The sequence below is a fragment of the Marmota monax genome, unplaced genomic scaffold (assembly GCF_021218885.2).
Source record: "Marmota monax isolate L192 unplaced genomic scaffold, Marmota_monax_Labrador192_F-V1.1 WCK01_AAM20220418_F8-fsc00217, whole genome shotgun sequence".
In the NCBI taxonomy this organism is placed as follows: Eukaryota; Metazoa; Chordata; class Mammalia; order Rodentia; family Sciuridae; genus Marmota; species Marmota monax.
In genome coordinates, this window is record NW_026692031.1 from 588,867 (window position 1) to 854,652 (window position 265,786).

General features: G+C 39.9%; 2 protein-coding genes and 1 pseudogene across 6 annotated transcripts; 2 read left to right on the top strand and 1 right to left on the bottom strand.

Annotated features, from left to right (window-relative positions):
- The first annotated feature begins 1,936 nt into the window (after nucleotides 1-1,936).
- Nucleotides 1,937-16,703, top strand: Nfil3 (nuclear factor, interleukin 3 regulated). Of its 2 annotated transcripts, none has more exons than XM_046453928.2 (2): nucleotides 1,937-2,110; nucleotides 14,850-16,703. In XM_046453928.2, exon 2 carries the CDS (start codon nucleotides 15,014-15,016, stop codon nucleotides 16,400-16,402), a length of 1,389 nt encoding a protein of 462 aa, XP_046309884.1. In that variant the 5' UTR covers nucleotides 1,937-2,110; nucleotides 14,850-15,013; the 3' UTR covers nucleotides 16,403-16,703. The 2 variants fall into 2 exon arrangements, with proteins under 2 accessions (XP_046309884.1, XP_046309880.1); XM_046453924.2 differs by lacking the exon at nucleotides 1,937-2,110 and adding an exon at nucleotides 2,640-2,754.
- Nucleotides 16,704-37,571: 20,868 nt separating this feature from the next.
- On the bottom strand, nucleotides 37,572-64,069 carry LOC124099117 (large ribosomal subunit protein eL31-like; annotated as a pseudogene).
- Nucleotides 64,023-219,771, top strand: Auh (AU RNA binding methylglutaconyl-CoA hydratase). Of its 4 annotated transcripts, XM_046453933.2 has the most exons (10): nucleotides 64,033-64,299; nucleotides 81,835-81,902; nucleotides 82,014-82,101; nucleotides 105,333-105,419; nucleotides 130,912-131,004; nucleotides 132,615-132,671; nucleotides 211,386-211,573; nucleotides 214,296-214,346; nucleotides 215,624-215,671; nucleotides 219,154-219,771. In XM_046453933.2, the coding sequence occupies exons 1-10, from the start codon at nucleotides 64,068-64,070 to the stop codon at nucleotides 219,229-219,231; spliced, it is 990 nt and encodes a 329-aa protein (XP_046309889.1). In that variant the 5' UTR covers nucleotides 64,033-64,067; the 3' UTR covers nucleotides 219,232-219,771. The 4 variants fall into 4 exon arrangements, 3 of the variants coding, with proteins under 3 accessions (XP_058438687.1, XP_058438684.1, XP_046309889.1); XR_006853791.2 differs by lacking the exons at nucleotides 215,624-215,671; nucleotides 219,154-219,771 and adding an exon at nucleotides 154,112-154,176 and having other exon boundaries at nucleotides 64,027-64,299; nucleotides 214,296-214,348; XM_058582704.1 differs by lacking the exons at nucleotides 211,386-211,573; nucleotides 214,296-214,346; nucleotides 215,624-215,671; nucleotides 219,154-219,771 and adding exons at nucleotides 154,112-154,176; nucleotides 196,584-200,195 and having other exon boundaries at nucleotides 64,023-64,299.
- Nucleotides 219,772-265,786: the final 46,015 nt, after the last annotated feature.

Sequence of the window (265,786 nt, forward strand, 5' to 3'; positions counted from 1 at the left end):
ATCCCCAGCACTGGGAAAAAAGAAAGGAGGAAGGAAAGAAGGGAGGAAGGGAAAAAGAAAGAAAGAAAGAAACTAAGTAAGTTAGTTTTGACATGATACTTGAACCAGAACTTCTTCCTCTTCTTCCCGACAATGTAGTCACAGTACTGCTGCACAATGAGGCAAATATTATGTCCTCCTGAAAGCCTCCCCACCCTGGTTAATTTGTTTCAAACATCTTAGCTCCTATGCTCTATTTACTCTGGTTAAGCAGTGAATACTTGTCTGTTTGCTCTAGGACATAACAAGAGACGTACCAACACTTAGGTCCTGGGGACAGCTCCTTCCTCATATGTTTAGCAGTTTCCTAATCACCAGGAGGAGCTAAAGAGTTATTTTCTAAGCTGGTATCATAGACATCTTATGCTTCCTCTGATTTCCAAGTTAGATGGTCGTAAACAGTAAAACACATATATTATGTAGGCACAATCCAGGAGATTGGAGGGGCATCAGGTTTCAAAATTCAGAATAAAGAACAAGTATCTAGGGTCAAAGCATTCCTTGGCTCTCACTGATTGGAGTGAATCCAGGCTCCTTATTTACGGATCTTGAAAATCCACTTATCTTTCTATGTAGACATCTGCCCATTCTACACCAGCTTTGGAATCCTATGACATTATTCAAAATGTGTATGACATCTGGTAGGAGGAGGGAATGTCATGTAAAGAAACTCTCATTTACTAGGAAGTGGCTGATTTCTGACCTTGAAAAGGTAACTGATTTACCGATAAGGTTTTGATTTCATCTGAGGTTTCTTCAAAGCCATAAACAGGCATTTTGGGGTCTTGGGGAAAAGAAAACTATCAGTAAATGGGAGAAAAGTGGAAATTATAAACCAAAATCAGAATTTGTTTTCAAGATAATCAATTCTTCGGAATACATGTGAACTAGTAGGGATGTGGTCCTTGAATTGTTCTGCTTCTAGGAAGGGGGTAGAGGGCTGGAGCCTTATTGGCAAAACTGCACTTCTTTACCAGATCAATTATGAACAACAGTTCCACAGCATTCTGAACCACAGCATTATCCTGCAAGGCTTTCTAAAAATCTACCTGAGAGGTGACCAATATTTTTAAAACATTACCCTGGGTGCTTATGAGAGTATCTGTGTGAGAATGAGTAAGGTAGAAAAGACTCACTCTAACCGAGTGTATTTTCTTTGATAGTGGACACTCATGATGGTGTACCTGTGTTCACTCCATTCTTTACTTGGGTGTTTGTTTTTTTTAAAAATGGGAGAGGAAAAAAGAAATGGAAATTCAGCCCAACTCCCACGTAGACCAAGCAGAGAGGGAGGAGGTCCTCGCCACCTGCCACATTCCCTATTTGGGCTAGCCTGTGCGTCACTGTCAGGAATATGGCTCCCTTCGCCAAGACCCGCAAAGCCCCTCCATTTATTTATCTGTAAACGCAGGGAGTGTAGGCCACGTGCTTTTACAACCTCGGCCCGGTGCCCTTTCTCCCATTTCTTTACGTCTCCTGCTTAGCACGGGAATTTGAGGGAAGAAGACGAGCGCATTCTATTGGGGACAGAAATGACACTAAAGAGCTACTAATTCAAGATCCCCAGAGGAGTCCCGGCACGGTTCGGTCCTCTCAAGCCTCAGCACCCAATGCCGGTGGGCGACCCAGCCCGGCCCACCCGGACAGCGGGGCCCCCACATGCTCCGGGGAAGCGGCGGCGGCCACCGCTCCACGTGGCCCAGGGCCAGATGGACCTTGACGAGCCTGGTTTCCCGGTCGGGTTACGCAACAACTGTGCAGCCGTCATCTTCGCCCTAATTGTGCAGGGGGCGGTGTTGGTGCGTGGAGCTTTCCTCCCCGCTTCAGGCCGTCGCGGCTCTCGGGAGAAGCGCCCCCGGGGCATTTCCATCGTTGGCTCCGCCGCGCGGCCCTGCGCAGCGCCCACCGCCGTCCCGGCCGGTCCCCGCCGCAGCACGCCCGAGTGCTGGCAGCTCGCCCGCCGCCACCCTCACTTTCCCTCCCGCCGCCTCCCAAGGCGCTGGGGTCCCCTCGGGAGTGTGTGGAGGACGCGAGGCCGAGGTCCCCGCCACGCCCGGGAGCGCCGCAACAGGTAGCTCGGCTCGCTGCGGCTCTCGGGCAGACAAAAAGCGCCTCGGCTAGGGGTCGCGGGTCGCGGGTCGCACGGAGCCAGGGCGGCGACGGGGAGGGCCAAGAGGCAACGGGCACACGGCGGGCGAGGGTGGGGGTCCCGGCCTCGCCCCAGTCGGTTCCGCGGGGCCGGCCGTGGCGCAGCCCTCCCGCGGGCCCGGGTCCTGGCGGACGCTCGGGCGGCGGCTGTGGCCGCAGCCAGGGAGGGACAGGGACTGGTAGTGGCGCCGCCACCGAGGGGGAGTGGGGCGGGGGGCGGGGCGGGGCGGGGCCGCGGAGAGCCCGCCCCTGCGGGCGGCGGCCATTGGCGGCGGGCGGGGGGCGGGAGCGGGCGCGGCGATTGGGGCCGGGGCCGCCCGTCACGGCGGGGCTGGCGGGCGGCGACGTAGCGCCGCGCTCGGAACTGACCTACTAACACACATCTCTCGGCGCGGCCACGGCGCCCGCGGACCCGGCGCGCCCGCCTGCCGCCTCCCGCGCCGCGCCCTCGCGCTGCCCGCCGCGGCCCCGCAGGCCCGGCCCGGCCCGAGCCTCAGCGCCGCCAGCCCGACTCCGGGCCGCCCCTTTCTTTCTCTCCGCTTCTCCGGCTGCGGGCGCAGAAACACGGTAAGTGCTCCGCCCACCGCCGGCCGGGGGCCCGCAGCCCGCTCCCCGAGCGCGCGGCCGGCGGGCACTGGGCGAGGGGTGCGGGCCGGGGTGCGCGGGGCTCGCCGAGGGCGGCGAGTGTGCGCGGCGCATTCATTACATAAACTTTTGCTGCCTTGTCGGGATGGGACTCGCCACCTTAAGGTGGCTGCTTTGATTGCAGCGCCCTGGCGCCGGCACGTAGTCCGGGCTGGTTTGCGCTCTCCCCCCGCTGCTATTGCATAATGTCTCCTGATTTCAGGAAAATTGATGTTTTGGTAGAGAAGAGCGCCAGAGAGGCTGGGCAGAGGCTGGGCTCTCTCGGAGCGGGAAGATGCTCTTTCCTCTCACTTGTCTTTCCTTTCTCGTCCCTTCTCCGGGGGCTGGCGGCACGGGGAGTGGGGGGTGGTAGGAGAGGTTTGAGTAATGGGGGTATAATCTTGATTTGCTTGTTGAGAAAGAGGGTTGCTAGCGCGAAAGGTGACGGCATTCAGAGAATGCCTGCGCGGCGTCTGTTGGTGTCAGGCGCTGTATAGGCACAGACGTTTTCCACCCTGTTTGTCGTCAGCGTGTTTTACAAGCCCTCGGGAAGGTTGTGGGGTTTGTCCTTTCTTACATTGCATAATCTGCCCACGGTGAAACGTTGGCACAGATTACGGGCTGATGTGGGAATATGCGCGTATGTGTGCAATGATCTGGTAATTTTAGCGCAGCTTCGGGTATTAGATCGTTATTTACATCTCTATTATATCCCAAATAAACATGTTTTAAAACGACCCTACAAAACATAAAAAGAAAAATTCCTGGGGAGGAATGCTGATCTTGGGTACTACGGGAGGGGGAGGGGTTTGCTCCTTAAATGTTCAGAGCTGTTATTTTTAAATCTGGGACGAACCATTGTGACGTTTACCTCCCCACCTTCCTAATTGTAATGCATTCCATTCGATCAGCCCCCTTTTTTTCACCTTATTGTCATTGCTTTTTCAGACACTACAAGACAGATCACATAATAGTTTCCTGGAAATGTTGCATTATGTAACTGCCGAATTTGCTGGCAGTGAGCATAGAAAGAGGGAGCTAATTACGTGATTTTATAATCTTGCTACAAAGAAAGTAGGGCAATCTCAGCCTTTAAGAATGTCACCATAACAGGTTTTATTAAAGGATATTTTAAACAGGAAAGTAGACAACCGGCTAAGCGTTGGGTTAGCTCATGCTGCCAAATGTGTCTCTTTCGCCCTAAATGAAATGCTCGTTCTTCTAAATTTAGCCCTATCACATTTTAACAATTGTGGCCTCAGTGCTATTTCTGGTGTTTTCTCCGGGGCTGTGTGCAAATACAAGTTCAAGGCCATTTGCTGTAGTTTTAACTCCACGCCTTCGGAGACCTTTGATAAGATTGTATTTTTAGGAAGGCATTTCGCAGCGCCCAGTGATTTGCTGTACGCTGACTCTCATTTATCTTTTTAAAGGACACTTTAGGAAACTGCTGTTCTGAGAACAGCAGGGAATGGCCAAGTGTCGTCTTCTGTTCTTGGCTTTTGTAAATAACAACAGCTAATGAGGTCAGAAGTATGTATTTCACATCATATTCCTCCCGCACACCCCAGATGAGATTTATGGAAAACATATAGGTTAGTAGATTGTATTTTTTGTCTCAATAACCTAGTTTTATTCACGCGAAGATAAATGAATATGTAAAGTACCCAGATATAGAATTTCTTTCTAGATTCTTACCTAGTGTCATTACTTGTGAATATATGTACAAGTGTGTATACGAACAGGTCCCCCCCCCCTAACGTTCAAATAATTAAAGTGCAGTAATTACAGTCGTTTTCCAAGAAGCGAGTGTAGCTGGAGCCCCCCACCACCCCGCAACCTCCCACCCCCGGCGTCAGACCCCGACCTAGTTTGCAGGCTCGGGTGGGAGCCTCAGGGATGTAGGGGCAGCCTGGCGCCCCCTTCCGATCGCGACCTCCGGGGGCGCCCCTCCCTCCTGCGGCCCGCGGGGTCTGCGGGTAGCCATAGCTGTGAACCGAGGGGCTGCGGGCGCATCTGGTGATGGCGAGCAGAGACTTGGACTCGGACGCTCCTCCGGACGGCTGCTGTTGGACAGGGGCTGCTCGGTGGCCTGCGCTGCGCTCAGCCTTATCCCCCCCACCCCCAGCACACACCAACATTCCTTTGTTCTGGCGCTGGGGGTCCTCACGGCGCCGAGGCCCCGCTGCGCCGCCCACCCAGTGGGAGGCGGGTCTCGGGGAGAGGCGCAGCGTGGGGGCGCGGCCGAGCCTGGGCGGGAGGGACCCTCGCTGCCGGGGCGTGCCGGTGCGCTCTGGGTTCCCCCCGCCGCCGCCGCCGGAGAGCGGAGCTGGAGGGACTCCGGGCTCGGGCTCTGGAGGAGAGGGCAGCCAGGCGACCCGGAGCGCTCTCCTGTGGGTGCCCCGGGCTTCCCATGGGACAAATTCAGGGGCCAACTAACTCCCTGCCTTTGCCCCGCGAGGTTCTAAAACCCGCGGACACCTTTGTTCCAGGAATCTTCATTGTATTTCAGAGCCAAGCGCTTCTCCTTTTATGAGGTGAAAAAGAAAATCTCCAAATATCAATAAATCACAGAACTTGGGGGTGGGGGACACTCCGGTATTGACAGGAATGGAAAGGAAGGCCCCCAGCTTGAGTATGGCCATTTAAACTCATGCTTTATTATTTTATTTAAAATAATGCTCATTTTTTTAAAGTCTTGTTTATGTGATCAAAGCCCAAAGGGAACTCGGTTGTCCCAAGTTCAAAATAAAACAAAATCAAAATGCCGTCCGCTGCCATAAGAGAACTGCACAGTACCCCACTCGGGCTTGAAGACTTCCAAAATCGGGCTCAAGCAGTAATTTAGTGCACTCATGGAGACTTAGCAGATGTTCTTTGAGAACTTATCAACTCAATCTGCTCTTTGTTGAAAACAGACCGAAAGCTTGACTTCTATGGGTCCAGACCTGACACCTCTGTCCCTAGCCAGTTTCCCTCTTACTACAGGCTACCTGCAGTTAGTATGCACCTTGGTGAGGCGCAAAAGGCGCATGCGCTCCCCGGTTCCCGGGCCTAGCCAGTGATATTCTGACTCCACTATGATTCTGCCAGCTTTCAGGATAAATTGAGGGAATCACATCCGTGGAGCAAGGCAGTTGTGAGGAGTTCAGCAAGTGAATGACCGGTAATCAGGATTCATATATGTAAGGTCACCATTTTTCTCTGCCTAGATTTCTGTGCAATAAAAATTGATATTGGCATTAAATCTGTAAAGATATTTCTTGAGAAACATTTTTTTTTTGTTCCAGTAATGATTTATTTTGAACACTGCCATTATGTTTGTGTTAATTTCAGTTTGAAGGGAATTCTTGACAGGATCGAAGAACTGAAGACATCCCAGATCATTAGGTTGATGTCTGCGTGAAGGAGCAGAGAGAGGAGTTGATTTCTGCAGAAACAATTTGTCTTTTTCCAGTTTCCTGGAACTTTCTGTGACTTGTGGTCTTGGTACTGCATGATCTCTGCTTCTAATACTCTGGTCTGAGATAGTCAGTGGCTGCTTTGACCCTCCTTGGAGAATCTCCCCTATAAGGGAATGCATGTAGCGAGCTACATGGTTGAAAACTAAAATTAAGCCCTGTGAGACTATTCATATTTGGCCCTTTCGACTAACCTGAGAAAATTGCATATTTGTGACACAGGACAGTGCCTCGCCAAGACTGGTGAAGGGCAGAAAGGACTGGACCTAGTAGTCAGCATTGCCTTCATGCTGGTCATTCTTCAGAAATGAGATTACGAAGTAATATTTCATAAACACTCTACAGGTGTCAGGCAGAGTGTGGAGGGCCCTGTCATCATCCCCACTTTATAGATGAGGAAATGGAAGCTCAAAGACTTGGATCAGCATCCCAGAGCTCAAAAAGATGGGAAGCTGTGGTTGTCACAACCCCCTTTCTGTTCTGTTCCTTCAATGAGAGTGAGTGCAAGATCACTGTAATTTTTGTAACAATTTCCTTTTCTGTGCTAAGGGCTTATCTTGCTGAAGTGCAATTATAACATCACTATGATGCAACAATCTGAAAATTAAAACCCTTTGTGAGAGCCCTTTCACACACAGGTTGAGCAATGTGCCTGACTCACTCCTGAGTGGATTTTTCTAGTTGACCTTGCTGTGGTCATTAGAGTCAGTTCCGAGATGTAGATGTGATTGCAGCATGGGGTGGAAAAGGTGCAGTCATCATGCCTGGACTTTATTTTTAACCAAGTTGAAAATCACACGTACTTCATTATTTCCATTGTAATCCAGATGGCATCGATGCTGTTAAAAGTTGTTTATTTTTAATTTGTATTGGGGAGTGAGAGCACACTTGGGATTCAATTCAAATATAACAGAAACAATGTAATAGAAATTTCCTATAATATTCATTTCTTGTTTTTGTAAGGTATGCCTGTATTTCACAGGATTAGCCCATTGTTTGGTATCCTGTTATTTTTCTAAATTATATTTAAGTTGATTTTTATCCAGATCGCACTCCTAGAGAATGTCGAAAGACATTGACCTTTGATCACAGACATTACATAAGAGTTTTTCAGTTTCAAAATGAATTTTTATTACCATCGCCCCCAATTATCTCTCACATTTCATTGCAAACAACTTTCCTGTAGTTTAAAAGAAAAAAAATTTGTTCAAATAGTTTTAATTCAAGAGCAGAATCTCGTTGTTAAAGTTTAATAGGAACTTACTCGATGCCATTCCTTAATAATCTGTTTTTTGAAGACTCAGTTTCATTGAATGATACCTGTAAGTCTTATAGTTTTCAGGATATGGTGTCTTGTATTCCCTTTCTAGGGATCTTAAACTGTATTTAAGTGGCTTTCAAATACACTCTAAAAGTAAACATAAAAAAAAACTATTCATAAGGCATAGAGTAAAGTAAGTGACATTTGCAATCATCTGCTGATTAGGAAAGTGAACAAGGAATCTGAAAGCTTAGCTGGGTGGAATGGGGATGATCCTCCAGTATCGCTGAGCAATATTCAAGAACTTTCTCTGCCCTGCTTTCCCCTTCCCCTCCCACCCACACCCCACAGCATTTTTGTCCTTATACTTCGTTTAGTGCTTGTCTAATGCAGCATCTCCTTCAACTCGATTACTTTGTGATTGTTGGTGCCCCTTAAGATTTCAGATTAGTTGTTAGGCTGATTGACTGTCTTTTCAAAAGTTTTGAGACAATAGTCATCCCCAGTTTGAAGTTTCTATAGTTTCTTTTTTTTTTTTTTTTTTTAATCTGTTCCACCACCTCTCCCTGTCTCCCGGGCTCCTGCCACATTACTCTCCTTCTGATGACTGCTGTCTTTATTTCCCAAGCTGTGGGGTTGTTTGGATGTGTCAGCGTCCTCTGCTCTGCAATTTTCAGAATAATTTCATTGTGCATTAGGTTACAGTAGCCTCTTAAAAAGAATGTCAAGTTACACTATTTCATATTTCAATGACTAAATTGTATCAATGCTGTAATAAAATGCAATGTTGTCATCCTAGTTAATAAGTTTAAATCTAATTTTCAATTAGTCCTTTGTTGAACTTGAAATATTTTCCTTTATGGTAAACCCAGATCAGATTTTGACACATTTATTTACAGATGTACCCAAATAGAAAAAAGTAGGTCAATTTGTTGCTGTGCTAGAATAGATTCTGGCAGGGGGGGGGGGGGGGGAGAGAGAGAGATTGTGTGTGTGTGTGTGTGTGTGTGTGTGTGTTTTCCCTGTCTTGACTAAGTACACATTTCTTTTCTAAATTCTTACTAGAGATGGAACTATAGTGTTCATGTGAGCCTTTAGCTGGCCATTTGGAAACGTTTAGTTTTCTTAATTTAAAAAGTCTTTCTATTTTTAATGATCATGATTAGAAAATCCCCTTATAGCTTCAGCATTTCTGAATTTTTACGTCACTCACGATCCCTTAGTTGTACATGTGAATTCCTTTATTATTTTATCTAAAAATGCTAGATTTTTTTCCCCTTACACAGAATGTAAAGCATTTCATTTATGCAAACATCCTGGATTTTACCCTCTGAGAAAATGTAGGTTAACATTTTGCTAGTCTTACTAGTTGACAGGTATAAAGTCCTGTGAAATGATGGATTGATTTTTTTTTTTTTTTCATGAAAATGGCATTTATCTCAAAAACTAGCAACAGCCTTTTTAGTGGAAAGATGGTTTACAGGTTCATGTAACTTAAGTTTATCTCGAAAACAATGTTTTTCTTTACTGTTATATAAACATCCAAGAGAGTGAACAGTACATTCAGAGAGTAGAGGAGGAAAACGAGATATTTCTATGAAAATATTTCCAAACCACTAGGCACATCACATTGCATTTCACCTTGTATTGACAGAATTTTAAGATCCAAATAAAGAAGCAATTTGCAACAAAACTTAATGTTGAGAAAATAACTTTAAGTTATTTAACATTTCTTAATGTTAAGAAACACAGGCAGTGATTAATGTACTTTGAACAAGAAGACACATAGCAAGATGTTCTCTTAAGTGGGTATTGAGGCCAAACGATTAGTAAAATTTTAAATGCTCAAAACAAAGTGTTTATTCTTTTCTGGTCTTGTAAAGACTTATCTCAGAGAAAGATCAGGTAGAGACAAGCAAAGATACAGTTCTATCATAAATATAAATGAGTCCTCAAGGAAAACATTGGTCTAGAATTGTCATAAAGTTGTATTTGTTTAGAGAACTTTGTAGATCAAGATCAGGTCTTTTAATGAAAAAACAGTATTTAGGTCATCTGACTTAAATAAACTTAAAAAATCCAGGCTTACGAAATACAACTCCTGCTTGTAGCAACCGTGTGACGTTTCATAAAAAAAGGAGTGGGCAGTAATGCCATCCTCACATTAGGTATGGAAAAATGTCTCAGCTGGCATGTAATGACTCCTGCTCTTAAATTTCTCTTTTTATTTGTGTTTTTAAGAAACAGTCCTATCATCTAATGGGTGTAATGAAGTTAATGGTGCCGAATATGCTAACATCATAGAATTGGCATTTAGTGTCAATTATTCACCAAAAAAAGAAACATAAGCGGTGACTAATGTACCGCAGCATTAAATGTTGATTTGCAAAGATGACGCACCGATGAAGTAATTGTCAAATTAATCATAAAGGAAAATATTGGGATTTGAAATAAAGTTGTTGGGTGAGCGTAAATGCTGATGCTTTTAGAAGGCTTCGTCAACCACTTTTGCACTTGCCTTAAGTTCTTTGTTAGGAGATGTAAACAGAGTCCAGAGTTCATCTCTGCTTTGGACTGCTGCATAATCTCTGCCTCCTTGCTCAGTCCCTGGGATTTATCTGGTTCCTCTGCACGAGAGTTACACCAGGGTTAGAGAGACTCTGTTCTCTTCTGTTGAAATGGATACAGTTTGGGTTTTGTTAAAAAAAAAAAAAAAAAAAAAAAAACAAAAAAAAACAAATCACAGGTGACAATGTCCACAGCTGTATTTCTTTTCCTCTATCTGAACCTAGGTAGGATCCTGGAGATTAAATTTAACAGAGATGTGAAAATCGATCAAATGTTTTCTCCATTCCTTCAGTACCACCAGGATATGAAACAACACCAAGGAACATAGGAAATAGTTCCAGGGAGTAGGTACCTTTGTTGGTTTAGGACAACATCTGGAAGCTAAGACAGCAACTAAAAGTGCCTTAATTCCCGAGAAACTTAGTGACTGGGAATGCATGACTCAGAAGCGGGAGGAACACAGCCAGGACTGTGTAGGGATGAGACGGCATTGCAGGGATGTGGGGCAGCCCTGTGCCAGTGTGGGAGAGGCTACTGACAAAGAAACTGTAGCCAGGGCTGAGCTGGGCTGAGATCTCTGCCATTTAACAAGCTGTGTGATTCCTTGAACTTGAATTTTCTCCTGTGAAAGTGGTTGTTGGGAAGGTTAATGAAATAAAGCAGGTCAGTCCCCGCAGTGCCTGGGGCATAGTAGGTGTTCAATAAATAGCACCTATGATGATTGTTTTTGTTATTGTCCTTGTGACAAGAAAAAGGCAGCATACAAGAGTCCACAGGGCATTTGCCCCAGACTCTGTTGTGGGAACTCTGTCCATGCACCTTAATTCTGGCTAGGCTCTTGTGTTCGGCTCAGTACACAGTAGGTTCTCCATATGTGTTGAATAAACCAAATAATAAATAAGAGAAGCTCTGTTAAAAAACAATTTCCCTTATTCACACAGTAATATTAAATGATAAATGGCATTTATCTCAAAGAAAGGAAACATCCAGAAACTTTTGTGATTATAAAACTCTTCTGTAAGGTGAATGGATGACCATCAATCCAATGTCGAGTACCTCATATCTTCAGTTTGTTGCTAGAAGAATACAAATATATTTCAGTTTCCTCCCTGAAGCCCTCCACAGTCTAGTTGGACATAGAAGAAACACCTAGAAAGATACACAGTATATGCAATTGGTGCCTTTTTGTTATCTCACGGGACTGACACACTCTTCCCACCACTGCAAGATTATTTGATACATAATATTACATACAGAAAAGATCCTAAGATGGCAGGTCGTGTTTGCCAGTTGAGTTGTAGAGACAGGGAGGATGTCCAGATTCATAGTAACAGGTGGTAAGAATCAAATAAGAAGATGATTAAAATGAAATGAGCCTGTTTGTAGGTTTTCATGGACCAACAAAGTTGTGGAGATGATAAGTTGGACATACAGTTCTTAGACATCTAGAAGAAAGGGGTAAAGGAATTTTAAGACATGGGGCCTACCTTAGCTAAATGACAGCTATCTGTGCAGCATGTTGATGTCTGCCTGCCCCTGACACACCACGTGTTCCTGTAAGAAGCACACAGTTTGGGGCCAGGAGGTTGAAAAAGGTTCCCATCACTCAATGTGGGGAAAAGTCACAAACGTTTAGGAAGGCTAACTAAGAATTGTGGGACAATGTAAAGGAAATGTGATTTTTTTCTAAAAAAAAGAAAAGGAGCCAGGCACAGTGGTGCACGCCTGTAATCCTAGTGGCTCTGGAGGCTGAGGCAGGAGGACCACAAGTTCAAAGCCAGCCTCAGAAAAAGCGAGATGCTAAGCAACTCAGTGAGACCCTGTCTCTGAAGAAAATATAAAATAGGTCTGAGGATGGGGCTCTGTGGTCCAGTGCTCCTGAGTTCAATCCATGGTACATCCCCCCCCCCCAACCTCACCAAAAAAAGAAAAGACAGGTTTTAAAAATGCATGGAAGAGAAAAATTATCAAATTGAAAAAAAAAAATACCCAGAATAATAGTGTGCAAGATACAGTGTGATGTTAAAAAACTCGAAGTTAAAAGAAGCACAACCTGAGGATTCAGTGCAGCTTTGAAAGGCACCTGGGATAAGATAAGGTCTCTGGGCTTCATTAGCTAGAGTTTCTCACTCTTTGTTTTGCTACCCATTTCACTATTGGGGTGAGGACCTGACTGAATGGCAGTACACACTCGAGCAAGAAATCCATAGTGCAAAATGGGTTGTCACGTTCAAAGACAAAACCTGAATGGAAATGATGGGAAATCATGTTTCACCAAGTGATCAATAGAAAGATTCCATTACTGCCATATCCCTGATCCCTGCCTACTGTGACACATGCCTGGCCACTGTTGCTCTTTAAAGTGTCATTATCAAAAAAACAAACTTAGTGTTAACAGTCACACTTCTAAGTTGTGACTAGCAGTTTCCTGGACTGTGTTTCCTCAGTTTAGTGGACAGAAAAATGGCATGAAACCTTAGTCTTTATGATCCTAAAATCATGACATCATGCCTTCTGTTGCTACTGGAAAAGACAAAAGGATCTGGCAGGCTTTTACAATTGATAAAATTAAACTTCACTAGTCATTGTAAAACTATGCATAAGAAAAAAAATAGTGATGTAAAACAAAAACACTACATCTTTTTTTTTTTTTTTTAAGACAGAGTGAGAGACAGAGAGAGAGAATTTTTTAATGTTTATTCTTTAGTTTTCGGCGGACACAACATCTTTATTTGTATGTGGTGCTGAGGATCGAACCCGGGCCGCACGCATGCCAGGCGAGCGTGCTACTGCTTGAGCCACATCCCCAGCCCCAACACTACATCTTTTTTAAAAAATTTTTTTTTAGTTATACATGGGTGCAATGTCTTTATTTGTTTATTTAGTTTTATGTGGTGCTTAGAATTGAACCCAGTGCCTCACATATGCAAGGCAAGCGCTCTGCCACTAAGCCACAACCCCAGCCCTAAAAACACGACATCTTTACAATCCGGTGGGATGGAGCTAGACAACTGGAGCAAGAGAAGAGTTGTTGTCCACATCTGCCTTACAAAAAGTATTATCAACTGGAAAACTATAGAATCAGTGTCTGCAAACATAGGCCCCAAAACCACTGTGAAAAGAGTGCTTTTGGGCACATAATACAGATTTATTATCTCACATCAAAGAAAGTGTTGGGGCTGGAAGTAGAGTGGTAGAGTGCTTACCTACCATGTGTTGTAGAAAGGCCCTGTCTTCCATCCCTGGCACCTCAAAAAAAAAAAAAAAAAAAAAATGTCAGGCCAAATGAATATTATAAATATGTCACCCAAGAGAGAAGAAATTAGTTGATGATTCTATTTCTGAGTTGTTATATTTTATTTGAAACTAATTAGTAAAATTGAAAGAAGTTCTTTCCACAACTATATTATCTTGGTTTAATTTGAAGTTTCAAAATGGCCCTGGACTTTAAAAAAATAATAATAAATCCCTTTGAACAGTGACTATTCATTTTAGTCTCAAAGCTACTCTATAACGGAAATCTACAATAACAGAATTTTCAGGACACAAAAAAATGTTGGAGGCTTTGATCTTGATTGTTTGATAAATCAATTTGAAGGAAGTCAGGAAAAGGGACACATCTAATCTCATGAGCACAGGTGTTTCTAAGTGACGGCTTTATGGACAGGAATCCTTTTCATTCAGGTCTGGTGAGTCACTCGTTGGAATGTACTGGGCTCTAAGCCCACCAGGCAGTCAGGGATATGACAGGCAGGTTTATGTCTACATGAAAATGCAGATTAAAATCAATAATAACTGTTGTTAACGTGGCCTTTATTTTAGTTTCTTTGGAAGTAAAATGTTTAGCTCCGCTGGGTGCAAGGGCACCAGGCCTGTAATCCCAGTGGCTTGGGAGGCTGAGGCAGGAGGATCACAAGTTTAAAGCCAGCCTCAAGCAATGGCAAGGTACTAAGCAACTCAGTAGACCCAGTCACTAAATAAATACAAAATAGGACCGGGAATGTGGCACAGTGGTCAAGTGCCCCTGAGTTCAATCCCTGGTACAAAAAATGTAATTCCATTTATGTTTTCTTCCAAGTATGACTGCAGAACTTATTCATGGGTCCTTAAAAGAGTTTACCTAACAATGTTCCTTTGAAGAGGTGACCGTGTTTGTTCAGCAATGGTGGCAGGGTTATCAAAAATTATTCAGAAACAACACAATATGCGAGTATTATTTAGAAACTTACCAACTGGAGGCTATCTGTAATTTCCTTCCTATAATGGCTCACCGCCACCTGCCACACCCAACCATTTCTCCCTTATTAGACACAGCCTTCCACTATTTTTCCCAGGACAAAGGTGGTTTTATTTTATTTATTTTTGTTTGGTTTCTCATTCTCTTGGACCACTTAATCTCTTGTAGATGGTCCTTCATGGCTTGACAGTAGAGGTATTTGGGTATTTCGTCCTTTTCAAGATTTCATGCTGTTGGGGCCAGAGCTGTAGCTCAGTGGTAGAGCACTTGCCTAGCATGTATGAGGCATTGGGTTTGATCCTCAGCACCACATAAAAATAAACAAAGATGTTATGTCCATCTACAACAAAAAATGATTAAAAAAGAAAAAAAAAAAAAAAAGATTGCATGCTCTTCCAAGGAAAGAATCGCCATGCCATTATATTCCCTAAATGCTGAGCACAGTCCCCTCTACATAACTGGCAACGAAGATTTGTCCGAATAAATAACTATTTCTTTTCGTATATTGCAGATCACCAGGAAGACCCTACTCTGTTCAATAAGAGGAGCCTGGCAGGTGAATCTGCAACAGTAGGACAAGAGTATTGATGGATTTGAAGCCAGTTCCCAAAGCTGTTCAGAATCCTGGGGAAATCACTTGTTCTTCTCTGCATTTATAGGGCCAGGTTGTTTCTGATGCAGTTGAGAAAAATGCAGACCATCAAAAAGGAGCAGGCATCTCTGGATACCACCAGCCCCGGGGACAAAGGGATGGTACTGAGTTCTGCCTTAACTGAAGCCACGGAGGACCTGGCCACAGGCGAAGAGCTGCTTCTGAACGAAGGCAGCGTGGGGAAGAACAAATCTTCGGCCTGTCGGAGGAAGCGGGAATTCATTCCCGATGAGAAGAAAGATGCTATGTACTGGGAAAAAAGGCGGAAAAACAATGAAGCGGCCAAGAGATCTCGGGAGAAGCGCCGGCTGAATGACCTGGTTTTAGAGAACAAACTAATTGCGCTGGGAGAAGAAAACGCCACTTTAAAAGCAGAACTGCTTTCCCTGAAATTAAAGTTCGGTTTGATTAGCTCCACGGCGTATGCTCAAGAGATTCAGAAACTCAGTAATTCTCCAGCCGTCTACTTTCAAGACTACCAGACTTCCAAGGGCACCGTGGGCTCGTTTGTGGAGGAGCACGAACCCTCCGTCGTGTCCAGCAGTTGCATCTCTGTCATCAAGCACTCTCCGCAGAGCTCTCTGTCCGACGTGTCCGAGGTGTCCTCCGTGGAACACACGCAGGAGAGCCCTGGGCAGGGCAGCTGCAGAAGTCCTGAAAACAAGTTCCACGCCATCAAGCGAGAGCCCATGGACCTCGACAACTATGCAAGGGAGCCGAGAGACGACCGGGGCCCCTGTGCAGCCTCCGTCTATCACAACTATCTGGGGAGTTCTTTTTCTGGCTACTCGCACTCTCCACCTCTCCTGCAGGTCAACAGATCCTCCAGCAACTCTCCCAGAACTTCAGAAACCGACGACGGTGTCGTGGGCAAGTCCTCCGACGGGGAGGACGAGCAGCAGGTTCCCAAGGGCCCCATCCATTCTCCAGTCGAACTGAAACGTGGGCATGCGACCGTGGTGAAAGTCCCCGAAGTGAACTCCTCTGCCTTGCCGCACAAGCTTCGGATCAAAGCCAAAGCCATGCAGATCAAAGTCGAAGCCTTCGATAATGATTTCGAGGCCACACAAAAACTTTCCTCGCCCGTCGACATGACGTCGAAAAGACATTTTGAACTTGAAAAGCATAGTCCCCGGAGTATGGTACATTCTTCCCTCACGCCTTTCTCAGTGCAAGTGACAAACATTCAAGATTGGTCCCTCAGATCGGAACACTGGCATCCCAAAGAACTGAGTGGCAAAACTCAGAATGGTTTCAAAACTGGAGTGGTGGAAATTAAAGACAGTGGCTACAAAGTTTCCGATGCGGAGAATTTGTACTTGAAGCAGGGGATAGCAAACTTATCTGCAGAGGTGGTCTCACTTAAGAGACTCATAGCCACACAACCAATCTCTGCTTCAGACTCCGGGTAAATTACTACTGACTAAGAGCTGGACATTTAGGAAGCTGTCATTTGCAATAGATGAATATGTTTTTGTATGATACAGAGTTTTCACTGGACTCGTGTTGTCATTTCACTGTCCTGTGCACATGTTGTCTGTTGGGCGTCTTTGTGTGCACAAATTATGATGAAGATGAGGTTATGTTCTCACCCTTCCCTGTGTATAGTCACATAGTCCACACGAAGGCTGTATATATCGGACATTATTTTTGTTGTTCTATTATAAAGCGTGTAAGTTGCCAGTTTCAATAAAGGATTGGTGACAACACAGACATTCTGTTCCATGGCACTTGATTTGAATGGAAAATGGAAAAGCAATTTTAAGTGATCCAAGTACTTATTGAAGTTTATTTTTTACCGATACGAGGCACTTTCCCCCTCTGAATAAGGAAAAATGGAAGTGTACATGAGCAGATCGTTTGTTTTCTAGACTCTAACAACTTCAGAAACCTTCTAGAGAGAGAAAAAATAACGATGAATTTTCTTTTCTGAGACTAATTTGCTAATATTCACTGCTATATCATTTTCTTTAAAATATAGTTTTTCTATAATTTTTTTAAAGTAGATAAACCAGGCTGTCTGACATTGATCTGCCTCTAGTCATCTCCCTTTTAAGTGTGACACAGGGATGCAGATAGTTGAGTCACTGACCCAGTTTATTAGATGAAAGGCTGCTTTTAAAGAGTGGGTAATAAGGATGGAAGCATTTTTATGTTGTAAATCTTAACAGTTCTGGTGTATAAATCGTCTAGGGAATAAAAATAGTTATTTAGCTTATAACTATTTTTATTTGGTTTCCAGAATTTCAAAGAACACATCGATTACCAGAGGCCAGCATATGTATGTAGTCCGAGTATGTATGATGATTTTTTTTTTAAAGATGTGGTCATGAGCTAAGGCTATAACTCAGAAGGTAGAGCTTTTTTCTTGCACATACAAAGCTCTCCAACACCACAAAATAAAACATTTATTCGTGATAACTGTAAATAATAGCTCTACATCTTCAGGCATTGGTTTAAAAGTTATATAACTTCAGGGAAAAAAAAGCATCATCCCAACTAAATTGTTCCTGATTATTTGTCCAAGATGCTCCACTGTCCTGTGGCACACAGTGTGACTGACATCCACATGTCCTTCTGAGGCCGAGTGAGGTGGGTGTCAATCAGGCACAGCTTTCTCAGCAGGGAACTCCTGACCAAAGCCCTATTTCCACATTGACCTGTTTTCTATTCCAGAAGTGGGTAAAGTGACTCAGTCCTCACTCTGTACCTGCCCCATGTTGGTCAGCAAAATGGAGACAGGGAGAGCCCAACAGAGCATCCCATTTAAAGGGGCTGTGGTCTTTCTGACTGCCACTGCAAGCCAAGGCCTGATTTGGGACATGTTGCGTTTCTCGCACTTTCGTGCTTTGCATTAAAGGGAGTGATGATAGCACACACACACACGCCATGCACTTTTGTCCTTTTGGCCACAGCTGCCACTTTTCTCTCCTAATCCTCTGGGCTGCTAGAGCATGTGTGGCCTGGCTTGGCCCTGGGCCTCTCTCTTCTCTTTACCCGCAGCTAAAATACTGACTCCTCTGTGAATGTTGTAAAGAATCAGGACCCAAAAGCCTTTCACATCCCAGAATGGATGAGACGAATCAAAAAGCGTCAACTATGACACAGGTGCAATGTAAAGTCTGGTTCCTACATTTTAAAAAAGACCACCTGGGGCACTGAGGGTGCTCAGAGTTAGAGTACTTGCTTAGCATGCACCAGGCTCTGGGTTCAATCCTCGACATAACAAGAAAGAAAAAAAATACTATCTGAATTTATGATAAGGAGAAAAACAATAAGGGGGGAGCACTTTTTTTTAAGTTTGCTGTGAGTCAAGGCACTGTGGAGAGTCGGGTTGTGTTAATGCAGGCAGGGTCCAAACCAAGTCCTCTGTCCCTAAGGGACCTGTTTGATACAAGGTACAACAGAAAACATTCCAAAGGAGATGGGGGATTTCACATAAATAGGAGAAAGGGCTAATACAACATTTGGTAAGTTATCTAGAGAAGGGTGTGACCTTCTGAGGTCCTGAAAAGGATACTACAAACAAGGGTGACAGCAAGAAAGGAAAATACCGAGTTTTCAGGAAGAACTTTGTAACTCTTGGAGCAGTGCAAAAGCAAAGTGCTTACCTGGGCCATAGCACCTACCTAATTTGCAAGGGGCTTGGTTTTTTTATTTGTTTGTTTGCTTTTTCCTGGTCTTTGATTCAATACACAGGATGGTGCTATGTTGCCCAGGCTGCTCTCAAACTTCTATGCTCAAATGAACCTCCTGACTCAGCCTCCCTAGTGCTGGGACTACAGATGTGCCTCTCCTGTCCAGCTTGCACCTCCTATTGAGTATTTAGTGACCATCTTGCATATCACACCTGGATGTCATGATTTTAACTCTCTTCTTTAGTGTCAGCATGTCTTATCGTGTCAAGGGTCTACCTCATCCCTGGGATGATAACTAGAAAGTTACTCCTCAAAAATAAAAGGGATGCCATAAACCAGCCAGGAAGCAAAGAAATGCAAAATGACACAGTAACACTTTTTTTGTTGTTGTTGCCAACCGAGAAGTACTACTGCTTCTCCTCTCTGCCCATAGAGCCCCAGTCAGATGGCAGAAAATGTGCTTAAAACCAAATACATCCATGACTATTCAACCATGAGAAATGGAAACCTCAGAACTCCAAAATCTCAGGAATTTCCAGAAAGGAGGCTAGGGATGTGGCTTGGTGATAGCAGGCTGTTGAATCAGCCCTAAGTATGATCAGCACTGAAATGAAGAAAGAAAGAATGATTAATTTCAGAAATGTGGCTACTCGGGTTGATCAAGGTAGCCAGAGAAAGCCACAGCTGGGCACGATACTACGATGCTGCCTAAGGGCCCCAGGCTGGAGGAGCGACAGGGAGTCTGGGGGTTGATGCAGACACAGCTGCAGGAACCGCCTTGTGCCAGAGGAACAGGATCAACAGCCGCTCCTCCTGAGCAGTGTGGTTCCTCCTGGCCCCTGGTAGCCTGCCATGCAGTGTTCCTACCCTGAGTCCAACAGTATGTCAATGGGAAGTTTTGGTGGTCAGGTTTTTAAAAAATTATTATTACTATACTCTTTTTATAAAGTAGAATGCCGTAGTCCCTGTTTATCTGCAGGGGTTTTATGTTCCAAGACCCCTGTAGAATAGATGTCTGAAACCATGAATGGTACTGCCTCCTATACAGACTATGATTTTTCCTACATATACCTATGATGGATTTTAATTTATGAATTCAGGAAGAGTCTAGCAAACAATAATAAAGCAGAATGATTCATACGCTGTGATTTTTTTTAAAAAATTCAATATTTCTGGAACTTTCCATTAATATTTTCAGATGAAGGTTGACTGCAGGTATCTGTAATCATGGATAAAAGGAAGCTGTTGTTATCCAAGAGGACAGTGTGGTGTTGCTGGGAAAGGAAGGCCAGGAAAACTTCTCTTAGGTTCTTTGGTTTGATAGGAGGCTGAGGAGTTCCAAGCCTGTGGAGGAAAGGAGAAAATCTTAAGAAAGTACCCAAAGTGGCTTTTCTCAGGAGTTAGTAAAACTTCTGTTTAAGCATCTACTTTTCATGGTATGATATTTTATTCTTTTATCTCCAAGGAGCAAGTATTCCCAGCTAACATCATGGACATCTTCCACCTCGTGTGGATATCCACACTTTTTCCCCCTGAACTCTGATCCTTCATCGGTGGATCTTTACGTCACATTGCCATTGTGAACTATTTACTATTCTATAATAAAAACATTAAAAACTGGTAGCTATTCAGCTTGTTTTTTATAAAACTAGACATCATCCTTCAAAAATGAGAATCAGCAGCACCCCCCCCCCACCCCCCGGTTTTTAGTTTGTGTTAGGACAGGACAGGAGCTGCTTAAGCAGCATGAGATCACCGGGATGATTTGTGCCATGTCCCATTATCAGCCACTCCCGCCCCCAGAAAATGAGGAACATTTGCCACAGATGAGAAGTTGTCAGGATACTCACAATACCAGGAAGGGTGAAGAAATCAGAGAAAATTTAGAATTATGAACTACAGTCTTATTAGAAAAGTGAACTAGGATTGTCTTGTGGGAAAGACGTTTGAAATACAACCAATTTGAAGATGTTAGAAATACTGACCACAGAGGGAGTCCATATCCTGACATATATACTGATACTGGTATATGCTGATTCTAGTGGACACAAGGACAGAATTCAAGAACTAACAGAGATGGGACATTGTAGCAGCATGAGCAACCCAGAAAAGAGGGGAAAGGAGGTCTTTTAACGATAGCATAGCAATTTAACAAAAGGGACATTGATAACCCTTGAAGTAAACAGCTCTTGTCATGTAACGAGATTTTCATAAAAAACGTTATATTTTAACAGTTCTGTCATATTTCCAGTGAGAAAGGGAAGTTTCTGAGAATGGAACTTTGAATACCTTACTGGGGTCACACACAAAAAAACCCCTCTAAAACCAATGAGATCTGCAGGTGCCTGGGGAGTCACTTTGTAAAGAAAGGGAGGGAAGTAGGTGGTGGTGCCTGCTTGTGTGATTGTTAGGGGATAGGGAAGGGCAGAGCTCAGGGTTACTTTTGAAAGGAGAAAAGAGGAGTCAGGGGCTGAGGCAGGACCCCACCTGGCAAACGGGCCAGTGCAGCTACCCAGTGGGTAGGCACCTGCAGGACCTACTAAGACAACTGTGTGATTTGAAACTGTTTCCACTGTTAAATGGAGACAGAGGCAAAATACTTCTTCCATTTCCTTCTCAGATTTTTCAGTAAATTCTATTAGGCCCACACATGCTTTTGTAGGTGGATATATATATATACACACACATATATACACACACACACACACACATACATACATACATACCAGGAATTGGACACAGAGGTGCTTAACCAATGGGCAACATCCCCAGAGCTCTTTATTTATGTATGTATTTTTATTTTGAGACAGAGTGTCACTAAGTTGCTTAGGGCCTCACTAAGTTGCCGAGGCTGGCCTTGAACTTGCAGTCCTCTTCACAGGTTCATTTTTGTCTGTCTGCTAGACTGTATCTGGGTCAGCCGAGCCGGACAGCATATCTGAATGCAGAAGGAGCCAAAGACCATAACCACAAAGGCTGACCCCCCCGAGGAGTGGCTGAATCTGGAAGGAGACTTGGCCTTGGACAGTCCATGCTGCTAAGACTCAGAGAATATCTTATCTAGACTGCAAACCCATTATCAGGAAAATGCACCGCCCCATGGAGACCAAGCTCTGTGCCACATGCTGGGGGAGGGACATCACAAAAACAAGACATTCCCTCTTGTTGAAGTTTTAAATTTGCACGTGACAGACAAAAACACTAAAAGCAACAACAGTCAATAAAACACACTCCTGAGAGGTAGGATATGTAGAAAAGATTATGCCCACCAAAGGAACTCAGAGAACAGAGCTATAACCATGGGCAAGGAACCAAGGACATTTTATCAATTAACCTGAGTTAGAGGATAAATGGAACCCTTGCATTGGCAGGGAAGAAGAAGTGAGAAGCCATGACCTTAGTTATGCACCACGTAACAATGTTGTAGTCAACCGCAGACCTGTGGGTGATGGTGGTCCCATAAGGTTACATTGCCTGGTGACATTGTAGCCATCTTAGTTTGTATAAACACACACACACACACACACACACAAAGCCATTCAGTGCTTCGGTCTCCAGGCTTTTCAGAATTGTTTCATGATGAGACAGCATGGCCAGCTATGAGAGTGCCCTGTGAAAACTGGTGACAGTCACTGATCCTAGCTGCTATTGAGTCACCCACCTGTCCCAACAGGGGTGAGGAACATTCCGGCACACCTTCACGCATCATGTCACAAAACCGAAATGCCCCAAAATGTGCCATGGAGCCAATGCCTCCCGTTGAACTTGTTCTTTCCCTTAGTAGATAGTAGTTTATTCAAAGAACAAATGGAAAACTATAAGCATTTAGAGGAGAAAAGAGAAAGTGGTGGAGTTAGGAAGGAAAAGGTGAGAAGGATGAAACAGAAATGGAAAGGGAGGAGGCAATGGTTCTCCGGCCCCAGAAGTGGCTAGAACTCCTGATCTACCACACCAACACCACTTTCCACCAAGCAGTCTTATCTGGATAGCTTCAAAATAACTACGCTTCAGGGTCATACGTCAGGCCAAAGAGCTGAGCAGAAATGAGCCCTCTGTCTCCTCAGCACACCCTGCACAGGGCACTTTGAAGCCATTCCAAATTCGGGACCAACACTGGTGGACCATCCTAAATTCACTTATCTTTCCTCCCCTAAAAACTGAAAACCGTGTCACTACAAGGTGTGACATGTACAGTCAGCCCTTGACCTGAGGGTTCCACATCTGCAAACTCTACCAACTATAGATGGAAAATATTTGGGGGTAAATTTTGTCTGTCCTGAACATGTGACGACACTTTCTCATCATGATTCCCTAAATAATGCAGTATCAAATTATTTCTGTAGCATTTATGTTGCATTATTGTAAGTAATGCAGAGATGACAAAATATGTGAAGGAATACACAAATATGCCATTTTATATACAAGGCTTGAGTATCTCCATGGATTTGGGTCTCCTTGGGGGTCCTGGAGCCAACCCCCCAGGATACTGAGATATGACTGTGGAAATCTTTTGGATGTAGCTGAAATTTTCTTTTGTGTCCATATTATATATATTATATTAGCCTTCTGAACACTTCAACAACATGAATGGTCTGATCCAGAATTACTGAAGACTAGTTTGTATTTGTCTTCCACAAAACATAATAAATATTACAAATTACTTTTAACAGTAGCAGATTTTGTGTTCTATGCCCCAAGTGGCATCTAAAATCATTCACACATCACTTCACAACAAAATTGGGGTAATTATCTGGAAAAATCAGGTGAAAGAATTTAGAATCCTTTGATATTGTAAATGAGTGTCTTTTTAGAAAAACATGATAATAACTGTCCATATTCTCCACTTCACTTGCTGTGAACGTGCAAACTAGGACCAGGTTTACAAAACAAATAGAAATCTCATTTCTCCAGATAGGAGGAATCATCTGTATACCTCTTTAGAGTCATGTGATAAGGAAGAATCTAGAAAAGGCTCACTCTTCATATTGCTTAAGTCTGAAAGTAAATTAACCTCCGGCCAGAATGTTCTATGATGGATAAAAATGTGATATAATAGCTGATAAAAGCAATAAGCAATGGCCAAGCAGAAAATATCCGCAATTGCTGAAACTGCTATTTTTGTCACTTCCTGTCTTTTCTGCCAACTTCTCTTATATCTAAGTGCCCTGAATAGAGTACCGAAAATTTAAACATATGGAAATGTGTATTTATGTGTATTATGAAAGCATAATATAGGATAGACAAACAATAGGTCTTTTTTTGTGATAGGCATATGTGAATTGCCAGCATCACTACTCTTGTGCTTTGGGGCCATTATTAAATAAAATAAGGATTCATTAACCACAAGCACTATTTTGCCACAATAGTCTATCTGTATATCATTAAAATTTAAAAATCTGAGATGGCTACTAAGTGACTACCAGTATACAGGGCATGGACACACTGAACAAAGGGATGATTCACATCCCTAGTGAGTCAGCTCACAATTTCATCATGCTACTCAGAATGCTATACAATTTAAAACCTAGGAAATTTTTTTTATTTCTGGAATTTTCTATTTAATAATTTTAGACTGTAATTGAATGAGAATAACTAAAACCTTGGAAAGAGAAATGGCAGGAAAGGAGCCTCTTGTACTGTACTCTGGGCTTTTATAAAATGCTGCCAACATCTACTGTACTTGGGGGAGTACAGCCCTTTGCAGAGTTCAGCAGGGAATCGTGAAATCACTTGCCCAAGCTTACGGAGCTGGTAGGTGAGGAATCCATACTGAGTTTTCAAGAGCCACACTCCTAATCACTACACACACACAACCTTATTTCTGAACCAGCAGTGCTTTTAAAGGCAGAAATGGGAATGGACAAAGCACAATAAATATTTCCCTGCCTTTGTTTAGGCCATAATTGCCAATGCCTGTTGGCTGCTACCATAATCCCTTATTGCCAAGAGTCAGCACCATTTATGCCACCATGCCCCCTGCTGCAGAATGAGCTCCTAAAAGCCCATGCTGAGTGACATCACCTACCTGTTATTAATTTGTTGTTTTACCTGCCTTTAAAAAACTTCATAAGACTCTCTTACCCAGAACAAAGGTCTAACTACCTTGACCCTTAACATTTTGGCCAATACTATTTCAGACTCATCTATGACCTGTGAATCCTAAAGCTTTGGTTACAATCATCCTGGAGTGAAGCATTCACTCACTGGACATTGGTCAACTTTCCAAATGAGGAAATGGATGACATAGCAATGTATTGTAGGTGGCAAGTCTAATTGCAAATTTTTAAAATATTTATCTTCATATGTTTCCATTCACAATTGTAAAAAATCTCATATTCTAGGAATCAGCCAAAGAAGAGTAATGAAAGCCACCACTTCATACTACTGTCAGTTGTTCATGGAGCCCTGGAGGCCGGGAGCCACTCGGCCTCCGGGAGGCAAGGGAAGGGAATCAAGGCAGTGAGGAGACCTCAGAGCCCATTCCCCTTAATTCGTGCACATCTCCCCCTGCCACCATATTATTCCATTATTAGGCTTCTGCTTGGTGAAAGAGTTCAGCTCCTCCCTACTCTGCAAAGATGTTCTTCATTACCCCAAAACCTAGAAGCTCCAAATTCCCTGGCTTCTCTAACACTCGCCTGCCTGGGCGGCTAGGCATGTTTCCTCCTGCAGAAACAGGGGTTGCCATTCCCACAACGTTATTGAAAACAAACTCTGGTGCAAGAAACTTAAGACTGAGTTCATAAGATAATCATTTTACAAATAACATAGGTTAGTGATCTTTCCATCTAAAAATTAGATTGTACCCCTTGAAGACAAATTAAGTCATATGAGCAGACTCTGGAAATGCAAAACAAAAATGTCCTGATATTTATTTTAGACAAGAGAGTCTCAACTTTTGGTTGTTTATTCTATAGTCCTAGCTGTAAAAGAATAAATAAATAAAACAAAATTAGTACAGCTACCTACCTACCTACCTATCCATTGTCTAACATCTATCTATTTATCTACCTATCATCTATTCACTTATCAATTTAGCCATTATTTATCTATCTATCCAGCCATATATACATCTATTGATCTAATATCTATTATGTATGTATGTATGTATACATGTATGTATCTAGATTTTATATATATATATATATATATATATATATATATATATATATAGGCATGCATGTGTATGATGAGAGAGAATATACAAGTGCTAACATCAGTTACAACTGTAAACATCAGTGGAACTTAACGTATATTATTTTTTGGACAACTAAATGTAAACAGAAATTCCAATATTCTTTCTGCATCTCAGAGGTTAATTGTGTAAATATCCTGAACATTGTCCTGAACCCAAGTAGAGACCACAGGTCTGTGTGAGCCATAATAGCTCTTTGTATACTTGATCAGTTTAACTAGGAGAGTTAATTTATTTTTATCTTTAAAAGGTATAGTTTAGGCAGGCACAGTGACACAAACTTGTAATCCCAGTGGCTCAGGATGCTAAGGCAGGAGGATTGCGAGTTCAAAGCCAGCCTCAGCAAGGCGCTATGCAACTCAGTGAGACCCTGTCTCTAAACAAAGTACAAAATAGGGCTGAGGATGTGGCTCAGTGCCCCTGAGTTCAATCCCCAGTACCACCTCCCCAAATTTAAATAAATAAATAAATAAATGGTATAACTTAGTGTCTCCCTTCTAGACTCTTAAATGTTTCTAAATTTTAACGATATCCATGCATCTTGTATTCTTTCAATTTCTTCTCACCTACTTGGATCATGATTGATTATATAGCCTTAATAGGTGTTTTTTAGTTCTTGACTCTTTTTTGACATCTGTACTGTGTTTTGAAATTGAACTTGTTTTTGTTTCAGAAGGTGCCTAAGCCTTGTGTGCTACCTAAAGGACAGCAGGAAAACCACCAGCCCATCTGGTTTTTCTTCCACGACCAAGTGAAGTTAATGAGTCAGTGGGAAACCACATAAAGTTGGGCTTGGACTACATCAAGAATTGTGTTTATTCGAGGTACCATATGTTAGATGATGGATAGACTACATAGCCAAAGAATTTAAGATCCCCTTGAAAAGCTATACATCCTTTGAAGGCTGGTGTTCAAATCAGCTTTAAGAGAGAGAGAAAAAAATCACCTATTAAATCTATGTGAGAAATCTCTCTAGATTAAACTTTTAAGGAATTCTGTCTGGGCTCTGAGCTTACATCTTCTTTACATTTACACATGTCCCCCAAGTTATTCTACTTTTCAGTTTTCTACCTTGGATTCCAGGAGCCTTAACAACATTTGTAAGATACTAAATTTGCCATCTGCTCTTACTTTCTCAGGTGTCTGATATAACAAAAAGATTAATCATTTTAAATAGAGAATTTTAAACATCCTTTTCCCTTTTATGAATGTTCATGAGTGAATCCTTATTAAGACATGAAGGTAAGTATTCTCCTTATTATTACATTTATTTTCTGTGCAATGAGAACAGCTTGCCTGGATTTGGATCTATAGTAGTAACAGAAGCTTCAAGAATATCAGCTCTGCTATTGATTTCTAATAGGCCTGGCAAAGAACAAGCTGTTATCCATGCATGTGCCCCAGTTATTCCTCAAGACCCCAGGAAAATATGGCTCCAAATCAACCACTGGCTTTATTTCCAAAAATTTTAAGTCATTTTATTTTTTGCTGGAGATATTTCTGTTATTGAAACATCTTAGTTACTTAAAAGGATTTTACTAAATTTCTATTTCTACACTAAGACAAAAATATTAAATCAGGGAAGAGACATACATAATAAATTCAAAGAATGCATATTTAGTGAATTACTCCTGCCAGTTCAGGAATTCCTGATATGAGTCAGAGGATCAGCAAACTAAATCAATGCCGTCTCTCAAACCCCACAGAATATACATCCACAGAACTTTTGTTGTGGGGTTAAATGCAGTTGCAAATCATTTACAACCAGTTTTACATGTGTCAGTCTGGTTTAACCTCCTGTATGTGTGTGTGTGTGTGTGTGTGTGTGTGTCTTAAATAACACAGCTTTCTATTAATTATTTTTTTAAACCTGATAAAAGAAATGGAGAGATCTGGGTACCACTGACATATATGGCAAAAGCCAGACTTCTTCCTCCATGCTTGGAATGCCACCCTCCCACTATCCCCTTGCTGCAGTCCGGTGTGGCCACCGTGTTTTGTTCCCCACAGAGGCCACATTCTCCAGCATCATCTTCTCAACTCCTGACAAGGATCAGCACACATGGGTTGCTCAGTGTGGATTGGCTGACTTAAGGTGATATATTTGGAAATAAGCATCATCTGAGAGAGTTATTATGAAATACTCCATTTGATAGGTTGGACGAGATAAACTGATGATTCAGGAGACCCCTTGTTATGAGATTTTGATGGAGTCACTTAATCCCTCTATGTCTTGGTTCCCTTATTTGGAAAATCAGGATATCGGACTAATCTCACTATGCTGGATTATCCTGAGGATAAAAAGCAAAGAATATGGGACAACTTTTAAGGGTTAAAAGGTGAAACATTAAACAAATGGTTAAGCATAAATATGAGACAGTAGTCTTTGTTTTTGAACATCCTGCTAGAGAGAAGACATACCATATATGAGTATTAGGTGACCGTATTAGTGACTCCGGGTTGCCATAACACAGTAACACAGGACTAGAGGTGCACCTCAGTGCAGAGTGCTTTCCTAGTTCCAGCACCTCAAACAAAAAGTGCTATGGACTGAGTGACTTAAAAAAGATAAATTTGTTGTATCACCATTCTGGAGGCCAGAAGTCCAAAATCAAGTTGTATGCAGTGTGCTTTATCCCGAGGCCTCTCTCCTGGGCTTGCAGATCTCATCTTCGCCCTGTGTCATGACCCAGTCCTCCTTCTATACATACCTGTGTCCTAATTTCCTCTTTTTATTAAGGTATCAGTGAGAGTGGGCTTAAACGCACGCTAATGGCCTAATTGTAATGAAATTACCTCTTTAAAGACAGTAACTCCAGACACAGTCACATTCTGAAGTGCCAAGAGTTAGGACTTCTACTTAGGAAGCTCCTAACAGTGACTTGCTTAATTTTGCTTAATGAGGACTTGGCAGGTTTTTCATATTTCTGACATGCCTCCTACACAGTCAGTCCTCTCCACAAATCCAGCCAGTTGTGAGGGTCCCCAGTTTTTTCCAACAGTAGGACATTGCATGAATGCAAGCACCATTAATAATGATAAGCGGAAGCAGTTCATACTTGGCAAATGGTGTTTGGCTCAAACAAGATTCAAATAGATAAAGAGGTTTTCACAATGTTTTTAAAGTTATAAAAATATCAAATCAATATGATCTGGATGTATAGGAAGAAAATGTTAAGCTACCCCTTCTGATGCTCCCAAGGTGACCAATACTGAGGAGTTTAGTATATATTTTTCCTTATTAAAAATGCTTATGTATTCAAACCTGTACTTAAATATATGCACATATGGAGACTCCATATGGAGGAATTTTCACACCCATTTTACTGTTATCAGTAACACATCATGCTATCTCATTTTCATGATGTAAATTCAGTGGAATTACAATTAACAGTTCAAGATTATATATAACCAACATATTTCGTTGGGTAGAGGTATGTGTGGTAAATAACATGCTTTCCATTTGCCTGTGATAGCAATAAGATCAAATTACTTTCTTTCTTTGTTCCCCTGACATTGTTAATATGTAACTGAATAGTTAATTTTACATGTCAGCTGCACTGGGCTAAGGGATGTCCAAATAGCTGATTTCTGGGTATGTCTATGAGGATGTTCTGAATCTGCTGACTCAACCAACCCTGGACTGAAAATATTTGAAGAAAAATAGTATAACTGCTGTTCACATGACATTAATATTATATTAGATAGCATAAATAATCTAGGTAATTTAAATCATATGAGAAGGTGTGTGATGGTTATATGCAAATTCTACACTATTTTATGTAGGGGTCTTGAGCATCGGTGGATTTTGGTGTCCAAAGGATGTCCTGGAAACAATCCCACATGGATAATGAGTCAATGCACCCAGATAGATAAATATAGATATAGATATAGATATTTCCTACTGGTTCTGTTTTTCTGAAGAACGAGGATTAATACAGTCACCCAATAGCCCTTTCCAGTGCCTGTCTCTCTTGCCATCCCCACAACATACAGGCAGGAACACACAAAATACAGTGCTGGACTCCTTTGCAGCTAGGAGTAGAGGTGGGACCTGATTCTCCAGAGAGAAGTGATGGAAGTTGGCTGTGATGTCCAAGAGAGATATCTCTCCTGCTAGAAAAAGGAAAGATGTCTGTGAATCCCCTTCCCTGTCATTGGGTAAATTCATCTGAGGCTGCTATGCATGGAGGAAAGGCCAAGAAAGTTACTTTGGCATCTAAAGAGACATGAAAATCCTGGATGAAGAATTCCCAGGAAGTGGTCTGCACTGAGATTAGGAACTTGTAGTCATCAAAATGCCCCCATGAGTGAAGACAATTTCAGACTTGGAGAAGATCTCTATCAATACACACAACCCACAGAGGAGTCAGAATAGAATACACTAAACTCCTACAAATACATCATGATAGAACAGACTTCACACAAGATCATATCAATTTGGCTAATGAGCCTATGAAAAAGTGTTCAACACTCTTTATTATCAGAGAAATGCAGATTAAAACCACCATGAGCTCTATTATACACACACCAGAATGGTTAGGTTGAAAAAGCTGAAAATACCAAGTGTTGGCAGGTGGAACTTCATATGGTGTTGGTTGGAACGTAAATGGGTACAATCACTTTGAAAAACAATTTGTCAGCAACTACTAAAGATGAGCACATGTATCTTTCTGACTCAGTAACTGTGCTTTTAGATGCACACCTGGTAGATATAAAAATGTGTCCACACAAAACCTGAACATGAATGTTCATAGAAGCATTTTTCATAATAGCAAAGGCTAGAAATCCAAATATGCATCAATAATAAAAGAGAAAAACAAATCTCGATATATTCATACCATAAGTATTATATGACAAAACATGAAAAATCTAAAGAGACACGAAAGTTTTCCTGGATAAATCTTACAAATAAAATATTACACAAAAGAAGTCAGGTTTCAAATAATACCCATTCTAGAATTCCATTTATGTAAGAGTTTTGAAAGAGCACACTAATCTATGGTGTTAGAAGTCAAGGGAGGCTGGGGTGTGGCTCAGGGGTAAAGTATGTGCCTAGCATGACATGCTGGGTGCTACCCCCAGCACTGCAATAGAAAAAGGAGGAGGAATGAGATGAGTCACTTGGGAGGAGGAATGAGAAAGGCTTCCGGGATGCTGACTTGAGTGGGTTCACTTCGTGAAAAGTCACTGAGCTGTGTATCATCCTTTGCTTCACTGTACATATATAATAATTCAGCCCTAAATTTATTAATAAATAAACTATGCTTAAACATGAAGCAGGGGAAGTTTGGCATCCAAAGGAAGAATTCCCCATGCAAAATATTTGAACTTTCTCCCGTAAGACATGAGGAGCTGTTGAAGATTCTGTATCAGAAGAGTAGGGAGATCCAGCCTGTACTACACATGGAAGGCATTGGAGTGGTGACAAAGGACAGCTAGGAGCCTGCTGCAGCTACAAGGTAGGAAAGAGAAATACCCATGATCTAACACTGAGCTACACCCCCATTCCTGTGATGCACCTTAAAGACCCTTGGATGTGAAAATTAAATCATGCAAAGAGCTGAGAATAGAACTATGTTTTCTAGTGTGAGAACTGTCGGAATCAAAACAGTCGCTTATGCCAAGGCTTAAGATAAATAAATCGGAGAGTTGACGAAGGAGGTCTCTTGCATGCATGCCTGGTGCCAAGAACCATCACCCAAGACCCTAGCAGAACCACAACCTCACACAAAAGCCACCGCAGCCTGACACAGGAAACACCTACTTGTCCAACAACTGCCTATCCAGCCTTGGACTGACACCATCCTTGTTATTGCCTTTGTAGCCAAGGATAATCCACTCAAAACAACCTACTTGGAGATATGGGGTAGCTCTGTGGTTTTGGACACATACTTAGCATAGGCAAGGCCTTGGATTCAAACCCCACCACCAAAATAAGCAAGTGAATAAATTGATAGATAGATAACTATTTATGTGGGTTTGTCTGTGTGTCTTCTATTCTGTACCATTGGTCTACATGTCTATTTTGGTGCCAATACCATATACTGGAGAAAAGATAGCTATAAAAGGCTGAGAAATTTTGAAATTCAAATGGTACTATAAAATAGTTTTTAGGGTTTATATTGGACACATGCTTTAGAACTCAGTTGTCGTTATGTCTGCAACTTATTTAGAAAAACTAAAGTTAACAATGGGTAAATATAAGAGGCAAATAAATGTGTCTCATGTTCTTTCAACTGTAGTCTTAAGATTTTTTTAAGAGAAAGGAAGAAGAATTAAAAATACAACTTAGCTTTTTAAAATAAATTTAATTTAAAAGTCATAAAGGCCACATTGTCTTATTCTAGAAATATTTCACGTAGCAAAATCTGTGTCTTAGTTCTGTGTTCTAAGTCAATGAAGGGAGGTGAACAGAAATGGGATCTGCTAGAGATGCTATCTGGGTGTTTGTTCCATTCAAAACTCACTTTATGCCTTGGGCTGGGCATGGTGTCATACCATGGTGACTTGGGAGGCAGAGGCAGGAGGATTGTAAGTTTGAGGCCAGCCTGGACAATTCAAAATAAAAAAATATAAAGAACTGGGGGATATAGGTCAGTGGTAGAGCACCCCTGAGTTCAATCCCCAGTACTGGGGAAAAAAAAAAAAAACAACTCAGGTTGAGACTTAGCCCTCAAGGAGTTATATGTTAACTGTATTTGGAAGTGAGGCCTTTGAGAGGTAATTAAGATTAGATGAATTCCACCTATGTATGATATATCAAAGTATTATAAGTGCATTCTACTGTCATGTATAACTAATTAAAACAAATAAAATTTAAAATAACATAAAATTCTTAACCCCCCCCCCTAAAAAAAAAGATTAGATGTGGTTGGCAACCCACTATCAGGTGCCCTCCTGCCCTGCAAGAGTTCTGTTTTCTATTCTTCATGCTTGAATAAACCATACTTCTTTTACACTTTTAAAAGATTAGATTGAGATCAAGAAGGAGAAGTCTCTATTTTGACATTGGTGTATATCAGAATCAGAAAAGGAGGAGAGACCCACCCAGAATACTCGATCTACCTTACCATGTGATGCCTTGTGCTTGGGATTCTGCAGAGAGTTCCCACCAGCAAGAAGGCCCTCACCAGATGTGGCTGGCCCCTTGACCTTGGATCCACAGGAGAGGAAACAACCGAAAAGGAGCCTGGCAAAGTTAGAATCCAAAGGGCCTATGAGATTAAAGTGTAACCCTGGTGTCTAACAAACCTGGACAACATCTTGGCTGTCATTGAACTCAGGATATTTAACCACTGCACCACATCCCTAACTGTTTTTATTTTGAGACAGGGTCTTGCTAAGTTGCTTAGAGCCTCACTAAGTTGATGAGACTGGCTTTGAACTTGCAATCTTTCTGCCTCAGTCTCCCAAATGGCTGGGCTTGCAGGTGTGCACCACCATGCCAGGCTCAGTTCTGTCACTTTTTGTGTGTTCTTGTCTTTCTAAGTCTTGGTTTTCTTGTGTTTTAGTGACAAAGCAGTTTAGATGGTGCACTGAATAAATGGTAGCAATTTTTACTAATATTTTAATGGATATATTAGAAACATTCTTCATGAAGCTATATTATTTTAAAAGGATTTACTGAACTAAGTTAAATAAGAATCTTCACTTTTTAAATAAGTAGCAAAAATGTTTTACCTGGGAGGGGAGGGGACACAGATAAGTAGATAACCTGTCTCAAAATTTTCCTTAAAAATGAAAATTGTGGCCTATAATCCCAGCGATTTGGGAGGCTGAGGCAGGAGAATCACAAGTTTGAGGCCAGCCTCAAGCACTTAGTAAGGCCCAAGGCAACTTAGTGATATTCTGTCTCAAAATAAAAATTTTTAAAAAGGGCTGAGGATGTAGCTTAGTGGTAAAGCATCCCTGGATTCAACACTGATACCAAAACAAACAAACAAAAACCACAAACAAACAGTGGATCAGGGTTACAGTTCAGTGGTAGGGCACATGCTTAGCATCCCTCGGGCCCTGGGTTTCATTCCCAGCATTGCAAAAATGAAATAAAATTAAAATTATATAAAATAAAAAGTGCCCAGCTGTTCACTAGACTTCAGATAGATACTGAGAAGATGGTGAAAACACCCAGAATATTCTCACTTGCCTTTAACCTCCCCATCATCGTTTTCTTATTTTTTTTTCTCCTTAACCTTTTTACCTTCAGTTCTGTTATATTTTTTGCTGAAGTGGGGAAACCCAAAAACCACATATGGCCATCCAGGTGTGGCTGGTTCATGCCTTTTTAACTGTGAGAGCCAATTCCTTAAAATAAACACCTCTCTCTCTGTCTCTCTCTCTCTCCCTCCCTCCCTCCCTCCTTCTCTCTCTCCTTCCTCGGTGAACCCCAACAGATCCACTGTGTTCTGTGAGTCACCGGCTTATAGATGGCAGTCAACACCACAGATGTGGATAATGTCTTCCCAAGAGTGTGCGTCAAGAATGAAGAGGACAATGACTTGGATGGGGCCCAAAGAAATCCATATTTAGGATCAGGAAGAAGCCTATAAACAACATTTTAAAGGAGAGGCCAGAAAGGCCAGAGCAAAACCGAGAGACCTGTGCATCACACAGACTCAGGCAAGGCCCAACCCAGGGAGAAGAATGGAAGGAGACCCATCATAAAAAGGATCCTGACTTTTCTCCTGGCTAACTTCAGACACGCGTCAACTCGCCCCATCGGCCAGCTTAATTCGCATAGCTTCTCTCTATTTTTTTGAAAGTTCACTGCCTGGGAGAATCACAAGTCGAAATCAATCTTGCTTTTTAAAAATGCTTTCTGAAGCTTTTGCAGGGAGCTGATGCGGTGCTGAACTCTCACTGCACAGATGACTTAGAAACTGGGGAGATGCGGTCTTCACGGAAGGCCTGGCCGTGACCAGGGCTGGCAGCACTGAGGGTTGCAGGACAGACAGCAGCTCTTCCATATGTGGGGAAATATGGTCTTGATACTGAACCTCATGAAGTGTCCTTGCTGACGTGGCTAGCCTGATTCCAGGGGTTAGGGTTTAGCCGGGAGGCATCCCCCCAAAGCTCAGGTGAGACAATGCAAGAAAGTTCAGAGGTTATAACTGGGTGATGGGAGCCTTGACCTAATCAGCGCATTGACCACCGAGAGGAATTAACCGGGTGGTGACTGTAGGCAGGTAAGGCACGTCTGGAGGAGGTGGGCCCCTAGGAGCAAGGCTTTAGGGTATTTATTTTGTCCTTGTTGAGCAGAGCTAGCTCTCTCTCTCTCTCTCTCTCTCTCTCTCTCTCTCTCTCTCTCTCTCTCTCTCTCTCTCTCCTTTCTGGTACTGTGTCCTGAGCTGCTTTCCTCCTCCACACTCTTCTGCCATGATAGTCTGCCTCACGTCGGGCCCCAAAGAATGAAGTCAGCCGTCTATGGACCTAGACCTCTGAAACTGGGAGCCCCGAGATAAACGGTTCCTCTTCTAATTGTTCTTGTCAAGTTTTTTGGTCTCAGCAGGGAAAAAGCTGACTAGGGAAATTTTTCTATGTACCTTCTGAGTTATGGATAGATGAAGTAGAAGAAGAAATGAAATAGTTCCGTAAGGAGAAAAACAGATCAGTCCAGAAGGTAGAACATTCAATAAGATAATGGGCCCTACACTGCAAAAAGTTAGAGTCGTATAAAGAGGTATATGGGTGCAAAGAAGGCAAATTTTTTATTATGAGATTGTTCTAGACAATACAGTACAGAGTCTTTAACTGGATCCTGGTATTTACACACACAAAAAAACAAGTCTTGAGTTAATTGGAAAGGTATTTACACACACACACACACACAAAAAAAAAAAAACAAGTCTTGAGTTAATTGGAAAGCCTAAGTATGACTTGATATTGGAGATTCTGGGAAATTGTTACTTTTCTTGTAATATGAGAATGACCGTGTAATTGTGTCATTCTAAAGGAAAAGTTCTTTTAAAAGATGCACACAGGTTTGATGGCAAAAATGACATAATGTTTGCAATTCACATTGCAATTCTACAGGAGAAAAGGGAGACGTGTCTTATTTTATCAAGATACACAACAAAATACTTTGGGGCAAAATATGCCTACAGCTTATGTTCAAATATTTTGATGAAGCCGATGGGGCAGAAATAGACATTGCTAACATTCACCAATATCCGGGGCCCCTCTGTTTTCTGATACGCTTCTCCACATTCTGAAAGTTGCTACAGCAGCGGCCAGGCCTCAGCCTGGACATGGAGCATAAGCAGAGAAGTGAGGACCGTCCGGGACCGTCAGGAGCCAGCTTCCCCTCCAGACTGCTCTCAGCTGAGGTCCCACTGAACTCTGTGGCCTATTGTGCTGCTGGTGCTACTGTCACAAGATAAAGGTCCCTGAGGGACCCTCTGGCCTCTCTCCATTTCCATTTTCTTCAGTTTGTCCCAGGAAGAGAAGTGACCAGCGTGATGGGTCATTTGGAGCCAGCAGGACTAGCTTTGTGGCTTGCGGCTTTCCCTCACCCTCTTCGCTGGGATCTACCTATCTGCAGAAGCATGCAGGCATCCATGTTCCTCGGCACCTTGAGTCTTAGGCATCAGCTCCCCTCAAAGACGAGCGGGCAAATAGTTACAGCGGCTGTTGCTGCTGTCCTGTCCTCAGTCACTGAGAAAGTGGGTGATTTTCTGGAGCCTGGTATGAGCAAGGTAGCAAGCCCCCGGTAGTAATAAACGTAATACAGGCAAACGTGAGATAACTCAAAAACGGATGTTGGCTTCCTCCCCTTCTCCAGCCCCATTTTTCAACAGGTTGGGGTGAGGGTAGCAGAGGGCAGTGAGAAGAGAAAAGACATGGAAAGGAGGAGCCTTAAGGTGTGATCAGTAGCTAGAACGCAGGTGGCTTGGTAGACAGGCAAAGTTCCTAAGCTATGTTAGAAACAGAAAAGTGGTTAATAAGCGGAGCCTGTTGAACACCGATAGAAAGGAAAAGAAAAACTGAGAGACACCTAAAGTTCATGACTCTAAAGAGCGGAGGCACTTCAAGCTCTAAATATTCAGTGCCCATCTCTGACACCCTCTCTGGTTCTTTCTGATTTCCTTAGATCTGCTGTCTAAGAAATGCAAATAACCCCCTGGCTGCTCATCAGGCTGATTGACAAGCCTTAGAAGGTCCTGCCGTCCTTGCCCTATCAGGCCCAGGCATCTGCTGTGATTGGACCCCAGCTCAGATCTTGACTCTGAGTCCAAATGATGTCACCCACAGGGACAGCTGGTGTGACAAAAAAAGCAGACAGACATACCACAGGAATGACTGCTAGTACCCCATCCACCAGCTAACTAACCCGATTTCTTTGCCACCGTGTCTCCCTGTGTGTTTCCAATTTGCTTAATAAACTGAGTGCTTGGAATGATTTAATTTGGCTGTCTGTGACCTCTGGGACTGGTTGGTTGGTGCTACCAAGTTGGTGATGCCCATGGAGAGAATCTCATATTAACAGGAAAATGAGGCCACACTGCAGAAACACTCTCTAAAATTAAAGTCATATTTAAGAGGAAAACCTCCCACCTACAAGAGGACTGTGAAAAACCGAGCAGGAAAGGCGTGGAGCCGGAGATCAGAAAACAAATCTAGGTCAAAATTCAGTGGAGGTCTAACCCAATCCATAGGGGAAAGAAAGCAAATAAAAAACCCAAAGAATAAGCAGGAGTGTACCAGCAGAGATCAGGCTAAGTCAGCAACTGCTGGACTTCAGGGAGCTCACCCTGGGGAATCTTTGTCTCCTTGCATCTCTGCCTGGAGAATATAAAGAAGAATATATTAAGGTTGACCAGTAAAACTTCTCAAAGTGTGAGAATACTACTCTGATGTGTTAGTCAACTTTTTTGTCACTGTGACGAAATACCTGAGAAAATCAACTTAAAGGAGGAAAGATTTATTTAGGCTCGTAGTTTCAAATGTTTCATTCCAAGGTAAGCTGGCCCCATTATTTCTGGGCTTGTGGTAAGGCACCACATCATGATGGGGAAGGCGTGGCAGAGCAAACGCTCACCTCATAGTGGCCAGGAATCAGAATGGAAGGGGCCAGGGACAAGACAAAGTCCCCAAGGATATGACCCCAGGGATCCACTCCCTTGAAACAGGTCCCTCCTCCTAAATCTGTCAGTGGATTCAACCAGGGAGGAGCTCAGAGCCTTTGGGATCCAATAGCTTCCCCAAATCCCACCTCTGAATTTTGCTGCAGTGGGGACCAAACCTTCAACCCATGAGCCTTTGAGGGCTACTCTAGGTCCAAACTATAACACCCTGTCACTCAAGTCACAAAATTGAAGAACTTATATTGTTTCAGATCTAAAGCACATGAGAAAAGAATTTAATCAAGTCCTAAGAAACATAATGGATGGACAGAGTGAATAGAACACGAATCTGCTCAGAACCCCTCTATCACCCTAGTTTTGACTTTCCAAGTGTGTCTTAGAGGTGGAATCACATGATATTTTGAGCCAGGCTTCTTTCACCCAACATAATGGCTTTGAGAAGATCTGAGTGGTTGTGGGTTTCAATAGCTTGGTTCTTTCTATTGCAGAGTAGAATTTCATAGCAGAGCCAGATCACAGTCATTTTATCCATTCACTCACTGAAGGACATTTGGGTTGTTTCCAGTTTAGGGTTTGTACAAGTAAAGCCTATGCAAGGTTCTGTGTGAAAACAACTTTTCATTTCTCTAGGGGACTGTCGTGGTTTGGAAACGAGGTGTCCTCCTAAAGCTCCTGTGTTAATGCAGGAATTTTCAGAGGTGGAATGATCAACTTATGAGAGCTTTAACCTAATCAGTTCCTTAATCCAGTTGATGGGTGAATAATTTGAATGGGAGTAACTGTAGGCAGGTGGGGCGTGGCTGAAAGGGGGAGATGAGTGGGGTGTTTCCTGGAAGGGCTTCTTTTCTCTATGGCTCCCCCCCGTCACTGCTACCTGTCTATCATGAGGTGAGCTGCTGTCCTCCACCATGCCCATCTGTCAGGATATTCTACCTCATCTCAGGCCCAGAGCAATGGAGTTGGTCGACTGAGGACTGAACCTCCAAAATCATGATCCAAAACAAACTTTTCCTCCTCCAAGTTGCTCTTGTCAAGTATTTGAGTTACAGTGATACAAAGCTGACTGATGGAGGTCAAAACCCAGGAGTGGGACTGCTGGGTCGTATGGTAAGTGTGCTTAACTCTAGAAGAAACTCTCAGGCCCTTTTCCAAAGGGCCTGGCCCCCTTTGCACTGTGTGAGTTCCCGTTCCCAGCACCTCACCACCGTCTCCTAGGGCTGTCAGGGTTTGATTCTTCTCCCAGGTTGTCTCCTGACCCTGTGTGACTTTTTTCTCTCTTGGGATCTTTGGGGAATGAATGCATCATAAAAACAAAAGCAGGCCGGGAAGGTAGTTCAGCTATGGAGTTTGTGTGCTTAGCATACACAAGGCCTTGGGTTCCATCCCCAGCTTTACAAACAAGCAAAAAAAAATAAAAACAAGGATTAACACTTTGTCCCTTCTTTCATATGTGCAAGAGTAAGGATAGAATGGCAAGGAAAAAAATCCATACATCCAAAATAGCAATCAAATGCTTAGGCTTCATGATCACAAGGGGTTTAAGACCAGATGTTATAAAGGAAACAAACAAAAATAATGGCTCTTCTCTGACAAGAAGACCACACAAAGGTCACTGGCACATTAGAGGGTTGGGACTATTCACCTTTCTCTTATATCTACAGGGGATTGGTTTTGTGGATCCCCAAATCTGCAGATGTTCAAGTCTCTTATATAAAGTGGCACAGTATTGGTGTATAATCTACAGATTTTCCTCAAGAGAAAAATTTAGGATTTCCAGAACTCTTTCGTTCTAGAAAGAGACAATGCCTTTGAAGTAGACTGTGTAACCCAAATTCGGAGGCTAAATGTCTGAATTGTCTTGTCAACTAGACATTCATTATGGCAAAAAATACACTCTTCTGTACGCTTTAAACCTCTAAATTACTTGCAATGCCTAATACAATGTGGATGCTATGTAAATAGTCGTTATACTGCGCTATTTAGAAAACAAGGCCTAGGGGCAAAAAAGTCTTTGCGTGTTCCATAGAGATATATTTTTTCCAAACATCGCCAATCCATGGGCAGTTCAATCAGTGGATGAGGAACTCAGAGAAACAGAGATTCTGCTCTGTCTTTTAACCCCTGGGAACATCTCTACGGGGTGATCTCTCCACGGGGTCACCACAAAATCTATTATCTTGGGTGAGGACTGTCACCACAGCTTGCCTCTGAAGACCCCCGAGAGCTCTTCTCTCTGTGCTCCTGTCCCCGTCCCTTTAGCTGGAACCCTTGTGTTGGATCACCAGGCTTGCTCATGTTTATCTGGCATCCACAGGTAGGCCTTTGGACAGCCTGAATCTAATACTCCAGTTTGCACACACACACACACACACACACACACACGCACGGGCGCGCGCAGTAACACACACCTGTGCTCACAATGTATGTTGGTCATTACAACAAACTGAATCAACAGTAAACTAGAAACTAGGCAGAAATACTGACCACTACAAGTGCAATGGGCTAGATTACCCTTGACCAGTCTTAGGGGAACTCAACTTTTCTCCTCCTATAAAATGAAGAGTGATATCACAGTGTGGCCAAGCACACTTGCCTTCTCCTAAAAAAGCTTGGAGGGGAAAGGATCCTTCAGGGAAGGATGTTTCAGAGGAAGCAACTGGGGATTTAAGCCCTCTCTGTTTCAGGCTCAGAAACACAGCACCCAGGGCCTGTTTATGACCCACCTATATTCCCAGGCTAATGCATGGAAGGTCCCAACTCCTTCCCTATCAATCAACCAAGAGTGGGAGAGTGCATCAAGTTTGCTGAGTTGTAAGTTTTGCAGAGAGACAAAACTGGCAGTAATTTCATGCAGTGATTCCTAAGTAATACCAAGTGGCATAACACTTTGGTCTGAAATTTGACAAGACTACAAGCTGGAAAGCTGATGGAAATAGGGTGAAGAATTTTAACCGAAACATTACAAAATTTGAAAGAAAAATTTCTGACTGTAATCTCATCGAAAGGAAAACATCTGCAGCTGTATAACAGGAGGTAATAGATAAATAACTCAGAGAGTATACCTACCAATTGAACAAGAACAAATTGTCTCACAGAAAATAACAAGATGGGTTTGCAAAGCCTCAGGGCCCTCAAGAGTCAATGATCAGTGAATGAACGCTTAGCACTAGACAAAAACTCTTGTCATTTGGTGCAACTATTGTATACACTATATGGATAAAATCAAAGACTCTGGACATCTGTGGATATCTTTGTAGATCATAGTTCTTTCTCCTTGGATGATCACAGTTATTTAACACATCCAAGTGGAAGATTCCAGCCTCCACTATTTGGGTTAATATCATTGACCAATCAAAACTATTTAGTCTTGCTATTCACAAACTGGGTTTTTTCTTAAAATAATAAAATCAGAAATTGAGTGTTTTAGAAGTGATCAAATATGTTTTCAATGAAAAATGATACCAGATACCAACAGATTTTCCTCATGAGAAAAATTCAGGATTTCCAGAACTCTTTCTTTCTAGAAAGAGACAATGCCTTTGAAGTAGACTGTGTAACCCAAATTCATGAGGCTATGTCAACTAGAAATTCATTATGGCAAAAAATAAAATTAGATTATTATGTCACATCATCCTCAAATAATTCTTGATAGATTAGACATAAATGTGAAAATGAAAAAGCTTAATATATTAGAAAAATTTAGGAAAATATGTTTTAAGACCCTCAGATGAGGAAATATACAGAAAGGACACACCCAATCATAAAAAAACTGTACACCTGATATCATTAATATAAAAATCCTGCTGAACCAAGATAACAGAGAGAACATGAAAATACAGGTTAAAGAGTGAGAAAAGATATCCAAAATGCATACAATCAAAGTACATAAAGAAATCCTACAAACCAATTGTGTTAGTCAGCTTTCCATTGCTATGGCAAAATGACTGAGGAAAACAACTTAAGGGAGGAAAAAACTTCTTTTGGCTCACAGATTCAGAGATTTCAGTCTATGGTTGCTTGAATCCACTGATTGTTGGCCTTTGATGAGGCAGAGAATCATGGTAGGGAGCAAGTCCTGAAGTTTGGCTGCTCACCTCCTGGTAATTGGAAAGAAGAGAGAGGAAGGTGCCGGGGACACAATACAGTACCCAAGGACATGCCTCCAAAGACCTACTCCCTTCAACTAGGTTCCACGTCCTGCAGTTTCCATCACCTCCCAATAATCCACTCAGCTGTTAATCCACTGATGAGGTTAGAGTCCTCATGATCAAACCACTTTCCAAAGTCCCACCTCTGAACATTGTTGTACTGGGGACCAAGCCCTTAATACACGAGCCTTGGGGGATAATCCACATCCAAACTTTAACACCAACGAAAATAGGATGACATCTCACCTAGAAGTAATGGGACAAAGGATATAAATAGAAAACTTGCAGAAAAAAATTGAAATATTACATAACTACTTATAAAAACAGTCTCATGAGAAGTGTGTGCTCAATTCCTTGGCCCATTTATTGATTGGGCTATTTGTTTTCTTGGTGTTAAGATTTTTGAGTTTTTTATATATTCTAGAGATTAGACTCTCTCTGATGTGCTTAGGGTAAAGATTTGCTCCCATTCTCTAGGCTCTCCATTCACCTCACTGATTGTTTCTTTTGCTGAGAAGAAGTTTTTTAGTTTGAATCCACCCCATTTATTGATTCTTGATATTAACTCTTGTGCTATAGACGAGTCTCATTAAGGAAGTTGGGGCCTAATCCCACGTGTTGAAGATTAGGGCCTACTTTTTCTTCTAATAGACGCAGTGTCTATGGTTTAATTCCTAGGTCCTTGATTCACTTTGAGTTGAGTTTTGTGCATGGTGAGAGATAGAGGCTTAATTTCATTTTATGGCATATGGATTTCCAATTTTCCCAGTACCATTTGTTGAAGAGGCTGTCTTTTCTCCGATGCATGCTTTTGGTGCCTTCTTCAAATATAAAATAACTGTGATTATGTGGATTAGTCTCTGTGTCCTCTATTCTATACCATTGGTCTACAAGTCTATTTTGGTGCCAATACCATGCTGGCGAGGATGTGGGGGAAAAGGCACACTCATACATTGCTGGTGGGACTGAAAATTGGTGCAGCCAATCTGGAAAGCAGTATGGAGATTCCCTGGAAAAGTAGGAATGGAACCACCATTTGACCCGGCTATCTCATTCTCGGTCTATTACCCAAAGGACTTAAAAACAGCATACTGTTGGGGAGACAACCACAGCAATGTTTATAGCATCACAATTCACAATAGCTAAACTGTGGAACCAACTTAGATGCCCTTCAGTAGATGAATGGACAAAGAAAATGTGGTATATATACACAATGGAATATTACTCAGCATTAAAAGAGAATAAAATCATGGCATTTGCAGGTAAATGGATGAAGCTGGAGAATATAATGATAAGTGAAATTAGCCAACCCCCCCAAATCAGATTCTGAATGATTTTTCTGATTTAAGGACGATGAGCCATAATATGCTGTAGGGGGGGGTCGGGGGGCAGGGATGGGAGGCTTAAATGAACTCTAACTAGAGCAAAGGGGAAAAGGGGAGGGAGTGGAAGAGAGGGGGAACGGGGTAGGAAAGACGGTGGAATGCAATGGTCATCATTACCCTAAGTGCTTGTACAAAGACACAAAGGGTGTGACTCTACTTTGTGTATAACGAAAGATATGAAAAATTGTGCTCTATATGTGTGATATAAATTGTAATGCATTCTGTTGTCAAATATATCTGATTAAGATTTTTTAAAAATCTAAAAAGAAAAAAAATAATCTCGTGAACAGCCTGAGAAATGCAAATTAAAACCATAGTGAGCAACGGTTTTGTGTTCATCAGATTGGTAGAAAACCTTGTTTCCAATATCTTTGGAAACTCATTCATTGAGGTGTAAACTCATACAACTGCTCTGGAAGATAATCTTTCAACCTCTTGTGAAGCTGTATCTTTACATACCTTTTGGCCCATTTCATATTTTGGGCAATATTGGAAATTTTTTGCTAAGTGTGTGCAAGAAAATAGATAACAGAATGTTCTCTGTACTATTGCTTATAATAGTGAAAAAAATTAAAACAACCCAAATGCCTATCAATGGAGAATGTTCATTCAATTAAATACAAATAATTAAATACAAATAATTAACTTAATTGAATACAAATAATTAAAAGAGTAAGCCAGTGCTGTAGGTATCAAAAAAGATATGTTTCAAAATCAAAGTGAGCTATGGAAAACACACACACACACACACACACACACACAATTTGCAAAGACTTAGTGTAACCCACAAAACCCACAAAATTTTAAAAAGCAATTTTTTCTAGAAAGCGAGGAAGAGAAGGCAGAATGGTTTTCTAAGGAATTTTGATAGCCTTCATTATATTTTATACCCTAAAATATTGTTACCTGAAGCAAAATATTAGGTTTTGAAAAGACTGAGTTATGGATACTAGGATGCCATTATATTATTCTGTGTAATTTTCTTTTCTTTCTTTCTTTATTTTTTTATTTTTTTGGTACTGAGGATTAAATCCACCCAGAAACGCTTTACCAATAAGCTACATCCCCAGCCCTTTTTATTTTATTTTATTTTTTAAATTTTGAGACAGGGTCTCACTAAGTTACTGAGGGTCTCACTAAGTTGCTGAGGCTGGATTTGAACTTGGAATCCTCCTGCCTCAGCCTCCTGAGCTGCTGGGATTAAAAGCATGCACCATTGTGCCCAGCTTATGCTGTGTAATTTTCTGTATGTTTGAAACATTGCATCACAAAAATGTATTGTGGATTTTAGTCATCACAATAATTTCAGTCATTCGCTATAATTTAACAAACCTAGTCGGGAATAGTTTCGCAGCCTTTGAGTTTTTATAAGATGGATACTTTTAAAGACTACCATTTTTGGTATTTTTTAGGATATTCTTTTTGTGGGGTTTGTTTGATGCCTCCCATGATTAGAGTCAAGTCATATTGACACTGTGCAGATATGTCCTTTTCAGGTCCACATTTGGTGGCATGTGCTGTCACTCACTGGTGATGCTAATTTTGATCGTCCAGTCAATCTAGGGTCTGATTTATCCATTATACAATTATTTTCTGTCTTACAGTACAGTGAGAAATCTGTGGTGGAACCCTAGGATTTGCTCCTCACCATAACAGACCCCCAAATGATTTATCATCCATCGGTCTTCCTGGTGGACTCCAGAGTGTTTGGCTGCTGTAATGTGGTGATTTGCCCAATTCCCTTCAAATTTATCACTTGGCCCTCAGCATTCCATAAACAGGAGCTTTTCCCTTCCATCCATCCAAATATCCATCCATATGTATCTATCATCTACTTATCATCTATCACCAGTATAGATTCTTGGATTCCCATTTATTCCCAATGGTTTAATTCATTCCATCCTTAACCATTTTGGTGCTCAAATTATCTCAGATTTAGCTATGGTATCCCCTTAAACCTTACCAATAGGACATAAGTCTGTGACTTTAAAATCTTTGGCTTCTTTTTCTTTGCCAATATTCCAGAAGTTTCTCCTGCCATCTTTGCAAGAGCACAGGACATTCTATCTAAGGACTATATATATTCATAATTTATTGATAAGTTTTTTATTTCCACTTTTGGTCTTATTATAATATTCCTTTGGAATACAGTTAGTTTCAGTTTCAGATATTTTCCCCTTCTTTCTCATTCTCATATGTTAATACTATTTTTTGATGATGTGGAACACAGGCATATGCTTCTGAAAGTCAGAACAACGAAGGAGAAATAGTGTCACTGTCTTCAGTATCCCTTCCACCTCATCTGTCCCCACCCGCCTGCTACTTATAGGTAACGCCCTCAGTGTTTTCTGGTATATCATTCCCACATTTTGAGGGGGTCATCTTTGCAAACATGAGCATACATATATATGACTTCTTATTTCCCCTTCTTTCTTACATAACATATAACACACCATGTATTCCCATGTTTGCTTGGCTTTTATCACCCAACTATGTATCTTGTAGATCACCCCAAAGAGATCTTCACTCTTTTTTTTAAAAACAACTGCATAGCATTTCTATGAACATAGAGTTTTTGAACTTTAGACCTGACTTGATAGGAAAAGAATAGAAAAAGAAGAGAACACAGGTCTTCTATGGTGTAGAAAAAAGGCTGTTTTTTGTTGTTGTTTGTTTGTTTGTTTTGTTTTATTTAATTTTAATCCTGTCACCCAGGACTCGGGCAGTGGTCCAACACCAGTCAATGTACCAGGACGGGTTGTAAGCCCGAATCTTGTGGTTTCTCTTTCCATTCAATTTCAACCTTCTTTCAGGAGATACAGAGGAAGCAAGAGAAAAATACACATCTATCTGTTTAATCCAGGACAAACAGGATTTCTAAACTAGAATGAGACCCAAAACTTGACACGACTATACTTTGTACTCGATCCATCTGTAATAGTTCATAAAATTCAAAATGTACATTAAATGAAATGATGCTTAATGAATGCTCAGTTTATCGGCCTAATATGTGTATTTCTACTAGAAAGAAATTAAAATATTCCCTATAAGAACCACTGCAACACAGAATTTTTTTAAACTCTTAACCTGCTTTCCTGTTTCATTGTATAAGAACTATTAATCAGACCTTTTGGCACGAAGTTGAAAGATAAGGAGTCTTAGATGCTCTTTTTTGCTGTCACCTTTGTCCCCTGGTCCACGGGGAGGAAAACTTCATAAATAGACTTATCATTTAATGACATAATATGTAAACCAATAATGAATGCTCTGCTGTCTTTTCTGTTTCCTTATATTTCCTACAGTGAAATGGGCTCCAGTGAGGGAGATGGAACCGACTAGTGATTTTGTGTGTACATTTGGTTCTACACCTTTGACAGTTACCAGTTCATTCTCATCCAGGTTAGCTGTCTGCAGATTTTTTAAAGTGGTAACAGGTACATCTGTAACCAAAGCATTGAGCTTGTTCGGTGAATTTTCATCCTGATTTGCTTTTCTGGGCAACCACACATGGATGTGGTATGGAACGTCTCTCATTCCTTTGGTCTAGACAGCTTTGTTGAGCACAGTACCATTGTACATCTCCTTAGTGGCAAATATCCGGGTCTTGCTGAATGCCCAAAGGGGTGCACTTCTCAAGGTCCACTCCGTGCATGTGCTTGTGAATGTTGGTGGTGTATTCTTGGGTCACTGCCTGGGAGATCACAGAATGGCCCTTCTTCTTGCCATCCTTTTGTAAGATCCCTTCTGCAGGGCGCAAGTTGGAAGGAAAAGGATGGGGGATTGTGTCCTAATAGTGATTTAAAAGAAGCAGCTTGTCCATTTAATTAAGAAAATAAAGATAAAAAATGTTATTATTGGGATGCAGTTTGTGTTTTATTATCCTAGCTACTGATAATAAATGAGGTTTTGGACTGCTGTTCTTGCTCTGTAATTCAGAGAAGGATAATACAGAATAGCAGTTTTATGCATTTCTGGGCTGAAAGAGCCCTAGTTGTTCAAAACAGGTTCTCAATCAGCCTTCCATACTATTTTTCTGAGACAGTGATGCCTTTGGTTCTTGGAGCCATGGGAACTATTAGCTTAGCCACTTCTGCCAATCAAGTGACCTCAAGCATCTTGCACAATACCATCAATTTCTGTGGGTACTGTGACAGGAAAAAGGATCAGAAGTGGTGTCTTATAAGACAAAAGTCATTTCCTGTGTGATTGCATTAAGCAGCAAAAAGCCTCTTCCAACAGTAAAATTTCGAATGATCTTTTTAGGTACTTTCAAACAGAAAACACAGCTTAGATCAATGCAGGCAAACCAACAGTGACTTTTCGAATGCCTGAATGTACTGTACCTAAAAATAATCCACAAAGCCTGGAAAGTCTGCCCCTCCTAAGAACACTTTCAGGGAATAGTTCTCAACTTCGGATGTACATGAGAAAGACTGGGGCACTTTTAAAAAATGTCAGTGTCCCAGCTATAACCTACAGACATTCAGTTAGAATCCCTGAGGTCAGGCACCCGTATTTCTGAAAATTCTATCCAACCACAGGATTCCCATGTATACCCAAGGATGGAAACCTCTCGAAGAGCAGGAATTTATTTCATTACCTTCTCATTTCTTTTGCAAGGACCTTCATAATTGTCTCATGTAGTAACAATGCTGGTGCATCTGAGTTTCTGCCAGGCATCGTGAGACCTTGTTACGTACGTCTATTACTTTTTCTTTTGAAATGTCCCAGGTAATTTGAGTGTTCATCTAGGGCTGAGAATCACTGGCATAGTGTATGAATTATTCCATCAGTATTGTAAACTTGCCCAGTACAGTCATGACTGGCTCAACAAGAGCCACACATTCTGAAAAATTAATCATAAGCCAATATTGTCATGGTGTGAACATCATAGAGTGTATTCATACAAACTAGATGGCTACAATGTCACTAGGAAATATAATCTTATGAGGCCACCCTTGTGTATGAGGCCCATCATTTGCCAAAACATTTTGTGTCATATGATGGTTCCAAAACAGAATTATTATTACTATTATTAGTAGTAGTATTTGGTACCAGGGGCACTTAACCACTGAGTCACATCCACAGCCCTTTTTATTTTTTCTTTTGAAACAGGGTCTCACTACATTGCTTAGAGCCTCACTAAGTTGCTGAGGCTGGCATCAGCTTGTGATCCTCCTGACTCAGCCTCCCAACCCACTAGGATTACAGGCATGTGCCACCTCACCCAGCTAGAGAATTTTTCTTAATACTAATGATACAAATTGTAAAAATTGTCAGATTCATGATGCAATTGCTGGTGCCAAACCCCGACAAAACAGATTCAGAGAAAGGTTATGTAGAGAAAGGATGTCATTTGCAAGTTGCCCGATAACAGGAAATATTGCAAAAAAAATTACGCAAAAACTACAAGCTTGCACCAAGGTCACCCAAACTGACACATAAATACTTCTGCAAGGACCTCTGTTCAGCAACTACCTGTTCAACCTCAGACGGACCACCCTTGTTATTGATTCATGAACACCCTTGTAACTGATTCTGTGGCCAAAGATTATTGCATTAAAAGAACATCTGCAATCCTCCTGCTTTTGCCTTTAAAAACCTCCCTGGCCTCAACCACTTTGAATACACGCAAAGTTTACTTGACATGCATGTGTGCATTACCATTGCAATGCTATTCCAGAATAAACGTATTAATCTTTGGAAGATCTCTCTGTTTGTTATTTCGAGTGACAAAGCAGTGCTTTGATCTGCGTGGTGGTCCTGAATTGAGGCCCATTTGTACTGGGTACGCGTGCTCTATATACTGCATTGCTACACAATGCTTAGAGTATTAGTTCTAGCTTTACTATAGCCAAACTTTCTTATTATGAAAAAAGATTTATTAAACTACCACTGTTACTTTTGTGAGAATATACAAATCATAGAATTGTGATATTTAAACTATAAAAACTAAAATAATGTTTTAATTGAAAAAAAATCTTATTCATTTATTTATTGTGAGGTTCTAGGAATTAAACCATGTCTCATGCATGCTAGGCAGGTGCTATACCACTGAGCTACATCCCTACCCCTCGAAAAATATCTAAAAATGGAGTTTGCCTGTGCTTGCCTCCTTGAAATGGTGGTTCTTAGTTTACTCAGAGTAGTCTTTTAAACTTTAAATATTGTCATTTAACTCATGGAACCTTGAAAAATGAGGTATTTAAAAAACATAACTAAAGAAATAATGATGTACATATTTAATCTTCCAGAAGTAATACAACAGTCACAAATGAATATTACCTGCTCTACAATTCTAATAAAAGCCAAATGCCAAGTCTTGACAAACTTCTAACATTAAGTATAGTTTGGGGGGATTTTGGTGCTAATTTTAACTGACTTCACAGAAAGTCATAGACCTTGTTTTCCTTTGTTCAACCAGATGAACAGATGGGAAACCACGAAGGTTTCCAGCTTGTGGTTTTCTCTCCCTTGGCCTCTACATCCCAATCTTTCTAATACCTGAAGGAGGCATCTCTACTGGTTAAGAAAGAATTCACTTGATATGTATGATTGCTGTGTTTGGATAGAAATTAACAGGATGAGCACTTGATGTGATTATGTTGTTTAGAGGAGCGTTTTAGGGAACCCATAAGGTTTAAAGTCATTAGTGTGGAGTCTTATATTTGAATCTTGGTGGCCTTATTTTTGCCATTTTTTTTCTTCAGTGCTGGGGATTGAACCCAGGACCTCACACATGCTAGGCAAGGGCTCCACCACTGAGCTACCACCTAGCCTCTCCTGGTAGCTTTTCAAGAGAGACAGAGACCAGAAGAGAGCCACATATACACACCCTCCCAGTCTTTTGCTATATAATGCCAGCAAGAACACCCTCACCACATGAGGCTCTGAACTTGGATCAGAACTATGAATCAAAAAAAGCTTTATATATATATATATATATATATATATATATATATATATATATATATATATATATATATAAAACTTACCCATTCTGTGTGGTGTTGTGTAATTAGCAACAGAAATGGACTAATGAGATGATATCCTTGGGTTTTCTCTTTTTCTTTTTTAGTACCAGGGATTGAACCAGGGGTGCTTTACCACAGAGCCACATCCCAAGCCCTTTTTTTGATGGGGGGATGGTACTAGGGATTGAACTCAGGGGCACTCAACCGCTAAGCCACATACCCAGCCCTATTTTGTATTTTTATTTAGAGACAGGGTCTCACTGAATTGCTTAGCACCTCACTTTTGCTGAGGCTGGCTTTGAACTTGCAATCCTCCTGCCTCAGCCTCCTGAGCCACTGGGATTACACGCCTACGATTAAAGGCCCACATCAAGGTGATTCATTTGTTACTCGTTACTTCAACAACATTTTGAAACAGCTTCTCTTTTCTTTTGAACCTCAACTGTGTGCTATCTTTTTTCTCAGGGGAAAAAAAATAATTAAAGAGGCTCAACAGCATGGGTTCTCTGCATCAGCTTCTGAGCAGTATCTACTAAAAAATGTGACCCAGGACAAATGTTTAGGAACTCCACGGGTTCTCCAACTTGCTGCTGCTGAACAGGGACTGAAAAGTGAGAGCTGGTCTGCTGTGCTTCCCAAGCCCCAGTTGAACTTAACTAGGTTTTCCATCTGGAGATGGACAATTATCAAGTGACTTCAGATGCAATGACATATGTGGGGTGTTTCTACTGGACACATCTATGGTCGTGTTTCTGATGAAAATAAGGTTGGACTGACTCATTTCCTGAATCATTTAAAAATTCAGTTGCTTAAAATAAATCAAACATCCTAGGCAAAACCCTGCTCCTGATCGGGTGATCCCGCAAAGGGACTTTCAGGAAGCCCTAGGGTTGGGGAATAAATGCATCATGCTGACTTTTTAGGTCTTAGTTTAAAATGGAAATATTGATATGCTACACTGTAAGCTGGCAAACCTTAAATAATTAATTCATGACTTGAAAATATCTTGTGGTTTGCATACAAGGGACTTTATTTTGAGAATGAAATACTATAAAAATAGGTTCGTGGTTCTTTAATAAATCCCTGATAATCTCCAATTTCTTAAAATCACATATTATTCCATCAACAAAAAAGAGATGTTAAGCATGTATTTTCAAATGCACATATATACATAAGGACAAATAAAAGTTATGGGGAAAGGTAAAATATCCAAACAAAAGTTCTAATATTTTTTCCTACCCCAGTGGATATTGTATTGGAAATTATTGCTTCATGCTAGTTGTTGTATTTAAAATCTTTTAAAAAATTTTTATTATTTATGGTGCTGGGGATTGACCCTAGGGCCATATACATGCCAGAAAATTCTCTACCATTGAGCCATATCACCAGCCTTGTTATTGTATCTTAAAAATAATAACAGCTAATACTTACTGAATGCTTAAAATATGCTGTACTTTATCTAATAGTTCACATCATCTCATCTAAACCTCAAATACTTTGCTGTGGTCTGAATATTTGTCTCCCAATAATATACATGTCAGAATCCAGTGAACAGCATGATGCTATTTGGAAGTGGGGCCTTTGGTAGGGGATTAGACTGTGAAAGTGCACACCCCCTCCCTTTAATGTCCATATAAAAGAAGCCCCAGAGATCTCCCTTGCTCCTTCTGCCATGAGAGGTTGCAGCAAAGAATACCATCTAGAAATCAGGTTGTGGCCCTCACCAGACACCAAATCTTTTATTTAAATTTAAAATTTTATTTATCTATTTTTCTTTAGATTTTTTTTTTTTGTACCAGGGATTGAACCCTGGGTTACTTAACCACTGAACCATATCCCCAGCCCTTTTTGTATTTTATTTAGACAGGGTCTTGCTAATTGCTTAGGGTCTCACTAAATTGCTGAGGCTGGCTTTGAACTTGCCATCCTCCTACCTCAGCCTCCTGGGATTATAGGTGTGCACCATCGTGCCCAGCTGTTTTTACTGATCTGTAAAAATATAAAAATTGTACCTATGCATGGGGTATCACATAATATTTTAACATGTACACTGTGTAATGTTGAAACCAGGTTAAACCTATCTAGCTCCTCAAACATTTATCATCTCTTTGAAAACTTTCAAATGTTTTTTCTTAGCTTTTTGAAATGTACAGTATAATATTATTTCCTACAGTCACCCTACTCTTTCAACAGCACACCAGAACTTCTTGTTCTATCTAACGGTAACTTGGTACCCATTGATCAACCTTTTCCTGTCTTTCCATCCCTCTTCTACTTCCGTGGCCTATTATAACCACCATTTCATTCTCAAATCTATGAGATCAGCTTTTTTATATTCTATATGAATGAGATCACATAGTACTTCTCCTTCTGTGTCCCCTGTGCCCAGATGTCTGCGTTGCTGGCCTGTGGTCAGACACTGAGCGATTCTCCTGGCTCTAGACAGATTCACTGTGAATGGATTAGCTCCAGGATCCTATGTCACCCCTGTGGCCACCAATGTCGCCAAGCTGTGTCACACCCTGAGCCTACAACCCAACAAGACCAGCACAGCAGTTGGGTAGGACCAAGGCCCACACTTCTGTGGGTTGCCTATTGCTACCAGACACTAAATCTGATCTTAGACTTTCAACCTCCAAAACTATGAGAAATAAATTTCTTTTGTTTACAAACCTCTGAGCCTGGGGGATTTTGTTATAGCAACCTGAATGGATTGAGACACAACTATACAAACCTAATGATTCGTTTTCCCCGTTGTCCAGATGGACAACCTATGTGATAGGAGATTAAATGGACAAGGTATGTAATAGGAGTGTGTCATCGATTCTGACATTTGCATGGCCTGAACAGAGAGGCCACATTCTTGATCATTGTCGTGTAAAAATGACCTTAGTTTCTGAGTGTGTCTTTGAATTTCATTTCTTCTTGTTTTAAAAGTTATGAAATATGGTTTAAAAATATAAATGGCAAATAATGCACAAAAAGAATGAAAAAAGTCTTCTAGCCCACCTAACTTGACTTCCAAGTCGCTTGCCAAAATGTTCTAGATACCATGATATCGAACATAAGAAGAAAAGTTCTTCTTAGAAGTGCAACTGAGTTATATTTGCCTCTTATTTGGGTTCCATTTTTTGGAAATGGCAGGGTAGCTTATATTGAACCAGTCCTCCTGCAGATGACAGTTACAGGCGAAATATTAAAAAACATAATTTTTAAAAATATACATACAACTCTCCAATGTTACTGGAAAGATCAGAATAGGAACTGGCACTTGGAAGATTTGGATCCTGGGAGAGTCCAGCTTTCATGACCTTTAGCCTTTAGGCAAGCTGTGGTTTCTACTCTGTAGAGTGGCTACACCTCAGAAAACTGCAGACCCCTTGAGGATCCAAAGGAGAACAATTCTGGGGAGAGTATAACAATCAGAGAACAAGGGGGGGGGGTAAGGAATCTCAGAAAGGAGAAAGTCACAGAACAGGTGTCCCAAATGATTGTGAATGCTGTCCAAATCTCTAGCTGACCCCTGTTTTATGCACATTCATGGAAGATTCCAGGTAATGCAGCTAAGGTTAAAAGAACTCGCAAGAGACTTCAGTGACTCCCCTCTGCAAGAGAGGCAGCATTTGTGTTCAGGTATGTGTCTGCTAGAACAAAAATGTCACACTGCTCAGGAGAACACAATCGAGTCTAGGATAACGACTATCATAATGTCCAGAGTACAGTCCAAGATTATTACACCTATGAAGAAACAGGAAAATGTGACCAATCGCAAATGAAAGCAATTCTCAAACTTTTTGGTCTAAGGACCTTTTACATTCTTAAAAATTATTGAGAATCTCTGTTAATTTTTTGTTATGTAGATTATGTATATAAATACTTACCTTATTAAAATGAAATTGGTAAAATATTAAATGTTTATAAATTTATTTAATAAGAACAACAATAATAAAACCATCATACATTAACCTAAATAAAATATTTTCATGAAAATAATTATATTTTATGAAACAAAACAATTAGAAGCCCTGCAGAGTTTATAGGGTTTTTTTTTAATGCCTTACTCAATAGGACAACAAGGTTCTTATAGTTGCCTCTAGATTCAATTTGCTGCAACATTTTGGTTTGAGCTATAAAGATAATCTGGCCTCATACAGTTGGAAAGATAGGAATATTTAATTTAATGACCTTTACAGATAATTGTGGATATTGCTTTTTCATATTACACTAAAATTTGACAGGTGGTAACTTCTTAAAGGTTATCTGCTCTGTGTAATCTGAAACTAGATCACAGACTGTTGTATTTCCTGTTCTATTATATTAAAATCCATCATTCTATATTGCACTATATTTATGTGTTATTTATTCTTTATAACCCTGAAAGGTGAACTTTCTTATCCCTACATTATAGTTAATTGTTTTTAAATTTATACAGTAAGTCATACAGATACTTTCTTTTGAAAACATAATCCCATGAGGGCAACAGGTGAACAAAGTAAAACATAGGTGTCCTGGTATGTCTTTATCACTGCAAACCTCTGTTAGCTTCATCACTTCTAACAGTGCTCTTGCATTCAGTATTATTAGTTAAATGCAAAGAACAAACGTGATCGAGAAAATTATCTGATCACAAGCAATCTGTCTATAACAGACTGGATGGAGGTTTGACATCTGAGAGCTGGGTGGGTGGCCCCGTAAATATAGGAACCAAGCTGGAGGCACAGTGACCACCAAACACCACCGTCTGGCTGCCTCTCAGCAAAGTCTCACCATTAACACTCAAGTGATTTTTCTGTCTGTGATATAAATGGAAAACCATGCAAAGAGACAATCATGGCCCTGATACAACAGTATAAAAAGAACAACACTGCAAAGTCTTGAAGTAGAATTCATTTTGCTGTTTTCTTGTGGGGAGGGAGATTTTTGACTTCTAGACAGTCACAAATCAAAGGGACAAATCAATTGCTCTGTCCTCTGTTTGCCAGGCTACTAAGGATCAGTGACTTAGCCAATGGCTATAGTTTTTGAACAGAAAGAAGCATCATACCATCAGTGCCTCCACTGTTAGGGTATCACATTTAGTGATGACAAAGACTTTAATGAGAATAGCTAGATGTTATAACTAGATGGATTTGACATGGTTCTATGGTTCTGCGGCTTACTAGTGATGTGACCTTGCTTTCCTTGTCTGTGAGACAGGGTGCTTGTGGGCACGAGACAGGTATAGGCTGTTGGCACTATTGTTGCCCTGGACACAGCTTCAGATCCAGGGTAGTTCAGGATACAGGGTACAGGTCAGCAGAGCCGTTTACAAGAAACTGAGGAAGAATTCCTTTGTTAAAGAATGAGTTATATCTCTCCCAAATTCATGTGTTGAAATCCTAACCCCCTGTATTCGGATAAGAAGTAATTAAGAAGAAGGTTCGATGAGGTCTTAGGGGTGGAGCCTCACTGTGGTAGGACTGTGTCCTTATAAAGGGACCAAGGACATGCATGCACAGAGGAAAAGTCAGGCGAGGACACAGTGAGAAGGTGGCCTTCTGCAAACCAAGAAGATAAAACTCAGAAGAGACCAACTCTGAGAACTTTGATCTAGGACTTGCAGCCTCCATAACTACAAGGAAACAAAGTCTGTTCTATAAGCTGCCTAGTTTGGGATACTTGTTATGGCAGCTTGAATGAACAAATACACCCTCTCTAGTCCCCTTTACTGCACAAGAGTGGAGTTATAGAACAGAATTACCACCTACTGAACAAGTGCTTAAGGGGCTGGGAACAATGAACCTCAGGACCATAACAGGAGAGGGCTAAACTATAGACTTCTGGCTATCCCCTGACAGAGCAGGGACTCTAAGTGAGACACTATGTACCTTACAACCTAAGAGGGGTAAAGAATAACAAGTGGGTCCCTGAATCTTAGAATTTTATGGGCACATCTCATCCCAGAGGTGCTCCAACCAGGAGAGAATATTATATTATTGCAAAAGTAAGCAGACCTTTCACTTGTGATGAACCATGTCCCCATGAGCCCACTGTAAATTAAAAATGCATTTAATGCATCTAACATGCTGAATATCCTAGCCTAGCAACATTATATTGCAGAATCCCAGTTGTTCACCTTCACAATGGTGTGACTGACTGGGAACTGCACATCAACACTACTGCTGTTGTTGCCCAATATCGTAAGAGTGGGTATTGCTGCATATTGCTAGCATAGGAAAAGATCCAAATTCAAATTCCATGTATGATTTTGTTATCTAGTCAGGACTTGCTCCCTGATGCTCAAAGAACAGTAGAGTTTTGCCAAAAGAAAAAGAAAAAGCTTTTTCTTTTTTTTTAAGGGGCGGGGGGAGGATGGTACACATGCTTTATTTGGAGGTGGTAGCTGCCCTGTGGTCTTCAATCTTCAGCCTTCTGGGTCTTTTCATAGTTCTTTTTTTATGTGCAGGCCAGACAAAGAAGGGACAGTGCCAACAGGTTAAGGCATTATGAGTGCATACTCACAAGAAAATGTTTATGACCTTGAGCATACTCACAAGAAAATGTTTATGATAATGAGTGCATACTCACAAGAAAATGTTTATGACCTTGAGCACATACACTGAATCACAGTGTCTGTGACCTTAGCTAATATTAAAACATAGCCCACTGGAAGCCTCAGCAAGGGAAGCTAACTATTGCCATCTTGGGCCTGCCTTACAGGTAAGTAGGGGTATAGTGTCCCTGAGTATGTCTTAATCACATCAGGAAATCCATCAGCTGTTATTCATGAAGAACTCCTTCCTGGAAACACAGAAGATTCCCATCCCTCCTCTCTGAGAGAGCTCCACAAGCATCCTGGGGTCTCCTTCATATCATTTCTTTGCAGCTGCCCAATATTGCATCTTTCATTAAGAAGAGCTTTTTTTTTTTCGCACTGCTGACAGTCAAGGATCCCAGGACCTAGAAACTCAAATCTATTTCCTTATCAGTTGGTAACAGGGGAATTTTATAGAAAGGAAGATGAGAAATGGTGCTTTTTAGTTGGATGACAAGAAAGGTTGTGTATTTCTCTTTGTATGTCTGCGCATGTTCTTGAAAGGTCAGTTTCAAAATAAAAATCATTAATAAAAGACCTTCTATGATTTCAATTTCTCCTGAATGTGAATTGCTTTCACACCATTGTCATGTCAAAAAATTACAATGTGAATCATCCTAAATCAGAGACTGTATGAATTCAGATTAGGTGAAAAAAGAGGTTCTGGAGAAGAAGCCCATCATAAGGTTTGTAATATTATGGTACAGTAAGAAATTTATATTTGGTAACTGGAAACTGGAAATTCCCTTGGAATTTCTTGTTATACGGGGAGAGGAGTGTCTTTTATTCATGATTATCCTCTTCCCAATATACCTAAGTTTTTTGCTTTGCTTTCTGATTCTGAGTATCACATTAAACTTGGCTAAAAGCTTCCAGCAATATCCATGTCACCACTTAAAGGCTGTGCTTCCTTGAAAGTTCCTCCACCAGATTAATTAGTTAATTAATTAGTTAATTAATTAGTCCATTACCTTTAAATTTAGTCTCAAAGTCTCAAGACATGCAAAATATAGACAATTTTTATTTATTTATTTTGCCAGAATGTAACATGAATGGCCTCTAGTCCAATTTCCAATAGAGTCCTCCTCTTCTTCTGAAACCTCATGAGCCCTGTCTTTATTGTCCATAGTCCTATCAGTAATCTGTTTTTTTTTTGAATTCCCTATAGTATTCACTATCAAGCTCCTAAAATATTCTAAAACTTTTCCATCTTGCATCTCTAAACTTTTCAAAATTCCTCCCTCTACAATAGCTCCAAAGGCTTCTGAACATATGTTCAGGTAAATCACAGTAATTATTCCAGTTTTTGGTACCAATTTCTGTTTTAGTCAGTATTTTTGTCAGTGTGACCAAAAGACCTGACAAGAACAACATATAGGAGGAAAAGTTTATTTGGGGTTCACAGTTTGAGAGGTTTCAGTCCATAGATGGCCAACTTCATTGTTCTGGACCTGAGATGAGGCAGAACATCATGGTGGGAGAGAATGGTGGAAGAAAGTGGCCCAGGACACAGCAACCATAAAGCAGAGAGAGAGCTCTGCTTATCAGGGACAAAATATAAACCTCAAAGGCATGCCCCCCATGATGTATCTCTTCCAGACATACCCTATCTGCCTATTGTTATCACCTGGTTAATTCCTAGAGTATTAATCCACTGAATAGTTTACAACTCTCATAAACTAATCAATTATTTCATCCTTTAAAAGTCTTGCATTGTCTGATACACGAGCTTTTGGAGGACACCTTATAACCTAAACCATAACAGGATCAGAATTGTTTTGGGTAAATACAGTTCAGAGTTGTGTTATAAAAACATATCCTAGTAACAGGACCTTAGGGAAAATTTAGAAATAACAACAACATTAAAAAGATACCCAAAGAAATAAAGATGGTGCTGTTTTAATTTTCATTTTGGGACTGAAGTATGAGTACAATTTTGCATTCTTCTTGAAATGTTCTGTGTTTTCTTTGTGTCTTTAAATTATAGAACTTTAAAGTGTCTATTTAAAACTCAAAGAGATTTACAGAACATGAGATGGCAACTATGTCACCTTGAACACAACCTTATGTAGGTTTTTCTGTCATTTTTTGATGATTAGCTATGTGGATACAGACCTTTGAAACTGTTTCTCATAGTTCTATAATGTAGTACATGTAGATGACAAAATCCCATAGAACTATTCAGGTTTAATATGGTTGCAATAGTCAAATGTAAACAATCCATAGACTCATATTTCATATTATCCTCCCATTCTGAAGATTTGCTTAGCAATAACTTCCAGATAGCTCATGTGAAAAGAGAGCTTTCAGTTTGTATGTAGTTCCTGCTATTTCTTGTGAAACCTATCATACGTTGGAACTATAAAACTTTATCTTAGGACTCATGAAAGTTTTATTTAAAAGTAAAAATAAAAAAGACAAACTCCATGGTAGATTGTGTTCTCACATATCTGTAATCTTCTTTGTACATACTAATCAACTTGTAGCTGGGTGTGTGGCCCAGTGATAGGGCACATTTTTTTAGCCCCACCTTGCTGCTTGTGTGGTCAGTAGAATGTGAGAGGAAGGGACATATGCCATTTTCTAAGTCTTTCCCTTGATAGAACATATAATAGTCTTCCTTTATCCACAGAAGATATATTCTGAGATTCCAGCGGATGCCTGAAATTATGGACTCTACCAGACTCTCTCTATGTGTGTGGTTAGGCACAGTAAGAGATAAACAATAGTATAAAATAGGACAATTACAATATACTGTAAGAAAAGTTAAGTAAATGTGATCTTTCTTTCTTAAAATATCTTATTGTAAATTTCTCCTTCTTGTAATGACTTGTAATGGCAGTTAAAGCAAGCATTTTACAGTTTCTCCTTGGCATATCTGAATTGTCAACATCAATACTCTTGCAATTTGGGGCATTACTAAGAAAATAAGGGTTACTTGAATACAAGCACTGCTATATGGTGTCAGTTAATCTGATAACTGAGATGGCTACTAAGTAGCTAATGGAAGGGTAGCATATGCATCATGGATACACTGGGGAAAAGGATGATTCATGTCCTGGAAGGATGGGATAGGATGACACAAGATTTCATCAAGCTGCTTAGAACAGCTTGTAATCTAAAACTTATGAATTCTTTATTTCTGAATTTTTTCTTTTAATATTTTAAGCTTCAGTTCACCATGAGAAGTGAAGCTGTGGATAAGGGGAGTTATGGTACTTAGCTCATCTTTTTCCCATCTTGATGGTGACAGGGAGTGTCACCTTAGACGCAGAGATGTAAATCCTGTCAGATCAGGCTGAGCAGGCAGCAACCAAAGGAGGCAGATTTAAAAGGGCCCCTGAACAGGCTTTATTGAGATATCACTCCCGGGCGGAACTCGATCAGACCCACAGAGGGGACAGGGGAAGGGTCTGAGGAGAAACCGCGTGGAAGCCCGACCAGACTGGACCTTTATGGGGCTTACAGCAGGAAGGGAAGGGCTCGGGACAGGAAAAGGTGTCTCTAGGGTCCCTTGCCCCCTTGGAGTTGGTCAGGGGAGTTGGCTGAACTCCAGGATTGGCCAGGGGGTCCTGCTGATTGACAGGCGTTAATCAGGAGATCTGGCTGATTGACAGACGTTTCCGCCGGCATCTGATTGATGTTCTTTTCCAGCCGGGCTGCCACCGACCTAACAAATCCCATGTCTAAGACTATTCCTGGACTTTTAACAGTTCCTTGTTTGAACAATTGCATTCATGGGTATCTTTAATACAGCTGCCCATCTTTGTGCTAACTAATATATCACTTCTTTTATTGTTCGGACAAAATAGTTTCAGAGTATGCTCTCATTTTCAAAAAGTTCATAGTTCTGCTTTATTGCTCCCATTCTATTTAGTTCAGCTGTGTGTGTCTCTGCAGTTGTGGTTGGCAGTTCCCTGGTAATGGTTTCACTTACAGGTGACATCCATGCTCTCCTTGGCAGCAGAACTGCTTAGTGATGAGTGCTCTGTGGGCCAGGCTGTACTCCTGGAGCTCAGTGCCGACACACATCAGACATGTGACAGATCTGTTAACCAAGAGACGGATGGAGGCAGAGATCTCAATCTTATAAGGAGATGGTAAAAATCTGAATTTAGTTCAGTAGATTATCAGGTGTGATACTCCAAAGACCTCAGCCTTTCCATTCTTGCTGTTTCAAACACCCAGCCCTAGCTTTCTTTTCCAAATGGATACTCACATTTGTGCCTCCTACTCTACAGTCTTTTACTAAAGAGTGGAAAGGAACCAGAGGGAATTAGATTATATTGAATGCCTTAACATTTATCAAAAGCTGTGCAAAACAATGATTAAAATCAAGGGCTTTGGGGGTCACATATATTGGGATTTAAATTCCAGCTCCTTGGCTTCCAAGCTGTGGGCTTTGGTAAGGAACTTATCTTAAGTTTCCTTATCTATAAAAATCGGGATAATAATGCCAACTTCAAAGTTTTCTTTCTAAGACAGACTGAATAGACTGAAAAAGGAAGTTGGTAAATGGTAGCTAATATTACCTCTTCTGTTTTCATTTCCTGGTGTCGAGTGCACTACACACTTATTAAGCAAATAAAATAGGCATAGTCATTATTATATAATGAATAAATTGAAGTTAAAGAATTCATAAGTTGAAGTAGATATTAAACTAGCTGTTCTGTAGATGAAGAAATGGAAGCTTGAAATATTTAAATATACCTTATTAATGTCTCAAAAATTAAGTAATTATGGGTCTGGTTTGATCTGGAATATGTTAAATTTCTGCCTTTGATAGTTCTCCATTGTTATTCTTGACAGGCTGTGATGGTCATGGTTATGTTAGTTACTTGCATTAATTTGAAGAAGAATTTTTTGGGGGCTGGGGGTGGGCATAGCTCAGTGACAGAGCATGTGCCTAGCATGTGCAAGGCTCAGGGGTTGCTTGATTCCTAGTACCAATAAAATAAGATAAAATAGAATCAATTTTTGTTACAGACCTGGGATAATGATATGACTGTTCTAAATAAGGAAAAAAAATCACAAATGATAGGGAAGACAGCCCACTGAAACACTGGTAGTCTTTCCTATTTTTCTTATATAATCCAATCAATTTATGATTATTTTTCTGTATTTGTCCTAATCAGTCACATCTGAGGTTATATTATTTTAAATAGCATTGTGCCAAGTCCTCTGTTTAACTCCTTTTTAAAAATTCACAATCTATTGAAGAACCAACATAAAAATATCAAAACAATTAGAGACCAATACAAGTAATGAAATAATTGCAATAATTGCAATTGAGTTGTAAATAAAATTTGAGTTTCTCCTGGGTGTTGTGGTGAATGCCTATAAACTCAGTTACTTGGGAGACTGAGGCAGGAGGATTTCAAGTTCAAGGCCAGCCTGGGCAACAAAGAGACCTCATATAAAATGTGAATATATATATTTTAGTTTTCTAGCACAGTAAATTCTAAAAATTCTTAAAATTTGTTGTTTGTCAGCCATTTTTAATGTTTAACTCTCTCATACCAGAATCGGGGCTCAGTCTCCAGTTCTCCATCTTCCAGTTTCTCAGTGTGGTAGATCCAGATATTTGCCTTATACCTTCCTGGTGACCAGTTCCCTACGGTGTAGCTACACTTAGTCTCCTTACCTCTCCCCTAACTCCCATAACCCACATCGACTATGCAGACATGCCACAGTGACCACCATGCAGTCACAGGGTGGCCCTAGCATCTGTTTGCTATACTGGTCAATTGAAATTCTAATTGGAAACTGCTTGAATAATGATTTGGACCTGGTAAAGGCTTTAGTCCTACTGGTCCCCTCTCCTCTCCTCTCTGTCTCTCTATCTGCTGGCTAGCCTGAGTCCTCCAGATTTTCAGTCCAGCTCACGAGAAAGACCTCAAAACCAAATTAGAGAGAAACTATAACAATAAAAATCTCAACACCTAGCAAAGTGAATATTGAGAAGAGGAAAGATACAAAGGAAGCCAAGTTTTTCCTTATTTTAACTGGCAAGAGAAATTTCCCATGTGTCACTTTACAAAAGGCACAGTGAAAGGTGCTCTCAATGTCATTCCTACAGAAGAGGTAGCAAATTAATTCAACTGGCTTTTACCTTCTACTTTCGATAACACCTGAGCAGGTGTAACACTGAAGGAACTTGCGTTCAGGACTAAAAAACATAATGTATAAGAGCAGAATTTGTGTGGCAATAGGAATATACTCAACAGCAGCACATTTAAAAAATAGTTTTCCTAAATATAGACTTTCCAGGTTGAGCTCTGATAAAAGTTAGGCAGCAGAAAATTCTCAGAAAAGGTGCTTTGATGAGAACCTACACAAAATTGCTATCTGGAGTTTCTAGAAGAGTTGTTCTGAATTCCACCTCAGCTGATGGTTTGGCCAAACACCTTTCGTTGAGAGGTTGAACTCTTCTATGGACCCATGTCTCCAGAAGGGTCATTCTACTTGCAGGAGATGGTGGGCTTCTTGCTGTTCTCACCTCCTGGCCATGCACCATGTAATAAAACAACCCGTAGGTTTATCAAGCACGTTTAACCGACAGCTCCGAACCAGAGGAGTAAAGCAGTACCCCACACTGCAATGACCTGCCACACCTTCCAGCCAACTCTAAGGAGGCAGAACACTTGAATTCACTTGCGCAGCTTACTTAAGGCAAAGATTCCACGGCACAGGCCAAGGAGTGCAGGGAGGTAGGAAAATGATGGTTCAGAATATGCTTCCCTTAACTAGCCCATGATTTCAGAAAACTACTTTCTCCTGTGCTAATAACCCTTCTCATTCCCTGCAGTGAGGGAATGAAGGTGGTGCGTGCTAGTCGTACCTGGCGAGCTCAGTTACGGAGCGGGGTTGGGGGAGGGAACGAGGGGCGGGGCCTGGGCGGAGCGAGGCGGCGGAGGGGGCGGGGCCTAGCGAGAGGCTGCTGGGGTGGGCCGGCCGCGAGCGCGGGCGGCGTGGGCGGGGCCCGGCCTCAGGGCAGAACGCCGAGTGCGTGCGCAGACGCACTGGCGCTGTGTGGGGCGGAGCGGCAGCCGCAGACCCACGCCGTAAACAGACAACATGGCGGTTGCGGCCCCCGGGGCTTGGCGTGCCCTGCAGGCCGGCCGTGCCCGCCTGGTGGCTGCTTGCCGCGCATGGCTCGGCCCAGGGTGGAGGCTGTCCGGCTCGTGGGCGGGTCGGCGGGAGGGTCCGGCGGTCTGGGCCGGGGGTCCTGCCCAGAGGAGGGGATACAGCTCTGAGGCGAAGACGGAGGACGAGCTGCGGGTGCGGCACCTGGAGGAGGAGGACCGAGGTGAGCGGGACGCGGGGGCGGACCGCGACCCCTCCGTCTCCCGACGCACCGAAGGCCCGCGGGCTCTCGGCCCAGGGCACTCTCGGTCCAGCGTGGCCGTGTCATTGTGCACCCCCAGGGCTGAGTGCCACTCACCTGAACGGTGTCCTTTCTGCGCGGAGACCGAGATGCAGCTGGGGCCCCGGGCTCTGCACGAGCCGAGGTCGACACGCTGGGTATTTGATCTTTGATTCCAGGTTTTTGTTTTTGCTGTGTAATGGCATTCGGTCAACTCAGGTATCAGTGGTAAGAGTTGGAGAAGCTGCAGTTTGAATGCCTTTTATTCTGAATAGTCTTAAATTTGAAGCCGTTTTCCCTCGTGTCCATATTGTCTTAGAAAGTTAGTTTTTGGACTGCTCCAGTTAAGCAATTTTGAGCACATTTTGACTTGTTAAGCTCTGGGGGCACATTATCTGGATGATATTAATCTTCCTCTTGCAGCACCTATGTCAAGAGATGAAAGACACATTCGCCATATATTACAGAGGGAGGGAGGCTATGGAGGAGGGAAAACATGAAGAAACACTGATAAAATTCCTTCCTTTAATTTGCAGTGTTGGGAAGAACTAAAGGGATTGTGAATATTATATTGCCCAGGTTAGACAGGACCAGTCCTTTAATTTTGACATGTTTATGGAGCACCTATAATCTGTAAAGCAGAAGTGAAAACGAGTAAGTCATTGCTGACTTTAAGAAGCTTCTGGTATAGTCAAGGAGATCGGGTGATGCTAACTTAAAAGGCTTGGTGAGAGCACAGTGCTATAATACCTGGAGGGTTTTTGCCACTTGAAAGTGGTTCCAAGGCATTTTTTTTTTTTTTAAATAGGCAATGCATAGTGAGTGTTCTTGGGAAATTTTCTGTGCCTCAACTATCTCATGTGTGAAATAGGAAAAAACGATACCAACTCTATTAAGGCTGTTGTGAAGATTAGATGAGATTGTTAACATACATTGCCCACTAAATATTTGTCCCATAGTAGGTGCTCAGGAGTATGTAGAACTACTTTATTTCTTGTTTATTATTCCAGACAGAAACAAAGGAATGATCAAAGAATTGGAGATGTGAACATGTGAGGTATATTTGGGAAATATCCTGAGGCATATGTAGTTATAGTGTGGTGTAGCAGGAAGAAGAGTAACAATTTCAGCTGGAAGACTGCACTGGCCCTGGGGTCCTTAGAGCCATGAGTGCAAGTCTTTGTGTTGGGATTTCAGTTATACTTGATGTACTGACAGCTTGTTAGATACAAAGATGATTGCAAGTACAGTGTATTCTGTGTGTTTTGATAAATGCATATTGAAAATAAGTTTGCACAGAACATCTGGTATGCCTTAAGTTAGGATTGAGAGTGGACAAAAAAGAGAAAATATTAGCATAAAATACAATTGTTATGTTTTTAGTTTATCCAAATGTAAATGTCAACTACTAGGACATCTTGGTTTCTTGAGAAAACTGACCCAGCCTCCTTTGAGGATTGGCAAGAATGACGTAGTCTTAGCTTATGTTACTTATGTTGTGCTTTGATTTACCACTGAACCAGTAATAGGTAGTGCAAAGAAAACTGTGAAGTCAAGGATATTACACCCAAAGGAGTGTCCCCGCAGCCTTTCTTACAGAGAGAAGTTCAAAATTTTGTGCTGTTAGTGGCTTTTAATGACTGAGAATTCTCCTGGGTCAGAGAAGCCCTAAGCTATTCTTGTAGACCTTTAGGTGGGGTAGGTGCAGAATATGTGAAACTTCCTCTCTTGTCAGGGTTCCATATTTGTAATTTGTTGCAGGGTTCCAGCTATCTAAGCAAGTTTCTTTAGTGATTGGTTTTTTTTTTTTTTTTTCATTTCTTTTTCTTTTTTTTTTTGGTACCGTGGATTCAACTCAGGGCACTCGACCACTGAGCTACATCCCCAGCCCTATTTTATATTTTATTTAGAGACAGGGTCTCCCTGAGCTGCTTAGTGTCTTGTTTTGCTGAGGCTGCCTTTGAAATCGTGGTCCTTCTGACTCAGCCTCCTGAACTGCTGGGATTACAGGCATGCGCCTCTGCGCCTGGCTTTTCCAAATTTCTTTAGTGGTTATTTCTTTCATTCTTGTTCATCCTACACAGTTTTAGAGCAGTAGTCGTGGCTTGCAGAGATTCTTCCTGGTTCTTTTTCATAGGTCTTTTGGCTTTCAGTAATTTCCCTTCCCAGTTTATTCTTCATATTGTTGTTGGGGTTGCCTTTTTTTAAAGCTAAGAATCATCCTCTGCTCAGTTAAAAACCATTAGTTGCTCCCTATTGCCTGCAAGTCCTTCTCAGCCATCGGGCCTTTACAGTCCATCTCCCTTAACTTTTAGCTTCTCCTGCTGTATTCTGTGTCGTGGTTTCTGCAAACACCTCCTGGAATGATCCTTCCTTTTCCCCTATGAATCTTCTCCCAGTGTGGCAAGCTTCTATAATTGTGACCATTTCAAAGATCTTGGTAAACCTGTTGGAATAACTTCTAGCAAAAATAGGGCAAATAAGCAAATGTATAGTGCAGAGTCATTCATGATACCTACTTCTTCAGTCATGATATTTAGATTGTCATGTCTTACCAAGTGTCTGAAATATTTCATGTTCTTCTTTATCTATGTTATCTAAGCCAGCCTCTTGGACTGCTACGGAGATCTGTAGTTGGTCTCCTTATGCTATAGAGGTCTGTAATTGGTTTTCCTATTTCTACTTCCTTTTCTTTTTAAATTTGTTCTAATTAGTTATACATGACAGTAAAATGCATCTCGACACATTGTACACAAATGGAGCACCACTTCTTCTTCCTGTGGCTGAATATGATGCAGAGTCACACTAGTAGTGTAATCATCCACGTATATAGGGTAATGATGCCCATCTTTCCTTTTCTTTTTAACAGGTTGATTAATTTCGTGTTTTTTCTGTTTTAAAAAATATATTTTGATATTTTTTATGTAAAAATAAAAAGTAAAGATATATTGATATATGTATATATTTTTTACTTTTTATTGAAATAATGATTCAAATAGCATACCATTTAATATTCAAAATGGATAGTTGCTTTAGTGTATTCAGTTATGTTATAACTATCAATAAAATCCAATTTTAGAAATCATTTTAAATCAAAATAAAAATAAACCCTATTGTCTTTGGCAGTGACTCTTCATTCAGCCTCTGTCTCCTGGTCCTAAAATAATGTTTATCTATTTTCTCTCTCAGTAGGTTTGTCTACTTTTAAGTCTATTCCTAGTATTTTTTTCTTTTTGATGCTATTGTAAATGAAATTGTTTTCTTAATTTCATTTTTAGATTGCTCATTGCTAGTGTATAGAGACAGTTGATTTTTGTATAATTGTGCAATTTTGATGAACTCATTTATTCTAATAGTTTTTTAGTGAATTTCTTAATAATACCTGTTATAAGATCATGTTATTTGCAAATAAGGTAATTTTACTCCTTTCTTCTCAATGTGAGTGTTTTAAGTTTCTTTCTCTTGCCTGATTTATGTGCTTGGAGCCTCCATGACAGTGTGGAATAAAAATACTGAGAGCAAACATACTTGTCCCTGATCTTGCTGAGGAGAGGGGAGGGAGCATTGATGTTAGTAATTTTTTTTCCTTGGTATATTCCCTTTACCAGTTGGGAAACTTCCTCAGATTTGTAGTTTGTTGAGTGTTTTTATGAGTTGAATTTTGTCAAATGTTTTTTTCTGTCGTATTGGGATAATCATGGTTTTTGTAATTAGCCTATTGTTGTGATAACTTCCACTAAATGATTTTCAAATACTGACCCAGACTTACATACCTGGAGTAAATTCTATTTAATTGTGTTATAAAATTCTTTTTATAGATTGTTGTATTTGATTTGCTTATATTTTGTTTGAGAGTTTTTATGTCTATGTTTATGAGAGAGCGTAGTCTTTAGTTTTCATTCTTGTAATGTCTTTCTTTGTCTTTGGTATGTGGATAATGCTAACTTGACAGAATGAGCTTGGATGTTTTCCTTTTGCATCTGTTTTTGGAAACGATTGTAGAGTTATGGTATAATTTTCTTGATATTTTGATAGTGGGATTTACCTGCAAAACTTTCTGGCTCTGATACTTTTGTTCTGGAAGCTTGTTGCTTATCGATTCAGTTTCTTTAATAGATATAGGCTCTTTCAGTTCTGTTTGTCCTTGTCTGTATTTATATTTTATCTTCCAAGGAGTTGGCCCATTAAATCTAAATTATCAAATTTGTGGTCATAAAATTGTTTATAACTTTCTTTTATTATGCATTTAATGGGGGGGAGGTCAGTAATTTGTATTTTCTCTCTCTTCTTTATAATATGCCTGGCTAGAGGCTTATCAACTTAGTGATCTTAAACAAAACAAAACAAAACAAAACAAAAACCAAACAAACCAGCTTTTGGTTTTGTTCACTTTTCTGTATTGGTTTCCTATTTTCACTTTCATTGATTTCTGCTAATTGAATTTTTTTCCTGCTTATTTTATTTTCACTTTATTTTACTTCTATCTGATTTTTGTTTTTGGTACTAGAGATTGAACTCAGGGTGTTTTACCACCGAGCTCCATCCCCAGCCCTTTTTATTTTTTATTTTGAGATGGAGGTCTCATTAAGATGCTGAGTATCTCACTCAGTTGCTGAGGCTGGCCTTGAACTTGCAATCTTTCTGCCTCCATGTCCTGAGTAGCTGGGATTACAGGTGTGCGCCATTTGCCAGACTGCTTCTCTTCTAGTTTCTTAGGGTGGAAGCTTAAATTACTGATTTTAGTTTTATTTGTCTAATGCTATAAATGTTCCTGTAAGCTCTGCTGCATGTCATTTGTTTTGATAAGTAAATTTTTGTTTACTTCTACATATTTTAAATTTTGTCTTGACACTTTTTTTCAAGATGTATACATTATTTAGAAGTGCCTGTTTAATCTCTAAGTATTTTGGAGCTGAGATTTCTGTTATTGATTTCTAGTTTCTTTCCATGGTGGTCTGAGAGCACACTTCGTATTATTTCTGTTCTTTTAAATTTGTTAAGTTGTGTTTTTGGCACATAATGTGGTCTTTCTTGGTGAATGTTTCTGTGAGCTTGGGAAGAACATGTATTCATTCTGCTGTGTGGGTTATTCTATATTCAACTAGCTTTGTTATTCAGTTTCATTTAGTTGATCAGTGGTGGTATTCTGTTCAGCTGTACCCTGATTTTCTGCCTGCTCTGTTACTTAGCAGAGAGTTGATATCTGCAGCTGTAATTCTGGATTTGTCTATTTCTCTTTGCAATTCTTTCAGTTCTTTTTTTTTTAAATATTTTTTAAATTGTTGATAGACCTTTATTTTTAAAAATTTATTTATATGTGGTGGCTGAGAGTTGAACCTAGTGCCTCACACATGCCAGGCAAGTGCGCTATGCTGAGCCCCAGCCCCAGCCCCCTTTCAGTTCTCAATTGACATAATTTGGTACTCTGTTATGCACAAATGTCATAGGGTCATTATGTCTTTTTAGTGTAGGTTGTTACAACTTAGTGTAACATTTTCAGGAGGCTTGGATTATATATGTGGTTATCAAACCGTCTTCTTTTGGTCAGTCCTTTTCAGTGGCTTATTCTATATAATTTATTAGTAATGATGATCGAGGTTATTGAAGTTGGCAAAATTTTTAGAAGTAAAAATATACTTTCCCATGATGAAATATAAAAGGCAGCATTACAGAAAGGTGCCACTTCACTTTCAGTCTCTTTATCAAAATTGAAGACTTTAAAACATCTAGAGTCTCTGCTGTGAATAACAGTAATTTTATTTACTGTCTTTCTGATTTGTGTTAACATACATTATTAATTTTTATAGATAATATCTGGCCTCCTTTTGATGTAAGATAAGAGAAGATTTGCTGCTCTAGTTTGTCTTCTGCCTTCCAATTTCTGGCATTGATAACACTCATTTATATCATCAAAATTTATGACAGTTACATTTTGTTCTCTTATCATAATTGTTATGCCTTATCTACACGTTGAATATAAACAGTGCTTATAATATTACTGATAACATTTTTGTTGATAATACCTTCACTATGTCTCTGGAATCAGTCTACTTCCTATTGTGACTACTACAGATGAAATCTGTGTAATTGTCATACTTTATATAAATCTCAGCAGTAGTGTCTTGATTGGTCTCCCTAAGTATATTCACCCTCTTTTTTTTTCTTTTGTAAATTGAGATGAAATTCATATACAAAATTTATCATTTTAAACTTTTTAAGTGTATAATTCAGTAGTTTTTAGTTTGTCTACCATGTTGCACAATTGCAGCCATAATCTAATTCCAGAATACTTTCTTTAAACTTTTTTACACACTTCTACATCCCTGTCTTCTATTGCCTTCTCCCCTCTAACCTTTGGAAACCTCTAATCTTTTTTCTGCTGGTATCGATTCACCTATACTGCATGTTTTGTAGAAATGTAATGGTACATGTGGGATTTTTTTTGGGGGGGTGGTGGTAATCTGACTGCTTTTCAGATTAGTATTTTCAAGGTTTTCCATGCCATAGCTTCATTCCTTTTTATGACTGAGTAATATTTCATCATATGGATACATCACATTTTGTTTCCACTATTTGGATATTATGAATGTTTTTGAACATTTGTGTATGATTATTTGTTTGAACATATGTCATGTGATAATTTTGTTTTTTTTTTTTTTTTAGAGGAACCATTGAACTGCTTACTGTTAACATATCAGATGTGTAGTTTGCAAATATTTTTTGGTGTTTCTTAATTATGAAATTTACCTGGTAATTCAAGATTGTGAAGGTACACACATGCACACACTCATACACACACACACATAGACTTCTAATAATTTTATAGTTTTAGCATACATTTGTATCTTTGATCCATTTTGAGTTAATTGCTGTATATGATGTGAGGAAGGGGCTCAACTCCATGTTTTTTTTTTTTTTTTTTTTTCCATGTCAGAATTACTTTTCCTACTACAATTGTTGATAAACTTTTTTTATTTTTATTTTTTGCCATTGAATTGTTCTGGCATCCTTGTCAAAGACCAGTTGACTTGTAAGTAAAAGGGTTTATTTCTGGACTCTGAATTTGTTTCCACTGATTTAAGTGTATGTCTGTCCTTTTGCAGTACTTCACTTGTTTTTTATAGTTTTGAAAGAGCTTTTGAAATCAGTAAATATAAGTCCTTGAACTTAATTCTTTTTTTAAATTATTTTTGATTGTTCTGGGTCCCTTGCTTATTAACTTATTCATTTCTGCAAAAATGGTAGTTGGAATTTTGGTAGAGATATATATGAAGATCAGTTTGATTGCCATTTTACCAATATTAAATCTTCCACGAACATGGGACATATTTTTATTTATTTAAGTTGTCTTTAATTTCTTTCAGTGATGTTTTGTTGTTTTCAGGATACAGTATTGAACTTTCTTGAATTTATTCCTAAATATTCTGTTCTTTGAAAATGTGTTCTTTTTTCATTATGTGGCAGCGTCTGGGCAGCCCCAGATGGCCCTGGGGAGAGTCCCGGACTCAAACTGCCACCGGGCACAGGGAGCAAGAGCCTGCGAGACTGTGCCTCTGTGGCGTCCTGCTCCCCAGGCGGGGGGCGGGGAAGAGCCGGGTGCCACTGCTTGGAAATTCCTTGCTGCGCCATGATTTGCTCCTGCACATGGCAGCCGCTGCACCGATTCACGCACCCTCCGGTAACGAAAAGTATTTAGTAATAGCCTTTTGCTGCAACTTTTTTCCTGATAATCCTTCTTCTTCTGAACTTTCTTTTTCTTTCTGACTAGAGTTCCTGGGCTCTTATCAACACATGCCCTAACTATTCTTGGTTCCACTGGGGTGCCTTTTTCCCTTAGTAATTTACTTCTCACCCCTTCCATATTTTCATCATAAAGACAATACAACATTTCAAGACAAAACAAGACACAAACATACTGTATCAATCTTCTCCATTTTCTCAAAATGGCCATTTTTCCTCTTGCCCTATCTGTCTAGGGACGAGCAGATTTGCTCCCGTCCTATCTGTGGATGGGCAGCTTTTTCTCATCAACTTACCCCCAGTGTCCCAGGGCTCCCCGTACGGGCCACCATCTGCTGCAGTCTGGCTGCAGCAAAATAACGGGGGGGGGGGGTGACGAGCAACTTGTGTAGATTGATACAGCAGGAGTGGGAGCCGTTTATAGTAGGACAACAGAGGTATTTATACATTTTGCACAGCTTATCTTAATTAACATAAACTAGATACAGCAGTCAACCAATAAGGAATCTCCATACTTAATGGCTCGCTGGCGTTACTTCACAAACCACTCCCTCTGGCATTTTGCCAGGCGCCATCCAGACTTGTTTACAGACTCTAACATTTCTCTGGCAAAATGCCAGGCGCCATCCTGACTTGTTTACAGACTCTAACAATAAGGTATTCTAATTGGGATCCCAATCTTGTGGTTGTACATGGTGTGGAGTTTCACTGGTCGTGTATTCATGAACATAGGAAGGTTATGTCTGATTCATTCTACTATCTTTCCTATGCCCTTCCCCCCTTTGTCTTTATTTCCCTTTGTCTAATTCATTGAACTTCTATCCGTTCCACCATGGTGTTTTAGCATCTGCATATCAGAGAGAACATTTGGCCTATGGTTTTTTGGGACTGGCTTATTTCACTTAGCATGATAGTCTCCAGTTCCATCCATTTACTGGCAAATGCCATAATTTCATTCTTCTTTAAGGCTGAGTAATATCCCATTGTGTGTATATTACATTTTCTTTATCCATTCATCTGTTGAAGGGCACCTAGGTTGGTTCCGTAGCTTAGCTATTATGAATCGAGCTGCTGTTGATTGATGTGGCTGCATCACTCTAGTATGCTGATTTTAAGTCCTTTCTGTATAGACCGAGGAGTGGATAACTGGGTCAAATGGTGGTTTCATTCTCAGTTTTCTATGGAATCTCCATATTGCTTTCTAGAGTGTTTGCACCAATTTGTAGTTCCACTAGCAACATTTGAATGTACCTTTTCCCCCACATCCTTGCCGACATTTATTTTTACTTATATTCTTGATAATTGCCATTCTGACTGGAGTGACTTGGAATCTCAGTGTAGTTTTACTTTGCATTTCTCTAATTATTAGAGATGTTGAACATTTTTTTCACATATTTTTTGGCCATTTTTCTCTCTTCTGTGAAGTGCTTGTTCAGTTTCCTTGCCCATTTATTGCTTGGTTTGTTTTTGGTGTTAGGTTCCTGAGTTTTTGTGTATCCTGGAGGTCAGTGCTGTGTCTGAGGTGGAGGTGTCAGACTCTCTCCCATTCTGTAGGCTCTCTCATGTTCTTGATCGTTTCTTTGCTCTGAAGAAGCTTTTCAGTTTGATCCACCCCATTTGTTGGTTCTTGATTTTACTTCTTGTATAAATAATTTCTTCTAATAATTTTTGCAGGCAGATCTACTGGCAATATATTTCCTCAACATCTTTTTTTTTTTCTTTTAATCTGAGAAAGGCTTATTTCTGCTTTGCTTTCAAAGGATATTTTTACAGTTTTAAGAAGTTGGAGGTTTTTTTTTCCGTCTTTCAACACTTTAACTATAGTCATGTGTTGCTTAATGGGGCACGCATTTTGAGAACTATGTCATTAGGTAATTTTGTCATTGTGTGAACATCATACAGTGTGCATAAACGTTGATGTTATAGCCTACATAGCTTGCTGTTTATATAGGATGTATTGGGTGTGCGTGTATTTTGCTTGTGGCTCCTAGGGCCATGATGAACAAAATAATTTGAGATTAAATTAAGCATGAGAAAAAATGATGGAAATCATGAGATGTGTTAAACATGCGCTATATCTGGTTACTGCCATTGTAACATAGTGTGCTGTTTTACAGCAAAATTCTATTAGTAGAAGGAGTGCACTCTAAAATAATGATTAAAGAAGTAGCATAGTAAATACATAGACCAGTAGCAGTCATTTATTACTATTATCAAGAATTTATTTGCTATACATAATTATATGTGCTATACTTTCATATGACCGGTGGCACAGTAGATTTGTTTATGTCAAAATCATCAGAAATATGTGAGTTATGTATTGTGCTGCAATACTGGGATGGATTTGACATCACTAGCTGACAGGAAAGTTTAAATTAGTTATAGTCTGTGGGACCACTGTTGTATATGTGATCTGTCATTGACTAGAATGTTCTCACATGGTATAGGCATGACTGTATTTCACTCCAGTCTCCTCTTGCTTACCTCATTTCTGAGGATAAGTTGTCTATAATTTTTTTCTTTGCCCCTTTTAGTTGAAATTGTGATTCTCTGACCTCTTTCTGGATTTTTTCCTTTGTCTTTGATGTTCTAGAATCTGAAAATGATGTGTCGGGATGGAGTGTTTTGGGTATTCATCCTCCTGATCTTCTGTGCCTTTCCTGAATCAGTGGTTAGTGTCTGTCATCAATTTGATATTATTGATCATCATAGTTTCGAATGTATATGTGATTATGTGTCTGTTTATGCATGTGTGTATTCATGTTCTGCACTGGGGGTGGAACCCAGTAAAGCGTGGACCACACCTTCAGCCCTTTTTGTTCTTATTTTGAGACGGGGTCTTGCCAAGGCTGGCCTCAGGTGCATATGCCACGGCACCCAGCTTGGTGAGTTTTCCTTTCCCTCTCTTTCTTTCTGCACTTCTCATTGTGTGTGTCACTGCTTTTGCTCTGCACTTCTTGGATCTGGCATCGTTTTCTTTCTTTTTGTTCTCCAGTTTGGTGCTCTCTGCTGTGCGCTCCTGAAGCTCACGATCTCTCCTTGGCTGGCGACTGGATTTCTCTGGAGTCTCTCTCTCCTACTTGTCCATGTGGAACTTCAGCAGTCTGCTCCAGCTTCCTTACCTCAGCAGTAGCTCTTGTGCAGATCCATGCCTTTTTATTTTATGTTATTTGTGTATCTATTTTATTTTTTTTAGTGGTTGCTGGACCTTTGTTGTACTCATTTATTTACATGCGGTGCTGAGAATGGAACCCGGTGCTTCACACATGTGAGGCAAGTGCTCTGCCACTGAGCCACAGCCCCTGCACTGAGGTTTACACCTTTGAACTTCTGCTCAGACAAGCCACATTCTCTGTCTCATTAATTTTGGGGGGCAGCAGTTAGTCCAGCTAGGCCTCTCTTTTCTCATAGTTCTACGATAAATTATTGTTTTTTCAGTTTCTTCAAGCTTTTTTTTTTTTTTTTTTGGTTAGAATTGAGTGACAATTTCTGCCATCTTAGGCTGGACTGCAAAGTGGAATTCCAAGTTCATTCTTTTTGATTTGTTGCAAATTGTGTTTTCTAATTTCATTTTTGGGATGTTCATTGTCAGTCTGTAATTATGTGAACTTTGCTGAATTCCTTTATTAGCGCTGTAGTTTTTTTGTGGATCTGATTTTCTCCTTATAGGATTATGTCCTTTATGAGTGGGAATTACTTCTTCCTTTCCAATTTGTATGATACTTAGTTTCTGTTTCCTTTTCTTTCCTTTTCACCTAATTGACTTGGCTAGAACTTCTTGTACCATGTTAACATGGCTGTGGTGAAAATAGGCATTCTTCTCATTCCTTATCTTTGAGAAAGACTTTCACTTTCATTGCTGAATCTGGTGATGTCAGCTGTGGTTTCTCATAAATGCCCTTTATCAGGTTGAGTTAAAGTTTCTATCTCTTACTAGTTGTTGCTTTAATTATTTTATAATCATCCAAGAGAGTTAGGCTTTGTCATATGCTTTTTCTACATTAGTTAAGATGATCATATGATTTTAAGAATTTTTTCTTTATTCTATGGATGTAGTGTATTACTTTGATTTTAGTATGTTGAACTTCTCTTGCATTCTTGGAATAAATCTCACCTGATCATGATGTCTAAAGCTCTTATTATGCTTTTGGTCTACAGTTCTTGGATCTGGATTGGTTTGCTAGTACAGACTGAGCATCTGTACTCTGAAAATCTGAAATCTGAAATGCTTCAGAATTTGTAACCTTTAGAGTTTTGGGCATGTTGCTATGAATGGAAAATTCCATGCCCTACCTCATGTGACAGATGGCAGTCAAAATGCAGGCAAACTAAAAATAGTGTGTAAAATTGCCTTCAGAATACTTATAGAAGGTGTATGTGAAACATACATTAGACTTTGGTCCTGTCCTGAAGACATCTCATTATGTATATGCAAATATTTTAAAATCCTAAAAAAATTTGAAATGTTTTCTGGCCCCAAGCATTTTGTTTTTTGTTTTCTTTTTTTTTAATGGGGGGGTGGGTGGGAAGGTATGATATGTGTTTATTTTTTTTAAAATTAATTTTTCTTATATATGACAGCAGAATGCCTTACAATTTATATTACACATATAGAGCACAATTTTTCATATCTCTGGTTGTATATAAAGTATATTCACGCCAATTCGTGTCTTCATACATGTACTTTGGATAATGATGTCCATCACATTCCACCATGATTTCTATCCCCCTGCCCCTCCTTCCCCTCCCACCCCTCTTCCCTATCTAGAGTTCCTCTGTTCCTCCCATGTTCCCCCTCCCTACCCCACTATGAATCAGCCTCCTTATATCAGAGAAAACATTCGGCATTTGTTTTTTGGGGATTGGCTAACTTCACTTAGCATTATCTTCTCCAACTTCATCCATTTATCTTGCTGTTTTCTGATCCATTCTTTGTATTGTGGCCTGAATAACCTTTTTTTTTTTTAAAAAAAAATTTGTTATATATGACAGCAGAATGCATTACAATTTATATTACACATATAGAGCACGATTTTTCATATCTCTGGTTGTACACAAAGTAGAGTCAGTCACACCCTGAATGGCCTTTTTTAAAGCAAGTGTGAACTTAGAAATAAATTTTTACAACTTGTTAAAAGCCAGTAGAAGAAATCTGTAGCAAGCATAACAATTGATGAAATGGCAGAAGCATTCTCATTAAAGATGTTGATAACATAAGGAAACTTGTAATCTTTGCAAATCGTCTGTATTCGTTTTGTAGTTCTAGTTAAAGTAAAATGGTAAGAGAAGGAAATGAGATATTTAAGTCATTACTGGAGAGAAAAATGTTACTGCCAACATTTCTAGATGATGATTGATCATGTCCTTGGAAGATTGAAGATAATAACTCATTAAATCTGTTAACTGTTCATAAATTTGCTAGGAAAATACTAAAGAAGATACCACAAAACTTTTCATATACTTATAATATGTGATTAGAAATTATAACTGAAATAGAAATAAAAGCCTTCACAAGAACAAATAGCCTTCCAAAACATGTGCTAGAACTATGCCTGAAAGACTACAGGTCCCCCCAAAAGAATGAAGGACCTAAAAATGTGGAACACTACACCATGTCCTGGAAGAAGATGACTTAATAGGCAAATAATAAAAATAGGTAATTCATAAAAGAGCTGATGAACATTTAACTTAGTTAACTTTAGTTCAGAAAATTGGTGAAACTTATTATAAAAGGACATTATTTTCCCATATATTGTCAGAGATTTATGATATTCAGTATTGAGTGGTAGTCCGGGGATTCTCAGTTAACGTATTTTTAGGAGGCTCCCTTTATTGTCCTGCTATGAAGTATATAGATAATGCAAGCTCCTTAAAACATACTTTAAAAAAAAAATCTCTAAATATAGTATGGAACAAAGGGAACCTAAATTATGGTAAAAACGTCAATTTCATAATGTAAGTTCAAAAACTGCTGGAATTAACTATGGTAGAATCATTTTGATGGAATTTTTAATAATGATATCAGCAGTATCTAGCAAAGTTTATGATAAAACATTAGTACTTAATGCACCAAAAATGTTTGTGCTAGAAGGAGAGATAGTAATTAGGTACTTGTGCTGTAAGTTTTACGTGTGTCATATCATTTGGTCCTCACACCATGTCTCTCCATGGCATTTAGAATTATTTGTATCTCATACCTCAAAGACATTTCAGCTTCCCTTTAATTCAAAACTGAACTCGGGAGCTTTATCCCCCTCCAGATCTCACATTGGTCATTTTTAATAGATTTGTTTCATTAAATGTCATTTCATTCTGTCCAATTGCTGGAGCCAGAAATCCTAGCACTTCTCTTCAGTTCAGTTAATCCTTAGTCTAGTCATCAGTGACTCATTTAAATTGTACCTTGAATAGCTCATGAATCCTTTCAGTTCCCTTTATTTCTACAACTGTCAGCCTCAGCCAAACCTGACATCTCCTGACTGGACTACAGAGTGTGCCTTGAGCTTCTATCCTGTGCACTTCTGGCTGATCCCCTTTCTCGTTTTGTGTGTGTGTATATCTGCTCTAGAGGTTACTCCTTGTTCTTAGGATAAAGGCCAGATTTTTAGCAGGACTTGAAGGGACATTGAGTCCCTCATTGAAGACATTGAGTTTTGTGCTGTCCTCTCCATTCTCCTCTCTGTGGACTGTTACTGATTTGTGCTTTTTCCTGTGGGAAAAATGGGACCAGGACTGATTTATGCCTTCTCCTGTGTTTCCTCTGCCTGGAATTCAGCCGTCTTCTGGCCTTCCCACCTTAATGCATTCTTTTTTTTTTTTTTTTTAATTGTTGGTTGTTCAAAACATTACATAGTTCTTGATATATCATCTTTCACACTTTGCTTCAAGTGGGTTATGAACTCCCATTTTTAGCCCATATACAGATTGCAGTATCACATCAGTTACACATCCATTGATTTACATATTGCCATACTAGTGACTGTCGTGTTCTGCTGCCTTTCCTGTCCTCTACTATCCCCCCTCCCCTCCCCTCTTCTCTCTCTACCCCCTCTACTGACCTTCATTTCTCCCCCTTGTATTATTTTTCCCTTTCCCCTCATTTCCTCTTGTATGTTCTTTTGTATAACCCTGAGGGTCTCCTTCCATTTCCATGCAATTTCCCTTTTCTCTCCCTTTCCCTCCCACCTCTCATCTCTGTTTAATGTTAATCTTCTTCTCATGCTCTTCGTCCCTACTCTGTTCTTAGTTACTCTCCTTATATCAAAGAAGACATTTGGCATTTGTTTTTTAGGGATTGGCTAGCTTCACTTAGCATAATCTGCTCTAATGCCATCCATTTCCCTGTAAATTCTATGATTTTGTCATTTTTTAATGCAGAGTAATACTCCATTGTGTATAAATGCCACATTTTTTTATCCATTCGTCTATTGAAGGGCATCTGGGTTGGTTCCACAGTCTTGCAATTGTGAATTGAGCTGCTATGAACATCGATGTAGCAGTGTCCCTGTAGCATGCTCTTTTTAGGTCTTTAGGGAATAGACCAAGAAGGGGAATAACTGGGTCAAATGGTGGCTCCATTCCCAGCTTTCCAAGAAATCTCCATACTGCTTTCCAGATTGGCTGCACCAATTTGCAGTCCCACCAGCAACGTACAAGTGTACCCTTTTCCCCACATCCTCGCCAGCACTTGTTGTTGTTTGACTTCATAATGGCTGCCAATCTTACTGGGGTGAGATGGTATCTTAGGGTGGTTTTGATTTGCATTTCTCTGACTGCTAGAGATGGTGAGCATGTCATTCTTCTCAGCTCACCTCAAATAGTGGGTAAGCTTTTGTTAGCCATCTCCCTTTGTCCCCAGACCATATCAGTTCTGGCTCTAAGTTACTATATAGCATATCTGTAGTAACACTTGTATACAACTTGTAGTGTATACAACATTTTGAATTATATAGTCTGCTGATTATTAATGTTTATCTTTCCCTCCTAGACTCTAGTTCTTTGAGGGCTGAGCACCAAAATGCATACTCAATATAGTTTAGCGAACACATCTCATGTTCACAGTTAGCTACTAAACTGAAGCTTAATGGTGAGCCATACTCATTGAAGTGTGGAGTTTGATTGCTCCTTACTGGCTAAAGGTTCTTAACCTCTTCAAGTCTTTCCTTATCTGTCAACTGAGAATAAAAGTAGTGCCTGCCTCTTGGGTTGTGAGGATTATGTGAATTAGCAGGGATAAGGCACTGGAGCAGTACTGGTGCATACTAATGTGCTCAGTTAGTGGAGCAGTTGTCATTCCTGTTGAGACCTACTCAGGGTCACGCAGTGTTTAACACACAGCCTGTCGTAGATACCAGTTCTCATGTTTTTCTCCATCAACTGAAATCATTTGGAATTCTTAAAACAACGGCTTTGCAGTTTCTTGAACAGACATGTGTACATTTCATTGTCTTTTGTTTTACTCAGTTAAAACTGAGGACCGTATTCAGCCCAGTAGAAGGGCTGATATATAGTGCAAGTTTGTGCTTACCCAGGAGACAAGAAGGCCGAGTACAGGTTGCATAGGATTTTGAATATCCATTTATGGTCTTTGAATTCATGTAGATTGAAATAAATTATTAAAAAATTTTAAGGAGAGAGGAATTCTATGCATAAGAATTGCTTTTAGAAAATTGATCTGCAGTTGGAGTGGGGGACTGTATTTAGGTGATAGTCTTTGATAGAATTAGGAGAGTTAGGAGGGAGATCTCCATTTTTATAAGATGATGATCTTTGTTTTATATAGATTGAATTTGAATTGCTCATAGGTTTTTAAAATAGGAATACCCTCAGGTTTAGTGTGTGGGACAGAAGTCAGGAGAAAAGCCTGGGGTTGAAATAAAGAGAATTATGTATTATAACAAAAAGCATTAGTGAGCTGTTAACTGGTATATCAGCAGAAAAATAGATCAGGTAATTTTTATATGTGACAAGGTTTTGTTAGCTGTTATTTCTGTGTACTGTATGCTTGAAGTGATGAAGCCCCATTTTAAGTACTGTCTTATAATCCAATTGTTCACTAATAAGTAACCTTCTCTAGTGTGTCTGATTTAGTGATTTAAAATTTAGTAAAATGTTACATTTTATCTTGATGATACTTACAGAGATAAATTGAAGGGTCATGAAGTTCTTCCCTAAAAGTAATGAACATTAAGCTCTAGTTTGATTTTATAAGTTCTTTAACTGTCATAGTTTTTTAAAAAACTGTTTATCTTATATAATGATGAGATACAAGATGAACAGTTTTTTAAAACTATGATAGTTATACAAAATACATGTATGAAGATGTGAATTTGGTATCAACATATATAATCAGAGAGATGATAAATTATGGCATGATGGTGTATTAAGAATTGTAATGTAAAAATAAATTTAAAAAAGGCATAAGTTGATGACTATGCTAATTAGCTTAATAAGGGCAAGCATTTCACCATGTATACACATTTCAAAACATCAGGTTGTATATTTTAAATATATCACTTTATTTGTCAGTTATACTTCAATAAATCCAGAAAATTAAAAAAAACTATTTATCTTATAAAGGAAACTAAATATGAAAATAAAGATGAATAAAGTCTTGCAGGAACCTTAAGGAGGTGGTAGGTTTGTTAAGTCCCGAGGTAGCTAGGTGTACTAGAGTCTGTGTTCTCTGTATATCTTACTAACTCAAGTGTTATGCTTTCCCCCCCTTCCCTTAACCAGGAATTGTGGTGCTTGGAATAAACAGAGCTTATGGCAAAAATTCACTTAGTAAAAATCTTATAAAAATGGTGAGTGTAAAAATTAAACTGTTTGCTTCTAATTTTAAGATATAGTATTAATATCAATCTGAAAATGATCTTTTTTTCTTTTTCCTTCTTGTTCTTCCTATTTTGGTTTAGTTATCAAAAGCTGTGGATGCCTTAAAATCTGATAAGAAAGTTCGGACTATAATAATCAGGAGTGAAGTCCCAGGGATATTCTGTGCTGGTATGTAAATGAATTTTATTGTGAAATTATATTTAAGGTTTAGTGTTTCCTCAGTAGTGGCCCATTTTTCATTCAAATGTTCTGTGGTTTTGGTTTAAACTTCATTACTGGCAACAACTCAGTCTGTTTTTCATGAGAAAAATAACATGTTTACTCTGTCAGCATTAGAATCTTTTGCAACATGTGGATTTGGTAAATTCTGTATTTACCAAAAAAATATTTTGAGTCATTAAAATTTGCTTGTGATGCATACATAAATCATATTTATGAAACATCAGTTGGGAAGGAAAAATTAGGTGTCCTACCAAAACATTATGCCCTGTATGTTAGTTGTTCAGAAGATACGCGAATTGACTGGCAGTTGCTGTCTCATCTCAGAGTTCTAAGTATAGATAATTTGCTTTGAAGATGGGTGTTTATGGTAGTATCCAGGTGGGGGCTGGATGTGTCTGTGCTATCTGCGATAGCAAAAGACAACTAATTCACATATACATTTTTGGTTTGTGTTGCATTTCTCAAAGCTAAACATCAAGTTATTTTGCATTTTCCTTATTTCCTAGTATTTCTAAGCCAAGATATTAAATGAATCTGTTTCAACAAGTGAAAAATGTGTGTGATCAAAATAAAAAAGCTGATAACATGCAGCATCATTATTATTATTTATTTGTTTACTAATAATCAAATAGAGACAGAAGTTGATTGAAGCATAAAACTATTTCAACAAAAATATAAATAGGGTAATTTCCTTGAAGTAATCAGACATTCAAGTCTGTGCAGTGTTTTATTCATTGAACAAATTTTTATTGAGTGCTTAGAATTCTATGTTTGGAACAGTTCTTAGAACATGAGGGTATATTTGTAGACAGATGTTTTTAGAGGTGACTAATTATGGCCTGTGTTCTTTAGTTACTCAGTCTTTTTAGGTTTTAATCTATGGCTTCCACTGTAAAACATAGAATTTTAAAGTATTAAGAAATATTCATTGCAAAAGTCTTGGCTGTGGTAAGGTTTTATTGTTTTCTTATAATGTAATGTAGCATACCTAAAAAAGGATTGCTGTAACTCCATTTGGGTCATCGAAGAATATAGAATCACTGTCCTCAGATGCTTGGGTGAGAGTGTTAGGCATTCAGGCTTCTGTTTTCACATTTGTCAAAGTTAGTGCTATCTGCCTAGTAGGGTTGGTGGAGACTTTGATGTGACAGTGTAGAGGAAGCACAGTGCACTATATTTGTCCCTTCCTACCCTTAGGGGGTTGGTTTCAGGACTCGCTGAACCTTCGCCCTCAGTTCCCTTCGTGCTCCCAACTTCCATGAGTACACAGATCAGCAGGTGCTCAAGTCCCCTAGGTAAAATGGTGTGGTGTTTGCGTGACCTACCCACATCTTTCCATATACTTTAAATCATGTCTGTATTACCTACGTTACCCTGCTATGACCAGTGTGGCCAAACTAGCAGTTCCGGCAAGGGGCGATGGGAGATTAGAAAAATAAAGGCTCAAATACACAGATTTTTGAAGATAACAGCTGGGATTGGGTGGAGCACTGCTCTCAGAAGGAGAAGCAGGTCTAAAGAATCATGCTAGCAATCTTTATTATATATGGCTCATTCAGATGCAAGACATTCTTTGCAAGCATTATTCTTTGTATTCATGAAAGTTAGCAACATTATGCAGCTTATTCCTCAGTTACATTCTACATTTGCAGTGTGCAACCTTAGGAGGTTTGTGTGTCCCTCAAGAAAGTCCATTGTCTAAAGTTACTGTTATACAGGCAGATTCAGGAGCAGCAGAGCTGGTGAAACATTGTGGTTGTCCCAGGAACTGGGTGCCTGAGATCAAGGTCCAGACTGATAAGACTCTAGCACAGAGCTTCCTCATGGAATGCATTACCATAGCAACTAGGCATCCTGCACCTTTGCACATTAACTTTCCTAGGCACCAAGCATGCCACAGCCATGAAGACATCAGGGACCCCAATTTCAGACACTGCTCTCCCATCTACTTGTCACCGCTCTTCACAATGCTGAATACAATGTAAATGCTATGTAAATAGTTGTAATACTACATTGCTTAAGGAATAATAACAAGGATACAAGTCTGTACATGTTCAGTACTTATGAATTTTTCCCCCCCAAGTATTTTCTGTGATTGGTTGAATCTGAGGATGATATCCATGGATACAGAGAGCCAACTGTATCCAATAAGTGATAGCTGTATGTTTCTTATAAATGTTTTACATTTATTTTCAATTCTTTTTCTTGAGCAGTGTGAGGAATTTAGACCAAGAGAATTAGGATTCTTATATGTGTAACTTTTAGGACAGGGTTAACATGGTTTTGAGGTAAAAGGCTCTCATACCATGACTGGTGGCTGTGAGGTTCTTTTGGGGCTGCAGGGTAGCTTATTAGAAAATTATACTGAGAAATCTCCATTATTTCCCTAAGAATAATAATTCAATAATTTTTATCCTTTAGTATTTTGTGTTAATATATATGTCTACGGATGAATATATACATGCCCTGATTGGAATGTTAAGCAACTCTTTAAAGCAATACATATAAAGGCTATGTATGATGGTGTGGAAAACACCTAAGAGTAGACAGTTGTGTACAGAATGTTATGCCCATTGTTACTCTAATTGTGTGAAATGTCTATAAATAAAATCATGATTTAGGGTGGTATTTTATTTTCTTGAAACATTTCTGAAATGATAAATTATATTAGGCAAGTACATATGAAGTAATAACTTCAAAAAATTATAAAGTATGTTCATCTGTTTTTCTGTTTTGGTAATTTAAATTGTAACATCAGCTGAGTTCCAGAATTATTATTAAAAATTTGAGAGGCAGAATTTTAGACTGAAAAGAGATGTCAAAGAACAATTCTGATCCTTTCAAGCTTGTAGAATTTCAGTTTGTAGAGTCTCTGTGAGGTGAAGGACCTGATTAAAGACCCTTAGCTTAGTTACTTCTCTTGATTCCAAAGGCAGGGCAAGCAGTCTGCTGAAGAATCATCCCCATTGGCCCTGCCTGTCAGAGTTTCCTTTATGTGTTTTCAATCTAAAATAAAAGAAGTATGAAGACTTCTTTTTAAAGAAATTTTTGCAATTAAAATTTTACGCACTTACCCATCTTAGTGGCCCTGTGGCTTGGGAATCATTTTTGTATACCTACTTGTAGATTAGAACACTGCTTCTGGGTTCATGGCCTGCCTTTTCTTCTCTCAGATATTGAGAAATAGCATTTTGATAGTCAACCTTCTTGTGAAGCATTGGCCACATAATGATGAGAGATTGACTTGAATGTGTGCTGCTGCCCCTGTATGTTGTAGAAATTATTTATTTCTTCACTTTAAAAAATTTACTTTATTTTTTATGTACATAAAAGCTAAAATAATTGTCACTTTGAAATGTTTAGATGCTCAAAATTTTAATGTATTTTACCTATAATGAAATTAGGGGAGAATTCTTTTGCTTATGCTATTGCCTTAGATGGAAACTGTAATCACAGTCATCTGTTTATTTTTGTTCAACTCTTCTAATACTTCCTAGCAGAGTGCATGTGCATTGTTTTTACCATAACATTTAAAATGAAATTTTATGAGAAATTACCGAGATTGAGAGTTTTTTTGTTTGAAATTCCTCAAATAGCTGATAAATAATTCTTGGTAATTGATTACTGTATTTAGAACTCTAAATTGAGTGTTTCACTGAATTATATCAGTGTGGGCTTTTTTTTTTTTTCCTCTCAAATAAAGTAAAGGTCGTTTTGCTTCTGCTTTTGAATTCTAGTAAATTGTGTTATGACTAAAGACTTCTCACTAAAATTGTCAACATGCATTATTGAATACTTGTGTATTGTTTAAATGAATACAGATGTCATGACAGGAATGGTTATGTAGGAGCCTGTGATCTGTTAAATATTGTTTCAGATTCTTAATTGTTATATATTTGCCTAGTAGTCACTTTGAGAGTTTGATAAGTAATGTAAAAGGGACATACACCATGAATATCTATTAGTTCAGTATGTCAGCATAGAGTTTTTATTGTTGTATATGATTAAAAATTATTGAGATATAACTTACTTGCAATGAAATTTACCAATTTTTAAGGGTATTAATGAGTCTTGACCAATGTTTGAACCAAGATTGCACTCATTATAAAGATCATGTTCCTAACTTTAAAAGCTTTCAGTCCCTTTCCCTTACTCTGAATTCTTATTAAAATCTAGGTCTTTGTGCTACTGCTGTACTTTCGTCTTTTCTAGAATTTCTTATAAATGAACTCATATTCTAGGTGGTCTTTTGTGTTTGGCCTCTTTCACTTAGTGTAATAATGCTTTGAACTTCACCCATGTTTTATGTTTCAGCAGTTTCATTTATTTGCTGAGTGTACTTTTTATTTCCTTGCTGAATATTTATTTTATATGCTGAGTAGTCCATTGTATGAACTGCTTTTTTTTTTTTTTTTTTCTGCTCACGAGTTGATAGTTGTTGGGTTTTTCCATTTTTTGGTTTTTGTCTTCACTGCTTCTGTGTTAGCTTTTATTTACTATAACAAAATACTTGAGTTAACTTAAAAAGAGGAAAAAAGGTTATTTTGACCCATAGTTTTGCAGGTTCCAGTCCATGATCTATTAGCCCCATTGATTTGGGCAGCATATCATAGAGAGAGTGTGTGGAGGAGCAAAACCACGCACATCAGGAGCCAGAGAGCCAAGGAAAAGGAGAGAAAGGTCCAAGGTTCCTTTCTAGAGCAGGCCTCAATTGGATTAGGGACCTCCCAAAGCCTCTACCTCTCAAACTTTGTCCTGCCATCTACCAATACTGTTACCCTGGGGACCATTCCTTTAACACATGGACCTTGGGGGAACTTTCAGTATTTAAACTGTTCCAGCTTCCGTGACCATTCGTGTACAAATCTTTTTGTGATTGTGTGCTTTTATTTCTCTTGGGTAAATAGGAGTGGACTGACTCAGTTTTATCTTAACTGTGTGTTTAATTTTGTAGGAAAATGACAACTGTGAACAAGGCCCTGGGTTTGATCCCTAACACCAAAAACCCAAACAGACAAAACCCAAGAAACCTCTAGCTCTTTTCTGTATCGTTTTGCATTTTCATCAGCAATGTATTAGAGGTCTAGGAGTTCCACATGTATACCCACACTTTATATTATCAGTCTTTTAATTGTGAGCCTCCTAATAGATGTGTAGTCATATGTCACTGTGGATCCAATTTGCATTTCTCTAATGACATGTGATTTTGAGCATCTTTTCTTGTACCTGTTTGTCATCTGCATATATTTTTTGTGATTTGTGTGTTCAGGTCTTTATTGCATCTTCTAGAATTGTAAGGGTTATTTATATTATTCTTGGCACAGGTCTTTTATAGAATGTGTGCAGATTTTTCTTCCCGCTGAATGGCTTGCCCTTTTCTTTATAGTTTAAGAACAAATATTTTTCAGTTGGAGACTTTCTTATCAATTCTTTTTCTTTATGATTTATAACTTTCTTATGAATTAAGGAATGTTAGTCTATCTCAAACTCACAAAAATTTTCTCTGTGTTCTCTTCTAGTACTTCCGTAGGTTTTATATTTTACATTGAGGATGTGATGTATTATAAGTTGATTTTTGCATATACCGTGAGATAGAGATTGAGATATGATAGTATGATTAAAAAATGTATCAGGGACCTCCCAAAGCCTCTACCTCTCAAACTTTGTCCTAGCAAAGAGTCCTAAAAACCCTGAAAATTTCCTGAATGGTGAGAAGGCCTTCTCTTTGATAGAGATGATATAAGGTATGGCCGCCAGCTGGCTTCAGGATGGAGATTTCTAGTTAGGAAAACAATTGTGGGATCAGAGGATTATAAATTTTAGCATCCTTGCTCTCAACCACTGGGTTATAGTGAGGGGCCAGAGATTTGATTTCAGTCACCAGTGACCAGTGATCTAATTAGTCAGGCCTGTGTAAGAAACCTATGTTAAAAACAGTGGGATTCAGAGAGCTTCAAGTCGGGAAACACATGGATGTGCTGGGAGGGTGGCATGACCTGGAGAAGACGGGGGAGTGCCGCATCCCTTGCCCTGTGAATCTGTTTCTTTATAATACAGCTATAAAAGCAAGTAAAGGGTTTTCCTGAATTCTAAGAGTTATAGTGAATTGATGAATCTGAGGAGGGGCTTATGGAAACCCCCAATTTATAGCTGGTTAGTCAGAAGTATCAATTGCCCTTGGGATTTGTGGTTGTTATCTGAAGTGAGGACAGTTTTGTACAACTGAGCCCTTAGCTTCTGGGGTTTGTACTAACTTTGGGAGTTAGTATTAGAATTTAATTGGATTGTTGTATACCCAATTGGTATTGGAGAATTGGGATAGATGACCCCCCCCCCCCAATTTGGTATTAGAAATAGTATTAGAAAAAATAATATTGTTGGTGAAAGCTCAGTCCTTGTCCCTGATGCCAATCCAATAACGTGGACACGGTTTTGAAAAAAAGGAGAAAGAAGGTTTATTGCTTTGTTATCAGAGGAGAAACACAAGGTTCTCCTGTCCCAAAGGCTGCAGTTCTCCCCATAAGCAGGAACAGGGGGCTTTTAAAGAGGTGACTCAAAGGCTACATTCCACAGGTTGTGTCTAGATGTCTAGAGTCGTAATTCACTTGTTAATTTGGGAGATAGTCATTTCTGAGATCTTCTGGTGCCATCCCCAAAGTCTAGATGACTTTGTTCCTTTGGAGGGTGTCTACTGGGGACAGATAACTCTGCCCAGGATGGGATGAAAGGTAATTCTGTTTCCCTTGATATTAGGGATGGGGGAGAGAGATTAGGAAGGAGCAGGGAGAGAGAAGAGAAAGAAACATGTCCATTTAAAAAATAAATTGCAGTGGCAGAGCAGCAAGGCGTATATTCAAAGCATAAAGTGGACACTGTTGCAGTATCATGATTGGTGTCCAGCATGGAGTTTGCTAGATGGACTCACAGAAGTCATAAGAGTGCTCTACTTAGCTTGTTACCATTTCTAGTTTATCCACTGGCTAAAAGTAAGGAAGAACTAAATATTGTCTGTAAAAAATAAATAATAATGGATCACCTATTCAGATAGTCCCCAGGAATACAGTGTACAGGAGGCAGAATCCAAGGCTCTAGAGCTGTCTGTGTCTGAATCCAGGAGCTTGTGAACATGTGACCTTACATGCTAAAGGGGACTTGGCAGAGAGGCGTTTTCTTGATTTACCCAAAGGGCCCAATGTAAAAACAAGGGTCCACATGAGAGGAGACAGAAGGAATCTGAGAAGGAGAAATGACAGGAGAAGCAGAAATTGTAGGGATGCAAAGAAAGGGCCCTGGGCCAAGGAATACAGAAGCCTGGAGAAGCCCAAGAGGCAGAGACGCGCGTCCGGAGCTTCTGGGAGGAAGGTAGCCATGCCAGCCCATTTCAGACTTCTGCCTGGAGCTGCCGAGTCGCCCCTCTGGGTCTGTGGTTGTGGTCCAGCAGCGGGGGAAAATGATGCCAAGTGTGCGAGGTGTCTTCTACTGCGGCCGTCGCCATCTTCCCAGGCTCCCGCCGCTTGCTGTCTCCTCCTGTCACTTCCCTTCTTACTCTGTGCTAGCCAGAGCTCATTCTCCTCCTGGGCTCCTTGCTCTGTGTTCCCTCTGCTTGGAAAAGCCTCTGCTCAAATGTCATAGAAAGTGGTTCTCATCACTTTTGCTGAAGCAGACCTCCTGCTTCCCCCACCTCTGTCGTATTTTTCTGTATTTAGAACTTCATCTTTGAACTTTTCAGTTCCTCAATTTATTTTTCATGTTTTATTATCACTATTATTTTCACTACTTATTTATAACCCTCACCCACAGTTAGGCTTCTTCCCTGCATTCAGGGGAGGGCCTATTGCCAGAACAGTGCGTGGACCGTAGAAGGTAGTTTAGCAAGTAGTTCACAGGACGGCTGTGTCAACAGTTTCGAATGGTGAGGAAGTAACATTGGCAAAGCGTCATGATTAAATAAAATGAGCTTTGTTACACAGGTCATGTGTAGGTGGCTTGTGTGGTTAAGAAGAATGACTTGTTCGTGAGATAGTGTCAGAGTCTCACAGATAGGAGATTGTAACTGGGGTACCAGTAAAAGCTGACCACTCTCTTCCCCTCATGAATTTGAAGTGGGGGACTGGTGAGGATTAAAGCATCAGTTTAATTACTTACTGTTAAAACGATTTGGAAATGTGATTTAGACACAGGCCCAAATGGATTCTCAGTTCTTTCACTGCCTCCAACAACAGAGATGCTTTGGAAGAGAGAGTTGCCTGGGGGTGAGCAGAGACTAGGCTGCTCTAGAAGGTGGACAGATGATCAGAAGAGCTGAGCTGTTTTCCCTTAGTCCCCTCGCTCCAAGCTGACTGGCTAGGTTGTAAGGAGGGCATTGGGGCAGCGAGGAGCAACAGGGTCTTCCGAGAAGCAGGCTGAGCCAACTCTTGAGCTGGGTCAGGATTGGGAGAGCTCCAGCTAGAAAAGCAGAGTTAAACAACTTAGAAAAAGTGAGCTTTTCATCAGTCGACTCTTGGCACTTGATCCTGAGCAGCGACATCTGCTGTCTTAGGGGTTTCTCTGGGAAGTGCATTATTCTGGCTATCAGCAAACAGTTTTCAGTCATAGGCCAGATATTTTAGGCTTTTGGGCACCTTACAAACTTCGTCACATATTCCTTATTTTACTTTTATAACCCTTTAGAAAAGTGAAGACCATTCTTGAGGGCTGTATTAGTAGTCCATTTTGTGTTATTGTAACAAAACACTTGGGTCAGGATACTTTATAAAGAAAAGAGATTTATTTTGGCTAACAGTTCAGGAGGTGCAGGGTCTAGTAGCCTCTTTCGATGATTGTCTTCTTGCTAATAGAGTCCTGAGGTAGTGCAGAGCATCTCATGGCAAGAGGCAGGGAGTATGTGTGTGTATGTATCTTTTGGTCTTTCTCCATCTTCATGCAAAATTATCGGATTCATTAATTTGTTGCACCCTGGTGACCTTACCTAATCCTATTCACATCCCAAAAGTCCCGTCTCTGAACCTTAAGTTAGATTAAATTTTCACTCTTTTCATACCTCACACTTGGGTAAGACTGGCCTGTATAGGCTGCTGTTTACTGACCCATGGTCCTGACTCGGTTATTTTCTCTCCTCTTTGCTTATCTCAGTCCATTCCCTGGAACCTGGCCCCTCTGCTGCTGCAGGAGCCAGGGTGAGAGGCATTGGGCGGAGTGGGAAGAAGCCAGAGAGGCCTGGCTGTGGAGGTATTGTATCTTGGCCTGCAGTAAAAGTGTTCATGGTGCTTGTATGATTGGGTAATGATCTGCAAACAGCTGGACAACTCATAGTTCAAGAAATATTTTGTTGAGTGACAGCTCATGTGGATGAATGTTAGATTGGAAAGTGAGTACCAGTTAGAATGATCTTGAGGTTTATGGTTTCCAAAACCCCCCTGAGGAGAATTTCCATGTGAGTAACTTTGGACTTTTGGGGACAAAATAAGATTGAGATAGATGAAGGTAGTCAGTATTTTTATATTCTCTGTAAAAGTAAAGGCAACATGGTTAATAAATGCCAATCTAGAGCTGGGGTTGTGGCTCAGCGGTAGAGCGCTCGCCTCACACACATGAGATCCTGGGGACAGTCCTCAGCACCGCATAAAAATAAATAAACAAAATAAAGATATTCTGCCCATGTATAACTGAAAAAAATATTTTTTAAAAAACGCCAATCTAATTTACTCACGTTAAAAGCAATCCTTTCGTGTGTGTGGAGGAGATGGTCCAGTAGCGTTACTCCATCTCAGTCTAAGGTGCGGGTGTCTGGTTTTGTCTAGTGGGGAATGGGTTTTGAGGAACCAAGGTCTAGGTGCTCCATGTGCTCATTATTGTTTCATTGTCTTTGCTACTAGGCCCTTTCCTGAGACAGAGCTAAGAAATAGATAAATTCTATATTATATACGTACACATGTATTTAAATCAATTCATTATTTATACATTGAAAACCATGAGTTCATATGACACCTGTGTTTCTAGTTCAACACTGCGGAGTTCGCATCTTCTCTTCTCCAGTTCCATATTTGTGTTGCCAGCTCAGTCCTGTCATACTCAGAAGGAGTTTCAGAATTGCTGATCCAAACCACTCTGACAAACAAATTGCTGATCCAAAACCCTCTCACCGGAGCTTATTATTTATTTATTTAGACTGAGAGTATATGATCTGTAATCATAGGTGATACTAGCAATATTGTTTTGAAAGTTACTTATGTTATTTCTCTTTCATTAAAGTTAGGTGTATGTACTCTTGTTAATTTTATTTTAAATACATAAAATATTAACTTTGGTTTCAAAAGTCAAAACTAGTTAGAGATAAGAGAAGTATCTTGCTCTTTCCAATCCCTTTCCTCCAGTTCTCATCCTTAAGGGAGTTAATGGATGTCATTAGTTTCTAGATTATACTTCATATGCTTCCTTTTGCAAAATTAAGGATATATCCACTTATTAACCTACTTACATTCCTTCTTACATAAGCTGCAGTGAGTGTGTATGTGTTTTGTAGTCAGCAGTACCTCTTGGGCATCATTTCATATTCATAGAAATATGGTGATACCTACATGTGTATGAGTGGTTATCGAGGCATTTTCAAGATGGAGAGGTCACCACAGTTGCATGTGTGTGGAATTGATCCTGTCCTTATGGAGAGGGAGAACTGATGTCACTTTTAGTAGAGAAGCTCTGAAGTGCGCCAATGAGGCTGGGGTGCTGGACAGAAGTGGGAGGTTTTGACTTTGGTTGGTAAAAGGATACTTTATTTTGAGGAAAAAAAAATGAAGTCCTGTTTATTAGAGTCTTAAATTCTGATAGAATTCGATGACAGTGTTCTTTACACCAACTGTGGAGGTACTATAAAAAATTTACTTGATGATTTTTAAAGATTCAAGTTTTATATTGAATGGGAGTTAAATGTGACTTCAGATCCTAGAGGAGGAGGTGTGTGTTAATTTAGTGCTCGAGAAGCTGTGAAGGTAGTCATGTCTTACCAAGAAGGCAATGCTCTTTAACATCACTTGGTTCCTCCTAGTCCACATTTTATCTCGAAATTTCCTGTAATAATTGAGACTAATAACAGTCTGTACCAATCAAGATCCGTTTATTGAGAAGAGATAAGAACTGAAGCAGAACCAGTTTATCATTCATAAATCATCATCTAGTAGATGGTGAGTTCTCATTGTCATAACAGAAAAAATGATCAAAATTGACTTAAACCGTAAGGCTGTTAGGATTGCCTGAATCCAGAGATTCTGAATATTTCTGTAATTCCTTGTCTTTCCTCTGTATTTGAGCTTTATCCTCAGCTTGGTAGCCTGAAGCTTCTGCAGTTTTGGGCTTTACATCCACATATGACCTTGTTGATGGGAAGAGAATACTTCCAATCTAAAACCTGTAGCTCTCAGGCAGATCTTGATCTGACTGCTTAGGAGAATGGACTATCCTGATTAGCTCAAGTCAACTGGGGCCCACCCCTAGGGGTGGGGGGTAGATTAATTTTTCCAATATGTGGATGGGGAAATAATGAGGGCAGACGCCAGAACAAAAATAAGGCAACATTAGGAAACATAATGAGAGGCATAGATGCTAAGTTGAAGGTCATATTCGATAGATGGTTAGTATTTACGGATTTTAAAAATTTCTGCTCTCACCTGTTTTCATTGGGGCCCAATTAACAAGAAAAACATGTATTTCATTCATTCTTTATTTTTTTTTGAAGTGCCTTCTACATGTCAGGTACAGTTCTAGGATCTGGGGATGTAGCCATAAATAAGTCAGAAATAACCTCTGCTTTTGTGGAGCCTCCAAAGGCAGTGGGAAGGACCTCATGGTTTTGCTAAGAGGATGTGTACAATAGTGTTCCTAAATCTTCTGTGGTGTCTTCACGAACATTTACATTATGTAGCTTGTAACTTACATATAGGAAGGCAAATGTGTGTACAAAGGGGATGGGAAAGAAATAGATGGCACAGAAATAAAAAATAATCATTGGCTTGATTATTCTAACTTTATAAATCTAACAATGAAAATATTTTGAAGTCAGGGATCAAAGTCTTCCACTGTCTTCTCAACAAAATTGAGCCATCATCATTTCAAAAGCACTGCATTTCTACATTGCAAGTGCAAGATGAACCAAGAGTAACGATAATCTATTAGAGATATTTGAAATATATCTATTGAAATATTTATAAAGTCAGTCTTTATAAACCTGTGTATTCCAGGTTCATGCATGAGTTACACAGTTTAATTCAAATGACTCATCCCTTTATGTGTGTTTGGGTATATTTGTGAGCATATATGCGTTATATTTGCATATGTGTATGTATATGTAGGGTGTGTGAATATAGATTTACGTGCACATACCAGGAAGATGTATAATAAAATACAGTTTTGCTGTGTTTAATTTTTTGTTACGTTTACTAATAATTTTCACCTTCTTTTTACTTTTCCTTAAATTATTTGTAAAATGACTAAATATTAAACAAAATCAAGAGTCCATTGTCCCCTTCTGCTAGAGTGTTGGCTATTTTGCCTAGTCTGCTGAGGGTTAATGTTAGGCACATATATGGATCATTTTCCGTAGTGGTTGATGACAAGGAATTCTTTTCAAGTACACATGGAATATTTATGAAATTAACCGTTTGCTAGGCCATGAAACAAACATCCACAGATTTCAAAGAACTGCAATCATCGGAGCACATTCTGTCACCCTAGGCAGTTACAGTATAACTCATTTAAAAAAAGATAATTAAGTATAGTCTCTTACATTGGGAAATTTTAAGGTAACTTGGAGATAACTTGCAGCTCGGCAAAGGAATCTAAATGGAAATTAGAAAATATTTAGAGCCAGTTGCCTACAAAAACACTTTAAAAGTTGTGGAGTACAGTTACAGGTGTGATACACTGTGTTTTAGGAAAGAAGAAAGGCTTACATGAATAAACTAAGCATCCAATTTCAGTGACAGAAATAACTACAGAATAAACTCAAAATAGTGTAGAAGGAAGTGAAGTGAGTCTAAACTAATGACATGGAAAACACAAATTCAGTAATCAGGAGAATAAAGCCTATCTGATTCTTTGAAAAGTCAAATAGACATTTGGCAAGATTAATCATGGGTGAGGGAACAAATACAAAATAGGTAAGATAATAATGAGAACAAAATTATTCTAGTAAATATTCAGGATTTTAGGTGGAATGGATAAATTACTAGAAAATAAAACTTGCCCCAAACTGACTTACTAGAAAATTTTAGTAATCCCAGAACAGTGTGCTGTGGTTAAACATCTTTCCACACAAAAAGCACCTGGCTTTGAGAACTGTTTTAGTCAGCTTTTCATTGGTCTGACCAAAAGACCTGATAAGAACAACTTAGAGGAGGTGAAGTTTCTTTTGGCTCTCGGTTTCAGAGCTTATGTCCATGGTTCACCGACTCCATGTCTCTGAGCCTCAAGTGAAGCAGAATATGGTGGAAGCATGTGGCAGAGGAAAGCAGTTCCGAGCTGAGCTTGGCAGCCAGGAAGTGCGGAGAGAGAGCTCAACTCACTGGGGACAACTATAAATCCCAGTTTGTGCTCCCAGTAGCCTACTTCCTTCAGCTGCAACCTGTCTGTCTACCGTTGCCACAGTTAGTTCATATCAGTGTGTTAATCCAACTCATAGTCTAATTATTTCACTTCTGAACGTTCTCACACATGAACTTTTGGGGGACATCTCATTTCTAAACCATAACGGTGTCTTTGGAGGAATATTCTACCCAGATGTTCACAGAAGAGATTACACTTTTTTATACATACAGAAGAAGAGGACACTTTCCCAGCTCATTTTATGAGACCAGGAAAGCCCTGATACAGTCACCCCTTCGGAGCAGCACAGGAAAGGAAAACAACATAGTACTTTCGTGATCTTAGGTGGGCTCATCCCAGGATACACGGAGCATATGCTCTATCTAGTGCTCTATATAGATGGAAATTTAGCTGTGTGAAAGTCATTGGTCATCTTATCTTGATCTTTGGTTTGAATGAAGGGAATAAAAACCCATGTGGAGTGGGCTCAGGAAAGACCAGGGTGCTTGAATTAGTACCAGATGTATACAAACACTGGAATGATTGAGAAGTGATGACTTCACTCACAGCACAACAAGGCTTACAAACTTGGGAGCAGTTTCATCTTTTTAATAAGTCAGGGTTCAAGAGAAACAGGACCAATAGGATATAAAAGGAGATTTATTATGAAGAATTGGCTCATCCAATTATGCAGATGGAGAAGTTCCAAAATCTACACCTGCAAGATGGAGACCTTGGAAAGCCAGGGGTATAGTTAGTCCAAGTCTGAATGCCTGAGAACCAGGGGAGCCAACAATGTAAATTCCAGTCCAAAGGCAGAAAAAGATGAAATGAGTTCAAGCAATAAAGCAGGGGGAAAGAGGGCTGAATTCCTTCTTCCTCTGCCTTTTCAGGCCCTCAATAGATTAGATGATGTTCAACCACATTGGGAGCACGGTTCTTCAAACCCCAAAGTGAAATGCTCATCTCATCCTGAAATGCCCTCCTAGATGCACCCTTTGATCTGCTTAATCATGTTAACACATGAAGATAACCATCACAGTAAGTATGGCAGGGCCATGTACTGGAGATAAGGTGGAGCAGTGCACTGCTGGTGGCAGTGTGCGGAGAAGACCACTCTGGAAAACAATTTGGTATTAGTGGCATCATTATCCATGGGTATATGAAGTAATGGGAAGAGAGGAGATGGTTCTTAATTCCGATGCATTATTGGTAAATGTTTACACTCAGCACTTAATAGCAGTTTCACAATATATTTATGCTTTAGTCAACTCTGTGCTAATAATGCTTGTAATGAAAGTTCAGTCTGGAAAAAACTACCACTTTATAGTTACAGGAAATTGAATAAAAACTAATTCAGTTATATACATATGTGGATGCAGGAAACTAACAAGGTTAACAAACGATTTTAAGATATCGACACTGGTTATATAAGGAAAAAAGTTACAGGAAAGTTGCTGTGGTTTGAATATGATTTATTCTAAACATAACACTGAAATTTGATTGTCATTGTGGTGATTTTGGGATTCGGTCTTTAAGAAATGATTAAGTCAATAAGAGATTATAGTATTTTTGCTTTTTTCGGTATTGGGGCTTGAACCCAGGGTGCTGAGAGAGTCTCTCCAAGTTGTCCATGCAGCCTTGAACTTGGTACCCTTCTACTTAAGCCTCTCGAGTTGTTGAGAGTGCCAGTGTCCACCCTGTGCTTGGTTAAATTATGCCTTTCTTTTAGGACTGGATTAATTCTTGTGGTAGTAACCCAGGGCTCAGTTGACTGCCTCGAGAGTGGGTTTTTATACACTGACGCTTCTCCTCTTGTGTTGCTCTTCCCTGAATCTCCCCTTGCTTTTTCCCCTTCCCTGCATGAGCTGAAGTGGCATGATAGTGCCGTGGTCTTGGACTTCCTAGTTTTCTCTATTTCTTTCTTCCCTATTTTTTATTTCTTGATTTTTGATAAGGATATTTGCCTGCTTGTTTTGTCAGTTACTAAGAGAGGTCTGTTAGAAATCTACTGTGATAGTGATTTGTCACTTTTTATTTCAGGTTCTATAAGTCTTTGATTTATGTATATTGGGGGCTGTCTCTTGTCTATTGCTAATTTAGAATTTTTATGACTTTTAGTAGATAATCTTACTTATTACTATATAGTGACCCTCTAGCTTGAGTTATGTTTCTAACCTTAGATTTACTTTTTCAAAATTAGGATATCTTTACAGGTTTCCATTTGGTTAGTGTTTGCATATTTTTTTATCCCTTTACCTTAGCCATTATGCACCCTTGCATTTTAAGCTACAGCTCTTAAAAATAGTGGACCTATGGTGAAAAATTATGTGTGTGTGTAAATGTCTTTATTTCACTATCATTTTTTTCTTTTTAAAAATTCTAATTAGTTATACACGACAAAATACATTTTGACACATCATTCATAAATGAAGCATAACTTCTCCTCCTTCTGGTTGTATGTGATGTCGAGTTACACAGGTCGTGTAACCATCTCTGCACATAGGGTGACAACGTCCAATTCATTCATTCCCCTTGGCCTAATCCAAAGTACCTCTATTCTTCCCTACCCCAACCCCTTGTTGTGGATTAGCATCTGCATATCAGAGAAAACATTTAGCCTTTGGTTCTTTGGGATTGGCTTATTTTGCTTCACATGATATTCTCCAACTCCACCCATTTACATGAAAATGCCATAATTTCATTCTTATTTAAGGCTGAGTAATATATCACTGTATATATATATATCACATTTTTTAAATCCATTCATCTGTTGAAGGGTTGGTTCTTTAGTTTAGCTAATGTGAATTGAGCTGGTAGAAACGTTGATGTGGTTGTGTCACTGTCTTTCAATAAATTTTAGTTGTTTTTTCCCTAGTTCTGTAAAGAAAGTCACTGGTGTTTTGATGGGGATTGCATTGAATCTCTATATCGCTTTTGTAATATGGCCTTTTATCAATATTTATCTGCCTACCCACAAACATGGGAGTTCTTTTCATGGTTTACTGTCTTCTTCAATTTCTTTCTTCAGTATTCTAAAATTTTCAGTGTAGAGGTCTTTCTCCTTGTTGCTTAGATTATTCCTAGATATTTATTTAATTTTTTAGGTTATTGTGAATGGAATTGTTTTCCTGATTTCTTTTTCAGCTAATTGTTGTATAGGAAAGCTGTTACTTGTTTTTCTGTGTTGATTTTGTATCCTGCTACTTTGCTGCATTTGTTTATTAATCTGGAAGTCTTCTGGTGGAACCTTTCAGATCTCCTAAGCTTAGGATCATATTATGTGTAAACAGTGACAATCTGACTTATTTCTTTCTCATTTGTATTTCTTTTATTTCTTTCTCTTGTCTAATTGCTCTGGCTAGAACTTCTGGTACTATATTGAATAAGAATGGTAAGAGTGGAGATCCTTGTCTCATTCTAGATTTTAGAGGAAGAGCTTTCAGTTTTTACCTGTTCACTGTGGTGCTGGATTTGAGTTTATTGTATGTAGTCTTATGATGTTGAGGTAAGTTCCTTCTATCCCTAGTTTTTTTTTCAGTGTTTTCATCATGAATGGGTGCTGAATTTTGTCAAAGGCTTTCTTTACATCTTTTGAAAATGACTGTGATTTTTGTCCTTAATTTTATTCATGTGGTAAATTATACCTATTCATTTGCATATGTTAAGCCTTGCATCTCTGGAATGAAACCATCTTGGTTATGATGTGTAATCTTCTTAATGTGTTGTTAAATATGATTTGCTAATACATTTTTAATGATTTTTACATCTGTGCTCATAAGGGATATTAGTCTGTAGTTTTCCTTGCTTGATTTGTTCTTATCTGGTTTTGATATAAAAACTGGCTTCTTTGAATGAAATTGGAAATGTTTCACTCTGTTTCATGGAATAATTTGAGGAGCATCATCATTAGTTCTCCTAAGGTCTGGTAGAATATAGTGGAGATCCATTTGGCTCTGGGCTTTTTATCTATTGGAAGCCTTTTAATTTCTGCTTCTGTTTCATTGATTGTTTTTGGTCTGTTTAGGTTTTCTATATCTTCCTGGTTCCATTTAGGCAGGTCATTTGTGTCTAGAAATGTATCCATTTCTTTTAGGTTTTCCAATTTATTGGCATATAAGTTTTCAAAGTAGTCTTTTGTGATTCTTTAGATTTCTCTGATGCCCGTGGTGATTTCTTCTTTTTCATCTCTAATTTTATTAATTTGGATCTTCTCCCTTTTTCTTTGGATCAGTTTGGCTAAGAGTTTATCTATTTTGCTTGTCTCTTTAAGTAACTCTATTGATCCCATGCTTTTTAAGAAATTCAGCATATCATTGATTCTGGCTCGATTTTAATTATTTCCTTTCTTCCACTGATTTTTGGAATTCTTTTGTTCTTTTTTTCCCCCTGTGGTCTTGAGGAACATCATTAGGTTGTCTATTTAAGGATCTTTTGGATTCTCTCATGCAGGTACTCATGGGAATAAACTTTCCTCTTAGACTTGCCTTCGTAGTGTCCCAGAGGTTTTGGTATGTTTTATCACTGATCTCATTTCTTTCTAACAATTTTTAACGGTCTCCCCTGACTTTTATCACCTATTCTTCATTTAGAAGTGTATTGTTCAATCTCTGTGCATGTGTTTAAGTAGTTTCTGTGCCTTTTGTGTGTGTGTGTGTGTGTGTGTGTGTATTTCTAACTTTATTCCATTATGATCAGATGAGATGCAAGGAATTATATAATATATATATATTTTTTGTATTTATTTGCTTAGAGTTGCTTTGTAACCTAAAATGTGATCTGTTTTGGAGGTTTCATGAGTAGCTGAGAAGAAGTGAATACTGCCATTATTGGATGCATTATTCTGTATATGTCTATTCATTTGATTTATAATAATTTTTAGTCTGATGAGTCTTTACTGAGCTTGTCTGGATGACCTATCTGTTGGTGGGAGAAGTGTGTTGAAATTATCTGGTATTATCGTACTGGAGTCTCTGAATCCTTAAGTTGAGTTGTATCTGTTTTATGTAATTATGTGCATAAATATTTACTATCAATAGACTTTGTTGGATTGTTCCCTTTACCAGTATGAAGTGACCTTATTTGTCTCTTCTGATTAATTTTGGCTTGGAGTCTGCTTTGTCAGATATGAAAGTAGCCATTCCTGCTTGTTTTCAGGCTTCATTTGTAATATATGTATGTCTGCCTATAAGGTGAGTCTTGCAAAGAACATGTAATTGGATCTTGTTGTTTCAGCCATTCTGCCACCCTATGCCTCCTAATTGGAAAGTTGAGACCATTTATCTTCATTGTTATTATATAGAAAGGTTTATTAATTCCTGCCATTTTGATTTATTTCTGATGTTTAATTTGGTCATGTTTCTAATTTGCTTAGATGTTTTTCAAGTGAGATTTGACTTTTTGAGTGCTCTGAGGTCTGTTTTTTATTTCTTTTGTTTGTAGTATGTAAGAATTTTCTGTAGTGGTGGCTTTTAATTTTGCTTAACTACTTCATCTTCAACTCTGAAGGATAGCTCTGCAGGATATAGTAATCATGGTTGATAGTTATTTTATTTCACATTCATTCCATACTCTCCTTGATTTTAGAGTTTGCTGAAAAATTAGAATAATTATGATTGGCTTTCCTCTAAATGTGACATTTTCCTCTGAGGCTTTCAATATTTTTTTAATAGTTTTTTATTTGTAGATGAATACAATACCTTTATTTTATTTGTTTTTATTTTTTGATGTGGTGCCAGAGATTGGACCCAGTGCCTCACACATTCTAGGCAAGCGCTGTACCACTGAGCCCCAGCCCCGAGGCTTTCAATATTTTATTCTTGCTCTGTATGTTAGTCATTTTAATTATAATGTGTCTTGGAGAAATTATTTTTGTGTGGGGCTGTACTGGTGATTGAACTCAGGGCACTTGACCACTAAACCACATCCCTAGCTCTATTTTTTTTGTGTTTTATTTAGAGACAGGGTCTCTCTGAGTTGCTTAGCACCTCACCATTGCAGAGACTGGCTTTGAACTCACAATCTTGTTGCCTCAGCCTACTGTATCCTCCTTGGGCTACATAATAATTGTTTGGTTAGCAGGCATCAGCATCATTGTACATTTCCATCAGAGCTCTTGGGTGACCATGTACATTGTCAGTGAGTAGGAATCTTTTTTGTTTTTAATCCTGAGCAATAGTTCTTAACAGTAGACTGGGTTTAATGATGTTGTAGACAGATGTGTTGTCATTCAGACTTTGTTGTTCTATTTATAAAGCACAGGCAGAGATTTAATATAATTCTTTAAGGGCCCTAGGAGTTTTGAAGTGGTCAAAAGTGAGCATTGGATTCGACCACCAATTGCATTATTCCCTAACAAGAGAGTCAGCCTGTCCTTTGAATCTTTGAAGTCAGAAAATGAGGGGAATGGGGAAAAAAAACAAAAAAAAATAAACAAGGATAGAAATGAATTACAGTAGATGGGGTAGAGAGAGAAGATGGGAGGGGAGGGGGGATAGTAGAGGATAGGAAAGGTAGCAGAATACAACAGTCACTAATAGGGCATTATGTAAAAATGTGGATGTGTAACCGATGTGATTCTGCAATCTGTATTTGGGGTAAAAATGGGAGTTCATAACCCACTTGAATCAAAGTGTGAAATATGATATGTCAAGAGCTTTGTAATGTTTTGAACAACCAATAAAAAAAACATAAAAAAAAAAAGAAAATGACTTTTCTTTACTATGAAAATCCTAGATGACCTCTTCTTCCAGGAGAAGGGTGTTTTTGGAGACCTGCTGACAGTGTAGCCACCTTCCTGAGGGTCGGAGCTGGATCTTCTGGGTAACTTGCAGCAGCTTCTCCATCAGCGCTTGCTGTCTCACCTTCATGCTGTGGAGACGGCTTCTTTCCTTAAACCTCATGAACCATTCTGGGCTAGTTTCAGACTTTTCTTCCAGAGCTTCCTCACCCCTCAGCTTTCAGTGGATTGAAGAGAGATAGGGCCTTGCTCTGGATTAGGATTAAGGATTGTTGTAGCTGGCTTGATTTTTTTTTTTTTTTTCTCCCATCCAGACAACTAGAACTTTATCCATGTCAGTAATGAGGCTCTTTGACTTTCATATTGTTTGTTTATTTATTGGAGTAGTACTTTGAATTTCCTTTAAGAATTTTCTCTTTGCATCCACAACTTTTATCCAAGAGACCTAACTTCTGGTTTTTCTTAGTTTTCAACATGCCTTCCTCAGCTGTGCTTCAGTGTAAGCGATGTGTGTGTGATTCGTATTTTCATTTGAATGCTTAGAGGGCATTGTAGGATTATTAATTGGCCTAATTTCAATGTTGTGTCCCAGTTAAGTTTGCTTGTCTTATAAAAGGTTGTTTTGTGGTGACCCAAAATGATAACATCTGAAATCACTGATCACAGATCAGCTTAACAGATATAAGTGCTGAGAAGGTTCAAAATGTGATAATTACCAAAAGGTGGCACAGAGACACATAGTGAGCATATGCATTTGAGAAAATGGCACCGATAAGACTTTTTGGCACAAGTTGTTACAAACCTTCAATTTGGAAAAAATGTGTTATTTATTAAATAAAACAGTGAAACAATTAAATAAGACTGTATGTAAATATATATGAATATGTAAAAACAAATACATGTATATTTTTTCCTATTTTTTCATACTGTGGATCTTAGGAACCTCAGTATATGATTTTTTTTTTTTTTTTAAATTGAGAACTTTCACCTTTCACTTAAAGGGAGTACTTTATGGCTTTTCTGTGGCATATCTGAATTGTCAGCATCACTTCTCTTATAGTTTGTGGCCATTGTTAAGTAAAATAGGGGCTACTTGAACATTAACAGCTTCTCTGTAACAGTTCATCTCAAAACTGAGCCCCTAAGTGACTGATAGATGTGTTGTGTATACAGTGTGGTTACTCTGGGAAAAAGGGAATGTGTTAGAACCAGAGTTAGGTCTTCATGTCTGGGGTGAGATGGAACAGGACAAAGCAAGGTTTCATCAAACAACTCAAGTAGTGCATAATTTAAAACTTAAGAATTCTTGTTTATTTCTGGAATTTTCTACTTAATATTTTTGGACTGTCATGACTGTGGGTAACAAACAGTGGAAAATGAAAGTGTGGGTTAGGAGCTATGCACCTGCCCAGTAGTGGGATTGCTGGGCCTTGATAGTTGTTTTGAGGATCCTCCCTGTACTTCTCCATGATGTCTGTACTAATTTGCATTCTTATTAATAGAGCTCAAGAATTCCCTTTTCTTCATTTGCTATCATTTATTTCTGATAATAGCCATTTTAACTGGTGTGAGGTGATACAAAATTATAATTTTGTATTTTCCCTAATGATCAGTGATACTGAAAATTTTTTCATATATTTGTTGACATTTTGTATAAAATGTTTTTTATGTATAAAATGTTTTTTACTTCTCTTTTTATGAGAAGTTTTTGTTAACATCCTTTGCCATTTTTTTAGTCAGATTATTTATTCTTTCGCTATTGAGTTGTTTGCGTCTCTATATATTTTGCACATTAACCCCTTACCGGTTATATAGTTTACACATATTTTTGCCCATTTTGCAGGTTGTCTCTTTACTCTTTCGATTATTTTCTTTGTTATGTAGAAGCTGTTAGTTTGAAGTAATTCCATTTGTCTATTTTTCCTTTAGGTAATATTCTTGTTTTAAAAACTTAGTAAGTGGTTATTATTCTGTGTATCTTTCTGTAAATGCATGTTTCATTCAGTGGATTTATCTGTATTTATACTCTTAATTCTTTTCTTTCTTGTGAGAGTGTGTGTGTGTGTGTGTGTGTGTGTCACTTTGTTGAATAACTATTGCCTAATTTTATTTTTTCTTTTTGATGTATATTTAGATTACTTATAGTTCTTTGCTGTTCTGCATATGCTCTGTTGAATGCTATCTTGAGTATTTTTTTGTTACATGATAGAGATTTTCTGTGGGATGTATACCTGAGAACTGATGGACTGTATGATATGTGATTTGTTAGCTCCAGTTCTCACTCCCCTGGGAAGTGGGTGAGTTCACGTGCCCCAGCTCTAGCCATACTTGATATCATGTGTGGTCATAATTAATTTATAATGGATTAAAAAGAGAGTAGATGGCCACATGTATGCCTTGTATACCCTCTCATTTATGAGTCTAAGATGGTGGTGGGAAGGTAGAATGAATGTGAGAACAAAGGCGCTGGCACCACTATGTAGTCATTTATGCTTATATGACTGTGTTTATTTGTATTTTTAGTGAATAATTATGTTCAGATTTCTTAGTTTTCCTTTCTACTAGAATAACTGCTGGTATCATCCAAACACAGTCTCTTACTTTAAGAATGTAAAGGGGTCCTGAAGCTAGAAAGCTTGAAAAGTGTTGCTTTAAACATGTAATAGCTGTACAAAAAAAAACAATATTTTATTCTTGTTGAGAGTGGTCATCGGGAAGGAAAACAAAGGTAATTTAGTTCCTTTAATAGATGAAAAAATTAGTTGACTTTTAAAGTTTCGTATTAATTTTAAATAAATTTTCAATTCTTTGCCTTAAATTTTGTTTAAAACAAGATTATATTTGTAAATAAAATACTTTGCAGGTGCTGATCTTAAAGAAAGAGCCAAAATGCATTCCAGTGAAGTTGGTCCTTTTGTCTCCAAAATAAGAGCGGTGATTAATGACATAGGTAAGCATAATTAAATTCTCCTTTTAGCATGCCAAAGATGATCTTCAGTGTCAGACATAAACAGTTGCATATTGTCTTTATGTATAAACTTTGGTCATATACTTATATTATTATACTCATGGCTAATAACTGGCTAATTTATTTGTTATTTATTTACTTTTAATGTTGATAGCAGCTTTATTCATAATTGCCAAAAATTGGAAATAAATGATTGAACAGACACACAAACTATATATCCATACTAACACAGCATCCTTAGCAGTTGAAAAGAACAAACTGATATGTGCAACAACATGGATGACTGTCAGACATTATGTTGAGCAAAATGAGCTAGATATAAAAGACTGCATACAATATGACTATATGCATAAGAAATTCAAAGGCTTGTGAAACATTTTACTGTTAAATCAAAATGCTGGTTATATCTAAGGGAGTTGGTTACTGACTGAGAAAGAAATGAGCAAAATCAGTTCTAAAAAAATCTGATTAGTGCATTATAGTTATGCATAATGGTGAGGTTCATTTTGACATATTCATGTATGTCATGTTTAATTTAAAAAATCATGTGAAATATTTTATAATTACAGATACCTCGTATGTGTATCTTTTAAATAACTGCCTACACAAAAAATTTATGGATTTGTATTTTTTTGTTTTTTTATATAAATGTGGTCATACTATTTCCTTAGAATTATAGTACATATAGCAGTGTACTTTATTGTTATCAATTTTCAATTTTACTATTACATATTAATCTAGTCTTAGCTAAGATTTTAAATCATTTCTTCATTTAATGAACATTTTAGGTTTTAAAAATTTTTTCACAGTTTTTGTTATTTATACTCAATCAGTGAATGTCCTTTAATGTGGGGACAAGGGCATCGAGTACTGCATACATGGCATATGTTAAGGGCATTGGAGTGGCAGGCCACTCTTCTCATGCTGGGCATGTGAGTGGCAGACCGCTTACCCACTAGGCACATCCCTGGGCGTGAAACTGTGTTGCGGTCCCTGTGCTTGCTCCACAGCCTGCTCCTCGATTGGTTGCTGCAAGGACAGTTGGCAAAAATTACATTGGTGGCTGCCTGTAATCTGCTTAGCTACTATCTGAGTATATATACATGGTAACTGCGCAGTAAAATCAGACCTGCTTCCTGCTTGGTCTCTGGAGGTCTTGATCAGGGACTTTGTAGCCACTCTCTCCTCTACCCTGTTCCATGGACCTCCTCGCTAGACAAGAGAGAGCTTTTACATAAGAGACATTTTTGCACAGACACAGAGTCTTAAACATGAAGTTGCTATTCCAAGTGTCATTTGTTCATTTTTTATTTTGTAAGTCATATCAAATTGTATCCCACAAATATAATAATTTATTTATTACAAATTTATTGGTACATTATAATTATATATATTAGTAGGATTCATTATGCCATATTCTTACATATGCATAATTTGATCAATCTCATCCTCCCTAATCTTCCCTTCTGTTCCACTCCTCCTTCAAGAGAAAAGGACAGCTAAACATATTAATTTGAATTTTTTCAACTAAGACGTGCTTTCCCCCTCTGCAAGTTGTCTTTTCACATCCTTCATCCTTTTGTAGGATTATTTAATAAATATTTATTTTAAAGACTTTTCAGGACACGTTGCTGGGGATCAAACTGGGTCCTCTGGTGTGACAGGCAAGTGTGCTACCACTGAGTTATAACTCAAGCCCTAAAAGAATTTTGTCTGTTAATCTTTTGTTCAGTGTGTTACAGATAATGTCTTTTAATGTACCACCCCAATTTGAGTTTATTAGCTTTAAATTTAAAACTTTTAGTATGTGGACAATACAAGGTTCCTATCTTTATTCTTTGTCCTTGAAGATTTTCTTTGTTGATTCTCACATATTAGTTCTTCCAGATGAATTTAGTACTTAAAGTTTTTTTTTAAAGCAAAGCAAAGAGGGGAAAAAAATACTCCGTTGGGTCTTTGATTGGAATGCCACAAAACTTGGACATTTTTATGATACTGAAATCTTTCCAAACATGGTATGCATGGCTCCTGTTTTGGAGATTCATTCATTTGGGGTGGTGCTCTCATTCATTTTTAAGTGACTTCAAGGAAGTTTAATGGTTTTTTTCACATTGGTCTTGTTCTTCTCCCCCCCTCCCCCAGTATTTATTTCTAGTTATTTTTTTAAGCATTTATGCCTTTAAATGTGATCTTCCTCCTACTTTTATTGCAGTCTTATTATTACAGGTCCATAGGACAGTTACTGAATTTTTATGTAGTTATTTTATATCAGTCCAGCTTAGTAATAACTTGCATTATTGTTCTTCCTTAATTTGTATTTTCCACATGAAGTGTTCATTGCCTTATCAATCATTATCAATGAATAAAGCATTTTTATCTTTTATTTTCCCACATTTTTATTAGTGCCTTATAATTATACATAGTAGTTGGAGTTATTGTTACATATTTGTACATGCACATGATCCCAATAATTTAATCTTACATATTTTAATACATATATATTTTTACATTGGCTAAGACCCTTTATAATATTCATTTGTTGCAACCTTATCTGTTTTGATTTTGGTGAGATTGTTAATGTTTTTTAGTTGAGGAAAAAATGTCAAAGTTTGCCAAATGCTTTTAAAATGTCAGTTAGTATTTATTAGAATTTAGCTCAATTAGCCTGTAATACACAGAGTTATCTTAATAATTGACTTACCAGGGCTACGCTGTCCTGGTATGACTAGAATAAGCCCTACCTGATCATTGTGATTAGGGGTGGAAGTGGTTTTTAATATGGATTCAATTCTGAATATTTCTGGTGTAATCACAAAGGAGATTGTTTTAATTTTGGTTTTTTTTGGTTACTCTTTTCTGGTTTGTTAAAAAAGTTTATTTTGTTCATAGAGCATGGTAAAGCTTTCCATCTTTTCCTGTGTGGGGTAGAGAAGTACTTTCTTACTTAACTGGCTGGTGGAATTTGTTTCCTCTTGGGGCCCAGTGTGGTTTTATTAGTGTCGTTACTCTCTACCCCTCTTTTTTTGGCCAAAATTTAAAGTTTTTTTGTGTTGATTTGCATAGTGGTCATGGACTGAATTGCCTCTTCCTCCTGATCTGTGTCCTGTGCTGGTTTGGTCTTAGGCCCCTCCCTGCTTCTCTTTCCAGCTTAAACCTCAGGTTCAGATTCTCCTGAGACAGATAAGGAATTTAGTTTAATGTCGATCAGAGAGCTCAGTCTTGGAAGTAAAATTTCATGTTCCCTGTAACTTTTTAAATATTGGATTTTAAATTAAGATTGGTCTCATTGTTTAAGTCACCCTAATGTTTTTTCCAGAATCTCCACTTATGGTTTCTCCATTTATGGTTTCTTCTCATCTTTGCAGCAGCATTTTTCTTTTCTGTGATATAATATAGCTTTTCTCCTCTATGTCTTGATCTAGTCTCCTTTTATTCTCCAAGAGCTCCTCAGTATTTCTTAATAATAATTCATTATTGCCACATTTTGGTAGATTTAAAAATTTTAAGGTATCTGTTGTGACGTTCAGTGAGATTTTGAAAGGCATGTAGAAACTTAAGTATCTTGCTCTAACCTACTTTTTTGATACTGGGAATTGAATCTAGGGGCTCTTAACTACTGAGACATATCCCTAGGGCTGCCCCCCTACCTTTTTTCCCCCCTAGCCCCTTTTATATTTTATTTAGAGTCTCACTAAGTTTCTTAGGGCCTTACTAAGTTGCTGAGTCTGGCTTTGAACTTGTGATCCTTCTGCCCCAGCCTCTGGAGCCACTGGGATTACAGGCAAGTGGCCACTGTGCCCAGCCTAATATGTGAAAACTAGAGGCAGGCGAACTTTCTTAAAAGAAGTAATATGATAGGCTCTGCAGGCAATGTGATCTCTGTTGCAGCTACTCAACCTTGACATTACAGTGTAAAAGGAGACTCAGACCATGTTTGAACATTTGTATAAGTAAATGTACATGGCTCTTTTTGCAGTAAAGTTTTATGCATACTGAAATTTTAATTTCATAAAATTTTCGTGTGTCATGAAATAGTATTTAAATTTTTTGTTAGCTATTTAAAATATAAAAAGCATTTTTAGCTCATAGTGTGTACTAGAATGAAATTAAGCACTGACCACCCTCCCTTTTTAAATCTCAGTTTTCTTCTTCTTTTTTTTTTTTTTTTAAGGGAGAGAGAGAGAGAGAGAGAGAGAGAGAGAGAGAGAGAGAGAGAGAGAGAGAGAGAGAAAACTGTTTAATATTTATTTTTTAGTTTTCGGTGGATACAACATCTTTATTTTATTTTTATGTGGTGCTGAGGATCGAACCCAGCGCCCTGCACATGCCAGGCGAGCGCGCTACCGCTTGAGCCACATCCCCAGCCCAAATCTCAGTTTTCTTCTAATTTCTTTATTTTTCCTCATTTGAAATTAATTCTACCTTCCATTCTTTTCATTTGTTTGGTTTTAAAATTGACCGGTTTCCAGTTCTAACTCGGACAGCTTGCTTCATGGTTAGCTCAGGAAATTTTCATTGTTATTTGGAGACTTAAGGGTTTTAAGTCCTTTATATTCTGTGGTAGGGAGCTTAAGATATTACACTTAGGGATTTGCATTCTTGGTAAGATTTAGGAACCAGAATGGAGCATAAAACTTGCTAATGAGTAGAGGGATAGAAGGAGTAGGAAAAAAAACAAAAACCAGAAGTTCCTATAGTCTTAAAAAATGGAAGGACGGGGCTGGGGATATATTCAGTTGGTAGAATGTTTGCCTGCCATGACTAGGACCTGGGTTCAATCCCCAGTGCCACCAAAAAGCAAAACAAAAACAAAAACAAAAATAAGAGAAAAAAGAGAGAAAAAAGAAGCATACAAATTAAGAACAAACTAAGTAAGATGCTGTTGAAATATGGCTAATGGTTACCATTAATATCATTCAGTTAAACTTGCTATTGAAGTTAAAATCCCCAGTTATGTGTTGTTGATAATGGCAACATCTTGTGTAGCTATTTTTGTACCAGAAGATTGCTAATCAAAAGAAAGGGATAGGTTAAAAAAAAAGTCATTATTAATGAGTTACTATATATGATAAAAGGTTATTTTTCAGGAAGCATAACCCTAAGCCTGTGTATATACAGATAAAATGATACAGAAAAATTGGCTAGTTTATTATCATCAGCGAAATTATAATCATTGTGGATAATTTCAACTCATCTCCTTCAATTTATCATGAGGTTAAAACCACAAAGTTAATAAAGATAATGATTTAAACATGGTTGCCAAGTTTGGTTTAATGAACTCTTAACCCCAGATCAGAGAAAACTATTGTTCTCATGAATAAAAAAAAATGTGTTATCCGGCCCCCAAAGTTTGTTAAATTTCAGAAAATTGATACACAGAGACCACGTTTGCTGTTCACAATATAGGTAAGTTCGAAACAAAATACGCCAACATAGAAAACCAAATATTTGTCAATTTAAAAGAAACTATTAATTAACTCATGAGCCAGAGGAGGAACTGTAGAGGGGGAAAAAAATTCTAAGCATAAATCATTAGGCCAAGCATGGTGATGCATCCTGTAATCCCATTGACTCTGGAGGCAGAGGCAAGAGGGATGCAAGTTTGAGGATAGCTATAGCATCTTAGTGATACTGTGTCTCAAAATAAAAATAAAAAAGAACTGGGGTATAGTTCAGTGGCAAAGGACCCCTGGGTTAAATCCCCACTACTGAGAGGAAAAAAGAAGAAGGGGAAGAAGAGGATTGATTGTTGTATATTCAGTACATGAGACTTGGCCAAAGAGTTACTTGAGGGAAATTCATATGTTAGTAAGAGAAAAATCAGTGACAATAAATAACTAAGCTTTACCTTAAAAAGTTATTTTGAAAAGTTGTATGCCGCAGTCCGGCTGCAGCAAAATAACCGGGGGGTGACGAACAACTTGTGTAGATTGATACAGCAGGAGAGGGAGCCGTTTATTGCAGGACAGGAGCAGTATTTATACATTCCACACAGCTTATCTAATTAGCATAAACTAGATACATCAGTCAACCAATCAGGAATCTCCACACTTAATGGCTTGTTTTTGTTACTTCTCAAACCACTCCCTCTGGCATTTTGCCAGGCACCATCCAGACTTGTTTACGAACTCTTAACATTCCTCTGGCAAAATGCCAGGTGTTATTTTGACTTGTTTACAGACTCTAACAGTTGTAAACCCAAGAAAGTTCAGGGAACTTTCAGAGGCAAGAAGACAGATATAATAGAGAGGAACAAATTCTCAGCCAAGCCCTTTCAGGGGAGTACAGTGCATTTAATAATACATACACTGCAAATGAAAAAAGACAAGATTATAGACACTGTAGAGACTGTGACGATAAAAAGAAAATGTCTTGAGAAAATTGTGCCAGTAAACATGAAATTTTGGTTTCAGTGGGCTGGGTATATAGCTCAGTTGGTAGAGTGTTTACCTAGCATGCACAAGTCTCTGGGTTCAACCCCCAGCACCAGAAAACCAAACCAAAATAGAACAAAAGCAAACAACAACAACAACAACAAAAAAAAAAAAAAAAAAAAAAGGAAGAAATCTTGGGCTAGAATAGTTTTAAATGTTGAAGATGTACATTTCAGGCATTTTGCTGAACTTGCAAAGAACAGATCATTACAATCTTATATAAATGATTCTACAGTCAAGTCTAGTGAGAATTTACTTCTAAACTCATCTTTTCATATCCGTAGCATCATTTTATACCTGTGTACCCTTTATACCTAAGTATAAAAGAAACAGTGAGAGAAAGGAATATGAGGAACTCATCTGTATGAGTGAGTATAGATGAAATCTAGCTGGTTGTCAAAAAAGACCAAGGAATGTAAGGGTGGTTTCTATTTGAAAGAATTAATTTTTATTTATGATATTTAGCAAGATAAAGCATAGATTGAGAAAAAGCATTTGAGAAATATCAACAGGTATTCATGAAAAAAAGCTCACAGTTAATTAGAAATAGAAGGAAACTCATTAGCCCTGTGAAAAGCATCTGTGAAATGTTAGAGGCCATTTTCTAAAATCAGTAATGAGGTAGGAGACCACTCCCATCACCATCTCTGTCCAGTTCTGTTCTGAAGTCCTGTCTGTATAGAAAGGTAAGTAAAGACTGAAAAAGAAGAAGTGACACTGTCCTGAGTCCTCTACATCAAAAAGATAAAAGGATCAACTGGGTACAGTGGGACACACCTGCATTCTCGTTACTCAGGAAGCTTTGGCAGGAGGATTGTAAGTTTGAGACCAGCCTAGGAGACTTAGTGAGACCCTGTCTCAAAATTTAGTTTTAATAAAAGAACTAGGAATGTTAGGTTCTGGGTTCAATCTTTGATGTTGCAAAAACAAAAACAAAAACAAAAAAACCCTGCAAATTCTCAGCATTGATTTAGTGAGGAACATGAGCAAAAAGCAACCCCAAATAGCCAACTACTTCTACTAAAGTAGGAGGAAATGAGGAGGTCTTATCTTATTAGTACTCAAGACTTATTTTAATGACATAGAAATTAAGGTGACACATTATTTGCATTGTGATAGACAGGTGGCCCACTGGAGTGGAACACTGTCTGATTGAAGCTCAGGCCCTGGGGAACAAATTTGGGATCTGTGCAGGTAAAAGAAGATGAGAGGCACAGTTGGGATTGTAGACATGCTTTACTCAGAGACAGCAGCCACCCCAGCCTGAGTCTTTGCATAGGCCTTTATTATATGCAGGCCAAACAGAGAAGACACAGCGCCAACAGGTTACATAGGTTACATCTGCATGCTCATGAGCAGATGTTTGTGACCTTGGGTCCATATTGCTGAATGGAGGTGTTTATGACCTGGACTGTATACTAAAACATAGCTGGTCAGAAATCTCAGTAAAGAAGCCTAACTGTAGCCATCTTGGATCTGACCCACAAACATAGAACTCCAAAACAGATCCACCCAAGTAGGGAAACTTAGATACCACAGAGGTAGCGATGTGGATTGCTAGGGAATGGCAGACTTATTAAGTAATTAATGGCAAAGCTTTTAAATAAATAATTAATTATGAAAAAACCATATAAAAGGAAAGATTGATAAATTCTACCAAATTAAACTTAAGAAACCTGTTCTTCAAAAATTACTGTACATAAAATAGAGTCACAAACTGGGAGAAAATACTTGAAGCAGGTGCTAAAGGATTTGTGTGTATACATTTGCACAGAGGAATGGACACTCAATGAGACCACAGCCTTGTGGTCAGTAAGAGGGCACCACAGAAAAGGACTTCACACTAGAGCGGGAGAAGGGGGTGAACCTGGAACGATGGTTAGTTAGCCTCATTAGTAATTGTGGAAATGCAAAGTAAGACCACAGTGGAAGGCTGTTCTGTCCATAGCATTATCCAGAAATGTTTAAACTTGTTACTGCTAAGAGCTAGGGAGGAAGCAGATCACCAGGAAGAACATTTGATACACTTCCAAAGGGAGATAAATTGGTCAAGTTGCTTAGGGAACCAGGTTGATATTGCCTTACAGATTAGAATGTCCACATTTCATGAAACTTTGTAGTTTACTTTTTAGGGGGCATTTACTTAGAGGGGTGACTTTAAGCCTTTTTGCTAACCCCGCAGTAAGAAAGAAATCTACAGTTTGGCCCCTTGAACACATAGTGCTGCTCATGTTCCTTTTCTTGTGTACTAAAGTTGATGCTACCCTATGCTATTTTTTTTTTTTAAAGCCTAATTTTGATCTACTAATGATGGCTTGGTATTTGGATTTGAAAATACATTGTTCTATAGACATTTTTGTATATGTGTCCTAGGGACACTTACATTGTTAATAGCAGAAAGATGACAACATCCAAATCTCGATGACTGGAGAATGGGTGAATGTTTTTTGTATATTTGTACAATTAGATACTAGTCAGCATTGCATATAAATGAATAATATACCCATGTAAGAGTATGGATGAATATTTGAAGCAATATGATTTTTTTTATAAACAGCATGGAAAATTAAACAGTCTATAGTTTGCGAATGTGTAAATAAAATCACACTTGTACAAAGAAAAATTCGAAAAAGATGAACACGGGTTTGGCAAGTGTTGGTTTCCTTTGGGTTTGGGAAGGCAGGTGAAGAGAGCAAATGGACAAAAAAGTATTAGCTCTGACCTTGATGTACTTGGAGTATTAATTATATGGAAGTTGTTGTTATTATGCTTCATTATGTGTATGTGAATATATTCTTCATATGTGCCAAGTTAGATCAAACAATTTTTTAAGATTCGTATATATTGAGTCCTGAAGACATTTCTTATTTATTGAATAGTTTTATTTTTCTTTTTTCTTATATTTTTCTTATTTTCAAGGAAAGCCAAAATTCTACATTTTCAAAAATATTTTTTAGTTTTAAGGCTTTTCAAGGGAGAGGAAAAAAATCCATTTTCAAGCGTAATAAAGTGGACTAACAGACCAGACCTTGCAGGAAGAACATTTGATACACTTCTTATTTCTTGGTCCTTATTTCACTAATTCTTCTCATATTATTTGTTCATTTTCTGAGAGAAGAGCTTGCTAGATTAATTTTTTCCTTGGGAGAAAGTGGCTTGGCTGGTGGATGGTCATGGATTTGGTGGCAGAAGATCCTGCCTATTCTTATGGGGCTCCTTCATATTCAGACCCAGTGGTTAAGTACCCTGAGTATGTGTTGCTGGGGCCTGCCCACTCTGCCTCAAGGTGGGTGTTAAAATTTCAGGCTGTGAAGCTATAATTTTATTTTGCAATTGTAGTATCAGTTATGGGACAAGTCAGGGTTTATCCTGCCTTTTGGACATCACTTCCCCCCTCTTGTCCTGTGAGGTTTACATTTCCCACAACTGGAGACGCTCTCTGCTTGTTTTCTGAGGAACTTAAAGCTGCTGAACTTACGTGAAAACTAGTTTATTAAAATACAGATCAGAAAGAAGTTCCTTATTTTCACTTACATTTTTTTATGTTAGTGTTCCTAACTTCTTAGAAAGTCTGTTCTTTCTAAACAGTAACTCCAAAATCCTAGAAAAAAAATTCATTTATTTTGTTTTTAAAAAGAAAAGTGATGTGGCTTTTTTGACATGCTTCATTCAGAGGAAATGGAGAGTTATCAGATTCCTAAGACATTGATTATTGTTACAAGTCTCTTCCCCTCTTCAAGTATGAAGTATCTCTGTTGAAAGTAACAAATCCATTATTTTGAAGACATCAGCAAGGAAACACAGACATAGAATGATTAGAGTCTACAAACATTGTAGTTTCCAGGGCTTCCTGGTGTACACCTTCCTTGCAGGGTTTCCTGGTTGTGGCAGGATGTGCATCACAATGGGGACCAAAATTATGCAGATTAGCAGTATAGAGTATAGAGAGTCCACATGTTACTTGTGTGTCCACTGATGGCCATTCTTAAGTATTTACTTCTTTTTTGTGGCACTCTAATCTGTGTTAGGCATGTACCCTCTACCACTGAGCTACATCCTGGTCTCGTTCTTATGCAGAGCTAAGAAACATGTTTGAAATTCTGTCTTAGGTACAAACTCTGAGGAGTTGGGCCCAATTCTCTCTTTTTGAGGCCTTCAACAATTAGTACTTAGTAATGAAGATATATTTAAAATAGTTTTTCACTCAAATATTACATTGTAGATTCTAATGTGAGGTAAAATGTTGTTTTTTTGAGTGATCTTGCACAGTACTCCTTCAAAATGTCAGGAATTTCCAGCTTCCTATTCCTTTCTCTGATGAAATAAAATTGCAGAAACTTTCATTTAGCTTTGTAAATGTAGGCTGAATTTGCTTTGAAATGCAGATAATTACCTTAAAGGGGGCAGATTATGAATCCTCTGCCTAACTAAAGTCTTTTTTTCTAAAGATTTTGGTAAAGGGTTTTATAAAAAGAAATAATTTTTGAAAATTTTGTATTCTCTGGTTATATTTTCTTCATGTGATTGAAATTCTACAATTCATGTGTTTTTTTTTCCTATCAGAAAAAGTTGTATTTCTTTGTCAAATACAAAAAAGATATTTTTGTGCAATAGATTAAAAAATCTGTATGAAAAATCTGATGTAAATTTTATGGGATAAATCTCAAGGAGTGCTTTTCATTTTATTTTTGTTATTGTGTTTTTGAATTTTAGAATTGGGACATATTTGAAGTTTAGAGTTGAAAGGCTTAAAGTAGCATGAAGTAAGTCACTAACAACTTAAAACAAATTTACCTTAGTATAGTAGATGCACACACATATCAAACTTATCTGGGCTGCCCTTGGCAGAGATTTTTTTTTACTGGAATCAAACTCTGCTTATGCCTTAGCCTAGCTGTGTCTGTGCAAGAAAAATTTCTTTAAGGTTTTGTTATCTATATGATCTTTCCTCCTACTATATTCATATTAAGCTTGTAGTTACATTATATCTCACAATATAATGGTACTCTCAGGATGTCAAAAGATCCCCTGGGCTTAACATTTTTCACGAAGATATATAAGATGTTTATTTTCTTGTAGAAAAATTGCATTTTACACATTATTAAACTGAACTCCTCTGAATTGTTTTGTTATAAGTTTACAGAGGCATACTGGTTGAACAGAATCTCTTCATATGGATTCTAATCTTCTGCCATCTGGTACTTTCCATATCTCCTCCCTGTTGTAAGAAATAAGTGGACTTCATTTTTTGCAACCCTGCCTGGTAACTAGCATGGTAACCGGTACATGGTAGGCAGACCCAAAAACAAGGGCAAATGGGCTGGGATCCAGCTGGGGCAGACATGGGAGCCAAAGGGTAATTCTTTCTTCCTGTCTTCATATTGGACTTTCTCCTGGAGTTCCTTTCAGTTTGCCTCTAACTAATATTCTAAGAATCATGATGAAACTTGCCTGCATCTTAATTTCTCTTTCTACCCCCGCTCCCTTTTAATCCTGTTATGTGAACGAGGATGATAGAATGAACATGGATGAAGCAGTTCTTGGATGGGGTCTGCTGTTGGAAATTGGGACAGACTGCTCTTTATCTAGATGGGGGTAGCAGGTGTAACTCAAGAGTTAAAGTTTACATCCAAGTGGAGATTTTAGACAAGTAGTCAGATTTGAGAGGCACATTTGGGAGTCATCAGAATGTTGATGCTATGCAGAACTGTGGCACTGGTTAAGGTACTCGGGGGTTACTGTAGAAAGAGGAGAACCAGAAAGATAGTCCCACCAGAGTATGGAGGGAGGAAGAATCCATTTATTTGAAAGAAAATGTTTTAAGGGGAGTTAAATGCCCCTGAAAGGTCAAACTAGATGACTGAAAAGAATTGCTGCTAGATTTTGCATCAGTGTTTTCAGTGACATTAACAAGCATTTAATTTTATTTATTTATTTTTGTAGACAATTGTTAGGAGTTTGGGACAGCTGCTTTCTTACCTGGGGAATTATAAACAATCTGAATTTCTTGGGCAGTTTTGGGAGTGTACTCCCCTCTCCCTGACACTGTAGTCTGATTATTGTTTTTTTTTTTTTTTTTGTAGGTCCTATTAAGAAAAAACAAAAATCCTAGTTATTTTTAAAATATCTTGTTATAGATGAATATTTCCCATGAAGTATTTAAGTGTTATATAAATAAAATTATTTGATAAGTTTTCTCTAAAAGATATGTATGTACATTTCTATGAAGTATAATATCTGATTTATTGTGGCTTAGTAATAATAGTTTCTGACATAAAATCCAGTATTTCAGCATGAATAAGGCATGAATAATTTTTGACTGAAGTTTCAAGTGTTGTATTTGTCACTTAACACATTTAGTGGTTGTAATCACTTTAATTATATAAAAAGTTACTAGGAAATATACTTGTAAAGTATAAATCTACTTAAAAATTTTTGTACTTATTAGCATTTAGAGGTTTATGAGTAGTGAATACTGAAGAGTGTGCACAAGTTTGAGGTATACCCCTTTTAAACTATTCATTTGATTTAGTGTGTGTCTAATGCTTAACAGAAGATATAGAGATGACTGATTTTTTTTTTTTTTTTTTTTTTTTTTTAAGATTTTGGTGATTATCACCATTTTATATAAGTCATAAGTTTTTTTTAGGCATTTCATTTTTATTTTACTTTATCTGAAATAAAGTGTAGCTTATTCTGAAAATAATTAGTACCACAGTAACTGTTGTCATATCATTTGGGAGGTTGTATTTTATATTTATATATATTATATTTTCTTTCTCTAAGTGATTGACTTTTATTTTGCGTATATTTTATTAAGAATTACTTAATTTTAGAGATTGCAAAATTGACCCATCTGTGAGATAGATAGTATATATATTTATATTTACTGTGAATTTTGCATTTGTTTGAGGGTCAAGAAAAAGTTTTAAAATATTAAGTAATGTAGTTAAATTATGAGCAGTACAGAATATATTTTACTTCTTCATTTTCCTAATTTGAAGTAAAGACTGGAAATGCAAAGTGCTGAATTATGGTGTTTGAAAGATTGGTTAATAGAACACGCCAGCTAATTGCCTTGATTTGTTTTCCACATAGTGAGTTACAGATCTCGATTTTAGTTTTCTGTATCCTCTTGCCAAGAATGTTGGAAAATGAAAGCAAGTGTCTAGAAGTCAATTATTTTCTGAGTTGTTAACATCTCTGCCTTGTTGAATCATAGCTAAGTTTATATTTAAACTTGACAATTTATGATTTACGACAGTCCTTCCTTGTTTGCAATTTACTCACGTTGTGACTTTTGCCAGTTTGGGGGAAAATTGTACTTTTTAAGTAGGAGCAATGGCTTAAGCAAGCTGTGTTGTTCCAGAATATTACTCTAGAATTGGACAAGACCAAAAAAGGAATTCACTAATTATTTTTGGTTCTTTTTCCTTTTTTCCCCTCCCTTTCTCCCTCTCCCTGTCTTCCTTCCCTCTCTCCCTCTCTCCCTTCCCCTCTCTCCCTCCCTCCCTGCCCCCCCCCCCCCCCCCCCCCCGTGTCTCTTTTTCTTTTTTTAGATATTGGATATGGAACCCAGGGATGCCCTATCATTGAACTACTTCCCTAACCTTGTATTTTTTATTTTGAGACAGGGTCTTGTCAAGTTGCCCAGGCTGACCTTGAACTTGCATCCTTTTCCTGTCTCACCCTCCTTAGTAGCTGGAGTTTTAGGCACACATCATCATGCTCAGCCTTTTTTCTGTTGATAGTTTTTAATTCCTTAGGAATATTTGAATGTATGTTTATTATAAACATTTAAACTCTTTATTGCAGTTTCCTGCATCTTTCTCTTACACATAAGTAATCATTGCTAATGTGTGCATTTTTAGACCCTTCCTTGACTTTTGCATGAAATGTGTATATATCAGTAGATAGGAGGCTCTCTTTTCCCTCCTGTTACCCTTGTAAGGATTGGGAGTTGTTTTCTCTGTACTTGGCTGGGGTTCCATACCTGGCTGTTTCAGGGCTCTTACTTCCTTTTTGTGATGTTCTGCTTGTAGCTGGAGTTTGCTCTGTGATCTGGGTGGAGTCATTTTCTTGCTAGATGAATATAGGTCCTTTACTTGTCTAAATGGGGTGGTGTTAACCTTCCTGTCATTATGATTTTCTGTAGTTTATGATTTTGGTTACTTTACATTTTGAAAATTATTTTAATTATGTTCTATATTTTCTGTTTATGGGTTTTATTTCAATAACGTGAAAGAGTTGTATTTTTGTACTACCTTATCTTTATTTTATGAATTATACTTGATCCATTGTTTTGTTTAGAAAGTTCTCTTGACTTCCTACTCCATGTGATGACAAAATAAGTATATTTCTATTTTTAAATTTTTTCCTCCTTTCTTTCTCCTATTATTTTTTCTTAGCTTTTAAAATAATTTTTAACTTACACATACCTCTGTTACTTGGTTTATCTGTCTGAAATTACATCTTTCCATCAACCCTTATTTACAAAAGATTATGAAATCAGTATACTTTTCTTTTGTTGGCATTAGCATTTTCTTATCAAGTAGGTCAATTAATTTTTAAAAATATTTATTTAGATATAATTGACATGCCATGAATTATACATTGACTTATGAAAAAATATATCCATTCTCTGCAGAAATTTTATCACCCTTTGTAATCCCTTTCTCTTGCTCCTCTCTACCTTTATCCAGGTGTCCCCAGCTGTCTAATAGAATGTGCTTTGTCTCTATCAATTAATTTCCATATTTTAAGATTTTATAAAAATGGAAGATAGTGTTCATTTCTCTATGTCTTTTTCACTAGCAGAGAGGTGTTTTTTTTTTTTTTTGGTTAAATTCATTGATTTTGTAGCATGTCGATAGTTTCTTTAGCTGAGTAGTGTTTCATGGTACAGATAGACATTTGGGTCGTGACCGATTCTGGGCTGTTATATAGACATTTGTGCCTAAGTGGTTCATCATCTTTATATTTATGAGTCATAACCCAAGAATTAGGGCGCTTCTGGCTTCCTCCTGTTATTGGTGTTAATCTGAGTGAAGACAGTATGTTATCCTGTGGGATTATGAGACTGTTCAGGTTCTCTGCATAGTCACCCAGAGCTCCTTAAATTTTAATCCACTTATAAGTCACCTGGGGGTCTTGTTAAAATGCAGATCGTGGTTCAGCAGGTCTGAAGTGGGACTGAGTTCTACATTTCTAAGAAGTGTACAGGAGTTGCCAGTGCCACTCTTTGGGTAGCAAGGGAAAATAGAACTCAAGAGGTACTGAAGCAGAAGTTTGTGCGTATGTATTTTTTCTGGCTAGGTCAAAGGTTAACTGTGTGCAGTGTTTTTATTTATTTATGTGTGTGTGTGTGTGTGTGTGTGTGTGTATGTATGTATTTTATCAGAAATAGATGTAACTACATTTGCCATGATAAGAAACATTTTAAAAAATGCTAGGAGTTGGAACCACAGGTAAAGTTATTATATGACTCAGTTACATTACTGAATAATAACTGTCAAGATAAGTGGAAATGTGTGGGGACTTAACCCCACCCTGGCCCCTCATCTCTGCGCTTACCCCAGAGAGGCTTTACTTTGGGGAATTTTGGTAGGGGGGATGCTCTGGCCTGACCTTTCCTACTTCGGAGGCCTACACTGGGACACTGACACAGTTCTCTTGTGGGATACCCAGAGAAAACTCAAGGCAGAACTCTGTTAGTCAGCTGACTGGTGCTTTGTATCCAGTTCCCCACGTTCCCCAGTTGGACCTGGTGAACGGAGATTTTGATCTTAGTACCTATAGATCACTGGTCACTTCCCACAGTCTCAGCATTTCCCTGTTCTCAGGGCAGAGGTCCTTAGAGGAGGGTGGAAAGGTGGCATATGATGTGGATGCTTTTCAGGGGCTCTGGGTCTGGGCTGTGAGAGGTAGTGACAGGCAGTAATGGGGAAGAGCTGCACTATCTGTGCTCAAATTTTAGTGATGCCAGGCGAGTAACAGCAGCTCCCCTGTGCCTTGGTGGCCTCATCTGGAAATTGGAGGTCTTTGTTCTTACGTCATAAAGCTGATGAGAGGTTTAAATAAACTTTAAATTTTATTTGTAAAGTTTTTAGGACAGTGGCCACAACATAGTAGGCACTTTATATGTATTTGGTAGATAAAAAGGTACATACATAGAAAAGAAGGGGAAAGTAGGCGGGTTAGTGATAGGCTTAGAGAAATTAAGCAATATTTCTCATGTCTCACAGTTGTCTCAGTGATAGATTGACCTGAAATTCAGCATCTGAACTCCCCACTCATGGCTGCATTCTGCTGCTTCCTGGAAATCTTTCAGCTTGCTGCCTGGCATTTATGTTGATGACCCAGTGACTGAGTTTAGACTTTGACAGTTTCCTCATTTGTTAGCAACGTAAAGTGAGCATGAGCTTACAACTTAACCACTGTTGAACTCCCATCCAGGACTCCATCTTTGATGTTCCAGCTTGGCTATTGTCAGTAATAAAGCAGTGGATCTCATTGTAGCTATATTATCAACACTCACTTATAGGAAAGAATGGGTTCTTTTCAATAGCTGAATTGCTTTTTAAAAAAATTATAGGAAATTACCATTTATGTCATATTGTGTGGTTTTATAAACATCGTATCAGGTTTTTCTAAAGATGCTGAGGGAAACCGGGTGCAGTGGCACAGGCCTGTAATCCCAGTGGCTCAGGAGGCTGAGGCAGGAGGATGGCGAGTTCAAAGCCAGCCTCAGCAAAAGTGAGGCACTACGCAACTCAGTGAGACCCTTCTAAATAAAATACAAAATAGGGCTGGGGAATGTGTCTTAGTGGTTGAGTACCTCTTAGTTCAATCCCTTGTACCAAACTAAACCAAACCAAACCAAACAAAAAAACCCCAAATCACCAAACAAACAACAACAAAAACACAAAGATGCTGAGGAAATAATGTCTTTTTGTGTATTATATTAATGTATTGCTTTTTCCAACTCTACTTTTATAAAGTTTAGATACAGCTATGCTATTACGAATTAAGATACCTTTTGCCTTAATCACTGTGCGTAAAATTTGAAGTACTGTGGCCAGGTCCTCATCTTGTTCCTGTACCTGATCATCGTATCCTGCAGCAATAGCAGGATAGAGGCTGGCCCCATGCCATTTTGCCCTTGTTCCTCTGGTTTTTATTAAAGGCAGGAGTAATTATTTTATCATACTGTTACTAGGCATATTTCTCCAATTTTCATAGTAAAAAAGTAAGTTTATTTTCTTTTTCTGTGTGTATCAATACAGCCTGGGGATACTATGTTGAGCCAGTATATACAATGTATGTAGAAGGGAATGCTGTTCTTCAGCAGTTTGTTATTAACATAATGGTACCCTCTTGTAAGGAATAGCTTACCTCTTGTAAGCTGCTGTCCAGCTGTTTTTCATCACAACAGTTTGCTGAGTTTCTCCACTTTATTTGGGTTTTAACCTAGTGCTAGTACCGCAGTGTTATAAATGCTCTTCCTTTTGGCTTTTGCTCTAAGGTCCATGGCACCTGGGACGTCTCCCTCTTGTAGCTCCTGTCTCCTGCCTGCTGGCCCTAGCCCTCTCCTCTGCTGTGCATGTCAGTACCCAGGCTGCTGCTTTGGCAGTGACCCTGGTGTGAGCCTGTAGGAGAACTGAGGTGCACCCAGCCCGCAGGCTTTGCTCAGGGGCTTGTGCTGTGCTGTTTTTCAGATTTTTTAAAAACTTGATTGGAATGGGAGAATGCACTTTAAACTAGAGAAGATAAAGTTTTAGCTGAACTTAAAGGATAATTAGTAACTTATTATGGTTTTTAGTTGTTTTTATTTTATTTCTATCTTGGAAAGATTTCACTATTTGGAGTTTCCACATAATTTATGGGCATTCCCGTTGAAATACTTGGATTTCTCTGTTTTACACAACAACACTAGTCTTCAGGCAAAACCCAAGTTTAAAAATCACATGACTGACACTGTCATTTCTCCTTAATCAGATTGTTTGTGTTTTTATAGAGCCTTGTAAAGAAGCTACATTATTTATTATTATATCTCCTTAAGAGTTGAACGCAGATACATGTGTGTTTCCCATGTTTTCGCCCTGCTCTCATTCTGGTTAGCCTTGGGGATGGTGGCCTGGAGGTGCTGAAGGTACCAGAGGCCTGCCTTACTGCTCTTTAAATAGCTAAACTCTATGATTGTGTGCTTTAATTATATTTTTAGGAGAATTTCAAAGCATTATTATCTTCTATGTCATACCTGGCTCATTTCCTGATACTGTACTCAAAATAGTGTCTGATGCTGATGGTTGGATAACGCATTGAGTCATCATCGCATCCTGTTGCTGTGGGAGTAGCTTGTGCCCACTGGATTTGCAGTTCCTGTTTCATTCCTTTGTACTCATGTACAACTGCCATTATGATATTCCTTCAGATCTTTAAACTGATAATCTGCCTTTCTAAAGGTGGGTTTTATTGTTTCCCCTGTGTTTATTAAGTATTCACAGGTAGAAGAAATATAAGATGTAAAAAAAGGCATATCAGACAACTGTGAAAGTGGCATTCCCTTTGAGATGATGCATATTTTCCTGAAAAACAGGACAAATGTCTTGGGCGGGGGAGGGGGGGAACAAGAATTATATATAGTTTTAAATTTATCAAGATGTGAAATAGCTAATATGGAATAATAAGAAAGCTATTTTACCTAAATAATTTTTGAGTAGGAAAATTTTATAGACCGCTTTCCACAATGCTAAAATAGTAATTTTGAAAATCTCAAGTAGTTAACCTTTTCAGTGATTTGAAGATGCTGTGATTCCTCCTCCTCTCTTTGTTCTTCCTCTTTCTGTTTCTTATTAGCTTTCTGGTTCCCTCCCTTCCTTTGTCCTTTCCTCCCTTCTCTTTGAACTCAGGGCCGTTCTATCACTGGAGCTGCATCTCCAGCCCTTTTTATTCTTTATCTTGAGATAAGACCTTGCTAAGTCTCCCAGGCTGGCATCCAACCTGGGACCTCATGCCCCACTCAGCCTCTGGAGTTACTGGCATTATAGTCTCTCTCATACCACGCCTCTACCCCCACCTTTTTCCTGGTACGAGGACCCCAAATTTCTTGTCATTTTGCATTATATATTTCTTATAAATCGTAATGTTAAATTTTTTTATCCTTCATGAGAAACTTAGTTTCTCAAATTGTTAACTATCAAATTTAAAAATAATTTTTATTAATTCCCAAAGTATTAAATATTGGGGAAAAGGTTATATTCTCTAACATCAGAATCAAGAGCACCTGATCAGGAGCTGATTGATTTGAGCCCCTCCCAGATCAGCCCCTTCACATTTTGTTTACTTCTCATTTCCAGAGGCTGAGTGATCAGCTTGACCTTCAGCTCCTCTCCCCTCCCTAAAGATTTGAGGGGCTGGGGCTGAAAGTTCCAGCCATCTAATCCTGGCTTGGTCTTTTCTGTGGTCAGCTCTCATGCTGAAGCTTTTCATCAGTTATCTTGCTGGCATACAGAATACAGTCTTAGCACTCCAAAGATTCCAATGGTTCTAGGAGCTGTGTGTTTAGAAACAGGTAGGGTGACCAGATACATATTCATTCCAGTGTCACTTTTCCAGAAGCTTCTTCATGAGTTCCTTCCCGACTTACCAGTGCATGGCATTCCACGCTTCAGAGAGAGAGAGAGAGAGAGAGAGCATTCATTCTCTACTGAGACACTCTCCAGCTTAGGAACACTTTGGGGTTTTTTATTTCTGAAGCTCCCTATGACTGCATATGTTCATATTGTTTTTTAAGGTATTAAAAACAAAAGAATTAACAATTATAGAAAAGGAGATAAAATACCAAGTTTAAAGTAGTGGATGGGGAACAGGCAGTGAAAAACTTGGAGGTATATCCCAGTTTAAGAATGTTATTGAGTAGCCTTGATTTGACATCAGGTCTTTGTTTCAGATGGGCAGTGCAGTAGGGGATGGTTTGACAGAGAAGGGTGCCCAGAGTATCATGGAAACAAAGGGAGGGGTATTTGAGTAGTGCTTTGAAAGACATGTAAGAACTTAAGGACTAGCTAGGTATTCTAGATGGAGGTGCAACTCTTGCATAGGTGTGGATTCTTGAATGGGTGTAACTGCTAGAGGTGCTTTTGTTAGCTTGGGGTTGGAACACAGAGTATCTGTCTGAGGCTAGAGAAAAGATGAATAGGTAGACAATAGGTGCCTCTTGTGCTATGCTTACAGTTTACTTCATTTTATCGCAGAGATGGAATCAATAATTGTACAATTTTAGACAGGGGAAAAGCCCTGTAGAAATGTGGAATATGCATCAGAGGGTTAGGTAAAGAAATTCATTTTGGGGCTTCCTACTGGTGAGGAATGATGATACCCAAAACTCTAACAGAAAAGGGAGGGGACCTTAAAGATTAGCAAGCTGTTAGAAGACTCAAAACAATTGGGCATATATGGGCATTGAAAAGGAATCCAGGATGGCTTCTTGGATGACTTGGTGAGTGGATCTGCTCCTAACTATGAATTAGAATCTAGAAGTATTGAAGAGTTGTCGTGGACATGAAAAAGTGTTTAAGTGGAGATGTCCAGAAGGCAGGTGGCTATACAGACATAGTATAGAAAGAAATTTGAGTTTGAGGTAGAGGAGTGTGGACTTCTTGGTGTTACAGATAATAAAAGCTGGGTGGGAATGAGAAAAGCTTATACTGAGAACGTACAAGACTGAGAATTAACCAGGAAGGATGTGGGACCCCACAGGCCAATGGAGAAGGTGATTCAAGGAGACAGTAATCAGGATTACTCTCATCTTAAAGGCTATATGTTTAATGGGGACTGAAGATTGTACACTGGTTGTGGGACCTGGAGCAAATATCTTGGGAGCTTGGAGGTGTATGGGTATGGGTGACATGGACTTATTCTACTCTGGCCAGAAACTAGTTTGTAAAGGGAGATGAGCCCAAGGCAGGGCCTCAGGAAAGGTTTTGATGGGAGGGACATGAGATTGGAGAGGTTGAAGATTGAGGGAACTACAAATAGATAAGCTCTGTAACCAGGTTCTTAGGAAGGAGGAAGTGTCATGAGCAAGTGACAGAGTCATTCTGTTTCATTTGTAGGAGCTTAAGATGACTTTGGGGAACCATTGAGATTAAGTTGCCATTTAATCACTTTATTGATTTTTTTCTTTTAAAGTTAAAATTCACTAGATATTGTTTGTACATTAAACTCATTTCCTGATTGTGGACACTGATAAATCTTTCTTTCCCCTGCTAAGTGTGCTAGAAAAGTACATTAGGTGTCTTTCCTGTGCAAAAGCCCTATGCATCTCTGCTCTTACTGGAGTGTTCTGTCTTGGGCGGCAACTGCACATGTGTACTCCTTCTCTGCCTTTTCAGACTTTAGTCTTAGAGTAAGACTGGAAAATTTCTTGATGTGAGAATGGGTAAGATTCAGCATACTTCAACAAGTTTGGGGATTTTTTTTTTTTTTTTTTTTTTTGTATTGTGGATTGATCATTGAGCATTGGCACATGTTAGGCAAGTGCTCTAACTGCTCAGCTACATCCCCAGTCCAAAAATTCATGTTTTTGTTTTTGTTTTTTGGTACTGAGGCTTGAACTCAGGGGCGCTTGAGCACTGATCCATGTCCCCAGCTCTATTTTGTATTTTATTTAGAGACAGAGTCTCACTGAATTGCTTAGTGCCTTGCTTTTGCTGAGGCTGGCTTTGAACTTGCAATCCTCCTTTCTCAGCCTCCTGAGCCGCTGGGATTACAGGCGTGCACCACTGCACTGGGCAAATTCATATGTTTCTAAAGAAATAAAATGATTTGCCTCTCTTGGGGAATTTCATCTGTTAGCATACTAATGAAAGAGAGAGCTTTTAGGGAATAATGCCTCCCTACCTTATTTTGTGGTCCAGTGGTTAAACCCAGGGCTTTGCACATGTTGGTCAAGCATTCTACCACTGTGCTACATGGGATGGCATCTTTTAAAAACCTGTATTCTCTTTATATAATAAGATTAGCCAGCCTAACTTCATATTCCCATAGTCAGAAATAAAACTACTAGAAATTTTTCTGTTTTACAGAGTAATCAATGAATATAACCAGTCATTTTTTGACAAGTTATAGAAGTAAAATGTCCCCCACTCCCAGCACTGGGGATAGAAGCCAGGGACACTGTGCCATGAGCTATATCTATATCCTCAGCTCTTTTTTATTTTTTATCTCGATAAGGGGTCACACTAAGTTGCCAGGCTGGCCTTGAAATTGTGATCCTCTTGCCTCAGCTCCCGAGTTGTTGGGATTATAGGCATCTGCCACTATGCCTAGCCAAATCTGTATGTTGTAACTTACAAAAATCTCTATACAATAATATTCTTTCTCTAGACTCCAGAAGTGTAGTTTAGAGTTCTGTGAATGGTGGCTTTTTCCCAATCATGCCTCTGGGCAAGCTTCCAAAGTCTCCTCCCCAGGAGGTGTGAGTTTGGGTGGAGCCCATTGAGCACCTGTCACTAAATGGTGGAGCTGCCACAGCAGCTGGTTGGGCTTCTTCTTTCTTGTAGGGCATATATCATTTCTTTGAATGAGGTTGTCATTCTTAGCCTCAAAGTAGCCCTTAAATGATCATGAATTTGAGTTATGTGTGCCATTTCACCTTGAAATTTTTATCAACCAAACAATAAAATCAACACGCATAAATCAAAGGCATTTCTGTATATCAGCGACAAAACTTCTGAAACAGAAATGAGGAAAAACACTCCATTCACAATATCCTCAAAAAAATAAAATACTTGGGAATCAACCTAACAAAAGAGGTGAAAGATCTATACAATGAAAACTACAGAACCCTAAAAGGAGAAGTAGAAGAAGATCTTAGAAGATGGGAAAATATACCCTGTTCATGGATAGGCAGAACTAACATCATCAAAATGGTGATATTACCAAAAGTTCTCTATAGGTTTAATGCAATGCCAATCAAAATCCCAACGGCATTTCTTGTAGAAATGGATAAAGCAATCATGAAATTCATATGGAAAAATAAAAGACCCAGAATAGCAAAAGCAATTCTAAGCAGGAAGTGTGAATCAGGCGGTATAGCGATACCAGACTTCAAACTATACTACAGAGCAGTAGTAACAAAAACAGCATGGTACTGGTACCAAAACAGGCGGGTGGACCAATGGTACAGAATAGAGGACACAGAGACTAATCCACAAAGCTACAACTATCTTATATTTGATAAAGGAGCTAAAAGCACGCAATGGAGGAAGGATAGCATCTTCAACAAATGGTGCTGGGAAAACTGGAAATCCATATGCAACAAAATGAAACTGAATCCCCTCTTCTCGCCATGCACAAAAGTCAACTCAAAGTGGATCAAGGAGCTAGATATGAAATCAGAGACTCTGCGTCTGATAGAAGAAAAAGTTGGCTCCGATCTACATACTGTGGGGTCGGGCTCCAAATTCCTTAATAGGACACCCATAGCACAAGAGTTAATAACAAGAATCAACAAATGGGACTTACTTAAACTGAAAAGTTTTTTCTCAGCAAGAGAAACAATAAGAGAGGTAAATAGGGAGCCTACATCCTGGGAACAAATTTTTACTCCTCACACTTCAGATAGAGCCCTAATATCCAGAGTATACAAAGAACTCAAAAAATTAGACAATAAGATAACAAATAACCCAATCAACAAATGGGCCAAGGACCTGAACAGACACTTCTCAGAGGAGGACATACAATCAATCAACAAGTACATGAAAAAATGCTCACCATCTCTAGCTGTCAGAGAAATGCAAATCAAAACCACCCTAAGATACCATCTCACTCCAGTAAGATTGGCAGCCATTATGAAGTCAAACAACAACAAGTGCTGGCGAGGATGTGGCGAAAAGGGTACTCTTGTACATTGCTGGTGGGACTGCAAACTGGTGTGGCCAATTTGGAAAGCAGTATGGAGATTTCTGGGAAAGCTGGGAATGGAACCACCATTTGACCCAGCTATTGCCCTTCTCGGACTATTCCCTGAAGACCTTAAAAGAGCGTACTACAGGGATACTGCCACATCGATGTTCATAGCACCACAATTCACAATTGCTAGACTGTGGAACCAACCCAGATGCCCTTCAATAGATGAATGGATTAAAAAAAATGTGGCATTTATACACCATGGAGTATTACGCAGCACTAAAAAATGACAAAATCATGGAATTTGCAGGGAAATGGATGGCTCTAGAGCAGATTATGCTAAGTGAAGCTAGCCAATCCCTAAAAAACAAATACCAAATGTCTTCTTTGATATAATGAGAGCAACTAAGAACAGAGCAGGGAGGAAGAGCAGGAAGAAAAGATTAACATTAAACAGAGACATGAGGTGGGAGGGAAAGGAAGAGAAAAGGGAAATTGCATGGTAATGGAGGGAGACCCTCATTGTTATACAAAATTACATATAAGAGGTTGTGAGGGGAATGGGAAAATAAACAAGGAGAGAAATGAATTACAGTAGATGGGGTAGAGAGAGGGGAGGGGAGGGGGCATAGTAGAGGATAGGAAAGGTAGCAGAATACAACAGTTACTAATAGGGCATTATGTAAAAATGTGGATGTGTAACCGATGTGATTCTGCAATCTGTATTTGGGGTAAAATTGGGAGTTCATAACCAACTTGAATCTAATGCATGAAATATGATATGTCAAGAGCTTTGTAATGTTTTGAACAACCAATAATAAAAAAAAAGACTATACTTTAAAAAGTCATAGAACTGTTAATTTGACCAAAAGTATTTATGAAAAATTCATTAACGTAGGAAGGTTTGAAGATAATTATTGTATATTCAAGTGGTGGAACACTATACAATCATTAGATAAAAGTTTTTGAAGAATAATGATGGAGATCTAAATGGTTTGCTAAAGGTAAAATGGATATAGAGTCTATATACAATATCCCATTTAAAAATGTATTCACAAAAAAAATGGAATTACATAGTGAGATAATGAACTAATTGAAGAAGCATGACCTTTGTCATCCTGTTTCAGCTAATCTGCCAGTGCCAACGATTGCAGCAATAGATGGCCTTGCACTAGGTGGTGGTCTTGAATTGGCTCTGGCCTGTGATATACGAGTAGCAGGTAGGTGAGAATTGATCCTATTAAAAATGTAATGTTCAAAAATGGATTTTGTATTTACTTTTGAGTTAATTCCAGTATTTTGTTTTGGTCCTGTTTTTGAGTGAGACATTTTAAAAGTCACCTGTTGGGCCTCATGGTGCATTTAGAACCCCACTGAAGAAAGGGATCTTCTGTTGTCTCTTGCTCTTTTATGGCAGTAGGAAGAGATGCTAGTATTTAGGTCAGACAGATGTGAGTTCGAACTGTAGGTCTTGTCCTTTTCAGATGAGTTTTTTCCCCCCTCTCTAAATGGGGGAAACCACTGTGGGAGTGCTTAGACCAAGTACTTAATAACTCTTAAGTGCAGTAATAATAACATAATCCCTTTGCAATTCATTCTATTCCTAAGTGGTTTTCTGAGTATGTAGAGATGGTTATGAAAATAATGAAGACAATTAGTGTTGACCAGTTACTGAGTGCTGCCCAGGTGCCTGGTACACACTTGACATATATTTAGTCACTCAGTGTGCCTAGCAACGCTGCAAGCACAGAGCTTTGGTGCAGGAAGACGCTGGGAACAGAAAGAGGGGAAGTAACAAGGCCAAAGGGGTGACTGAACTGGAATCACAGGCCACAGTTCTGTTACCCCCCTGGAGTAAGTATGAATACCAATCTTCTGTGTTGATTTTTCTGCACAATGTCTTCCAGAGAGTTTCAGCTCTAGCTGTTCCATGGGCTCTGGGACTGATCAGACAGCAGACAGCAGTCATTATTCTTCCCTTGGCTCCCATTGTCACCTGATATGGCAGCATGATATGGCTGCATGTTAAAAGTAGAGTCAATATAATTCATTTAAATAATTTGAATTGTGTCTTGAGACTGGTGGTTGCTTGTCCTTATATATGTTTTCCTTCTTTCTACTTTAAGTCCCTATATATTCTTTTAATGATGAAATCAGTTATTGTTTTATGGTGCTAGAGATCAGTTTGCTTTTCAATTGACAAGCTAAGGTATCTGGAATCCATTTTGAAAGAATGCAGGCTCTTGTAATGAGGATGTGAAAAATAGTAAGTACATTTGAATATGCACATTAAGAAATGATGAAGATGTCCTAAGGTACTTGTGAAAACAAACAAAAAAAGGAATGCTTCCCAACTGTCAAACAATAAAACTGTTTGTTGAAAGTAACTAGAGACATGGTCTTGAGAAGTTGCCATATCTGATATATTAAGCTGCTTGATCTAGGGGACAATTCAGGCAGCTGAAGAATTTGTGCTTGTCAGACACAGTCTCTCTCCTGATCCTGAATAATTACTGAGATCCAAGCCTTCAAATATGACTTGGTAGTATTAGCTCTAATAATATAGTTACAGTTCTTGTCTTTTACCATCCAAAATGAATTCACTGCCAAGCAGTTTTTAACAGAAAATGTTGTGTTACTCTCCTTATATATAAGTAATTTAGAGTATTTTCTTGTTTCTCTAAGTATCTTTTGAAGTGATTATAAAAATAGTGACACCAGTTAAATTAGTAAACAGTGTTTTAATGTATCTTAGTTTACTAACTCTTTCAAGTTGTGGTTTTTTAATGCTATGATGTGTATGTTTCTTAATTTTCTTTTTTCTTTTTAGCTTCCTCTGCAAAAATGGGCCTGGTTGAAACAAAGTTGGCAATTATTCCTGGTGGAGGTATGAGTTCTTCACTCCCGTCTCTCAGTATTCTTACTGTGTTCCCAGTTACAGTGTCTAAGGCAAAATTCTGTTCATGGAAAAGGCAGAGGAGACTGCTGTATTGTTGGCTCTTTTAGTGAAATCCCTATTCAAAATATGCTCCTTTTTAGCTGCAGATGGTGGTCATATACTGGCTATTACTTTCTTTTTGTGCTGTTTTCTTTGCTTTTCTATGTTATTTTAAGTTTTCAATTATTGTACAGTCCACATTGATATCACTGCTTGGATCTCTTGTTAAAGGACTACCTGGCAGTTTTGAAACTTTTTTTTTTTTTTTTTTTTAATATTTTTTGGATGTTGATGGGCCTTTATTTAGTTCATTTATTTCTATGTGGTGCTGAGGATTGAACCCAGTGCCTCACACATGCTAGGCAAGTGCTCTACCCCTGAGCCACAACCCCAGCTCCAGTTTTGGAACTTTTATTCATGCATTTAAATGTGTGTGCCCTAACTGAGAGCTTCCTGCACACAGTCAGACCCTGAGTAGAAGAGGAGAGATGGCTTCTCTGTTGGTCATCTTTGTATCACTGGGACAAAATACCTGAGGTAGACCATGTAGGAGGAGGACAGGTTTACCTTGGCTCATGGTTTTGGAAGTTTCAGTCCATGGTTGGTTCCATTGCTTTTGGACCTGTGGTGAGAAATTACATGGCAGCTGGAAGGCAAAGAGGGAAAAAGGGACCTAAGTTCCAAAACCACCTTTAATGGCATGCCCACAGTGACCTCGCTTCCTCCCATCAGGCCCCACCAGCCAAGAAAACAAAGCTGGGGCCAGGTCTTGAATACATGGGCCTTTGGGGAACATTTCAGATCCAAATGAGCATCTTACCAGGTTTTGGGCCATATTTTTTGTTTTTGTACAGCAGGACAAAGGTTGGGGTTAGTGGGTAGCCTGAATTTGGAGCTGAAGAGGTTTTGTTTCTTCTGTTCCCATGAAGAACATAGATGAGCTGCTGCTTTTGTGAGTGTCATATAAGAAAGCACCATTTCAACATCGACAGTGAAATTTTGCATCATTTATAAATCTGAATTTTTTGCTATTGTGATTTAGAGAATTTGGAGATATTCCCATTTCATGATGTCCTTCTTTGAAACAGTTGTCTTCATTTAAGGATGTGTATGGTATAGTAACCTTCCTTGGTAACTTTCACACGTAAATGACAGCTTATCAGTGTTATGGATGAAATAACTGTACCGTGTAAAAATTAAATACAGTGTTGAACATGACAGATGTCTGCAGATGAATACGTTTAAATTGTATGTTTAAAGAGTATGTGTCCTGGGTAGGGTAAAGAATTAAAACATAAGGTAGGTAGAAATTTAAACTTAAGTTATAGTGAAATTGAAGACTACTCAGTTCATGCACTAGAGTATTCTATTTTGGTCATCCACAAAAATGCTATTTTTTAGGCCCAAAGCATTTAATATCTATCTGTTCTACCATGCCTACCTTGTCCATAGTAACTAATGGAAACACTAGAGAAGGGTTTATAAGAGAATGAATCTATTTGAAAAAAATTACCAGATAACTAATTGTGAAATAAAATGAAATGGAGAAAAAGTGTGACATTGCACATTTTGGAATTTCTTTTAAGAAATAAACATTTAGGGGTAATTAGGATATAACTAATCTTAGAAAGATAGTGGCTTGCATGGTGCATCCTCATTCCTCCCCACAAGCTATGGCAATTTTGGAGCCTATAAATGTGACCTTATTTGGAAAGAGGATCATTAAAGATGTAATTAAAGGGTCTCAAAATGAGCATATGCTGTATTATCTGAGGGACTCTTAGGTTCAATGAGAAAGTGTCCTTACAAGAAAGAAAAGAAACAGGCAGAAGAGAAGATCATGTGAAGACAGGGGAATAACATAAGCCAGGCAATGCCAAGGATAGTCTGCAGCCACCAAAGTGTCGGGGAGAGCACCCTGGGACAGTTTCTCCTTCAGAGTCTCCAGAAGGATCCAGCCTCACAGAGACCTTGATTTTGGATTTCTGCCCTCCAAAACTGAGAGAATAAATTTCTGTTGTTGTTAATATGTGGTATTTTTTGTTACAGCACTCTTTGGAAACTGATACTGTCACTTTTCAATGATATTAAAGTAATATGTTTAGACAAGGGTTAGTAGGTGGAAGAGATTGGGGATGGGAGGAAACTGAACTTGATAATTTGAATACTTACCATGCCTTGAAGATGAAGTGTTTTGTATTAAAACAACCAAAAATTAAAACACTTCTATAATGAAAAAAATGGATTGTACTTCAGAAATGAGGGTGAGCTTTATTGGCTTCCTTCCTTCCGTTGTGAATGCCTCATGAGTGGCATTGTGAGTGGCAATGTGCTATGCCTTGTGAGTTCCAGAAATCAGAATTTCTCCCTAGTGTACTTAAGTTCTTCAGCATTCTTTTCAAGTGGACCCATTAATTAGAATACTTTTTTTTTGGGTAGATTTGAATGAATTTGTTCTCATGTTTTCTCATGAATGGTATCATTTTTCTAATTTCTATTAAATGAATTTTATCATAAAAATTATAGTGCTTTAATATTTTCCCATTTATTTATAACAGCTGGTTCTGGCTGGGCACGATGGCACACATCTGTTATCCCAGTGACTTGGGAGGCCGAGGCAGGAGGATTGTGAGTTCAGAGCCAGCCTCTGCAATGGGAGGCACTAAGCAACTCAGTGAGACTCTGTCTCTAAATAAAATGCAAAAAAGGGCTGGGTATGTGGCCCAGTGGTCGAGTGCCCCTGAGTTCAATTCCTGGTACTGTGCGCCGCCCCCCCCCCCCCCCCACTGCCAAAATAGCTGATTCTCTTTTTCTTTTTTTAAAAATTTATTTATTTTATATATACACACACACACACACACACACACACATACATATGGCAGCAGAATGCATTTTGATTCATTGTACTGTTATAGTTAAAGCTTCATCACAGGGTTTCATAAACTGACTTCCAGACCACTCACGTTATAATCAAATCAAGCCTTTATTGAAGCACACCGGTGGCGGCTGACCAGAACATAAAGCTGTTCCCCTGATCAGCCCCGAACAATTGCAAGGGCACTCCTTATAAGCCTGAAAACCGCAAAAGGGATGTTCAGGGGGTCTAGCCAATGCAAGCAAGCCAGGTTACAGAAGCGGGACAGTGCAGTCAAGCGGAGGGAAGCCTAACCAATCACAGTTAGCCCAGTCACTGCAGTTACGGAAACAGAGCCCCGTTACCCTAGTTACAGAAACAATGCCCCATTAGGTAGTTCCGTGTTCTTAAAGGTTTCTATAGCAAAAGGAAAAGAACATCTTGCCCCAGTCATGACTCTTCTACTTGGCATGGTTGTTTTACAGGGTGAAGTCATAAAACAAAATGGAGTCACATTTGCTCCTACTATCACATTCCCCACTGGTTTTAGTAGGTTTGATGTCAATCTTGCACATCATTAGGCCTCAGTTGTTTTTTTGTTTTTTTTTTTTTTCCATCTTTATGTGTTTAAGGGACTGTACTGTGCTCGCAAGACATAACCTTGACCTCACCTATATTCTTGTGTATATGGTTTAGGAGGGTTTTTAAGAGGCAGGATCCTACAGTAATACCAATCAGGAGAAGGACTAGAGGCCCAACTACAGCTGAAATGATGGTAGTCAACTAAGGGGACCATGAGAATAGGTTTTAGAACCAATTTCCTGAAGTTTCTAGTGCTTCATCTCTTTCCTTTAACCTGTTTCTCACAAGCGCCAAACTGTCTTTTATTATCCCAGAATGGTTTGCATAGAAACAAGTTTCTCTTGGAGCCATACAAAGTCCTCCTTGTTTCAGAAAGAGACCATCTAGACCTCATTCTATTTTGTAAGACTATTTCTGTTAGAGAGTCTAGTGAAACCTCTAGTTTGGAGATTGACCTTTCTAGTTTTCCTAAATCTATATCTATTTGACAGCTGAGGGACTTCCCAAACCAGCCAGGAGGGGAACTAAAACGGGGGCAGCCAGTCTATGTGATAAATCAGTGGGCCCTGGCCTTTTAATAAGTCCAGGTGTTCTTTTCCCTTTACTCCATCAAAATAGTAGGTTACATAGTTCAGGGTTATTGACAGGTTGGAGATTTAGTCAAGGAGTTCAAAGTGGGAACAGAGAAGCACAATTTTTGGTAAATGGGGAGTTGTCCCACTTATAAGTTGGGTTGTGGAAGCAAGTGTCTCTTTATGGGAGATTACCCAGGGTGATCTTGGGAGCAGTTTCCCAGGTACATCTTCCTGAGCTAGACATATTGGCGAACATCTATGTTGACTGTACTTTTTTTCTCTAATATTAGGGACCTCCTACTGCCGTAAGGGAAAAGGGCGATGATTGTTCTTGCTGCTTCCAGCTGAAAAGGGGCAATGTGCAGTGGATAAGCAGTTTGGAGTCCCTTTTTAGAAACCAAGTGGGTCAAGGAGTCCATGGTAAAAATGTGGCTCAGGAGGAACAGGATGTCAATTCACCTGGGGTGGGCACTTCTATGAGAGAAACAAAAAGACACGAGTGCTGGAGTAAGATTAATACAAATAGCAGTTGTAGCATCTGGAACCTGTCCATGAATATCATGAAAATGACAGAAATTAATAATTGTTTACCAGGAGGTGAAAGAAAGACCTGAGAAAATGTCCCCATAACAAGGCCTAACAAAGCCTAATAAGGCACTTTTTTTTTTTTTGGAACATAAATCTTTAACGTTGTCAGAATTATCAGGAATGTAGACACAACATTTAGTTAAATTATTGTTAATGTCATCTGATTTTTGTAAAAATACCTTTTTGGCATAACCTCTGTGTTCAGTAAAGATCCTTTGTTACTTAGGATTAGATAATTATATTAATAAACACTGATTATATCTTCCTGTGTAGGAGGTTAGGAAGATCTGTAGGCCTTAAACTGACTAAAAACTTCTGGCAGTGTTTATTGGTAGTTATCAGGCATTTTTGCCTAAGAATTTCTCTTCTGTTGTCTCCAGTCTTACTTATTTTTGGGGATGCTAACACTAGTGTACATTTTAAGTTACATTAAAATAACTTGTTTTTGGTTTTAACTGTTTTTGCTAGGTGTTTAAGACCAAGCTGGTCAAACTGACCTTGTTCCTATCTGTTGGTAAGAGTCAGCTGAGTTTCCTTGGAGGACATTTTTTGGGGAACTTGTGAGTAGCACTTTAGCTCTGTTAGTGTCATCTGCATTAGGATGGGTCAAGGTCTTGCTGACCATATGGCTTCACTTGGAAGCATCAGGCATGTCTCCCCTTTTCAATGACCCTCCTCTTTTGCAGCATATACACTCATTGGCTTTCTGTTCTCCAGAGGTCTCATTAATCCCCCTTATCGGGAGGTTATGTGGCCCAGAGTTGCAAAGCTTTTCCCCCTGTCCTGGGTTCAGGCTGACTTAGAGGGCAAGAGCCAAATATTGGTTTCTTTGGCCCCTTTATTTTAACCTTAATATTTAAATTTGGCCTTGAACATCCAGTAAGTTAGTTTTACCAGTTTTAAAGTAAGAATGCTGGGCTTTAACTTTTACGTTTTACAGTTAATTTTTACATAACACAATATCCTTATTTTATTTATTAATTTATGTAATGCTGAAGATCTGCCTGAAGGAGAAGATGACACCTTAGCATCTACTGTGATCCAATCACTCTACGCCAACGAGGCAGCTTACAGACCCAGAGACTCCATTAGATTTTGGCTATAAAAACTCTCTTTTGCCAGGTCCTTCTCTCTTGCTCTCTCCTTTTTCTCTTACTTTCCCTGTCTCTCATTCTCCCTCTCACTTTTTTTTCCTTTCTCTTTTTCCTTCTCTCTCTCTCTTTTTCTTTCTCTCTCTTTTGTGTTAATCAGACACTGTCACAGTAAAGGTCTCTTGGTTGCTCTAAGTGTAGTGGTCACATTTTTTTTTTTTTTTTAGTTATAATGAAAATACAAACTGAAATTAACAATAGTAAAATCATATTTAGCTTGTATATAATTTTGAGCCTTGGCTGAGTTATACATTATATTTTTTATTTGAGATCACAGTAATTTTTCCAGTAAAGTTAATTTTTGAATATAACTTTGAATTAACTGAAATCTGGCCTACTTTGACATGCTGTAAGGTGGGAGGCAGAGCCTTATCTCAGGTAAGGCAGGGTTCTTCACAATCTTAGGTAAAATGTTTTAGTTTTAAAGTTGATCTTTGTCTCTCTTTTTAGATATAATTTTATAAAGTTTACATATATTGTTTTCTGACTCTGTATGAATAGTAGTAGTACAATATGATGACATACATCTGAAACATTAATTAAGGAAAGGCTGAGAGCCCTTAACATTTTTTTCCAGGTGGAAAAGTGGCAAAATGTTTTATAATATTAATCTTTAAAAAATTAGGCTCTCTTTTTAAAATATCTTTAAATTTTTGTATCTTATTGTAAAAGATAACATAAGATTTGGTTACAAAACATCAAATGATATAAATAAATCTCCAATAAAATTTATTATCGTTATAAGTTTAAATTACCATTACAGACAATTTTAGTTTGGAGAATACCAGCTTGATAAAATGTTTCTTTTTTTTTTTAATATTTATTTTTTAGTTTTCGGCGGACACAACATCTTTGTTTGTATGTGGTGCTGAGGATCGAACCCGGGCGGCACGCATGCCAGGCGAGCGTGCTACCGCTTGAGCCACATCCCCAGCCCTGATAAAATGTTTCTTTAAACCTTTTTTACCTTAAAGACTTGTATACCTGAAAGATATGAACATATTTACCACATTTTTATTGATGTTTTTATATTAACCAAGGTTAGCTTTTAAAGGAAAATCTAGACTCTGTAATGTAGGACAATACTTTAAAATAACAGTTGCTGTTTAGCCACAGATGTACAAACCTTAATTTCTCCAAGATTACTTGTTCTAGGGGATAAAACTTAACAGACACAATGTAACTAATAGTTTTAGAAGTTTTTGTTATTTTAACATATAAATATATCAATACATTATTGTTTGTCTTTAGGGAACAACCTTGAATAGTTTTAATTATTTATGTTACATATATAACCAACTTAGTTACATATAAACCTTTTAATATTTGTCTTTTATTTATAGACGTTTATATTACTTAATTAGACCCTTTTATTGTTTACTTACATGTATTATATTTTATCACATGAAGACTTTTTACCTGGAAACGTTTTTTATTAAATATATTTTTATATTTAGAACTTTTTAATAATTTTTAATCCATTGATCCTTTTTTTGTTTGTACCTTGAAATAAACCTTATAAATTTTTGAATTTAGATAAATTAATATATTTTAATAAGATGAAATATTTATTATTTACAGTACTTTAATTGAAATACAGTTGAAACCTCTTGACTCCTTGTATGTAGAATTATACCTGTTGGGACTTTGTAATTTACAGTAACCTTGTTTTTATAATAACACAAGATAATTTTAAATTTCCTTTTTAGTTTACCAATTTATGAAAACGCCAACATTGTTTAAATATTTTACTTTCTGGAATTTAAGGAGTTAAGAGTACTTGATATTTTATTTAACAGACAGCATTTTAACTTTGTAAACCAATTAGATGTCTCTAGCAAACACATCCATGATTCATTTCATATACGTTTAGATGTAATTTACGTATCTTTTTTAAAAACAAGGTATCAGACAAGTGCATTAAATAGTATTAGTAATCTTTTTTTGTTGTTGAATAAAAATCCTAGAGACGATGGATATCAAACACTTTATAGACATTAACATTTTAACAGCTGTTTAACCATCTAGAAACAAAACTGTGCATTAGTAACTTTAAAGACATTTGTACTTTTATCTATTTTCCCAATTTGAATTGACCCTTTTAAATCATATTAACCAAAAGTATTTGGATCAATTTTTTTAAATTTTAATTTATGAGCTCATATGTCAATTTTTTGTACCAAATATATAGACATGACAATACATATAGTCAGTACACTGGTGCACCCACACAAAGCAAACAAACAAAAAGCCTTGTAGCTTATTTTTTTTAAACCTGTTTGATTGAGAGTTAACCCTTGTAAATTGGCCTTAGAATAAAGCAGAGTGTAATCAGAAAAACATATTAACCTACGCATATTGGATCAAAATTATGAGTTTAACAAATATAGAATTTTAAAAGTTTTCTGACCTTTTTCCTGAGGTGGTCCTGTTCATGAAAGCTGAAAAGAGTTGAGGGAACATAGACCAATGCCTGGTACCACCAAAAAAACTTTAGTATGCTGATTTTAGTTCCTTTGAATAAATACCAAGGAGTTAGGTAGGTATGTTTAATGGTAGTTCTATTCCTAGTCTTTTGAAGAATCTTCATACTGCTTTCCAAAGTGGTTGTGTAGTCCCACCAACAATGTATGAGAAACACCTTTATCCCCACGTTCTTGCCAGCATTTTTTTTTATTATTTGTATTTTTTATGATTGTCATTGTAATTGGAGTGAGATGAAATCTTTTTTTGGTAGGGCAGGGGTACCAGAATTGAACTCAGGGGCACTTGACCTACAGAGCCATATCCCCAGCCCTATTTTATATTTTATTTAGAGACAGGATCTCTCTGAGTTGTTTAGTACATAGCTCTTACTGGGGCTGGCTTTGAACCCGCCATCCTCCTGCTTTAGCTTCCCCACCTGCTGGGATTACAGGTATACATGTGCCCCTGTGCCTGGCGCTTGAAATCTTAACACAGTTTTGATTTGCATTTCCCTGATATTTAGGGATATCGAATATTTTTTCATATATTTGTTAACCATTTTATTTCTTCTTTTTTAAAAATATATTTTATTTAGAGACAGGCTCTCACTGAGTTGCTTAGGGCCTCGCTGATTTGCTTAGGCTGGCTTTGAATTCATCCTCCTGCCTAAGCCTCCTGAGCCACTGGGATTACAGGTGTACACCACCACGCCCAACTCTTATTTCTTCTTTTGAGACATGTGTGTTTAGTTCTTTTGCCCATTTATTCAATGGGTTATTTGCTTTTTTGGTTTTAGACTTTTTGAGTTCTTTATATATCCTGGATTAATTAATCCCCTGTCAGGAGTAGCTGGCAGATTTTTCTCTCATTCTGTAAGCTCTCTGTCTTCATGCTCAATTATTTCCTTTGCCTTGCAGAATGTTTTTAGTTTGATGCCGTCCCACTTGTGATTCTTGGTTTTATTATTTGAGATTTAAGAATCCTATTAAGGAATTTAGGTACTGGTGCCATTATGTCAGAGTGTTGAACCTATGTTTTCTTCTAGCATATGTAAAATTTTTGGTCTAAGTACTGTTTTGACCCACTTTGAGTTGAGTTTTGGGCAAGGCAAAAAGGATTCTTCTTTGTGTGGATATCCAGTTTTCCTAGCACTATTTGTTAGAAAGACTTGAGTATCAGATGACTGTCCTTGTCTCTGTCTATCCTATCCTATCCTATCCTATCCTATTCATCTTCATGTCTGTTTTGATGCCAATATCATGCATTTTTGCTACTGTAGTTCTATAGTATAATTTGAGATCAAGTATTGTGATGATTCTAGCATTACTCTTGCTCAGTATTTTATTGGTTTTGAGGGTCTTTTTTTTTTTTTCTTCTTAAATGAACTTTTAAGGACTTTCTTTCCTAGTTCTGTGAGGAATGTCGTGTTTTGATGGGGATTGCATTAAATCTATATATTGCTTTTTGTAGTATGGCCATTTATTGACAATATTAATTTTGCCTATCCAAGAATATGGGAGGTCTTTCCATTTTCTGAGGTCTTTTTCAGTTTCTTTCTTTAGTGTTCTGTAGTTTTCATTATAGGGGTCGTTTACCTCCTTGATTAGATTTATTCTTAAATATTTTATTTTTTGAGGTTATTGTGAATGGGATAGTTTTCCTGATTTCTGTCTCAGTTGGCTCATTATTTGAGTATAGGAAAGCTGTTGATTTAATTTAACTTCTTTTCCTATTTATAATCCCATTAATTTCCTTTTTGCCTGAATGTCCTAGTTAGGGTTTCAAGGAACTAAATTGAATTGGAGTGGTGAGAGTGGACATCCTTGCCTTGTTCTTGATTTTAGAAAAAATGCTTTTGGTTTTTATTCATTCGGTATTATGCTGGATTGGATTTGTCATAGATAGCCTTTATAATTTTGAGGTAAGTTCCTTCTGTTCCTAGTTTCTCCAGCATTTTTAGCATGAAAAGGTGCTGGATTTTGCCAAAGACTTTTTTCTGCATCTATTGAGATGATTGTATGATTCTTGCCCTTAATTCTATTTATATGGTGAATTACATGTATTGATTTGGATATGTTGAACCAAACTTGCATTCCTCAATGAAACCTGTTGGATCATGGTGTACTACTATCTTCCTAATGTATTTTTGAGTGAGGTTTGCTAATATTTAAATTAGGGACTTTTGCATCTGTTTTCTTCAGGGGTATTGGTCTTTAGTTGTTTATCTAGACATTGGTTAGGATCTTCCAGATTTTCCAGTTTATTGGAGTATATCTCTTTAAAATGATTTCTAATGATCCTCTGGATTTCAGAATTATGTGTGTTGATGTCTTCTTTTTCATTTCTTATTTTGTTGATTTGGGTGTTGTCTGTGGTTAGTTTATCAATCTTGTTATCTTTTCAAAGAACCATCTCCTTGTTCCATTTGTCCTTTGTATGTTTTTCCCTTAATTTCATTAATTTTGGCTCTGACCTTATTTTTCCTGTTTTCTATTGATTTTGAAATTAGTTTCTTCTTTTCTAGAGCCTTGAGGGGTAACTTTAGATTGTCATTTTGGGATCTTTCTGATTTCTTAAATGTTGGCACTCAGTGCTATAAACTTTCCTCTTAGAAATGTCTTCATACTTTCACAGAGATTTTGTTATGTTGTATCTCTATTTTTATTTGTTTCTAAGGATTTATTTTATTTCTCCTGATATTTTCCATGACTCATTTCTCACTCAAAGTGTATTATTTAATCTCCATGTTAGAATAGTTTCTGCTTTTTATCTTGTTATTGAGCTCTAATACATTCCACTATGATCTTACAAGATACCAGAGATTATCTCCCTGCCCCCCCTTTTAAAAAAAATATCTTGTTTTGTGTCCTAAAATATGAGCTGTTTTAGAGAAGGTTTCACATGCAGCTGAGAAGAAAGAAAGTAAATTTGGTTTTTGATGGATGAAATATTCGATAGATGTCTGTTAGATCCATTTAATTAGTAGTATTTTTAGTTCTGTAGAGTCTTTACTTAGTTTACATCTGGTTGACTTCTGTGTTGGTGAGATAGGTGTGTTGAAGTCACCCAGTGTTTTTGTACTGGGGACTATTTGATTCTTTATATTGAGAAAGTTTTGTTCTGTATACATAGGTGAGTGTACACATTTGCAGTCATTATATCCTGTTTGATAATTCCCTAAACTAGTATGACGTGACCTTCCTTGTCTATTCTGATTAATTTTGGCTTGAAGTCTCTTTGTGAGATATTAGAGTAGTTACTGCTGCTTGCTTTTGGTTTCCATTTGCATAGTATATCTTTTCCCACCTTTTGTTTTACCTTTATCCTGTGAATGTCTTTGGTTGTAATGTGAGTCTCTTATAAAAAAAAAAGTGTGATTGAGTCTTATTTTTTTAATCGTTTGTGCCAGTCTGTCTTTTGACTGCATATCTTAGACCATTTACATTCAGTGTTATTATAGAGATGTTTTTTTTATTCCCTGCCATTTTGAGTTGTTTCTAATGCTTAATTTAAACTTAATTCTTCTGTAATTGGTTATTATTCTAGTGAGATGCTTTCATATACTGGCTCTCATATTTATTTTTCTTTTCTTCTGCATGAAAAATTTCATTGGGTATGTTTTATAATGCTGACTTAGTGGTTATGAATTCTTTCATTTTCTGATCACCATGGAACATTTTCATTGTAACTTCAATTTTGAAGAATAGTTTTGCTGGATAATAGTTTTGGTTGGTACCTGTTATCTTTAAGGGCGGAATATATATTATTTCAAGTCCTCTGGGCTTCTAGATTCGGGGCTGAGAAGTCAGTGGAGAGTCTTAATTGACTTCTGAATGTGACCTGATGTTTTTCTGAAGTGGCTTTTAAAATTCTATCTTTGTTCAGTATATTATGCATTTTAAATATAACGTGTTTTGGAGAGGATCCTTTTTTATCTTGCCTGTTTGGAGTTCTAGTGTCTCTTGGAAAATCTTCTGATTGTTTCATTAAAAAGTTCTGTATTTCTTGGCGGGTGCACTGGCACATGCCTGTAATCCCAGCAGCTGGGAAGGCTAAGGTGGGAGGATCACAGATTCAAAGCAACTTAGTGAGGTACCAAGCAACTCAGTGAGACCCTGTCTCTAAATGAAATCCAAAATTGGGCTGGAGATGTGGCTCAGTGGTCGAGTGCCCTTGAGTTCAGTTCCAGATACTGATGCCCCCCTACCCCCAAAAAAAGTTTTGTATTTCTTTAGTTTGCATTTCAGTGTCTTCTACTATGCCAGTGATTCTTAGATTTGGCCTCCAAATGTTATCCCTGATTTCTTTAATATTCCATTCATGGTCTCTAAACATCTTTTCTTTATTGTCAGTTTTATTTTCAGTATTATATACTTTGTTTTCAGGGCCTAAGAGTCTGTCTTCTCTGTGGTCTAATCTGTTGGGGATGTTTCCAGTTGAATTTTAATTTGATTTATTGAGTCTTTCATTTCCAAGATTTGTGTTTTTTTTTTTTTTCAGAGTCTCTCTTTATTGAAATGATCTTTCACTTCCTGTATTTTCTCTCTAAGCTCATTTCTTTCATCTTTTAGTTCATTGAACACTTTAATTATGAACTTTCTAAATTCTTCATACAATGTTTCCTCCACCGTGGTGTCAGCAAGATCATTGATTGAAGTGTTATGGGCTATTTAATGTTGTTTGTTTTCTTGTTTTTTCATATTGTTTGTATGTCTCCCCACCTACTTGGGTGGTTATCTCTTCTACTTCTAGGCACGGAATTGTTGAGTGTGCTTCTTTCTCTTAAGTGTCCCAAGATGAGTGAATATCCAAGTATTGATATACCCACTCAATATGTATCTTCTGTGCCCAGTATCAGCACCACTTTGAAAAAAGATACTAAACCTTATTAACTACAACCACTTCCAAGCAAAGCCATATACCAATAAACCTTAAGGCAGAGGTGGGGAATTAAAACTTACTGAACCATAGTTCCTCTAATCCAATTAAAATTGTTGTAATGTTCTTGAATAGGTTGAACAGTTAGTTATTAAAGCAACAAATTGCTTAATTAGTAATTAAATTAAATTCAATTTTAAGGTAATAAAATTACTATTACATGGAGTAGTGCTTGAAAGAGGAAGAAGAGAAAATGTGGGCAAAGAAAAAATAGAAAAAATACAATAAGAAAAAGAAAACAAAATAGGAGGAGATTGCGACAGTTGCAGGCAGTACTGGAGGGAATGGAGGGAGTAAGAGGAGCAGTTATAAAATTGAGCTAGGAAAAGAAAGAATGATTCCAGTAAATGCTTTAAAACCTGATAAAAATACAATCAATTGGGTCAAGGGCAGCAGTATGAATAATAAGGGAAACTCTATGAATTCAGTATGTAAAGTAATATCTCTAAGATCAAAATTGGTGTTAGAGTTGCTTTTGATATTCCCTGCCAAAGTGGGAGTTACTTATTCATGTCTTCCTGATTTGGATTTTATCAGAATTTGGAACCTTTACAAGATTCCCACCACTCCACAGCTTTACTTAAGTTTCCCACGGTGTGGAGGTTTTGATCATACCAGCCCTCCTCTGATATAGTTGGAGGAACCCCCCTCCTGTCTTTGGTGTGTGCAGGTACCTACTGGTTTTCTGTTGGCTTGGAGGAGATGGTCTCTAATTGTCTGTAACTTAACATCTAGGTTACTCCCTGGTAGGGGATACAGTTTTGCATGCCCTTCTGAAGAAAATCTTTGGGTATCCAGGGCTGTCATAGCTAATGTGTGTTCCCCCACATACATTTCAGAATGTGTAGGGTATAGTGGTCTAAGGTAGAGAACTGTATTCTGGTTGATGTGCTGGGTGGTGCGTCAGGGGGTGTAGGACTTCTGCCTTCTCTAGAATGTGCAAGTTGCAGGTCAGTGGGCTTATATCTGGGTGCACTGTGTGTTGGCTCGTGTCTGTGGGTGCTCCTCTGTGAATCTTTTTGTGAGGATTGGGATGATGTTCTCTGCTGGCTGCTTGGGGTTATCCTCAGAAAATGCCTGTTGTGGGTCTGTGCTTCTCTCTGGTCAGCTGTTCTTTTACTGCTTATTTCTGGGCTATTGTGGAGTTGAGGGTTTCTGCCTAGATATCCCCTCTGCTACCACCTTAATTTTTGACAAGAAAAAATTGTATACAATACACTATATTTATATAAACATACACTGATATATGCTGATTTTGCCACACCATATGCTTTAGTGTGCATGTATGTAATGAGAATAATTAGAATTTCTCTTGGCAATTTTTATGGATGCAACATATTATTTCAACTGTAATTACTACAGAGTACAATGGATCTCTTGGATCTGTTTCTCCTATCTAACTGAACTTTTTAAACTTTAGCCACCATCTCCACATTTCCCCCACCTGAGTTCTAATTTCTTTTGAGTTTAGCAGATTATCTCATAAAGTTTGCACATTGTGAATTTCACTTAGTATTTCCTCATAGTTAGGTTTAAGTTAAAATATTTTCTGGAGGCTACCAAATGGGTGATGCTCTATGTTGTATTGGTATTTTATTAATATAGCACTAAATATTAGGTTCTCCCACTTCTGGTGATGATAACTTTTGTCACTTGATTAAGGTAGTGAATAACTGTGGGTATAATTTTAGCATTCTCTTAGAAACCTTACACACACACACACACACACACACACACAGAGTATAGCACACTCAGGTTTCATGGAACCAAAAAAAGAGCCTCCCCCAGTTTTGTCTCATTTTCTGCTCCCCAGGGGGAAGGGCTGGGGACGTCACTGTGCGTCATTGTTTGCTGTTTAGCAGTAAGGCAGTCTCTTGGCATCTTTTCCAGGAACTCTATTTTAAGGTGTGTCTATGAAGTAATGATGGATTTTTAAATCCTGTGTGTGTTGTCCTGAACACAGTAGTCATTTTGGAAAGGGTTGTTTATAACCTTTGTTGAACTTCTCTTAGAATTTACATCAGAATCTGAACTTATCTTTTGAATATCCTCAGCTATGACTCATCTTTATCCTGTGAGGGTGAATTTGATTTTCATAAATAGCAAAAGATCTTTCTGTGCCAAATCTGATGAAGAAGGTCATACTGTTTCAGGAAGAAGAAAAATATAACCACAAAAATAAGACTAATTTTCTTAAGAGGCTTGAGAACGTCACACATTTTACCAGTGTTATGAACAATGGATAGCATTGTTGGACCTTGTGTAGTGCTTCCTGAGGTGACTTCCTTAAAATCTAGCACTCATTCGCCTTTCTGAAGTCTTTGGTGTTTTTATCAATATACCTCAAACATATGCATACACACTGCAAAGCCTCGTTTCTTTATATGTTAAATTGCAATTCAGTGACCACCTCCTTATATTTAATGAGGGTGTTTGGGTAGTAATTGTTGACTTTCCACTTTGTTAGTTGCTGTGGAGGAAAGATATGTAGAACTCAGCCATCGCCCCTTGGAATTGACTTTCTGAAACCTAGTAGGAGAGTTTGAACATGTGTACAGTATCTTAACTGCCCTATTCAATAAAGTCTGTAATCAAACAATTTAAAACTGTGTATCTTGAGTTTAGAGAAAATAGTATGAGTTCTGTCTGGCATCATGAAACAAGAATCTGTAAGTCTCAGTTGGCAAAGCCTACAAGGTGGTTCTCTGGCCACCCTTCTGACCTCAGTCCTGCAATTGCTCCCCTTGTTCACATACCGTGTTCCAAACATATTATTCACTAAGCAAACATTTGTTGAGCCCTGCAGTGATGTAGACATTGGAGATGTAGCTGTGAACAGTCAAGATCCTGCCACTGTGCACCTACCTGCTAGCACAGGAACAGTAGGCACAGCAGATGGCAGGCTGTGTCTTATGGCCGAAATGCAAAGTTCTGTAGAACAAGAGAGGGGAGGGCAGCTGACGGTGGTGGAGGCATACACCGTAAAACAAGGGTTCAGAGGCTGCCTCACTGGGAAGGTAACGTGGGAGTTAAGATAAATGCCTTCAACAAATTAATCATACGGATCTTGGCAAAAGCACCAGTCCAAAGGGCTTAGGTGGGAGAGTATGCTGTGAGTATTCACTGCATCACCACAGCCATGGTAGGGAGGCAGAGGAGGAGTATAGTGTTGGTGCTGTCAAAGAAGCAGTGGGGAAGAGGGAAAGATCATAGCGGTGTTTGTTATAGTACTGTCCCTTTAACCTCAGTGTGAAGGGGATGCACATGGATTTGTCAACAGAAGTGCAACATGCTCTTTAAAGTTTTAAAGCTTCATTGTGACCACTGTGCTAAAAGGGGGCAATAACAGGGCAGGTTAGAAGGAGGATACCTGTTCCTGCTAGAATCTGTGGCTGTGGTTCAATTGGAGTGTGATGTGGGCTGGGAATGGCTTGTTCTTGTGAACATAGGGTTGTTATTGGACTCTGGGTGTCCCTCAAAGTTGGAGTAAAGGGAATGTCTTGACAGATTGGATCGCAGCATAAATGAAAGAGAGATGCAGGAATGACTCCAGGGATTCCGACTGCAGGAACTAAAAAGGGAAGTTTCCTTCTACCAAGACACAGAAAGTCAGATTTGGAAGCAGTAATCAAGAGATTGTTTCACACGGTCTTGGTTAAAACTCACTGTTGAATATCTAAGTGTAGTATTAGTCAAGCAGACCGTTATACAAATGCCAGTCTGGGCTGAAAATAAAAATGTGGAATTCATTTAGCATTTACTGACCTGGTCCAAAGGCATGCTGAAACTTACAAATGGACTTTGGTACAGACAGAGAAAACTCTCTTTAATTCAGGCTTGATGCATGGGGAAATACTTTCCTTAGAAGGTTAGCAGTTGCTGTGAGGAACCAAAACACCAAAAATTCCGAGGGAGGGCAACCATCTTCTTTAATCCAAAGAGCTGTGATCTCAAGAGGGTGAGACAAGTACCCATTGCTTTTTCTTTGTGGGTTTTCTTTCCACCCCTTGACCTTTGGCACTGGCATAGTCATTGGAAGTCCAAGACAAAGTAATGTAAATATAGCCCCAGTGTTCTGGCCAGAGGGCCCCCAAAACAGGGCATCCCAGAGCACTGCACAGCACCAGAGAGATGATGAATAGACGGGTCAGCAAAAATAAGTCCACAGCGTTGTTTTGTTAACCCCTGGACATTCCCTCCTGAGCTGTGCCCGTGTCTCTGATAGTAGATGAGGCACTTTAGAGACTGCACCAGAAGTCAGACCACTGCACACTCGTGTATTATTAGTGAAAGGATAATCTGTTGATCTTTCCCTCTTCCCCACAGCAGAATCTAGAAATAGATCCATAGGAGCGTGGTCAGTTGATATTTCACAGGTACAGAGGGGCTTCAGGGGAGCAATTATGATATTAGAAAAATTGGGCAGCTACATGCAGAAGAATAATAAAAAGGAATCTTGATTTAAACATCAAACTTGTCCAAACACCAGCTCAAAATAGATCATAAATGTAATACTATACAATTTTTAAATCTTTGTGGAGTCACGTTTTGACTCTTATTCCCCAGTGTGTGAGACCAAGGGATGTGGTCTATTAGTAGGAACTCAGTATTACAGAATGTATGTATTTCTTTCCCTGAAGATGGCAGTGAACTTCAGAGTGGGTCTATAAAATACACTGCAGCATTAATATCATAGGAATAAGTTATTTAACTGCCAGTTTTCTTTGTAAAAAGTAGCTTTATTATTTTATATGTCCAAATTATATAATAAAATAATTGATGATTTTGATTCAGTTGCTTTTTATAATCTCAAATTGATGTGTCTGTTATTCTCATTTTAATTTTTTCTTGTTTTTAATAACTAGCATGTTGTGTTTTTAAAAAGAATATTCATTTTTTTGAGGTGCAAGTTACTTTCCTTTTGGCCAACTGTGATTAAGATAGCTTTATTTGCATTTTAATAGTCTGTAATGTTTGTTTTATGTATCATGCTAAATAGATGGTCTCAAGAATCACTTGAAGCACTGTAGAAAGCAGATGTCAAAAACCTGTCCTTGCTGAGCCTCGTGATGCATGCTTGTAATCCCAGTGGCTCAGGAGGCTGAGGCAGGAGAATCGTGAGTATAAAGCCAGTCTCAGCAACTTAGTGAGGCCCTAAGCAACTTAGCAAGACCCTGTCATGAAAGTAAAAATAAAAAGGTCTGGGAATGTTAAGTGCCCCTGGGTTTAATCCCCAGTACCAAACAAACAAACCAACAAATAAAACTACCCTTGTCTCAGAGTAAGTAAATAAAATATGTGGAAAGTTAATGAAAGACAGTAAATTAGTTTTCCCTGTAAATTAGGAAGTGTGGAAGTTCATTTTTCTCATCCTTTAAAAATAAAATTGAATTCCCTTTTCCCACATCATCCATTTTGGTGACTGATGTTTTAACTCTGTAGTGCCTGGAATGTGAAAAGGGGCGTGAGCTGTTCAGTCCTAGAGGCATGTTTTGGTGTGTGCCCATGGGTGTTTCATCTGAGAACTTCTGTGCCTGGCCTCATGATGACAGGAACTCTCATTTGGAACAGTGAAATTAAGAGTACTTTTCTTTCACTTATAGAAATTACACGCACATATCAGCTTAGCGCTAGCCTTATGATGAAATTCTGATGATTAGCTTTTCTCCACCTGTGAAGCACAGTAGGCACTCACAGCGGAACCTTCCCAGTGAGGTGCTCTGGGCTGGAGTCCTGACTGTCACAAAATTGTATGTCTTTAAGCAGATTATTTTTCCCTTTCCCACTGCTGCTTTGTAAAACGAAGCTAATAATAATGCCCACAGAGTCGTGAGAACTGACTAGGACAGGACGTGTAAACTGCCTGTAACAGTGCTGGCACATTGTAAAGATCAGCACTTGTTAGTTCCTAGTTGGTGCTAGCTGTGATTTTTCTTCTTTTCAAATGCCTTTAACAAGTTACAAAGCTTTCCTGTGTACTTGTAAAACTTTAAGGAGGTAAGGTTGACATACGATTAACACATATGTTTTAGCATACAGTTTGGTACTAAATGTTTTGATATATACACATGATACTATGTCTTTTGACATATATACATCCATGAAATCATAGCCACAGTCAAAATAAAGGACATATCCACTCCCCCCCGCTGAAATTTTGTTATGAAACCACCAAACTACTTCTTGTCACAATACATTAGTTTTCAGTTTCTAGAATTTTGTGTGATTATCATACATTGTGTAATCCTTTATTTGCCTGACTTCTTTCTCTTAGAAATACTGATTTCTTCCCATTGCTGAGTGGTATTGCGTCTTACGGTATGCCACAGTTTGTCTCCTCACACAGGGATAGGCATCTAGCTTATTTTCAGTTTGGGCTGTTATGAGTAGAGCTGCTGGGAACAGGATATGTACGAGCCTTCGTATGGATGTATGCTTTCAGTTACTAAGGCCAGTGCCTAGGACCGAGATGGTTTCGAGTGGTAGGTGTGTGTTGATACTTTTGATATACTACCAGGCTGGTGGTATATACTGTGTTGGTGTCGGCAGTACGTGAGGGATCTCACTGGCAGCAAGGGAGAGTCAGAGTTTTTTCACACATCCCTGCGGTTGCTGGGTAAGGTCAGTCTTTTTGATTTTAGTCTTTCTCACCGGAGGAGGGTATCTCATTGTGGTTGTAATTTGCATTTCCTTAATGTCTAATGGTATTGAGCTTCCTTTCTGTCATCTGTATTTCTTCTCTGGTGACATAGCTATTCAGATGTTTTACTTGTTTATTGGGTTGTTTCAATTTTGAGTTCTGAGTTTCCTTATTTTGAGCATTATAAATACAAGTCCTTTATTCAGTATATGCTTCATAAATGTTTTCTTTCCATCTGTGACTTTATTCTCTTAACTATGTCTTTCAAACAGCAAAAGATGTTAATTTTGACAGAGTCTAGTTTATCAGTTTGTTCTTTCACACATTATGTTTTTGGTGTGATTTCTCAGAAATTCTTGCCTAAAGTCACAAATATTTTTCTCCTATTTTTTTTTTAGAACTTTCCTTGGTTTGATTTAAATTTATATCTCTTATCCATTTTTATTCAGTTTTTGTATATGGTGTGAGGTATGGATTAATATTTTTTGTGCATAAAGACACTGCTTGTTCCAGCATCATTTGTTGTACCTTTGTTTAAAAAAAAAAAAATGAAGTGTTTTTTATGTGTGGTTTATAGCTGGACAATTCTGTCCAATTATTTGTCTGTTTTAATACCAATACTATACTGTGTCGAGTACTGTAGCATTATAATCTTGAAATCAGGTAGTATTAGTTTTTCTACTTATTTGTCAAAGTTGTTTTATCTGATCTGGATCCTTCGTGTTTCTTTATGAATTTTGGAACCAGCATGTCAACTTCTACAAAATCCTGCTGGAATTTTGATTGAGGTTACATTCATTCTTTGGATCAGTTTGTGGAGACTTGATATCTTCCTGACTTTTTAGAACCACAGTGTCTATTTTTGTTAGATCTTCTCAGCATTTTTTAATGTTCAGTTCTTGTCTGGCAGAATGTTCTGTAAATACAAATCAAGTTGGTTGACAGCGTTATTCAGATTTTCTATGCCTTTCCTGGTTTTCTTTCCACTTATTCTGACAGTTGTTGAGAGATCAGAATTTGAATTTCCAACGGTAATTGTAAAGTCATCACCTTTCTCTTTGTAGTTCTGTTGTATTTGCCTTTGTATTTTGAAGTTTTGTTAAGAGCACAGACATTTAGTTTGCTCACATCTCTTGGTGAATTGACCTTTGTATTATTTTTAAAATCATCTTTTTTTCCCCCCTTAGTGATGTTCTTTGCTTTGAAAACGGTGTCCTGTATTCATATGGCCTCTGCCGTGGACGTTTGACTAGGATGGCCGGATGTAGCCCTTTGTAGTTCATTTCTGGGCTCTCCTCCCTGGATTCTTAGTCTGTGTGTGTTTATTAGTCAGCATACTGGTGAGCCTTGTTTTTTTAATCCTATCTCACAACCACTGTCTTTTTAATTGGGAGATTCAAGTCATTTAAGTTTAATTTAATTATTCACATTGTTGTTTAAATTTCTCATTTTCTTATTTTTTTCTATTCTGTCTGGTTTTGTTCCTGTTTTCTTTTTGCTGTCATTTGGATTAATCAAATATTTTTATGATGCTGTGTTATCTTCATTGGTTTTTATACTATTCGTTTTTATTTTGCTGTTTTTTATTGTTTTAGGGCATTTACTGTACATCTTTAATTATGACAGTCTGCCATCAAGTGATAAACCATTTCATATGATAGTAAGTATTTCGTTTTTTTCTCTGACCTTTATGTTATTGTTTTTTTGCATTTGACTTACATGTATACTGCACCATTATACCTTTGTTTGCATAGTTAATTATTCTTGAGAGATTTAAGTAATTAGGAAAAGTCTTATATTTTTACCTACATAATTATTGCCAGGTCTTTTTATTTCTCTGTGTAGACCATATTTCCCTCTGTTAACTTCTTTTCTGAAGTGTACATTTTCTGGTGATAAACTTAGTGTTCTTTCTTTCTTTCTTTTTTTAATTTTTTTTTGATACTGGGGATTGAATCTGGGTGCTTCACCACTAAGCTGTATCCCAGGCCTTTTTACATTTTTATTTTGAGAGAAAGACTCAATACTTTGCCCAGGCTGGCCTTGAACTTGCAATCCTCCTGCCTCAGCCTCCTGAGTAGCTGGGATTACAGGTGTGTACTACTGTGCCTGGCTTAGACTCAGCTTTTGAATGTCTGAAAAAGTTTTTGTTTTACCTCTGTATTTGAAAATCTTTTTGCTAGATATGGAATTCTAGGTTGTCATTTGTTTTTCCTTTAGTTTTAAAGATGTTCTGTTGTCTTCTTTGTTGCATAGTATTTCCTGACAAGAATTATCTTCTGTCATCCTCTTCCTTGTTCTATGTATATAACAGGCTTTTCTCTGTGACTGCTTTTAAAGTGTCAGTTCTCACTGGTTTTGAGCAATTTGAATCACAGTGGGCTTTGGTGTGGTGCTGGCATGTTCCTTTTGCCTGGTGTTCATTGAGCTTCCTGAATCTCTGCTTCTTGTGTTGCTTCCTTCCCTGGCCTCAGCAGCTTGCTGACACACTTAATGGTTCAATGCTCCGCTGGATCCTCAGGATTCCTAGAGTTTTATTTATCCCTGCCCTGCACACTCCTCTGTCACGTGAATCTCTTTTGACTCTCAGCTTCTTTTGAAGTGAAAAGGTCCACTGGCTTAGCTTAGTGTTTTCTTCTCCACATCTCGAGGGGCAGACACTCACAGGGCCCACCTTGTTTTCTGCCTTTCAGGGGTCTTTCAGCTGCCCTTTGTTGCCTCAGAGTCCTGAAAACTGTTGTCTGGTTTTTCAGGCAGGAAGGTGAATCCAGCCTTTGCCACCCCATCTCTGCTAGAAGAGGAAGTGCTGTGGTTTCTTAACTGAATAAATGCACTTACTTTAGTTGCATTTTCTTTCCCAACTGACCACTTAGACTTACCACTATTAATTGGTAACATTGTTATTATGAAGACCAGGTACTACTTTCAGTGTCACAAAGGTGAAATTAAATTTAAGAGTGATAATCTTAACAGGCATTTGATAAGAGTAAAGCACCACCTTTCCATTGAAACAGACTTTTCAGCTTTTACAGTTGTCACTCAGAAGTGAGTACCATCTGTCAAAATTACAGAGAGATATAGAGAGATGGAAATGGATCAGTGTTCCGGTTTCATGTCTGTAAATTGGATTTTATAAAATGGGCTTTTTGCTACCTATATGATTATGCTGTGAAATTAGAATGTATTTTTATATTCAAGTATCCTACCTTCCCTTTTGTTTATATTTTCATGTGAAGTTGGAACTTTGCAAATTGTGCTTGGACCTTGTGGTTACTAAACATGGAAACCTTCTGTGGCCACTCTGTACCAGTAGTTGCTTCTTTTCTTTTCCTGCGCTTCCTTCCTTGACTTATGCCTTTTCCTCTCTTTCCTGACACCTTTCCATTTGGAATGCACCTACTCCATCTACCATGTCCCCTCCAGTGGGGTAATATTGAGCAACCCACTCCTAGAGCTAAAGTTCTTTTGCCAGCTATGATAACTTTAGTAAGGAAGTAATGGTGTTACTCTAAAAATCACTCCTAGAGAGTTTGAATGCACAAGTAAGGTTGCTATTTTCTTTTAAAAGGAAAATATATAAATAATAGAAGTATATATCAGAAATGGAAGATTATTTGGGAAAATTTTAAAATGTAATCAATCAGTAATTGAGGGATTTCTTAAAACCAGTTGACTGTGTTGCCTTATGTAACTTTATTTTGATTCGTATTGTAAGGAAATATTAAACCCAATAAGTAGTAATTATTAATGTTTTGAAACTTGTCATTTAAAAAATTTTTTAAATTTGTCCACTGGTATATTAAGACATATAAACATGAATTTTCTCTGGAAATACAATTATATTATAATTCCCTTCTGCAATTTGATGTTTTTGATAATAATGATACATTTTAGAAATTTCTCCTTCCTGTTTCACTTGTAACTAATGGAAAACTTTTAGTGCTTCAACATGAAATCTTCTGGTTTTCAGTTTGATATATGCTTCCTTAATTCCTTAATTGTTAATGAAATATGACATATTGATAATGTTAAAATTTTGATACCTGAATTCCTTAGATTTTCTTTTGAAAGATTTTGACTTTCCTGGAATGAACTATTAATTAGTCATGATATGTTATTCTTTCATACTAAATTCTAATTCTGCATTCTATATTGTACCTATATTGGAATGGCATTTCATGGATTAATTTTTATAGATGAGATTAAAGTTTTGTTTCGTATGTTATCTTAGCAACATAACTTTTAAATATTAATATCTAAAAAAGTACTTAGAAGACTTATTGTCTCCTCTCTGGCATACTAGAAAGTAATACTGGAATCACCATTTCTTGAAGTTTCTATATTAAATTTATCTGTGTGTGTTGGTACATTTTAACATTTAAAAATTCCCTTTAATAACTGGTATTTCTTGGGAAATATGGTTTGCACAGACTTCCCAGAAGTATTAACATTCACTTGTAGTTGTTTTCTTACATTTCTAGAGATTTCCTCTCATGTTTGACTGTCTTCCCTAATTCTGAGAAATAGCTCTTATATTGCCTTTTTTAAAAATTGCACTCTTTCTCTCTCTTCAAGTTTATGATTTTTTACTTATATATTCTGTCTTTTCTTTTTCTTGGTGTTTTCATTCCCCTTTTAGTAACTTAGCAATTTAAATATTTAATTAGTTTATATTCATTTTTTTGATGAAGGCATTTGCCTGTATTTTAAGCCAGCTTCAGCTATTTTCCTTTCATTTTTAATTGATACTTTTTATTTTTCAATTCACATTTTTATTCTTATTTAATTTGTAACCCTTAGATGCTTTTGGTATTTCCTCTTAATATTTCTATGTTACTAGAACATGTTAGTTTGTGCTTTCTAGAGCACTATTTTTAGGAAGTGATTGCAGTTTCATTTTTGTATAATTGCATTGGCTAGTTTTTATAAATATATTTTTGGGGACTTTATAAAGAAATATTCTTTTTGATCACATAGTTATTGGTGCCTGATAGATGATATATTTATTATGGTTTTATCCAGTTTATTCTCATTTTGTGTTTCATAATTTGCATTTTTCTTTAGATGTGGTACTGTTAGAGTCAGCCAGTAATCTTTATTGAGCTTCTAAAAAATGATATTGAATTGCAGTTACATGTTTCTGGTTTTTTATCATTTGGAAAACGAATCAAAAACAAATTTATTACAGTCACATTACTGTGTAGATAAGGATAGGCCCCAGTAATGAGAACTCACATTGATAACAGTTTACATATGCAGTATTCACTTTCATTCAGTAGTAACTATTTTTTGAAAGTGAAGCAATAAAATGTTGAAATATTTTTCTATGTAAATCTACTGATTCTTGAATTTTTTTTCAAATATTGAAAACATAAATAACCTTATGAGAGCTAGCGCTAACTTATGGGGTGTGAAAAGGAAATTCATAATTTGATATTGGCTCAGGATATTATTTTTGTCCTTGCATGGAAAAATTATTTAAAACTCTTAATGCATGACAGTGCTTTAGGAAGCTATTTCAGTATTAGCCTCAAAGGACAGATTACTATTCTTTTCCCACCCTAATAAACTAGGTCACTGGTTTTTGGCACATTTCCATAATGTGAGATTTATTTGATGTTCAAGGGTGCTGTCTAGAAATAGTGATGCAGTGTCAGCAAGGCCATTTTTCATTTCATGAACATAATTTCCAGTACCTTGAATTAATTTATTCTTCAACCTGTTAATAATTACTTAGTCACTGTTGTTTCAGAGTTGGAAAAAGCGAGTGGAAGTGGCCATTGTTACCGAGTTAGGTAATGAGTTATGGAGTTCCTGTTCAGTTTAGAGGTTTGGCCTATTGAAGTGGTTGAAATTTTATGAAAACCAAGGAACAACTTTCTACTTGACACTGTGATAGTATTTGTTGCCTCAAGTGACTGCAGATACTCATCTAATCACCTGAGTGTTTTGTTGGATTACATTTTCCTATGGGCAACTTTATGCTCAGGGAAATTCTCTATTCTGCTCACCAGCCAGAAACAAGTACCTGAAAAACACAAATAACCATAATGCTTCTCTAAAATTAATTATTTATAGGTCCTATAATATTTAATACCTAAAACAAACTGTTTTAATTTAGTTATGTATCAGTTCAGTGTTTCAAAGAGAGATGAAGAAAATATGAATCACTCAAAACGACTAGCCTCGTTGGTGTTTCGAGGACCAGGAGCTGGGCTCTCTGGGTCTCATTTCTTGCTCTGTAGCCTTGGGAAAGTGACTTGACTCTTTTGAGTTTTGTTCCTTAAATCTGTAAGTGTGAGTAGCCTTGTGTAATATATAGTGTACTGTGAGGATGATGGGAATGAATGCACGCACAAAGTTTTGAAAGGATTCTGGTAGATAATTACCACCATCTCTGGGGGCAGTAGTAGTCCTTGTTATTATTGCTGTGAGCATGTTAGTCCTTTATGGATGTCCTCCAACCCCCTACTCCTTTGGCCATCCCTGTTCCTTCCTTGTCTAATAAATTGTTACTGTCTTCTGTGTGGTTAGGATACCTAGTTTTGTTAATTCCCCTGAGGATAAATTTTTAGAAATTTGGCCTAATTTTTAACTACTCAGGAGATATAATTCTCAAAGGATGGGCCAGTCAGCCTTGCCTGAACATAATTAATAGGAACTTTTCTAAACTAACAGTAAAGGGTAAAGCTTGGTAAGAGAAATTACAGATTTGGGCCTTTTCTGTGTTTCCTTTTCTTGTTTAATAGATACTTTTCTTCCTTGTTTGTCTAAAGTTCATTTTCATCTTATTGTTAACCTCTGTAACGATTTATCTAATGTTAATCAGGTCCTGAATTATCCAGAAATTTATGTTGAGTGCCAATCTAATGTTTATTTTGTTCTCTTAATTTTCATACACTTGGTTTTTTCAGTTATAAATATTTTGCTGGTTATTTCATTCATAAACTTTACAACAACTTTTTGGGATTCAGTGGAAAATAAATATTATAAAATCTGGAAAGGTTTAGAATTTTTATGTAAGTGTATTAAGAACAAGTCATTTGGTTTTTGAAATAAGAACCTCATGACATCCTGTCCTTCTGCAGTTTGCAATTACATCTCTTTGCTGGTCTGGTGATGTCAAGGATGTGTTGTCACGGCACTTGGTGTGAGAGATGGGACTTACTCTGGTGTCAGCGATATCTAGCTCAGTGCTTGTTAAGTGATAGATGCTTAGTAAATGTTTGTTGAATGAAATGAGATGATTTTACTTTTTAATTTTGTAGTTTCTAGGATTTTTTGGAGGCATATCCAAAAATTATGTTTACATGTTTGGATTTGTTTTTACTTATAATGTATGTTTTACACAGGCACATTTTGTTGCTTTTGTTGTAGTTTGATTGTTTTTAAGTAGGCCTGGTTTCTATGCCCTTTATTGACCTAGGATTTGGTAGCAACTGTTTTCCTGTTGTAACACACACCCTGAGAGAGTCCTTCATTTGTGGTCCTCAATTGATCCTTGCTGAAGAAAGAAGCAGATTGTCCTTCTTAAGCTCAAGCACACCTGGCCAGCCCTTTTACAAGCTCTGAGACAGAGGAAAGAAAACAGATGAATATTCAGGAGTTTTTTGTGGCTGCATAAAATTAAAGGGGCAAAAAGCATTACTCATAAGAATTCAGACCCTTTTAAAATGCAAAGCACTGAATTTTCATGAGTGAGTGATTGCTCTGGAACTAGAGCCACCCACCCTCCCAGTGCCTGTTATTTGGGTCTCTGTGTAATTATTATTTGGCTGATTTGACTCTGAATGTACACATGACTCAAGGACACATAAAGATAGAGGAGGTTTAAAAATATTTCAGTTTGATACCTTTATTCTGTGTAACCTTAGTTTAAGTGTAATCTGTTGTTGTTGTTGTTATTGTTATTGTTTTGGGTACTGGGGATTTAACTCAGGGGCACCTTATCAGTGAGCCTTGTCCCCAGCCCTTTTTTTAATTTTTTATTTTGTGACAGGGTCTTGCTAAGTTGCTGAGCCCGGCCTCAAGGTTGTGACCCTCCTGTCTCAGCCTCTGGGGTTTCTGGGATTACAGGCGCACACTACCACGCCCAGTTGATATTTCAGAAATTCTAGATTGCTATGAATATATGTGAAATGTAGCGTATCAGTTTTTCAACAATTCCTAAAACAGTGCTTATTAATATCCACTTACTTAACCAACACCTTGGTACTAGTCAGTCAAGTAGAATCCTTGGGTCCTGCTGACTTTAGGAGAGAGCTGCTTTACAGGCAATGCTAGGAAGGGCTTTCTCCTTGGTGAAGGGTATGATGAACCCTAATTTCATTTTCCTTTTTGATTTTTGGCCTTGCCATCATCGGGAGTGCTCTTTTCAAGTCTCTGAGTCCTGTTGTACAGTTGGTGTGGCTGCTCACTGTTCTGGCAGGCAGCCTTTGCCCAGTCCAGGGGAGCCGCTCTGCCGCAGTGCTGGTCTGCAGCAAGCTTCTTACCAGAGGTTGGCCTCTCTGGTGTGGCTTGGAGCTAGGATCCTTGTTTGTGGTGTCTCTTGGTTCCTGCCTGGTTTCGTTTTTTTGCTTTTAATTGGTGCCAATTGAACATTATGGTGGGATTTGTTGTTACCCATTCATACATGCACACAATATAACAATATAATTTGGCCGATATTCCTGCCTGTTTTTTATAATGTATTTCTTCAGCATTTATGGTAATTCTTGCTGCCACCCAAAACCCTTTTAGTTAATTCCTTTTCTGTGTAAATCAGCCAAAGTTCGTTCCCATTACTAGCAGCTCAGAAGAGTGGCTGATAGAGCCCTGGACTGTTGTCCTAATTCGACATCAGTGAGTACATTGATGCTCAAGCGCAAGTGTTACGCACTCGAATTTTGCTTTCCTTTGGAATGTGTTCTGTGCTTAGTAGATGTTTTTTCTGTGAAGAATTCTTTTGGGTTTGTAGGTCTGGGAGATACATCTCTCTTGGGTATGTTATTTTTGTCCCAGACCCTTGTTGTAGTGGCTAGAAACTTGGCAGTGAACAAAGGCGACAGAAACTTTTGAAAAGCCTTCTTGGAGCTTGTATTTGAGGAGGCAGACAGATAAATAATCTAGGTAATATGCTAGATGGTGCTAATTGTGGTGATAAAAAAGGAGGGGAGAAAGAGTGTGGACCAAAAGGCCCTCAGATTGGGGGGTGGTCTAGAAGGATCTAATAGTCTCAAGACAGAGATGGTAGAGTGCTGGGCCCTGCACCTGTTTCTTCTGAGTGGGTCTGGAGGCCAAGGAAGGAACAAGGCTGACCCAGTGTCCTCATGGCTCTGTCTCCCCCTCACTGACTCCATAGGTCATTGATGCAGGACCCTGACTGGACCTGTAGAAGGAGCATTTTAAAACAACAGCTATAGCCAGAGAAACATGGGGCCAGTCTAGGTGTACTTCAGCAAGCACAGGTATAGTAAGATTAAACATGCATTTGCTGTAGGATGAGGTTTAAAGATACATTAGAATATAAGAATTAACATTGTACATACTATAAAAATTTAAATCTGGACCATATTTAGTTATCTTAATATCTATTTTAGTTGTGATACCACATACAAAGAATGTGTAAGAGTACTAGATTTTAGAATAATTTAATCTCCAGGGGAGCTGCTGTTGTATTTCCTTATTTAACACATACAAGAATTTGATATGCACACTAATGCTGCTGTGATATATGCTGGAAAGTCTAGGTTTTGTAGAAAATTAGAAGCATATTGGAGATCTTTGTATTTCACTATCAAAGGACTAATATTTTATTATATGGAAAAGCTATTCATATATTTGTTGTAATTGCCATAGAGAAAGTCCTACTGAGCATCAGTTGGGTCTTTCCTCACCTATGCTTCTCACTAAATGCCTTATGACTGAATATTTATTTTTGTCAGTGTGAATATTAAAGGAAAGCTAAACAGAAGCAATCTTAATATCATGTTGATTACATTCCAAGAAAGAAAAAGAAAAAAAAAAAATGGCAGACATTAAGCCTGAAAGCCATTTGCTATAATTACTCTGTGTGAAATATAACTGGTAGCTGTCAAGCTTTGATTGAAATTTACTGAAGGTTGACACCAGCTGCATGCATTAATTGTCTCTGCAAGCAAATGCACATACCACAGTTACCATTTGGAAGCTTGCTCTTTCTGTTTAATTTGTTGTAAAGTATTTTGTGATTGAGTTTGGATGATTGCTGCTGTAAGTTCAGATTTATTTTTTTGCTTCATTTCCAGCGGACACTGTGGCTGCGGCTCAGTGGTAGAGCGCCTCCCTTACACGTGTGAGGCACTGGGTTCAATTCTCAGCACCACATAAAAATAAATGAATAAAGATATTATGTCCATCTACAACACACACACACATATATATATATATATATATATATATATATGTAAATATATATGTACATATTTGTGTGTGTATATACACACACACACACATATAAACTCCTTTCAGCTATATTCTGAATATGCCTTTAACAGTGATATTTCTAAATTGCACAATACTGAACATTTGTAGGAGGGGAGATTACAATACTATTTTAAAGACCCCCCCTCCCCCCATACTCACCTTTGATACCAAGTATTGAACCCAGGGATGCTTAACCACTGAGCCATATCCCAAGCCCCTTTTAATTTTTTATTTTAAGGCAGGGTCTTGCTAAGTTGCTGAGGCTGACACTGATTCTCTTGCCTTAGCCTTCCAAGCCACTGTGATTACAGTCATGTACCGCTGTGCCCGAACTAAAGAAGCACTTTTGATCTATGTTTGTAATTAAGATTTATATAGCTTCCTTTCTTGGACAATATTTAACTCATTCTAGATACAGGGATTCCAATTTATATATTAGTGTTTTTTTTTTTTTTTTTTTTAAAGCCTCCATCAAAGTGATGAATACCAGTTTGTGAGTTTACTTGGATTGTGCACAAGTGTATTTTGGTGGTTGAATAACTACAGTGTTTGATCTGATAGGTACTGCATGTGGCACCAGGCAGGCTGTACCAGCCTGTCAAATATTGATTCTTTTTCATGTTGATTGCAGTACAAATTGAATGAAAGTTCTACTGAAGGCCAAGCAGAAGTTGTTTATTCTTTTATTGCCCTACAAGGATTATGTATTTGAGTCTGACAGGAGCTAAGAAAGTATGAATGTGGTTTAAAGTTATCTAATACTTACACTGAGAAATATTTCAGTATTGCTGGACTGTTGAGGATCTGCAGTAGACATTTTTTGGGGTTTGGCAGCCCAGCTTTTGTCTCCCTTCCTGAAAACACCCCAGTTTCTACAAGGAGAAGCCACGGATTATTCTTACTGGGGTGTGGGCCAGAGCCCCTTCTGCCTCTTCTGCCCTTGGATGAGACCTGCTTGTCTCTATCTGATCCTTTCTAAAGAGCTTTCCTCTAGTAGGAGGTAGAGGTGGCAGGAGCTGTGGGGGGATGTCTCTGTGGGGACACTCTGTCCCTTCCCTTGGGCACTGACAGGCTACTTGTGTTAGCTGTTACCTTTTAGAGCTTCCCTTTGATTCTGCCTGAGAATCTTCTGAAAATCTCTTTTTCCTCATGCTAACCAGAGTTGATCTGAGTTGCTTATGAACTTCACAAGAACTTTAATTGGCTCTAGAAGTATAGCCTTAAAATCTAAAATGAAATTTAGTAACACTGTCCCCTGCTGGCTCACATGATACAGTTTGATGCCAGTTGATACTCCACTGTGGGTGGTGGTTCTTCCACTAGGCCTGTGGACCAGCCAGGTGGCACTTTGTTCTCTTTGTAGTGGGTGTTGAACATGTGGTTTGTGCAGGTTTGGGTAACACTGATTCCCAGGACCCTAGTGCTGAAAGCCATGGTTGGTCACTGGATGCAGTGTCTTATATGAAGGGGTAGACCAACTAAAACATTTCCTACACTGGATTTTTATGTAATGTATTGTGAAAGTAAACAAAATAAGTACTTCTTTTTCTCTTTTGTTTTTGATGTGATGGGGTAAGAAGTATATAAGATGACTAAAGTTCAAGCATTATAATGGTTTTAAAATTCACTTATACAGAATAAAATATACTTTTATCATTGAAGGTATTTGTTTTCTATTGAAATTAAAGTTTTGTTGAGTGAATTATGTATTAAAAAGAAAATAAACATTTTTTTCAGTCTTGAGTATGAAGTAATTAAAAGGAAAATTCGAGGATTTGTATTTAGGTCTGTCACTGTATTGTTTCTTTTGGATCACTGTCTTTATCACATCTTTTCACCTTGGGCTGCTAGACAGCATTTCTGTAAATTAATCCATCTTTTATGAGAAGGTGCATGAAAAATGGTTTCTCAGATGTTTAGAAAATGTTAATTATCTGAATAATAGCACCTCAATAGGTTACGCCATGATAGATTAGTCATAACAGCAGCTTGTTTTTTATTCTTGTCTGTTAAATATATGCCTAGATGTTCTAGTATACACCATATCCTTGAATATATTTAAATGCATCACAATTGAATAGGTATCAAATTACTTTAAAAAGAAGATACTGAAATAATAGCACCTGATGTATTAACATTAAAACTGGGGTTTTAAGAAGTATATCTGTGTGGTGTCATGTTTTCTTCAGTGTGTGTATGTTCTTTTCACATTTGCAGGGTTTACATACACTTTAGATTTTGTGCCTTCCCAGCGTAGGAATGAATGAGTGATGTTGGAATGAGTTTATTCTAACCTCCCAGAGTATGTTCACGTTATAGAAATGTTTTATAGAACGAGAAGGCCTATGGGATAGTGCCAGAACCTAATTTAACCCAAAGTTTAGTTTTGCTTTCAAGTATAAAAGAAAACAGTACCTCTGTGCAAAGACACTTATAATGGCAGAAAGCAAGTTGAATTTTGAATGATGATGTTTTTTGGCTCTTGAGAGGAGGTTGATGCCAAGTCTTTTAGTATGGTCTTCATTTTGCCTTCCCTCAAGGCATCCCCGTAGAGTTAATGTTTCAAGACCAGGGCATCCCACGGCTGAGTTCGGAAGTCAGTGGGACAGATATGTGAGCCTGGAGTGGGCCTAGGCAGTAGTACGGTATTTGTGAACGGAGGGGCCAGAATCAGCAAATTTACACTATTATATTTCTTCCAAGAGCTCATATAGAAAAAGTGGTAGGGGCCTCAGGATAAGGGCAGTGCTCAGAGTGGAGAAAAGAGAATAGGAAAGGGAAACAAAGTCCTTTCTTGCCCTTTCTGCACCAAATGTCCCCATATGCTAGAACTAGGCTCCCTTAAACCAGTACCAGCAAGGTTGGGGCATTGGGCTGGATTGCTCTTAGCTCTCCAGTTGTGCAGACACAACTGAGGGAGAAGGACACTCCCTCCCTGTTAATTTGTGCTTCATGGCTAGTTTCTCCAAGGGGACAAGCAGATCAGCATATTCAGAAAACTGAAAATATAAATTTGAAAACCTCAAGGTAATCTACTTGGCTGTTAAAGCCATTCAACAAGAAGGAGACATCCCGAGGAAGGAGCTAGTGAATGGTCTGTGTGAAAGATGGACTCATCTTACGTGATGGGATGGGAGTTGAGGAGAATGCATTTAGATAATTTATTAATTGTATTGTAGGTTACTTATCATGGCAAGTTCTCTAAGCTTTTCTTTGTCTGCAAAATGAAAGTGATAATGCCTTTATTATAAAGTTGTTTAAGATTTATTGTACTTGCTACATTTTAAAACTGCTTTATAATTCATAGAGCACTATATGTATGCTAGTTATCCCTTGGAATTTTGCATTTGTAGCTAGGGTACCTTTTTAGTGTGTCTTGTCAATGGTAAATTTGGGCAATGCTGCAGTTGGTGAAGTTAAGACTCCCTTTTCTGCTCTCTGGACTGAAAACCAAGAGACCTGGATCATGGTGCTGGAGATTAAGTTTGAACCTGATTAGCTTTGTGCTAATCCACCAAAGTGCACATAAAGTGAAATACATGCAGAGGTGTGCATACATTCTGCTGCATGATTATAGCTTCTCTAAAATGTCATTGTGTTTTATACTTTTTTTGTAAAGTTTACAGTCGGGCCTAGACAGCATGTTTCTATTCAGCTATACATACCTTTTATTGTTACTTGTGATTAAGATGTCAATAAGGTAGGAACAGTTGCTGCTCTATTAATTATTGGGCAGAGTAGGATTGCCTGAGCCTCTGGCTTTGAGTACTGTTTTGAGTAGTGCTAGTCCTAGGTGAACACTCTTGGGCTCTTTCATGTGTTAAAGAAAAGGATTGCACTCTTTTAGCCCTGGTGGCCCCTTCAGGGCAGTTGTTCTGCGAAATCTTATAAATGGGTGTCCATATTTTGTAATTCTTATTCATATAAGCCAGTCATAGAGGTCTTTGCTCAGAGTTTATTAATATAGAGGCCACAAACTTTATTTGCTTAAAATTATTTTTGAAGGTTAGGCATCAGTACATGACATTTCATTATGGTCTCCTCTGGACTTTTGTGTGATTGTTTCTTTTCATCATAGTCTTTCCATCAAAATCATTTAAGGGTATGGGAAAGGCGGCAGATTAAGCACTGGACATTGTCATTTGCCTCCTGCATAGATTTTTTTTTTTTTTTTTGTGTGTGTGTGTGTGTGTGTGAGAGAGAGAGAGAGAGAGAGAGAGGAGAGAGAGAGAGAAAGAGAATGAGACTAATAACTAGCAAAAAGTAGGGGGTTGGGAAGAGTCAAACAAGCAAGATATTAGAACTTTCTGGGAATGTAGGGTTGATTTTAGAGATGAGACAGGTTGGAAAGCACTAGCCTATGTATCCCATAGGGGATCCTCTGAAGAAATGCAAGTCAGTCTTTTCAGGGAACTGCAAAGGGGCTCAGGTCAGCAGCTGTGTTAGAAGTTACAACTTAGAATGAGGTTAATAAAAACAAAAACAGGATACAATTGAGGGACTGTTTATAAAATGGTAGCACAGATCAGCCCTCTTCTCCCCACTTTCCCAGTGCCTGGCATGTGTACACACACACACAGAGCATAGGCAGCTAGCATGTGTTCTCAGAAAATGTAGGAAAAAATTGAGACATGAAACTAAATTTAGAAAATTAACACTGCTAAAGTGGATTTGGGATCTGCAGAGTTAAACCTTCCTCACTGCTCAATTGGTAGGCTCTGTTCTGTACATATCAAGTAAAGGTCACCTGCCCTGGGCCAACAGAGTTAAGAATTCCCACCTAAGACAAGAGGCCTTCCCTGGCTGACAGGAGGTGGGGAAGAGGTCCCCTCTCCCCTGCACTGCCCTCCTTAGTGAGTACAGTCAAGGGGCCGTTGGGAATGTGAGGAGAATTGACAGCATGAAATAAGAAGTTAAGTCTTATACGACAAATGCAAAAACAGCAATATTACCAGAAACAGCCATTAGACTTATTAGAGAAAAAAAAAGTGTTGAAGTGAAAATATAAGTAGAAATAGGAGAAAATAAAGTTAAAGTAACCTTCTAAAATGTAGAGCAAAAACTAAAAAAGTGCAAGAACAGTTATGAGAAATGAATTTGTGTTTCAGTATTTGACATATAGAAGTTAGAGAAAAGAGGAGAGAAAACACAACAGTGGGACAAGGTGATTCCCTGTGGTGGAAAAGGCACCTCTTTATATTAAAAGAACCCACTGAAAACCAGACAGAGTCATGGGTATGCGCTTGGGAAATTTCAGTGCTGCAAGAATTAAGAGAAAATCATAAAGTTCTTAGAGAGGAAGGAAAACAAGTTGACTGTGTATGAACTGTCAAACTGGATGCAGTGCCAAGCATTAGATGTACTGCCTACATCTAAACTCAAAAGTAAATGCACTTTTTACCTATCAAACTACCATTCAGGTGGAACAGAATAAAGACATTTCAGATGTTCAAGGCCTAGAAAAATTAGCTTCCCACGTACTCTTACCAAGAAGATAGATAGTTGAGCATGTTCTCCAATTAAAAAAGAAAAGAAAAGAAATAACCAAGGAAGAGAGACTAGGTCTTCAGAAAATACAGTGACTATACTAATTTGGCGGTCAGAATAATGGTAAAACAGGTCTAGACAACAGCCATTCCAGATTGAACCAGGAGTACTCCTGAAGCAAATCAAGGATTAACAACTTGAAGATAACTTGTTTCCTCTGAACCCTTTGCTCATAGAAAGAAAGCAATTAGAAATCCCAAGAAAACCTCCATTTGTTCCTTAGTTTGTGGGTGAAGGTCATTCTTTTAAATGTTCCGCAAGAACAGTAGGTCGAATTGTCCCCAAACTAGAATTTTCTGATTTGCTGGAGATCAAAACATTAATTATAAAGAATGAAATGTAATTTTTAACACATTCTTGGCCTGGCATTAAGTGGTATTTATGTATCATGAGAATGCTGGTGGTTGATTTTCTACCACTTGGACTAGGCTTTAAAGAAGTCACAATTGCTGTTTACCCCAAGGCATAAATGGTCCCAATGGTGTAAGGTCTTGACATTTTTAAAGAAGTATAGCTAACCAACCAACCCCGGATCAGGAACTTCCTCAGAAGAAAAGTGTATTGAGGTTCTAGTATCACTGAAAAATTGATGTACAAGGTCGACTTCGTGGAACAGGGAATCTAATTATATTCTGTTTACTTACAATCACATGGTAGAAAGACAAAAAATTGGGAGGGGTGGTTGAAGATTAGTGTGGGCAAGTTAAATTTTTACATATAGGAGAATGAATAGATACTAAATGGTTATTAAACCCAGAAACCTACATGTTAAGTGTACTAGGGGGTATAGAGATAACTACCAGAAGAATGAACCGCAAGAGTTGTCAGAAATCTTATTCTGGGCACTGAGATACAATGGAGGGAGAAACTGTGGAAACAAATACTTGTGTATTATTAGATCATTTTATGTACACATATTTGAAAAAATGAAACACTTAAAATGTATTCTAACCTGGCATTTTACTAATTCAGACCTATAATGAAGTTTTACTAAAGAGTTAATTTAAATCATTGACTTTAAATAATTTGATAGAGCCTTAGGAAATAAAGTTACATGTAAATTTCTGCGTAACTCTTGTCATTTAAAATTTAGTCATCAATTTGAACACCAACAACAAAATTTCAAATGAATAATTCTTTTTTCCCATTATTAAATTTAACACTTTTTCTTAAAACATTTGTGGTTCATACTGTACCTTTATATAGTATGATTATTTAAGAGAAAAATACCTTCTCAGTTTAGCCCAGTTTTAAACTTCAACTTCATGTTCAATTCAGGAGTATACCCTTGTTCTTCTAGCCATGTTGCAATAATAAGAGACCATATTTGCCCTTTCTCCTTAAACTGGGAAATTGGGGCAAGTATATAAAACATTTATTTTCAGACATTGGATTACAGATAATATAGATCTGTGAGTCTGAGAGAAAAGAATCACACAAGAGAAGTCCTAAAATCTCTGAAACTTTCTACATAGAGGTATTTTCCAAATTCAGTGCAAAAAAGAGGAACCCAAGCAATTTGAGAAAGCATCTCTGGGAAGGCTAAAGTAGATTAAACAGGTGGGGTGCAGTACAGGAGAAGTAGTAGCTACACAGAAAATAGTTTTAGAAATTTGCATGGAGGTGACTTTTGAGTTTGTTGCTGAAGACACCTAAGACGTGCTTACATAAGTCTTCAAGATCAGGGCAAAGAATGATCAGATAATTGTAAGCAGAATAATTTCCAGAGTTTACACAAGAGCAAACTATAAAACAACAAAAACCCTTGAACTTCTGAATAGTTGAATAATGAGGATTTGTAGAACACCCTGTAAATTAACTAGAAACCCAAGGATCATGCATTATTAGGGCCAAATTATCCAACAAAATTAAATTAGAAATCAGCAACAGAAAAATATATGAAAAATCCCCAGATAGGTACTTGGGAATTAAGAAAATATTTTATTAAGTAGCCCATGGATCAAAGAAGAAATCACAAAAAAGATTAGAAAATAACTTGAACTTGAGGAAAACAATGTAGTGTGTGTGTGTGTGTGTGTGTGTGTGTGTGTATGTATGTATGTGTGTATATATATATGGTAATTGAAGTAATTCTTTTTTTTTAAACCTGGGAATTGAAATGAACTCAGGGGCACTTTACCATTGAGTTGCCTTCTCAGACTCCCCGCTTCTCTGTACCTTTTAAAAAGAAATTTGAAACAGGGTCTTACTAAGTTGCTGAGGCTGGCCTCAAACTTGGAATTCTGTCTCAACCTCCTGAGTTGCTGGGGTTAAAAGTGTGTGCCACTGTGCCTGGCTAATTTTTTAAGAAAAATTAAACTTTAAAAGCTATGGTAGAAAAAGAGTCTAGAGTTACTTTCCTAATTTACTTTTGCCTTATGAGTGGTAATAAGTGCACTAGACTATACACAGACAGTAGGGAAAAATCATTGAAACCAAAACTCATTCTCTGAAAATTAAAAAAAAAAGTTAACCCTGAATCTCATCAAGGAGAGAGAGAAACATATGGATTAAGAATATCAAGATTGAAAGATAAATAGGTCGTCACTACAGGTTCTACAGACATTTATAGGATAATCAGAATATTAGGAACAACTTTATGTCAGCAGATTCAGCTTATAAGATGCATACTTATCCAAACTGGCATGAACAGAAAGGAATCTGAATACCTCTGTACTTTTTTAAGAAATTGAATTCGTAATTAACAATTTTTTCCCCTAAAGAAAACTCTGGAGCCAGATGGCTTCACTGCTAAATTCTCTCAGCCATTTAAAGAAGAACTATTATCAAATCTTTAAGTTCTTCTAAAAACTAGAGGAGAGAATGCTTTCTAACTCATTTTATGAGGATAGAATTGCCTTCCTAACGAAATCAAACAAAGATATTATAAAGAAAGAAATCTATAGACCAGAATCCTTAATAAATATAGATTCTTAAATTCTTTAAATTTTAGCACATCAAAGCCAATAAAAATAGACGAAGTAAGATTTACCTTATTCATGAAAGATTTTATTTTTTGGTAGTGCATGCAGTCCAACCCAGGACCTTGTGCATATCAGGCAAGCACTCTGCCACCGAGCTACATCCCTAGCCATTATCTCCTGTATAAATCAGTGTATAGTTTGCCAAATTAATGGGAGGGGGAGATGTAATAATCTCAACACTTGCAAGAAGAGGCATTTGATGGAATTCATTATTGATTCATGATTAAAAAAAATATGCATGTTGTGAACAGAAGGAAACCTTTTGGGCCTGATAAAGACCTTTTACAAAAAAAAAACCTCTGACTAACATATATATAATGATGAAAAACTGAACAGTTTTCTGCCAAAAATAGAAACAAGACAAAAATGTCCACTAATTTTCTATACATCATTGTGCTGTAGATTCTAACCAGTGCAGTAGAAGCAAGAAAAAAGGTATAGGAGACATACAAATTAGAGATTTTGATTCTTCTTCCTTTTCACAGATGTCTTGATCAAATTTGGAGACAATTTGAAGGAACTTACCAAAAACATTATTAGAATTAAATGAATTAAGTAGGAGCTCTGGATACAAAGACAAAATACAAAATGAATCCTATTTATATGTACTAGCAATGAACATTGAAAAGATAAGTGTTAAAAATCACTGATTTTTAATAAGCATTAAAAGTTATGGAATGGTAAATAAATATACCAGACATGAAAGGTCTGTGTACTCAAAACTACAGAACATGGCTGAGAGAAACAGTTCTATAAGAGAGATAACATGTGCAAGAGTCGGCAAATGCGATATTTTAAAGATGTCATGTCTCTTCAAGTTGATCTGTATAGATTCAATGAATTCCTAGTTAAAATACGAACAGCCTTTTTATGTAAATGACAATCTTATGGGAAGGCAAAGAACAAAGTCAACTTTATTACAATGCCCGACTTCTAGAGTTACTCTAAAAGAACAAACCAAGAAGGCATGATTCTAAGAACAACACAGAGCAGTGGTGCAGAATAGACTTTCCAGAAATAGAACCCACATTCGCACTTGGTCAGGGTAGTGAAGAAAGGTTGCCACCTGCTTTAACTCCTGCACCCAAAGATGGGTTCTTAGAGTGGGCCAGCAGTGCAGTCCACTTGTTACTTCATTATGGGAGGAAGGCTTTTAGAATCATCTTGGTCTTGGTTTCAGTAACAAATGTTATCTTAGGGCAAATTTCATAAAGTGTTATTTTATGTCACTAAATAAACTGTAAGCTTAATTGTTGCAGTCTGGGTAGATTGTATTTGTTTTACAGTTTAAGCCTCACTGACTGATTTAATAGACTAGCCAAAAGCAGTTTCAGATACTTTCATATATTACAAATGATCATTCTTTGTTGTTTCTAAGATAAGATGAAACTGAAACAAAATGTTTATATGACATTATTTAAATTTGATTATATTTAATTCCTGTAGAATGGAAGATAAAATGCCAGAACTTAGAGCTTATCCTTTACTTATCTGTTTTTAAAATAGAGCTGCATAACTTAACAGTGCTTCAATTCATTAGCAATTAGCTTGTTTTTGACAGTGGGAAAAAAAGTGACATTTTCCAAGTTAATTCAAATTATACTTGGTTTTAAACAATAAAGGTCATTTCTAAATGATAATTTTATTGTGTACCAACTTAGCATTTGATAGTTTAAAATAAATTTTTTATTTTATGACTCTATTAACTGGCAAAGGGACATTATAAATAGCTTTTATATTAAAAACGTGTACATGTACATGCATAGGCATACTTAATCATTAGAAATTGCTTGTCAGGACGGTCATGGAAATGTCCTCTGTAACAGTTTTTCTCAGATCTATTTCAGACTTATGCATCTGTTACTATATTTATCTTAATCAGCCCTTGCTGTGAGGTTTGGTTATTTTATTGCAAGCAGCTGTGCAAAGCTCTTTCTTTTTAAAAACGACATTCTTTTGTAGTACTGCCACCACTCAGAGATTACACATGTGGGAAGCAAATTAAAAGCTGTATAGTAAAGAGGAGATGAAATGCCTGACGTCACTGTATTTCATGATGCTGTCAGGAAAAAAACTGCTCTTGAGGACAGTTTAAATTGAACGTATTAAACTTTAAAAAATTATAACAAAAGATATCATCAGAAATATGGATTATCACCCTGGGGTTATTTTGAACTTGAAATTTCTTATGCTGGGCTTAACTATAACTCATGCCAACATCTAATTAGTCTTCTCTGATGCTGAGAAATGTAAACATATTATAATGTATATGTTTAGTGACTTTATACTATAGATTACTAGGAGACTGAAATTCCAAACCTGTTGCCCATTTGGGAACTTTAGGATATATGTAAACCCTTTTATAAACCCAAACTTAAACCTCATTCCAACTTTTGGTAGTTTGAAACATTTCAGTTTCAGTCTATAAGCATTGGACTCAGTAGACCTCTGAGTCTGTGGTGAGTGGAATGTCCTGGGGTAGGAATTATTGTGTTGTCTCTTACTTCTCCACCAAGCCTAAAAGGGCAGATACTTCCATAACAAAGATATGGGAACTTGAGTCTTAGAACCTTTTCCAAGGGCACATAGGTAGTTAAAAATATTTAATCTTAGATATTAATTGTACCCTTCTGCCATGTAGGATTTTTGTTAGTTTAGAGAAATACTGTGGTGTTGGGGAAGTGGTCCTGGCAGCGTGATCTTAATTGCCCGGAGGGCACACAGGTGGGCACCCCTGCAGGCAGTTCTCGACACTTTGTATTAACTGAAGGGACATTGGGCCATTTGCTATTGGAGATGACCTGACTCTTATTTTTAGAATAATGTTTATTTCTCCTGCCATCCTCTTAATTCAGACTCGTGTTACCTGCCTCCTGAGCCAGTCTCGCATTTGTAATTGGACTCTGGGATTCTGTGTTCTCCTCAGTATGTTTATGTCCATGTGATATCCTGGTTGACTTTACTCCAAAACCTTCAGTGATTCTCATTGCCCACCAAAGAAAGCGTAAACCCATCCTGGCTCTGACGATTTCATTTCCCTCCCCTTTGCACATCCTGTCTGGTGTCTGTGCCCTTGAGACCCCCTGCTATTGTCAGGAAACCCCTTCCTACCCACATGCTCCCTCCTCAGGGAATATTTTCTGTGGCTTCCTTCTACAGCGTCATTTGTGTCTCTCTTACAGTGCTTCATCTTTTAGCCTCAAATAAAAACAATCCAGCAAATTCCGGGAATCAGCACAATTTGGGGCACACCATCCAGAGATGACCTCCTTCACACACATTGCAGCCTTGCGGAAATAGCCTGGGTGTTCAAGACAGTCCACATTTACTTTGTTAATGTTCTTTTTGCTAATTTGTTTATGGATGGATCTTGATGCCAGAAAGGACATTAGTTTTATTTCCATTTTAATTAGTTAGAAATGTAATTATTTTCCCTCTTTACTTAGCTTGCTTACTTGACTTCTTATGTTAATTTATTCCAATATATTTATAGTTTGTCTGCTTGAATGATGCTATATTTCACATCATTAAAATACAATTTGTATGCAGAAGAATTACTTGTCTTAACACTTTACTCTGAGGTATACAAAGATTATCCACTATATGGTGATATATTTAGATAATTTTGATGCACTGTTTCAAAAAAGAGGTTCTGAGTGTTAATTCACAAGGAACCAGATGAGGTGCTAGGCATAGTGCCTCAGTGAGCAGCTTGCAAAACTCCTTCTGGTTACAGTCTTCCTTGGCTCTTCAGAGACCAGGACTTGGGATCACAGAAGGACCACACATCTGTAAAAGCCAGCTCCTTACTCTGCTGGCGGAGATTTGGTTCAGAATGAAGAGAGGCTCTTGTTCCGCACAGGGAGGCCTGCTGAGGTGGGCGCACAGGATAGCATTGGGCCCGTGAAAGACACTGCCCATTGGTCTGTTGTTGAAGTTTTTCTTTTTTTGTTGGATTGATTTTTTACAATACCGCTAAGCTGTGCCCTCAGCCCTTAGAAGTTTTAATTTAAAGACAGGATTTCACTAAGTTGCCCAGACTGGCCTTAAACTTGCCACCCTTCTGTCTCTGCAGGGATTATAGGTGTTCTTTACCACACACAGCACTTCTCAAAGTTTTTGATTGTGCACCCTTAATTTATTTTCTGCTTTCACAGAGATTCTAAGGAATGTGTTGCAAACCTAATGCAAAGGAAGATTTCTTTTATAGTCTTGGTTTTTAGGACATAGGTCAAAATTTACTGATAAAGATGAGTATCTGAGATCAGAATACCTGATAATTTCCAAAGTTCTAGTTATTTTTTTTCATTTCATATTACACAATATAGAAAGCCCCCAAATTTTTGCATCCCACTAAACATGAAAATGGTAACTGCCAAATTAATTTTGCCTAATTTCCCTTGAGTTGAAACTCACTTAGTATTTGTAGTCTGATGTTAAAATGTTTACTGGATTCAAACTTGTTTTTCATTTTGTATTTATAAAAGATTTTTGTAGAAATTATTTCAAGCAATGAAAGCATCTTGTTTGAGGAATTGTGTGATGAATGATTTTCTTAAGAGTTAATGACCTGCTGGGCACAGTGGCGCATGCCTAATAGTCACAGCAGTTCGGAAGTCTGAGGCAGGAGGATCATGAGTTCAAAGCCAGCCTCAGCCACTTAGCAAAGACCAAAGCAACTTAGTGAGACCCTGTCTCTAAATAGAAAGTAAAAAGGGTTGGGGGTGTAGCTCAGTTTCTGGTACCAAAAACAAGCCAACAAACCCACAAAGAGTAAATGGCTGTATTGTCAGTTTAAAACTAAAAATGTTATACATACAGTGGACTTCAAAGGTAGAAATAAGAAGAAAAAAAGTCACTAGTAGTAACTGATGTAGAAGCAGAAAGTTTGCCTATTCTCATTAAATATATGTCTGTACCGAATGTAATTACAGCCTAGTAGTCAGAATGTGAAAATCAAGATTTTGGCACCTCCGTATTAAAAGGTTGGTGTTAATGGCTGCATTTCTTTTCATTGGATTTTATGATGTTTTTATTCTAATTTCGTCAAGACATGTTATATTCATCCCCTGTGATAAGATATCTTAACATTAATACTGTGCTACTTCAGCTGTTAATTCTGGGTTTTTGTTTACAATATCTGACTGCATTGGTCATCCAGGTATCCCTGCCTATTTGATCTTAGCCCTGTGAAGTTGGGACCTGTAAAGACAGCCACCTAGACTCTGTTGTCCTTAGAGAGACAGGAGAGGTAGCATGGTGATATATGTTCATGTTAAGCCTGCCGCTGGGTCCCGGGTCCCCATCTGTGCCATGGGGTTTGTGGCCTCACCTCAAAGGCTTGTTGTGGGAATTAGAACAGGGCTGGCACGTAATAAGCTGCAGATTCATGTTCTCTGCTGCTGTTTTAGGGTTTTTTCCCCCCAAGGTACCATTATTTCCTTGATCATATGTAAAAGTCTTAAAAAATGACTTCTGCTTTTTCTTCCTATATATAAAGAGAAAAGGTAGAAAAGAGAGATGGGTTATTAGATCAAAGGATTTCCTCAGCAGCTTTTGTAGTTCAATTAGACATAAAAGAACCACTTAACAATAGAATGTCGAAGGAACTAGATCAGAAGAAAATTATCTAATACCATACCACATTAAATTACAGTCATTCTTCAGCACCTGTCAGGGATTGATTCTAGGATCCTCTTCCCTCTGTGGGTACCAGAACCTAAGGATGCTCTTATATAAACTGGTGTATTTGAACATAACCTACACGCATCCTCCCTTAGATTTTAAATCATCTCTAGATTACTTATAGTACTTAAGACAATCTAAATTCTATGTGAATGATTGTTATACTGTCTTGTTTAGAGAATAAGGATAAATCAAGAAAAAGTCTGCACATGTTCAGTAGAGATGCAGTGTTTGTTTTTCCCCTCACTCAGTCTGTGGTTAGTTGAATCTGTGGATGTATACAGTGACAACTGTATATAATGACAGCATGTAGAGAGGGCAGTGTGAATCATTCTTTGCTTTGTTAGTATAAAATTGACCCAGAGAGTTGTTGAATGGAGTATGCAAGGGCCATGGTATTATCAGGGAAGAAAGAGATTGTTCAGAATCAAAGGAGTAAATGAGAATTTCCTCTGTCCTGGCGTACCCTCCACATTTGGCTCCCTTCTCCTTTTTCTTTTACAGGCTCTTTGGGAGCTTATATCAGTGGAAACCACAGCTTCTGGCTTTTATAATGAATACTTGATCAGCTATGATTGACTTGTATTTACCATTCTCCAGTGGCTCCTCTCAGAAACCCAGCTCCTTTGTAAGTAGAACAGACCCCACATGAGTCACTCTCCTGCGAGTGTTCACACTTGGAAAACAGCACAGGCATAAATTTCGCCCTGGTGGTCTCTCCTTTGTAGAGACCTGTGAGAGGAGGCAGGGCTTCTTTACTGGAGAAGGATTGGTTTCTTAGAGGGGAGAGGAGCTCGTTTTTTTCCTGTCTTGATGAGAGCCTGGCACTTGGAGTGTGTCACTGCACCCCAAATGTGGGAGATGCTTGGTGTTGTGGGGGCTCAGAGCACTGTGCCTGGGGGATAGGCAGGAAGAGGACACGGGGAGCGTCACCGAACATTCACAATGGCAAGTCATTCTGCCTTCCTCACTTCAGAAATGGTGAAACCTAAGGTCACTAAGGTAGACAGTGTCTTACCTGTGGTGACCCACAACCCCAGGTCTGGACTCTCAAAATAGTGCCCTCTCTGTCTGTCACAACAGAGGTCAGAGGTCTTGGTGGACTCGTGCCTTTCGCTGTACAGAGGGAAGTTGCCCCTGTGTTCACAAGTGATTTCTGATCTGCCCTGGCTTGTCTTCACAGCAGCCCCGGGGTTGTGTGGAGCTTGGAACAGGGAGCCGCATTCGTTTCTGTGCTGAAGGAAACAAAGAGCTCTCGTGTGTTGGGTTGGCACAGTTGGCTGCCCACAGTCTGATAGAGGCTTGTTTTGGGGATGACTCTCCATATCTCATCAAAAGATGGAAGACATCAGTGATTCATTAGATAGTGGAAACTTGAAATTTTCTCCTATTTAATGAATTTTAAAACAAGGGTGCTGTTTTTCAGAGAGAAGAAAATATAGTATTTCCTCAGCATTTTTTTTTTTTTTTTAAGAAAAGCTTTTAGTTAGCTGCTTTAGCATTCGAGTAAGAAGGCTATTCAGATACCAAATTGCCACAGATATTTAGCACTGACAAAAATACTCCATTCTGATTTAGGATCACTTAGTTACTAGCGAAAAATATAGGTTAAGCTGCTGACTGGCAGCTCCCCCAGTATACTGGTGGCTTACCTGTGGATGTGGAAACTGCAGGGCCCAAGCTCTGTCCTGGCTTATCTCACTCAGGACCTGCAGTGACCAAGGGCCCTGTAACACACCATACGTACATACTGTGTTTGCTGAGTGATATAGTAGCTGTGGGACTTGGCACAGAATGGTTTGATTTGACTGTGAAATTAAAACAAATTTCCAGAGAAGTGAAAAAATATCTGTATCCAGCAGCAAACCAGATGGATACATCCTGAGGAGTGGGTGAGGCAAGATGCGTGTGAGGAAGGGTCCCTTTGAGCTGGAGTGGCCACATTAGCCTGGGAGCTTCTGTCTCCAGTCCTGCCCTGGAGTAGCAGGAGAGATGGCCCCTTGACAACAACGTCTGTGCCCTTCCATATTTGGCAATTTTTAAAAATTTTTTTTCTTTCTAAAAGAAGAGGTTAGTAGAGAATATACTTTTAAGAAACCCCTAACTTTTTGAAAAGTCTTTTTAAATTTGTTTAAAATTAAACCGAGGTTGATAAACACATTTTGAACATGGTGCTGAAGTGTGCTTTTATTATAAGGATGAGCAAAGATATTGAGAATATCTGAGCATTAAGTAGCATTTTAATATATCTATTACATTGCTGATCTTATGTTACTAGTACACACACATACAAAAAAAAATCTGAAGAAACAGCTGTGTAGTTAGCTGAGAGGACAGCCACAGGGGTTGGGTTACGGGAAAAGGAGCTTGACAAGATGAACTGTAAGGTACTCTTGCTTAGTTGTGTCAGAGCCCCTGTGGCTCTAGCATTCCCAGAGCTGCCGCCTGCTGAACTCTAGGTCCGCATTCAGAAATAATGGATTCTATGCTTATTACTGTTTTCTGCTTAGTCATTTTCATGGGGCTCTGTACTGGAGACATAGAAGCTTCATCACACTGTTGTTCATGAGCAAAACACGCCATTGAGCTCGCCAGTTAATAATAACGTGTATGTGTATATAACTGAATGTGAGTGGAACAGTGAGGACAAACACTAGTATTATAAAGTCAAAGACGCTAAAAGCATGCGGCTTACCTTCCAGGTATTTAAACTTCTGCTTCCCACCTAGAGCCATATATACATCTAGACTTCCTTTGTATCATGTGTTTTGACTCTCAACATTCTTGGGTAATTTTATTTTTATTTTCCCTTGTTATATTTCTGATAATTGTAGGCATTTTTTGGAAGAGAAACTAGTCCTTCATTTTGAGACATTTTGCACCAGAAAGACAAAATAATAACTACTTAAAAATAAGGCCTGATGCAAAGGCGGTTCATTGAGGAAAGAATAGGCCTTTCATCTATTGGTCATCCATACGTAAAAGAATGCAACTTCGATTCATATCACTAGCCATAGGTAAAAATTAACAAAAACAGATTGAAGACTTAAATATAAAACTAAAAGTAGAAACTCATACAACAAAGTTGAGAGGAAAAAATCCTTCTAATCTCAAGTTAGAAATCTAAGATCTGTTTTATAAGACACCAAAATCATGATCCATACAAGAACAAAATGTATACACAGCTAGTCCTCTGATTCTGAGAGTTCCATATCCACACATTAAACCAACTTCAGATTGAAAGTATTTGGAAAATATTGATTCTTATTCTGAACATGTGCAGACGTTTTTCTTGCCAAAAATATTACAGCATAACTATCTTTACAAACATTTACATTGTATTGGTTAAAAGTAATGTGGAGATGATTTGTAAGTGTATCAGAGTATATGCTTAGGTTATATGCAAATACCATGCTCTTTTACATTAAGAACGTGAGTATTTGTGGGTACCAAAATCTGTGGGTCCTGGAACCAATTCCTTAGGACACAGAGGGACAACTGGATGGAGGGCTTTATCTAAATTAAGAATGTCTGTTTTCAAAAGTCCGTGTGAGGAGATTGAAAAGACAGGCCCCAGATTGGAAGAAATGTGAACATCGTATATCTTACTTGTGTCTAAAATATTGTAAAGAACTCTCCAAATTCCATATTGAGAAAACTAAACAACCTAGTTAAAAAATACTCAATAGATTTGAGCAGATTTCCCTAGAAAAGACTTAAAAATGGCAAATAAATATATAAAAAAGATTTCGATCAGCATTGGTTGTTAGGAAAATACAAATTGAAACCACAGTGAGACACTACTAAACATCTATTAGAATGTCTAACGTTAAAAAGGCTGCATTGTTGGCAGTGAAGCATGCATCTGGAACTTTCATACACTGCACATAAAATGTAAAATGGTACAACCTAGGAATTAGTTGGCATTGTCTTAAAAAGTTAAACGTACACCTACCATATGAGCCATATGGTAAGCATATGGTGAGATATGATAGCAGTTTCGTATTTGTAACATTTATTTTTCCTTGTTTTTTCTTCTCCATTGTGTAGATGTTTTGTAGTCTATTCAACCTGTTCACTACTGCTGGACCTTTGACTTGTTTTCCTTCTTTTGTTATTAAAATAATGTCATAATGGAAATCCTCTTGCATATGTCACTTTACATTTTTACCAGTCTCTCTGTGAGTAGATTTCTAGGAGTGAAAAAACCATGTATTTCAAGGGTAGGTACTCCAGGGTATCACCAGATATTCCCTCCTAGGAGATAACACATTGCCTTCATAGCAGACCATCCAACCTTGGAATATTTCCTGGTCACATTGATGAGTTGAGTTGGTGGTTTTCATGTTTAAGGGTCATGTGAATTTTTAATTGTCTCTTTGTAGCATTTTCTCCTTTTCCTTTTTTAGTGAACTAGTGCCGGTTTTTAGGAGTTTGTTATATTAAGAATTAATTCTTTTATCTTTTTTCCAGTTGTAAATATTTTTCTTCTTGTTTACCATTCTGTTTTGGCTTTGCTTAGAGTTTTTCCTTTTTATATTCTTTTGCTTTATAAGCATTTTGAGTTCTTTTTTGTTTGTTTGTTTTTGGCACCAGGGATTGAACCCAGGGGCTCTTTAATATTGAGCTGCATCCCCATCCCCATCTTTTTTATTTTGAGACAGGGTCTTGGTAAGTTACTTAGGACCTTGCTAAGATCCTGAGGCTGGCCTTGAACCTGCAATCCTCCCCCTCAAGCCTCTTGAGTTTCTATAATTGCAGGCCTGTGCCACTATTCCCAGCTACAAGTTTTTTGTTTGTTTGTTTGTTTTGTTTTGTTTTGTTTTGAATGAATAGGAATTTGTTACTCTATTTGAGGACCTACAGGCAGGTGTGGATCTGCTGGGCGACTCATATGCCTGGTTGTTGGACAGTGTGGCTGGTGCACAGTAGACTCCGGGGACAGCCAAGCATCTCACGTTTAGCTCACATGCCTTCTTTTCTCCTGCAGGCTGGTTCAGGCTTGTGCTCAGCACAGGGGAAAAGCATCTACCCTTCAGGTGGACACCTGATACTGCTGGTGATGCCCTGCTTTCTGCATCCAGAACCTGACTTAGTCTGGAGGCTGGTGCAGGCTCCTTGTGCTGTCAGCCAGCTCCACTCCTATGGCACACGGTTATTTTTAAACAGCAGTTTTTTGCTTTTTTTTTTTTTTTTTTGGTAATTTTTTTTCTTTGCATTTTTTTTCTTTTTTCTTCTGCCCTTCCTCCTTCCTCAGATCTCAGGCACACAGAATTAAATGTTCCCAGCTTTTTTCCTTCGTCTTCCTTACAATCCAGTATTTCACAGAACTGGTGTATTACCTAGCTATTTCGAAGGTGCAGGTCTTCCTGAAAGTGTTGTTTGCATCTATCCCTGAACTGGAAAAGAAGAAGATAGTAGCTCAAAGTTGCGTATCATTCATTTAAAGCCTCTCGTGTTTCTTGCCTAACAGTATATATGCTGTGGAGGCAGGTCAGCCTCTCGTGTTTCTTGCCTAACAGTATATAGGCTGTGGAGGCAGCATCCCAGTGGCCGCTGAGCTCTCGTGGGTTACCAGCACAGGACCCAGCAGACTGCAGCCAGCTCTTGTTTTACCCAGATGTGCCTTATTGAAAGATCTCTTTTACACCATTCTTGGTTTTATACAAACTGCAGTTTTTATCATTCCCTGCTTTGAGAGAATACTTTTCAGGATTACTTGAGAAACATAAGTTAAAAATAAAAAACAGAGAAAAATAGCTATTTTCTATCCAGTATTTCCCCTCTCCAAACAGATGCCTTTTTCAACCTCAAGTGTCTCATGTGTCTCAGTGTCATGACAGATCACTTGCCAAAGTCAAAATAATAAGACTCAGAAATTCAGTGTTTGTGAAATCAGCTCACTTGAATGTGAATGTGGGATGATGCTGCCAGATAGGTGGGCAGAGATCATTCTTGGGGTGCTGATTTGTATCATTATGCTTTTGCCTGTCAGGTTTCCTGTGAAACGTAAACAGCAGTGGTGTAGTGACTTTTTGCTGGCAAGGTGGGGCCGCGATTAGGGCCCAGGAAAGCAACCGGTAGGAGGAGCTGAGACAAGAGATAGTAGGTCATGAGCCGGGACTTGGGTCCTGGAGGAGACCCCAGGATTCATCTGAAACTGAAGAAGGGATTCCCCTCCCTTTGAGCCAGTGGCATCAGAGGTGAGGAAGCGGCAGGAGAAGACATGGAAAGGATGGCAAGCTGTGCGAGAGCAAGACAGACGGCCAGGGTGGGGGACGGGGAGATGCCTGCTGCATGGAGCTGTGTTGGGCTGAGGGAGGAGCCAGCGTGCACACCTGAGACCGGGGGAGCTGAGGAGCCACAGTCCGCTCCTCAGGGGAGAGTCAGCTGCCACCAGGCCGCTCCTGAACCCAGGAGCACCGCGGGGCGCAGCTGGTGATTTTCTGCAGCAGTACTGTGCTGCCCACAGGTACAAGCAGAGGCGATAACAGGCCAGTGTCCAGTGAAAGGAGAGGGAGAGCCAGGGAAGGGGAAGGCACCTTTTGTCGTTTTGTTTTTATTCTTTGCAGTCCGGGGGGAGAACCCAGGGGTACGTTACAACCCCAGCCCTTTTTATGTCTTGAGACGGCATCTTGCTGAGTTGCACAGGCTGGGTTTAAACTTGTGATCCTCCAGCCTCAGGCTTCCAAGTGGCTGGGGTTGCAGTTTGCCCTGCTAAGGGTGGGAGGGTTTAAGACCAAGGATGAGGACCCCGATGGGAATGTGACAAAAGTCTGCGGCAGTGGGAAGGACAAGCTGACGGAAGGCGAGAGCTTGAGTGGCCGAGCGCTTGCTGGGAGTAGGTGACCAACTCAGCCAACGGAGGCCTGCCCAAGGGGCCGGGCATCTGTGTGCTAGGAGTCTGGGGAAGGAAGGCAGAGCTGGCGGGGCGCGGCTGCCTTGGTGCCACCAGACCCCCTGCAGCCTGTGCTCGGCCATCCTCCTCCTAGGGCACCATTCCCTCCACAGCTTCTCTCTTGTCTCCTGGTCTGAGGCAAGCTGTTTCCGTGTTAAATAGCTGTGTGTCTCCCACATCGGTTCTCATGTTCATTTGCTTAGCTTCTGACTTCTTCATGTATGTGAATTACTTCTGTTGCAAGCATTTTGCCTTTATCGTGATTTCTGTCTTCAGTACTTTGTCTTTTTTGATGCTATTTCTCATGTATTTATTACTTCTCTAAGAGTGTTATTTTGGTTTTCAGTGTTTTCCATGGCTCTTCAATTTCCTTTTTTTAATTAAAGCATTTTAGTTATATATAGTAATGTTGGGTTTATTTTGACAGAATCATATGTGCATGGAATTTTATTTCGATCCCCTTTCTCCCCCGCACACTTTCCCTCCCCTCCTCTCCACCCCACTCTCTTTCTGCTACTCTACACATCCTCCTTTTGCTCATTTATTTACTTTTGGTCAGTGCTTTCTACATATACATAAAGGTGAAATCCCCTGTGGTATATTCATATATGCATGTAACATGATTTTTCTAAGTTTATTCTATACTTCCTTCCCTTTAGCATCCCTCTTCCCTCCCTCTCGGTTCTTCTACACCACTCATCTTCCCTATATCTTTCTGATATCTGATTTTGCTGGAGTCTCCACATATAAGAGAAAACTTTTGACCCTTGACTTTGTGACTCTGGCTTCTTTCACTTAGTATGGTATTCTCCAGTTCCATTCATTTACCAGCAAATGCCATGATTTCATTCTTCTTTATGACTGTGTTAAGCTCCCATTGCGTATGTAGACAACATTTTCTTGATTCATTTGTCAACTGATAGAAATCTGAGCTGATTCCATAATTTGGCTTTTGTGAATTGTGCTGCTATAAACATTGAAGTGACTGTATTACCATAGTCTGCTGATTTTAGTTGTTTTGAATAAATACTAAGGAGTGGAATAGCTGGTTCATATGGTGGTTCCATGCCTAGGGTTGTTTTGTTTTGTTTTGTTTGTTAATCTTGCTGCTTTCCAGGGTGGTTGTACTGATTTGCAGTCCCCCCAACAGCGTATGAGTGTACCTTTTCTCCCATCTCCTTGCTAGCATTTATTGTTTTTTTGTGTGTTATTGATGATTGCCAATCTGACTGAAGTGAGATGAAATCTTGGTGTAGTTTTGATTTGCTTTTCCCTGAATGCTAAAGTTGTTGAACATTTTTTCATGTATTTCTTGGCCTTTTAAACTTTTTTTGTAGTTGTAGATGGACAGAATACCTTTATATTATTTATTTATTTTTATGTGGTGCTAAGAATCAAACCCAGTGCCTCACACATGCTAGGCAAGCTGTCTGCCACTGAGCTACAGCCCCCGTCCAAGTTTTTTTGAGTTTTTTTATATATTCTGGATATTAATCCTTTGTCAGAGGAGCAGTTGGCAACAATTTTTTTTCCCATTCCGAGACTCTCTCTTCACACTCTTAATCATTTTCCATGCTGTGAAAAAGTGTTTTAATTTGATGGCATCCCATTTATTGATTCTTAGTTAAATTTCTTGATCCTTAGGGGTCTGTTGAAGTCAGTGCCTGAACCTGTATCATGGAGTGTTGACCATATGTTTTCTTCTAGTAGTTGTAATATTTCTGGTCTAATTTTTAAGTCTTTGATTCATTTTGATTCGACTTTTGTGCAGGGTAAGAGAGAGGGATCCAGTTTCATTCTTCTGTATTGCTATCCAGTTTTCCAGCACCATTTGTTAAAAATGTTGTCTTTTCTCCAACATATATTGGCACCTTTATGAAGTGTCAGATAGCTATAAGTATGTGGATTTGTCTTTGTCTTCGGTTCCATTGGTCTTTGTGTCTATTTTGATGCTAACACCATGCTGTTTTGGTTACTGTAGCTCTGTAGCATAAATTGAGATCAGGTATCGTGATGCCTCTTGTATCGCTGTTTTTGCTTAGAATTGCTTTGGCTATTCTGGGTCTCTTATTCTTCCAAATGAATTTAAAGGTTCCCCATAAAATCAGGAACAAGACAAGGATATCCGTTCTCACCACCTCCATTCAAAATAGTTTTTGAAACTGTAGCCAGAGCAAACAAACGAGAAGGAAATTAAAGAGATACACATAGAAGAAGAAGAAGTCAAACTGTCTGTTTGCTGATGACATGATCTTGTGTCTAGAAGACCCCAGAATCTCCACCAGAAGACTTCTGGACGTGATAAGTTAATTCAGCAAAGTAGCTAGATACAAGAGGAGCACTTCTAGGTCAATAGCTTTTCTAAACTTCAACAGTGATTCTGTTGAGAAAGAAATTAGGAAATCATTCCTTTCATAATAACCTCAGAAAAAAATTTGAGGAATTAACCTTGCTGTGGCCCTCTCATCTCTCTCTGAGCCACAGCCATTAATTAAGGAGATACCATACGAGAGGCAATGGGGGATGAATAAAGGAGTCTAACAGACACACAGAGAGAGAAAACGGTGGGGCCAGGTGGGCACTGCTCTCTGATAGAGATGTAGTGACCCCAAACTAGCTCAGCACATCTATTATATAAGTTTCATCAAAAGCTTATTTGTGGGAAAATTTCAGCAACACAGACTATCTGAAGGGTTCTCTCATCTCTGGGACTTGGTGCCTGCGCTCAAGGACTCAACTGCTAACTGCTGTGTGCCTTGGCATGTAACTTCCCCAGGCCAGCATCACTATAACAACTGGGCTATCTTGACCTGCACCTTTGCAGAGGTGGTTCCCAGCACAGCACAGCCATGAGAGAATCAGAGGTCATGATTGAAGTCACCACTCTCCACATAACCTGACCAAGAGGTTAAAGATCTCTAAAAGGAAAATTATAGAGCACTGAAGAAAAAATTGAAGAGGGCCTCATAAGATGGGAAAGACCGCTCCATGTCCTTGGGTAGGCAGAATTGATATTGTCAGAAGGGCCCTACTGCCAAATGCAATATACACAGTCAGTGCAGTCCCCATCAAAATGCCCATGACGTTCTTCACAGAACTAGAAAAAGCAGCCCTTAAATTAGGAGCTCTTCACTTCATCCTCATGGCATATTTTGTTGAGGATGCTCTGTAATGTAGGCTTTCTAGTTGTGAATTCTTTTCATTTTTGTTTATCATGGAAGGTTTTTATCATTTCTCTTCAGTGCCACTTAATTTCATCTTCAAATCTGAAACTTAATTTTGCTGGATATAAAATGCTTGGTTGGCATCCATTTTCTTTCAGAGCTTGAAATGTATTATTTCAGGACCTCCTAGCTGTGAGGGTCTGGGCTGAGATCTGAATTGGTTTCCCCCTCTGTGTAATTTGATTTTTTTCCCCTCTCACAGCCTTTAAGATTTTATCTTTATTCTCTGTGTTAGTCATTCTCGTTATAATGTGTCTTCGTGTGGGTCGGCTGTAATTTTGTACATTTGGGGTTCTGTAAGCCTCTTGTATTTGATTTACAGTGTTGTTTGATTTACAATGTTGAGGTATGTTCCTACTGTCCCTAGTTTTTCTAGTGTTTTGAACATGAAGTTGTGCTTTATTTTGTCAAATGCTTTTTATGCATCCATTGAGATGATCATGTGATTCCTGTTTTGATCTATTAATATGATGAATTGCGTTTATTGATTTTCGTACCCTTATGAGGGATCCCCTGTTAGAACAGTTGTGACAATATACTGTATTGTAATAGAAGGCATGTGACTGTCACCTTTCTGTCACAGGGCAGGTAGGATATGTACAGCGTGCATACACTAGACAAAGAGATGCTCCACACCTTGGGCAGGACAGAATGGGATGGCATGAGATCTCACAAGACGCTCACAAAAGCAGCTTTGAAATCGTGAAGTGATCATTTCTGAAATTTTCCATTAATATTTCTGGATTTCAGTTGATCATGGATAACTGAAACCCCAGAAAGCAAAACTAAGGATGAGCTGGGTGTCGTGGCACATGCCTGTGATTTCAGTGGCTGGGGAGGCTGAGGTAGGAGGATCTCCAGTTCAAAGCCAGCCCCAGCAAGTGAGGCACTGACCAACTGAGTAAGAGCCTGTCTCTAAACAAAATACAAAATAGGGCTGGGGATGTGTGCCCCTGAGTGCAGTCCCCAGTAACTGAATCTAAACAGGCAATAGGTGTGGGTGCATATATTCTTGTTGTTATATTTCGTGAAATTTTTTTTTTTTTTTTTTTTGCTGGCATAGATAAAGATTTTAATTGGGTGAATTGTTTTGTGGTATGATTTATTTTTTATTTTGGGTTAAAGTGGGAAGGAATGTTATTTGTCATGTTTTTCTTTCTTTTTTTTTGAGATATGGTTTAGAGTTTTGAAAATCTGACTAGATATCAGATACATTTCATTACAAAAATAATTTGTTTCCAGTAACTTAGAGTTGCTTCATCTTTCTTGGCCATGCTTTGCGGAAAGGCTCCTTCACTTTCCTACTATCAAACAGTTATTATCAACATTTTCTTGTACTTGGTTGTTTTCTCAGAGAGAAACAATTTTAATTAGTCTGTTCACAGTAGTTTTAGTCACTGTGCAGTATCACGCGTGTTTTAATTTGTTCATTTTGCTGTTTGTTTTCTGTTTAAAGTTTTTTTGTTTGTCTGTCTGTTTAATTAGACTTCTCCACGCAGGCAGATCCCAAGCAGGAAATCTCGGAAAGTGTTTGGTGGGAGCATGGCACGTGGTCCTGTCACCTCTGCATAGGTTTTGTGATTTGTGATCAGTGCCAGGTCTTTCATGCCTCTAACCTTCTCCTGCAGTGCCAGCCCTCAGGACTATGGGAGAGGGTGGAGGTGGGCTCAAGGCAGAGAGTGGGGTGAGGAACAGGAGGCGACCTGCAGGTGCCCTGGAGAGGAGGCCCAGGTGTCAGCATCTTTCTGTCTGGCAGGCCTTGTGGTGTCATCCATTTCTCTTCAGTGCCACTTATTTAGTGGGAGCTGAATTGTGCAATTTTATCTTGAAGGTTTCTGCCATTGTCATTGCCTTTGATATCAGAGGTGGGTAGTGATTTATTGTCTCTTTTGTTCTACTTATCAGTTATAGTCTTCTCCCCCTCCAGGACTTGTCCCCTCAAAGGGGAACTACATATGTAAGGAGCTGTGCGGCTCTGGTCCCTTCTAGTAGATGTGGCTTGCCTTTAGGGAAAACAGGTGAGCTGCAGAACCAGGCAGTCACATGGGTGGGTTGGTTCCCTTACCTCTCTGAGTCACTTGGTTTTTTCATTTGTCAAATGAGGATAACAGTGGCTTCCGAATTCTTGCAGATATTATAAGAAATGATGTGTTAAATTACATAGTACATAATCATTTCTCAATAAATGACCATTATTTATCTATTCATAATGTACTTGCTCTGCCAGAATCTTTACATTTTCATATTGTGACCTTCTTTTGATAAGGAACGTTAAAAGTATTCATGCCTTCATCTGCATGCATTGTTTGTTTACATTTTTTTTTTATCACTAACCTTTTCCTGTGTTATAACATCTGATAAACTGTGAAAATATATAAATGTTTTGTGTTTATAGCAGAGAGAAGACATCTAGATACTAAGGATTTTCCACTGTATCTTGAACCCTTTATTATAATCCTCATTTAATGAAAACCTCAAGGTCCTTTTTCCCCTCCTCAAAAAATGCTGGGCATTGAACACGGGGCCTGTGTGTGTTAGGCAAGCACTGTATCTTTGAGCATATATCCCCAGTGTCCCCAAGGTTCAATTTTTATGAAATACAGTGTGACAGAATTCATTGCTACAATTGCTTTGTTATATTTTAGAAAGGAAAGAATAACCATTGATGTATGGTTGTCACTTTCCTTTACTTTTTATGGGTAGTGGGCAAGTACTGTGTGTTTTCCATGTGATGGAAATACAAAGAAGTCTAAAAAGCAGTGTCTTCCACATTATTCTTTTTACTTTTCTTCCTTTAGTATTTCTTTGAAAATAAGTGGTTAACGTATTCTCTTCATCTCCTCCTTGAGTTTGAAAGAATGGAGATGATTTTGAACTTTTGGAAAATACCCTTGGAATGTTCTCTTGGGAAAACATTCCTTTGGGGTAAAAGAGAGATGTTAGTAGAAGAGATGCCCCTTATAGCTTGTGTTGCTTAATCAGCCATTGTTCTGCAGTAGCAGCCCCTAAAGTGATGACCTGGTATTCACAAACCCAGAGTAATCCACACTGCAGTGGGGCTGGATGTGTTGACTCTGAAGTCATGGGATGTCATCTCTTAGGTTGTTAGAAGACTGTGGCTTCCCTCTTGTACCTGGTCTCTCTAATTGCTCAATTTGCGCATACTGTATCAAGAGGCAAACCTATGACCTGGCTCACTGGTGCAAGACAAGAAGGGAAGGACCCTGGAAGCAGAGGGCTGTGGTTCCCTGAGAGACTTGGAGCCAGAAGAGCCAGCCAGACTCTTTGTGGATTCCTGACCTGCAGAATCCATGAAAGAAATAAATGTTTATTGTTTGAAACCACTAAATTTTGGAGTAATTTGCATTGCACCATATATGACTAATCTTATTCTTATCATGTAATTGTTAAGTATGATGAAACCATATCTTCTGAAGAACTTTGTAAAGACTGCGTGGTTTTTATTCTTTATCATCTTCATGATTGTATGATTGGTTTTCAGCATTTAAGATATTTTCTTTAAAAATGCAAAGAAGTGTAAACAACTCATAAAGACAGATAACATCCACAGATACCAAAGTATTAAATTTGATCTCTCATATCTGTAGTCAGATGGTTTATCTTGTAAGTATGAAATGCATTTCTAACAAAATCACCCTATCAAAATAATCAAGTGTTTTCTTTCACTGTCTTGTGTATTTAATATCTATTTAACCCCACAATTATATCTATATTATACATACATAATACCTATTATGTAATACCACAAAAGGTAGTAATCTCAAAAAGAAATATCCAGCTTAGTCATAATTTTGTGATGTACTTATAGATCCTAATGGCGTTAAATCAATCATATGTGAATAATGTAACATAATATGTAATATTTTATAAAAATTATTAAAATGGAAAAAAAATGCAAAAATGCATGTGTAGGAGACATGGTTGCAGAGGCACTTTTATGACCCAGTGTACTCAGTGTGGGAGGAGGTTTGTGTGGAAGGCTATTAGGAAGATCTTGGCTTTGGTCAAGTTTACTGATCCCACTTTTCTCGTGTGGGGAACAGCTGCATTGTAAGATGATCATTTGGTGTCTAGATGTTCTCCTCTGTGTGACAAAAGTTGCCTACATTGTAGAACACCCCTCTGCCTCTAAACATCTGCTGGCTCTTTTCCCCTTGTACTAAGCAGCATCCTTACCCAGACAAAAGAATTGTGGGGATGTGGAAACCTTTCATCTTGGATGCATCATTGAAACGCTGGGCACATTGAAATGAATTATCGCTCCTGTCCAAGCTTTGCTTTTTCAGGAGAAGCCAACATTGCCACCAGTAGGGAAGTCATGAGAGCCTGAGAGGTTACCAGACTCTCAGGGGCAGGAGACTCTGCACCTGTGCTGTTTAGTACTGTGCCAACTGGCCACAAGAGGCTGTTTAAGTTTAAATTAATTGAAATGAACTGAAATTAAAGCTTGGATCACACATGTCACATTTCAGGTCTCACTGCCACATATGCCTAGTGACTTCCACATTAAGCAGTATAGACAGAACGTTTCACCATTACAGAGTTCTTTGTCTCGAAGCCTTCACTTGACTGTTAAACCGAGCCATTCCTTCTGTTGCTTCATTTAAGGTGGAAGTTGTGAATGAGTTGACTGGTCTGGATTCAGTCACTTGCCTGCCCACTGGCTGTACTGAAGTATGAGCAGCCTCCAGAAGACCCTTGAAGCTACCAGGGTAGCACTCGAGTTCTCAGCCTCCTAATTGCTGTATGGTGGAGGGGTAGGCAGTGCTGGTGGTAGATCTGGGTGGACCAAAAGGGATAGATGCACACCCTACAGTCTTTAAAATAGTTTTAAAGGTAAAATTTGGTTCATCTTGTATATAACAGCAAATGAACAGTTTTTCAAAAGTTAAAAAAAGACAACCTTGCCTGTGGGGGTAGCACAGTCGCCTTGCTTTCACAAAGCCCGGGGTTTGGTCCCCAGCACTTGGGGGTGGGGGGTATAACAGTGTTTCATTAAATATTTGTTGTAAAAATGTATATATATCATTTAAATATTAAGGATAGTTCTGTAATAAATAAAATTAACACTTGAATGAGGTAATGGTTCAAAGGGCTTTTGGTATTGTATTTTGGTATTGTAACTAAAAAGCTATATCGAAAAGGTTTTAAATTTTTTTGCCAGACTGCTTAACTTGCTCTGGGAAAAAAAAAAAAAATGTTGATGTCCACCTTGTCTTCCCCTGCCTTGATTCTTAAAAAGAAAAAAAAAAAAAAAAAAAGTTTTTAAAGTTTTTCCTAAATGCTACTTTAGCATAACCCTTGTAGATGAAGCTCAGGCTGCTAAACTTTCAGGTAGTTTCTACACAGTGTGGCCACTTAGGGTTTTCTCCTCACATATTCCAATCCCATCTAATCCAATTCGAATTTTTCTTCTTTTCTTCTCCCTCCCCTGCCTGCTGGCCTGCTCCCCTGCTCGCTCTGTTTCATTGCTTTAGAACATGCTAAAAGCCTGAGGGAATAGCAAGTATTGCAACACTTGAAACTATTTTCACAAATTAAAGGTTAAATATTTTTAGGGTTTCTGTATAATCACAACAGTGTCTTATAAGACTGGAAAACATGCCTTGTTAGCTCACATAGCTCACTCCTCTTTGACCCTGATGCTTTCATCGTAAAAGTGAGAGGAAGTCAGTTTTCTGAGCACTGAGCCCTGACCTACCCAGAAGGCTCTTTGCTAAAGTGCTCTGACAGAGTCCCACAGGAGTCAGTCGCAAAGGGCATCAAACTCCAAAGCTGGCATTTTGCTGAGGTTTCCTCCCACAGTTCAAGGAAAAAATAACCTCAACTGGGGCTTCCTATTTATTTATGAGAGGAAATTCATAAGTAATTCAAAAGTGATATTTACTTATAGAAGTCAGAGGTCACTTCTAATCATATCAGTAAGTACCCTTAATGCAGTGTCTGTACCTTTCAGCTTGAAATGTTTGTTATAAGTGTCCCCCTTTGTTATTAGTGCCTCTTTTCCCATGAAGTCATAAGGGAAGGGAAAAGGTGACGAATAAAAAAAGAAACAAGTGCGGCATATTCCACCTTTGAATTTACCAAAACATACTTTATCGTCCTAAATTGTGTTCCATTACTTACATATTTTTATTGTGAAAAGTAAAGCTTACTTTAAATTGTTTTAATGTGTACATTCAACAAAGGGAAAGTAGTATCTGAATTTGGTGTTGTTTTATACTTCTTGTTGAGGGCTTTGGTCTGGGAGAAGGAGTGCTGCTAGCTTTCCCATGGCATTGAAGGTCTGCATGCCCAAGAGGCAGCAGGGAATACAGCAGGTATTCTGTATTTTGTAAAACATTGTCTTTCTTGCCCTCTCTGGCAAAAGCTTGCTGTGGTAAAGCCTCTGCAGATAGATATTGCTACTTAAAAATGTTTGTTTCGAGTAGTATAATTTCAGGTGACCATTATGTAGGGAAAACTTTTTTAATGCCCTCTCAAGATATTTGATTAACTCCTGAAAAATCATTAACAGGTATATGCCATTTCAAGTATATTTTCATTCTTCCAAATAATACACTAGTGTGGAAGCATGTGTTATATGATTAGATTAGTTCTGCCATTTGTGGCAGTGCTTGCTAGTTGCCTACCCATTTTCATTTTCCTTGAGTATTCTCTATGCTGTGGCAAACATCAGCAAGGAGACTACATTTGCAACCCCTCACAGCTACCTGTGGCCAAGATCTAGACCGTGAGATAGATGGAAGTAGATGTTGGCCGGGGCTTAGTCAGTGGAGCACTCTCCTGCCCTTATCCCTTTTTTTCATTCTTGGTACTTGATTACAGACTTAATAGCAAGACTTCAGCAGCCTCTTTGTATCATGAGCTAGCAGGGAGGTTAGAGGGTGCAGTGTGAGGAGAGCAAAGAAGACACATTGAGCTCAGAAACCTATTTTCTGACTTTGTAGAGCAGCCACACATGATCTTTGTGTAGCCTTATAAAAACTGATCCCCAAGTTTTGATTTGCATATCCAAGTTTCAACAAAGTAGTTAAATCAAAGTAGTGAAATTCTAGATCTTCCTAAAGAGACTGGATTTAGTGATGTGGACAGCAAAGGAGCTGACGTCATGTGGTGAAGTGCTGACTACCCAGAAGCTTGTTCCCTATGTTCATCCTCGGTGCTCATCATTGCTGGGAAATAGAAGCTTTGAAATTCAATATTAAACCTAAAAGAATATGCAGAAAGTGCCCTGGAATTGTAGCTATTGTAAGCAATCTTGATTGCCATTAAGCAGAAGTGTTATGTTTTAAAATACAGCTCCACTGAAAGGAACCAGGGTCTGGGGAGGAAATGTACAACAGGAGCTTGGTACGTTGTGCACCACCATAACAGGAAATTATCAGAGACCAAAGAGCCAACCTGAGTAATTTACCACTGCCCGCAGATGGGGTGGTTTAAGGTTCAGGGAAGGTAATGGCTAGGAATTGTCATGTATCAAATAGGTTAAAATCCTTAAGCTAATGATGCTCAGCAGTTAAAAACTGGTCACCTTTGGAGGATGGTAGGGAGCCACCCTTTAATTTTGAAAAGTAGAAAATAAAGGAAAACAGCTTTTCAAAAACTAATTACAAACCCATTTTTGTATTTTTGGTATATCACAAACAAAAGAAATAGATACCCATTTAGAGTATTTTCTTCTTTTTACCTTATCTGTGGTTCAAAGCTGTCTACTTTGAGAATCTTAGTACCAAAGAAAGAATTTGCTTTGAGTTTGAATAGTTAGTGGATAATTGACAGTTCTGTTCACCTGCACTGCTTGTAGCTGCTTCCTGTTACCCCAGCTTCAGGGAGCAGCAGTGACTCCCACCTCCCTCCCTCCTTGTACTGTGAGGCTTTTTTTTTTTTTTTTTTCCATTTAATAAGTGATGAGTTTAGAAATTCTGTGTTTATTGTGCTTAGAATTACTGGCATTCATCATTTATCTTTAATACAACTTTTCATGTATTTTAATTATATTATCTGTTTAGTGCCACATAAAAGGAAACAGTTCGTACCTGATACTTGTTTTCTCTGCACCCACATACTCCCTGATGAATTCATTTAAGTATTACATATTTAGGTACTTGATGTTTAAAATGCTAAATACTCTGCAGGAATCACGGTAGACTATTATGTAGTAGTCTAATGGTGCTTTTGCCCAACTATTTTATCAGTATTTGGGAAGATTGATTGGAACTTTTGGATAGGCTAAGAATACAATATTATTTTTCCCATTTAGAATGATAGGTTCTCAATATCCAAATAGTTTCTAATTGGTAGGTTTGAAGATATACACACAAAAATTACTCTAGGAAATGGGAAAAGCACTTTCTGTACATTATTTCACAAGATCTACAGAAGCGGCTTCCATCAATCTGTGATTGTACTCACAAAGGTCTCTTCCTGCTTCCTGTTTTAGCCCAGTCCCTCCATGACTTTGATATCAGTCACAGCTGCTCCATTCAGAAGCTAGATTTTCTGCCTCACACTGTCGTACCCACCTCGTTGGATCATCAGGCCCATGGATACTCACCCTCTCAGTCATCTCTCCTTTCTTCCAAATCCAGCTTAGATTCCATGGTACTTTGAGATCATTACTTCCTTGTGAAGGACCTTAGGTAGCTTCCCACCAATTTTGTAGGGAAAGTAGAAGGATTAAATTAGTTAATACCCATGAAGCACTCAGGATAGTTTATGCGTAATTATTACATAGTATCTGCTCAAAAAATGTCAACTTCTGCTCTCACCCACCCTCCACTCTTTTGTACTTATCTAGTAAAGTTTTAGCTTATTTGCTTAGGCTGGGCTGACCCCAAATACCTAGCAGTTGCTGGGGGTGGGGGAGAGATAAAATTAGTTAATTCATCCTCTGATAGCATATTTCAAATGTCATTTTGCCCTGCATTTCTGCCATATTTTCCTAGTAAGTCTAACTTTCCCACTTTCTAAGAAATGTGTTCAGATCTTTCCTCATTTCATCTATGCTTCAGATGTTCTTAGGTTCACATAACAGGAAACACCTTGAAATATCACAAAAGTCACAAAGTGGGGCACCTTCACGGTTGGTGAGTTTAGCAGCATGGCGACGTCTTTCTGGTGCGCCATCTTCAGTGTGACACTTTACTCTTGTAAGCTGCTGTCATGGTCACCATGTGGCTGGCTGCCATCGCTCAAAACATCTCATGTAGATATGACAGCATTCTGGATGAGGGCCCGGTTATCCCTGTGTTCTTTATTTCAGTGGAAACCCTGTTTGCTGAATGACCCCTGCAGACTTACCTTCATGGCGGACCAGTGTGGTGAAGGGTGCTGGGGAAGGAGGCGTATGAAGCCTGGTTGGCTCTAACTGAGTATCGCGTCCTCTCTGTTGCTGCCACTCTACTCCTGCCTCACTGAGCACTTCTCACGGTCCTGCTGGCCTCTCTGCTTTTCTCTCCCAGCTGTCTACCTGGTGGTCTTGTCCAGGCCCCTTGCTTTGAATGCCCTTTGTATGACACTGTTCATTAAGAAAGCTAATCCACATCCATCCCACACTTTACCACTCCATTTACGTGTGTCGAAGATGTCTTAACCTAATTTGATCAGCATACACCTCCTTTTTCTCTGTTTTTCCCAATGTCAATAATGTGGGACGCTCTCACACTTGAACCAAATATTTTGGCTTTAGATTTCGACTTTCCTTTCTCCCTGCATTCTTTAACTATTTCAAAAATCACTTATTCCAAGCCCCACAGCATCAACCTCCCTAAACTGCCCAGTCTCAGCCCAAGCCACCATACTGCACTTGAGTGACATTAGCACCCTGCTATTCAGCACTTTGCTTTGATCTGCCCCCATAATGTGTTCTCTCTCAAGCTTACAATGACTCTTTTTAAAATGCAAATTGAATTATGTCACTTACTGCCCAAAATCCTTTAGTGCCTTTGTATCACTCTGCTAAAGTGAAATATAAACTTTTGCCCAACATATCTAAGCTCACTTCCTACCACTTCCTCATCCATTCCTGTGAGCCTCTTATAAATGTTCCATGTTCAGCCTCACCCTCAGGCCCTCACACCAGCTGAGGTTACACTGATGTTCTTTATGATCTTTCTATGGCTGCCTGGTTGTCATTCGGAATTAGCCTTTTTTTCCAAAGGCCTTCTTAGCTGATCCAGTCTAAATCAGCCAGCCAGTGTATTATCCCAGAACTTGGCCCTACATGAAATGGTATCTGTAATACTTCCCACAGTCTCCTGTTCTCTTGTTCATGTGCTTGTTTCTTGCCCTTTTCCTTCCTTTGCTGCCTGTAGGATGATAAGTTCCATAAGATTAGTGATGGTCTATCTCATTTACTACTGTGTATTCAGCACCTAGGACAGTACCTGGCAGGTGTTAAGTTACTCAACCAGAAAGTTGTCAGTTGAACAAATCACTTTTATTTCCAAAATATAAAATGGATAAGCTCCTATTCAACTTCATCTATTTGTAAGATAAAGAGGAACTACTAACCATGTTATTGCATCATTCATGGTTTTGGAGAGCAAGCAATAGAAATTCTTTGGCTATCATAAATGAACAGAACATTTATTATAAGGCTCCTGGAATTGATAGATGAATAGAGAAGTCAGCTTGGAGTTCCTAGTGGAACCCAGGAGCCTTGGAAGTAGATAACGTGCACATCACTGTGCCTGCATTGTCTGAGAGTTGGGGAAATCGCCACTCTGCAGAGTCACCCATACAGACTGTCAGTGCTGGGAAATAATACCTACCTGGCCAGACCTGGCTTAGGTGCCTACCCAGCTGTGCCAGAGGAGTGTCTGACTCCCTTGGCTTCATTTAGGGAAGTCTCTGCTAACTGAACTGTGCTCATCGGAGGGAGAGGGGCCTGGAATCTCCACAAGGAAGACCAAGATTGGCCATTCAGGTAACTCATTTTAAAGTTTCTCTCAGAGCTTGTTGACGTCCTGCCACAAAGTGAACACACCTCCCTCCTTCATCCTCTGGGCTAATATGACCTTAACTTCCTCAGACTCAAATCTGCATTAGAAAATGACAGTTCCCCACCTTTAGTCAGGGACTGCTCCCAGGTGCTCCGAGCCTTCCTGTCCACATCAGAGTAAACCCCAGGTCCTCATGGGCCCACAAGACCCTTAAGATTTTTCTTTGTACTTCAGCCATACTAACTTCCCTGTGGCCCACAAGATCTGTGCACCACATGCGCCTCCTGGAGACACATTACCTAGACCCAAGTGGGACACCCTTCTTCCTCCTGGTGTGGTTCCCAGGTTGCCTGCTCAGAGCCCTCCCTGGCTGCACAAACTGTGTGCACCCCACTCTAGTCACGCTCCTCTTATTGTCTGGTGGCAACTGTGCACAGTTAGCTGTCTGGTGCTAACTGTGGGGTCCTCGAGGCGGTGTAGGGCTCCAGGGCAGGAGCTTCCTTCCCACAGCTGTATATGTTTCCCTGTATCCAGAACAGGCTCCTCCACACTGAAGCTTCAGTGTGCATGCTTGTTAAATGAAGGAACAAAGGTGTTGTTTTCTTTGAAATTAGTTCCAAAAGAGGATTTCCAAAATTGTTGTGAATAACAGGCATACAGTATTTGAGGTAATGATGATTGTGACCACTCATTTGGCCATATAAATTCTGCTTCTTTATTTTGAAAGAATCCTCTCCTACCTCGTGTCTTTTGGCAGTGGGTTGGGAGTGCTCTTATGTCTTCAGCTGATTTGGGGGGCCCTTAGACATGCAGAGACTCAGGTCCTGCCCTAGACTGTGTGTTGACAGAGCCAAGGCAGGAGCCTTAGATGCATCTGGCATTTTAGAGTGTCCACAAGTCAGAAGAAGGAGGATTAGTTGCCAAGATTCTTCTGTCCTTCACAAAAGTGATGCTAGTTTGGAGCTCAGTCTCTGCTGCCAGTCAGGACATGTGTGAGTTACATACCACACTGAAGGCCTTTAGGAGATGATGAAGGGACTCTGAAATAGTTGCTTTTTTGTGAGAGAAAAACATGCTATAAATTCACTACTCTTAGAAATATTTGAGATGGTTGTAATTGTTTATATTTGTTTTTTTTTTTAAGAGAGAGAGAATTTTTTTAATATTGCGCATGCCAGGCGAGTGTGCTACCGCTTGAGCCACATCCCCAGCCCTTATATTTGTTTTTAATGTGGAAAATGATTGTGTATATTTATGGGGTGCAGTATGATATTATTATCTGTGTATACATTGTAGAAGGACTCAGCAAAGCTAATTAACAAATCCATTACCTCACCAACTGTTTTCTTACTGTTTGAAAATGTTAAAAATCGGGTCTTTCGCAAATTTTGAAGTAGACAATTTATTATCCCTGTAGTCACCATGAGGTGCTTGCTTTTTAGCAGAAACCACATGAGCTCCTTGGAGCTCTCAGGTCAGGTTCATGTTGCTCCTTGGGTTCAGGAGTACCATGGAGTTGCCTGCAGGAATGTCCTGGGAGCATGTGACCTGGCAGATGTCGTGATTCCCGAGTATGTGGTTGCAGCCAGGCAGCCTCAGAGCAGGGCTCTGTGTGAGTGTTGCTGGGATGGACAGTGGATGAATTAGTGTGTCAAGGCTGCTGTCAGATTGGGACGATTTTAATTCCATTGGAGGCAGACTGACTTGTACTCCATTGGTTAATTTCCTCAGTCACCCACTGTATTAAGAAATGACACTTTAGGGATCCTGAACTTAACGTGCCCAAGGCTGTATAATCTTGGGAAACAACAACGGCATAAGAAAGTCAGGGGACAGAAATATGACACACTGTCTTCATTTTTACCCTTATTAGAATTCAATATTCATAATTAATAATGGGTGAGTGGAAATAAGTTTTCTCTGTATTCTTCTTTGTCTTCAGAAATTATGCTCCAGTGTGCCATGCGCAGTGGCACATGCCTATATTCCTAGCGGCTCAGGAGGCTGAGGCAGGAAGATCGTGAGTTCAAAGCCAGCCTCAGCAATATGTAAATCAATGGATGTGTAACTGATGTGATTCTGCAATCTGTATATGGGGTAAAAATGGGAGCTCATAACCCACTTGAATCAAAGTGTGAAATATGATATATCAAGAACAATGTAATGTTTTTGAACAGCGAACAATAAAAAATTAAAAAAAAAAAAAAGAAATACATGGTAAATCCATCATGGATTAAGTTCTACAAACCCTATTAATTATACTATATTTTCACTTAGATATTATTATCTTAAAGGTATTTAAATAAAAATATGCATGTATTGTCTTTGGTCTAATAGTAGGTGGTCGAAAGAGAATAGGAGAAACTACAAATCTGCTTTAGAAAGGTATTGATACAGAACTTCATAAATTTATGACTAACCTATTTGATAAGCATGACAGTTACCATGGAATATGAGGAAACTATGAATATGACACAAGGGTAATTGTGAAGCTTTAGTGTAGCAATCTTTTCTTTCTTGTTCCCTCCCCCTTTCTCTTTCTTTTAAATTTGTGGTACTTGGCTACCCTGAGCTTACATCCCAAGCCCTCTTAATTTTTTATTTTGAAACAGGGTCTTCTTAAGTTGCTGAGGCTGGCCTTGAATTTATGATCATTCTTTCTCAGCCTCTTGAGTAGCCGGGACTACAGGTTCCATAACGACTGATTCCTCAATTTAATTAGATCTTTCGTCATATCAACCAAACTGCTATTTACAATAAAATAAGCTGCAGAACACACACACACACACACACACACACACACAAAGCCAGCCTCAGCAAAAGTGAGGCACTAAGCAACTCAGTGAGACCCTGTCTCTAAATAAAATACAAAATAAGTTGGGGTGTGGCTCAGGGGTTGAGTGCCCCTGAGTTCAGTACCTGGCAAACCCCCTGCCAAAAAAAAAGAAATTGTGCTCCAGTGTTTTTGTCCCCACCAAGGTTTCGGTGGCACATCTTGTCTTTCAGCTTAGGATACATTGCTTCACGGAACCTTGACTCCTTTATTTAGCAGCACTGTTGAGTTCCATTTAATTTCATAATGGAAAATAGTTTCCAAACTAGAGCAGAATATTGGTATGATTTTTTTTTTCTATTTAGGATATCTATTCTTGAGATTATTTGTAAAAAATCTGAGCTTTCATATCTGTCACATTTAGTTTTTTGTGTGACACTGAACTGTAACTTCCATTTGTAAAGCTTTCTGCTCATACTGTCATTATTAATTGAGAAGGGTGAACTGAACAGATTATATCAGTTTTATAAAGTTTGAAATCACAATTTTAAATGCCTGAGGGTATTAAGGAGCATTCACCTTCAGTTCCATAAATGTAAAAATATAATTCAGGCCATCAGTCTTTTGCTTCTGGAAACTGATCCCAGTAAAGGAAAGTAGGGCAGAAAATTTTTCACCCAGCAAGTTTTATACAGGTAAAATTTCAGTAGAAATGGGTGATTCAAATCTTGTATTTGTATTGCTATTTAAGGAAACCCCTAAATGGTTTCTGGAGTACTTTATACAATGTACAAAGTAGATCAAAGGCCTTAATGTAAAAGTTAAAACTACAAGACTCTTAGAAGGAGACACAGGCAGAGACCTTTTTGATACTGGATTTGGCAATAATTTCTGGGCTGTGACACCAAAAGCACAACCAAAGAAAAACTAGGTAAATGGGACTTCATCAAAAGTATCAAAAACTTTTATGTCTCAGACACTGTCAGCAGAGTAACAGGCAACCATGGAATGTGAGAAAAGGTTTGCAAATCCTATGTCTGATAGATTATTAATGTTCAGAATATATAAAGGATTCCTACAACTCAGCAAACAAAACTCAACACAAAAGTGGACAAATAACTTTAAATATTTCTTCAAAGAAGATATACAGATGATCAATAAGCACATGAAAAGATGTTCGGCATCACTTTCAGTGAGGCACCACTTGACACACGCGGATGGCTATTATCAAAACATGTGGAAAGCGGCAGCAGGGTGAGATGGCAGCTGAGGAAGACCGTCAGTGATTGTCTCCCTGCAAACACTTCAATCTCAGCAGCTATTTGCTCATCAGACCGTCTTCAGGTGAGAGAGCACACTGCCCCACTGTAGTATAATAATAAGCAAAGATACATTTTAAAAGGCAGGAACGAAAGAGTTGCCAGCATTGCCCCTCCCTCAACTCCTGGCAGCATGGAGATTCCTCCAGAGCTGGAGGTGGGGAGAGGAATTAAACCCAGGTCTTAGATGTGAAATGGGTTCCAGGCCTGTTCCAGTGAAACCCAGTGATGGCAAAGCCTCACAGTCCCTGCCCTGAACTATGCTTGCCGACTGAGTTCCTGCTAGCCAGGGATCCACCCCTCCACCACCCCTTCCCTTAGGCAGCAGAGATGGGAACAAGATGTCACCTGCAGGAGAGCAAGATATGCAAACTAGCACACGCCTGCCTTGGAGCTCAGTGAATGGTAGGGCTGCGGTAGTGAGACCCAGGACTGAGCATAAACCAAAGGTCCCCCAGACCAGAGCTCACAGACCTCTAGACCTGCCCCAGCATCTAGCAAGAGATGTGCATGCTGCTAGGACAGACACAAGTTTTTCCCTGCATCATTGCCATCTTTGAAGTGGGGTAGGGACACACTTCTACTCATAACTCTGTAGATCCCTACAGTTGTGAAAATCAGTTGCAACTCAGCATTAGCCTTTGTAGCTAAGAAAATGTTTGTCCCACCCCTTTCCCAACTTTGGGCACCATAGCTATATTCAGACCAGTGCTTACAGGTGAAACTGTAGACCTGCCCCATAGTCAGGCAGAGATCAGCTCCCTTATGGGACAGACTTGTGTTTCAGCCTGCATTGCCAACAGCTGTGGCATGGGCCTCAACACGCTGAGCCTATAGGACCTTGTGGTGCAACCCAGCTTAGAGCCAGTTTGGGTGGCCAAGGAACTGCCTTCATCCGTGTTTCCCCACCCTTGGGCAGCCTAGCATGGAGCAAGAAGTCCATTCAGAGAGGATAGGACAGAATAGTAAGTTTGACCAGTCTGGTCAAACCTAATGCTATGTAGATACTAATGACCCCCCACCCCCAGGCCTCTGGAACATCCCTGCTTAGGTTGACCTGTGGTCCCAGTCTGTCAGACTTCTATTCCAGCCAACAGCACCTGAAGCTAGTTGTTGCAGTCTTGAGCCATGAGTCTACCTTAGTGGTTGTATTGGTCAGCTTTTCATTTTTGTGATCAGAATACCTGAGAAAAACAAACTAGACGAGAAAAGTTGTTTTTTTTTTGTTGTTGCTGTTGTTGTTGTTTTTGTTTAATTCACAATTTCAGAGGTCTCAGTCCATGGTTGGCCAACTACATTGCAGAAACATGGTTATAAGGTTTGAGAGAGGGAAGGTACTCAGCTCATGATGGCTTGGAGAGAGAGAGAGAGAGAGAGAGAGAGAGAGAGAGAGAGAGAGAGAGAACACAAACATGTAAGGGAGGGAGGCAGGCAGCAGGCAGACATAGAGTCCCCAAGGTCATACCCTCAGTAACCTACTTCCTTCAGCATGTCCCATCTGCCTACAGTTACCACCCAGTAGTCCATTTAAATTATTAATTCATGAGATGGATTAATCCCCTGATGAGGTTACAGCCCTCCATATTCAATCATTTTACCTCTGAACCTTGCTGTGTTATCTAACACTTGAGCCTTGGGGCAGCATTCCAGATCCCAATCTTGGCAGGTAAGCAGCCCATAACAGTGTGACCCTGGATTCTACCTAATGCTTCATAGTAGGGTGTGAACTCAGGGTGTGACACCTCCTTGTAGGATTTGTGGCCATGGGTGTGACATAGGAGCCTGGAGCTACATCCTCTAAAGTAATTCTTTGCAGAATCAGGTGGAGTTTCACAGTTCCTGACCACTAGCCAGTAACTGTGGGTGATGAATTTGGGCCTACCCAGAGCCCAGGGAGAGGCTTTCAGAGAAAAACTACCCCCTTTAGATACTTACCAATTCATGAAGAATGGTACATGGTATATTTGGGATAAATCCAGGATTGGATCACCCTCTAGTGCAGAGACAGTGACAGCACACCAACAGCCGACTCTAAGTGAACCTGGACTCGGGATGCCATCTAGTGCTGAAATGGTGAAAATGATTTCAGTCTTAGAGGAAATAAGCAGCCGGCTTGAATTTCTGGAAAGACAAAGCCAGATTATAAAAACCTAAACCTTCAATTAGATATTAGATCTGAATACCTAATTTTTCAATACCCAGAAGACATCACTAACAACCATCAAGAACTTTCACCATGGCCTTGCCGAAGGGTCAAAATAAGGCTCAAAAACTAACCAGATCATAAACAGCATGGGTGAACTCGGATGGAGGACTTAAAGTAGTTATCCAAAGGAATTTCAACCTCAGAGAACACAAAGAAGTGATTAAAAGTGTTCTTTAACCGAGAAACTTGCAGAGAGATGGGAATAGTTTTTTAAAAAATCAAATAATTCCTTGAGCTGAAAAATATACTGACAAAATTAAAAACACAATAGAAGGCATCTTTAGCAAAGATCAAACGGGAGAGAGAATTAGTGAGCTCAAAGTCAGGCTATTTGAAAATACATAGTTGGACATAGAATATCGGAGAAAAAAACCCCAAACCAACAACCCAGGTCCCAGGTAGGAACAACCAGAAGGAGACCTCAGGGTTCACTCCTGGACATCTACTCATACATTAGAAGCAGAGAAGTCCAAGAACGAAAAAAAGATGAAGTACACACATATAAAAGAGGAAGGAGAATCCATCTCAAATGATGCACAAGTCCAAGACCTCTGAAAATACAAGGAAACAGGCAAACAAATCTCCCCTAAAATTCGCAGTTCCCCATAAGCTCGCAGATATGGAAGTGGATGAAATTACAGAGGAAAATTATTAAAAACTGATTTATATTAAAATCTTCAGTGAACTAAAAGAATATCTAAGGAATGAATGAAGAGAGCAAACACAGGAGATTTAAGGCCATTTCAATAAAAAAGTAGAGCTATTGAAAAGGAACCAATCAGAAGTCCTAGAAATGAAAGATACAATTAATCAAAAGTTCACTAGAAAGCATCACTAACAGATTAGATTGTACTGCATTTTCATTTTATTTCTTTATGTTGTATCATCAGCATTTCAAAATAGCTTGTTAAAACCAAAGGATGTTTTTTATAGTAACTATAATACAACAATCTATAATAGTTGAGCCAAAACTAATATAAATCACTTAACCATAAAGGGATACTGTAAAAAAGGAGAAAATAAGAAAGAAACTCAATTAAATTAGAAAAAAAATTCACAAAATTGCTGTAACAAGACATTATCTAGTGATGATTATCTTAAGTGTAAATGAATTAAATTCCCCAATTAAAAGACATAGAGCAATTAATGGATGGATAAAACAGAAAGACCCAAGTATATGTTGCCTATAAGAAACTCATTTCACATGTAAAGACATATATAGAAGGGATAGAATACCATTCAGATAGAATCCAAAAGAGAGCAGGAGTAGCCAGATTTTATATATAAAAAAAAAAAAGAACCAGTAAAAAGTGGTATATTCTCAACAGCGTATAAAATTTGCCAGGACAAATCATAGGATAGGCCCACAAAATAAGACTGAAGAAATTCTTAAAATCGAAATTATATTGGGTATCTTTCCTGACAGCATTCAATAACACTAGAAATCAATCAGTAACAAGAAAAACTTTGGAAACTATTCATACATAAGAATTAATTCACTCTTGGCCAACCAGTGGAGTAAAGCAGAAATCAGGATATTTAAACATTTCTTCAGACATGCAAATGGAAACACAGCATACCAAAACCTGTGGGATAGAGGAAAGCCAGTACTAAGAGGAAAGCCGATAGCCATCAGTGCCAGCGTCAAGAAAAAACAGAGATCTCAAAACAGCCTATCACTTCATCACAAGAAACTGAAAACAAGATCAAGACAAGCCCAGAATTGGTGTAAGGAAAGAAGTAATAAAGACCAGAGCAAAAATAAACGAAATAGAGACTAAAATAAAATTTGTAGATTAATGAAGTAAAGAGCTATTCTTCAGAAATATAAATAAAATTGATACACCTTTAGACTATGAAAAAGAAGACTCAAATCAGAAATGAAAATGTAAACATCATAACTGATACCACAGAAATATTAAAGATTTTTGAATAGCTGTATGCCAACAAAAAATCAGTCATTTTTTGGTACCTCAGTAGCAAAGTATCTGAACTAGAAATCAAGGAAGAAATGGAGAAATTCCTGGACACGTACACCTTACAAAGGTTGAGTCTGAGTAGAAAACCTGAAGAGACCAGTAGTGAGTAATGAGGTGGAACCAGTGATTTAAAACCAAGTCTCCTGGTAAAGAAAAGCCCAGGACCTGATGGCTTCACACTGGGTTCTATCAGATATTTAAATAAGAATGATATTGATTCTTAGTAAATTGTTCCCAAAAATTTGAAGAGGAAGGAATTTGTGGAATGTCGTTCTACAAGGCCCTCATTACCCTGACACCAAAACCAAACAAGGACACAACAAAAAAGGAAAGCTCTAGACCATTATCCTAGATGAACAAATAGGCAGAAGTCCTCAACAAAATACTAATGAGCTCAGTCCAGCAACAGTAACCAAGGTTATTCACCATAACGGAGTTGGGTTCTTGTGAGGGAGCAAGCATGGCTCACATCTGCAGCATATCAGTAGGGTAAAAGACAAAGCTGTGATCATCTCAGTGGATGCAGAAAGATGCCAAAAAGGCATCTGATAAAATTCAACATCCTTTCATGATGAAAACTCTGAACAGCTAACCTAATACTAACGGGGGAATAACCGGAAAGCTTTTTCCCAAAGTTCTAGAACAAGATAAGACACTTGCAGTACTTTTATTTAACATTGTACTCTAAGTCCTAGCCAGAGCAGTCAGGCAACAGAAAGAAATAAAGGGCATATAAGTTGGAAAGAAGAAATCCAGTATTCACTGTGTGCAGATGACATGATCTCCAAAGACTCTAGACTGTTAGAACTAATAATTAATTCAGTAGCATTTCATGATACAAAATCAACGTGTAAAAATCAGTCATTTTTTGGTACCTCAGTAGCAAAGTATCTGAACTAGAAATCAAGGAAGTGGTCTCATTTATAACAAATGCCTCAGAATAGATGTAACCACAAAAAACTCAAATAGTCAAAGCCATTTTGAGCAAAAGAACAAAGGAGGCATTCCACTTTATCTGACTTCAGAATATACTACAAAACTGTAGTAATCAAAACAGCATGTGAAAACAGACACACAGAGCAGTGGAACAGGATAGGCCAAAAGTAAACCCACACATCGCAGCTAACTGGTTTTCAGCAAAGATGTTCAGAACATGCATTGGAAACAGGACAGTCTTTTTAGTAAATGGTGCCGGGAAGATTGGATATCCACATGCAGAAGAATGAAACTGTCTTTTACCAATTACAACAGTCAACTGAAAATAGATTAAAGACTTAAGTGTGAAACCTGAAATTGTAATTACTAGGAGAAAATATAAGGGAGCTGCTTCAGGACTTTGGAATTGCCAAGACTCCTCAAATCAGGAAACATAAGCAAAAGTAGAAAAATGGGATTATATCAAATTAAAAGCCTGATGTTCAGCAAAAGAAGCAATCAGAATAAAGAGACAGCGTACAGAATGGAAGACCATATTCGCAAGTTGTATTTCGTGTAAGGGGTAATATACAGACTATATAAGAAACTTTAAAAAGTAGCAAAACAAATAATGAAGTTATTTAAATGAACAATAGACCCAAGAAAACATTTCTCAAAAGAAGACCTGCAAATGGCCAATAGGTGTATGAAGAAATGCCCAACTTCACTAATCTGAAAAGTGTGAATCCAAAGCACAGTGAGATACCACCTCCAGTAAGAATGACTGTTCTCAAAAAGACAAAAGGTAAGTGCTGGTTTACTTGTGTTCACATAATGATCTGCATTTCTTTCCATGTTGCCATGAATGACATGTTGAAAAAGGCAGCCTTGCACACTGTTGGTGGGAAGGAATATAGAAAAACACTACGGAGGTTCTTCAAAAGATAGGAACTATCATATGATCTAGCAGTTCCACCTCTGGGCATATATCTGCAAGAAATGAAATCAGGATGATGATGATATGTCTGCACTCTCATGTTTATTGTGGCAATATTCACAGTATCCAAGAAATGGAAACATCCTAAGTGTCCGTGAACTCACGAATGGATAAAGAAGAAATGGTACATGCATACCACGGAATATTGGTCATCCCTCCCCCACCAAAAAAGAATGAAATCCTGTCATTCATGACAACATGGAAAGAAATGCAGATCATTATATGAACTCAAGTAAACCAGGCACAGAAAGACAAGCGCTGCATGATCTCACTCACAAATAAAAATCCAAAACCATCAGTCTATGATAGAGATTGAGAGTAGAGCGGTGGATACTGAAAGCTGAGAAGAGAAGGGGAGAGAGGAAGATGGGGAAAGGTTGGTCAGTTGGATAGGAGCCCAGAGTTCTGCTGTGCTGTTGAGGGTGGTTATGGAGAATAGGTATGTGCTGTACATTTCAAAAAGCTAAAGGAAAGGAATGTGAATGTTGAATGAGACAGATGTGGTTAACCTGATTTAAGTATTATGACATGTATGCATGTATGGAAATATCACATGGGATCCCATAAATATATACAGTATTTATGTTTTTATATTTTGGTTAAAATGATTTTAAATTGTAAAACTCTACTATATTGGTGGGCGCCATCCAAGTATCTAGAAACAAAATGCATATGGAATGTTATTCAACCTTAAAAAAGAATGAAAATCCTGACATGCTACAACACTGATGAGCCTTAAGGACATTGTGCTAAGTGAAAGTATCCAGTCACAAAAGACAAATATTGTGTGAATCCATTCATATGACCAAGAGAAGGCTTGCGATGTCACCTGGAAAGGCCAAGTCTTGGGTGAGTGCTGGTTTGTGAGCCAATGTGATGTTCTGTCCTCAGTGAGTCAGAATGCTCCCTCAGCACCAGGCTCTCACCGGCCCCGCCCCAGCTCCTGCACACTGTTGTGTGGTGCATCTGCCTTGTGGAGCGGAGCAGCAAGCTGCATGCTGTCCATCTGAAGGGGGTGGCTTTTCATAATGTTAGCTTCCATCTATGTAGCTGCCACTTTCAAGTCTTTGCAAAATTCTAATTCCTGGAGAATGATCATATGAGAGGAATGATATGATGAATGGGTATAAGGTTGGTGGACTTTCAGAATGTTAAGGTTCATTTGGGTAAAGTGTGACATTAACAGGGAGGGTTGCATTTGTTAATTTTGACCAGTCTGCATTCAACTTTCTCAGAACCCAGGAGTAATCATTTTTAAACATGCTCATTATGACTATCGTCAAAATTATGAATATCATCAAAATTTTCAGCAGCTTAATGAGTAAATGTAGTTATCTGGGTTATATTGTTTATATCTGTGTTCTAATCAGCTGCTGTTGAAAATACCATAGGTAACTGTCTTTACCTTGCAGGTTGCTCATTAGTTCCCAGACCCGTCTTTGCTGTGCTGAGCAGTATCACTCTTTACTATTTAAAACTGGCAATGCTTTGTTCTTTATAGACATATTTTCTGCAACATTTTATACAAGTACTATCTCTTGGCTGCCTGAGCAATGTAAACACTCAATAATAACTGCATTTTACAGACGCATCACTCATTTATATATGAAAACAGTCTATAGAAAATGTCAATCCTGTACTGGTTGATTGAGGTTGTTTTTTTTTTTTTTTTATTACTTATATTTCATTATTCTTATTGTGGTTTAAGAACAGCATCTTAAGTTCTATACTGTTAATTGTGTATTATTGAGCATGTAAGAATATACTTCATTATTGAAGACAAATATGCCTGTTAAGTTCTTTCTGAAGATCGGCTTACAGGGCGTGGTGGAGACTGAGGCAGACTAGAGAGTGTTACACCAAAAGGGGTGGCACAGCTGACTTGCAAGTAGAAATTGGTTTTGGATAAAATCATGCATCCAGTTTTTGAGTGTTGGTAACTAGTGTGTGTGGGGGGAAGCGGGCCATCCAGTTATCTCCCCCTCTAAACTTGGCAGTCACCTGCTCCTCTGCCTCTTGGCCACATGAGCCCTGGGCAGCCCGGCAGCCATTTTAAGGGTGAGTCATAGACAGATCCTAAGGTTGTGGCTGTTTCATATTCTTAACAGTAGAAATGGAGGCTATATGTGAGTTACCAGTTCTGTCCAGCCTTCTGTGTAATGAGCGCCTGCCTGTTCCCTGGGAGCCATTGTGGGGAAGAGGCCGACGGACGGAGTGAAGCAGCCAGTCTTCATCAAAGCAGGCCTCTTCTTAGTTCACCCTGAATCATGCCACTTCACTCCTGGGAGTTGAGGAGGTATTCAGTTCATAACGTCCAAAGTAGCTACATGGCAGAGTCCAATCTAGAGGCCTGGTTCTGACCCCACCGCACAGTGAGAGGTAGGGAGCCTGGGTGAGAGAGCATCTCCAAGAGAGGAGGAGCCAGCAGGGCAAAGCTGCACTTCATAAGTGTTGTCTGTTTTTACTTTTGCTAAACTAAAGCGACTTTATAATCCATTCACCATACAGAATTCTTTAAAAGTATGAGGGTTGAATTCCTAAGAATTTGGAAGCTGAAAGGTAATTGCTAATCGTGTCAGGACTCTGCTCTCTAGGCTGTGCACCCCTGGACAGTATTGCTAGTCCCCTCTTGTTCTGCTTGTGGTTAGGACACAGTGGTCACTATGGATTGGAGTCAGGAGTACACCAGCAGTATTTGAGGTACCAAAATCACTTGCTGATGATATAAAATCCTCAAGTTCTTTGGTGGTGGTATTAATTGAGTAAACTGAGAAATTGGGCTGTGTTTTGAAGTAGTTTCCAGTGCCTAATTCTGACTTACAAACTTCTGGCCCTGGTTTATTTGTGTAAATGAATGAACAAAGGAAGCACTGAAGTGCTAAAATGAAAAGGTGTCTAATGATCGCCTGCCTTTCTTCTCTTAACCCTTCAGGGGGCACTCAGCGATTACCAAGGGCCATCGGGATGTCTCTGGCCAAGGAGCTCATCTTCTCTGCACGAGTGCTTGATGGACAAGAAGCCAAAGCAGTGGGCTTGATCAGCCATGTCCTAGAGCAGAACCAGGAGGGGGATGCGGCCTACAGAAAGGCCCTGGGCCTGGCCAGAGAGTTTCTACCTCAGGTACTGTGACTAGAGTCCCTCGGCTTCTCCATCTAGGTGGTCTCATAGCACAGAGACTGGAACGACACCCGGCGAATCACTGGCGGACTTTCCAGTTTAACATTTCTCGTTTGACAGACATGAAGTCAAGATCTTTCAGAATTAAAACCAGAACTTGAAGATGATCCGAGGGTGATATTGTGACCACACTTTGATTTCACTTTCATATTTCATATGAACAGCATTTGGCACCTGTGACACCATTCGTGTGTCTGTACGTGTATAGGAAGCACATTTGACCAAACATTAAAGTGTCTCTCCTGATAAGTAAGGAGACTGATCTAACTGGGCTTTCACTGTGATGATGGCTTTGCTTGGTGACCTGCTTGAGAAGCTGCAGTTTTATGTTTCGTGTGTCTTTCTTTTTCTGATGATTCAGGTATTGCTTCGAGGCTTTACTGTATGCTGTATGACCCTCGCAAGTACATGAGAATATCTGGATCACATGTGCAGTTATTGGAGTGTACGTGGAAACGCTAAGAACCGTGCATTGATGGCTTCTTTTTAAGGGATTTTTTTTTTTCTGTCACCAGGTGTATTTTTTTCAAATGTTCCTTTGGTCTGAAATCACAGATTAAAGGATTTAAACTTAAGAGGAAGAGTCTCCTTTTGCTGTGTAAGTGATTAGTCAGAATCTCTTTGTCCCTCTTGGAGCTTGAACTTTTATAGCTCCCATAACCAGCCATTTCTGGAGTCAAAATAAGTTCCTCTCTGTATTTGGTTTACTTACCTCAAATGGGATCTATAACCTGTTTGGGGCCATTGATCCTTTAGAAATGTCATGAAGGCTTTTCACAAAAGTGCACATACCCCCACATTTGCCCAGAGTTCCACTTTCCAGAAGGCTGTCGTCACCTCAGCACGTGATGACTTCCTGGTCCTGCCCCACTCTGAGACGCTCATCCCCAGAGCTGTCACACAGGGCCACACTTCAGGTGCTGATGGTCCCTCTTAATCGACTTGTAGCCTATCGGCCGTCTCAGGGAAGAGCTCTTCTCTAACTTAGTCCCTGTGTGAGGTAACACAGAGCCTTTTACTCAGCAGAGGCCAGGTGCTTGTTAAATTGATGGAGAGAGAGCAAATAAAAAGATTTACAGCTGTTAAAAAGAGACTTTCATTATAACCTTGGCATTTCCCTCAAATATTAGGGAATTATCTGCCTAAAGACAGATTAAAGGTACAAGTGTCAGGGAAAGTTATAGTTAAATATTGGTTTAATGACTTTCCTTGGCTGGAAATCTTATGACCAAGGTATATTTGAATTGAAATCGAGGGGTGTATTCAAGAAAATTCAGATTCTGATTATTCATGGCACTTCACGACCTGATATGTGGCTCTGTGCTCCGGAGCCCCGTGGAGGTGGCTCTTGAACTCCTTAGTTTCCAGCTTGCCTGTTCTTCTGTGAGCCTCCGAGGAGTTAATGCCGTCACTGTCCACATCCACCTGCCTGAGCACGGGTGGCACCCTCTGCCTCCCTCTCTGCTACAGCTGATCTGACAGTGAGCTGCCTTTATTACTGTGGAAGCCAGAGTTCCATTACTACCTCAGGCAGGCTTCTTTACCTTTCCTCAGAAGGACGCTCCTCTAAGAACTTAAGTGGTTAAAAGTAAATTTTCTCCAAGTTAAACAAATGTAAAAAGGGGTTATTGAATGACTTTGTGATGTGAAAACTATATATATAATTTACCAAACAAGTTTGAATGCAGTGATCTTTATTGTATTTGGTACGTTGTTATTGAATGATCACTCTCCAAATAATGAAAAAGCTTCTGTAATTAGTATTTCTGGAGAATTTAGGTGGGTCAAATTGATATTAGAAACCCCTAGAAAAGAATAAATGGCAATTTTTATGCATTTGTCCATTCACTCCTTAGAGTTCTTTTGTTGCACCTGTTTTTTGGAGCCTACTTTGCATTTTAATTCAGAAGACCATTCAATTCAAAATAAGCTACAAATTCACATTTATTACCTGTAAATAAATTAGAATATTTTAGAAATTCAAAATGAGATTGAAGAACTGAATTCCATCTGGGGAGTACGTTTTTCCTAGGATAGTTTGGTAAGAGTTTGGCTTCCAGAAAACACAAGTCATGGTGTCCTTCTCACAGAAGGTGCCCACCAGCTCTTCCCAGTGTGACCCAGGCACACCCATGCAAGGTGAGAGTCCTGCTCAGAGCATGTGTGTGTGTGTGTGTGTGTGTGTGTGTTCACCCACCATCACCACAATTTAGGGAGAAGAGATACACACGTCCAAAGGGCATTATATTGACCCTATCCTTACTGGCAGCAGGCTGGTTGCCAGCCCTAATTTCAGTCATAACTGCTAGTTAGTGTGATATTAAGCCAAAGACTTCCTTTTTCTTTCCCCTACTTAACCTCTAGGGAGAATATTGAAGAACACTAAGTCTTCAGCTGGACGTCACTGCCTGCTGCCTTCAGGGATCTAAAGTTTGCCGTAACAGAATACTGTGGCCTCTAAATAACTTGCTGATGCAACACAGTTGTCATAGTTGCTGTTTAATTAAGACCTTGCAAAGCTCAGAAAAGAAATTTTCCATCTAGTAGCTCATAACTGTCGTTGGCCATGCCATGTATCTGTCAATGGGAATTTCTGAATTTTACTTAAGGTGTACAACATAATTTGCATAAATAGTAAGTAAAATTTGTTTAATTTGAATTTTAGGGACCTGTTGCAATGAGAGTGGCAAAACTAGCAATTAATCAAGGGATGGAGGTAAGTTCCTTAATGCTCAAGTTTGTTGTTAGAATGAGTAGTGAAGATTAATCTAAATGAACATGTTTAGACTTTTAGAGGGTTCTTTTTTTGTTTTCGTCTTTTTTTGTTGTTGTTGTTCTAAGGATTGAACCCAGAGGCACTCAACCACTGAGCTGTGCCTTAGCCCTTTTGTATTTTTACTTTGAGACAGGGTCTTGCTAATTTGCCCAGCCTGGCCTTGAACTTGTGATCCTCTTGCCTCAGCCTCTCTGGGATTACAGGCGTGCGCCATTGCACCCAACTTCGACATTATTGTTTAATATTCCAAAATATAGCTGTTTGAACGCTACTGTTACTGAAAGATTCTAAGGTTCCTTTAGGCTACATCATTGATTTCATTTTGCTGTGATTATTGTTGAGTTCGTATTATAATCACAGAATTCAGAATTTCACCGATGCTGTGCAACTATGATAGGTCAGTTATTTTTGCCATTGCAAAAGGAAAAAGACATTCCGTATACTCTGAGCATCAGTATCACATTATGAAAAACATTGCCAGCTCTAAGCTCTCTTCCACTTTTGACTTGTCAATGTGTCTTCTGTAGGGTGTGCTGGGCATGCCCCAGGGACATGACTCCAGAGTGGGGTCCCTGAGCTGTGGGGAGTGGGCAGGGAGGAGTAGTGCAGGCACTCACGTACTTCAGACTTTTAATGACAGATATTGTAGTTTGGCTAACATACAGGAATTTTGCAAAAAGGCGTTTCTTCCTTGTAGGCACAGGAGGCACTATATCTTCTCTGGCTTTATGTCAGTTAAAAAAAAAAAAAAAAAGATGGAATTTGTAATAATTTGCAATGAATGCAGCTTCACAAATTTGCAAGTATTTGATTGGATTATCCCGGTGCTTTCATGATGGTGACAATACTAATAGCAAACACCTTACACAGCCCTTACCGTGTGACAGGCTTTCTTGTCTCTATTAGGTGCTTTATGAAGGCTTCACTTAGATTAACTCATTTAATCCTTACAGTATGCCACCCCCAACCCCAGTTTGGTGAGTACTATGATTAGCCCCTTAAAGCACGGAGAAGTTCAGTAACTTTTCTAAGTTATACAGCTCCCAAGTGGTAGTGTCAGGATTTGAACCTAGGAAGCCTGGTCTCAGGTCTTTCATATTGGCCATATCAAAAGATTCTGTTTTGGGGAGATAGGGTTATTTAATTTGAATTTATATTGACTATACCATATTTTGCAAAGTTACTTCTACTGAAGTGAATTATGTTTTTATCCTCAGGTTGACTTAGTAACAGGATTAGCCATAGAAGAAGCATGTTATGCTCAGGTATGTAATATAATCACAAATTCAGTAAGGATGCACCCTTCCCAATTATTTATCTTCTGGGTATTTCAAATGAAGTATATATCACTCAGTAAGATTTCCTTTATTCTCATTTCAAAATCATACAAATGGGTTGAAGTTAGTTGTTTCTACTCTTTGACTATTACCAAGTTCTACTACTGGTTCTGCTGAACGGACTTGAAGACTCTGCATATTCAGAAAATCCATACAGTAACCAGTTAGTGCTGCTCAGGCTGTGGCTGTCTCAGAGGCTTGCCCTGTCTCCTGTGCATGTGGCCTTTGCTCCTCACTGTAGTCCAGAGAGGCAGCAGATGGCCGTGGGCTTGTGCCTCCCATACAGCAGTGGTGTGGAAGACTCATGAGCTTTTCTGAAGTCTGAGCCTTCTTTCCTGCCCACTGACAGTTCACTGATGAAATTATAGGGTTCTTTTTTATATACAGATTAGTAGTTCTGTCCAAGAAGGAAATGTTTTTATTTCTTTCTTTTCCCGAAGAGATATAACTTTAAGGGCATCTAAAAAGCAATAGCATTTTGTTCTACCTTTCCTGAGAGTTGGACACTATATCAGATCCTATTAAAGCATGGTAGAGTTATTAATAGGAACATTATCTAGAGTGTTGCTCTGTGTCTGGTCTGAATATATAAATTAGCTGTCATTGGTGAGTAATTCCCAGGAGTGAAGTAAATCCTCAGTCTCATATATACATGTATATGTGTATGTACGTGTATATAAAGCACATTTGACCATTTAAAGAAGAAATACCACTTTCATAATCTCTTCCAGAAAATAGATGCAAACGATACACTGCTGACTTGTTCAGTGAGGGCAGAGTTACCCTAATACCTGAATCAGAGGAAGACATAGCACGAAAGGAGAAGGATCCACAAATGTCTCTCATATGAGTATGGCCAAAACAAATGAAAAAGTTCCTTAATGATAGTAAATTGAAAAAAGAATTATACTCTGACCAAATGGGATTTATTCATATATACAAATCTTGTTCAACATAAGAAAAAAATCAGTGTCATCCATCATGTCAGTAGACTAAAGAAGGAATTTATATGATTGTTATCAATTAGATGCTCAAAAAGCATTTGACAGAATTCACTACCCATTTATGATAAAAACTCTCATCATACTATGAACAGAGTGAAACTTTTTCAACTTGGTAAGAACATCTACAGAATGCTGACATCCTACGTAGTGATCAAGAACAAGGCAAGCATGACGCCCCATTGTGCCTTTTCAGCATCTTATTGGGGGTCTTAGCCAATGCAGAAAAAGAAGAAAAAGAATAAAAGATGTGCATATTGAGAAGTAAAAGTAAAACTTCACAGATGACATGATTGTCTAAGTGGGAAATCCCCAAAAATCATCTAAACAAGTTCCTCATAAGCAGTTAACATCAAAATATCACAATACAAAGTTAATATCCAAAAACCAATTGTTTCCTTATATAGCAGCAGAAGAATTGGAATTCAAAATTTAAAATGCAACACCATTTATATCAGCACTCAAAAAGTGAAGAACTTAGGTACAAATCTAACAAAATAACATACAAGAGGTGTAGGAATAAAACCAAAAACCCTGCTGAAAGAGACCAAGATCCAAATAAATAGAAGAACAAGCCATGTTCATAGTTAGGAAGATTCAGTTGTTGTCAAAATGTTAGTTCTTCCCAATTTAATCTATACGTTTAACATAATCCCAATAAAATTCCCAGCAAATTATGTTATGGATCTTGACAGAGTGTTCTAGTTCATTTGTGAAGTCCAAACATGCAAAATAACCAGGACAGTATTGCCAAAGAACAAAGCCGGAAGACTGCATTCCCTGAATTCAAGACATTGTGGTAATGGTGACAGAACAAACAGGTAGACAAGGAACAGAATTGAGACCCAGGAATGTAGCCAATTGACGGTTTGACAGAGGAGCAAAAGCAGTTCAGTAGAGAGGAATTCTTGAAGACAAATGGTCCAGAAACATCTGTATGTTCACGATCAAGAACAGGTCTAGACAGTGACCTTGCACTTCTCACAAAATGAATTGGAACCCTCGACGTAAAATGAGAAACTCTCACACTTGCAGAAGATAATTTAATTTCATGCTCTGTGGGTTTGGCAATGACTTTTTAGTTACAACACCAAAAAGCACAGTCCATGAAAGAAAAAAAAAAAAATTGACATTGCCTTTATTAAAAACCTGCTCAGTGAAAGATACTGCTAAAGAATGGGAGATCCAGACTGGGAGGAAAATCTTTCAAACACTTGATAAAGGATGTATCCAAAATATACAAAGAACTGTTAAGACTCAAGAATATAACAACCTAATTAAAAAAATGAACAGAAAAGCTGAATAGATACCTGTCCAAGGTAGATAAACAGATGACAAAAAATCGGAGAAATGATGCCAATTTCTGAGAAATGGCAGGTTGGACAATGAGATGCCAGCACAACCTGTTAGAATGGCTCAGATCTAAAACACTGAGGGTACCAGGTGCTCGTGAGGATGGAGAGCTGCAGAAGCTCTCAGTCATTGCTGCCGAGGGTGTAAATGATTCAGAGACTCTGGGAGACAGTTGGGCAGGTTTTTGTAGGGCAGACATACTCTCACTGTATGATCCAGCAATCATGCTCTTGGTTATTTATCCAAATAATTTGAAAATTTATGTCCACACGAAACCCTGCACACCAAGCTTTATTCATAATTGCCAAAACACAGGAGCAGTCCAGATGTCAGTCTTCAGTAGGAGAATGGATAGACAAGTACATCTAGCCATGGAATAGTAGACAGCAGTAAAAAGACAGGAGCTATCAAACAGTAAGATGGTATATAGAGACCTTTAGTGCATATAGCCAAGTGAAAGAATTCCATCTACAAAAGCTTCTCTGTTATTCCAATTCAGTGACAAGGCAAAGCTGTAGAGAGAGTTTTGAGTGACAGAGGTCAGAGTTGAATAGGCACAGCACAGAGGATGTTTAAAGCATTGAAACTTCTATATAATACTGTCGTGGAGAGTATCTGACATTGTATTTGTTAAAACCCTTACAGCAGGCAACACGAGTGAACCTTAATGGAAGTGGACCACAGTTAATAGTAATAACGTACCAGGATTGATTCATCACATGTGACAAGTTTAACACACTAATGTCAATAACAGGAATCTGAGGCTCAGCTTTAGGGGGTATAGAGGCTCTGCCTTCTGTTTTTTGTTTTGTTTTGTTTGGTAAACCTAAGCTGCTGTAAAAAGTAATCTTTTGATTTTTTGAGTCCATTTGAAATAGGAAAAAAAAACTTATTTGAAGTAATGAAAATCAGTTTGATCACACAATTAGAATTGTTCAAATAACTAGTAGATTTCCAAATTTTAGAATGAACTTCTGACTAGTTTTCTTAGATACTGTTTGATAAAATTTTACTGTTGTGTTTTCATTTTGGTATAAATAAATATTTTTTTCTTAGACCATTCCAACAAAAGACAGACTTGAAGGTCTTCTTGCTTTTAAAGAGAAAAGACCCCCACGATATAAAGGAGAATAGAAGAAACAGAAGTTCTAACGATACCAGTGTGATAAATGTACTTCTGGAAGTATCTTTCAGATCCACTCTGATGCCTCAGCACATGGAATCTCAATGACCAAAGGGAAGAGCGAGTTGCTCATGTAGTGTGTTGCGCATCTGGAATGGACCCATATGTGTACTTCATGCCAATGTGTATCATGTTAAATTCATTCAGATTTATAAAGCAAGTAGCATATATTGTCAAAAAACAGGTTAAAATTTAGGTATATGTTTTTAAATATTTCCTGCATATAAGGCTTTCCGTTCTTAATTTTTTAATGTGAATAATTTATATATTGCACATTCTAGGAAATATTATCGATTGTATGTCTACTGTGCTGCATTAAGAAAATAAAATTACTTCTGTATACCAAAAAAATGTGAAATTATACCAAATAAAGTTTCTAAGTGGTCATGCACATAGGAACAGACACACGCATACATCTCAACCTGAAAAATGAATTGATAGATAGTCTGAGTGAAAACTACCTAATATAAATAAAATTCGTGAAAAGAAAACTTGGGAATTATTCTTACCCCATCCTCTTTCCCTTGAATAAATCATTGTGTGTTGGACTTTAGAAGAAACTCTTCCGTACTGATTCCATCAGGCAACCTCCTGACATTTGGCCAGGAACACACTGCTGTCCTCTGCCCTCCTCCTCTCTCCCTCTGCTTTCTCTCCTCTCTCTTGCTCTCTGCCCTCCTTTTCTCCTTTTCTTCCCCTTCGGGCAGCCCCCCAATAAAATCTCTTGGTTAAAAAAAAAAAATCAGTCCAATCAGAGTCAAGGCCCAAGAGCTTGTGAAGCCCACAGGAAGCTTGATGCCATTGTGCTGTTAAGACCACCTCCCACCAGAGAAGCCTGGTCCTCTGGTGGGTAAAGACCTGGCCTGTTGACAAAGGAAGAGGAAAAGTGGTGCCCCCAGGATGGACCACAGAAATGGCTTGGGTGAGGTGGAGGCCATCCTCTGCTTCCTGGCCCTAGCAGTCTGTGTTTGGTTTTTGTAAGGGAAGGAGCTGAACACACCAGCCCTGTCCACTTCCCTGTAGCAAGGCAAGTGGGGTAAAGCCTTCACAAAAGGAGAGAGAGGCCCAGGCCTGTCTGAGTGGCTAGCACCAGGCCTGGGAAAGCAGCGTAGACGGGAGGTATGCAGGAAACTGTGGACTGGTGTTCACTGTAGAAAGGGACGGACGTGTTATAATGCTGTCTGATCACCAGGCTCCCTTGTGAAAAGGTTCTCAGGTCTGAGCCTGGGCGTGCCAGACACGGGACTTGAAGCCTTTGTTGCATCTGTCAGTCAGGAACGGCTGCAGCAGGCCCCAGTGTGCCTTCCAAGAGCATCCCACACCTACCTGCCTCCCAGAAAGGTGGCCCTTTATGTTCTCTTCCCAGGGACGCCATTGCTGTCAGAAGGCAGGCAGACTTCATTCTTAAAATTCTGGAACTTTTAGTGTTCAATTTGGGAAATTCAACCGTCAGCCTCAATTCTGAAATGCTTCAAGTGGTGGAGGTGGACCGCTGTCTTCGCTGACACGTCTGTGCCAAGGTGAGGGCCACTTCCTTATCACTTGAGGTGCTGAGAGTGCAGATTTCAGATGATAGCTCTGTTGATCAGAGTAAATATAGAAAGAGCTTATTAAAATTCATGCTCGGCCCTCTGGTGCCTGTATCTGGTGGCATGCATGCTTGTTTACTGATCAATCTTGCTGAGCTTGTTTCACGCATGATAATTTGCACATAAAGTGGTAGCGCTTGTTCTCAGAGTGCTTTAAAAGTTTCAGGGCCATTTGGTCTTGTCTGTGACTTGCTAAAATGCCACTTCTATTTTAACTGAGCAGGAGATAATTATGTTAATGGGAAAAGGCTTATTAAGAGTGTGCTGAGTGACTTGTCTCTCCAGCTTAGACTCATAGGCCAGGCTGCTAGTGCTGACTGAGCACCGTTTAACTTCCTAACAAGTTCTGATGAAGTCACTGGAGTATACACGAAAGTCAAGTCCTATAGTGAAATCAGCAAGATAAAAGTGTCTGTCCAGTCCTCTGTGTGAGTGTTCACCTATCTTGATTTTCTTTTCACGGAACTGAGGATTGGTTCTGGGCCAAGAGGTTATGAAGGGGCTGTGCTGCCTGGGGAGAGGGCAGCTGCTTGTCCTCCCGCACAGAGTGTCTGTGTTTCTCTGAACCATGTCAACTCTGACGCATGCTAGAAATGCAGTGGATTTATCCGTGTGACTAGATGAGGTTAAAGAAAGCTCAGAAGAGGAGGAAGATTGGTCAGGCACAATTATAATTCAGGGGATGAAAAACCCAATAAAGAGGAAACACATTTTCCTTTATCTCTGAACATGAGATCTCAGGGTTCTGAAATAGTTTAGCACTGGCTAATTTATAACCTACCTAAGACAGTAAAAGAAATCTCCAACTGACTGAACTTCTGAGGCAAGAGAAGAGTTCTAAGGATGGCCGAGAGTTTGATTTTCTTTGATTCGTTTCTGTAACTTAAAAGATCACATCAAGTTTGTATTCTCTTTAATAATGTGGTTTTCCCATCAGTCAAATCCCACCCCCTTTAGCTAACAAAAACTTGGCTTGTCACCGTGTCACTTTTCTATCAGCACTTAGGAGAGTGCTTTGTATGTGGGCCATGGTAGTGGAGTGTCAATTCCTGAACGCAGTATTTACAGAAAATGAATATTTCATGTGGGCTTGTCCCTGGCTGGGTGTTGACCGTTTTTCCTCACTTGACCTTAACTTCCACTCGTGGTGATAGGCTCCACATTTGGGGTCCAAAGATCCTGGCAGGCAGACGTGTTTAAACAGTCAGGCTGTCCTAGTTAAATGTTAACTGATATGCAAGCCACTGTCTATTGAGCTTTATCAGAATAGCAAAGATTATTTTTCTCATAGTATATTAAAGAGTAACTACACATGACATACATGTGTCACAAAAGAAAAGAGACAACATTTTAAAGTTACTTAGTTGCTAGTATTTTGATAAAAGTCACTTTTCTGCATACATGAGGCAAGACACGGATTGTGATTTGGGCTAATCTGTGTGTCTCAGGCCCTAAAACTCACTGTTTCAAATGTCTTTGAATTTTTACCATCCTTGACTTTGGGAACCTCCAACATTTCAGCTGCCCGCCATGAGGCATGGCAGCTAATCTTCAGACAACTTGTTGGACGGTGCTTGTTTTTCAAAATAATTCTCAGGCAAGAGAGCTGGGTGCCTGATGGGAAAAATGAAGAACCCCAAGAATAGACATCTACCCCGCCATGATCAGGACCAGCCCTGGGATACTCGTCCATGCAATGCATGCTCAGGAGGCTTGGAAGAAAGATGTCCACTCAGTGAGTGGACTGTTCCTGGGGACTTGAGCTCATAGTAACCTGCATGTCAGTTCTTTTTTTAAGTTCTAATAAAACAGTATTGGGCGAGGGATGCAGCTCTGTGGTAGAGCACTTGCTTAGCATGTGTGAAGACCTGGATCTCATCCCCAGCACCACACACACACAAAGTGGTATCATATAATGTGTCTTGAGGGGACATTTTGACAAGAGCACTGAACACACCCTGTGAGTAAGATGAGCAAATAAGGCTGGATGTCGTCGTTACCGTGACACCTGCGTTGGCAGGTGCTGTCTCAGTCTTCATGACCCCTGAGAAGTATCTGCAGTTCCTCCTGTGACATAGGGAGGGGACCTATGAGGTCACACTTGACTCCAGTCCCAAACAGAGATCGAAACTAGAGCTAATTACATTTTTCACTGTTGAGCTTGAAAATAGTCAAATAGCCAAAGAAGGCGACAGGTATGTTTGTATTGACCTAGAGAGACTAGTGTCCTTTACCCTGGCTTTTCAACAATCACCTCGTGACTTGGAGAGCTAAGGGATGGTGTGCCTTACCGTATCATCTGATGACAGGCAGGCAGGGTGGCATCTGGAGCTAGCACCCCTCAGCAACTCCTTTAATACCAGGTGCTATATACGCATTTTCACACCTGCTATCCACCAGCACCTTAGGAAGTGGTTTGCCAGTTTCTAGTTTAAGAAACTGAGGCAGGGTTCATGCTGGGCACTCTGTGCTCAGGGTCCCAGTGTGACACGATGACATAAGTCCACAGAGCAGTCTTGGTAGATGTGAACACTGCGTTAGAACTATAAGGGTGCTAGTGGTAGTATTTGATGACCTTGCATCTCGCCGTGCCCCACAACTCTCTATTAGAGTGTATGTATCATGGTTTGATAGCAAAACTTCTCAAAGAGGTGGTGAGCTGAGCTCCGTGTGGGTCTAACCCATCCCAGGCATCTGGAGGGAGGGTGACAAGTGTGTCTTGCTGTTCTGCCCTGGTCCGACTCACCTGGAGTCTTGTATTTAGTTCTTAACATCACAATTCCTGGTGGTTGTGCATTCATTCTCTGTTTTCCAGAGGGTTCACAGGAACTCTTTGGCTATGTTTCAGCTTCTCCCAAACCAGCAATGAGACCATGGGCAAAGTATCTTTCCTTGTAAAGGAATTTATTAGTTATTCATGATCAGTGCAGAGAGACACAGTTGTATTGGGTGTGGTCTATATAAAAATGCTATCTAATTTGTAAGGTCTCACACAGATGAGCTCATGACACTTCATTTGTTTCCTATTTCAGAAGAGACCTGTTGGGACAAGGAGGTGGGTCTCGTAGCCATAGCCTTTTGGAGACATGTCTGAGAACCTGAGTCACTCACCCTGGAAGAGACGTCTAGAGAAACATGGTGTCTGCCAACGGTGGAGCTGAAATCGATTCCCAGTTGGAATCTGAGATCTTCACAGGTGCCACGGGGCAGGAAGATAAGACACTGTCCCTCCTTCACTTCTCTGCAGTTGTCCAGAGACAAGATGAGGATTAAAGTTGTAGGAGAAGCTAATCAAGACATTGGTGGGTCCAGAAGCTGCTCCCTGCCTCTGGGTGTGAGAGCAGAAAGTGGGCCATCATGGGGCAGAGCTGTGGGAGCTGCTGGGGTGGAGCTCGAGGACAGCTCTTCTGCAGGGTTAGGGTTAGCTTGCCTGCTGTCAGCACTGGGGCAGGCTCAACAGATGTGACAGATGGTCCTTTACTACAGGTGTTGGTCAATGGTCCCAGGCAGAGAAAACAGGTACGTGCCAAGACGTACCAGTTAGCTAGCTACCTTGGCCCTTGGGATATCCAGTTTTAGAAATTTTAGTTTCTTAAAAAAAAAAACAACAACAACAAAACAACAACAAAAAACATCATTCCTGAGCATCATATTTATAGTACCACTTTCAGGGACCAGGGTGGTTGCATTGCCCTGGAAAAAGATGCCATTTTTCTCATCACCCTGTTGGGAGGCGATGATGGAGAGACCCCGCCCCTGAGGTGAGTCCTGGCCAGGCAGAGAGCAGGGCAGATTCCTACCTGAGCCTCTGTTCACCTCTGGGATCTAACTGTCAAGGTGCCTTTCAGCGGCACTCGAAAATGACTGACATGTCAGATGCCCTCTGAAAGCAGCTTTGTGACCCATTGCACAGAACCAGGACCTGAGCTCTTTGAGAGCCAAATCACAGTGTCATTGAGTTGCCGCTCAGGATGACATACTTTTCGCGATGATGTTCACACAAAGGAGAGGGTTTCAGAGAAATCTGAAAATTGGCAAGTGCCCTCTCTCGACCTTTTCAAAAATAGTCTGAGTCACTTTCGCTTTCAGCCTCTGAACCGTGTTGAATGAACCTTTTGTGCAGTTTACAGAAAGTGAGGAAGTGTTTGGCAATCGAGATAAATCCGACCTCCGAACAGCCTCTCCCGTGTTGAGTAACATTTCTTTTGAGTTGTCTATTAACACTTTTCCTAAAGCACGTTTCTTATGAAGCCTAGAACTTGCTTGCTTTAAAAATATAAGTAAAAGATATGTGTGACATGTCATAAGAGGCAGGAAATGACAGCGACAAGCTAGAAAGAAATTCTAATTACTGAAGAGGTGTGATTGGTTTATCTGTTCTTAATACATTGGTGGCTCTGTGGCTGCTGTCTCAACACCAGCATGCACGTAACACTGAGAAGTTCCTTTCTTTGCATCTGGATTTCATGGGAACTTATAGTATAACTAATGGTGGTTAATCCACTCTTCTAATGACCAATGGAGTGTGTTTCACCAGGCCCGTTCAGGGCACTGGTGCTCCTGAGATCAGGAATGGTGTGTGATCTTGCAGTGTACCTGCCATTAGTCCAGGCTCAGAAAAGATTGGTGACCTTAAACCTGCAGCCCTCTGTGCTCATTTTAGTCACCTTGACTTGCAGAGTCCCTAGTCCCACAAAGGCTTCAGGTGAGTTTAAAGAAAATTGTTTGCCTGTGTAGTTATGAAGATGTATGTTGAATTTCCTGGAAAACTTGACAGACATTTTGAATTGTGTCCAGTTTCCTGAAGGCATAAGCTAATCTTCAAATTAGGCTTAAGGTACAGGAAAAAGAGCCAGGTCTTGGCCCTGGTCCAACCTTGACACTCTTGCTGTATGACCTCCAGCAGATGCCAAGTGGAGACCACATCTGTAGGACACACCTCATCTTGTCTATTCATCAAACCTAAGAGCAGAAATTACCAAACTTGCTGGCACCTGGGACAGGTACCCTCAGTATGCACTCTTGCAACCCTGGGGTCAGTGTTGAGGAAAAGCCAACTTAGTGATTTTTTTTTTTTTTTTGTATTGGCGATTGAACTCGGGGCACTTGACCATTGAGCCACATCCCCAGTCCTATTTTGTATTTTATTTAGAGACAGGGTCTCACTGTGTTGCTTAGCATCTTGTTTTTGCTGAGGCTGGCTTTGAACTCAGGGTCCTCCTGTCTCAGCCTCCCCAGCTGCTGGGATGACAGGCGTGCACCACTATGCTCGGCTTGTTGATTATTTTTTTTAATAGATCTAACTCACAGGTCATAAAAATCAGTCTTCACAGTGTGCAATTCAGTGGTTTTTTTTAAGTATATTCAGAGTTTTCCAACTATGACCACTCTCTAACTCTACAATATGTTTACTGCTCCCAAAACAAGCTCTACCCCTTCCAGTTCCCCTCAATTGCCACTGCCCCCGGTGGCTGGCAACCGCTAGTCTACTGTCTGTCTATGGATTGGCCTACTCTAGACACTCTGTATAAACAGAATGATGTAATAGATAGTCTTTGTGTTGGCTTTTTTAACTGAGCAAAATATTTTCAAGTTTTATCCTTGGCCTTTTACAGCTGAAAATATTCCCTGATACGGATACGCCCCATTTAGTTTATCCAGTTACCAGTGGATAAACATTCAGGCTGTTTGTGCTTTGGGAATATGATAGACAGTGCCATGAACATGTGTGTACAGATGTGTGTATGGATCTCATTCTCATTTCTTTTGGGTATATCCTCAAGCAGAATTCCCGAAACATGTCAACTTTATGTTTAACTTTCAGAGGAACTACAAACTGACTAGCTACACCATTTTACACCCCCAATCTGCAACATCAGAGGGTTCCAGTTTCTCCCCATCTTTGCCAGCACTTGTTATTGACCTTATTTTTTATGGTAGCCACCCTAGGGGACATGAAATAGAATCTTACTGTGATTTGTGATTGAAGTTAGTTCTGTAATGGCTGATGCCACTGAACACCTATTCCTGTGCGTGTTGGTCATTTGCACATCTTCGAAGACTTATCTTTTTAAGCTTTGTGCCCATTTTAACTGAATTGTCAATTGTTACTGACTTTGTTTTTTTTTTTCGTTTTTGGTACTGGAGTGAGTCCAGGGGTGCTTAACCACTGAGCCACATCTCTAGCCCTTTTTTGTATTTTATTTAGAGACAGGGTCTCAATGAGTTACTTAGGGCCTCGATAAGTTCCTGAGGCTGGCTTTGAACTTGTGATCCTCCTGCCTCAGCCTCCCAGGCTTCTGGGATTACAGGCATGGGCCACCTCTCCCTGTTTGTGATTAAGTTTTAAGGATTCTTTATGATTCTAGATAAAGTTCATTATCAGCTATATGATTTGCAAATCTTTTCTCTCACTTTGTAGATTCTTTCATATTCTTGCTGGTGTCCTTTGAAGCATAAATGTTTTTACTTTTAATGGTAGAGTTTATCTATTGTTTCCCTTGTTGCTTAAAACTTTTATGTCATATTTATAATATCATTGCCTAATGCAAAGTGATAAAAGATTTATGTTTTTGTCCAAGAGTTTTATAGCTTTAGTTTTTATTTTGTTGTTGTTGTGTATGGACACAATACCTTTATTTTATTGGTTTTTTTACGTGGTGCTGAGAATCGAACCCAGTGCCTCAAACATGCTAAGTGAGCGCTTTACCACTGAGCCACAGCCTCAGCCCATAGCTGTAGTTTTTGCACTTAGGTTTCTGATCAGTTTTAGGTTAATTGAACTGTGTTATCTTATTTGTCAATTTATGTTTCCACACCACAAGGGAGGGGCATCTAGGATTTTGAAATGAAAGGTGCTGGAGGAGGATTGACCTCTTAACAATATCTTCTAACCTTTGCAGTTTCTTGTTTATATCCTCAACTTATTTTTGTTTTATTTCTGAGTATTTTATTCTGTTGATGCTGTTGTAAGTGGAATTGTTTCCTTAATTTCATTTTTGAATCGTTCATTGCTAGTTCACAGAATTACAATTGATTTTTATATCTTGATATAAAGTAGGATTACTTTGCTCTGAACTACTAATAATCTTTTTAGTGGCTTCCTTATAATTTTCTATATACAAAATCAAGTTACCTGATGAGTAATAACCATATAAACAATGAACTATATTTCCAGTTCATTGAGTGTTTTTATCATAAATAGGTATTGGATTTTTGCAAGAAAAAAATTAAATTCTACATCTGATGAGATGATGATGTGGTACTTTTTAATGTTGTTGATATGGTTACTACATTGGTTGGTTTTCAGATATTAAACCAACCTTGGTTTAATATTCCTGGGTAAATCCCTTGGACGTGATGAGAACTTTATTTTGTTGTTGTTGTAGGACCCTAGCATTGTGTTCAGGATTTTTGGATCTATGTTCATAAGGAACAAATAATATTTTTGTGATATCTTTGACTGGTTTGGGTATTAGAATAATATTGGCCTCATAGAATAATAATAATTTTGGAAGTGTTCCCTCCGTATCTGGAAGGATTTGAGTAGGATGGGTGCTAGTTCTACTTTAAACAGTTTTGGTAGAATTCATCAGTGAAACCAATCTGGACCTTGTCTTTTTCTTTGTTGTAAATATTTTGATTATTAACTCAGTCCCTTTACTTGTTATAGCTCTATACAGATTTTCTATTTCCTCGAGTCAGTTTCAATAGTTTATCCTTTTAGGAATTTTTCTATTTCACAAAGGTTATCTAATTTGTTCACATATAACAGTTGTTCTTTATACTCCTTTTTAGTTAATATCTTTCACACTCCATTTTGTTTTTAAATTCTAACCCTTTCATTCCTGATTTTAGCATGTTAGCCTGTTTTTCTTCTCTCGTTTGGTCTGGTTTATCAATTTATTTATCCACTGTAATCTTTATTATAACTATCGTTTAGCTTGTTGTGTTACTTTGCTCTTATTTTAGTTTCTTAAAATAATGTTTAAAGAGTGCTAGGTTCTTGATTTATAATTTTCCATTTTATATGGTCATTTGCAGTTATGTATTTCCTGTAAGCGTTAATTTAGTAGCAGCCCATAAATTGTGGTGTGTTCCTTGTAGAACAGAGTTGAGATAGCAGGCCTGAACTAGTGTTCGTGGACAGACTGATTGCAAGGTTGGCCCTTGGCTGGCATTTGGGAACTTAGGAACTGGTAAGGGTCATGCCGAATTGTTCGGACAAACAACAGGGTTTATGCTAAACACTTGCTAACCATTTAGAAATGTAGAAATTGGGTATTTTCCAGGCATATTGTGCCTGTATGGCTAGACTCCAGCAAAACCCTGGGCTCTCAGTCTCTAATGAAATGCTGAGGACACTTTATACATGTTGTTATAATTCCTCACTGGGGGGATTAAATGCATTCTGTGGGACTCCGCCAGGAGAAGACACTTGGAAACAATTGGAGTCCCCTGGTCTTTGTCCCTGTACTGTTTCCCTTTGCTGTGTGTGGGGGGATCCTTCTGCTACAGTAAAGCAGAGCTGTGAATGGGACTTAACTGAGCTTTATGAGTCCTCCTAGTGAATGGCCGAACCTGAAGGTGGTCCTGAGGACCTCTAATGCACGTGGGTTTTGTTTTCATTTATCTCAAAATATATTCAGAATATTTTAAAATTTCCCTTGTGTTTTTTTCTTTGACCCCTTTTTTGTTTTTCTAGGATTGTGATTTTTTTAATTTACATACTTATGAATTCCCACCTTCCCATTTTGTATTGATTTCAGTTTTATTCCATTGCCGAGGGTGAACATACTTTGAATGACTTCAGCCTTTTTTCATTTTATTGAGACTAGTTTTATGGCCTTATATGGTCTGTGCTGGGGAAGATTCCCTGTGCACTTAGGAGGAATGTGTGTTCTGCTGTGTTGGCTTGAGTATTCTATAGGTGTCTACTTGGTTTATGGTGTTGTTTCATCCTTTTTTTCCATATTGATCTTCTGTCGGGTGATTCTATCCATTTTTGAAAATGATTTATCAAAATCTGCAACTATTACTGTTGAATTATTCACTACTATTATCTCTCTTTAATTCTGTCAGTTTTTGTTCATCTCTTTGGGACTTTGCTCTTAGATAATATGTGTTTTTATAATTATTATGGCATATTGAGGGGTCAACCCTTTCATGACTTAAAAAAAAAAAATGCTTGTCTTTCTCTGGTGACCATTTTATCCTAAAGCCTGTTTTGTCTAATGTTAATGTAGCCACTTCAGCTCACATCTGGTTATTTTTTGCAAAGCATAATTTTTGTATATTATTTACTTTCAACCAACTTGTAACTTGGTATCCAAAGTCTATTTTTTATAAACAACGTAATGTTGGGTCATGTTTTACTCATTTCACTCTTCTGCCTTTGGATTGAACCACTTATCCATTTACATTTAATGTAATTATGGATAAACTAGGACTGATATCCGCCATTTTGGTTTTTGTTTTCTACATGTCAGACCTTTTGTTATTCTCTTTCCCCGTGCTGTCTTCTTTGTGTTTAATAGGTGTTTTCTTGGGTACCATTTTAATTCCTTAATTCCTGAAGTCACTTTCTTTGTTATTTATTTTTTTGACTTGATTATTTTGTGAGTTTTCTGGGAATTGCTATTTTATAAAATCTAGTTTGGATTAATGCCAACTTGACTTCAACAGAATGCAAAATTTTTGCTCCCATGTAGCTTTGTACCTTCCCTCTTCCTCTCTGCTGTCATTGTCATATAGATTAAATCCTCATGCCTTATGAGGCCATCAAGTCAGCTTTATCATTATTGCTTTATGAAGCAATCTTAATTCTTATTTGAGAACAAGAAATAATAAATGCTAACTTTTACATTTAATTTCCTTTCAGTGCACTCTGTTTTTCTATGTGAACTTGAGCTACTCTCTTGTGTCTTTATATTTCTACCTGAAGGGAATCCCTTTTGTATTTCCTCTAGGGCAGGTTCACTAGTGATGAATTCTGTTTTGTTTATCTTAGGATTTCTTAGCTTTCCCTTAATTCTCAAGAATAATTTTGCTAGATACAGGGCTCTTGGTTGATGGCCTTTTTCCCCCAGGACTTTGTCATCCCATTGCCTTTAGGTTTACATGGTTTCTTATGAAAAATTGGCAACCAGCATTCTCATTGAGAGTTCCTCATGCAGAATCTTACTGATTTCAAGATCTTCTCTTTTGACAATTTAACCACGATATGCACCTTTCTGGCTGCCTTTGAACTAAACCTGTTTCATTGAATCTCTTGGATGTGTAGATTCATGTCTTTTATCAAATTTGGGAACTTTTTGTCCAATATCTTTCAAGTAGTTTTTCTATTCCTTTCTCCCATCTCTCTGAAGCTCCCACCATGCACATGCTAAGGACATCCCACAGGTCTCTGGGGGCGGTTCCTTTTCCTTTGATCTCTATTCTTTCTACCCTTTGGATTTGATTATTTCTATTGATATGACTTTAAGATGATTTATTCTTTCCTCTATCATAAATGTACTTTTGAGATCATCTAGTGTTACAATTTTTGTTGCAATTTTTATCTTTTAAATTTTAGAATTTACCACTGCCATCACTTTCTCTATATTGATACTCCATGTTTGGCCAGATGTAAGTCTTATGCTTTTCTTTAGTTCTTTGGATGTACTTAAAATTGTTAATCTAAAATATTTTCTAGTTAAATTCAACATCCAGGTGTTCTCAAGGATAGTTCCTATTGAGTTTTATTTTCCTTGTATGAATCATACTTTCTTGTTTCTGTGCACGTGTGATGTTTGTTTGAGTGATGGACATTTAACATAATGTAATGTGGCTACTCTGGGAACCAGAGCCTCTCACCTCCCAACCCAGGTTTATAGTTGCTGTTTGTTCTTGTTGCTATTTGTTTATTAACATTCTGAATTATGTATTATTTGGTGTGTGTGGTCACTAAAGTCTTGGCTTGCTTAGCTTGAAGGTCAGCTAGTGATTGGATTGAGATTTCCTTAACTACCCTCAACCAGTAAGTCCCCAGCTCTTGCCAAGGGGCTCTGTGCATAAGAAGGCATGCTTTTGATGCTTTGGCAGGCTGTTGATATACCTCTGCCTTAGCCCTCATGTCCTTTATGTGCAGAGCCTTGAAATTGGCCAGAGATGAGGACTAGAGCCTTCTTGCACTTTTCCTGAGCCTGCACACAACCCTGCACATGCACGTGACCTTCTAGATTCCCAGGAATATATCAGAACTTTTCATAGCACATCTCCTTTCTTTCCCAGTTTCTCCTTTTAAGTTTTTTGGTCAGTTTCTTAGTTGCCTATGCTGTTATCACTGCCAAACAATTACCACTGGTCATTTTCCACAAATACCTTTTAGGGAAAAGTTGTTTACAATAATCCAGGTCCTGAGTCGGGCCAAATAATGACAAGTCCTGTGAGTGGGGATTGTCCTCATTACAGAATCTTCAAGGAACTGCCAGGCAGGTCAGGTAATGACAGGTTTCTAGAATGGGGGTTCGAGGGAACTAAAGGTATGTTCATCGCTCCCTGTTAGCTGGTGTTTGCATGGTGCTGTGGTTTGAGTGTCTCCTCCAAAACTCATATTGGAGTTGAATTGCCATCAGATCAATATGAAGGCCACAAGAGCCTCACCCTCGTGAATGGTTTAATGCTGTTGGCCTGGGAGTAGGCTGCTTATTGTAAGAGCCAGCTCTCTGTCTCCTGTGCTTCCCTCATCATGGGATTCCATGTTATAGGGCCGCAAGAGGGACCACACCAGATGCCAGCACCATGCCCTTAGACTTCCCAGTCCCCAGAACCCAGAGAAATATAACTATTCTTTATAAATTACCTAGTTTAGCCGGGTACTGTGGTGCATGCCTATAATCCCAGCATATCAAGAGGCTGAGGCAGGAGAATCACGAGTTCAAAGTCAGCCCCAGCAACTTAGTAAGGCCCTGAGCAACTCTGTGAGACCGTCTCTAAATAAGTTACAAAATAGTGCTGGGGATGTGACTCAGTGGTCGAGTGCCCCTGAGTTCAACCCCAGTACCCACCCACCCAACCCAGAATTACCCAGTCTGTGACATTTATCGTTGTAGCAGTTAAAAAGCAAACTAAAACAGAGGGCCATGATGGTTGTGAGGGAGTTACTTTCAAAGATGATGTGGCACTGGAAAGAGGAGACAGAATAGGGCAAGCTAAAATGTCACAAAACTTTCTGTTCTTCCTGATATTCAGCCATTTTTCTTGAATCAACGCTTCTCAGATTGCTGCAAACATTTGGCTCATTTTCAGGGTTCTGAAACTATTATTATTTGGGCTGTTCCTGATAAAGATAGTGTACAGGGTAGCTTTCTGACTTTCCATACATCAATGACAACTTTTATTGAATTATTATCATTGCAGTCTAAAATATTTAAAATGCCTTAGTTCCCATATGAAAAGTTTAGCTGCAGTCAGAGGATAGGATTTAGTGTGCATCATCTTTTAAATATTGACTCTGAGCATAGTCCCAGGAAACAGAAGGGCACTGCTCTGGCAGAGCCCACCCCCCAATCCTAAGGGTGTTTGGTCTGTGATGTGCCCCTTCAGTCCCCAGTGGCTGAGTGAACAGCCATCCACCCAAGCAGATCTGAAAGTGCAACATTCAAGTTAGTAAAAATCAAAAGATAATTACTGAAATGCCAGCATTGATTAGTGTTTTGTGTTTGGGGAAAACATTTTCCTCCAGGCTATTAATTCATGCTCCACTCTTGGACATTTAGACAATGACGACAAGACCACTGTTTATGAATTTGAACTTGTCAGACCTTGGACAGGATTTCAAGTACAGTAAAAGTGTGTTTTTACTGAATCCAAGAGTCCTTTTCTCAAACCAACAAATAAAACAAAAAAGGAAAAGGAAAAATCAGATGAAATTTGATGTTTCATGATTTCTGATATTTATTAAGGAACCAAGCCCATTCCGATGGGCTACCAACATGTAAATTCGACTCTTGGTTAAGTTTCAGAAATTTTTTAGGCTAAAGTGTTAAAAGCAAGCCCTCCACACCATGGCCACTTTGGAGGTAGAAGAGCCACATGAGTCATCTCACCTCTGGCCACACTGCTACCTTTCCGGCTTCTCAAACACAGGGCCCATTGTTGTTACCAAGTCTAATTACTAGTCTGCTCCAGTAGAGCAAGAGAGTTTGTGTTGATGTTACAAAAACAGTTTATGCTACACAAGCTCTTTATTCATGTAATAATTACAGCGTATTTGTCATAAGCATTTCGCAAGTGTTCCCTTTGGATAATACTGGCAAGATTAAGTAACAGTTTCTCGCCAACTCTATTGCTCAAGCACTTCAGACATGATGGCTTGAGATTGCACGTATTATGCATATGTCTTTGGCTCACAGCATCTTTGACCTTTTGCTTTTCTGACATATAATCTCATTGTGAGGCTGTGTCTATTGTTTTCTAACACAAATGCCGGGAACTACTTGAGCAAAATGTTTGATTTCCGTGTTCAAGGGGTAGTTTTTGTAATGTTTGAGAGTAAGATTCCAAGTCAGCCACACACTGCCAGAAACCAGGGACTTCAAAGAGTCTTCCTTCTGGAACTCTGAAGGAACTGAAATTTCTGTTTCTCTATTACATCCAACTGGATCATTGGCAATACACGAGTGTTGGCAAGAAGCACGCGTCACAGGGTTCCAGTTCTGCCTTAGAAAAGGTCAGCGGGAGGCACAAACCCCGGCCTGCGTTATGCAGCCATGGACTCGGGTCCCACAACCGTGCTTTGGAGCACATTATGCAATGTTGCACCCTTGATGAATGGCTGCTTGCACAAGAAGTTTTTCATTCCCTGACTGCAAGAGTCCTGGAAATGATTGACTTTGTGACATAACTCTCATCACACAAATATGGAAGGTTCAAGCAGAGCTTCAAAATAAAGTGCTTCAGAAATAATGTGTTTTGGCTTCTTAACGTCTACACTATTAACAACTGTTTTAGAACCACTGAGTGAGATTAACCTATTTATGATTTTTTTTTCCCAAGAATGGGAGTTCCATCAGAGATTGGTTCTTGTGTGAACACTCTTCTGGTTTTACCTCCATATATTCTAGTTTGCTTTTGAAATCATGAGGTCTGTTTTATAGTGCTCCGTCTAATAAGCTCAAGATCAAATAGACAAGGACTTTGATTAAGCAATTTTGGGGAGGCACAAAGATGTAACTGTCTTACTCCCACATACAATGGAAAGTTATAGGGATGACTGTGATTGAGTCCATATAACTAAAAATGTACACAAAAATTCTGCATCTGGGTAGATTTTTTTCGAATCTCATTAAAGGAAAGCAGTCTACTGTGCTGGATGTGTTAGTCCCCTGTTGTTGACTGGCAGAAGCTCAACCAAAGTAGCTTAGGTGAAAGGAAATGTCACTGATTCTCAACCCACCAGAAGGACAGTGTCCGGGGACAGTGGAGCCAGGATCTCAGGCTCTAGGGACATCGTCCATCTGCATCACATGTAGTCTCTGGTTTGTGGTTTTGCTGTCTGGGCCTGTCCCCGTACAGTGGCTTTACTCAATGGCAGCTCCTACATGCCACCAGGGAGAAGGACAGCTCTCTTTCTGTACTTCCAACTCAGTAGCTCCCAGGAGAGAACTCTGATGGCCTAGCCAAGATCCCAGGCCCTCCGGGTGGCCATGGCAGGGCAGCATGTTTGGAGAATGGAGGGCTGCTGTCCTGGCCCAGAACATCACAGCCGCCAGAAAGGGCCAACCTTGACCCGATCCACTGGCCTCTCTCCAAGCACCCGCTGTCCCACATACAGCCATAATTGCCAGCACCCTGCTCAATAAGAGCTGACCCAAGGGCTCTGCTCAGTGACCGGGCCCCACTCTGAGCCCAGATCCTGAGTTCTGGTGTAGATCTAAAGAAAAGTACAGCCTCAGTGCACTGTGTGCCCAGTGAGGGCACAAACCCGTCAACAAATGGGGACAAGCACATTGAGAGCTCCAGGTCATAGGAAGGGACTGGATGGGCAGTGGGGACTCAGACACGTATTTGTTGACCCATTCCCCAGACAGTGAATTAAGTCCCTCAGCCATTTCTGCCAGGATTCTTGCTAACAATTTTTCCCTGAAGGAATATTGGAGAGAACTTCCTGGCTGGGGTCTTCACCCCCTTGTGGCTCATGCACCACCTGATTTTTATTTATGCAGTTTTAGAGGGTCATGGATGATGACATGGGCAAGAATAAAACCCTTAAAATCTTGCTTGGCTTCCCACAGATTTAAGGCAGGGAGGGAGTCCATTGTCTAAGAACCAACAGCATCAAATTACTGTCAGGGGGTCTGGACTGCATGGGCGCTAAGGCATCTGTCTCTCCAGGGTGTGCTTCCAGATTCTGCTCTCTCTCTAGACCTGGGCTTCCTGGCATCTGCCAGAGAGCAGTGGGAAGGACGGGCTTGATCCAGCCAGCTTCAGGGGCACCTGGGCCCGTGGTCTCAGATTCTCTGGGGAATTCTCTGGTTTCCCTCTTCCCTGCAGGAGAGGAGCTCCTGGTTCCCACCTCCCTTCTGGGAAGGACGCAGCCCCTGGGTGGGGGCAGGTGTGGTAATGGGCAGCCCTCATCATGGAGCCTTGTGAGCAAGGCAGGAGATGCCCGCCATGCTTGGTTTTCAATGCCAGCATCTGGCCTCGGGTGTGGTTGGGCCTGTCCATGTTCTTGTGTATCTTGGTTGAAGGCATTTGTTTGTTCCCCTCTGCTCTCTCTCTCTCTCTCTCTCTCTCTCTCTCTCTCTTTTTAGTATTTATTTTTTAGTTGAAGTTGGACACAATACCTTGATTTTATTTATTTATTTTTCTGTGGTGCTGAGGATCGAACTCAGGGCCTCACCCGGGCTAGGCAAGTGCTCTATCTCTGAGCCACGACCCCAGCCCCCCCTCTGCTCTCACAGTGTGGCCAGAACCCCCAGGGCATGACTTGTGAACCCCAGAGAAGCACTCTGCTATTTGTCATTGTCTCCATTGCCACCAACAGACTAAGTATGCACAGCACAGATACACCACTACTTTCCCAATGCTGTAGAGACTGTCCAGTTTAACAAAGTACCATTTCACAGGAAGTCCTCATTTACTGGTCATTTGTCATTTAACGTGTTTTTGCAGGGGACAGTCTCTGTGCACTTCCTCTCATGTTTGGCTCCTAAAAATATTTTCATATTTTTTCTCAGTATAGTGGGAACCCCTGGGTACTAAGGCTTTGGGGGCCATTCAGCAGAGATGATCAGGCAGCACAGAGAACTTTTCCCAAATAGTAGCCAGTTTCCTACCTAAAACTTCTAATGGTGAGAACATGGGGTCTTCTTTCTTCTGAAAAATTTACGTGACACTGAAGCCACTAAGATGAAACTGCCTGCAGTGTTGCCACAAGCTCTTGTGAGGGATAATTAAAAAAAAAAGACAAAGGAAAAAAAGGAGGAGGAAGTGGGAATTTACCCAACTTCCCCTTCCAAAGCCCTTGACTCGGATTCTTTCCTTCTAAGAACAGGCTTTGCCATCACCTGGCTTTCTTGGTACTTCTGATTGCTTTCTGTGGTTGGCAGTTGCAGGCAGGTTGGTGAATGGAGAAGTGGTTGGTAGAGTGACATTCAGACGGTGGCAGCTTGCTTTCTGCCTCCCCCCCACACACACACACAGAGCTTTCTCAGGGTAAGTACTTGCAAACCCAGGACTTCTTTGTCCCTGGTTCCTTTCCCACATACTGGCTTCTTTGAAAGCCAATAAAATAGGCTGGGCACAGTGGCACATGCCTGTAATCTCAGTGACTCAGGAGGCTGAGGCAGGCGGATGGGGAGTTCAAAGCCAGTCTCAGCAAAAGTGAGGCGCTAAGTAATTCTGTGAGACCCTGTCTCTAAATAAAATACAAAATAGGGCTGGGGATGGGGCTCAGTGGTTAAGCACTCCTGGGTTCAACCCCCGGCACCAAAGGGAACAAACAAACAAACACTAAAAGGGTTCAACACTGAGTTTGGAGCCATTCTTGGGGAACTAGTGCAGCCCAGCAGCAGAGCAAAGCCAGCAGGTCCTCGGTAGCCACATGCTGCCTAGTGCAAGCAGCTCTGAAAAGCCAGTGTGACGAAATGCAGAGCTACTTCCTGGAATGCAGATAAGAAGCTGCTTGCTAGGCTGAGTTTCAGATGGACTCCACTGTGGCTTACAAAATCCTATGTCATAATTTCCCTTGGGATCATTTCTGGTGCTGCCTTACCCAACAAGCACTCCTTGTTGTATCTGGGGTGTGTGTGTGTGTGTGTGTGTATGAGAGAGATTTCCTTTTGGTAATTGTTTTGGAAAACAGGGGTCTGAAACCCCAAATAGTGCAAGCTAGGCGGCTCCCTTTCTGTGCCTCGTGGGGGGTCTCTCAGCCTCAGGGACACAGAGATTCTGCTGGGAAACCGCCAGGGTCCCTGCATGATGCCTTAAGGGTCCCCAGGAACCCCTTCCAAGTCCTTGTCGGCCGAAGAGGAGGTGTTTGTTATCTGGGTGGTAAAGTGTTTAATGCCTGTCCCAGCAATTCAGTCTACACTGTTCCTTGCAGAATGCTTTGGACCTGTAAGAGTAAAGTGGTATTTAAAGATCTAGGCTATTCAAGAGGGTGGAGTGAGCTAAGTTTAGTGGAAACTAAAAATAACCTGGAGCTGTGGCAGAGGGTCAGGTCCGAGGGGCAATGGGACCCTCCCCACCTCCACCCCTCCCTGCACTGTCCCCCACCCCGCCCCCACCTGGCCCTTAGAGGGGCTGCATGTGACTCTAACCTCCGGGTAATATCATTTCCAAGCCAGTTACTCATATGTCAGCTTTCCATCCTCCTGCTGTATTTCAGGCACCAACTGTATTTCCATAGAAAAGCATGAGTCACTAGAGAGGCCGCAAGAGGGAAGGAGGGGCCACCATCAACCGGAAAAAAGAGGGGGGGGGTTGGTGACAGGGTCCTTTTATAGCTTTCTGAGTAGGCTTTCTTTTCCATGGGTTAATTTTTATCTTAACAACCCAGATAAGGTTGGATGGCCTTTTTATTAGAAACCTATTTAAATACAAGGGATTATTTGAACTGCTTTTTTAAAAGCCAGGGGCATTTTTGTGTGTGAGGCTCTCCGTTTATAAATAGCATGTATTAATAGTTGTTTAATGGGTATGTAAAACGCCTGTGACTGCTTTTAGTGCATTCCCTGAACACCACTTCCACAGACACAAGCCCCCACTTTGTTCCCAGTCCCTGGGGGCTACGGCCTTGTGATGGGTCAGGTGTGTGGCCCCAGACCCTGTGAGACCAAGGCCAGCGCTCAGAAACAGATGGTGATTTTTCAAACCAAAGCTATTCTGGTGGACTGCCTTAGGAAAAAGATCTAAAAATAGACTTGAATGAGCATAACCTGCAAAAATAAGTTGTCAGCTTCTTTTTTACTCCTGCTGGGTTGAAAAACAAAGCTGTCACAACATCTGCTGGTTGAGGAATTTGTATACTTTCTTATTTTAGAGAAAGTGTGTAATTGAGTTCCCCTATATCTTGACGTGTCAACAAATGGCCCTCTGTGGTTCTAGAGACTTCCAGATTGCTGAGACCTGCCCCTGTCCACATCAGGGAGCGACTGTTTACCCCTCTGGGCAAGCAGAGCTGAGACAGCTGAGCTCCTCCGGACCCAGATCTGACCACAGGAGACCAGACCCCTGGGCCTGTTACACGGTGCAGGGGAGATGCCATGCCTGGGAGCATCTTGCAGGATTGTGGTTAGAGATAAGGTGGCATTGAGCTCAGGGGAACCTTACTGGATGGGATGGGCACTCAGGTGAGCTCAGTACCTGATGTTGACTTGGGTGGCAGTAGCCCAGAGAGCCAGGCTTTGAGAAAACACATGGAAACTCCACCTCCCCCTGCTCCCTCCCCACCTCCTTCTCCTCCGCCCCTCCTCTTCCTCCTCCTCTTTCTTCCTCCTAATTCTCCACCCCTCCATGACCACCCTAGACTGAAGATTGATCTCAGGGGCTTTCTACTACAGAGCTTTCTATCCCAGCCCCTTTTGATTTTTATTTTGAGACAGGGTCTAGCTAAGTTGCTGAGACTTGTGAGTTGCTGGGGTTATAACTCGGCCTCCTGAGTTGCTGGGATTACAGGCATGGGACACCACACCAGGTGTGCTCAGGCTTCTGTACAAGGTAGGCAGCCTCCTGCATCTGAGGGCTCCACATCTAAGGATTCAACCAATTTTGGATTGAAATTATTTAATACAAAAAAAAAAAAAAAACAAACAATTACACCTGTACTAAGATTTTTTTCTTGTTGTTTTCCTCTAAACAATTTGGTATAATAACGATTTAATAGCATTTACATTGTCCTAAATGTTCTAAGCCATCTAGACATGATTTAAAGCATAGGAAAGCATATGTATAGGTTATGAAAATACTACATTACTTCTTTTAAGGGACTTGAGCGTCTGTGGACTTGGCATCTCAGGGGAGTCCTAGAGTCAATTCCCTAGGACATTGAGGCATAACAATTTGATGTAGGCTTTATGGCAGGAAGCAATTTGTAACAGGAATAGTAGAGGGCCGTGGTCCCCAGCCTGATGATGGGTCAAGAGCCTTTTCTATAAAATGATTCTTCATGGAAAGAGGTGGCTGCAAACCTAAAGAGAAGTCAGAGAGGGCGCAGAGCTCTTGGCTCATGTGGAGAGGGGCTCTCTTGAACATGGAACACGTTTCTGAGTGAAGAGCAGAGCGCAGAGCAGTCCCCAGACTCAGCCCCTGTGAAGGCCAAACCGCGACACTGGAGGCCTGAGCAAGCTCTTGTGCTGCCCGTCTACTCCCAGCTCTCCTGGCTCCAGCTGGTTCTGGTGGTCAAGGTGGAGGAGCTGGCCCTGTCCCACATAAGCAGGAAGTGACTCCAGCGGTATTAACTCAGGAGCACCAAAGCTTACATAGGCACCTGCTCCTAAGAGTCCCCTCCTCACCCTCACATGCACCTAAGCACGGCCCCCCAACTGCAGGCAGCTCCTGATGACCATTGGCCCGAGGAACGAATAGCTCAGTAGAACTTGGGATTCCACTGCTTAGCAACTTTCTCTCTTCCTCTTTGGCCCTATTTCTCCCCTCCTACGCCTACCCCATAACACACATGGGTAGCACACACACACACACACACACTGAGGAGGAAAGTGATTTCTCCTGGCTTGGGGGAGGTAGCATATCTGAGGACAGAAAGGAGAAAAGAGGGATGGGGAGTGTCACCTGAGAGCCATATTGGGCCAGCCCGTGTCTCAGAGGAACTCAAGCTATCTCTAGAACCACCAGCCTCGCTCTGTCAAGTCATCCAAGAGATGCATGGCAGAGGGGATGGCGAGGGCCTGGCACGTGCCCTGGGTGACTATCAGACCCAGAAAGAAAGTGTTGGCAGCTCTTGCTTTCTCAGTCCCGTGGGAGACTGGCCAGTCATCGAAAGGTCTCGGGTTAGCTGGTGAATTAATTTAATTCAGCCCTTTGTAAAAAGGTGCAAAGAAGAGAGAGGAATATCCATCACCCCGAGAACTTCTCCAAGGGCTGAGCTGGGACTGAAGCCTGCAGGCCTGCTCCCCCACTCCAGGCCTGTGCGTGCACTTTGCAAAAGGTGGGTGTCAGTTGCTACTGCCAAGGAGAGGGTCCAAGGTTCTTGAGACACCAAGGTGTGCTCGGACATGCCTGCTTCTAGCAGTAGCCCTGAGGGTGACCTGAGTGTTACTGAACCATCAGGACAAGTCTTTCTTTCAGGCCCAAAGCACACCACCATTGTCGTTGGGATCTAGAATGTCCCCCAAAAGCTTGGTCCCTGGTCCAGCCATGATCAGAGGTGAGACTTTGGGAAATGATTGGACCATGAAGGCTCTGAGCTCATTGGTGGAACATCCGTTGAGGGATTCATATTTGACACCATCATAGGGAAGTGTCAGGGCCCAGATGGAGGAAGGTCACTGACGGTGAGCCCTGGAAGGGTATATCTTCTCTCTGACCCTTCTTTGCTCTCTGTCTTTGCTTACCAGCCACCCGAGGTGAGCAGCTTTCCTCTACTGTGCCCTTGTGTCTTGGAGCCTGCTGGCCGTGGACTGGAACCTCCCTGATAGCTGAAACACACTTTTCCTCCTCCAAGTAGTTTTTCTCAGGGATTCATCACAGTAACAAAAAAAGCTGTCGGATGCCATCACAGAAGCAAAGGTTTTAAACTGTTTCCAAATAATTAAAAAAGCTGCCATCCACAAGTCTAGATCCCACATGTATCATATTTAGAGGAAATGAAATTCTTAGGAAGTGAGATGGAGTAGACCCATGAAGTTTCGACGGTCTTGGAACCCTGAAGAGAATGACTGTCTTGGTGTGGGCAAGGCAGACTTACCTGTGAGCTGCTTCCTGGGGTCCAGGGAATGTCACATCTCAGCTCACCCACCTGAGTCTGGGACAGGGGACTGGTACCTGTCTCCAGGAGGAGTGTGATTCTTAGGAGAAAGTCCTGCAATGGAGAGGGGCCTGGGGGCAGGGGGAGCAACACTCAGTGCTATGGCTCCAGTGTGGTATGTGTGTCCCCAAGGGTGTGTATTGGAAGTGTGGCCCAGTGAGGAGGGGAGACCTTTAAGAGGTGGGGCCTAGTGGGAGAGGGCTAGGTCACTGGAGGCAGCCCCTAGAAAGGGGTTAAGGAACCCGAGTGTGTTCTTGAAGAGCAGATTATGATGTGAGATCAAACCTGTCACGTCTTTCTGAATGAGCCCTTAGGTATGTGTTCCTGCCATGATGCCATCCACCACGAGGCAATGCAGACAGGGATCCCTTACTCCACCTGCACCCTCCTGTTTAGACTTTCAGCCTTTAAAACAGTAACCTAAATAAACCCATAAAATATTGAAATATTAAAATACCCAATCTTAGGTATTTTGCTGTAGCAAAACTACTACAGCTGAGTTGAATGCGTTGTCACCGTATGGAAGACGTCAGCCACTTCACGTATTCCATGAGGAGCGTGTGTGCCTGTTTCTCTGGGAGCCTGGAATCACAGGGGAGGACCTCAGGGCACTTCAGCTATTGCTGTGTAACAGACCATCCCCAAATTTGATGCTTAAACAGCACAATGTTTTCTTCCTTACGATTTGGTGGATGAGAATTTGAACAGGGCTCAGCTGGGCACTTGTTGTCCCTTGGAGTCAGTTGGGGTTGCTCTGTGGCTACATTCAGCCAGAGCTCACCCTGGCCAGAGTGTCCCAGACAGCCTCCCTTCCTCCAGGGTGTCCTGCCGTGTGGCCTGGATGTCCTTGCAATATGGTGGCTGAGTTTGAATCAAGAGAATGGAGAGACTCATGGCCTCTGAAGGTTTGGGCTCAAAACACCCAGAAGTTCACATCTGCCATGTTCTGTTGGTCGAAGGGCAGAGCAAGCAGGGGCTAGGCTTCAGGGGACGGAATGGGACATGCATGGACAAAGCGTAGCTCATGCCTGACATTGAATAAACATCCCTCACAAGTTGCTTGCACACTGGGTCCCTTTTTGTCATTTGAGGTACCCACCCTGTCCCAGGAAGCAGGTACTAGCCCCGTGTGGCCAAGACGAGGAAGAGCCTTGCAGGAAGTGGGCAGTGGGCCTGGCCAGACATCAGCAGCCCCACTGCACACGCACAAGAGGGCCAGAACACAGCCTAGAGCGCTGCAGGCCGTTCGTGGCCCCCCGATTCCCTGGACAGGCAGTCTGCATGGGCCTGTGCTGCCTGGTGTGGCCCCGGGTCAAGCAGCCCAGCCTGGGCCCCATGGCCCCCGGGGGGCTTTGTCAGCTGGGGTGCCGGGGACGTCCTGAGCCTGTCTGGACTACAGAGAGTGCAGTGGCCCCCAGAGTGCAGGGACTTCTCATGCAGGTGGCCTGGTGCTCACGGGGTCTCTCTGGGCCCGTCCCATCCCCAGATACCTCTCATTCTGGGCAAAGTGCTTACTTTCTCCTCCTCTTGGTGGCCTGAAGACCTGATATAGTCCACGCCACCCTGCCTGGGGAGCCCCCTGGGACTTCCCCTCCTTCTTAGGGTTTATTCAGGCACTTCCTGAATAAAGGCCATTCTTCCCTGGGGGTCCTTGGTGGCACCTGGTGATGTCATACGCTGTTCAACCAGGTGCTGGGCTGGAGGGCATCCCCAGGACCCCTCACCCCAGCCAATGGCTCCCTGGAAGAAGCGGATCTGCTTTGGTAGCAGGAACTGAACCCAGGGACACTTAACCACTGCGTTACATCCCTAGTCCTTTTTATTTTAAATTTTTACTTTTATTTATTTTTTGTACCAGGGATTGAACTCAGGGACACTAGACCCTGAGCCACATCGATAGCCCTATTTTGTATTTTCTTTAGAGACACAGTCTCATCGAGTTGCTTAGCGCCTTGCCGTTGCTGAGGCTGACTTTGAACTCCGTCATCCTCCTGTCTCAGCCTCCCAAGAAGCTGGGATTACAGGCGCGTAAAACCACACCAGGTGTATGGGTATATTTTAAAATTCCCCATTATTGTCATGGTTCAGCCATTGACCATGACATGGCAAGAGTCATTGATTTTGTGAATGAAAACGTGTTTGAATTTCCATCAACTAACACTTTTAAACTTCACAAAAAGTTCAAAGTGCTAGGTTCGGTTCCCAGAGCATGAAGGTCCTATCTCGAGCCTGTAACAAAGGAGCCAGGTTCCCTCGGGTGGGAAAATATGCATATAGCTGGACATGGTGGCAAGCAGACGTAATCCCAGCTACTCCAGAGGCTGAGGCTAGGGCCTCACTGAAGTCCAGGAGTTCAAGGCCAACCTGGGCTCCATAGCAAGACCCTGGCTCAAAGATAAATAGATCAAATTAATGCAATTTATTCTGTACCCGAGACAAACATTTTAGACTTCTCTAATTATCTAATGTACAATTTGAGACTAAAAGCCTGGACAGGAGGATGTTGTGTTCTAACCTCAGACACCACGGACTTGCTGCGGAGCGTGAGAGCCAGAGCAGCTGTCTGCGCCCACTGTACTTGAATTTGGCTGCGATACAAGTAGTAGCACTTTGGCATTCATCGTATATTGTGGGAATCATGCAGAATATATTTGCATTCTTATTTTGGTAGCAGAAGAGAAAATAGAAATCCAAATGCTGGGTGGGGGATGGGGCCAGGGCACAGGTGAATGGAATTCTCAGAGCTTCGTGTTCCAGGTGGAAAACTGAAGTCATGAAAGCCGACAGGTCTCTCTTTCTTTCCCCCTAATTAATTGCAGGTTGTAACTTCAGGGTGTGGGCTGGGTGTATGCCTTTTATTTTTTATGTTTGACAGTTCTGGGCCCCCCGGGGCTTCATCAGGATCTCAGGTGCGCGCTGTGATCCTGTGAAAGAAACACACCAGGTTGTGTAACTCCGTGTTGTCACACAGGCTGCGCCTCCCACCCAGCCCACTCGCACCATCCCATCAGGGAGCAGAAATCCCACAGCACCATCTCATCCTTGAGGTAAAGTAAGAACCTTAAAGTAAAAGACACACTCACACAAAAGAAATTAACCCCCCCCACACACACACACACCACCACCACAGTGTCCCCTCACTTAGAAGGCCTAGTGGCCTGTCTTGCCACCTTTTGTAGTTTTGACATCATCACAGAGCAGAATGGTCTGGCGGTGGGTTTGGGCACAGCTGTTTGGCTGCAGAATTCAACTTAGCTGCTTCTCTTGGTCTCTCCATGCCTCAGTTTTATGATCTATGAAATGGATAAACAACGGTAAGCCACTTGACTGGATTGTTACAGGGATTAAAAACCTTTATATATGTAAAGTGCTTAGAACTACCCAGCTGGACCTGTGTCTGTAATCCCAGCTACTCCAGAGGCTGAGGCAGGGAGAATCCCAAGTTCAAAGCCAGCCTGGTCAACTTGGTGAGAACCTGTCTCAAAGTAAAAAGGCTGGGGCTGTTAGCTCAGTGGCAGAAAGCTTGCCTACTATGCTTGAGGCCTGGGTTCAATCCCAGCTCCACAAAACACTTACATACATACATGTATGTACACATTAAACTGCACAGGTGCAGCTCAGTACTGCTAGTTATTACCATGACTATTCCTGACTTCTTCCCATGTTTATAAAAGCAGATGCATGTGAACACACATACTCTGACAAGTCCTTGCATATTTACACACACACATGCTTGTGACACACACACACTTTTTTCCTCACAATGGTGTTTGTGATATGATGTCATCACATTCTGCAGAGAGGTCTACCCTTGGGCCTGGGCCTCATGACATGTAAGGAACATTTTTCCTCAGTCACTGACCACACACCTTCCCATGGGGCTCCCTTTGTTACTTGCTCTTAGTTCGTTGGACATGGATGTTGTTCTGAGGTGTGGCTGCTGCAGTCTTTCTGCTGTGGACTTGTGCTCGGTTGGGGATGCACAGCCCTAACTCTCTCAGATACCATCAAATTCCTCTCCAGAATTCATGCCAACTTGCAGTCCCACTGAGGGCACCTCCCTCCCCACGACCCTGGCCAGGAATGGAAGTCTACCCATATGATCACTGAGATAGACTCTCTCGTTTCAATTTGGTTTTTGGTAATTATCGTTTGTCTTGCACAGTGTACAAGCTCCACCGTGAACAAATGTCAACGTATTTCTCCGCCTTTGCCGTTTTTTTTCATAGCTGAATATCTTTTGTACAAACCAAAAATGTGTAAAGGCAACCCACAGAGTACTTAGACCCATGATTTACCAAATTAGCACTCTTAGATAAAGAAGAGTTTTTAGCATTGTCATCCTTAATATTGTTCTAAGTTACAATTCTCTTTGGATGCTCAGGATCAAAATCAGGGTCTTCAGCAGCTACTCAAGGGCTCTAGCGCTGGGCTGCACTCCGAACTCCTCAAATTGTAATATTTTCAGTGTTCATCCAACAAACCAAATAATTAAACATGAACAATTATTCCAGAACTGTTTACAGAGTACTTATCTGTGTCAGGTTCAAAATGTTTTCAGGCAGTAAACCAAGCTTCCTACAGGGGCCCACTGAGACCAGCCCCGCACCTGCACTAGGACTGTCTCTCATGTCTCTGCTTCTTATACAAGTTGGTGAGGGGCTGGCCCTTATTTTCTCAGTCCCTATTTGAAATATACCAGGAAAGTACCTTGGTGGCTCCTCCTTGGCTGAGACTCTTCCCTCTGAGCCAAGCAGCTGGACAAGGCAGGTGGCAGCTGCCACTGGGCCAGGGCATGAACTAGCCATTGCTGGCATGGTTGGGCCAGTACCTGGCAGTTCTGCTGAACAGCATGGCTGGATAAGGTTCGGAGGTCCCCAGATTCTCAGGGGACTTCCACTGAAAACAGTCCCAGGCCAGGGGTGTTCACAGCCCCCAGCACTGCCATGGTCATCCAGAGGCTTCCGGCAACTGCCCACACCTGTGCTGCCTGTTGATTTTCTGCCCTGCTGTGTGGCTTCTCTTAGCCTGGCCAGGCTACACCCTTGCAGCGTGACCCTGTCATAGCTAGAGTTCTGTTACCTCCTTTCCCAAATCCACCCAACTCATAGATTTCTCTTGCCAAACCACAGACAAGATACACAGCTCCTTCCCTAGATAACACTCATGACTTCCAGGCCAGACTTGACTGGCCCCAGGTTGAGCTTATCATGACATCAAACATGTCCTTGAAATGCACAGGGGTTTTGAATGTGCAACAGGGAGGAACAGTAGGGTTTGGTGCATTTCGGAGCCAGGTAGGCAGTTTGCAGGCTGTGTTTGTGGTAGAGCGCAACCTCTGTGGAAGTAGAAAAATTAACCCATCTCCAGCAAGTTGGTGATCCCAGGACCCTGGGGCACCCGCCAGCTTGCTGTAGAGATTGCAAAAGAGAAAGAGCACATCATTTCCAGTTTGCATCTGTAAAGAACCACATGTTAAGCTTGGAGCTGACTCACAAAAACAAAGAAAATTTCAAGCGCTCTTGCAAGATCTGAGCTGAGATGAATCTTTGCACTCAGCATGGCTGCCCGCCAGAACAGCGGTGCCGGTGAGCCCATGGCAGGCAGCACTGGTTGCTGTGAGGAGTTCTCTACTCAGCAGGAAAATTAAAACCCAGCCTTTGTGTGGTCGGAGCTTCCTTCCTCCTTGATCCTCTTCCTGCCTTTTCCTTGGTCCACAAATGATCTCACCTGTGGAGCTGATGGTCCAGATATACCCCTGATTTGGGCATCTCCTGGCACAATGACCCAACACCCAATGGAAGGTGAGAGCAAACCTATTTTCACTTCAACTGAGAAGTTGATGCCGTTAAATATCATTGATGACCACTGCTGGGTGTGGTGGTGGGCACCTGTAGTCTCAGCCACTTGGGAGACTGAGGCAGGAGGACCACTTGAGCTCAGGAGTGCATGGCCAGCCTAGGCAACACGGATTGATCCTGTATCAAAAAATAGAAAATAGCCAGTAGCTCAGGAGGCAGAGACAGGAGGTTAGCCTCTGCAAAAGTGAGGCGCTAAGTAACTCAGTGAGACCCTGTCTCTAAATAAAATACAAAATAGGGCTGGGGATGTGCCTTAGTGTCGAGTGCCCCTGAATTCAGTCTCCAGTAGCCCCCCTCCAAAAAAAGAACAATAATGAAAAATAACCACTCATGGAATCAGCAGCCTTTGGAGTTGCTATTCTAGAACTGTGTGTCACAATCAATCTTTGGGAAGCACCGTGTTTTTCCCCAATCTGTCTTGGACCAGTGCTTTTGTTAAACACAACAGACAAGGATTACTAAGATGTGGTCACCCACTTTGATGTTGCAAAATATCCAATTGCTATAAAACACTTCTCTCAATTTTCTTGTCACAGAGCAGAAATGGGCTGTTTGCAGGTGGCCTGGTCAGTGGCCCGGTCAGTCGCCCACACTGGGATAGGACAGAAATTTTCCATGCTTATTTCTATTTCAGACATGAACACTCTTTTTATTGTTCTTATTAAGCTCCAGTGCTGTCAAATTGACAGCCAGAAAGTCCTTCATCAGACCGTGCATCCTGATTTTCATCTCCTACTAACTGTGTGTGTGTGTGTGTGTGTGTGTGTGTGTAAGTCGGTATTGGTTCTTGGGCATGATGGAGAGCTTGATATGTTCATATGATCCAAGTCCTGGAACTGATTTTGATTCTTCCAGTAACATGCTGATTTTTTTTTTCTTTGTCTTTTTTTGCTCAAGTTGTTGGGGATGGAACCCAGGGTCTCACACAGGCTAGGCAAGCGCTCTGCCACTAAGCCACACCCCCAGCCCCCAACGCCCATTCTTAATCATTAGATGAAGAGGTTCTCACATCACTATCGCAGATATTCTGAGAAGGAAGGTCCCTTAGCTCTGCGGTAGAAACCACATTAAGAGCCTCTGCCAAAATAGAAACTGCAGGGCCTACTTCAAAGAATTCCCATGCACACATTTATAAAATTCTGCAGAGCACACAGTTAAAAGGAGCGTGGGACCATTCTCCTCCTTGCTGCTTTTCTGTATCATTCTGCTCTGAATCCCTTCCCACCACATGCAGCTTCTCAAATGTTCTAGTTACTACGTTTGAATTTTTGTTAAGCCGATAATTTGGTTTTCTATGTTCCCTCGCCCATATTTTTTTTTCTTAAAGAAAAATTAAAAGCAATGCATTACCAAATATGACAAGCTCCTAAAATACACCATGGAATGCAGTTCAACGAGATTCAGTCACTGACATCAGCGAGTCGTTTCTGTGATGATGGAGCTGGCACAGACGTTGAGACTCGTGAGGCCGTGAACTTGTTCATTTTAATGCTCAGACCAAGTTCTCTCTTTTTCTCTGGTAATGTTCTGCAATGTTTTGGAGTGACGTTAGGCCTGTCCCATAAAACACTGGGAGGTGTTCCCTCCTCTGTTTCCCGGAACAGTTTGTATACCATCAGTTTTATCATTTCTTTTAACATTTGATGAAAATCTTGCGAAACCATCTGGGCCCAGAGTTCCCTTGGGGGGAAGGTTTATGACAACAAGATTTCTTTCATGAATACAGGGCTATTCAGATTTTCCTCTTCGTCTTGTGTAGACTTTGGCCAATATACTTGACAGGGAATTTCTTGATTTCATCCATTGGGCAAAATGATTGGCATCCAGTTACAAAATTAGCTTGTGATTCTTTTAATATCTATGATCTCTGAAGCAATAACCAGTCTTTCATTGCTGATACTTGTGATTTGTCTTTTGTTTCCATTTTTCTGGATTACTTAGTTTTGAATTTATTTATTATCTTGTTTTTAAAACTCTGGGTTTAGCTTTGTCACTTTTTTTTTTCTAATGTTTGTTTTCTATTTTGTTGGTTCGTATTCTTCCATTTTGGTTTTAGTTTGTGTTTAGCCTCTTGAGGTGGAGTCTTAGGTTCTTGATCTTAGACATTTCCTCTTTTCTACTGTAAGTCTCTGAAAGCGTAAATTTCCCTCCTTGTACATGCTTTACGTGATTCCCATACATTTCTCTGTGTTTTGTTTCTGTTCTTAGTCAATTTGAAATACTCTCTAAATTCTTTGTGATTGATTTTTTGAAACATGGGTTATTTGGCAGCACGCTACTTTACTGTCCTACATGGGGGTGGGGGGAGTTCCTGGATATGTTATTGATTTCTAATTTAATTCTATTGTGGTCAGAGAACCGATTTTGTGTGATTTCAGATATTTAAAAAAAGTTTGAGGAGTCATACTAAGACCCAGCACATAATTTGTCTTAGTGAATTTTCTACGTGGACTTGAAAAGGAATAGCAGTTAGATTCAGATATGCGGTGCTGATACTCAGTTCCTGTGTCTCCTGACACTTTTTCTAATTAATCGATATGTGGTTGAGAGAGAAGTGTTAAATCTCACTATGACTGAGGAATTGTTTCTTTCTCCAATAAACTAAACAAAGAACGAGATTTCTTCCACGTGATAAATGGCATCTGTGAAAAACCTAGAGCCAACCTGCTACTTACTCTCGAAACATCAAGTACTTTCTACGATCAAGAAAAAGATAAGGATTCTCCCCCCCCCCCCACATACACACACACTCTCTCTCTCTCATCACTTTTAGTCAACACCGTTCTGAGAACCTCACTGGGGCAATAAAACAAGAAAAAGATGTAAAAGGGATAAATATTGGTGGGGAAAAAAGTAAAATTCTATTAGAACATGACATGATTGGTTACATATAAAATCTCAAGACGCCTACAAAACTAGTAGTATAAGAGACAATATTTGGCTTTTGGATTTTGGCATTGACTTACTTCACTTAGCATGATATTCTCTACCTCCGTCCATTCTCTCTGATAAATGGATGCTGGTCCAAAACGGGAGGGGGGAGGCACGGGAAAAAATGGAGGACCTTTGGGCAAAGGGAAGGGAGGTTGGGGAGGGTGCCTGGGGCCAGGAAAGTTGGTAGAATGAGATGGACATTATTACCCTAGATACATGTAAGACTGAACATAGGGTGTGATGCTACCTTATGGACAACCAGAGAAATGAAAAGTTGTGCTACAGTTGTGCACAATGAATCAAAATGCATTTTGCTGTTATACATTGCAGGATATAAAAAAAAAACAAGAAAACAATTGTGCTAGACATGGTGGTGCATGCCTGTAATCCCAGTGACTCAGGAGATTGAGGCAGGAGGATCATGGGTTCAAAGCCAGTCTCAGCAACTTAGTAAGGCCCTAAGCAACTCAGCAAGACCCTGTCTCAAAAAATAAAAAAAATAATAATAAAGGGCTGGGGACATATGACTCAGTGGTTAGGCAACCCTGGGTTCAATCTCTAGTACCAAAATAAAAAACAAAAACAATTGCATAGGTACATACTAGGAGTGAAGAATTAGAAAATGAAAAAATTTAAAACTCCACTTATAACAACCTTAATAAAATATTTTAACATATATGTAAGAAATATGTAAGTCCTCTAGTCCTCTTCAAAGAAAATTACAGAATATTGCTAAAGAGACACTTTAAAAGGCCTGAATCCATGAAGGGACAGCATCCCAATCTCATTTGGATTGGAAGCTAAATAACATTAAGACAGAAGAAATCCTTTCTCTTCAAACTGATCTATAGATTGTATTCAAACTGATCTATACATTGTATGTAGTCCCAATGAGAATACCAGCAAGGTTTTGCGTAGAAATTGAGAAGCTGATTCTAAAAGTTACTTGGAAATGCAAAGGACCTAGACTAGTCAAAGCACTTTATACAAAGTTGGAGGGCTGGCACTACCTCATTGCAAGCTTCCTATAAGGCTGCAGTGCTCAGGTGGTGTGATACGGCTCAAAGGACAGATGCATGATTCCCTGAGCACATCAGAGACAGGCGAATCAATGCCCATGGATTGAGATGTGCATTCAATTCAATAAGGAAAGAAAAGTCTTTGCAACAACTGAATAACTATATGTGAAGAAAATAAGCATCATCCCTTATTGTGTTCATGTACAGATTTACTTATAACGATAGTATTATAAAACTCCTAGGAGCTGGGCATAATAGCCCAGTTGGCAGAGTGCCTGCTTCACATGCACAAAGCCCTGGTTCAATCCCCAGCACAACAAAACAAAACAAAAATGACAACAACAACAAAAAACCTCCTAGAAATATGGGGAAAAAAATCTTTGTGACCTTGAGTAAGCAAACTTTTTTTTTTTTTTACACACAGGATACAGAAAGCACAAACCATAAAAAATTGATAAATTGCACTTTATCAAAAATTTAAAACGTTTGCTCCTCAAAAGTTACCATGAGGTAAACAAAGGGCAAGTCAGAGAATAAGAGAACATATTAGCAATATTGGGTCTGACATACGATTCATAGCCGTAATATATATATAGCAATTAAATCCAACATTAAAAAGGCAAATTATTTAAAAGATATTTCATCAAAGAACATGAGAATGGCCAAAGTTAAATAAAAAACACATGAAAAGATTTTCAACATCATTATTTTTCCTGGGTAAAGCAAACCAAATTGCAATGAAACATCCTTACGCAGCCACTGGATGAAAATCATGAACCAACAATACCAAATCAGTCTTGGTGGGATTGTAAGGGATACAAACACTTCAGAAAATTATTGAACAGATTCTTAAAGTTTAGCATAAACTTGTTATATGATGCAGTTTCTACACTTCTCGGTATTTGTGTGTGTGTCCACACAAAGACCTATATATAGTGAATGGTTTGTTTGGTACCAGGGATTAAACTCAGGGGCACTTAACCACTGAGCCACATACCCAGTCTTTTTTTTTTTTTTGTATTTTTATTTAGACACAGGGTCTCACTGAGTTGCTTAGTGCCTCACTAAGTTGCTGAAGCTGGCTTTGAACTCAATCTCTTGAGCTGCTGGGATTATAGGCGTGCACCACTACACCTAGCTTTAGTGAATGTTTTTGCACAACCCCTCCGAATAGGAAAATCCCTAATGTCTCTCTACAGGTGAGTGGATGATTACTCTGTAGTATGTCCACTACAGAAGAATACCAGGCAGCAATAAAAAGAAATGAGCTATTGACACTCATTCTGCAGAAAGGAATCTCAGAATGTACAATTTCACACTGCAAAAACAGAAGGAAAATGTTCTTGTGACCTATTGGAAATCATGTATGACTCACCATTTCAAGCGGAAGACAATTCCTAAAAGTTTAACAAAAAGGTTTATTCTTTCCGTAAAGACTTATTTTCTTTCGAATTGGACTGTCACACATTGGATTTGCTCAAAAAGGTTCAAATCAATTCATATCTTACATTTTCATTGAGTGTATATGTAAGTGTTGGCATTAAGTCACCTCTAGCTTTTTTTGGTAAAGTTTGTCCTCCAGGAAATTGGTGCTAGAGGATGAAAATGAGGCTAAATCTTAATAAGTCATTTTTCTAAGAAGCATCATCTTAGTTTGTTGCAGAAGTGAAAGATTATGATTTTTTGATGTCGCTGTGAAGATGAGTATTTTTTTAAAGAGAGAGAGAGAATTTTTAATATTTATTTTTCAGTTTTCTTTGGATACAACATCTTTATTTTATTTTATGTGGTGCTGAGGATCGAACCCGGCGCCCCACGCATGCCAGGCAAGCGTGCTACCACTTGAGCCACATCCCCAGCCCAAGATGAGTGTTTTTAAGAGAACAGAAAAAAATGTATCTAGATGTTCTTCTTCTTCTTTATGACTAGTATATTCTAGAGACAATGCAAATTAAACTTGGGTTTTCAGTTTGGTTTGCTTATTTGAGAGACCCGGGCTGGGGCTGGGGCTGGGGTTCAGTGGTAGAGCACTTGTCTAGCACGTATGAGGCACTGAGTTCAATTCTCAGCACCACATATAAGTAAATAAATAAAAGTCAATCAACAACAGAGAGAGAGAGAGAGAGAGAGAGAGACCCTTATGTTTTCTTGACCCCTCTTCATAAATCCTGTTGAGTAGGAAATTGATCTTGGATTCTTTCTGATTATGCAGTTAAAGATCACCCACTTTAGTTGTTTGATGGTGTTTGCATTCACGTTGGGCAGTCACCCAAGGCACCCATTTCCAGCTCCAGGCAGGTAACATCCTAAGGTGCCCCCCACCCCCCACACACACAGTGCAGCTTCCCCTGCCGGATCTGAGAGCCTCCTCCTGTGACTCCCTGACTCCCAGGATGATCCCTTTATACGAGGGAACTTTGCAGATATAATCAAGGTTATTCACCAGTTGACTTAAAAATGGGGAGATTATCTGGACGAGACTAAACTCATCATCAGTCCTTTGAAATCCAAGTTTTCTTTGGCTGATAACAGGAAGGGAAGTTAGAGAGACTGACAGTGGATTTCTATGGCTGGCTTGGAGATGAGGAGGCTGTGGGACAAGGACCTGGGTGAGAGAGATCTGAAGGAGCTGAGGACACCCAAGGCTCACAGCCAGCAGGACATGGGGACTCCAGAAGTGGCAAGGATCTGAATATGGCTGGATTTCCCCCCCCCCCCCCCTGAGCTTCTAGACAACAGACCTGGACTTTGACCTTCTGCAACTTTGAGCAGAGAACCTAGTTGGGCTGGCTTGGGTTTCTGACGTACAGAACCGGGAGATAACAAATGGGTGTTGTTTTAAGCTGTAAAGTTTGTTATGCAGTCCTAGAAATTTATTATTTGTTATGCAATAATAGAAAACGAATACACAGCTATCGTGCAATCTCAGTAATAAACCATTTGATTTGTTCCCAGTTTTATTGCTGTTTCCTGGAATAATGAATGCCATTCATTTTTTTTTTTTAATTTTTATTTTTTTAGTTATGGACCAAAGTATTTTGTCTGTTTTCTAAACCTTTGTGAGAATTCAGGCAAACTGCAGCCTACCTTCTTGGGATGGCTCCTGCTCGTTCTTGCCACTCAGTGTGTGATCTGTGGACCAGCAACAAGAGCAACACTAGGGAGCTTATTAGAAACTCACAATCTTGGGCCTTCCCCAGAGCTCCTGATGCATAAGCTACCTCTGAGATCCCTCCCGTGATTTGGGTGCTCATTAAAGTTTGAGAAGTGTAACTGTTACCCTCAAACTGCAGAGTATGCTTTTATGGAGTTTAAACCCCCCAAACCACCACCTGTTAGCCCAGACTGGAGCCTAGACTGCTCCTCTCCCGGGTAGTGGGGCTTCTTCTGTTCCCGAGTCCAAATCTGGCCAATTATCAGGGAACTTTGACTCTGATTCTTCTTCCTCTGGGTCTCTGAACCTCCTCTAGGTTCTATGCCTGTACTTGAGGGGTCACATTTCCTCAGCCACAGTGGGACCTGGCTGCCCCAGGTCATTTCTACTTAGGGAACCAAAGCCCACCCCCACCCTGATTGTGTGTAGTTAAGAAATGCCTTGAAACAAAGGCATGTGAGCCCTGTCCCCAACTGTGCCTGTCATAATCATATACCAGAGACAGGCAGGTGACGGCTCCCAGGCTCCGGGAGCTTCCTGCAGCCCTCAGAGAGGGTGTGGGTGACAGTGTGGGCAACTTCTTCAAGCACACACTGCAGGTGGCGCAGGGGATTGAGGCCAGTGTCCTCTGGAACGAGCACATCTGGGCTAATGTCTTTGCCCCTCTCCTGTCTCTCCCCCCTGACTCCGCCTTCCCAGGGAATGGGAATGGGAATGCTCTCACCCTGCACTCTCACCTGGCTTCCGCTTCCTGGGTCAGCCCTCTCATCTCACCTCCCCCCACACTTTTGTTCAACCCACAGACACCGAGGTTCTAATTCCTTCAGGAACCCTTCCTTTGAATTTTCCCTCCCAACGTCTCAGTGAGGGGCCCCTGGCCATCACCTCCGTGGTGTCTGGGCCATCCATTGTAGCACAAAACCACTCCAAATTCAGGGCTCAAACAACCATCTAGCTTTGCTCACAGTTCCGCAGGTCAGGAGTGCAGGAAGAGCTTAGCTGGGGGCTCTTTTCTCGGGGCTCCTCTGTAGATTCAGTGAGGTGTCAAGCTGGGGCAATGGTCAGTTTTGGGTTTGACTGGGCTGATCATCCAAGATGGTGGCTGGGGATGTCGCCTCTTGGCTGGGAGCTCAGGAGGCACTTTGACTGGAACACCTACACCTGGCCTCTTCTCAGCCTGTCTTGGTTGGAATGTGTCCCCCAGAAGTTCATGTGTTGGGAACGTAATCCTCATATTCCTATGTTAATGCTATTTGAACGTGGAGTCTTTGGGAGACAATTAGGGTCGGATGAGGTTGTGAGGCTGGGGTTCCCGTGATGCATCAGTGGTAGCTCTAGAGAGACCCAAGCTGACCCTTGCTCCTTCTCATCACGCGGCGCTCCCTGCAGGACATGATAGAGCAAGGAGGCCCTGACCCAATGCTGGTTCTTACTCTTGGACTTCCTAGCCTCCAGAAGCATAAACCCAATAAACTTCTGTTCTTTATAAACTACTCTCCTAACAAAAGATAGCAGCGGAAAATGCACTAAGATAACAGGAGTTCCCCAAAAACAGAGGCCTCCAAGCTTTCTGTGGTCTTGCCTTAGAACTTCTACAAGTCTCATGCTCCACATCTCCATTGGTGAAATGGGTCATGTAAGTCAGCCCAGATTCCAGAAGAGGGGACTTGGGGCCCCCCTTTAGTGGCAGGAACAGCTTCCTCAGTTGCACTTGACCATGGGCCTCCCTGATCACAGCTCCCTCCAGCAGGCACCCCATCTTCCTGCAGGGTGGGGGTCCCTCGTCACATGGGTTCTCCAGCCCCGTCCACACCTATCTGTAGACTGATGAAATGAATCAAAACAAAACTCAGCAAAACTGGGGGAGAGACAACCGTGGAAATGTACAGAAGCAACCCAGATAGGATGTGTGTTTGTTGTGTGCGTCGCTAGACTTAAAGCACAGGGAGAGTTGATCAGTCTGGTCTGTCCCAGGGAGGGTGTCCACTGTGGATCTGAGCCCTTGATTTAGAGAGCCTCTGAACACTTCTTCTTCTTCTTCTTCTTTTTTTTTTAAACCAGGATTTGAACTCAGGGGTGCTTGGCCTCAGAAGCATATCCCCAACCCCTTTTATTTATTTATTTTTATTTTGAGACAGGGTCTCACTAAGTTATCTTGAGGCTGGCTTTGAACATGGGATCCTCCTGCCTCAGCCTCCCAAGCCACTGGGATTACAGGCGTGTGCTAACTGTGTCTGGCTGTAAATAAATGCTTCTTAACGGAACAGTTTGTTGTGGTGACTGTCACAGAAGGACTTTAGCCTGGAAGCCAGGTAGGCGTAGGGGCATGGGGCACATCCCACACCTTTCTAACGTGGAGGAACGGGGTTTCTCTACTGGTCTTCCTGGGAGAAGATTCTCTGAGCTCTTAGTAGTGCCCACTCAAGCCCCTGACAATACCAGTTACCAGAAGGGCCTCCCAAGCCTTCTATCAAGGGCATCTCTGCAGCAAGGGTTGTGCTGAGCTTGTGTTAGGAAAACAGCTCTCTCACCAATACTCAGGCAAAATGAGCTTCTGCAGCCCCCTGTTAAACTCTCTAGTTTGCAGAAATTTATTTACAGCAAAATGCTGGTTTCCCCACAAACATCCTGCTTGGCTAAATATATCGCCTGCTCCTAGAACACGGCCTGTGGTCATCGAGTGTGGGTTTTGCCTTCCTTTCTGCACACTGCACTCTATGTCCTCTTTCCCTCCTGTGGTCCTTGGGCATTAGGGGGATGGGGACCTCAGCCCCAGTCTCTTCTAACACAGGCATCTCAGAGCACAAGCCCTGCACCAGGCAGACCCGTGACAGGTCTGTGACCAGGAAGGAGGATGCGGGTGTGCAGGAGCAGGGCCTGCGGGAGTCAGGTTTGGTCCACTGCTGGGCACGCTTTTTTTTTTTTTTTTTTTAATCTAACTCACCTGAGAGAGCTTTTTGGGTGAACCTTGCCCTGCTGGGTCTCTGTGACCAATGGAAGGACTTGGAGACGCTCATATCTGAAGGGACAGCCCTGCCTCCCACCAGAAGCCCAGGTGCAAAGCAATGGCTGCTGGGAACACTGAGTGCATCCAGGGAGTGGCCAGCCTGGCCGTGTCCATCCCCCGGGCAAGGAGAGGCCAGGGCCCTGCAGGCAAGGGAGGAAAAGGGAAGAAATCCAATCCCACGCTGTTTCTCCTCACACGACAAGAAGGCCGTGGGACCAGGAAGCTGCAAAGAGCAGAGACTGCTTAGGTCATGCTGGTGAGCGGGCCCCAGCCCAGAGCTCAACCCTAGGGATCTCCAAGGAGAAGGAATTGCTCCCCCTCCCCCTCCCCCTCTCCCTTTCCTCCCCTCCCCCTTTCCCTCCCTGCCCTCCCCTCCCCCTCCCCCTCCTTTTCTTCTTTTTCTTTCTCTGTACCGGGGTTTGAGCCCAGGGGTGTTCTACCACTGAGCCACATCCACAGCCCTTGTGTTCTGAGACAGGGTCTTGCTATGTTGACCAGGCTGCTGTCAAACTTGACATCTTACTGCTTTACCTCCTCAGTCTCTGGGATTACAGGTGTGCACCACCATGATGAGTTCTCTTTCTTTTCCCCTCCTTCTCTCCCTTCTCTCTCTTTCTGTGTCTCTTCCATATAGAGAAATGGGGCACAAGAAATATTGGCCTTAGGTGAGAAGAACATGGGCCATAGGTGAGAGTGTGAGTGTGGCGGGATCTGGGCCACGGGTTGCTTTTCCTAATGCTCCAGATGAGTTGCCTTGACACACCTGTGCCATCTCTCAGAGCCCCATGTCTCACCTGGATATTGGGGTCTCTGTGCATCCACACTAGGGTTTTACGAGGGTTAAACCTGTCATGTTATATATAAAGCCTGCAACACAGGGCCCCACACAGAGTGAGCGCTCAATAAAGAGCAGTTGGTGTCTTTTATTCTGTGGTTTTGTGACAAATAGCATTAACGAAGCATCTACCTGACAGTAGAAAGTTCACAGCCGCCGCCGCCTGGGTCTTCCCCACCAACGCTTTCCTAGCTTTCACTTACCTGTTATGAACCCTCACAGGAAGCTGGCCTTTGGGCCATCTCACATGGTCTGAGCCAATTCTATTGCTGCTGTTCATCTAGTGGCCCCATAAATACCAAACAGCCTTCCAGAACCTTCGTGGCCTTGAGAGTCCTGCTCAGATCCAGGCTAAGTCTTGGAGTTGTCTTTGATCTGAATCCTCCATGACCAAGATATCAAATGACTGTTTAAGAAGAGTTAATAACACAGAGAGTATCTCCTTATTTGAGCTTTTACTTTCTGCAGTTTTAGTTAACCAAGGCTGTCTGCGATCTGAAAATATTAAATAGAAAATTTCAGAAATACAGAATTCTCAACTTGTTCTTTTTTTTTTTTTTGAGATGGGTCTTACTATGTTGGGACCAGGCTGGACTTGAAATCCCAGGCTCAAGAGATCCTCCCACCTTGGCCTCCTGAAGCCCAAGTCAATGTACCTAACTCCAATTTGTGAGTTTTAAAGGGCACACACTCTTCTGAGTGTTTTGATGAAATCTCATACCATTCTGCTCCTTGCCACCTGAAACATGAATCAACCCTTTGGTCAGTGTATCCACACTGTATACCTTACCCACCCATTAGTCACTCAGCAGTTTATCATATGGACTATTGTGGTTGTAGTGCTTCTATTCTAGTAACCCTATTTTATTTCATAATGGCCCTCAAGCACAAAAATAATGAGGCTGATAATTCAGATATGTATGCCAAAAAGAAGCCATAAAATACTCCTTATAAGTGAAAAGGTGGAAAGTTCTTGACTTAATAAAGAAAAAAAATCATATGTTAGATTTTCTAAGATCTGTGCTAAGAAGGAATGAGTGAAATGTTGAGGAAGGGAAAAGATATTCATGCTGATTTTGCTGTCACATCTCAAAGTGCAAAGTCAAGGCCAGAATGTGTGGTAACTGCTTTGTTAAGAGAAAAAGGCATTAAATTATAGGGTTCAACACTGTCCAAGGTTTCAGGTATCCACTGAGGGCCTTGGCACATATGCCTGGTGGGTAAGGGGGCATTACTGTACTTTCTTGTGTACTGAAATGATTTCATGGTGCAGACTGGTAAGTAAGGTGCACTTTAAAAAAACAGCCATCATGCTGTATTTGAGGAAATTACTGTCCCCCCCCCCCCGAATTCTTTAGTATCTGATAAATTTCTTCAAAACACAAGTTGTCTTTTCCTAATGCACAAAACTGGCATCTTTACACTCTGAAAACCAAGGGTGAAATACTCCAGAATCTTCTTAGACCTACTTCCAAGTGTCAGTTGGAGCCTGAGGGGACTGTCCAGGTGTTGATGCTGCAGCCAGGTGGCATGGCCCTTTCAGTTCCGACTCTCTCATCCATCCTGGGGTCCCAGGCAGATGGTGAAGGGATCCTAGTCATGGTCATAGGTCAACTTTCCTCCCATGTTCTGCCTAAGCGTGGTGGGGAAGTGACCTCAGAGTGTGAGAGGGTCTCACGCTTGTTCGGCCGACTCACAGAGGGCTCCCCGGCAGCCTGAGACCCCCTAACCCAGCTGCAGACAGAGAACTGGGGAACCCAGAGAGCAGGAAAAAAATGAATGGACCTAAAGTGACTGGAGTGACCAGGGTTGCCCAGGGCCCAGGATAATGTGGGATCCCTGCCCTGGTGAGGGGACTCGGGCAGCACCAGCAGCAGGGGAGACAGTCCTCCATCCCTGGGAAGAGGCTGGTCCCTCCCACTCAGACTCTGTCCCCAACACAGAAAGAAGGGGAGTGGGGCAGGGGCGGGACCTGCCTCTACCCTCCTACACACACCTTCAGATTGTCACCCCACCTGGTGACAGTCATAGATCCACGGCATCTGAGGGTTTTCTTGGATTGCCAGGAGAGCTTTTGGTCCCCTCTGTGGACATGAAGAGATGTTTGAAGATATGAAGCCAAGTTCACTCAGGGTACAGGGAGCAGGCAGCGAGATGGGGGCTTTGAAGTCGTGCTATCTGAATCCCATGCTGGGATGTGAGTGAGGCCCAGGAGGAGGGCACCACTGTACAGGGAGTGACAAAGTACACAACCCATGGGAGCTTTATCTGATTCCCCATTATTTGGTCTAAAATAACTGAGACCCCACTTTATGCTCTCACTGTGCTGAGGGTCTTAGAGGACCCCGGGCTCCTAAGGCTTCTGCCTGATGCCCTCTGTCTGGCTTCAGTGTGCTGTGCATGTTGCCAATCCCTGTGGCTCCAAGGGAGCCTGTCCTTGAGCTGCCCTTGGGCTACCTGTGAGCTGGATGGCCTGAGTGTGAGCAGAGAACCTGGTGACAGGTCTTTGTGCCGTTGAGGATGAGGGCTGCGTTCACTCCTCTCTCTTGCCCTCTGCTCTGGTCCTACCCTGACTTGTTCCCAGCTGCTTGCTGATGGCCACTGCTCCCCAGGCTCCTATGGGATGCAGCTGAACACAGACACTCCAGAGGGGAGTGTTGAGAGTGGCAGGCATTGGCAAGTAGGGAGCCTTCCGCATCTGTGGGGTCTGTGTTCTGGGATTCAATGCAGCACAGGTTGAAAATATTCAGAGGAAAAATTGTGTGTGTGTTGACCATGGACAGGCTTTCCCTTGTCAGTATTCTTCCAACACTACAATGTTCAACTCTAGAGTATTTGCATCATATGAGGTACTATCAGTTATCTAGAGATGATCTACAGTCTGTGGGGGGAAGTGCGTAGGTTATAAGCAAATACCATGCTGTTTCACATCAGGGCCTTGAGAGAAAAGAGGGGTGGTACTGCTCGTGGGGGGGGGGAGGAGCCCTCCCTGGAAGTGGTGATGGACACCGAGACACAGGCACGCAGGGGAGGGATTGGCCAGACGACGGGGGAGGGAGGACTTGTGCCCTGTACCGGGGTCATGGACAGCAGTGACATGACTTTGGGTACAGCATAAAGGGCTGGGTGATGGGAGTCAACAGAAGCTTAGGTAGGGTCCCCTGTGACCAAGGAGGGACTAGAGAGGACAGACTCAGCAAGGGGTGGAGGCATGAGGAGCGAGGCTCAGGATGGCCACCCTGCTCCTTCTCATTTGAGAAATGGGATGCCTGGGGTCGATTCCTAGGCTGGGAGCACAGGACAGGGGAGGGGCTCCTAGTGGACCTGGTGCTCCACAATGGGACAATGACATCACGATGTCATAGCAGGGAAGCTGCTAAACAGACCCTTAGAATGATCCTTCTGTTTTACTGGAATGGAACCACCATTGGACCCAGTCATCCCACTCCTAGGTTTATACCCAAAGGACTTAAAATCAGCATAATATAGTTATGTGATCACATCAATGTTTAGAGCAGCTCAATTCACGGAAGCTAAACTACAGACCAACCCAGGTGCGCTTCAACAGACGAATGGATAAAGAAACTGTGGTTTCTGTGTGTGTGTGTGTGTGGGGGGGGGGGTGTATTATGGAATATTACTCAGCCTTAATGAAGAATGAAATTATGGCATTTGCCAGTAAATGGATGGAACTGGAGAATATCATGCTAAGCAAAATAAGTGAGTCCCAAAGAATCAAAGGCCAGATGTTTTCTCTGATATGTGGCGAATGCTAATTCACAATAAGGAGGGGAGAATACAGGCATTAGAGGGAGTGAACGGATGGGAGGGGGCCTGGGGGTAGGAACGATAGCAGAATGAATCAGACATTATTAACCTATGTGCGTATATGACTTCATGACCTGTGTAACTCTACATCACGTACAACCAGAAGAATGAGAAGTTATACTTCATTTACGTATAGTGTGTTAACATGCATTCTACTGTCATGTGTACCTAATTAGAACAAATAAAAAGAATGATATTTCTGTTTTTTGAACATCCTTTTTATGAATTTGGCTACAGAGTTAAGTCACTTAATGTTTTCCTTAAAAGTAACTTTTAGACAGGGTTGGGGACCCAGAGCAGGAGTAGAACACTTGCCTAATATGCACGAGGCCTTGGACCAGAGATCCCTAGCACCAGAGAAAAATAATTTTTAGACATATTTTAAAATAAACCTCTGCTTATCTCAAGCAATTTTGCCTGTGAGATATCACAAGTTAGATATGCAGGCATCGCTAAGCTGTTAGGATTACTGAAGTATAGGAGTCTGGGTGCTTACACCTAAGAGCACCCTGCATGCCTCACCCTTGGCTGTGACCCTGGTCTTTTGGAAATAGATGGATTTGGATCCCAGGCACCACGATGCCCATTTTCAGTAGTGCTTTTTTATGCTTGGACATTGGGTACTTCTCCGAAAAATGAGAATCCCACAACATGCACATCTGAACATCTGAAATTGTTTTTTTTTTGTTGTTGTTGTTTGTTTTGGGTGCTGGGATGGAACCCAGGGCTTCTGGAATACCAGGAGATCACTGTCCCACTGAGCCACACCCTCATCCCCTGTTGTTCCATGTTCACACATATCTTTTTTTTTTTTTTCTTGGTTCCTCTGTTTGCTGGGTGTTGTCTAATACAGCAGGCGAAGGACTACTTGGTAACAGTGCATGGGGAGGGGGTCCATCAGCGACTGTGGAGTGGGGTCTTCTCTAAGATATGACCCCAAGCATTTGGCCCGCCTTCAGAGACCTACCCAATTTGCCGAGTATTCTGGAGAAGATTGTGAAAGCAGTGTCCTAGCTGCACGGCTGTCTCCCTGAAGATTTTGACTCAGTAGTCCCGGACAGACTGACAGTCCACATTTGTAGCAAGCTCCCAGAGGGGCCGAGCACCAGGAAATGAGCCCTGTTTCTCTGCCTGGGCTTTTAGCTCCATGTCTCCCCGAGATTAACATCAAAACTGCATGTTTACCTCCCACAGGTTTGAAAACTTCACAGTGAATTCAATACTGTGCATAAAACCAAGTGAGCTCCACCCAGTCTGCACGTCTCTCTGCTGTGGCCTACCCATCTCTACACCTGGAAGTGGCAGGGTGGTCCCATCACACCCAGGACCTGGGAAAACTAATTAGAGGTGGCACCCAGAGTCCCACAGTGCCCACACCTCCTTCTGCATCCCTCTCCGTGCGGGACCCACTGCCCACATATCCTCTTAGGTCTTTGCTTTACCTGTCACCAAAAAAGAAACCTTGCCAGGTAACCTCAGAGGGCTTTTCCAATGAGACCAGGGCGATTTTTTTTTTTTTTAGTTGTTGATGGACATTTATTTATTTGTTAATTTATATGCGGTGCTGAGAATGGAACCCGGGGCCTCACACATGCTAGGCACGTGCTCTACCACTGAGCCACAACCTCAGCCCCAAGACCAGGGACTTTTGATCTTAAATCATCTTTTCATCTTTTCCAGCACGTGGTCAAAGGACCTCTGGCCTCCTCCCTAACTTCCAGGAAAGAGGCCTCAAACGGTATTTGCACTGCCGGTGCCCACGCCAGCCGGCTTTCCAGACCAGGCTGTACCCAGGCCCATCAGGGACACAGACCCTGCCAAGGACAGTGGGAAGAACCACAGGCTAGACCAGGGCCACCGGAACTTCATTTGTGAAGGATCAGATAGGAGGTCTTTCGGGTTCGGTGAGACACTCGCGTCCCATCCCAACTCATCCCCACCTCTGCGCCCACAGGTGAGATGTGAAGGGAAAGGTTCCCTGTGTTCCAGGAAGGCTCCATTCACAAACAGCAGGCATCGACTCGGTTTGGTCCACGTGCTGTAGTCTGCTGCAGCATTTCTCAGACTTTGAACAGCACAGAGATGTCTGTGCCAGGAGAGTCCCAGCCAGACCCACCATGGAGCCTGGGGATGTGGGGGACGGAAGGGACCCAGGCCAGCAAGGTCCACCAGGCCACCCTCCTGGGCAACCGCTGTGAGGCAGGATGGCTCTCCAGGACTCAAAGCGCACCCAGGGGGGATGGCGGGGGCCACAGCATGCACCTGAGGCGAGGCCTCGCTGCTGTGGCCACCTGCCCCGTCACCAAGCCTCCTGGGGTAGGACGACCTTAGAGCACTGCAGCAGAGCACTGACGGAGACACTGGGACAGCTCAGAGACAGACAGCGTGGGGACAAACCTGAGACCCAGTTTGAGATGAGGACTGAATGTACTTTGAGAGACTCTGATATTAGGGTATGGATTCATCTTTCTGTAGGAACTTAATGGCATGGATCGATTTTTTTTTCCAGGAGCATGTGCTAGTAAATAAAATAACAGTTTAAAAACCAGTCTAGCTGGCAGGCACAAATCCCAGGGGCTCGGGTGGCTGAGGCAGGAGGGTTACAAGTTCAAAGCCAGTCTCAGCAACTTAGCAACACCCTGTCTCAGAATTATAAATAAATACATAAATAAAGGGCTGGGGATACGGCTGAGTGTTAAAGCAAAACTGAGTTCAATCCCTGGCACCAAATACACACACACACACACACACACACACACACACCTGCCCCCCCCTGCCCCCCCCCCATGCATCGAAGCCTGTGTTCACTC

What these genes read in the sequence shown, in the direction of transcription:
- Nfil3 (XM_046453928.2), top strand. Translation starts at nt 15,014, where the DNA reads ATGCAGTTGAGAAAAATGCAGACCATCAAAAAGGAGCAGGCATCTCTG.
- Auh (XM_046453933.2), top strand. Translation starts at nt 64,068, where the DNA reads ATGGCGGTTGCGGCCCCCGGGGCTTGGCGTGCCCTGCAGGCCGGCCGT. An exon ending in GTAAAAATCTTATAAAAATG is followed by an intron (nt 81,903 to 82,013) that starts GTGAGTGTAAAA and finishes ATTTTGGTTTAG; the next exon opens with TTATCAAAAGCTGTGGATGC. An exon ending in AAGAAGCATGTTATGCTCAG is followed by an intron (nt 215,672 to 219,153) that starts GTATGTAATATA and finishes TTTTTTTCTTAG; the next exon opens with ACCATTCCAACAAAAGACAG.